This window comes from Nasonia vitripennis, chromosome 3 (genome assembly GCF_009193385.2).
Source record: "Nasonia vitripennis strain AsymCx chromosome 3, Nvit_psr_1.1, whole genome shotgun sequence".
NCBI classification, from domain to species: domain Eukaryota; kingdom Metazoa; phylum Arthropoda; class Insecta; order Hymenoptera; family Pteromalidae; genus Nasonia; species Nasonia vitripennis.
The window spans coordinates 3,620,457-3,864,477 of NC_045759.1; the positions used below are offsets into that span (position 1 = coordinate 3,620,457).

Consider the following 244,021-nt stretch of genomic DNA (forward strand, 5'->3'; position numbering starts at 1 on the left):
CACGCGATCTCGTGCCAATTCAGCCATCTGCGGTCCTATACAACACCCTCGAAGCCCCGTGTATATGTATATGAACAAGAGCCGAAAAGTCGAAAGAGACGAGAAATCCGATTCCCCGTCGCTCGAACAATTTCGAAAAGCCGACCCTTTCCCTCCTCTCTACTCTGCTGTGCTGCAAGAAAAAGAACCTCACCGAGCAAAGTTCCACGTTCCTCCGCTGGTGGCGCCGCGATCGGGGGCCGAAAGAGAGCAGCCGCGCGCGAATCGGCGGCTCAGTCACCGCCCGATCCTCGGCGCGCACGCTTTCCGAGGCATCACCTTTGCGCGACTCGTTCCCGTGTTTGTACATGGTACACGCACTGCCCCCGTGACCGCGTGATACCTGCGTCGTTTTTTGTTTTCGTAAATTTTTCACTACGTCCAGGATGTGACCGGCGGAGAGGTTACGTGTGTTGCGATGTTGATGACAGTTGTCGCGGATGTTCCTCGGGATATGGATTGTGAGAGAAAAACTGCGAGTGTCCGGCCGTATATATATATATATGGTACAGTGAGTGAACGGAATGAAATAGAAAAGGGAGAGAGAGAAAAAGAAACAGTGTGCAAACTGCAGTGAAAAGGGGGCAAATGGAACCCGGTGAAAATTCCGAGTCGTTCGATCCGAGTTCACGACTGCAGCTGAGCAATTTCTCTCTCGGCGCGTCACTCGGCCAATCAGTGCGACGTGCTGTCACTGGCCAGCTGCTGAAGTAAAGTAGCCCTTGCGCTGCGGTATATAGCGAGGAAGAACGGGCTGCGAAGGAAGAGAGACGAGACGAAGGGTCCGAGAGAGGTTAGCTACTATGTGAGGATCGAACGTTGCTCGCGCGCGTGAAAAGGAACTCGCTGCAGCGCCGAGTGCGGCGTCGCTCTTTTCGGAGAAATGCGGACGACCGGCGGGAGAGAGGACTGACCGGGCTTTCCACGAAGCTGCGCAGCTCGCTGCCACGGAGGTGAGTGCGATGATAAACTTTTGCGTCTTTGTTCGCGAGGTGTAACGGTTTTTTACTTCGATGGGGTTTTCAAATTCGGAGGGCGTTGGGTAAGGTTAAAATCGATGCGTCGAGCTTAGGACAAAGGCGTTTTGTAAAACTTCGAAGTTTGGTGGGCGATGTTTGTTTGCGCACATCATCCTTCTGTGGAACTCGAGCAGTTTAACTGTAGGCACGTATAGCAAAGCTGTACAGTCTCCGTAAGCCATTTCAGAAAACGTAAGGAAGACATTTGCGAAAGTTTTACGAAGACCGTTGCAGTAGTTTTCGTCGTTGGACTATAAACGTAAAGAACAGAACGTTATCAAGATAGACATCCGTTCTACATAGAGGGGAATTTTATGCCTTTTGGAGACGGTTTTTTATCATGCAGAGTGAATATTTTTAAAATTTAACGCTGTTTACTTATAATATCAAGTTCAAGTCAAATAAGGAACAATGAACGGTGAGGTTCCGTAAGAACAGATCAGCATTGAATTTGAATATATTACGTTATTATATCCGTAGTGTTAGCGACTATTTAACTTTTACGCGTTTTTCTCTGCTTCTTTGAATTTCTTTCATATATTTTACAAAATACACATTTTCTACATTTTCAAAGTGTTTTCGTTCATTTCGAATTTTTTTTCTCCTTACCTCCCCATTAAAATTTTTTTTTTAGGTCACTGCCAATCTCGAAGTATTTTTATTTTCTTACGCGAATAACAATAATCAGTCGTATAGTAGTCATACGTATGTGCAGCCGTCAAAAAAGCAGTTTTGGACTGGCTTTTCCCATATCCCGCTTCTCTCCGGGTTACTGGCCAGCGGCGATAGATGGCGTATAAGTACTTTTTAAATATCCTCATTACAATCAGCGTGTATAATCCCATATATACAGGACTGTGACTGTGCCTAACCCGGTTAGGTGTGAGCTCAGCCTTGTTGGATCTGCTGTTGAGGCTGCTTGTGCTTGCCAAAGTTTGCTACACTGTGCATTAAGTGCATTAAATGGACAATTTTGTCAACAAGGCCAATATTCGAATTTCCAAAAACAAAGAAAAATATTTCACCGAATATCGCATATACATCACGAAACATGTATAAGGTATGCCAAAGTGAGTGCACGAAGCCACGCGCGCGCTCGCTCCCCGCGCGCAATATTCGAACAACAATTTATTTCCCAGCAGTATCGCAAGTCTCCCAAATAATGCCGGTTATTTATAAAGTGCGATTTTATCCGCGGCTCGTAACTGCCTCAACAAAAAACTTCCGTTTTATTTTTTATCGTGCCGCCAAAGCACTTGTCCGAACAAAACAAACTCTCTCTCGCGCGCGGAAAAAGCCGAATTTATAGCTTATACAGGTACTCTATCCCTTCCTCTTCTACGAGAGGCGTATTTACTTAATGCGCGTGTCCCCTACCCCCCGCGATGCAGCTATTGTTTTATCGAGTATATGTCCCGCCAATATTTCGGCTCTATGTCGACGAGATTTTTGAGCTGCCCCAATCTCTGCATACGTGTATATAGTGTACTTGTGCTTGTTACTCCAGCTGACAGTTTTATTTTCATTATTGCGCGAGCGTTTCCGTCTGGAATTGTGTCAGGTGGGATGATTTCGCGAGGGATAAAATAAAAAGGGTTGACGATAGCGCTGCATCATATGGCAGGGTCGATGTGTGCTTCGGTTTGAACCGGAGTGTTATTATTCGTATTATTTGTTTTTGTATTTTTAGCTGCTTTTTTTAGCGTCGCAAAATTGCGGGAAAACAGTGTTGGAAGTGTGACCTTAACGGCGGAATTGTTCGAATCACACTGAGTAGAGAGCGTTTAAAGGAAAAATATGAATTCGCATTTTCGCCGAAAAATAAAGCAGAGGCGAATTTCTGTTTGGACAGGCAAGCTTGGAAAAAGCTTTCGAAATTTATACAACCTAGTGGAATAGACGTATTTCGAGAGGGTCTCGATAGTTTTTATTTTCGTTCGGAAAATAATGGTATCGTTTCTCATTTTACTCTTGTGCTCGAGTTATTTACATTCCGTCACACACTGTGCTATTATTTGCTGCGGACTAATTATGGCATGTCGGATCATTATCGAATAGAGCTATTGTTACCGCGGAATCTTGTTGATGCATTAGCGGCTCAACATCCATCAGGGCTTTAATTCCCATTATCTTCAGACAATATTGATCTTGCTAGACGCAGATTACAATGTCTCGGTATGTACAATTAAGCGAACTCGGTGCAATCACCGATCCTTTAAGTCCAACCCCAACAATAGAACACTTCCAACACCTTCAAAACTCGAATTCAAAAATTCCATCGAAAACAACTCGACTCCTTTGCCTGCACCGTACAGTACTCAACACCGACCTCTAATCATGCGTTAGCGCGCGCACACACCCGATACACCAAGAGCATCTCTCGACATCTAAGCGCGTGACCCTGATTAACGTTGTATCCCATACCAAACGCACTTGGGTATCCTGTGTGCAGCCCTCGGCTCTCATTCAGGGCTCTAAATCCAAAAGTCGATTCGCAAGGCACTATAGTTTGTCGGTGCCGCTTTGCCCGTATAGTCGCGCACGAGTCCTTTGAAGAGACTCGAATGACCGAGGGATATAGTTGCAGCAGCGACTATGCGCGCACGCGCTTGCGATAGAGGTGTCGGGGGGCTCTTTAATTACTGCGTCGCGGCGGTGGTTTGGCAAGGGTATTATCAGTTTTTCGGGGGTGGGGGTATCGAATCGCGCCACGGCGCGTCGATCTCCAATTAGTATGCGGGATGGAAGCTTACCGCCGCTGCTAGAGATCTTTTAGGGGAGGCTTCTTCTTTGCGGGAGAGAGATTTTAGGGATTACAGTTCCGATAAATTATGTATACCTTCATTTTTTTACGAACAAACTTTGCGAGGTGATTCTCAATTAGATGGGATAAAACATTGTTATTTCAATTCGATACTTTGAGGGACGAGACGTTTGCGTGGGAGTGATTCAATTACGTCGTTTTTAAGCATTTAAAAGCAACTTTTCTGCTATCATAGCAACTGCGTAGCGTAAAGATGTTATATTTCAATTATGGAAAGTCTGACGTAATAACTTATCGGAAAACTGAGTAAACATTGAAAGCCAAGCGAAGATTCTCCCGAATCGACTGCTGAATAAAAACGAATCGTCGTCGGAAGATGTATAACTCAAAACCCCAGCGCCAACGTTTCGAACAAAAAAAAATACCTCCTGGAAAAATATTTCCTTTCATTAACCACCCGACTACAGCCTCGTGGACGCATAAAGCGCGATAAATTGCGAGGGCTTTTAAAATAAAGCCATAAATCTCGCATAGATTAAAAAAGCCGATTTGAAAGTCGTCGATTCAGAAGATTCAGTATACGGGGGGGCCGCTGGTCGATCATCGAGATTTATCGCTCGCGTTCTCTCTCCTCTCTGTACTGCCACACGCGAACTTCGACGCGTCTCTCGGCGGATTGCAGCAGCCTCCTTTTTTTCCCGTCGCGAAATTACCAGGCTGCCGGTATTTTTCGACGAAGTTTCGTCGATAATCCGATAAAAATCTCATTAGAGAGCCTCGTCGCTCGCGGCGGCCGCGTAATTTATGACTTCTTGTTACGAGTCATTGGGGTAATTGTTTGCTCATTTTAATGGCGGCGGCGCGAGAATTATCGCATAAGCGCTCGAGGGCCAAGAGAGATTTTCATAAAGCGGGAGAATATATCAGAAAGGGACTATTTCATATACGCGTTTGGAAACGTCGGGATTTGCTTTGGCGACTCTTTCAATCGCGGATTTCCATTTCGCTGCTGCTGCAGACAGCAGGAATAGTCATTTGGAAGGCAATCCAGTTGAATTGGGCGAGTATCGCGGGTTCTTTGTTTTTTTTTTTCGTTTTCGTTATGGAGAGAATGGATCAGTTATGGATGGAAGATTAGTTGATATAGGGGGCGTGTATGGTGATGGGAAAAAAATCGTGACGAATTTTACTTTGGAGATTAAAAACATCCATCGTTGCTGCTGATAAAAGAGTTTTACGAAGAATATGCAAAATCCGTTGCAAATTCAACGATACTCGACTGTGTTATTGGATGATTGAAATGCCGATAGGTTCTACCCCGATCTTTTCATTTCCTCGAAAACCTTTTCTCTTATTTTCCAATAACGTTGCGCAAATACTCCGATAAGCTATCTCAATAAAAATGCTTCGTACGCGTGTCCTATACAAAAAGAACGACTTATACAATAGCAGTTTTTAATGAAAGCGTTAATCGCAGAATAAAAGAGAAAAAAGTTCCTCCAAACTTCGCCTAGAAATTTAATAAAGCCAAGAGTTCCTCGAAAAGTCAATTTCTAAAACCCCCGCACCGACACCCCTCCTGTTGTCGTCGCGCAAAACTTCGCACTTGGTGAATTAAGCATTTTTTTCCTTCCCGACCTGTATACACCCCTATAATTGAACAAGTTTCACTCCCGCATTCGTTTCCCGAAATATTCGCGCTAAACACACTTGGACGCGGGACCGAAACAGTTTCAACTTTCCCCGCTGGCTCGAGAGAGCTGCGAACCAATAACTCTTAATCACCGACTCTCTAAACTAAACAAACAACGCTTATATATGTATTCGAAGCTGCTTTGATGTAAATCAGAGGACCACCTCTTCAGCGCGCCGATGTCCGGCTAATTGAATCTTCGGCTCAGTTTTGCTTCGGTCCCGTATGCTCGTCCCCCTGGCGTTTGGGAATTTGACTTACTCGTGTTTATACCGATACGAACTTCATGTATATAATTAGCTCGACAAACAGCGTCCCTTTGAGCAGTGCAAACCATACGTATGCACCAGGCGAATGCGGGGCCAATCAAAGACAGAGAGGAGAAGAACTGCGCGCGGGAAATTGGTGTACGCCGGCGCGGCTGTATTGATATACAAGTTTGAACTTTCCTCGGTTGCGCACCGAATTGTCGGAGCCAACTCTCTCCGGCAACAATACAGCCGTCTCTGCGGTTGTGCCTTACTTTGCTACAGCTTCACGAGCGATTGTTTACGCAATACGGAGCCTTGAAAAAGTGATCATCGGGCTGTCTCGGTTGGTTATAATTCGCTGAAAGGGTTTTTCTCTCTGCCTTTTTCAGCTTTTACTTCCCGACGCGAACACGCGCGCGCGAATAAGCTCGACGTCATTTTTCCCGACATAAATTCTCCTCTCCACTATGCATGCTAACAACGAAACACCTACAGCGCGTGCAAACACAAGCTGCAAGATAAAACCCTCTCTATAATTCAAGCTCTCAGAGGAAAACAGAATTACATCCTCTGACTTACTTTATTTACACACACGCACACAGAGAGAGGTTCCGTCGAGTGAAGCGGAACATAACGCCTCGCTTGTTCTTCCACAAACGGCGTAAAGGTGCGCAGGGCACGAGTTGTGTTTGTTTCCAGAAATTAAGATTTCCATATGCAACGCTGCACCTCGCGTAATTTTTTCATTGAGAAGAGCAGCACGATCGGGATGTTTAATTAAAGAACGTTGGTGCGAAGCTCTCTGTCTGCGCGAGTATAATTGTGTGTGTGTGTGTGTGTGTACGGGTTCGTCGGCTCTTTTGTCCAGTTTGGTGTATACGTATTTTTTAAAAGTAGGTCATTCAATTTTTTCGCCACAGTAGTGTTTGCTAGTCAGCGTCTTTTAACCCATTCTTGATAACCAAAGTTTGGTTTATAAAGCCTCTGGAAGTTGAACTTCATACGCGGAATATTTTCATTTTAATTACTCACGCTCCTGTACTTCAATGACACGAAATTCGTATATATTTAGCTTTGTGCAACCGTAACTAGTTTCGCGTTGAAAGTTGAAATTCTCAAAGTGCAAAATGCCTTACGTTACACACGTATACGACAAAGCAAAAGCGCGCGCGAGAGAACTTTGTCGTATTCGTTTTGCGCAAAATTTTCCCTTCACTCTCTCTCTCTCTCTCTCTCTCTCTCTCTCTCTCTCTCTCTCTCTCTCTCTCTCGAAATAATTTCCTCGCGTGATATCACACACATAAGCTCCCAATGGAACGAAATATCAAGTCAAAAGCGCAGCTCTCGAACGGTTTCTCGTTCTCCTCGGTACAGAGCATATATACTGGCAATGCGTCACGAAATTAACCGAGGTCATGATTCTTCATGCGGGTTGAGCCGAACAAGGGGCGATATTTTCGCGACGGGAGAGCGAGCCCCGCTATAGCATAGAGCGTCCAGAGAGTAGACCTCTGCCGGACGGGACAACCAGACCAAAACGCCGCGGGACTGCTCTATGGTCGTTGGGTCATGTCGGATTTATCACTCGGCGCTTCTTGCTGCTGCCCCTGCCTTCACCCTTTTGGCCTCCTGCGCTACTGCGCCAGTATATATAGCACTGCATCGAACGCTTTTCATTTTACGCTGTATCATTTTTTATAAGCCAGCGGCGTCCGAGTCGTATATTATACTCGGGTAGCCGCGTGAGCTCGAGCTTTATGAGCTGTACTTGGGGCTTTCTTCTTTGCCGCCGCGCGTGTTAATGTGCTTCTGGGATTTTGCTCAATGACACCTCTCTCGCGAGTAAATTGATAAGTTCTCATTGGCCACCGAGAGATCGATGGTGTTTGGAGGTGGGGTTATCGAAGATCGCGGTCCTAGACGTTATTGAAAGTTCGTTTTTATTGTTTTGTTTCTGAGATTCAACACGCATTATATGAAGTAATTTTAAATCCTACGAATTAAATTATGACCTATAATAGAGAAACGTCATTTACTTGAAAATGAATTCAAGCCCAAGAATCTTTTCATTCAGCCTCTATAATCGAAAAGAAACTTGCACAATTATCATCCCCATCCAAGCGTTATAACGTGACAGGCGCCCCGGACTTTTCCCTATCTTCTATTCACAAGTTGTCACGAGCCATCTTTCCACCAGCTATTTACGTTTATTTAAGAATCACAATAAGAGGCCAGATTGTATTGAAGAATTCTGATTTCGAAATCGGAGTGTGCAACAATCGCGAGAAAATCTCGCATAATTATCTCGCGCGGATGAGCCACAATGTCGCGATAGATTCTTTCTTCGGATCCTCCATTCTTGTCCGTCTATTTACTACTGAAAAGCTCGTGCTTTATTTCCGACAGGCATAACGTCTCCTATTCACGGCAGTCCCAAGAGGGTGTCCACGGCCTGAGAACAGAATTAAAATTATTGGATATAAAAGTTACGAAAAAAAAAACTTACGTTGTTATTTCGCGCCAACGGACAATCTTCCTCGCGTTATTATCGCTACCCCCCATTGTACTCTCGAATCATCGACTTTTGAAATTGGAAAAATTATCCGTACTTACCGGAGCATATCACCGATACAATGCGAAAAATGATTGCCCTTCGCATTCTCGAAAAATGACGAGCGCACGTACAATTAAACACCGAGCTCATCGAAATTCCTTCCCTCCTCTACAAGTACTGTACGGGAAAGTTTTAAAAAATTCAAAACTCGCAGCGCATACTCCATCCGCGATGCGTTATTAATGTCGAGCGACACTGCAACTCGTAACTTTGCCTCCGTATATATAGTCTCCCACGTCGATAATTTTTCCACGAGAGCGCAGGGCTTCTTTTTTCCGAAGCATCGATGCGCATTTATATATCTCGCTCGGCGGCCGCGAGAGGAAGAGAGAGACGCGACTGCCCGAAAGTTTTCTACTCGGCTGAAATGTACTGCGCGATGAAGCGGAAATGTTTGAGAGGATTTTTTGCGCTTGATAAGTGGCTGGACGTTTGCATCGAGTGTATAATATAATACTTTATGGTCCGCCTCGGAGCAGCGGGTTTGGAAAATTTTCGCATGTTTTTTTGGTGCGGGGGGAATCGATACGTCTTGACACAATTTTTTTTTTTTATGGAATTCGATGCTTCGCGAATATGCTGTCGGAGCGTATTTTCTAGTTTGGCTCTCGTGAGATGTATTATTATTATGATAATGTGCCTTATCGAATCGGCGTTACAACGTTATGCAGGAGGTTTTACCTGGTGCGACTGAGCTTCAAAATTATATTATCGTGCATTAGTCTAAATTCGCTTATCCATACCCCTGAGAAAAATGGCACCACTACAGCGATTCCTTCTCAACCGTCGTCAATCTATCGATTAAGAACATCGCTCTCTTTCTCTGGAGCGCGACTCACCGGAGCGAGCACTCGTCGCTCTAAACGAGAAATTTCCGAACATCCATCACTCTCTTTCTCGGAAAACTCGCGCACTCAAATCTCGATAAATTACCGCGCAGGAGACTTTAAATCAAAGTAAAATTCTTAGCGGCTCGGGCCCTGATTGAAATGAAATTTTCAACTCGCAGTCCGTCTCGTTTCCTCTCTCTCTCTCTCTCTCTCTCTCTCTCTCTCTCTCTCTCTCTCTCTCTCACTACTTCGGAAATCCGACGACGTTATAGGTACACCACCTCCTCGTGTACACACACCGACAACGTCGACGACGCGCGTATACGGAAAAGTAAGCAGCGGCGAGAAAAGTTAGGAAAAACTTGGCGACACTTTTCCAAGCTACACACACACACACACGGGCGAAGTTCGATGAAAGCTCGGAAATTCTAAAAGTCGCCACACTGCCCTGTACGACTACCTCTTGTGTGTCGCTCTTTTTTCTCTTTGGCTCTCGAGCGCGTGTCTGCGAAGACTCAAAGAGGGCATGTACAGGCGCGGTTGTTTATGCAAACGTTCCGTTGAATTTGTGCGCCGAGTCGAGAGCTGCATTTTACTCGAAGTATACACGTTCGTTCATACGTGCTATAGGCAGTGGAAACGCGCGTTGTTAGAGCACTTCCTTCGCAGCGCGCGCGCAGTTTAGTTGTCATTGTCGCGCACCATTGTCCGCGCGGAAACGGAGCTTCCCTGCAACAACCCCCTTTCAATCTTCCCTCTCTCTTTTTATCTACCTTTTCTAGCGCTGCGCTATCTCTATCCGTGTTGCGGCTTATTTTCGCCTCGAGCTAGAGGCCACCGCGCGATGGATGTGTGTAGCACTCGGGGCGATGTTTTCGACCTAACGGAAGCCGCGCTATTACTTTCTCTCTCTCTCTCTCTCTCTCTCTCTCTCTCTCTCTCTCTCTTGCTTCTTCTTCTCCTCCACTGTCTCTCATTCTTCTTTTTTCTGAAATGGAACTATTTTTTTCCCCGCGGAAATTTTTCGTTTTCACCGCGACTACAGCTACATACGGCGAAGTTTCGAAGTTCCACTTTTATTTTCTCTCTTCTGTGGGTCGCGCGTTGCGGCTTTTTTCCCTCGAATTTTCGAGTCCACTTGTCACGTCCGGCTGTGCGCATTCGAAACTTTTGTTTAACGTCTGCGATTTTTTTCCACTTGCTCGCGGGGTATTATTTTTAATTTTTTTGTTTGCTTTCAGCTCTGGAAATGAATACGAAGCGAAGGTGATTTTTATGGGTGAAATTGCCGGAGGGAGAAATCGCGCTGTGGTGTGTTTAAATACTTTACTTTTGTAAAACCGAGCGCTTATTTGCGCAATGCTCGAAAGGGGAAATTTTTTCAAAATCAAGCGCCGCTCGGTTATACGTAGAGGTAATTTGATGAGCCGACTGCATAACCATCTAGGTCAAATGATTTATAAACTCTGCAAGCATTCGCGGTTGGCTCTAATGAATGGGCGTATCTATAGTTGTCTGTATTTACTATTCATTTAGTTAATGTGTATGATATCCATTATTATCGCATTTGAATGGCTTGCGGGGATTATTTGTCAATTCGAGCTGCAACAAAGCCCATTGTTCACTGCGTTGATGCGTATGTTAACGTGTATTAGCTATTGTATAAGAGAAATGCAGATATAACTCTATACTAATATAATAGGGAAGATTCATCAAGTATCAATTACATGAAAATCTGTAACAATATATATACCGCAGCACATAAAGACCGACCGAAAATTCACTCAAACTTTGCTCTAATGCACACGGAGATCACGAGAGATTCGCGCTTAAACGTTTTTAGGACAGCCATAAGCGCGTTCGGTCGTGTTTGCGCGCGCGGGTCATCGCGGAAAAAGCGCACTACTCGCTCCACTACCATGGCCGCGCATGCCTCGCGGGGGAGACTTTACGGTCTCTCCGCCGTTTGCTTTTTACGGAACGTTGCTTTTCCAAAAAGCTCTTCGCTCCCCTGCCAGCGAAATATCATCTCGAAAAAGAGCTCGTAAATCCTGGATTTTGATCGTGTTTTGCGAGTACTCTCTCTGTGCAGTATATAACACACTACTGAGACGATGTTTTTTGAAGAAGGACTCCTCTAATTGGGAGTTTACGACATGGCTGGAAGTACAAGGATGATCTTTACGACGGGGATTGATGAAGAAGCCGGTAGCTGATGAGAAGATTTTTATGATTGGCGGGCTCTAATGAATTTTACGCGCTGATGCCGTAAACCAAGGGCTTCATCTCCGGCGAGACTTAAGAGCTCTCCCTCGGCCGCATCGATGTTTAATCTCTGCGAGCAGCAGGTAAAAGCGTCTCTCTTTTGAGCCGAGCGTTGAAATACTTCGAATTATGACGTTGCTCTCGTAATTTCGAGGCTATTAGCGAGCTTCGTTAGCTCTGTCCCATCCAGAGTTGATTATACGTACACTGCGAGAGACCATATACTGCGCGCCGGGAATAATTCTATTCCTCGGAATCCGATTACCTTATTTTCGCGCGTGCACATTTTCAACGAAGTCGTTACCTATTCAAAGCGTTTTATCGGCTTTGCGAGTAACTCGATTATCGCTAAAAATCCGAAAATATACCGAAACTGCCGACGTATACGGGATCGGAGCTCATTTCGGGATATCGATAAGCGACACGGTTATAATTACCCGGAGGTAAAAATCGCATAGGTGCCAAAAAAGAAGATACGAGACACGACGCGCTGGATTAGCGAATCCCGGCAGTCTTCAAAGATGCCGTTTCTTCATGCTCGTCCCCAGAGCAGCTCGTTAGCCATAAGCGGAGGGGGGTAGGACGCGGGATTACGGCACACGACCCGATGCCCCTGGCATTTACATGAATGGCCGGGAGAGAAAGCTTCCCTCCGCGTATAAAAGTAAATAGATGCTTGCGTATACAGGCCGGGCTGCGCGCATGAATTTTTCCATTTGGGATTATGCGCCTTTTTTTGCCTCGGACACAACTCGTGAGATTTCCCTATGCGCTCCTGGGGACCTAGAGCTACACATTTCGGAGGGGATAAAAAATTTAAAAAGGCATGAGCCAGAGTTTTCGGGAAATTAAGGCGACGCTCTGTCGTTCGCGACAATCGAGATGCCCGTTTGGATTATTCAACGAACGTCTCTACACGTGGAATTTTTCTCGAAGAGAAGAGGAACCTCCAAACATTTACACGACGTTATCTAAACTCGCGTGGAAATTTCGGCCGAGAGAGATAGCGGGATAATTGATGCGGAGAGACGGCTGCGCGCGTGTGCGCCCCCGCGAGGATTTACATATTCAAGTTATGCGGAAAAAGTTCACGAGCTTTATTTATGTCGACGTTATGTCCGCGTATTTTTTTCATATACGTATAGCTGGAGAGAGTTTTCTTATCGACCACCACCGCCGCGCCGCGTCGCTTGCGAGGAGGATTACCCGGAAATTCCGCGCGGCCGACGTAAAATTGACCAGTTTCACTTGGCCCCTTTGTAAAATATCTATTCTGACAAAGTTCGACAAGATAACGGTAAGCTTCGCGCGGCAAAACGCACAAACTCATCAAAGTCACGGCAAACTAACCGCAGCCAAAAAACAGCCCCCCGTCATCCCTCGCTCGCGCAACTCTAACAGCGCCGCCGCTGCATAGCCTTAACGAACGCTCCACATCTCTCTGGGAAAGTTATACCAACAGAGCAACGCGCCGCAAAGGCTTCGGAACATCAGAATCGTCATAGTCGACCGCATACCGCGAAATCCGGTAAGTTGCATTTCCACCGTATAGCGCTCGTGTCCAATAAGTCAAATAAACTATTTGCATTCGCGCTTGTTAAGGCCGCGATCGTTATAACTTGCCTCGCCGTACACCGAAGACAAGGAGCAGTTGTTTAGGGGGTTTACAGCCAGCTCTCTCTCTCTCTCTCTCTCTCTCTCTCTCTCTCTCTCTCCCTCTCTCTCTCTCTCTCTCTCTCTCTCTCTCTCTCTGCGGTACATAGCTCTGCATGCGCGAGAGAGTGTATACAGACATACTGGGGAGAGCCTCGGCGGCGGTGCTGACAGGGATACGAGGGCTCTGAGCTTCCGCAGCGAGTGCTTGCGGAAATCTATAGCGGACACGTTGTTCCTACTTCGCTCGCTCCAGAAGTGGAAGGTGTTGTTGCGGGGGAGACGATCGGAAAGGACTGCTGCTGCTGCTGCTGCTCATTACACAGTTAGGATTTAGCCAGCACAGCAGCTTTGCTTTATTGAGCTCGATTTCGAGCGTTGAGTCTGTGAATACATAGCGCCAATCGAAATGTCGATAACTCTCTGATACACACCTACGCTAGAAAGCTATATAGTTCGGAGTTATGCGCCGAGGACTAATGAACCGTTTGACCAGTCCACTGTCGCACGCCTCGTCCTTTGTCCCCAAGCGCGCGTGTAGTGGGGACTAGAATCGTGTTTGCGTCACCGCCCGCGGATATGAATAAGAAGTTGACCAGCGCACTTGGGTACACACACGGAGAGAGAGAGAGAGAGAGAGAGAGAGAGAGAGAGCTGCCTCCGTCGTCGTATGTGCATATCCTTATGCACGGCACAAGGGCGCGTATGTACGGCAGTCGCGATCACGGCTTTGTGGACGTACACGTTGCTACTGCTGTAGCCATATCCTCTGCGTATGCACGTGCGTAGAGCTTCTCTGTCGATGTCGTTCTACGTATACTCGGGCTATCTAATTATTGAAGAAATTGGAGTGTGCTGGACTCGAGCTTAGACAGTTTGGGAATTTCGCGGAGTTTGCCGTGCTGGAGACGGTACATAAACAACATTATCGTAATTATGTCGATGCAGAGAGGGAACGTTTATGTACGTGGATCGCTGTGATTCTCGGAATAAAGAACGAACCTTTCGAGCTGTACATCCAGGACAAAAGTATAGCTAAGCAACGTCAAACGGTGGTCTCAATCAGCGAGGAAAGATAAATAATTAGCTAATCCTAAAGTAGCCTTCCGCAAGGAGCTGTGTGCGTAGACGCGCAAACGACGTTCGTCTCCCGTGTGTGTGTGCGCAAACGTCGGTCCAACAGTCAGTTTACGGCGTTCAGAAGCGTGTTTACGAGTTAGCTCGATCCGCAAGCGACGACAACGGCTGCGACTGGCAAGGATGTACACTAGAATTGCTCCGGACGGAAAATAGCCCCTGGCTTGCGAGTCGCTTCTCGGTGTAAAACCTGCTGATGCGTTACATGTTTAATCGTTAAATGGGATGCTTACCGAGTTAGTCTTTAAGCGTTAATCACAATTGCTAATGCATTTTATCCTTTTTTTTTTATTTCAGGTGAGTGATCAAACATTTAATTCGCTCTCGCTCATTCAACGCTAAGTAAGTCTCTCTCTCGATACAGTTCCTAAAATTTCATTTTATTTTTTCTCCCCGATCGGGGACTAGTTAAAAAGCTTTTAGTTCGAATTAAACATTCAGCTTCTCTTCGCTGAATCAATGAGAGCGAAAACGCAAACTCACAAATCCTCTCTTTTAAATCAGAGAACCAGCAAGCGCGAATCTAAAATCAAATCAATATATGCGACTCCTCATAAATACTGATAAACGCGAAAAAGCACCTCTCGCCAACAGCCTCTTTTCCTCCGGAGCAGCAAAAAAATGCCCCGGAAGAGATGAAATCTCTCGATATCTCGCTGATTGCAAAAGCGAACATTCATTACCGGACCCCACACACGCGGGGCCGATATCGGCCGAGAGAGCCACTCCCCCAATTTCCCCTCGGCGGCGGAATATAATAAAAATGGAGGCGAACCGAATATACGAGAATGAAAAAAATAAAAAATCCTGTACATACACGCTGGGGGGAAGGAAATCAGCGTGCAGCGACATAAATAACGGCTCGCTTTGTGCTGCAGGCCGAGAGAGAGCCGATTCAATATCCAAACAAAAACAGCAGCGCTATCGCCGATTGCCGAGTCGAGCGTCCAATATACCGGTTGCTCCGCGACCTGGCAAAGACGAATTATAACCGATAGAGTCGAGGTCCATATTTTTGCCCGTTTCCGCAAGTCGTTAGTTCTTCGCTGGGATGTGTAAATAGGTCGTGGAAAAAGTGACTGCTTTGTCTTCGGGTTGATTTCGTTTTTTGTTGGTTTAATTGAGCCCCGCGCGAATTTAATGCGTAAATTTGAATTCAGTCAAATTGTCAAATTACAGCGAGAAATTAAAAGGGACGTGAAAAAGCGTCGAGTTATTCTTTTGTTCGACAGCTGCCAATTTACAAATTAATCTATCTCTCTGCCAGAAGCTTTTAAAAATTTAATTTGCGACTTTGTGCTGCGCACAGCAATTTATCTCGCAACTACCTTATCAGCTTCAATTTTTTCATATCGTTCGCCGGTCTCTGTGCTACGTCGACTCCTTTACTTTATTCGTTACGCGTTATACCGTGTATTTTATTTATTTTTTTCATTTTTCTCCGTTTACCGTTCGTTACGATTCGAAACACTTTTATTACGTTTGCCTTTCTGCCACTACGCTATAGAACTTTTTCGCGTTGCAGCTTTTATTTCAGCAGTGTAACGCTAAAAGATCGTGTTTTGCCTTTGCCAGTTCGGAAGCTGTATTTTGCGTTCAAGGATCTCGAGCAATGAAAAAACTTGATTCGAGAACGTGGACCGGAAAATCGATTTGATTTCAATTTATCTGAGAAGTTCGTTTTGTTTTTTAAGAAAAGGATTAACAAGCACGACAACGCCATCATGTGCACGGACCACTAAAAACTAGTATAAGCCTACAGAAAAATCGCCGCCAAAAAAAGGGCTCACATAACACTCCATACGTCGTCCTCTCATCCTCTCGGCTCCCACACCAGCGTCCAAAATACAAATCCTCTCTCGTCCCGCAACTCTCAGCTCCTCTCTCTCTCTCTCTCTCTCTCTCTCTCTCTCTCTCTCTCTCTCTCTCCAGCACAATCCATTACCCATCCGCTTTGTTTGTTTATCTGGTCGAGCCACTTTATCTGGGCGTCCGTTAGCCGCTGCTGGATCCGCGCGCGTCCAACGGCACGTGTGTGTGTGTACGTCGCGCGCACCTCTAAGTTATCTGGCCGTTAGCGGACTTTTGGACCTGGTCCAAGCCTCGACGACGGCGATCATAACAGTTCGATACCCTCCCTCTCTCTCCCCAGCTCACGCGAGATGTGCTTTATGCAGCCGCTGGTTTCGAGCATATCGGCCGAGGCAAAAAGCGCCGGCTTACGCGTGTCTGGAATAAAACCCCGGCCAGTAGGGTGCGTATAGAGTACAGAGAGTATATAGTATAGGGATGTGCAGTTGATACACGAGGCGGGTAAGAATAGCGGAAACGGATGTGTGCCGAGTAGGCGATCTCGCGCGACAGGCTTCCCTACTTTACAGCCTGAGTGTTTTTGTTTGCTCTCGCCGGGGCCGTATACATCGCGAGAAGTTTTGAGTCTTTCGAGATGGCGGTGAGTTTCGCTGGCACTGCTACTTCTGGTGGTCGTGGTTTTTGAAAGACGCCGGATGTTTCTGGTCGAGTTTGAGAAGTTTGTATGCGGCTCTTGCTGTACTGATGGTGTTGCGATACAGATTCTTGCTTGCGTCGAGTAAAAATTCAAATATAATACCTCTGTGCACACGATCTCCGTACGCGAAAACCGCGTCTCCTCTTCGCGATATCAGCATCGGTTCTCGGCTCTCCCGAAACTCCGGATCTCGTCGGAGGGAGGCTCGACTGGCAGGAAATTGGCCTCGAAAATTGCGAGGAGTCAATTTTCCGGAAAAGTGCAGTGGACAGCGCGGGAAAATACCCCTGGCTGCATGTTCGCGAACCAGTTGCGCGGAAAACAGGCCGGCTCTCTCCTTCTCTCTACGACGAGAGACTTCGGATTTTTCTTCTATATTCCTTGTTTTACGAGACTTCATCCTCTGCTCTAGCTGCGCCCCACTGCCTCGCGGAATTGCTGTTTCGAGTTGATTTTTTTCATTCAATGGAACTAGTTTTCAAAAATCGATTTTAAATAACCCAGCCGGTTGTAATCCAATACATCCAGCAGCGTTCCGAATCCCCGCTCGGAGCTTTCAAGCTCTCTCGAGCTACTACAGCATCAGGTTCTCTGGAAACCTCCTCTAAACAATCCCCCATACACCTTCGACTCGCAAACCCTCCTCCAACGGCCAAGAACACGAGCAACTACATCGGAAGTTGCGCTGCGCTCTCTATCCCTCAAAAATCCCCTGCAGCGGCAGCATCAGAGAGCCGCGGTATCTAATCCCGTCGCTAACAATGAAACTTTCGACTCGCGTGTATCGTCACCTCGCGTCCGCCGCTCGAGAAGAGGTATAACGAGCATCGGAAGAGACTCGATCCGGCTCGTGTTCCCGATCGCGCCCTCGGAAAACGAGGCCGTCAACGGCTCAGGGATATACCGAGCGTATAGTAGCAGCAGCAGCTGAGTCGTCGACGAGTTGCTCGAGAGGATAAGGAGCTTAGAGGCGCCAGGAGAGAAGAGCGAGTAAACAATGGAAGCTCGCGCCAAGTCGAGGATTTAATGGCAGCGACGCCGTGCATAATGCGCGCACGAAGCTTCGTTTCGCTGTACCGAGATTCGCGCGTGTGTCGGTGTGTACTGCTCGCGAGGAGTTGCGCGTATGTGTGTTGAGTCTGCTTGGTTGGAGTTTTGTGATTGCAGGGATCGATGCGCAGCTGCGTTGCGCGAGTGCGTGGAAAATGAGGTATCGGAATACACTGTGTTATAATAGCTTCGTTTGGTCATTTTTGCGTTTAGAAATCGTCCCTTTGAATATTGTTTTTGAAATGTGTTTTCTCCAGGGTATAAAAGAGTCCAAATATAAATGGCTTTCCAAGGAAGCAGAAAATCTGAGTAGATTCGAGAAAGAGAAGAAAGATGACTCAGGACATGACAAATTTAAGGGAGAGCCAGAGTGAAAGAAGAATCGTAAAATATTTCCCATTTGCATGGGCTTCCGCCGCGCTGACTTTCGTATTCGTAAAGTTCTGTATATTTTCGAGGTAAAATTCAGAGATTTCTCCCGTCGCGCACTGATCAGTGGCCCTTGCTTTTAAAATTCAAAATTTCAAATCCTACTCATCGACGTTTTTGATTAAATAAATTATAATCCCGAAGTTTATACACCGCGAGTCATATACGTAGAACCATAGTAGGCATCGACATTCCGTATTAAAATCAATTTTCGTCGTTTCAGCGAATGACTGCTTAATAGACTCTTTGCAGTCGAAATATCCAAGCGTATGCTCTCTTGGTTAGCTGTAACGCAAGAGTTTCACGCTAGCGCGAGAAGAAAGTTTAAACAAGAAAGGATACTTGAAACTTCGCGATGTTCGTTTAATTTTTCGGCCCGAGCTCTCCGTTATACGGCGGCATAATCTGAAAATATATAATTTGAATTATGCGCTCGAGAGCCGCCCACGCATTATCCGAGAATAAAGTTCGCGATATACCCGGGCATTTTTTTCCAGAGAAGAGAGAAACTTCTTTAGCCATGAATAAAATTAGCAAAACGTCGCGACACACATCGCGCGTTTGTTTTAACGTCGCTGTCGTGGTTATTTTTTCCTCATACGCCTATGATAAATTCCGGCTATAAAGCGGCTCGCTTATACGCAAAAAAATGTAAGTAACCGGTGCAATAGTGCTAAATCCACGCATAACCCGAGGTTATACGATGAAGGCGTTAAACTCGGCGGTTGCTAGCGTCTCGCGCTTTTTTCTTAATTAAAAAAGAAAATTATTAGCCGTAAAACTCGAGAGAGAGAGAGAGAGAGAGAGAGAGAGAGAGAGAGAGAGAGAGAGAGAGAGAGAGAGAGAGAGAGAGCTAGCATCAATGGCTATCGCCGAATTAAGAGCAACGCCCCCCGATATAAAAGTAGCTCTCTTGGCTGTATCGCTTTATTACATATCTTGCTTCTTCTCCATTCTCCCTATACCCTATACACCTATACGAAAAGAGAGGGTATCGCCCGAGCACGCACTCGAGAGATATTTCCACATTACGTAAAGCGCCGCCAACTTAATACGCCGTCACCTGCAACAACCTCACGCCCGCTCGTCATATATACCGCGCAGCAGCGCAGTTATATAGTCACTAAAGCACCATCATCATCAGCGTTCATAAACTCCCGCTGAACTAGGCTGTCAAACTCTCCGCTTTCATTTTTCCCGGGGACCACTTAACACGCCCCGCATTCGGCCTACTCGAAAAATATTTTACTCGCCGATACAGCTCGAAGGCCGTATTCTCTTTATACTCGCAATATACACACGAACACACGTGCAGAGGTCTGAAACTTCTCTCCGATCTCTGGAAGATCGCGCGCGCGCCCTCTCTACAGTTATTGTTATGGTTACTACCGGCGTCGGGCTGGCCTATATACGAGCGCCATTCGCCGGGACGGCCAGAACCAATAGGTGCAAAGATCGCGCTCTCTCGAGGAAAAATGCCATCGGAAAATATTCTCGCCCGTATAAAGATCGAAGGAGGAGGGGGAGGTAGGGAGCTGTGAATATCAAAGTGGGCCCATCAAATTAGCGCTGTATCGAGTGGGAAGAAAGCGAGCGCGCTTATTGGCCCGAGGAAACGAAAGCGATATAGACGAGTTGTGCAATTTGCGGATGTGCTGGATCGAGTGCTAGTTGCTGCTGCAGTGTTGTTGTTTTTAGAGGCAGTTTTTCACCGAAGCATTTTTTCCGAGAGCATGAGGTGACGCGTGCGAGAGCGGCTCGTCTGACCGAGCGCTGATGTCGTCTACTTGACTACCTTATCGAGCTTTTATATTGACTGAAAAAACATCTCATTTCACCCAAGCGCCTTTGGCACTGCAGAACAACCGTAGAGTTGTGCAATCTACATCGGTAATTTATCAAATAAAGCCAGTTCCATTTTCCTCCTTACTTTTCCCAGCTCCCACGAGGGCCCCTCGAGAGCAGAACGGACGGTAGTGCCGAATAAATATTGTGATAATGTTGGAGAGAGAAAGGGAATTCGATGAGCTCTACTGGACTCAATCTAAGTTTTCGTTTGTTTCGAGCGGCGTATCCCCTCGCGGCTCCTGACTTGCTTATTTTATTATATAGTTCTCGAGCTGCAGCGAGTGTTGCTGCAAGGAAAATGCCTTCTAGCTCCTTCCTTTCGTATTCCCTGAAAATTAACGATCAATCTGTCCTTCTCGCTGGCGCTGAATTATTCCTTCTTCGCTCTCTTGTATCAACATCGAATGCCAAGACGAACTCGAATGAAACCGTCGAATAATATATATTGTGATTATGGTAATCCACGTCTCTCGCGACGGTAGCACGGGAGAGTAGGGCCACCATGAATTTATTATAGAAAACGTAATACGGTCACGAGGAGCAGAGACAAAGAGGCGGCAGTGCGCGCGGATGTATAGTATAGAGAGAGAGAGAGAGAGATACAAAGAGATATGCACGGAGGGTGGGGGTGGGATAAAAATCTTTTTACGGGTAATCCCGTGAGCTCTTGACGACTGTATTTCATTTCAAATCCCTCGGCAGATAAAATACGTATTTATAGCCGATATATGTCGAGAGCCAGGAGCAGCCTGTGTTGCAGCAGCGCATTGTATTTATGGGAGTAGGAGCATATCCTACTGGTTGTCCTCGTAAATCGATAACGGTTTTGGTCACGTCGCCGGGCTTTTGCGTGTTCGCGTAGTGGGCACATCTCTTCATGACGTGTATGATAGACCGGCTGGCTCGTCCCTATCCGAATTTGCCGAAAATTTCACGAGAGCGGCGCACAAAAGCGGATACACGCAGTATTGTTCCTCGCGCGGATTATTCGAGCTGAAAGCGCGAATTTTTCTTTTTCAAGATCGCGCGCGAGCCTTTGTATTTTTCGAAATATCCACATCGTTTTTCCTCACTCTCTCTCTCTCTCTCTCTCTCTCTCTCTCTCTCTCTCTCTCTCTCTCTCTCTCTCTCTCTCTCTCTCGGTGTATCGAAAATTACGCCCCCGCAATTACTCTCGAAAGGCTTCGCGAGTGCCCGCGGCCGAGCGCATAACAAACTCGGAAGCGAAGAAGAGAAAGAGGAAGAAGCAGGAGAATAAAAAAACGAAATCCACCTCGCGAATCAAAAGCCGGACTGTCCTGAGAGCGCTACTCCTCCTCTCGACAATGCAAGTGCACTCGCGGCGCGTTTCTTCAAGCCAAATGAGCATGAACTTTTCTTATTGTTATTTCGCCTCTCTCGAGAGTTCCTTTAATTCGAAAACGAAGCCGACGGGATAAAAGAGTGTATACGCGAACAAGAGAGCGGAGCTGGTTTATATAGTATATAGCGTGCGGCAGTGGTGGGTTCCGAGCAAATTGAATGAAGAGCCATAGAGAGGCTTCGCGGCGAGGAGGGGCAGAGGGGGAGAGAGAAAAAAGGACGGAGGCGCGCACGGAACTCGATTAGCAAATCGCAAGAAAAGTTTTCCGCACTCTCTTTCCTGCAGGCTTCCGAACTACTTAACGCCTGGGCTGAGAGCAATTATTGAGGCGATTAAAACGGGGCGCGCGGAGAAAGAGAGAGGGCGAGTAGAATAAGAAAAGAAATCGCGCGGGGGAGAACGAAATGGAGTAGCCCCGGAGAGAAAGGAAAAATACTTATAACCCAGGGGCAGAGAAGGGATATCGCATTATCGGACGCATCTCTCGACGCGCGCATTAATGCCGACGCCGAATCGCACTATGTTCCGAGATATCGGATTGACGATGCATTATATTTCATACGCAGCTTTAAGTAACGATGAATTTACGTGCAAGAAGTTTCGTCGGCTGCTTTATAATCTCCCACTCTCGGAAATACTTGACTTCGTATGCGTCCTAAATCCTATTATAGAATTCAAGTTTAACGGGTGAACAGTTTAGTACACAGAGGATAGAGAGAGAGAGAGAGAGAGGGAGGGAGAGCAAGGCTATGTAAATATACGCGACTGCAAACTGCCGAGACATGTGCGCTGGCGTAAATTAGTTATTGCTGTTTAAACATGTTTTTAGGGTATTAAACAGTTAAACGTAGCATAAATTACACCGAATTTAACGACCGCATGCACATCTGTTACTCCGAGAAAGCATTTTCTCCCCCTACTATAACCATCCAACCCAAATCTTCTTTCCAGCCACGTGTTTCCCGCATCCGTCGATGTCCCCGTCCTTCACTTCCGAGCGAACAAAAATCCGATCGTCAGCCGCTGACAGGCCGCCGGATGTGAAACGGACAGTGCGATTAAGTTCATTTCAGCCTCGACTGCCCTGGCACCTGCACGTTCGCGAATATTAACTAATCGCGTCCCGGGGGCTGGAAAGCCAATCAGCCAGCCTTCCTTCCACGCACGGGATCGTCTTTTTTTGGCGCTCGACGAATTAATCTCGCGTTGCACGTCGTGTTTGAGGGGGATTAATCGAAGCCGCGTAGCTCGGGTTTGCGTTCGATGGGCAAATGCAGGCTCGGGAACACAAGAGTCTTTGTTTTTTGGGGGATTTTTGAAAATGAAAGGCTCGGTGTTTGCTCGGGGTGCAAGGGATGGTTTAATGGTTATTGATTAACTGGGGGATTCGGTCGCGGTGGATTTTGTTTACATTTTTGCCTGGGTGAGCATTGTCGTTTACCTTTTGTTTGAATATATATTAATACCGGCGCTTTATTCGATTCTCAAATTAAACAAACATTGGATCGGATGCATGCACGAGACTCGAAAAGAGATCGCTGTTTGTTGGCCGGAAAATCACATAAAGAACACGGCGCAGTCGCCAATAAAATAATAATTTGCAGTCTCGCGTTAATCATGTCGCGTTGCAGGCTCGTAATTGGAAATTCAAATGCGAATTTCGTTTGGTTTTTTTCGTTAATTTACACGCTCGGCAAACTTTGAATTTATTCACTTATACGCGCGAGAGTCCAACGTTTCGAAAATGGTATTTAAATTCAATTTCCATTGACGTCGAGGATGAGTGGATTCGAAAATTGCCAGGAATTTCGGATTAAAAATACAAATTTGAGAGGCCGTGTTTCGATTGAAAAGGGATGCATTTCGATGAAATGTCGATGATACGTTAAATTTTTAAACAAACTACCGAAAAATGTAAGAAACCGCAACTAAAAAGCTTCCTTCAAGAAACTAATTTCAGAGTTCGCAAAGGCGCAAAAAAGTCCTTAACACGATTTCCCCAACTTGCGCGTGAAAAACCATCCAATCGAGTGAAAGTTTAATGATCGTTAACTCATTGCGCGTGTGTACCTTTTTGAGTACACCCGGCGAGTGGACTCGAAACATAAATCGATTATACGAGTTGCACGTGTATATCCGCTGTATACGACGTCGTTCTCAAAGTTCGCTCGTGTTTTTTTTTTCATTTCAACGTGGTCCAACCTCAGGCATTTCGCTTGTTTGCCAAGCTTCGCGGAGTAGTTTTTCGTCGACTTTTTCACCGGCACTACACCAGAAGCGATTATTGCGGAACGCCCCCCCCCCCTCCCCTGGAAGTTGCTTCATTAACCGAACTAAATGAATATAAAATATCGCGCCGCAGTCGCAGCTTGACGAGTTTCGCCAAGTGCTTTACTAGCTCCGACATACTTTCGCTTCTTCGTGTGTACCGTTAATTCTAACCGATTTTCCTCCCGCGAGTTAAGCGAATTTCGTCACGCTCACGCGGCAAATAACCGTCTTAGCCTCCAGAGCTTGCAAGAAGAGTATCGCTCGCCGAAAAGCTCGTCTCCGTATAATCTCACCCACACGCTCCTCAAAAAGGGGGAAATCCACTATCCGCTCTAAATCCTCGCGTACGATCTCGCGCGACGAATCGTTCGGCCGATCCGCTTAGCCCGCCTACTTAATTATTCAGCGCGAAGCTTTTAGCCTGCACCGCTGCGGCTTTAATTTGCTCATTCGCCAGCGAACAAAGCGCGGCTACAATAAGACACGCGAATTTCTCGCACTGGGCTGTGTGTATGGCCCATTCAGAGATGCGGTGCACCGCGGCTTTGGCTTTTTAAACGCGCGCGTGCACAAGACTGTATTATTAGCGATGCATAAAAGCGGCCGGCGAAAGCTTCCGTGTGTAAAAAGCTTTAATTCGCCCGCGGCTTATGCTCCTTCCTGCAACCGAGTAATTTCGTGGTCGCGCGAATTTTCGAGGTGATGTAATTAGACGATACGCCGAACTTTTTTTTTCTTCTAAGTTTCATACGAATTTCACGGCCGTGTATTATACGTAAGAAGTTGGGGAACTCGTATAACAAGAAAATATCAAAAAATGATTGCACATCAGTCCGGCAGCAGCAGCAGCGAGGTTATAATAAAGTTGGCCGAAGAAACTTGGCCGAAATTTCAAAAAACCAGTAACGCATCCTTCGCGAAAGCTCGCAACAGCGATCAATCCCCACCGCAGAGTTGGAAACTCTTATCTCGCGCGCGACAACTCGTTAGAGCGAGACAAATTTTATTCGCTCGAAGTGGCTGCCGCAGCACGTAAAGAAACTGCCGGGGCGGTCTCCTCCCCGCGAAATATTGCACGTGATTTAAGTTTCAAGTGTATCCCAAGTTCAAAAAGCGCGCGTAAGATTTCCCACGGGCGATATACTTCATCTCCGTTATACGGAGTCGGCGTGTTGTCCACTTGAGGGGTAGGAGAGGGGCTGGAACTGTTTTCCGCGAGGTAGATTCCCAGGGAAGATTATTCTCGGCCGTTGCTGCGAGAGAGCCGGTAATGTAGTTCCTAAGCGACAAGTATGTCAAACTTGCTGATGGGGAAGACCGTCGGATAACGTGACGCGCCGTTGCTTGATGGTGTTTAGTTAGCGGCGTTCGACGTTGGGATCAGTTCGAGCGCGAGAGACGTCGTTAAATTATTGGTTGAAATTTATTATAAAATAAGCATACCGTGATGTATGTGCATTTGAAACAAAGTTAAATGAATATTCAAGTATATGACACGCCCTGCATTAATAATCGGAACAAAATCCTGCCCAGTTTTCCAGTCCAACGGCGCGATGTAAATATTGTAAGAGCCTTTATTAGTTCTGGACAAAAAGGGGGTCGCGATATAAATGCTAAACTTTTTAATTTTACCACCTCTCTCTCTTTCAAGCCTCTATCCTTGCCTTCTCACGTGTGCCCCTGCCACGGCAGGATATTTGAAAAGTTGGAGCCTCGGCGCTCTCTCTCTTTTTTTATATTAACCTAAAAGCTTTTGCCACTCCGTGATTTATATACACGTGCGTGCGTGTACGAGTGTTCTGCTTGTTTTTCAGTGAAACTTTTACGAAAATAACAGAGCTGCCCCCGCACACGCGAAAATTGAGTTTTAGATCGTATGAAAATACGGGGATATTTTTCGAGCGCCGTGTGTTTATTTTCGAAAAAGACAGAAAAAATCCCGCACATCCGACCTCGAAAAGCACTAGCTCGTTTATAGATATTCGAATCGTTTATAGAGGAGACGGAAGGTATAACGTCCTTGTAAGTCTTGTTCATTCGTTATCGCGACTCTCACAGAGGAAGTAATGTTCCAGAAAGGCGATCGAACGTGACGCGGGTTCCATTCTCGTAATAGACGTAGCAGCTGGGAATATATCCATTTCGTATAATACACGCAGTATAGTTTCACATTCGAAACCCGGCGGCGGCGTAATTTATTTTATTCGAGCGTGTGCTCGCGCCTGACGGCTTCGGCGAAATTAACGGCCTTATTACCGTCTTAGACGACGTTTCCCACGCGTGGAGAAACCCGAGAAATGCAGCGAAATGTTTAATATTACGTATTAACTTTTTTTTCAAGTCAAGCCTTTTATCGCGCGAATATTAAATTCTTGTCCGTAGGGCGCGGGGAGAGCACAGGTCGATATGGTTGGCGCTGCAGAGCGTGGGAGGCGAATTTGTTCGAGAAAAGCGGATGCACGTATGCACTTGTATCGGGGACCGAATGCGTGCGCGCTTCAACAGTCTGGAAATCTTGCGAGAAATGCATCATTTCTATCACCTTTTTCATTCCGCTAGCATATTCCCATACTACTGTTACATTCTATCCGACTGGAAGGTATTATTATTATTTTGCTCATTTCCGCACAGACCAAAGGGAGGATTTCCGTTCGAATGTAATTCTCGGGTGAAACTTGGGATGTAAATTACGGGTGTAACCCGTCGAAATGTTTAATATATATTTTCCCCGCTATCGACTTCCCTTCACTCGTTTTCATCGACCGTCGGGTTTTTATATCTCTCTTCTCTCTGCATATCGCGAGTTATTCTTTCTCGCGAAGTATTTCTTAGTTTTCCTCTCGCTCGGCGTTCGCCCGTTCCTTATCGATCTCTATGCGGTGTGTGTCTCTCTTTTCTCGCCCTTTCCGCGCGTCTATCTCTTTGAATTTCAATTTTTCCCTTACACCAACCGTCACGCTTCAGTGTCTTCTGGATCTACCTTTTGAGAGTCGACTATACTCCTCACTTCCTCGGAATGTGGATCTGACGTTGTTTCGTTTCGACTGTGAGACCCTCTTTCTCTCGTTGACTCTTAATCAATCGTCGCAAAAATCTCATATCCGCAAAAGCAAGTCCCTTAACCGCCGTCCCAAGTCCCGGGACATAATTCGAATAAATCAAATCTAATACCTCTCCACTTTCGCATATTCCACTCTGGCTTTTTCCTCGCGCGCATCGCTCTCTCTCTTGAGGAAAATGTGCACTTTTGTATTCCCGAGAGTGAGCGCGCCCGAAACACGTCGCCGCGATACCCTCGGAGCAGTCGCGCGGGTTTGCTTCTTTTTCTCTCGGCCTCTCTCTCTCTCTCTCTCTCTCGCGCTTTAAAATCCGGCGCGATTGAGATTCAGCTGGGCGCCGCTATAATCGAGTGCCTCACTTCGCCGCGGAGAATCTAGAGCGGACGCGATGAAGAATATTCAAGTTTCCTTTCTCGCATGAAGCGCGACGCTATACCGCCGCATCGGCTCTTGTATTTTAACCGGAGGCTGATGCTACTGCCGAATGCTCTTTGTTTTTTCATTTTTTTGTGTATGCTAATTTTCTTTCGGTCGAGTTTCAAGCTGGTGTGTAACGCTTCAGTTTCAGCGAGCATCAAGTTCGGCGTAAATTATTCTAAACTAAATTAACGAAATATTAATTAGCCGCGCTGTGAAAACCACTTAACAGTCGCACACACACACATACGCGTACACGCAGAGAACTGACAAAGCTGCTCGGCTAAGCCGCTTGTTTACAATTTCGGGCATGTCATTTTCAACTAATTAACCTGCTCGACCTGAATTCCATTTATTTCCGCGACCACAACGACACGTACCTTTGTACGAGAGCCAACTGTATCTATAAGTTTATCTCCGAGTGTGCGAATGGCATCTCATGCGCTTCGGGAGAGAGAGAGAGAGAGAGAGAGAGAGAGAGAGAGAGAAAGAGAGAGAGAGGAACGATTTCCGAAGCCAGGCGGCTGCTGCTGCAGAAGCTTAAAAACTTTAGCCGAACTTCGTAATCACCTTGTATACGCTCTTGTTATGTACGAGTTTCAAGAGGCTCACTCTGCTTTTCTCCTCTCCGCCGTCGCGGCGGCGCGAGAGAGCCGATAAGCCGGCCTTGGAATAGCTTATATTTACATTATCAACTTTTCTAGTTTGTTATGCCTATCCGGGCCTCCTATTAAGGACTTCGAACGACCAGCGCCCCCTATCCCTGCATCTTTCAGGGGCTACTCACGGATTCACCTTTATTAATTTTCTGCGACGAACTTTGTTCGCCGTTGGATTCTTATTAACGATGACCGTCCCGAACGCTGCAGGGATAATATTAATCAATCGTTCTATCGACAGACGTTTATTAATTATTACTCGGCCAATTCATCATTGTCCAATATTAATACATCTGTTATAATGTAACGATAAATTATATGCAATGTGGTGTAGGTATTATCGATATGGATGTGCACTCTCTCAAAAATCTGGTTCAATACACGAACGACGCCGACGACATACTTTCCAGCAAATAAACGTTTCATCTCGCTAATTGGCTACGTTCCAAAAGGAAAGCCATGCAGGTCGATGCATCTTTAATTAGAACGAGGATTAAACAAATCCTATTATAACGTAAATTACCGCGACCAGTGCATATATATATAACTGCGAAATCGTATACGCTGAAATTAATTAACTTTTCTTTCAGCATCGCTAATAACCATCCCCTCTCAGGCTTAATACACAGGAGCACAAATTACGCGACGTAATCTTACCCTTTAATTTTACAACGTAAAAGCGGATAACGTTACACGCAGCGGTGCTATTACTCCCAAATCGGATAATTGCGAACTCCGCGGCTGACTATAACGAATTTTCACTACTCAAGCACACACCTCATCCACCAAAAAGCTCAAAACGCAGTCATTAAGCGATCCTGCATCGGCATATTCCAACGCAGCTTTTATATATAAGTATATATAAAAGCGAGGGGATCACGCGTCGACGGGTGCGCATCCATCCGAAAGACTCGCCTTCGGGAAGGGGAAAAAAATTCTGTACGCTGCCAGCGACAGGTCGTGCGCGGGCCATTTGTTCGTCGGCGGCGAGTTCTCTCCAGGGGGAGAGAGTGCGATGGCCTGGCTTGCCGCGCTGCTTTTAAAGGCTCGTTCGCAGCCGTATTCTTAACGAGTCTTGGCGGATGCGCTCGCGTGTTGCCGGAGCTTTTCGAGCTTTTGTTTTCGGAGGCTTTCGATACTGTTTAGGGGGGAGGGGGAGTAGGCTAGTCGACTTTGATTCAGTGATTTCGCGCTGATAGATTTCTTTTTCCCCGACGACGTTGGCGGGATCCATTTGTTACGCGCTGGGTTTTAAATGACTGGTGTAAATATATGGAGTTGGAAGGGGAATTAGCGACCGAACGAATTATTACGATCTGGCTGAGCGGTTTATGCTTAGGGCATTATGCGCGAGATCTCAGAAACTTGCTCATTGTCGAGCGAACATGAATTATCGTTTAAGGCATTACGAGAACAGTCGTATTCACTCCCTGCAGCATTAAATCTGCATTACGAAACATTTTTCATTGAAACAAAGAATCTTTTTTTGTTCCAGGTGAGTCTCCAGTCGCGTGAGTATGCGTAAACAGCAAATCCAGAAACCTGTTACCCCTCTAATCAAATCAGAAGCAACAAGCTGCCACGCGGCATAACACCAGCCCCCTTTTTTCATCCCTCTAAAGCGTTCGCACCCGCCAAATTACACACACACTCACACATCCAACGGCTTCGTTCGCGACACTTCCGCCCGTAACTCATTACAAACTACCCGGCAAGTACGCCGATGCCGCCGGGGGAACTTAGATAACGTATCAGGCCAAATCGAGTGTATCAAAGAGAGTCATCTCGCCCCTCGCGCGCGCGCGAGACTTAATCGGCTGCGCGCTTATCACGGAAATTAACGAGATGCACACGCGCGCGTGCCTCGTCGTGCCGCGACTATATTAAGATCGGGGACGAGCGATTAAGTGAGAGAGCACAGCCGAGCTTGCGAGCTTGACGCCGCGCGACAGATGGACGTTGAGAAAACGGCGCCCGCCCTTTGCTATAGCCCATTGCGACGTCGCGCGTTGTAGTGATGCGCTACGGTGATAAATGAATCTTCCGGGAGTTCGGCAAGGTGGAGCTTGTTGTAGTACTGTGCGGGTGGAAAGTTTGTTCGAGGAGGTTGGGATTGCTCCTCGTTTGACGTGGCTGCTGCGGAATTAGTAGCTTTAGTTATCGCGTTAGGATAATCTTGGGTATGCTGTTTTCAATGATTTTTACGTTAGGCTTTGCAAAAAGATTACGTAATATTCAGATTTATAACCCGACGTTTTAGAAACAATTTCGCACACAATATACCGTCGAATCCAGTTGATGTACCAATTACCTTTTTACGCAAGAGCAATATCGTGATCTCGGAAATTGTAACGAGGTCCCGCGTGACGCGGATAAAATATGCATTGATTTAATGGGATGATCCATGAGGATTCTGGTATCGCGCACTGAAATATAGAAGACAATAACTGCCGTGGTCCAATTACGACGACTCGATTAATCGGAACAAATATTATCCACGAACGACCTTACACGAAAGTGCAGCAGAATTGCTCTCGATATCTGGGTAAAATTGATTTTACAAGCCGTGTAACAAGCGACGACGTATCTATTGCCGCGATAAATTGCCTGCTATAAACGGCCAGTTTTAATATCCACACACGTCGCTCGTCAAAAGCAGCAAACTCACGTCGTCGACTTGATCGCGATTACAGCATCAGTGGCGCGTCTGTCGAGAAGAAAACGCCTCGAGTAACCGCAACTTTTTGCTAATCTCAGCAGCTAATCCCGTCTACTACACGTAGGCCGGAAACACTCGATCCCGAGGTTCACCACATCATTTACCGGATGGAGATAGAGCTGCTGCGTTTGCCGCACGTCCCCCTACGACTATATACTGGATCCATTCCGCTCTCGGGAAGCTGCTCACGTATATGGCGCGCGACGTTTCGGACAGCCGGTCTCGCGCTTTCCTCTTCGACGGTCCGTCAGGCTTTTGCCTCAACGTATGGTTTCAGAGCCGTACCGTCCGCGAAATTCACGGACGAGGGTTTTTCACCTTGAAAAAGGTAGGAATAGCGTAGATTAGCGTCAGCGCGAAATTCCATTTTCCCGCGCAAGGAACCATATATTAACAAGCTGCGGCCGAGAATATTACAACAATTCAGACGCAGAACGGCTGCCTCTGAATAATACGCCCCTGTAATAGGGCGAATACTTGTGGACTTCATTCCAGCGGGGAGCGCTGCACTAGTTTGCGGCTAAATTGTTATGCGTCGCAGCCGCTTTCCCAGCGCAGACGTGGCTTAACATTTAGCTACCTGAATAAATACATAAAGGACGCTCTCGCGAGAGCTTATTGTTTTCTCCAGAGTTTCGAAAGAATAATTACTCTCGCTGTAGGACTTTGACACCTGATTACATCCATCGACTCTGATCAGACTGCAAATAGAAAATACGTGAGTAAAAAGCAATAAATCCCGACATTCTCGCGACAAATCGACTCAGCAGTCGCACAAATTTGCCTCGGGACACGGCTAAAGCTCTCTCGCGTAACTCCCTTATCCGGGCCGCAACACCTTTCTTTATGCGCTGCAAGCTTGTTACTCGGAGAGGCGCGTAAGCAGAAGGGAAATCTGAATTTATTCTTATTTAAAATGGAAAAGTTTCAACTCCCCCGACGAGTTATTTAGTTTCCGGCCTCTCAAGCTCGCGGGAATTCGCATTTCTGATTTTACATCGCAGCTGGCCGGACGGGAAATTTTTTTCTTTATGCAGCGATCGTAATGCGCCGGTTTCGACGAGAACGCGCGGCTATGGCGTAAATATTCAGCGAATCTTTGGTCGTGAGTTTAAATTGGCTGTCCTGCGCGCAGTTGGAAAAATTTCAGCTCGACTGGACTAAATATTTATTTGGATTAAACGGGGACTTTATTGAGTAAAGGTTAATTAGGAATCGTAATAGTTTGTTTGCGTATCGAGACCTGTATAAATATACGATGAAACGGTGATTCGATTAACCAAGACGGGATCAATCGTGCTAATCCATTAGTAGGTCAATAATCCAGCCCGAAATATTTTTTCTCCACGGCGCGCATGATCACCGCATCGAAAAACAATTACTCACTAGTGCAAGCTTCGAATTATACGAGACTCCGCGCCATGAAGATGTTCGCGCCTCTCTCGTCTTCTGCAGGAAATTCAGCCGTACGTGTGAGTTTTTTCAAAAAATCTTTCTCTCGACATATTTTCCTCTTTCCGGCTGCTGCAGCCCTTTGTTTGGTTTCTCCTCACGTTTTTTCCGCGTTACCTTACTCCCCTTTTCTTCTTCTCTCTCTCTCTCTCTCACCCCCTCTTTCGTTCGTTCGTTGTAGCAGCAACGGAGCATCGCAGGGAGAAAGAGCAGCGAGAGTTTCCGGGAGCCAATCAGCAATCAGTTGATCGCGCTTCCCGCCTCGAGCTATATATACGTATTATTAACCCGAAAGCTCTGATTTACATTGCGTTAATCAAACTTATCGCTGAATATTTTCGCTCGCGTTGCGATTATCGATCGCACACGTACACATTCGTAATCGAGGCTCTTCAAAACGACCCTCGGAACTTTTTCGCATAAAAAGGCCGAATTCACAGTCAGCAAATGCAAGCCTGCAAGCTGCAGCCTTCTTATCTGCGCCGGTAAAAAACAGCCGCAGTAGACACGCGTGTAAACCGAGGAGTATGGAAGCTGCTCCTTTTATTAAAACGCGAAAAAAAGAGAGCGAGTAGGGGATATTCTAAAACATAGTCCCACACCGCCGAAAATTCACTTGGCAAGCAAGTCGCATACACGCGCGGATTTTCAAATATCGCGCGAAAATACGGCATTACGCGGCGTCACGTGCATAGCGCCGGTAACGCGCGAGGGAAATGGAAAACAAAATGCGCGGCCGAGCCGAGAGTAAATGGAATGCACGAGGCCGTGGTTGAGAATAAATAGAAGGTGCGAGAGAGGGAGAGCAAAGCTTGGGCGGGCACACTGGATAATGGAGCTGTTGACGCTTCATAAACAGTAACTTGTATTAGGCTTGACTGGAATCGTCGGGGCGGATTTTCCGGCTGCGCGCAGGGATTTCGTGCAGTACGAAATTCGAGAGTTACTGACTTTTGTTGTTCGGATATAGGGGAATGCGAGGGCGAGCTTCGAGAAAAAATTTAATTTGGAAGGGACGCTTTTTCGCCTTAGATTATTTTGAATATCACACACGATTCCACAATCTAGCAGCAATAAATACCCCGAGGAATATGAAGTATCTTAACCACGTCCTTATTCGACCTTGTCTACTGTCACTCACCAACGCAAGCCGAGGCAGCACAACACCCAACGCGATAATATATCATCACGCCTATTTATACCACGGCGCCCCGAAAGAAGCCCGGAGCTCTGCGCGCAAGCTCCGAAAGAGAGAGAGAGGGTAGAATTAAAGCGGCAGAAACGGAAACATTACGGGGCTCAGAGCTGCGTCGCTACAGCAGCAGCAGCAGCGTATATTTCGTCGGTGCGAGAGCTCGTCGTGGCGAAATTCCGCCGGAATCCCTGTCCGCCAGGAGATGAAAGGCGAATCGCGACGAAAATTACAAGAAAATTTTGCGCACCAGAAAATACAGCTGCGCTGCTGCTGCTGCTGCTGTTGCTGCTGCTGAATGAAGGGCATCGTGTACAAAGGAATATTGCGTTGCACCAGCGTCAAATTTCGAGGAACGACTACCCCGGCTTGTTAAAACTATCGAGCCGGAGGATTGTTTACGTTTTATTGATGCAGACGACAGCTGCAGTGCCTGTGTGTGTGTGTGTGTGTGTAAAAATTTTTCATCCGGTAGAGGCTTCTACACCCGGTTTTTTTTCGTCTCTCGTGTAACGAGTTAATTTTCTTGTTTGTTCTCCACTCGCGCATGCATGACTTATATTTGCTGTAGAAAAATAGCAGCGACGTTTATCAAAATATCCGTCTGTTTAGTTTACGGGGGGGAACAAAAAATACAACTCGCCCTTCGTCCGAAAGGGGATTTCGCGCGCTACGGTCATACTGCGATGAAATATCGACTCCGGCGTGTGCGGAGCTGTACGAGCTGTACATCAATAAAGCGGCGAATCCATCAGTTTTGCTGCTGCTAAAATCCCTTTCTCTCTCTCGCGGGCTTGAATCCGAATTCCTTGAATAATTCAAAAAAATTCTTTCACTTTTACCAAAGTTTGCGCACGGAGAGAGAGAGAGAGAGCCATCAGTTTTCCACTTCGCTTGGTTATTTCCCCGCTTGCGACGATATAGTTCATCCCGTGAAATTGAATGACTGGCTTTCAGATTCTCCGTGTTAAAATATACCTGTGCGGCAGCGTGCGCGTGACATGACGCGTCAGCGGGGTGAACAAGAAAAAAAATCGAGGAAAATTTCCCCTCCGCGCCACGTACATATCAACTCTTTCTTGGAAATCCTTCAGCGCTTCATCGGGAGAACATATAGCCGCGACAGTTGCGAAATCGACTGCACAATGAGAGACGGCCGGTAAATTTTTCGTCGCGAGTCCTTCTTCCCATATTTCGCCGCCTGCGTTTGCTTTTATTGTCTCTATTTATCCGTCTCGCGTCCGCGCACTACTTGACAGTTTTTTCAAAGCCAAGCGACGCGGCGGTTGTATATGTTTCGCGGCCGAGTTTCTATTGAATATTTCGCGCGCGCGCGGTGGAATAAACAACGAAAAAAAATGTCACTGCGCGCTCTAGATTCCTGCGCGCGCTGACGTTTCAAAAGGCCAATTCTTCGAAGTTTTTTTTTTGTTGTATGTATGGGACGCTGCAGTTGGAGGTATATGAAATACGGGCGATCCATAAAATTCACCGATGATTGGATCCACGAGGGCGATAAAAAAGGATTCTGTACTTACTGCTGAGCGCTGCTTTTATTTTCTTTGATTTGTGCCCTCGACAGGCTCTGCGGGCTGTGTATATTGCCTAGTCGCGAGATTCATCTGTTGCAGCCTTTTTTTTCAATTAATTCTCTCTATGTGTATATGGTGAGATAAATATGCAACGTTTCGTTTTGTAAATTGTACGATTTCGCGATAATTCCGAATACACGTCGCGAAACAGATAATACAGAGAGAGAATTTATACGGGCCGTGTCTACAGAGTGCGTCGACTATATACCACGGAACCCAATCAAATTCGCATAAAATCCGAGCAAAACAAACTGCGGATTCGACTAACGACCGTAAATAATCCCCTCGCGGACAGAAATTCACCGGTCCGCCCCTTCAAAGTCCACTCGCGCGCTTCATTACCCCGGCAAATCAAAGGGCGCTCGCGGCAATTTGCCGAGCATGCGGCTGGTAATTTTTTTTCGCGATGACCCAATTTTCCTCCACGCCGCGCGGTTGTGATAAAAAAAAACACCATCGTAGCCGTGAAAACGTCGACTCGTCATTGGCTTGTGAATAAAGAAGAGGCGCCTTTCTCTTGATTTCAAACGATTTTTAATTCCTGTTTGCTTCGCGCTAATGAGAGCCGCGCCGCTAATTGACGTTCTCGAACAAGGGGGTGGTTAGCCACCTCCTCCTCCTTCATCGATAACTTTGGAGGAGAGAGAGAGAGAGTATAGCGAGAGCCAACTTTCGCTCCGACGAGAGTGGCAAACTTGGCTCTGGAGTACGTTTATTTTCTTTTTCCCGAGAGAGCCAGACACGCTTGTGATTTGAAGCTTGAGCTTTTGCGATGGTGTAGCTTTGTGGTTCTTGAACTTCCTGTGGATTTTCCGGAGTAATGGGAGTCTGGGAATGAAGTACGCGATTTTAGGCTGATATTTCGGGCCAGCTGTTGTTTCACTCATAGTAGTAATAAGCCGGTGGCCGCGAGCCACTCGCTGCTGGCTCTGAACGAGTGAACGATTCCAGCCCGCGCGAATAAGCCAGAGAGGCTTACTCGCGCGTGGTCGTATACGCATACACCTGCCGTGCGTCCATTGACAGCAAACAGGCTTTACGATGATGCAATTTCGTTCTGTCCGAGCCGACGAGTCGCGCGCGGATACAGCCGGAAGCTCGATTGGCTCTGCGTTAGCTCGGGTGATCGATCGAGGCTTTTGACGCAGTGAAGGATGTAAGGCAACTTGATCTCTTTTTCAGTTCCGCGGATTGTTTTTTTTTTGTGCGAAATTCTACGACGCGACTTTCAGCCAAGCACTTAACCCTTTTCCTTTGGGGCCGCAGCGAGGAAAAAAAAGCGCGTTTTATTTTGCACCACTGCAGAGCGCGTTTCTTGAAATAGTAATAGCCAAGGCTATGCTCGCTCGAGTTATCCGGCGTTTGATGGTAATGCGTGGAAACTGTTTTCTTCCCTGCGCAGTTTGCGTCGCGAGTCACTTTGCCAGAGTACTGCCGCTACTACCTAAATTGTTTTCGAATAATCATTCTGTTCTCCTCCGCTGCTGCACTTATGCTGCGAGAGCATGAATTTCACCTCAAAATTCGCGTAACGGATGTGAATTCTTGATACAATCGAATTTAGAATGTATATATACAGTGCGAATTAATTGATATCAGTTTCCGAAGCAACATCCGAACCTCTCGATACGCAGAGGGGCTTCGGAAAACAAACTTTCCAGCGCCGTAGTATACCCCGAAAAGCTCTCCAACGTAACGAATTCCACCGGCAAAACTTGCGCTGCTTCTCGCGCAAGAGAGCGATACAGAGCCCTGGTATAAGCTTTTGCGCGGGCGCAAGCGCGATCGAATAGATTTCAAGTATTTATCGTTTTGAGCAAAGAGAGCCGACGGCTAAATCCTTAAGTATACACGCGACAAGCGAGTTGGCTGTTTGGACGCAGAATTAGGACTAGAGACACCGAGAGGATAGGAGGCGCGAGAGAGTTTATCTGTTGGACCAAGAGCTCAGCGGGCCAAAGACGTTAGCGCCCCGACGCTGCTTCCGAGATTTAGCGCTAAAGTTGCACTGCTCATTCTCTTTCTCTCTCTCTCTCTCTCTCTCTCTCTCTCTCTCTCTCTCTCTCTCTCTCTCTCTCTCTCACTCACTCACTCGCTTGCTCTCCTTCTTCTCCGCTCTCGGCGAGAGTCGCGCGGAAGTTTGTTCTGACAGAATTGATTTACATGGGTAATCTCTTATTGGCGGGGCCTAGCTCTTACACGTGTGCGGCACAAAGCTTAGGACTCGTTAATCTCGATTGCGGATGCTCTTTTGCTCGCCTGTGTCTTTGGGGCCTTTGTCCTATGCATATTTCCAAAGCCGAACGAACTAGCGATTTACAGATCAACCGTGAACTGCTGGATCAACGCATTCGAAACAAGCTAATCGATCTCTATTTATATAGAGCCATTCGTCCGGCTACAAACGGACTAATTCACAAAGCGCATTAAAAGCGGGGGTAGCGATAGCAGCAGCCGATATTTATGATAATTCAAATCGGCGCCGGCCCATTAAAATAATTGAATCCCACGGTTGCGCTCGCGCGCGGCTCATCTATCGCCCGCATTTGTATACGTACACACACATACACGCGCGCGCAAGAAACCCCCTAGTTTGTATGCGAGCCAGTGCGCGAATCCGCGAGTTATATTCTATTTGAAAGCGGCGAATAATGTTTGCCGATAAATTAGAGCCTCGGGTATATCGGGGCACACAATCTTTCTACAGCAGCGTGGGCGGAATCCGGGTAGGAATAACGCACGGCATATGCACACACTAGCTTGCGCGGCTTTTTGGATACACCGGTGTGCTGCGAGCGTTTAATAATAATTAATCGCCCCTGACGCGCCCCGTTGATCAATGTGGATACGGGTGTGTGTAATTGTTCGAGCAAGTCGAAGGGAATTCGAGATCGGTGCAGCGCTGCGATTATTCCGTTGTTGATTATTCGCGAATTCGCTTGGATTAGTCCGTGCGTTATGGGTTTCAACAGCCAAGTGCCGGCTGTAATGGCGTTATTATTATCGTTGCAGATCAAAAACTTAGTTTTATATGCGTCCTCGGGTATATAACAACGTTTTCATTCGTTCACACGATAAACAACATGTCGAACGCACAAGCGACAGGGCTTCTGCGAACTGATTATACATATCTCTATATTTAGAACGCGAGAGCGCAGGCGGGGGTGTATAGTATTAATCGCTCGGAGCGATGAATTTTTAACGCGATTAATAACGCGAAATTGCGCGTATAAAGTTCGGCTAGCAGTGCATTATGACGCGTATAAACTCAACTATATATAAACAGTATACCCGTGGAACAGCCTCGCGTGTGTGTGCGTGTGTTATACGCAGCAACTCTCGGTGCTCTAGCAGGGGCCGTTTAATAATGCACGCGACACGATCCGGCATTTCATCTCATAAATAAATTTCCATCGCCGTTGTGACATCGCTCTTCGGATCGCGCTAGCGCAAGAGCTTAACAAAGAAAAAGAGAACGAGCTGCGCGGAGAAACGTACTGCAGGCGCGTGCTGAGACGACTCTGGCCCGAGAGTTTTGTAATTTCTTTCGTTGCCGATGCTGCTGCTGCTCTGCAAACTGAGATGAAATTCTATTATGAATTGTGTATAGGATGCTGGGGAATATGCTCCTGCCGAGATAATGCTGCTAAGTAGTCGCGGGTGTACTTTTGTCTCGCGGCGGCTGTCCTTTTTGGTGAGCGAGGGATTAAAGCTCTGAGCTTGTTCCAACCGGAAGCTTTCTTCAATACTCCCTTTCCAATCCTCGCCAAGACTACCTTTCGAAATTTCCGCGCAAGAGAGCCAATAACTCCAACTAATCCTCGCACAAAAGCAGCAGCAGCTGCAGCGAGTCAAGCTCTCATACACCTTCTCGAGGAGAGAACCATCGACGCGATGAATGGCTGATCAGCCTACTCTCCGGCGCTAAAGTCGTATTTTCGCGGCGGCCTACGCATCGGCGTGCTTTATCGTTAACCCAGTTCGCTTCTTATCCGAGCTTTTATTGCTCATTCGTCGGGTTCACGATGAATCGCGGCTGCTTTTTTCCCTCCTGCTCTAGCCTTTGTAATTTCCGGCGCAGAAGAGCGAGCCGCGCGCGTTTATCGAAACTTTCGAGACTACGACGAGTGGGAGTACCGATTTGTTGTTTTTTCCGCGGAAGTTCGTATTCTCCGATGCTTATCTCGTTCTCGTTGTGGGTTTCTCGCGAAATTGCGCATTTGCCCGTAGCTGTGATTTCGTGGCGGCTACTTTGTGTACAATAATGTACGAAACGTTGTCGTCGTAAACATCGCGCGATAATGTTTTAGAGGTGTGTACCCACTGTAAAGTTCGCTGCGTCAAAATTAATTGATGAACAAATTACAAGGTGGGCTGTATACGCGGAGGAGGATAATAAAGCAGACGAAATTCACCAAAATATATTAACGTCGACATAGGTCGTAATGATGAATATCGCAGTGCGTATGTGTGGATATATGCATTAAAATAACACATCTGGCTAAAACGTCCGTAAAAGCTTTTAGCGCAGAAACAGCTGCGGTGTACAGTAAACATCAAGCTCTGCCTAGAAATACGGCTCACAATGCGTATACGATGGACGAAAAAAAATAAACACTAAGCAGCGCGACGCTAGTTTAGAAATAAATTTCCCGCGGAACGGAAAGTGTAACAGCTGCCTTATTTCTGAGTGAATAATTACGGTAAAAAAATTATACGTGTTCTAGCGCAAAATTTCAAAAACACGAAGTATATAGCTCTGATCAAGCTGAAGCCATAGTGTGTTTGCTCCTTCGTAATGAAAACTCGTAATTACATTAATTAAAGCTCTCTCGAGGCTCGTTACCCACCGAGAGGTGGGCGATGCTAATTATAATTCCGATTCTACGATACAACTCTGGCAGAAGTTGAAAAACGAATTACACATAGCCTACGCATAAGAGAAGAAAGCATTTGCAGCAGCATCTCTGTTCTTAATTACCCTCCGGTCATTGATAGCGCTAATTCATTTCCCCCAATTATCCCCCCTCCCGACGGCGGCTTACGTGTCGATGGCCAACGGCACGAAACCGCGGAACGGCCGCTCGTCGGACCGAATTAACGGCGGCGGCGCAAGCCTCAGCCGATACTACCACCGCGTACAGCACAGGCCTTCTAAATCTGCAGCCGCCGCACTGTCGGGGGAGGGGGTTAATTAACGCGTCGGTGAGCGGCTGCAGCGGCTCTTTAAAATTCGCAAGGCCTACAGCTGCTACTGTGTGTTTTGGTTTTGAAGAGGGAACAGCGGCCTGTCTTTGACGGATTTGAAAAGCGCGCGTCGTCATGTTTTTTTTTCGTCGGGGTTTTTCTCCCTCGAGGCCTCTAATAGAATATAACGAGGTCATATGCGGTGTACAACGAGGAAGAAAATATTGAAGGAGAATATCCGTGTAATTTTGCAGCAACGGTTATCAAGTATTAACTCGTTTCGCATACCGAATGAACTCGCGTGCCGATAACAGAGACTAGCACTACATCAATGCCTCCGAGTTGTAACCGAAGCGGCTGATCAATTTTGGCTGTTACTACTTTCACGTGCGCGCGAGCGGTGCGTTATATTTTGCCAAGCGCGTAATCCGAAACGATCGCGCGAACGAGTTGACTCCGATTGCGAAATGGGTACTGTGCACGACGAGTATAATGGACGAGGTAAAAGAATCCCTTTGTTACACTTCACAACGCGGTGGACGATATAATATTTCGGTGTTTTAACAGTATAATCATCCAACGTGGCAGTAGCGCAAATCATCTTGAGCGAAGTCCAGAGCTCGTCGCGCATATAATTCTAGGCGGCCCCGTCTGTATTTCGCTCGACGGACCGTCCACCGGCGGCGGCACCGTCTGATTTACGAGCCAACGAGTGCGTCGACCCGTTAGACACCGTCCTCGTCGCGATTTCCTTTATTCGCGCGTGATTTATACCCCCCGAAGCCTATATATTTAATTTCGCTCTCTTTCAGAAACGACGCTCCGCGCGCGGGCTATCGGCAGCGCGTAAATATGCGCCTTCATTGTGGCGAGCCGAGAGGAAGCCGATAGTATTTATGGACGCTGCGGTTTTGCTGCTGCTGCTGCTGCCGAAGACATCATTTATGGTTATTGAAACGTATGTGCCGTTGAATTTAAGACTAGCTTTATATTTCGCCATAGTGCTGTATTGTTATATGGCTCGAGAGAGGGAATTTAATAATGAGGCTTATCAAAGCCGTCGGTTTTGCGGTGTTATGGTTTTCATATGCGGATGAGTTTGCGCGAACGAAAAACAGAGTGGGCAGAGGGTGCGTGTTCTGGGTTACGTTAGCCAAAGTTTATTCGGCAACTTTGATTTAATAACTCGAGCTTGCGAACTCGGCGAAAAGTTTACAAATACAGAACGTCATGCGCAGTCTTTAGGATAGTAGCCGGATTTCGAAACGTTATGAAAAATCAAGTCGAGCTTTTCAGCCAGGAACTTGCATTGCGAAGTGGTTCAAAAGAATATACCTATACGTTAATATCGGAAAGAACGACCTACTCCGCAAAAAGGTACAAAAGAGAGAGCCCTTGATAAGCTCGGCGCATCGATGTATCAAAAGCTGGCTCTCGAAACGCAGCCAAGGAGCCGTATATATAATTAGCTAAAGAGCCTCTCCATTTGCAAATAAGCCGTGCGCAAGCTCAGTCCTCCTCTCCCTCTCGAATCAGTCGCAGGCTTCGTACATAATTTTCCCTTTATTTAACTGGAGCGTTATCGCGCGGCCGCGCACGCGCACGCCAGAGAGAGAGAGAGAGAGAGAGAGAGAGAGAGAGAGAGAGAGAGAGAGTTTCCGCCTTCTCTCGTTTTCCGCGAATGATTTATGAGGACGCAGCCAATCCCATTGTCGAAAGCTCTCACGTTTCTTCGATTTCGGCGGCGGAGTGAGCTGAGAGCACGTGAAAATTGCAGCTCTGCGGGATTGAGAGCGCGAAAATTTATTTAGCTGGGGTTTTTCCCTTTTTTTTGTTACAGTACCTTTTCTTTTTTTGATCGAGAAAGCGCTAGCGCAAACAGTTAATAGAAAAAACGAGCTTTGACTAGGATTTCGGTAGCATCGTCGAATCTTCATAAAGCAATGTAGCATAGAGCTAATGCGATTCATCAGGTTCGCGCAGTTACGGCGCGTGAATCGCTGGTTTTGTTTCTACTGGACGGAAACACGTCGGAGCTCGCTCGGTTGATCCGCCTGAACGTTTCCGCTTCGAAGTCCGGGCTGTGCTGTTACGCTTTCTGTTCTAATGTTTGGCTTGTTGTTGTTTCGCGCGCTTCTTTTGTTTTTGGCTTCGCGAGTCGAAACAAGATTGAATGAACGTTACATTGTTGGCTCGACTGGAACTTTTCGATTGCAGTTGCGTGATTTTTTCAGCGTTCACTCCCTCAAGATTGCAGTGTAAAAAGAAAAGCTCACGCATCGTATTAACGATAGTTTTACATATCTCTAAATAATGCACCTAATTTAAAAAGCTCCGCTCGCGCGCAGGACTCTCCTGCATAACCCAGTAGAACAGTGTCCACATTAAAATACAATCTACGTGCGCGCGCGCATCACAGTTAATTCAGCTGTGTACTCAGAGCTTTCGCAGCGGCGAAACACAAAAAAGCCGCACACACACTGGCTGCAGCCCGCGCGTCTAATCGAAAAAATTCCCAGCGTGTAGGCAAACAAGCTCTTTCTCCCTCTCTGCAACCGTCATTAAAATTCCCTTTTCGCGCAGCGCTTTGCACTTCTCATTTAGCTAAGTCGAGTCGCCAGGAAAATAGAGAGCCGAGAGAGCGGCAAAAAACGCTCGCCGTCAGTTTGGCGAGCAGCAGCGGCCGTTTGACGTGGCCGGATTAACATGCGAGTGCGTCGCGCGCAACATATCCAAAGAGACACAGTCGCAGAGTAATAGGGTGAGACGCGGGAAACAAGACGCGCGAGGAGATAAACAGGTTAAGAGAGAAGTAGATGCCTGCGCATGAATGCCGTAAGATATAGCGGGGTCTGAGCTGCTGTGTGACGAGAAGAGTGAGGGAGTGGAAGGAGCTCGTTAAAAATGTGTTATTATATGCGGCTTTTTTTCTTTTTTTTTTTTGATAGTTTCGCTCTACTCCCCGGCTTTTGTGCGGTGGCATACGAGACACTCGCGAATCTTTTATGAGCGAGCGAGGGATCATACACACCGCATTTGTGCGCAAGAAGAGCTTTCGCGAGCTTTTTAAATTTTTAACTTGTATGACGCAAACCGCAACGAAATATAATGTCAATCCCTTAATTAGAGACGTAACGTCAGCGGGTTCGTCAGAGCACTAGGAGAGTCTTGTCCGTTTACGTCGTCGTGAGGACCAACGAAGTCAAACAGCAATAATAGTGGGTGCAGTAAGGGGGGTTCGATCGAGCATAGGCCAGCGGCTTGTGTTTGCTGTGGGGAAATAGACCGGACCCACTATCCAACGCTCGGCTCCGACAAATTGATAGGATTCGCGTGCAGTTGAGGTAAAATCTATAATTACGCGATCTTCTGCAGCGGCGGACTTCGCTGTAGATTATCGGCGGAATTTAATGAAAACGCGAGCTGCTCGTTAGTCTGCGTCAATCTTCCGCTTGTTTGTTCGATACTTTTTTACGACGGGTGATTCGCGATAAGAAGGTATTGTTATGAACACTATTTAATCATCTACTTCTGTCATCCTCAAAAGCTAAGCAAACAAGAACACACTGCACCGCATACACGTATCACTCGACCACTGCTCACACGACGGCGACGGCACCTTATTACTCGACCAGAAGCGCAAACAGCCGAAAAGCTCGCGAAATCCATCCGAGCGACTTCCCGTACACACACCGCGCGCGACACCCTTATACGTCAGGCTAATTCGAGCGCCAACCACAGCCGAGGCTGTTTGCACGTGTATGCCGTCGGAAGTACCAAGGGGGAATATATGCACAGCCGGCGGAAAACCTCGATGGGGTACATCGCTCGCGATGCCGTATAGCGAAGAAGACGCGTGTGTGTTTGCGCTCGTGGTGTATACGAGCTTGCGGCAGGACTTGGAATTCCATGCGGCTGACGAGATTAGTCCTCTGACTTTGGGTGTCGAGTGAGATGAGAGCTGACGGCTGACTGCTCGCGGGACGTCGATGTGGCGTTATTAGTTGCTCCTAAGATCGCGTGTGTGGTTGGGCGGCTGTTTGGAAAGCTGTCTGATCTACATGGCAAATGTTTGGCAAGTTGTTCCGAGGCGCGTGTAAGTGTATTATATGATCGTCGAGCTATGTGTCTAATTTGCTTCGCCAGAACTTATCTCCTTCTTCTTTCAGCTAATTTCCCCGGTATACAAAGTCACGATTTATGCCCTGAGTTAAATTACCATCGTCATCGCACAAGACTAAAAAGAGAAAAAGCTTCCACGCGCGCGTAAATAAAAGAATCGAAGCAACTCTGCGCACACGAGGCAGAGCACAGCGGGGAATTGCAAAAAGCGCCGGGAGTCTGATGAGCGCGGCGGCCTCGCTCGCGCAGTTTCGATCAGCTCGTAATACTGGGGGAATAAAAACGCCGCTACCGAGTGTCCGAACGGGATTAGCTTTACGACGCTGCTATACTGCAGCCAGTAGCAGCAAGAAGAAGAAGACGAGGCAGAAAGTAGAAAGAGGATAAAACGAAACAGGAACGGAAAGAACAACGCGCTATAGGCGCTTTAGTGCCTCGCGTTAACAGACACACACATACACACACACACACATGGTGTGTAATTGTTGCAGCTGGAGCCTCAACGTCGATAACACACGCGGACTGCAGAGAGACAGAGATATTCGTGTCAGCAGGCTCGCACGTGTGCCGAGCCGGCAAATACACGCGTAAACACACATGCCCCTCTGTGTGCCTAGGTGTTCCGCTCGAATTGGACACGCCTCTGCTGAGATTATGCAACTGTACGCACACATACACACTCGTGCTATATCGTCGCGAGGTCACGACGTCAGAGCCCGATGTGTGCGTGTGTATGGATGTGAAGGCTCGAGGGCTGCACTTGAACGGGACAATTATCGGCGGGTAATCGTTCGATCGTTTCACGCCGACTGCAGCGTATTATAGGAAAATCGTCGTCGTCGGCAGCAGGGGAGTATTATGCGCACCGGCGTTCGATGCGTCAGCGCTGGCAAGAAAATGTGACGTTTCCGGGTCCTCGAGTAACTGTGCTACATCGCTCTCGCGGTTTCGGCACGTTTCTCGTTCCGCTGGATCCGACATGATTTTTGAAGCCGATGCGATGGGAAAATGTGTATTGCACCGGAGAAAGATGCCGTACGTTCGCTCTCTATCTCGAAGTATAATTACTAACTTGAAAAAAATCCTTTTCATATGCACACACCGCACTTGGAGAGCCCGGAAAGGCAGTCTTTGGCGTATAGTAATTAAAACGAGGGGAAAAAATCACCGCCGCCGAGAACGTGTGCGCAGAGGGAACAAAGAAATCTGAATTTAAATTACACACTCTCTAATGCGCGAGGGTACATTCATACAATTATACCGCGCGCGGTTCCGCGAGAACTCGCGCTAAACGGATTACGCCTCGGAGAGAGAGATACAGAGAGAGAGAGAGAGAGAGAGAGAGAGAGAGAGAGAGAGAGATACAGAGAGAGAGACATACAGAGAGAGAGAGAGAGAGAGAGAGAGAGAGAGAGAGAGAGAGAGAGTGACTCTAAGGTTGAGTATGATTTACTTAAGGAGCGCTTTGTCCTGAGAGCCAAGAGCAATTACGCGGCCGCGGCACATTTACATAATATCGAATCTTTTTTAATTAATCCGATGACGATAGCTTTCGTCAGGGCTCAAAGATAAGTGCTTCAATTACGCTCCGGAATCAAAGCAGATACTTAGCGCAAGGCTGCGTCTTATAGCCTCGTCGGGGATGTACATAGGTATCCGACAGTCGCTCTGTGTACAAGGACTGTGCGGAGCGCAGTTTGCCCCTCGCGACAATGTCCAAATGGATCAAAGCCGCCGGCGGGCACTGAGGAGTCCTCCGGCAGGCTCTGGATTAACCCATCCTCAATCCGCTCTATCATCTTTGCCCAGACAGCAATTCGCCAGAGAAAGTGAGCTGCGTTTCTGCGTAATTACGGGACACCTGAAATTCGATTCTTGCTCTATGCGTGTCATCATGATTCGAGTAATTTGAGCGCTTTGATGTGGTTTTTGGCCCGCACTTGTGTGATAATCGAGTGTGGACTTTTGGGGAAAGCGGAACGAGCTTGTTATCGCCTGAAATGTAAAAACGTCCCCTGCCAATCGTAATCTCGTCCCGATATCCACTGCTCACCATACAACCGCACTCCGAGCGTTATTCCTGATCGCGTATTAACAAACTCCCTCCTACCACCCGACTTCATTAAAATCAAGCTCGCGGTTTAATAAGCGATTATCGGCTATAGCCGCGTACGAAAACATTGCCGTTGAAAATCCTGTTTTTCTCGCAGCAACAAATTAAATCAGGCAGCAGCTTCCCCCGCCCCATTCATTGTTTTGTACGTGTCCGAGTAGGGCAAAATTCTAATAGCCCGCCATTAAGCAAATCTGCCTTGCTGCCGCTCTCTCCTCCCAGCTAGGGTAATAGCTTAGCCTGTTTTATGTGGCTATTTGCCATGCGATTACGTCGCTTTATGCCGCTCGCTCGCGCGTTATATACGAGCCCCACCCCCACCCCGTCTTCTTCCCGAGGATCTGTAATTGAGATTTTATCACCGACGCAACCCCCTAAAAGCTCACGCGCCAGAGTTTTCGATATGCCCGCCGCTGCACTAAAAACATGCACGCGTACCTCTTCGTGTTCTTATACGACGTTGCTACGATTTTCTGGAGGGGGTGAGGGTGGGATATTATAAACTTGTCCGGTCGAGTTCGTTTTTGCTCGACGTCAGCATCACACAGCGCTGAACTAGTTTCGGTTGAGGGCTTTTTCGATGCGATTGTTATTAGCGCGAGGTAGACGCTAGTTGTTTAGTTGTTTTAGTTGTTGTTGTTTGGAAGGAGGGAGAGTTGGAGGTAGAGGTAGAGAGAGAGAGAGAGAGAGAGAGAGAGAGAGAGAGAGAGAGAGAGAAAGAGAGAGAGAAAGTGAGCAAAGGGTTCTTGCGAGCTATGAATGGATTCGGGATGTTAAAGTAGCGATAGAGGCTCCGGTTAGTAGTAGTTAGTACCACTAGCGATAGAGGCTCCGGTTAATTAGCGTGGAAAAATCGCGGATGATTAAGGTCTTGTTTTGCTTTTTTGTTTCAGAAGGATATTGCTGCTTCGCGTGGGAACAAGGAACTTTGTTCGAGCATAAGCTGGGAGGAGGAGGCTACGCTGCTGAGAGAAATCGGTGAGTGATTTGCGATTAATTTATTATTAATTACCCAGACAAAAATATCTCATTCCGTCCAATTCGGCGAGACAAACGCTCATGCATAATACGCTCCGTGAAAAGCACGACATTTTCATTCATCACTCCATAATACAGCAACATTAACGATTCATCTATATAGCGCCCTCGGGGCAGATATTAAAATCCAAACAAAACGCCTATAAATCCGTCGCTCGATCATGAGCTTGCGCGGCGGCCGCCGCCGCCGCTTCTATACAAAAGCCAGCACGAGAAAAATATCATATTCCCTTAATAACGCTGAATTGCTAAACGTCCGGCCATTTCCCGGCGCGCAATATAATCCCCTTCCTGGAGGCAAAATACGCGTCCATCAGTCAATGAGAGCGACGGCGCGCCTCCTCATAATTGTTATAAAAGTAATAACGGAAGAATCTGTTTATCTCTGCCATCCTCGACCGCCGCGAGCCCGCCCAGAATCATTTACCATTGCCCGACTTCGTTAGATTGTTATGTACATCGTAGTGGAAGACTCGCTGGAATCATGCCGAGAGAGCCTCGAGACTATCCATCCTGCCTTGGCGCGAGCCTATACGAACACACACAGGAGAGGCAGCCTCGTAAAGTACCGGGAAACGCGATGAAAAATGACGCGAACTCGGCTTTATAAACATATAAAGATGCTAAGATAGCGAAAGAGAGAATAAGAGATGCAGATCGCGAGGCTCTTTTCTTCTAGCTTATCTTCTTTAACGTATCTTAGAGGTGAGATCTTGTTCCTGGAAAGGACACAGATCCAAGGGCAAACTTTTCGCAACAAGCGCCACCAACCCGAAGAGCAAAAATCACCAGGCATCAAGCATTGAACCTCTAAACCCCTATCATCCCTATCGCGCGTCTCTTACGGCGTCAAAATCACGCTGCGGCGCTCATTCGGAATTCGCGACGGGCTTATCTCCGCGGAAATTTCCCCGATTTGGCTCGAGCTTCGCCTCGGCAAGTTCTCCTCGAGAAGAGCAGCAGCAGCGGCGCAAGCTTCCCGCCTCGTGTCGGGAATTCCGAAGGAGCAGCGCGCGCGAGAGATCAGCCGGTGCGTCGCGCGTTCCATAATTCAGGCTTAACTATCGATCCCTGAGCAGTACCACTAGCGGCCCGTTACTCCCGATTAAATGACGGCGTCTCGTCCGATGCACGCCACATTGGTCGTGTTCCGAGGATCTCGATATGGGGCCCGACTGCGCGAAGAGGAGGTGAACTCGGGGTTGGTTCATTATGCTAATGGTCTCGGGGTGTACGGTAGAGCTTGCGACGATATTTTTAACGATCGAGCTTGATACTCGCAGAGAAGAAGAGAGTTTCTGATGGCGATGGGATTGCTCGCGTAGGAAAAGGGTTTTAAAGGACCGACGCGTCGTCGGCACAATGAGGTGAAGCTATAATCAAAGCCTGTTTGACCGCGCGCAAAAGGCTGGTGTTACAATCTCCCGGAGAGGAGCTTTCCTGGGCGCCTTTGGCATATTGATGAGTGATCGCGCGGCATCGCCTTTTTCTCAACTTTCCGCGAGCTGCTCTCCTTGGAAATTTCACGTTGAACTTTTGAGGCCTGCCGATATTGGCAAAGTTCGCCGATTTCAACGCTGTTGCGGATTTCGTCGAGTCCGATGCTTTTGCCTTCGAATGAGGTTCTTTCGAGCTTTTTAAAAAAAATCAGGGACTGCGCGTTACAATAGGAGTAGGCTAGGAAGCAACAAGTTAATTGATGAATCGCGCGAAGTCGTGGAGAAAAAATTCACCATCTCATTCTCAATTCATTACCCGGGTAATCTCGATGGGCTTGTGCAAAACGACGTTATTATCATACCATTTGCAGTTTCGGTCCATCGAGTCCCATCGGAAATCAGAATCTCTTCTTATTCTCATCGCAGTCTCCTCCTCCTCTCTCTCTCTCTCTCTCTCTCTCCGCCGAGACAGAGGGAGAGAGAGAGAGAGAGAGAGAGAGAGAGAGAGACCGGATCGCTTCTAATTCCGAAGTAGCAGAAGCTCCGACCTTAATTTATCTGAGAATCGACCTGCGCTGGTTGATTCACCGGCGGAGAAGAAAAAAAAGCGAACCGTCGGAGTGATAGAACCGGAATAAAAGCCAGAGGAGAGTTAAGTGGAGAGGGAGAGGAGAGAGTGCATAAAAGGAGAATTAATTCTCGCCGCTAGAACTTCATTCGCGTTTTAACGCTGCGAGGAACTTGTTATACTGATTTTTCATATATCTTTGACTGAGGCTTTGAGGAACTGCTTTTCAACGTCGGGCTCGAAAATTCTAGCTTCAAAGAGCACGTGGCACCGAAACCAATATGATCTAATAAAATCCACGGCTTCGCCATGCAAAGACGTCAGAAGTCTGCTTCGAAATTGACCAGAGCCTTTTACGATCATTCTTCAAAAGCTCTTTGACTTTGACTCGACATGCCTTGTACCCATTCATCTGGCCACAGTATTCGTTGCATTTTTTACTCCAGTACCAGCCGATGCCGCGTTCGATTTACCACCGACAATTCGCGTCTTTCGCCAAGGCCAATGAACTCGCAGAAACAGATATATCGGAGCAGCGGCATGACGGCACTTATTTCGACGAATCTACCTCTGCTGCATGCCGAATGAGGATGAGAGAGAGAGAGAGAGAGAGAAAGTCGGGTTTCCGATTTAATTTTCCGCGATCGGCGACGACTGCCAGCCGCATACTAATTTTTTTTTTCGTAGACACGATCGTACGTGTGTAGATGAAGGGATGAGGAACATCGGGATGGAGCGAGGCAGAGATGGAGAGCATTTTTCATTTCCCAGGGGAGGGCTCTAGCGCGCTTCCTTTTCAATTTTCTCGATTGTTTCTATTAGGCTTGTTGGTGGTGGTCCCTCAATTGGCTTCGATTTGTATGCTACTCTCTTTTAGGGCATTTTAATCGCTGGTTGGTACTTGCGTGACAGCTTTTATTTTTAATTTTCCCGTTTTCGTTATACATTTAGTGCGTAAAAAGCAATTTTTCCGTTTCTATAATGTTTGTACGACCTATGAAAATTCACGCGCCAATGCATGTTTTTTAATGCACGAAAAAAGATGAAATGTAAAAGTAAACATGCTCTCGCAAATATTATCCATCCATAAACATCGAGCTTTTCACCCATGTAGCAATATATTTTTAAAAAATTTTCAAATCCTATCTCGGTTTGAATTTGATTTTAGTTGAAAGCTTTCCGAATAACCTATTAACGCTACTGTATTCCAAAAACTATACACGTATAAATTCAGATTCGCGTAAAAACTCGACGGGGCAAAACAAACAAAAAATCAAAATTATTTAATCAAACTATATCCAAATGCCCTCGCAAAAACCCAGTACCATCGAGAAGACGAGAAAAAGGACGTACACACACCTACAGCGTCCCCGAAATAACGACAAGGACACAGCGCACCGAAGATTAAAACGAACGACAACGAGCGACCGCAGCGTGACCGTTCCGCAAAACAGATTTTTTGCCCCGGCGGCAGTGCCGCGCCTTCATTAGAATTTTCATTAGACACAGCAGCAGCAGCAGCTGTTCGCCCGACTAAAACAGTTAATTCATTCGCAGGTGGAGAGACTGTGCGGAGGCCAATGAATTTAAATTTGCGCGAATTGCAGTCAGCCGCGACATTAATACTATTCAAAGGCAGCTTAATCCGCACACGTGTCTCAGCGATCTCTCCTTCTCCCCCTAGCTTGCATATTTCCGCAAAACAACGCTGCGCTATTTCGCGGTTGCGAAGACGACGGCGACGCGGAGAGAGAGCGAGAGCTTTCAAGTTTTATCGCGCAAGTTTGTCTTTTGTGAGTCAAATGCAGCGCATTCTCCCTCTCCCCAGTCCTATCTCTCTTTCCTTTCATTTCCTGCTTCGCCCCGCACTTACCTACGCATCTCGTGCGCTGGAAGCTACGGCTCGTATTTTCTAGGTTTGTCGCGAGCGCTTGCACGCCGCAGCTCCCCTTCGCTGCGCGCACGTTCCAGGTGACGACTGCGCGCGCGTTTCTTCTAAAAGCAACGACAGTAGGAGCGTACGTATATACTTGTTTTGCCCCGTTTTCGAGGCTCGCTTTGTTTATGCGAAATTTCAGCCGCCGCGCGTTTCTTGTTTGTTTTGCCGCCGACCGCGGGCCATTGTCAGACACTGTGCGTGAGTAATTTTCGGAAGAGGTGCGTCGGACTGCTCGAGCTTTTTGCCGGATAAATTATTGAAACTGACGCGCTAGAGCGACTTCTCTTAGCCGGGCGTGATTGTTATTAGCGTCGGATGAAAGTTTGACGCTCGCGCCGCGAGCTTTTTGGATTTTTATCTGTGGAGAAGCGCCGCCACAGCGCAGGGGCTCTATTTCAGGTGAAAAAGCGATAGTTGTGCCAGCTGAAGGATGGCGGCCGGCGTAAAGCCGGTGAAATTTTTATGCCTCAGGGAGACGTGGATGTATGACGCGTAGGCGATGCAGACTGCGCGCGCGGTGCATTAGGTGATTTTTTGAATTATTTTAAGACCGGCGTTTGTTTTCATTGCTCTCGGGACACGTCGTTATAATAGTTTTTCCTGCTTTTTCATCGTCGAACGAACGATTCCACTTTTAATTCGTTATTTCCAAACTTGATCGTTGTACCCGAAAATCCAACACACACAAGCACTCCTGCACCTCGTAAACGATATTTTATTCAATGTCAGCAACGCGTGCGCGCGCGTTGTTTCGTACCCTCAGCTCGCACCTACCGGCTCATCACGTAATATCTCTATTATTCACGCAAAGCTGGGCCGCGCCCACCTCGTTTTCCCGACGCGTGTCGACGCCGACACTAAAAGACTCGCGCGAGAGCAGCTGCGGCTGCTGCATGTACTCACACGTGCGCCGGGGGTTTGAGGTAGTCTGGCTTGTGTGTTGTGTTATATGCGCGAGAGTCTGTGATCCGGTGCCGTGAGTGGCTTTCGTTGCTGATACTATGTTGCGCTCTATACCGCGACTGCGGTTGCGATTGTTTGTTTATCGTCGAGATAGCGGTGGGATCGTGTTTTCCTTTCGTCTGACTGGATCCGGCTCGATCTACTTAAGTTCTCGCGTGAATCCTGCTCTGCTACTCGCGATGCATTCGTCAGGTTTAAGTCATCCTCGATCGAGGATGTGGATTGCCTCCTCGGAGGGGTTGAATTATTTCTTCGATCAATAACCCGTATTATCTACACGCGCACGTATCTCGGGGGTATACGCTAAACTCACTGAATATGGCTCATCCATTACTTGTAATCTTCTTAAATTAATAGTTTTGCACTCGGAAATTGATGTACTGCCATGGGATCCTATACCTATGCGTTTGCCTCGTATAATAGTAAATTCTGATTGCTCCCAGCCTCTCGATCCTCGGAGATTTATAATATTCGTATCAGCATATCAGACTCACCCTCTCGATATTAAAGCTTAATACGACCTCCGAATCGGTATAGTTAAAGAACGAACTTGTCGCGCATACTTGAACCAACAATGTAGCTCCGCGACACTCCCTCGGTATGTTGGTATAGCTGCAGGATCCCATCACTCGCTGGGAATTCGGTTGGCTCTGGCGCTGCAGCGGCGCATTCGATTAAACGCAGGTGCACCGCGGTAATGAGCATATCGAATTCATTGAATTATGAGGGGGGACGCAGGCAGCACGTTTCTCGGGGAGAGGCCGAAGGGGGACATAACTGCGCCTGCTTTTTACGACGAGGCGGAATTAATGGGGCCGGCTGCTGCTACTACTACTACTGGCTGGAGGTTAGTTATCGGGCTCCTGGCGAGTAGCTGAGGATGCACTGGGGATAGATTTGGAGGGCCGTATTTACGGCGACGCTCTGGGGCGCGCGGGATAGATCTTCGATTTCGGAAATTGATTCCTTTTTTTTCGTTACCGCGGGTTCATGAGGGGAGTGGATGGGGATTTTATTGGCGGTGATGAATTTTAATGATCGATAATTCGGGAGAATTTTTTTGACGTGCCAATGGAGGGAGTGATGGTTATCGGTCATTGCACGGTCAATTAGTTGAAATAAAAAATATTCGCGCTCGTTATTTCAAACCACCGACAGAAGTTGTTAAAAAAGCTTCGATCGATAATATTCGGCGGATTTCGCCGGAACATCCTGGTACCCTGGGCTTTTTCGCGTATATCAAAGCTTTGGCCGCCGAAACAAATGATGATTCGAATTCGCTATCTCCAGTACACACCTGAAAAAGCGACGAGCGCGAACAAAGCGCTCGCAATCGAGGTACATTCGTCAGAGGCGAAATCGACGGCAATCTCCTGAAAATTCACCACCGCCGCCTTCCTTTCGTCCTTAACGATCATCCCATAAAGTCGAGAGAGAGAGAGACAGACAGGCGAGGCGACGGAGAAACAACGGGATATTGTTGTGATTTATAATAATGGTCCGCGCGGAGGCGAGAAGCGCCTGATCAATTGTCCCTCGGCTCTGTGGGCCGATTGGATCGTAGCCCGTGGAGCTGGCGAATATTGGCCCGTGTCCTTGGAGAGAGGAGAAGGGGGGAAGCCCGAGCTTAATTGCCAAGGTGGTCGTTCGTTCTGCTTGAAATAAGGAGCCGGGAAAACAATGGAGGCCACGGTAGGGTTGGGATTGAGCGACAAATACGGATGAAGAGTCGTATTATGAGGAGTCGACGGGAATTAGGGTCGAGTTGATCGAGTATTATTTATCGGCAGCTTCCTGGTGGGCGGAGGACTGGATATATCCGCTGGGAATGATTATTTCGAGTGTACCGGGTTAATTGCTTGGAAATTAGGTGAAAGTAGATGTCCCGGGTCATTGGTTCTTCTTCCGGAATATCGCTTTCCACATTCTTAAGTCTTTTTCAATTTTTACGAAGTTTATTGGTTATTTTGAAGATGAGTAACTTAGCTGAAATAAATAGCTTTACGCAAACACTTCATCAGCAAAAACATTTTCCCAACACGCATAAATACCAAAGCTACAGGCTTCTTCTGCCCTCCCCAGAAGAGCACAGAAAAGAAAAATCACAGACACCGGCTTAAGTCCCTATTATATACGTACAACTGGATGTTTATCACCCTCTCCTATCAATCTCTTGCAATCTCGTCGCCGAACATTCGACAATAAACGCCTCGGTGCAGAAAAAGCTTCCCTTCTCGCACCCGTGAAGGGGAAAAAGGAACCCTCCTCTGGAAAACAAGACGAAAAAAATTTTCTTGCAAGAAAAGAGAAACGTGCGAAAACGACAAAGCCCTACTCGCGAAAAAAAGGACACACAAGGGGCAGAGGAGTACATTGGACAGGCTCTCGTGGAAAATCGATGGGGAAGCGTGTTGCCTCGAGATTGAAATATCGCAAGGCGGGGTTACACTCCGACGAGTAGGATCTGACTGTCAGCCTGATAATTCCGCGCGCGAGATCGTGTGTGTGTGTCTGGATATACCTGTTCCAATCGAGGGTGAGACTTTCGTTGCCTTTGAGAAACGTCGAGTGAATTGTTTTACTTTGAAGGTTTCTCGCGAGTTGATTCGAGGTATGTATTTTTCGTTACTGTCCCTGTCTGTACTGGGCGTCATTCAACTACTGTATTTGTCGTAGGAGCGACCGAAGCTTCGTAATTTGTTCACGTATACGCCGATCATGTATTATTTTATCATTAGCGCTGCAATCAGCAAAACCAATAACTGCTAAATGGAAACGGTGAATTCGTAAACAAATCGAAATTAATTTTCGAAATACACAGCGGGATCGATACACCCCCAGAACAGCGAATATTCGAGCTACTTGGATCCAATAAAAAATCACTCGCTCGGAATAAAATAAATACGTCAGGGTTTTCTCAACTCCCGACGAGATCTCTCTCCAAATTCGTAGCCTTGAGCTTGGCAAGAAGTCGAAAGAAACGAAAGAAACACAGGAGAGGCGCACGCGCGTTATACTCGTTACCAGGGCGCATCGAATTACACGCTCCAGACTCGCCGCCGCCGCTACACGTTTTTCCGCATTGCTAATGAGACGCCGCCGTCGACTATCCTTCCGGTTCTTCTTAGCGTCGGCCTGGAAATTGGGCCAACGCAAAATTCGCGATCCAATTAGAAGGGGAGAGGCCGATACACCTTGTTCTTCTGGAAGAGAGAGCAGTACACTAGTAATTACATGCTTAGAGTGTAGCTCTGTTTGACTATGATGTTGGGCGAGAGATAATTTGTTTTTTATTTTGTTGTTGTTCCGGACGTAACCGAGGGCTACTAGGGATAAGAGCAAGTGCGGCGTATTTATTCTTTATTAATAATATATTCTACCTATTAGTAGTTTTAGCAAACGTTTCTTCGTCATTTGGCTCTCATATGCGCGAATCGACAAGGCGATTCGTGGCTTCAGGCCAATACGATTAGGAGTGATTTTATAATCATTTCTAGACTGCCCCGACCCCCTCTAGGAGTTTTACTCCGCGGATTTTGAGGGTCACTTTCAGTGCAGAGAGGCTAAAAGGGCCGATCTGTGACTGCCAGGCCAAAGAGTCGAGTGGCGGGAAGGCGTTCGCGTGAACACATGACTGCGTGTGTATATCTATAGATATAGCGGAGCGCGCGCACTGCTTCGAGTCCCTTCGGTAGACCTCGGGAAAGCGTCTTTGTTTTAGCGGGCCCGAGTTCTCGGCGACAACTTGTGAGAGAAGGTCACACAAGGACCTGATCGTTAGGAGATTTCAATAAAGTCATAATATCTGATCAACAATGATTTCACAGTTTATTTTTGAGCCTTAATGTAGTCTTGTAAAGTCCCATACAATTTTTGGTGCCGAAACCCGGGAACTATTTTAACTGGGAAATTTAGATTACGGTACAAGCGATAGTTTATTTAAATAAAAGTTATACGACGTGAGTGACGACAAAATAGCAAGAGAATTAAGAATATCATCAAGCGATGGATGCAGCCCGTTGAGAGGAACAAGAAATATTTTAATTGGGAGGAAAATTCGACAACGCGTGGACATAGAGAAAAGATGCAGAGGACAAAGGCGAGAGGAAGGCGTATTGAAGAATTGATTTTATGCGACTATTTTTCAATGGACGATCAAATGGATACCTCACAGCGGATTCCAGATAAGGCTAGCAGCTTTGGGAAATTAAACGCTGGATGTAAAGATAAGTACTTGTGCATTTGTTGGGCATAGAAATACGCGAAGTTTTTTCGTATGTAATCCTTTGTCTCAGGCAGTAAGTTTTGATAATGTAGTTACGTGAGAGTAGAATTTGCTCGCGATTTGTTATGATTCAGTCTAATGTATAAATTGTTCTTTTTGAGATATTCGGCAGAAATATATTGAGATTTTACGATTTATTTTCACGTAGAAATTTTTATCAAGCATGTGCATTTAAAGTATAGTCATTTTTAAAACTAAATTTATTTGATTAGTTATTTGATATTGATACGTTAATATAATTTGTTTAATAGATTATTGTGTTTGTATTGATAAATTTATTGTCCAGTTAGAGAAAGAAAGTAAAATATTATTAAAGTTTTATTTGAATTCTAATCGTTTGTAGTTTATAAAGATAAATAATATAATTGTTGGAAGTTGTATGCAAAAGTATCGGTTGAAATTATAAATTAATAACATAAAGTTGAAAATTTTCTAGTAAAACTCGACGATGAAATGCTGTACGGATTATCAGAATTTAAAATGCATTTGTTTTAAGTGTGCGTGACGTCACAATAGGGCAGTGTTGTTGCGAGAGTCGTGTCGTAGAACAAAGCGAGCACATGTTCGAACGTGCGTGGAAACGTTGGTGGGGACAGATTTCGGGTGTCAACTAGCCGAGTCAAGAGCCCACGTGCGCGCCAGGCTCGGAGTTTTTATGAGTTGGACCCCTTTGTATTTTAGAAAAGAAACTTGAATCCTTCAATTTTTCCGAGGTTGAAATGTTTTTCCACTTAACGGGACGCGTAATAAAATCGAGAGAAAATTTTGTAAATGTATTTGAATTTAAAGTTTTAAATGAAGATAGCAATTGTTAAACTCAGATTATGAAATTTATTTATGCAATTAAATGTAGAAGTATATGAAAAATCGGTTTGCGACAGAATATCTTATGTAAATATGTACTAAGTAGTTTGAATTTTGTTAAGAGGTAAAGGTAACTTTGTATATTTTATTAACTTAGAGTTATATATAAATATAAACGTATTTTTTGCGTGACAGTTATTCGAGTTATAAGCGGAATTCGGAAGTATTTGAAATTATTGTATTAAGGTGTTAAGTTGTAGAGTGGCAACGTTTCGTTGAGTTTTGTGTAATGCGCGCGGTTATCGTTTATTTTTGGAATAGAGAATACAGAGAAACACTGAATATTTTTGGCATGGAAATTCAATGCGTTGTTTTTATTTCATATCTATTGAGAGTTAAAATTGCAAATATACTGCCTATTGAATTTTTCTAGGACAAATTTTGGAGCGGCTATTTCTCGGAGTCACTAATATTCGAACCTGATGTCTGCGAGAACGACGAGGCTACTGGGTACAGCAGTTACGGCATCGCTGTTTAAAGAAAAGTGCATTACTTAGCACGGCTAGGAACGATCATCATCACGACCCGAAGCGGAAAGCAAGCAGCAGAGAAGCATCATCCGGAGCGGCGATTTAAAATGATAAGAATGTATATGCGAAGATTTCTATTTTACGCAGTTATGCGTATTTGCATTTGAATCGGTTTTGTTAAGAATTTTTGGATAATAATTTGACATTGATATAAAGAGTTTATTGTGCGAAGTAGGATTTCGAGACAGGAAACGAAAATATTTGTTGATTGATAGTTAGTCGCAGTAAGGCTTTTGAGGCGCTGCGACGAAAATTATAGAAATTTGAATGCGCAAACTTTTTACGCAGTAGGCTTTCGGAGGCGCTGCGATATCGAAAAGTACCGCTGTTTTCGATTTTGGAGATCGCTTATATAACGTTTACTCCACAATATTTTTTATTAAGCCTTATAAAGCATTGTAACTTCTGCAAATACTAATATAATCTTTAATACGAAGTTGCTATATGTTCAAGTTTATATTTCATAGGCTATACTGGAAACAAAAACTTCTTTTCATATAGAAAAACTCACACTTTCCGTTATCGGTTTCAGCGAGCAACTGTAACGGTTTATTACAGAATATTTCTTATCGCGTATTAGAGCTCTCTGAAATTCATAAATATAGAGCAATGGTTTTTATGACTACTAAAGGTAAAACATAAATTAATTTAATAAGTTAAAATTTGATACTACAGAAAGTATACGTAAGAAAATATATTTCAGTGTCTCTTGTTAATATTCAAATACTGACGGTAGTATTTTGTCTCTTTTTGTGTGTCGCTGTTGAGGCTGGTTGGTTAGATGACGAACTTAAATGGAAACCCGAAGATGGTAACGTTATTTTGAATTATTAAATATTATTCAAATAATACTGTTATACAATGAAAATAAAGTGTATCATTGTATTCTAATTTATGATTTATATTCTTGAAAATATGTTAGATTCTAAAATAGAAAAGTTGCTTTCTTGGACCACTAGTAAATGCGATATTAAGTAAACTGTAACAATATCATAAAGAGAAATATAATATGAACTATCTGTATTTAAAATTGTTCCCGTATAGCAACCAAGACTACCAAGAAGGACCGATCGTTGTGCTATTTGTGTTGTATACGTAAGTATTTTATCAAACATTGCCTTATAAAATAATGTATAAATATTATAAAATAAATAAATACATACTTTTCTGCAAATATTATCTAGAAATAGTATTCCCAGGATCTACAAATCATGGATTGCATTCCAGAGAATATTACAACGGATGGGATATTCTAGCCGGTGTAAGTATACTTTTGTAATAATATGCTTCATTAACTACTTTTCTATATTATTATTCTAGCTTGTGTTTTATCTTTAATTATTCATTTTTAGATTAATTTTTGGGCAATGTATGCGCAGATGAGAACCTGATGAGATTGGCTAATAACTTTGCCTTAGATAAAAGCTTTTGTTACGTTTACTTAAGAAAAGGTAAGAGTCTAATTAAAACAATAATACTGATATAAATAAAAAATCTAATAAACATTAATTTACACTAACCTCTATCATTGTAAAAAAAATAAAACCGTCCATCTTCTACTTGGAACAGACAAACACTGCACATTCGTCTAATCTCACCGAATAATTCAATATGGCAGTATACCCCTGTGTGACCCAACGGTTTCGATTCGGCAACAAAACAAGCTCGCGCCAGCGCATCTTCCATCCTCACCTGTGCACAGGATTACTGGACTGAATCGTTCATTCTCGCATATTAGCGGTCGGTCGGCTGAATATTTTAACACGAGCTTCGCAGTGGGCGAACACTTCCTTTGGATTCTCCTCTTTTTTTGAAGCCTGTATAAATTCGCATCGGGATTGTAAATTGCATTTCGACGGAAAAATGACAATAACGCGAATTACGAACTTGACGTTTGTTGATTTTTCTGGCCAAATTATTTGTTCGAAATACAATGGCATGACGTTCCTTTGTTTTTCTCAGGTATACATGGTCGCTATATTTAATTAGTGGTACAGCTGGACATTGAGTGAAACTTCGTGAAATATAATTCAGCTTTGGGAAAGTAATTTTAACAATTTTAATTAAATTCACTGTACTTGAGTTATCATGGTTTCTTTTATCTCTAAGTGCGTCAAATTTATTTGAAGTGAATATAATGCATTAATATAATTAAATCTATGATTTAATCTAATCAATCCTCAGATTCCACAAAGAACACATCAGCTGACCCCCTAGTACGCCAATCCAGTAAACCCCCACGGCCAACTTTCCGCATCGCCTGAAAAATGAAATATTTACTATCCCCGGCGTCGAACTACATAAAACTCGAGATCCACAGTTCCACCCCCAATAAAAATGTCCGTTTAATGTTTACAACAAGCGCGCGCAATCTTATCTGGAGTGCCCTTCCCGGGCGCGATTTCTTATCGGCACATCGCTTACGGGCCGCCGCAGTCGATTCCTCTCGGTGACGGCAATTCTTTCTCTCGCCTCTCTCGAAAGCAATAAAAAAAGCCGTCGAACAAAAGCTCTAGCTCTCTCTTCCGTCGCAGGAGAGAAAAGCGGGACTTTTCTTCACCCGACCTTAATTATTAGAAGGTTCGCGGTGGCTTACGTCGCGAGAAACGCGATCACGGAATATCCGGCTTGTAATTTTACGCGAACACGTTATGGACTGTGTTTTTACGTCGATTCGATCGCGTAGTCTGTTTACAGCTCTGTCAAAGTTCGAATTCGGTTTACGAGCGGTATACACAGTATAGATTTCGTTAATACAAGCGTCACCGCAGTCATAAAGCAGCATCGGGATAAATATTCGCAGGCGATAAATTATTCATGAGAAACATGCAGGTCGATTTCCAGAAAAAGTACACGGAAGCGGGCCGCAAACGCTTCTATTCAAAAACTACAGCTCCCGGACAAAAAAACGCCCCCCCCCCCCCCCCAGGTCTTATACGCTCTCGCGATGCGCACAAAGAAGAGAGGAAGAAGAAGAAGAAGCGGAGACATCAAGGAGCGAGCACGAAACAAAGGAGCTCTTCCGTAAGAGCAATAAAAGTGACAAACGATCTCGTACACGCCGTTGAAATTCGCCCGAAATTTTATCGCCGATTGCTGCAGCGCGCGTTTTACGGCCTTACTCTCTTTTTTTCATCGGTTTCATTAACTGGATGCTCTCGAAGGGGTTGTCGACCAAAAAAATTCGCTCCGATTGTGCACGAGAGCGTTGCGCTATACAACTCAGAGAGTAAATTCTCGGCGGCTCTTATTATGGCAGGTATAATCGCATTCGAAATGCCGGATTCGAGAATTCGCCGAGGAATGCCATATACCCCCTCCCGGCGATTGTTTCACGGGAGAGCGATGCAGTGTGTTATGCAATAGGCGCATTGTCGGCGAACTTCCATTACTACATTATTCACGGCTGAGGATTCGCGAGCAATGAAGAAATAGCTCTAACTGAAAACTACAGCGCTGGGGAGAGAGACAACTCGCGATTAAAAGCGAGGAAATTGGCGCGCGTGTTTCATTTTTTTCCCGGACACACTTTGACGCCGGGCGCTTGATTAAAAATTAATCTCAGGAGCGCGGCGCTCTTAAACGGCCCGCCGGCTGACCCGCCACCGACGTAATAATTCAGCGAACGTTGTGTCCCCCGTTATGCTTCCTTTTTTTTTCATATTCCCGCTCGCGCGCATTGCAATTGTCGGATCCAAGCCAAGTGCCCGGCAGCGATAAGCGACTGCAATTTCTTCGCTGGGGAGAGAGAGAGAGCTGCTTTTTCTGCTGTAGCTTTTTTTGCGGAAAAACAAGGGGGATATATGGCTGAGCGTTTGTGCGTGCAGGCGCGTTTTTTTTACGCTTTTGTTGGGGGAAAGTTTTTTAGGTCAATTATTAATAATTCGAGATGTGCGGCTAACAAACCGAAAAACAGAGTATCGAAGGTTTGTGTTTTTCGTCGTTATTTCCCTTTGTTTTCGGCGGAAAATAACGAAGTAATACCCGTGATTGTTGTACGAAGAATTCGATTCGGGGAGCTGCGCGCGATGATTTTCGAAAATTCACGCGAGATGGCCGAATAGTTCCGCGAATGGATAGAAGCGCGCGATTCAAAAAATACCAAAAGCTTCCGCAACTATGCTCCGAAATTCGATTTAAGAAAATTTTTACAAGTTCGCTGAAAATCCAATTCTCGCAACGGTAGGATACATACAGCTCTCCGGTGAAATAAATCCAGCCGTTGTAGCATTCAGCGCTGAAAGGGAAAATGCAGCCCGCGAGTAATGAAAAATGAATGCAGGGCAATCAAGTACAGGCAACTAGCGATTCTTTCCTCATTCTGCGAGAACAATGTCGGCATTGTTGTCAATATTAACGCCGTTATTGGTTAATAAAGAATGCACGACTGAAACAAGAGAGATGAAAGCCGTGTATAGCCCTTGGTTTTATCGTCGATTACACTGTCGACGCCGCGGGTATAAGTTATTGACGAGTGGAAAATTTCCGGAAAATTTAGGTTCGAACGCACAGAGAGTCAACATTATTTTCGCTGTTCTGTTTACTTTCATCCTACATAGTCAAGTGGAGTCGCGCGTCCGCCTTATACCTGCGCTTCTTTTTCCGCGCTCTCCCGTAATTCGCGATTGAAGAAATGTAGGCTCGAGAATGAAGGACTGATCCTCGCTATAAGTGACTTCGTAATTTTAACAAATACCGTTTAAGGCTAGGAAATTTATGCATGACTTTCGGTATAGAATTTCACCGAGTAAATAATGTGTCAGTCGCTCGTGTGCGTTAGTATGTTAATTAGATAACGCCATATCAAAAAATACCCCCAAGTTTCGCGGGGAGATGGCCGCTCGCTCAAGATGAGCTGTATACTTTCATGTTCAATTTTAACTTTCAGCTTCGACCCTTTAAATGTAAGTTTTATTAACTTACAAAACTTGGACCAATGTGAAGGGAAGGTTAAACTTCAGATAGCGAGCTGTATAAGCTTAATCAGATTTCTTAATGCTTCTTTGATAGTTCCCTGGTGCGCTTGATACTCCAACTCCTCTCGACTACCAGTTTCCCTGCGACGACTGTCGATACCAGATAATCATTCGCGCGCGACAACTTCGCGTTATCACCCCGTATCTATATACTGGCAAAAATATAACGACGTCAAAGCTTCGTAAACAGCTTGTCTGTGCGGGATCCTCTCGACTCATCTTTGCTCTGGCGGTATATCGGTTCGCCGACATCAAAATTTAATATTTTCTCGTCGATTCGACGTTTTCGTTTATTTTCGCAGACGCGTCGAGCGTTTATAACGTCGTCGCGAGTCGAGCGCACGTACGCCAAATATCGCGAGCTGTTTGCGGATAGCTCGACTCTCTCTCTCTCTCTCTCTCTCTCTCTCTCTCTCTCTCTCTCTCTCTCTCTCTCTCTCTCGGTTACCGCCTACGCACGCGCTCGAGTTTTTATAATGTATGATGAAGTCTATAGCTTTATTTAGACTCGATCCGCTGCTATCGATGGCCAATCAAATTTTATTCAAACATTTCGATCAAAGAGTGAAATAAAAAAAATTGTTTCACCGAAGTTTTAATTGTGGATTATTCTATCGAATCTCTCTTTATATAGCGAGAAACCAGAAGAATAAATATTACACATTAATCACGGGTTTCCCGCAAATTGCGTTACACCGCTGAATAATTCCAGAATTCCAAGCACGTATAAAACGCCAGCTTTTTTTTTTCATCGCCCGATACGAAAAATTCACTTTGCACCGCGGAGTAATCAAAATATTGACTTGGACCAAGCGAGCTTTTGATTAAAATACCGAATCAAACTAGCCAGAAATTAAGAGTCTTTGAAAAAAGCGATACTAGTGGAGCAAATAATAAAAATTAAATCCAGAAGTGCATCGCACTTTCGAGAGGCAGAGAGATCGAGGCGATTCTATGGAGCAAATATAGATAGAGTGGAGAGAGAGCAGAGAGTTGTGCCGAGCGGAGATTTACGAGCATCGCGAAGGCGCTGCGTTGGCAACGTTGTTAGCCCTGTCGTGGAGACCATCTAAATCAGCGCAATGCGCAGGAACATGTATGTTATACGTGTATACCCTCGCGCACATGCATGACCAACGCAGCGGTTCGAAGTCATGCATCTTCGTGAGTATCTTTTCGCGAATGGGGATTCTTGTTATACAGATGTCGGGATCTAGTCTAGCGATTGTAAATGACTCGTATTGTTATTGTTAAAAAAAGAACAGAAACTACTCCCTTCAATTTACCTCTCCACACATAGACACATCTCGTCAAGCAATCTTCCGTCCATAAAACTCCTTCGGCCTTAAAACCCATTTCCCCGCACACATCCCACCACCGCCCGCATATCCACCGAAGCAGCTACGTCTAATTTCGCGTTTAAACGTCGTGTGGGCAAAATCCTCATGCGTTTCAATTAGGCGTGTATATACCTACGTATACCCTTACACGTGCGCGCGCTCAGGGAGTTCTCGCTTTCGGTCAATTATTAATCGTTACCTCTCGGGCGTTCGCACGCGCACACACGCGGCGCCGGCCAAATTGCATTATTATTTGGAATATACCATTGATTGCACCTCATCGCAGAATTATATACGCGCAGGGCTCGCTTGCGGTATCATATCGTTCGGCGCCGGGTTTCGGAACATTTAGTTCGCTTGGGCTATGCTACTCTCTTTCTGCATACGTGTGTGCAGTGTATAACTCCTATTACGTGCTCCGGGTCACTCTAGCGCCATTAGGGAAGACCTTTGGCAAGTGAAAGCTCAACGTTAGAGCGGAATGGTTATCGGCAATCGACGATGCATTAATATTTCGTTTATTTTCCACGAACGAGGGAGCGAGCTGCGTTGAAAGCTACTAGACGAGTCAGCGTTTAAAGGTTTTTAATGCCGTGTGCCTTTAGATTATTCGATAATTGAGTTGACTAATTACGGCTGATTTGCCATCTAAACGCGCAAGCTCTAAAACAAGCTTTTCATATAGGCAAAGAAGATTCAGCTCATGTTCCATCGGTTATCAATGCTACTTTTTCATATTTTTACTCTCCATGAAAGCCCGAGCGAAATCAATGCTACTACTCGTTTCAGAAATGAGACGCGAGTGGAGAAGCAGCCGAGTCTCTTTATGCGGGCAGCAGCGAGCTCTTGCGGCAACTCTTTGATCTGGCGAATGAGTGTACAGGCACTCGCTCTCATTCAAGTGAGCTTTACTGTACGCTCGATTTTTCGAAAACGTATCTCTCCGCGATGGCAACTTTTTTTGCTATTATAACAGTGAAGTACGAACTTCGTAAGTACCCATTACTATTATCAATGCTTAAAGCTTTGCCAATTCACCTATAGACAAAAAGTCGACCTACAGACCACCTCGTCACATACAGGGGTATATACAGCCTTCCTCACCTTAATCTCCGTAGCATTGTCCAAACAAGCGGCGGCGGGTATTCGGGCGGTTAAACGTCGCGGAAAGCGAAGGCGTAGGTCGGCCAACCCCGTCGGTTAATGGGCCTACCGGCCGGTAAGCTTGACCGCAGTGACGTACCCATACGTACGCGCGACGAGGGGCAGCGGCTGCCGGCCGAGTCGTAAAGTTCAATTTAACAGATTTAATGGCTGCTTAAACGGGCCTGCGAATCCCTGCCGCAGATTGATTCGGCCCAGCTTCCAGCTCCTCCCGGAAGAGGGATTATGTGTTAATCTGCGACATACCGGCCACACTGCGCTGCGTTTCACGAGCTCATTTTTTTTAATCGTCCGCGACGATTTTGTTGTGGTCGACCGCTGTGACGGTCGTGCGGGTTTGATGAGACTCGTTTTGCCAGGGCTGCTTTGGATTGAAATTTAGTGGCGGATAATTTTTATCGGGGTCATATGAGATTAGCGGGGAAACAGCGGCATTTTATTTTTAATATAGTATAATGTAAAAAGATGCGGTGTGTGGACTAAAAATAGATGGAAGGTGTATTGATTAATTTGACACAGTTTTTTTTTCTTGCACTTTACGCATTTTGATCTTGCGCCGTAGTATTTTAACAATGTCTGATAATCTAATGCATTTTAAACGAAATTATTTCTTTACTACTTATATCAGTATTGGATATTCAATGCGAGCTTCAGCTCTCTCAGTTTGTAATGAGAATAGAAAATCATCATTCAAGATGTACTGGATAACTGAAAAATCTGAAATGGAAAATGTATAAGTTTTTTGCTGCTAACGTGATTTTTTTTCAATTTTTCAGGTAAGCTACAACAGAATTACTATTGTCATGGGAAGCCTTATTGCGTAGAACTACTTAAACTTTAAGGTAATCGAAATTATAACTAAATTTTCGTAAAACACATATGTATGCTGAAATACTACATATTCACCTTCACCGCACCATTTAAATGAAAAACAAAAAGGAATCCCCCAACTCGCCATCGCACATTGTCACACACGTCCGCGTATAGCAAGGACGAATAATTAATAGCCTCGCTGCACAGCCTTTCCTCTTTGCAACTCGCCTCCTCGGGCGTCGCTAATTGTTCGGCGATGTTAATGTCACTTTTAATTAAAATCCTCCGCGCGCTATTCAGCTGCCAGTCAACCGCGCCAGGTATACACATGTGTGTATGTCGTCGTCGTCGTCGTCATCTGCGTCTCGAGCCGTAAATATATTCGCTGCGTGTACCGGATGTATACGTACGAGGTTGTATAAGGTGTGCAGGAGCTTGTGTCGTGGATTTTATGAGCTTGCGGTGCTGCTGTCTTTTATGGCTCGAGCTTTTGGCTTTTAAACTTCGCATCGGTGGTTTGTGCCTTTTTTCCTGGAATATTGGCCGGGTTTACCGAAATATTTTCGGAAGTATGATGTGGAGCGTGGGCGCGTTAACTGCGCGTATTTTTGCATGGAGGGTCTTGAATTGAGAGGCAAAAAGGATAGGAGCTTGCGCGGAGTAGTGGAAATCGATATCGTCGTAAGTATGTCAATGAACTTAATATTGAAAAAAATGTATTTTCAAAAGTATGATGTATGTGATACTTCACGGTAGAGAGAGAGAGAGAGAGAGAGAGAGAGAGAGAGAGAGAGTTAAACAGAACTTTGAGGTTAATTTACGTTCGCGTGTTTGCTCGAACTAAGACAACCGTGTGTTTTGATAGACGTCGTGACGTGGCGTCTGATGATTATTTTGCACACGCAACTGAGATAATCAGCCTACGTTGCAGTGCGTCTAGTTTCAATGCAATGACTGACGCTTGTACCTGGGGTTATTGACTTCGAACTCGCAAGACAACAATTATCTTCTCATTGTAATCTTTGCTCTCTAACATATAGAGTTTAATTAATTCAGTGAATTCCAGCTCCAAATATTCGTGATTAGCCTGTCATTGACGAAGTAGATAATCGTCCGAAACAGAAATGCTAAAATCTTGATAAGAATAACACGTGTACGTGAAACACGACTCGAAACTTCGCAAACTGACGCGATACAAGATTTTCATACATTAACCTATTCAATAATGCAAATACTTGCCAAATATACAGTCGAAGTTTACGAAATACATCGTAAGTGCTTATCTACGTAAGTAAGCGGATACGTGCCAGGACTAGAAAACGAATATAACTGACATTTCGGGTTCTGGGTTAACGATTTTCGACCCAGACGGACGGCATCATTTATAAGGTATATCTAACTATCTTCGCTGAATTCAGCACGACATATACATCAATCATTGTTCCATAGAACATGTGTACGTCAGTGCGTCATGAGATTCGATTATCGATGGGCGAATATAGTTGTAGAATATAAGATAATACTTAAATAATACATATTATGCTCATACTTATTACACAATTAAATATAAAAAGATCACACGATGGAATTCGGGAAGTAAAAAAACATCTGCTTGTCACAAGGGTTACATCACTGCACTTCCCACTTATGTCATTCGTACAAATATAGCTCACAGCCTCCTCTTCTTTATGTTTATCTTTTGCGAGAATCCGCCGAGGGGACCGATTCGCGCAACCTTTTATTCGAAAAAACAATCGGATGTGTGTTTGCTGTTTTGACTTTGAGGAAAACGAATATTAGCTATAGCTCGTCATCCGTTTCAGTTCTCGCATAATATACACGCATACATACTCGCCTCGTTAAAAAAAAAACAAAGTTCGAAAGTCGCCTCGGGTCACCTTCAAATAAGTTTCCGCGAACCGCATCGTATTACACACACATCCGCAAATTAAATATACACTTCTACGCAGCTTTCGAAAAGTGCGTAAAAATCTGCGCGATTAACTCCATGATCAGAAGTTTTTTAATATCCGTAAAGCTTCTTGTTTTTCGAACTTTTCGCGCGCGCGAGGTTGACAATAAAAAAGTTGAATCCCATATAAAGAGCGCAAAAAGACTAGGGGTTCGGAGAGAGAAAAAAGGCGCTTTTACCTAGCAATTTCGCAGTTTTTTGCAGTTCCATCACGCCAGATGTGACGAGCGCGCAGCGATTCGAAAAGTCCGACGCTGCAGCCGCGCGAAAAAAAGTGCGGGGGTCAACGTCGTATGGAAATGAATATTCATGTATATAGATATATAGCAGCCGTCGGGTGAAACTGAAACTCGTCATCTCGGCCGCATCGGGATCGGACTCATGCAAATGAACTGGACGAGACTGACCTAACCCGCCGAATGTAATTAGATTCGTGTGCGCGGACGTCTAGCACACACATATACATACCTCTACGTGTATAGCCAGCTGCTGCTGTTTCGGCTTCGTGACTTATATGGGAAGGAGGATGTGGACGAGAGCGTTTAACCCTCGTAAGCTGTCGGAAATTATCGTATTTGCTCGTGTTGAGACACGATATGCTTCTGTATGGGTTCTTAGCTGCTGCTGCTGCTGCTGCTCGAGTGTACCTCTCGGTGCTTGGGAAGTTGTTGTATATGTGGTTGGCCAGATTGGCTTTGACATGATTTATGGGCTGCGGTTGGATTATGAATTTCACGGACGATTAATTAGCGATTGCTAGGAGGAAAATCGTTTTTCCTGAAAATCGAGTTTAATGCGGTACACAATTACGCGGTGAGCGTTTCTCGGAACCGGTAAGTTGAGAGAGGTATTGTTTCAAGGTGATACAAATCTATTTTTAAAGGAAGCCTTAGAAAGGCACTGATTGCGTAGATTTCAGTGTCGGGAGCAAACATTCGTAATTCCCAATAATCTCGCGAATTTCCTCAAAAACCAGAATAGCATTAGAGCGAGGAAGCCGCGAACCCCATCCGCGGCAGTCCTCCAACAAGATGGATTTTCCGTGCGAGAAGCTCCTAAAAAATTGCCCTTTTACTACTGCTAGCCGCGCAATCCTCCCACAGACACACACACACACGCGCGCCCACACCAGCCGCACACATGCTCTTGCTCTCTCTTTCTCCTGCGAGAGAGAGAGAGAGAGAGAGACTTTCCGGCGATCATCCCTGCTTTCCTTCGCCACCTTCTCTCCACAGCTGCCTCTTTATACTCTTCCGGATTTCGTAAACCAGCTCGGCCACTTTTCCGATGAATTTACGGGGCCAAAGCTCCTCCCACGCGCAAGCTCCTTTCTCAGGCGGGGGAGAAAGGAAGCTTGCGTATCGTCGGCTGGCTCGTAAAAATCTTTTAAAATGAAATGCAGGTGAGATACTGTCTCGAGTTGCTTTTCCCTTCCGGCGTCGACGACGCGCGCGCGCGAGAGAGAGAGAGAGAGAGAGAGAGAGAGAGAGAGAGAGAGAGAGAGAGAGAGAGCCGCATGGAATTGCGACAACAAAGCCGAGGTTTAATTTCTCGTTGTCTTCTCCGAGTGCGCGCGCACTGTATAAGTCCGGGTTACCTAGTCTCTCGCCCTGGCTGAGATGAGCAATCTGATTCTGGAATTTCGCCGCCCGGATTTGCAGCCTTTTGACTCGAGGAGGGTGATTTACGTTAGGAATTGGGGTTGCGGGTCTGATGGATTGTTATGGTTTTTCGTTGTCGCTCGTGTGATGCATAGGTTTGAGGAGGATTTGCAAGAAGAGACTCCAGGTGTGATGCGTGTTTTAAGTTTAATAAAACTTTGGATATATAGATTTATTTATAGAAAATAGATTTGCGTATAGAGCTATGGTATATTTTACTTAAAGCCATAAGCTGTGGCATAGCGGGTTAATAGAGATCTTGATGTGGATCTAGATGAGGAAGATCGATTAAACTTCGTTGCATACGAAGGGCTTCAGGATAGCCTGAAAAGATGAATAATGTTGAATTTTAACGTTTTTTGAGAGCCATTCAAAATATAGTCACTATACAAAAGATCAGTGTAAAGTACCTTGCAGAACTCAATAGCCATACTGTTAACATCTTTGGCCTTGGGGTCTTGACTAGTTTGGAACTGTTCGTTGCTTGTTTCACAAAACTTTTCATAACTCTCACATGTGATGTGTTCCTGTAAGATGACAAATATTTTCCTGTATCATATCTCCGTACTCTGTCGAGTCGAATATCATTTAAAATGTCCACAAACCTTCTTGATCGTGTCCAAAAGACGGTCTACGAAGTCTTCCACCATGTCATGGCGGAATGTACCCTAGATAACGATAAAACAGTCAATTTTCCGTTTAGTTTCCTAAATCATTGAACTAAATTTAAAAAAATTGTTACTAAGTACTCACGATGCGGTCTTTGGCTTGGATCAAGCATACGAAGGCAAGAACGAAGAGGGCAATCTGGAAGACGGCGTAACGTGTCATTTTACTCTTATTTGATTCAAGAACGTAGAAGTGCTATCGACTCGGCTGCTGAAACACAAGTGATTCAAGATTACTATCGACGAGCAATTTATACTTCAAAGATGCTCGTCTGTTAGATAAATTGATGAGTGACGATGTTCTCGGTAAAGTAGCTGTTCATTTACATAAGTCCACCAAAATTTTCAACGTGAATTATTTTTAGTCACAACTGATATCAGAATTGGGCAACCGACAGAAAAATAACGTTATTTACTTTTATCTTTATATAATGATGTGTTCATCCTCGTCCACAAGATATCTTTTTCGTTATCCAAAGACTTATTAATAATTACTTATTCGACCAACCAGCACAATCTCAAAAGCATCTCAAGCCGTTGCTATCTCTTACATAACTATACTCGCACACCCTCTACGGTCCCTTTATATCGCGGGTCAGTAAATTCCGCGGCAGTGTCCGGCGACCGACTTTTTGCGTCTTCTCTATCCCCCGACGGGCGACGAAATGACTACCAGGTCAATGTTTGCCCGGTATATCCCCCGGAGCATATATCGAGCGCGCGCGCGCGTGTGTAAACTTTTTTTTTCGCCCCATAATGGAGCTTTTGCCTCCCGGCGAGCTTTGAGTTCATAAGACGAGGCCAATCCGCGCATTAAAAAGGATTAAGGCACGTTAGTCGCCGCCGCTCGTTGGAAATTCAAATGCGGGCCGCGAGCTTTCCGCGTCTTTTTGGTCGGTACCATAATTAGACGCTGTAATAGGGGATCGATTCGATTCGAGAATTGTTCGTTAAATTATGGTAATGAGCCGCGGTGGATAGGTGAAACTCGAATGAACGATGCCGTTTACCCGAGTAGCCAACAGGCTATCGAACATTTGGCCAGTGTGTGATACAAGAGAGCTTTCACGAGATTTCAAAAAGCCAACACGTCCTAAAGCTAATTGGCATTGGTGCGAATGAGTGTCAGGTCTCGACTATATTCAAAACCATCGGCATCAAAAGCTCGAAACGCGCGAAATACAAAACTCAATCCCATTCTTCTATAGCGAGAGAAAAAAAACGACCATCGTCATTTATTCATTCGTCGACTCGCTCGTGCTAATACAGCTCCCCTGGCTAATAGGCCACCTCTGTTGCCTCTGATAAATCGCGCGGAAAAAAAGGCAGGCGAAAACGCTCGCGAGAGGAAGGGAAAAAGAACTAGGAATTTCAATAGCGAAACAAACAAGCTCGGCCCCCATTGTCGAGGCAGGCAGGCAGCAGCCGGGTGAGTGGGCGCAGAAAAGCGACGCTTAAAAGGCGCCGTGTGCACCTCAAACTTCCCCCTCCTCGCGACCGACATTTCCAGAACAAAAAAAGAGCACTGCAGCAACCACCACTACCACTACTGCTACTACTCATTGCGACGACACTGCAGCAACGAAAAGAGAGAGAAAAAAGGCGACCCGCAGAAAGAGAGAGAGAGAGAGAGAGAGAGAGAGCGGCGTTTCCATCGAAATGAGAAAGCTCGCGCTGCGCTGATTGTTAAATAATTTATGAATCGCACTCGGTCCGATTTCGCGCTTCGACAAGCCCGTAGAAAAAGCTCGCTTGTATAAACTGCACCGCGCCGGCTTTTATATAACGTCTTTGCGCACAAAGGCGCCGCGCATATCGCCCGCCTTCTGGCGCTAATGTATCAGCGCGCGAGGACATGCCGGAAATCGCGATGAAAGGGTCACGCCTTCGGCTTCCAAGAGAGAAAGAGAGCTTTTAATGTTGGACGGGGTGAGTGGGGAGGGGAGAGCAGCTCCGGTTCTTTCGATTCCGAATCACGTTTACGGAGCACTTCATAGCTCGAGCTTTGTCGCGACCTCTTTATTCGGGGGATTATTATTATGGATCGCGCGCAAGAGAAAGGCAGAGATCTGGCTTTTTGGTTTATTGGTTCGCTGGACGTCGAGACGGCGTTTGTCTGGTGATACACACTCCGCCGGGTTTATACTCGCGATTTTTCACGCGGACTGACTCGACGGAGGATTATGTTTAGGATTTATGTAACGGGATCGATAATTCGCACTTTCTATGTTACGCGGTGTTTTATCTGAGATGTCGATGGTTATTTACTGCGGTTATGTTTAAAACTGGACATTGTAGGATTGAAATTGAAAGTTGTATGGAAGGCTGTTTAAAATGCGCATCAGGATAAAAGGGTATTTAAATTTCAATAATGCATTGTACGTACGTCGGGATAATTTATACATCGAGTATACGTGGCGTGAAAAATTAATTAAACGACTCTTTCTCCTGACTTTGTAATGTACTTGAAACTGAGCGATAAACAGAGGTCGTCTATGTTTCGTTCGTTTTTTTATTTATCGCGATCACTTTCACGCATAAATCATGAATCCACTCGTCGCCCTGACTATATTCCAGTTCGTCTACAACAAACGATTCGATTGTTCTACTACTGGCATTGTGCGCACAAGGTATCTTCGAATTTCAACGCGCTTTTTACCGATAAATATTAACATCGATACCGATTTTTTTTTTGTTCGTTCCACCTATATGGATTCGGCACGATAAAGCATCGCTTAATCTCTCGACGCAATGACGCTGTACACGTTACTCCGGCCTTGTGTGCGTAGATACCAGCATCGAGCTTTATTTTTATTTTATTACTCGCTTCTCAAATATATGTGAAAAATGCGCGCGTTTTTATTTTTGCCATTGTCCGTCGCAAGAATAAAAATGCGCGACGCAACGGGTATAATACGCTTTTTTTAGAGAGAAAAATTTCAAAACTATTATTCCAGCTTACGTTACAGCTAGTTCAGATTTTCTAAAAAAAACTTTAGTATTATACAAAACAACTCGCGCACAATAATTACCACGACAGCTCGCGATATTACACGCGTCTCGGCGCATAATGTAACACGATACCCACTCTTCACGCATCAGCAGTCGCAGTGCCTATTCGACTCGCAACCGAGCAATAAGACACGCGAAAGTCTCTCTCCCTCTCTCTCTCTCTCTCTCTCTCTCTCTCTCTCTCTCTCTCTCTCTCTCTCGAAATCGCTCTACGCTTTCTTCGCTCGCAATTTCCTCATTTCCCCGGAAAATCCTGCGCCCTCTCTCTCTCTCTCTCTCTCTCTCTCTCTTAGTACGGCTTGAATCTTAAGTGAGAGGGCCGTTCGTATTGCTATCTCTCGGCGAGTCGCTAATGAATTCCGAATGGCTCCGCGGGTTATCACGTGCTCGTAAAATTGAAACTGGCTTTCTTATCTCTCTCGCTCTGTCTTTGGTGTGTAGGAGAGAATAAAGAGAGACTGGGAGGGGGAATTAGGCCGTAACGAGGCCGATCAGCCTCTGCGGCTCTTTAATTGCACCGCGAGCGAGTAGTTAGCTTCGCACCTCACAGGTGTATTATCGACGGTAGAGAGAGAGAGAGAGAGAGACGTCGCGCACGGAAAAGGTGATTTCGGTCTATTAGTTGGGCAATCGCCGGGAAAATTCAGGTCGCCACTGCGCGCGAGTTTATTTAGCAAACGAGCGCGGACTGCTTTTTTCATCGGCGTTGCGTAATTTTTTACTGTTGTTTACTCGACTTTACGAATCTGTACACTCGAATCGTACAATTTATTCAAATATCGCTTTACAACGAGGAAGTGCCGCGTGACTCACTGGCCTACATATTATTGTAAAACCACGACGTGTACGAAACGTCAAAACATCGTTGGATTCAATTTCAAGCTGCGGGTGTCGACGGTGATTCACACGATTCTCTCAACAGCACATCACACACTATCTTGACGTTTATAAAAAACGCACTCTTTTACCACAAGAACGAAAGCACACAAAAATCGATTCTACTTACAAAATCCACGTAATTTCACATCGTTTCACACGTGCACTTTCGATTCGCTCGGGCAACAACACAATGCAGCCAGTGTATAGGAACTAAGTCTCCGTTGGTGCGCACATACCGCTCGACTAATCTGCCGGCTGGCGCGGCTCGAGTCGATTCATCCGGCGCATTGAAAGAGCTTGAGAGGGAGCGACGGTGAACAGGCAGCTGCCGGCAGCGACTGTAGCGCCTTTTGCTTATACGCAGAAGTTGCGTCATATACTAGACTATGGAGAATTCGTAATACTGCTGTTCTTTTGCTCGACGACCTTCACCAACTCGTTCCTCTCTTTCACTCTCTTTCTCGGTCTGTTCTATATTTACGTGCACCGGTCGTGACGCTTTATCGCTCGGATTTTACTCTTCTTTTATCGGCGACGAGGAGGAGTCGCCGCTTGGGCTAATAAGCAGTTATGATAAACGACTCGATGCTTGTTTATGGAAGCGGAGTTATATTACTTTGTTGTCGTAGAGGAAGAGGATAAAAAAATCGACGAGACTGTAAGAGCTTGATTCATAAACTACTACTGCGTCGCAAACGGAGTGGAAGCAACGTTTTACATCGTCGGGAAGATTAATTTGTTTTTTAAAGTGTAGGAAAATTGTTAACGTAAATACCGATAAGTCTATATTTAGAGTGAGATAAAAATGTAATCGGAGTAAAAAACAGCGAACAGGATATTTCATTAGCAGCGATTATTTGTCGTAATCTAGCATAGCCTCGTTTTTCATTTAAAGAGATTACGACAACAATTCTATTCGTTCTCCGATTGATCGTTCGGCCAACCAATGAGAGATCGACCCGACGATCAGTTTGATCAGTTCTCATAGATGTCGCTTCGCGCGCGAATAACCTCAAAAATTAAAAGCTTACGAAGTACACCTCACGAGACTCAAGTCGATCACAAGAAACTGTATAAGTCTCGATTAAAATACACACTCGAAAATCCAGAGCGAAATAACAGCTATTAAAAAAAGCCGGCTCGCTCGGTGCACGTGTTCGCTCGAGCTCGTCGCTTTATCAACTGACCTGTGCACGAGAAGCTCGAAAATGCGCACATGATAATGCGCCCCGCTGTGTGAGTAAGCCGCGTGGGTGTAGTCTCTCCAGATCAATACTCGACTGCGTGTGCGTGTAACGTATAACATGGAAGAATTCTCGCGAAGGAACCTTATATATCAATTTGCAACGCGGCTGCTAAAACTTGTGCCGCACGATTTCGCCGATATATCGTGTTATTCTCATCGACTACAATATCAGCGTATGACTCACCGCAGTCTCTCTTCAAATAGCGATTATACACTCTCGCAGAACAACATTAACAATGCAGGTGTAGACCGTCGCGATAAATAACGCTCGGCTCATTACGTCTAATGAATGTTAAAATTCCGCACTCAGCGCACACCTCTTTCTCCCACCGCATGCACCGCGTGTCCGATAATAATTCAGCGAGAGGGGAGAGCGTAAATTCGAAAAAATTACCGAAAAAACGAGCGTTTTAACGAAACAAGACTCTCTCTCCAGCTTGCTAAATTTATGAAGCACTCCTCGCGGCGAAATAAATGAACTCGACAGTGTACAGCGCATCAGCAAATAAATAAGAGCTAAATTATTCCTTTCAAACGAGAGCGCGGGCTATTCAAATTAGTCTTCATGTGCATAAAAGAAGCATTAAGAGCAGGCTGGTGCATATACATAGAGGAAGAAGAAAACAAAAATTAAAGAAGCGCGATAGAAAGCCGAGAGTAGGCGCACTGCAGAATGCAGGTGCGGACGCGTCGGTATAATGTAATTCAAAGGAGCCCCGCGATAATCGTAAATTTGTCCGAGCTAGCGCGGAAAAAATCTTGAGGAACGCTTCTTCTTCTTCTTCTTCGTCCCTGGCGAGAGCGGCGTAATATAACGGAGGCGGCGCCCGTATCGCGTAATTGCCGCTGAGAGAGAGAAAAAAAGGGTGTCGACGTCACCCCATCCCCCTGAGGGGGGGGGAGAACGAGGCTCTCGCGCCGCTGCAGCTTCATGGTGAGAAGCCTCTTGTGTAGAAGCTCTCTTGCAAGCTTGAACTCAAAACAGATGGAATTTTATTAAAACTCGTCTCGGTGTCGCCTGATGCGCGCCGGCTTTGTCCTACAGCTGAAATTTGACGAAGTTTAAACTGCCGGGAAATTTAATTTCAAAACAATGACGCGTTAGTAGCTGCTACTGTTTTCGGCACTCGCTGTTGGAGGAAGCACATTCAAGCTTTTCTTTTTAAGTCTCGACAGAATGTTTGCACTTTAGCGCACGGACGTGCAGGAACAGGCTATAAACGTAACAGCGCCGTCACGAGTGTGTATCGTACAATTTTTTTGTTTTTTTTTTTCAAATACTGCTCGCGGAAAAAAAGAATATAATTTAACTGCGGGAAAAAGGGATTATCCGTGAATTTTCCGTACTTGTAAACCGTTACGTATCTCGGCCACATACACGCGTCTCCTCCGCAGTGTCCGCATCGGCACGTAGTAACGTCGACGTCACAGCAGGACTGCAACTAACGCGTTTCAGTGTCAGACCAGCAGCTCTCTCGACAGATCAGTAATCGCGTTATAGCGAGAGAGAAAGAAAAAAAGGAACGAACAGCTGACGGCGAGCTATATACCTAGCCTTGACCACGTAGCTACTTCGGTAATTCGTTCGAATAAGCTCCTCTTCTAATGAAATTTATTCAGCGCCAGAACTTCTACGGACGACGACGATAAAGTTTTAATAAGCGGAGAGAACGTTATTAGAGAGCTCAGGAGCATACGACACGGGACGCTTTATTATTGCAATAGAGCCGAGTGCGTACAGCTACATGCTTTTGATGGAGTAATTACAGCCGATGCTGCGAAACGGAGAACGCAACCCGATGTTTCTGGAATGTGGTCAGACTTAGAGTCGAGGTGTGTAGCTACTACTGCCGGCCGCGCTGTAAACTCGAAGTAAGGCAACGTATTGGAACGTGTTTCAATAAAGGAATTTAGGACCGGGACGAGCTTACACTCGCAGGGATCCCTCGAGTGTGCTTTACTGAGCTTTGCTTCACTGGAGCGTACGAGGATAATTAAATGTTGAAAGATATGGTGGACGAACTTTCATTCAACGTCCGAATTCGGAGCTGACCTTAATATCCGAGATCTCTTTCAGATCTTGAAATCTCTCATTCCATTAACTCCTCGCATCGGTATTTCCATCTAACAACCGATCGCTGGACAATAAAGCTCACTCGAGATCTCCCCCTTCGTATGACGTCCATTAAACTCGCAGCTTTCCCGCCGACCGAGAGCAGCTTGTTCATCCCGGCTCTCGAGAAGAATATCGCCAAGATCGTTGTCTTCCTAGAAAAGAAGATCGCCGTGGCACACTCCTGATGCAAGCTCTCCTCTCCCGCTCCCGTTTCTCATTGTTATTGCCTCAGAAACGAACGAATGGGTCATTCCATTGCTAGCGCTTGCTCTTTATCTCTCTCTCCCTCCAGCTCTATGTGTGCTCTCGCATCTGTTTACTGTAGCTTCTCTGGCAGCTTCACGCTTGCCGTAAAAGCTTCGCGTGCCTCTAAGTCGTTGTGCGAGGAGAGGAAATACTACGTGCTTTTTTCTCTCCTCTACCTGAGCCGTATTCTTCTGCTTATTCTTTTCTCGATATGCTATTCCGCAAGCAACTAAAACGACGATAAATTCCATCTCGATTGTTCAAAATTAACGAGTCATAATCCCAGTTGTTACAAACGGAGAGGAGACAGAGTCGAAAGCGAAAAAGTAGACGACGGGACTCGAACTCGCGGATCCGAGAGCCAGAGGCCTGTGCTCTAACCACTGAGCTAACGTCTACGATACATCCGAAGTGCATGCATCGCAGTACGACTCAGCTGCTCGACTCTTATTACTTACTTGTCTCGCTCCTCGCGTTGCAGACGTGTGCGTCTGTGACACAGTTTATTTCCAGGTACAAAGACTCGGCTCCTCGACGGTGCTCTTCCCGTGTCTCGCTTAATCCTTATCTCTTCATCCCTTGGCGGCGGTTATCAAGCCGTTTCGCCGCGCCCGTCGTCCACGACCACGTCGCATCGCCGAAGGCGCTTCAAAGACCGTCTCTCTTAAGCTGACAGTATTGCAGCCTGAGACACCGAGACGATGGCTGCGGCTGCTGGTGAGGTAGCCAAAGAAAAGCTCTTGAGAAAACTCTCCGACGTATTGAGATTCCTTAAAAGTTCCTGAGACGGAGAGAGAGGGAAGTTTTTCGGGGTGAAAAAAGTTTAATTTACTAACTTTCGCCGACGGCTTGAGCACACGACGACGACGAGTATATGCGGTTTTTCGCCTGAAAAGTGACCCTTTGTTTCACGAGGAGTTTCACTTCGGTTCTGCACTTTCTTCCCTTTTTTTCTATCTCTCGAGAATTTTTTTGCCCGCATTTATGGAGTAGTTCATGCCGGTTGACGAAAATATGGAGAAGCGCTGCTTCGTGGGACTTTTATCACTCGGAGTGCACCCTTTCTGCCTGACAGTTTTCTTTTTTTTGGCTTTTAATTCTTTCAGCTGCTTGAGGGTTCGTTTCTCTCAGATTGTTTGGTCAATTTGGCTTCCTTAATTTGGAGTGAGTGTTAACGCTCCTCTAAATGCGCACCTAAGACGCTCGGAAGATTATGCATACAGCTCGAGTGGGAAAATAAAAAGTTAGGACGCTTTTCTAATTTAGAAATTTTGACAGTTACCAGATCCATACAGCTATATAAACTATATAAACAACGAAACTACTTTGCAAATAACGCTTTGAATAATCTTTCCTAGCTCTTATGATACGAAACTTTTTAAAAGCCTTTATCTTGCCTTTTTTGATGAATATTTATGAGGGAAATTTTTTAAATTTAAAACTTCATAAGCGCACCTCGCAAAAAAGGCATGAATACATCCACCACTGGATTGGACGGTTATATTTTTTATTTGAAATTTGTTCGTAGTAAAGAATAGTTAATAGTTCCTTGAATTAATTATTCAAATGCACTGTAAGAGACGATTCTTTTACCCCGGAGTACCAGCATTGCGCTTGATGTTTATTCAGGTAAAAAAGTAAAACTCATACAGCGAGGGTAGAGAAACAAAATGAAAAGGGGGAGATAAACCCCTCAGGATGTTTTCACAGAAAACGATCCCTTTGTTTCAAGCGTCGCAGCACAAGCAGCTACAGAAATGGCCATTTCCGATTAGAGGATTTCCGGTGGGATATTTCAACTACAAGTCTAGAAATCAGGACCTTATTCAAGGAGAAAATCCACACGGAAAACGCGAGCACACGTCCACCCTCGATTTTTGTCCACCTCCCTTCGCCTCCCCCAGACTTTCAAATCCTCCGATCTGTAATACTTTCTCGTGCTTTTTTTCAAGGATTTGCACACCTTTCTTGTTTTTGCTTCTTTTACGCCTCTGTATTCTTTCATTTCTTTTTCATCCTCTTTCACTCCTTATTACGTCTTTTTTTCCTTTCTCCTCTATATAGCACAGAGCCGCATTCTTTCTCTCGCTTCTTCGCGAAATAGTCCCTCGAGTATGAGCCTCTGCTTCTTCTATAGAAATTCACTGTTTGAATTCACGAGCTTCTGCATCTGCTCTTAAATATTTATGTTAAACTAGATTTTCAAGCTTCTGCCATTATGGAAATTGGAGTTTATATGCGCTTCTGTACACACACACTTGATATTTTCGGAGCATTTGAACACTATTTTGCTTTGAATATACATTATGCGCCGCGATAAAATGTCAACAGCGGAGAAGTGGCTTTCGTGTACTCGCAGTGCAACTGAATAGCGTTAGCGAATAAAATGCCTGCTACTCTGCTACCGGTGAATCGACTGTAATAAGCATAAATTGTATGTTATATTTTTTGGCTCGTACAAAGCCGTAATTGCATGGAGAATAATTTGCTGGGTCTATACTACGCTTAACTAGATGAAGATTACGCCGTTTTTAATCGTATTGCGAATGCAACATAGTTATTACGAGTTCATACAGCTCGAGAGACCCTTTTTAAAATTCTGGAAAATGTGCGAATGTTCATTTTGGCCCGGTCCCTCTCTTTCTCTACTTATTATCGTGCAATTTCTCCCGCTGAGCAATTTTCATTATAAAAACGCGATTATTATGTGCGTCACGTAGCGTGCGCTGGAGCTTCCAAAAAATATGAACCGGATTACTCGCCGACCCCTAAAGTGACTAGTGAGCACCTAACGTGATCCGCCTTGCAAAAATATTAATTGTCGAGTCTCTATTATATTGTCGACTATTAAAATCGACATTTAAAAAAATAAACTGTTATTTTTCATTTCCAATCGAATATATTCCACTGCGAAAAAATTAATTAACCCAGATCCTACAGTACCACGTTAGTTCCCTAATTACCCAAAAAGAAGAGAGAGTGAGAGAAACTATAACTGGAGAATGTGCGGTGCTGAAGCACTTGGATGCGTCGCGCGCGGGCGACGGCACTAATTTCCAGAATAATTTGCACTAGGCTCGAGGACAATTTGCATCGCTCCTCGTCTCAACTATTAAATTGTTACAGTCTCGCGCGCCATCTTCGTGTCGGCTCGTTAACTGTTCGCTTTGGCTCTTTCATCTGGGGCTGAGAGCAAGCGTCGACAATTAATGACACGAGAGCAGGCATATTTTGCGTTGAAAAAAAATGCCTTCAAATTACCCGAATCGAGCTAGCCCAAGCTCATTTCTCTGCGCTTCATCAAGATCTACTTCCGTCGAAACTTCATTAAAACTACGATCGCGATCCATTCGATATACCTATATCCACATCAGAATCACCTTTCTATGCTAACCGAATTCATTGGGAAATCGCATTAATCTTGAAGGAACGATTTGCTCCAGCCTCCGTTCTTCGATCTACATGACGATTATGCGAAGTTTGCTCCGGAATTACGGCGTATTGTTGCGAGTTTGACGAGAAACTCGAAGCCCTTATGTATCGAGGGCAAATCGGTCGAACGGAGCCTCTGAATTATTAAGTGTCGCTATGCGAGCTTTGATCCTTTGTTCGGTTTGTCGTTCAAGACAAATTCGGATCAAGTATTCCCAAGGTGTGCATTGTGTACATGATTTGTGACGCGAGCGAGGCGCGACGATGTAATTGCGTATTGATTCTCGCCGACGCATACAGTGTCAACTTTCGCTAACAAAGAAAACTCGTACGTCGCGCCCTTATTGTAGGGAGTGTTGTGGAAGTTGAAATGGCAATTATAAGTTGGGAAAAGCCATTATAACTCAAAATAATGGAGTGTCGATGTGGAATTTATAATACCGAGAAAATCTTGGCGCACCAAAGCTCGCGCTCTCTCTGGGAATTTGATATCCCGGGCTAAATCGAGTTTCGGATCCATAATTACAAAACAAGCGGCACCAATTTGTAATAACGAAACAGACGAACGATTACATCGGTTTCAAATACATCAGCGTTCAATCCCGCGTAGCGTCAATGTCTCGTCGCGGTTCACAGCAGCCGAGCGGCGATAGCTTTGAGGTCTCGCGAATGCGGCTGGCTGCCGAAAGTGGCCGCGGTTCCAAGTGTTGCCGTGTATACGTGTCATCGATAATCCGTTATTAATTTAAAGCGCGCGAGCGGAAATGGTTATTGAATTTTCGGGTTATCGGAGAATCATCGAATTTCGTTGCGGCTCACGGAAATATTGATATACGGATGTTCTCGAAAATAGCCCGCGTGAGTGTGTATGCTCTTGAGAGGTATAAACGAGATTTGAATTATTAGGGCCTACAAATGCTGAAACGATTGGGTTGTCGTTTATTCATAACCATCGCTATTCTTGGCCAAGAAATTTCCAATTTTGGTACAGGGTGTCTCTCCATTGATTCAAGTGACACGTGTATGTCTATTTGAGAGTAACATATTCTGAACTAATGGGGATGAGGTATAGGTAAACACGAGTCACTTTTTCTCTCCACAAACGTAAAATCCGATTCGCCTTGAATTCAAATTCCTTGCGCGGGTATAATCCAGAGGAAAGTTCGACGCAGAGACAGCCTGGCGTATACATGTCCTTGAGCTGCGACAGTCGAGCAAACGGATCAAAGGCGCGCAAGAAAACCGCAAGAGCTAACTGGCTCCGATGAACTGTAAATAAAGCACTTTGATTCCTTGCTTTCCCGCCCCTCAAAGGCATTTAAATCGTTTGCCGAGAAAACCGATCGTCGAGAGTACACGTGGATACATGATGGAACACGATATCGTTCCAACTTGTTACAGTCGATTCGCCGTGGCGAATCTGGTTTCCTTTTTCAGCGACGATTGCTCCTAATAGCTAACCTACTGTGAATAAATGAATACAACTAAAACAACTCAGAGTAAGGCAGGATACTTAACTCACACCTATAAAATCGGACGATCCCACCCTAGGCATTAAAGAAGAATAGACCCCACCACCATCATCATCATCATCATCAATGACAGCGCTACCAAAAAAGCTCCTCCTCTAAGAGCCACCGCGTACATTCACGCGTCGGAGCGTTACGACTGCACTGAACTCTACATTTCCCTCTCTCGGTGCTCAAGAGCAGAGAGCGAAAAAAAAACAATCCCTTTCCCCGCAACGACCGCAGGGGGATCATTCGACTCAGAATTATACGAGAGCTTGCGACCGGGAGCTTTCAGTTCGCGCAAGGGTTTTACGAGACTGACATCGCCCGGGCTCTTGCTTAAGTTATATATATTTGGGGACCAACGCGCGCGGGGACCCGGCGGCCGCGAATGAATTTCTTTCATAAATGCGCTCTTTAAGGGAACGCTCGAACTTGGCAAAGAGTTTACGCTCGAGAGCCCCAACTCGTTGGCTTTTATTGACACTTTGGTTAAATCTTTTACGGGCCCGTTGATACCTCCGTACGGGACTTTGAAATGATTAGGGGTCTCTTATACACTATACACTTGAAGTTCTTTATTTCTACGATTTTCTGAGAGAGGATCGAATGCGTGGGAATGGCACGTTGTTTTCCATGCGCTGGTATTATGTAGCTGGGATGAATATTTCATTTTGCTTGTTGCATGCAAATACGCGCCTGATGTATTTTAGTGTTCTGGTTTCACGTATATCTACATAATTTATCTGTTCGGTGATTTATTTATTATTCACAAAATATAAATTGAAGTTTAACGCGTCGTGCCTTTTGGTGTGTATTTTGTTTCCGTCGAGGTTTATTTTGTGTAATAAAGTTTGCATTCGTGAATGTGTACACGTTGGATATTTTATGTCCAGTGTGACGTCATCGACATATTTCTTTGGTATTGCTCATTTATTTTCATCCCCATCACCATAAATCATTGCGAAGATTTTAAAATCTTCCATTACCACCATAAGCAGTGCTAGGATGATTAATCTACCTTAATAGGATCACTCGACACTCGAAGAGCATCAGTATACCCATACAGCTGTTTCTCAATCGTCGCAATTAATTACCGCTAAAAAGAAGCAAAACCGCGTCAGTTCACAGGCGACGTTTAAGCGAGAGCCCCGACGAGTTAAAGCGCTATTTGACAAACCCACGCGCGCACAATGCGCTAGTTCCGAGTTGCTCGTGTTACCGATGGCTGGAAGTCTAGTGCCAAACTCGATGAAAAAACACTGCGATGGAGGGTTTTTTTCATCCTCATAGAAATCGACGTAATAACGGGAAAAATATTATTCCCGGATCTGCAAACCCCCGGAGCTACGTCTCCCGAATAAGAGACAAATTATCTTCTCCCGGAACTTTACTAATCCATTTAGCAGTTCCCCCGGCGACCAAATAATTAACTTCAAACAAGCTTCTCCCCCTTCCGCTTCGCGCCTTATTCTTCTTCTTCGCATCCCCCTTCTCCGGGCTGTCTCTGTATACATACTTGTCGGCGGTCGAAGGCGTGAGAAACTTTTCGAGGGGCAATCACACGAGTGTAGGAAATTAGCGGAGGGAAAATCCTATTATTTTTCCGTCTGCGCAAGGCACGCCTCGGATAAAAATAATCCACTTGTAACGTCGAGAATATCGCCGATACAAAGTAACGAACGTTATTTTTATGTTACACAAGCGTTAAAAAAAATCATTTAAAAAACCAACCGATTTCACAATCTCAAACTCAAAACAGCTATCCGAGGGCACCGCCCAGGGCTTGTCAGAGCTGAAAACTCGCCAATCTCGCGAGGGTCCGAATTCCGTGACCTTCCCCAACTCGAAGCTTCTCCCTCCCCCAAGGCAAGCCACACACACACACACACACACATGTTCCCTCGTATTCGGATTCAAAGTTTGCGCGATTGCGAGCTTTCCTAAGTTGCCAGTGCACCGCTGCTGCACGGCTCTCTCTATCCGCGGGGACTGGCGAAAATACGCACATTCGCCGCTCCACGAGGCTGTCGAATACGATATTCATGACTGCGCGAGTTTCATAGAAAAATATGCACGCAAGCGCCCGATGTATTTTTGATGACGCATCGCAAGTGCGGATATCAGCGCGGAGATTTTGCAATTTCTTACGATTTTTTAACGATTTCTCAGTGAAAGGTAAACACTCTGCGTTTAAAAAATCTTTACCTACCCGCGAACGTTATTCTCATTGGGCGTTGAGCAATGCAAACTGAACGCTGTATATTCATCGCGAAGAACAAGTGAGCTCTATTCTTCTTGCTCTCGTTGCTACAATGGAAGCACACTCCCCGGCGCGTAGTATAAATTTGCCTAATTGAAGTTACGCGAATGTGTGGACGTATCAAGCGAACAGTTCCGCTGCTCATGAAATTTAAAACTCCAAAAGTAGAGATAAAACAAACAGGTCACGAGCAAGCCTCTGCGTATTTGCACATTTTACTTATTCAAAAATATTCGAACAATTTGAAAATTGAAATCTCCCCGAGCTTTACATTTCCAAATATATGGTGAATAATATCTCGTCGCTTACAGACGCGATACGTCCTGTGTATTTTCAACTAGATATATAATTGTATTGTGATTTTCAACGCGTTGGTGCATCTCCGATATCTGCCGATAACAATTTAATTTCGACGTGTCGCGATAATGCAGCTACCGAACGCGTTTTTACATTACGACGATGGGAGAACACTCGCGCAATCGAAATTTTGGGAAATCGTTTATCAGTTTTGAATATCTCAAACCTGTATTCCATAATCCAAGCTTCGAACATTGATTTTGAGAGAAACCTATAGCTTGATAAAATTTCCTATACACTTTCGAAGAGCTTTCGTTGTTGAAAAGTAGACGCGCATACGTGAGGCAAGAAAGCACAAAAGCTACTGAAAAGTGGTAGTGAGGCTTCGAAAGAAGATTCGCGGGCAAAACTCGGCCCCAAAGTTTCACTTCGGTTGAAGCGCTGCTGAGAAGCCCAAGTACATCCTCGCGGAGAACCAGAAATTCGCAAGATATACGCTGCTATTTGTATGAAAGCTTCAAGTGAACTTGTTACTCTTTTTTTTCCATCGAACGTCAGAAAATAACTCGGCTCCTCGAGCGTTCGTTCGATTTGAATAGACGACTCGCTGATTCTTGAAAACTCCTGCGCTGTGCAAAATTGAATAACAGCCGTCCTGAAAATGTAACGCTTGTCAGCCGAACGTTGAATTAATTTTTCATCCCCGAAGCTTTTCTCGTTTTCCGAGTGAAAACCAAACAAAAAGAGAAAAATCCTTCCGAATAGCGCGTACATTTATAAACTTTTTAAACGTCACTCGCTCCTCTCTTGATTTATCGCCAGGATCCCTGAAACGATTCATCAGGAAACAGTCCGTTTTCGATTCGAAAATAGCGTCGACGCAGCAATCGGAGATCTCTCTCGTCGGGCAGCAAAAATTTCTAACTTTCGAATTGAACTGCGATTCGCGCTGACCGGTCATCCGACAACGAGCCTACAACGCGCAGCAGTTTATCAGTGACGCGTCGTTTCATCATACCTCGCTTTCAATTGGATTCGTCGATCTTAATTTCGTGCGGTGCGCCTCGTAAATCTCATCGCGCTGAAAGGCGGACGCGAGATGTGTGACACCAACGCTCTCGAGAGTTCGGCCCGATGTTTGCTTACTTTTGTAGGGTCAATTTTTTAAAAGCTCGAGCTTGCTGCGTTCTCTCGGTGAGCTTTTTTTTGTTTGGCGACGGGGAAGGATAGCCTTTACCCGATAGCATTTTTCACGAGTTTATGTGTAGTAAAATACTATTTTTATGCTTGAGAAATATGGTAGAACCTAAAAAAGAGAAATGTAGGGAGAGCGCTATTTTTTCGAGCTTAAAGCGAACGCATGAATAAAGTTGGCCATAAGCGTAATTGTGCGTGAAAAATTGTGTGTAGATGAGTGAAATTGATCGCTGGTATTAGAGCTTGCTTTTCTCGCGAATTAATTGTTTACTAAGACCAAACCATAGCAAGAATCGAAGTTACTTTATTAAATGTGGCTTTGAGAGTGAAAATTGAAGATCGTGGGGGGAGAGGTGGAATTCTCGAAGTCTTGAAAGATGATATCTCAGCGGAATGGACTTTCGTCTGACCTAAAATGTTCCACTCCACTTTATCGCAAATGCGCAGGACTGATTGATGACTGACCTACCTAACCTGTACCGCTGCATCGACTTGGGATATTTTTCATGCGGAGAAATAAAATAATCTCCGAATCCAGGAATAAAAAGCGGTATCGTGTACTTTAACGGAAAAGCTTCAAAATTGATGGATACATTTCAACAAAACCGCGTATTATTGTACGATACGAAACAGTGCGCTTTAAACGGGCAGCTTAAAATTTACAAGCGCACTCAATTCTCCTAATTTTCACTCCGCATTTAATACGACTCCATATCCGGCGAGTTCCCGAAGATAACCAAGAATTTTCATTGGCCAATAAATTATTCCCGAACGCCCCCGAAGCAGCTCCTAGAAACGGCGCATTAATCGCAACAAAATTTCTCTCTCCCGGAGAGAACCGCGCGCTGCAACATAACACGGCGGTAAATTTTCTCATCGCCGAGAGGCAGCGCGCATAAAGCACAGCTCAATCGTAAAATTCGCACCATCATCAATCACCGCTGTGACCTTTACGGTCTTTAACTCTTAATGAGCCTTGTGTGTGTTTTAAGTTATGCAATCGTAGATGAGGCCAGTAATTAGGAACTCGCTTGGAGCAGAAGAAAACAATAAATTTAACGCACTATACAGTCAAATTCAATAATTACCAAAACACACTAACTCGTTCGGAATCGGTCGCAGAAAAAAGCGCCAATTTAATTCACCGTGACAAGCAATTACGCATTCCGAGAGATAGGGGAATTAGCAACTCGGAATGCATTGCAAAATCCTCGAACCGACAACAATGCACTCGGGAAAAGCACACAAGTATATAAAACCAGACGAAGATTGCTAGCGTCACGGCAAAGAGCAGCGAGCCCGCGAGCAGAAAAAGAAAAATGAGGCTTGCGATAATAGGATGATGAAAACTCGAGTAAAAGAAGCGAAACGAAATAACGGAGGAATGAAAAGAGCGCAAAATAAGAAGAGCACGACACAAAGCGCACAAAAGGAGAGGGTGAGGGGAGAGCAGAGAAAGCTATAGAGCAAATGGAGCGTCGGAGGAGAGTAAATAAGAGACAAAAATAAGACAGAGACGGATGCGGGAACGGAAAGTTATATGAGCAAGTGGTCTCGGGCCCGCGCTAAATATCCGGTGAGGGACTACGTGCCAAAGTGTCTCTCTCTCTCTCTCTCTCTCTCTCTCTCTCTCTCTCTCTCTCTCTCTCTCTCTCTGCCTGCAGTCTGTACGAGTGTGTCGGCGCCTAGTGTACTTAGCCGCACAGGAACACATATTGCCATGGACAAACCCAAGTTTCCGGGATAGAGGAGGGCGTAAGAGTTGCTGCAAGGTCGGCAAACACACTCCTCCGAGCAAAGGCTGCGATTGCATTTCGCCTTTGAGACGTTTCGTTTTTTTAATTCTCGGCGAGATAAGCTGCTTCTGAGTTTGTCGAAATGTTTCTATACGTATAATCATTCGACGTGACATGTACAAGAGATACGCATACGTTCCGAAAAACTCGTTTCAAATGCAACTGTTTGACTTGTCTTGCGCTTCGAAATTTCTAACCCGACGTATAACGCACACTTCGACTGACGAAAAGCGAATCAATTTCACATAGCTCCTCACCTCGAAAACACAAGCTATCCATTCCACCCCAAACACCCTTTCTTTCCTTACCTGCAGCATTCCTAGACTCGGCATCTCTCTCGCGTTTGGGCTCTATACACTGTATCGCGCTTTGCACTTTCTGCAGCGCGTCGTCGCAGCGAAACTTGCAGATATTTCTCCTGCGGCTTAGTTCCTCTCACTCTCTCCTCCTACTGCACTAAAGTCTTAATGGATTCCGCAGCAAGTTTGTATATATACGCGTTTCTCGCGCGGAAGCCGATGCGCTGTCGAGCAATGGAAGAGGAAAAAAGCAGGAGAAGAGAAGCGCCTCGAGGAACAAAATACGGGAAAAAGAGCTGGATATAAGATGGATAAGGGAGAGAGAAAGAGAGACGGCTTTTACGATCGACGTCTACGACGAGAGCGGAGAGAGAGAGAGAGAGAGAGAGAGAGAGAGAGAGAGAGAGAGAGAGAGAGAGAGAGAGAGAGAGAGACGGGAACTAGTTGTCGGGGGCATCGTTTTGGTTATTCCGTTGGGGGCGAAAAGCTTTCAAAATCGTCAGGGGCAAATCGTCCGGAGCCGAAGCCTTTTGCCTTCTCCTTCCGATGACTGTGTGTGTGTGTGTGTGTGTCATTTCTTTTTTCGCCTCGTGTTATTCTCCTTTATTTTTATTTTTTTTGCGGATCCCTTTTGTCGGTACACAGGGCAGACCGTACGGTGGACCAATGACCCGACAGATGATGTCCTCGGGCATCGAGACGCCGTAATGCGTTTACCTATCGCCGGCCCCGCATTTCCGAGGATCAAGAGCTTGTTTCATTTTTGACGTCTGCTACGGTCGCGTCTCAGCCTTGTACACTAAAATATGTAATTTTTTTTTTCTAAGTCGTACAATAACCGCCGCCTCGACCACGACAGATTGAACGTTAGCAACGACCGACAAGATTTAATTTCTCGCGCGCTGGCGAATAACTTTGCGTCGGGAAGCTGATAAAAGTTCACTCCCAGAGAGCTGGCAGTACTCAGTTTAACGATTGTCTTTTGTAATAAACAGAGAAGCTGCTGCTTCGGGGGAAGTTGCGTCGTCGCGAGCTTGACTCACTTCCATCTCTCACTGCTACTGCTGCCTCGCAATTAAACTTTACCTTGTACAGGGGGAGAGAGAGACAGAGGCCGCGCGCTCGCATTATGTTGGCTTTTGTACGCACACGGACGACCGCTAACAGCTGCTATTCCAGTTCGTTCTAAACGCCAAGTGTGACTTTATGCGTTTCTTTAATTAATTTTTATTATTTGTAGCGGCGACCTTACAGACGTCGCATTGAAATTGTGTCTTTAATTTCGTTTGCTGCTGTAAATATGGGGAACTAATTGTTCCCTGAATTTTTTTTAACGTAATCCCGAACGTTCCAAAAGCTTTGACTTTCGAAGAATTAAAAAGCGTTGTGTTTTAATTGCAAATGCATGAAGCGCAGTTTTAATTATAATTTTCGCGCAGCGGCAAATTTAAAATTCGTTCGTTTGCAATAAGCGATAAGATAACATTATTGTTGTGCGTGTTTCTGAGGAAAACGCAATTTCAAGGAAATTTTAATAACAATTATTCGAAATTAAACAATGCTACGAAGGCAAATATTTCGCAGAGCTTGCGCTCAACGTAAATATATAAAGAATCAAACATTTTAAAGAGAGAAAACCTACCGCGCAACAAAAAATCTCCGATTCCTCTCATAACCCCCTTTAACGCACACACCCAGTAGCTCTCTTAAAAGCCCGTTTTAAATCAGCTCTCGCGCGCGGAGAATCACATCGGCGTTCGCTCGCGCAATGGCGTAAACAGCCTCGTACAAAGTGTCAAGATAAGCATCAAACAAACGAGGATTTCGGATCCAATGCCCAGAGCAGCTCGCATATACACTATACAGAAGCGTTGCAACTGTGCTCAATGGAACGCTAATGGCCTTCGGCTCCTTTTACGCGCGCTGCAGCCATCGCAGATTAAGTCCAGCGCGTTCTCTCTTTGGGTCAACTAGACACTGCGCTATCTAAATTAAAGATCTGCGAAATGCAGCCACCAGTGCGTCGTTCGACTCCTGCGAGGGAGAGAGAGACAAGGACGAAAGAAGCCTCGCGGGAAATACAAGCGGAGTGCAGAGCTGATGCGGATCGTTGAAAAGAAGTCGCCGCGAGAGCTAAGTAGTCTCTCAAGGGTGTGATGAGCGCGTCGGAAAATTTCGTAATGCGCGCTGGGCTTTGTGGTTTCCGCAGCACAGATGCTGACGAGGTTGATTCGTCAACGCTGCGTTTACTGCAGCTAGAGAAAAAATGATCCTTTATTTTAGACGCGCGCTCGGCGAGTAAATAAAAAATAACGATCGCCTGCTTTACGAGACGCTTGCAAGTAAAAAAGCGCGTAATGCTCCTCATGTAATCCGCGAGCGCGCGCCGTAAAAAGTTTGCATACGCTGCGTGTGTGCACAGACGTGAAAACCGCGACGTTTTTATCGTGCAAACTTTACGCGGGAAGTAGTGTCACCCGCTCGCGTAGTCTTAAATTAAGGAAATACCCTCGCGATGGAAAAAAATTCCAATCAATCCTACGTCGGAAGAAAAGTCACTCGGCTGTTCCGAAGAAAATAGTCGTCTTATACAGCAGGAAAGCTGAAAAATACGGGCAATTGTTAAACCGAGCTAGCGATCCCTTCAAGCCACGCGGGCGACACGGCTTAGCTCGCGCAACGTCATCGGAACTAACAAGCGGCGCAGAGAGTCCTTTGAGTCGCGCAGTTGGAGTTCCGCTGTATTTTCTCGCGAATTGCGTTCCCGCCACCGCCGCAGCCTCAGGCTGCGCGACGATTTTCTGTTTGGCTTTTCAAGTTTGCCCGCGGATTTGGTCTTGAACTGCGCCGCGTGACTGGGGATTTTCTTAGATTCTGTTGTTGGTTTCTACAATTGTTCTATGCAGCTTTGGTCGAATCTTTTAATCGAAGGAATTCGAAGTTCCGTATAAGGTCTAATTAACAAATTGGTTTTTCCACCCGTTCGCCAGCTATCACTTAAACGTCCGATACCAGTCTCTGTCTTACACAAAACTCGACCCCACTTTCCGCTCTTATCACAAGCCATAAAGCCACGTAAGTACGCAGTCACTACTTTTCTCTCTCTCTCTCTCTCTCGTTTCCCCCTCACAGTCGCGACTGCGTGCAGTTAAGAACACCCTACACAGCCGTTAAGCAGTATATACCAGTGGAACTCCCAACGACACCGACGACGGCTCTAAGTAGATAAAGTCACAGTTGGTTCCGACACACTGCAACGCTGGCGTTTCGTCGATCTGGCTGGCGCCCGGTAAATTGAAAGAACCAATTAAAAGTTGACAGTGTATCGGTATTGTGCGCTCAAATGTCCCGGCGCACACGTGTCGTTCTGTATGTGTTAACAGTGGGAGTGAAAAGCTTCTGTGTTTGTTTCAACTGCGAAAATATATCCAGAAATAAAATTCTCCCGACACTTGTTCGAGAAAACTCCAAACACTCTTCACGGCATCCCGCCGACGTACACTCCGAACGACACTCTGTCGTCGCGGAAAATTCATGCAACTACCGCCCGGGCAAAAACAATTCCCCAACAATCTCACCTCAAGCAGCCGCGAATCCCTCCACCGCATAAAACATCAAGCATCCAAGGGCCATTATCCTCCCCCCTTTTTAAAATCCTCGCTCATAGTCCGAGCGACGCGCAGCTGTGCCGTCGTCCCTCGTCGTCACACCGCTTGGTCACTGGCCCGTTGCCAACGATATGAGACAATGCTCGAGAGTGAGAGAGAGAGAGAGAGAGAGAGAGAGAGAGAGAACTATGCGCCCGCTTAAGTTCAGCCCTTCTCCCCCTCCGAAAAGAGACAGAGCGAGAGAGATCCGAGTATAGCACGAGCAACGAACTTGGCGCACTTATCGGCTCGCGCGTGGGTAGATCGATGCCCCCGATTTTCGGCTCTCGCGAATATTGGGATGTAGGTAGGCAGTGCTGGCGGGAAATGGGGAGGAAAGAGCCCAGCGGATGGCCCGAGGTATAATTATGGCGAGAGGAGGGATGGATACACGGAGAAGGAGGTGGTCGAGGAGGAAAACGTATGCTGTGTACCTCCGGCCGAAATGTAGGCTAATGTGGCGTGGCTTGACGAAAGCGGTAGCTTCTTCCTCTGCGGTGTATCCAAAGTTGCGGGAATCGAACGGATGTTTATTCCATTGAATGTAAACAAACGAACGCTAATTGAAATTTTTGGATACACCGGCGCTATATTTATGCGCAGGTATACGTGTAGGAGTTTAATCCGAAAGCCGATACACGTTGTTCCAGCGCCGATTATACGCCGCGCGCGCGACATGCCTAGCTCTCCTTGTGCTTGCTAACAACGTCGAAATCTGCATCGATGCGAGAAAGCTTGAATATTTATTGCACTTTCTCTCCTCGAAAGAAATATATAAGATACTCGAAAGTTGGAAATTGAAAAGTTTCTTTCGAGATCTGCACATACTTTGTCTCTTCACTCTCCGAGTCGAACTCGACTTTTCCATCGATTTTATTATTAAAAATACGTTTCTTCGATGATCCCCTGTACTTTCGCTCCACGCGAGGGAGAGAAAGGCTTCGCGTATTTTAAGAAGACATCCGAATTCATGCGAAAATCTTCGACTGGATATAGCTCATAACCTTTTCGTGTAGCTCTCGTGTATCGGAATCCCGCATAGCTGTCTCATGAATATTCTCCTTGACTTTGCCGGAGAATCCCTCGTTGTTGCTATGTAAATCACGCATTCAAACTAACGCTAAGCTGCATTCGCGATTGCTTTAGAGAAAATCATACCGAATTTGCATTATTCATCAAAGCTCCAGCAGCAGCAGTGCAGTTCCCGAAAGAATAACTCCTTTCCATCGTCGCGAGACAAAACACGAAATGTCGCCATTAAAAGAAATTCAATTAAACCGAATGAACTGAAGAGTCGTGTCTTGGCTCGGAATATTCCAAGCTCGCAGCGATTAAAAGAAAGGCCATCAGGCTGAAACGCGGATACAAGCAGAGCGGACGTCGTCGTATAGCTCGTCTCTTATCCAAATTAAGCAATTACTATCCCCCGGCGGCAAAGCCTCGGCCGCAAGTCGTCTTCGAGAGAAGGATTGATGGAGCTCCGGATCGCGAGGCAAACTTTTCCATTTAGCGATTACCACGGCTCTACGGTCATCGCTCGCCCGTCCCGGTGAATCATCAATTTCGCAGAGGCTCGTCCCGTTTAATTGCAGTTGAGCCGTATATTTTTGTTTGGTCATCGGGCGCTTGTTTTTCGCGCGGTCGCACCTTTCGTTAGCAGGTAGCTAACATTTTTTGGAGTTATTCCGTTCCGGGTATGAAAAATCCGACCGTTGATTTATGACTCCAGCCCCTTAAAAACCAGCGTTGTGTATAAATTCCCTTATAGCCAACTCCGAGTGCTCAACGAGCGCCACATTCGCGACCAAAAAGAGACCGCAGAGATCCCGTCGAGTCCAATCCCGGTACTTTGCCTAATCTGTTCGCGAAGTCTGTCAGTCGAGTCAGCTCCCTCTTAGCCGGTAAAGGTCAGAGCGTTGGCGGCAAATTCAAAGCGAGCCAGAAAGCGTCTCCTATATTCTATTCATACGGAGATTGAATCAGGCCGTCACTTCGCTCGCGACTTTCAAAGAAGCAATCCGGGATAAACAATTCCAGCTTTATCTCCGGATGCCGTGGACTCGCTCTCTGCATATTTCAGCCCCTCCACATGCACACACTCACTTGGCGCCGGCTGAAAATCCGCGATATAATCCTCCGAACTCGCGCGCATTATTATATACACGCGTTTATTTACCGCGCGAACGAAGTGTAACTTTCCGCGCGCTCATCTTGACAATTCATTACGAACAATGAAGTCCCGCTGCCGGGCGTCCCCGGGGAAATATGCCTGGTCCATTAATACGTTCTCGCTTTACTCTCGACGACGACGACGACGTCGACGACGATGCGACAGTGTAAACGACGGAGGTAAACTCGCGCGCAAGCCCGCAAGAATTATTCATGGGCTTCGATTAATGCGCTTTGCATCGCTGCCGAACGCGATACCGTCGTGATAAAGCCTCGTGTGCAGCAGCAGGAATCGACGTGGTAGTTTTAAAGTTACGCTTTGCTGCCTTTAAGGGCTTTGCACGTATGTTGCGACGAGCTGCGTTGTTTGAGGGCTCGTGGGATTTCAAGGAGAGAGGATTCATCGCTTAGTCAGTCCGCGGTAATTGATTGGTAGACTTTGTCAAAAGTAGAAATTGACGGGGCGGATCAATAGTGAACGTTTGATGGGCTGCGATTATCGTTACTGCAGTTAATTTTGTCGATTTGAGTGGCAGAAATCAGCGCTTAGATGGAAATTGGATTGATGCGCAGCATGATTTCCGTAATCAAATTTGCCAGTTCATTATCGATATGAGGGCTGATATGTACGTAGAGGCACGCATTAAATTCAGAAATCATTCGCACCAGTAGATGTGATTAATACGATGTCATATCTGCAAATTCATAACCTGCATTTATTGCGATGTTCGTTCTAATTTGATTTCCAACCATCGAAACGTTCGAAGAACACAATGAACTGATTACTCCGAAACAATCGATCCCATCGCTATCACCAGATCTCCGAATCATCGCCTTTTACCCACATCATTCGCCAAACGCAATTAACGCACACAGCGAGCAATCTTCTCCCCCCTTGGTTACTCAACTATTCCGCCAAGTTTCGACGAGTAATTTCATTACCGCGGAAGCGCTGCAGCTCGGGGGAAAAATTTTACCTCCCCCCTCCAGCCGATATACTCTCCCACGTCGCATGTAGCGACCTTGGCGATGCATAATTACGCCGAGATACGCACTCGGGGCAAGTAGGTTGCACGCAAACTGTATTACCGTGGCAGGACCAATAAGCGGCTCTTTGCGCTGCTGGACCTTCGATCGGCTTTGTGCAGGGGTGCAGCCTCTCCATATAACTGGACGATGCTGCAGCAGCATTACGCCGATGTGCCATCGCTCATTCTCTTTCTCGCACGCTCTGGCTCGTCTCTCGTAATGGTTCTCTTTATTGCCTCCTCTCTATAGCGACATATTGAGTTTTATCGCTGCGCTACTGCGGAATTTCGTGTGCCGAGGGAAACATGGTCTTTTGATCGTTTGCCCGCGATGCTGGCGCCGTTATCGCCGGCTGGCTGGAGGATTTCGATGTGAAAATCTGATTAAAATATTATCGAGAATCAGTTGGGAAATTTCTATTTGGATGATTGCGCTTTGAACTTCAAAGACGAAGCGAATAGATGATACATCAACTCCATGATCTACAGAAACGTGTACTAGAGGAGAAAAAAAAGTTGCTTTGGCTGAAATGAAAATGTATGTATCAGGGTATTGATGCGGGCTTTCGAAAGCAAAGTTGAAATTGGCTTGAACTCGAACTTTTTCATATCTCTTTCCAGCTCGGAGAAATTTGAAACCAAGTTACAGCTATGCGAAACAACAATCTGGAATTAGATCCCGCAGCTCAAAAGCACCGAGCTGTGTGCTATATTTTTCCGTAATGCATTACCCCGCTGACTTTACGCAGTTTATTTCATTCGGGATAGCGGAAGGTCGCTTTTAAAGTTAGTTCCTGCACAAAGTCCACAATACGCCAAGAGTAGTTCTGCTGTTCACTCGGCCGTGCATTGTAGCGCTGATGCAAAATCAACATTAGGTTCGCTAATGCCGCATTTCGTCGGATATAACCTTGTATATAGCCTCCAGCGATGCAGAAAAATCCAGGCATCAATCATTCAAAGACAACTCGAATGTTGTGCCCGTTACTGTATTCAAATCCGCCGATCAAAACGTCCAATAAAAAACGTCCTGCGCGCACACGGGAACAAGCCCTTCCATCCATCCCACGCCGAAATCTCAATCAACCAGCAAACACACGCGCAATTCTCGCGCCAAGCCGATCTATCCTTCAAAATATCACCAATTTGACACGGACCATAGGCCATTACTATTGTTTGGCCGTGCAATGCAACCTTTCCCCACATCTGTCTCTATGCCCCTCTCTTGTGTTCCCACTCTCTCTCTCTCTCCCTCTCTCTCTCTCTCTCTCTCTCCCCCTCTCTCTCTCTCTCTCTCTCTCTCTCTCTCTCTCTCTCTCTATTTCACTTACCTGCAGTCGCGCGCGACTATGAATGCGCCCTCGAGCTATTGGTTGTCTCTCTCTCTCCCTCTCTCTGCAACGTGTTCCTCGACAGCACGGACGATTAATTTAGGATAATGCTAATCACTAATTGCCGGGCTGCAGCAATTGCGCGTCGCGGACCGCAGATTCGTTAGATCACGAGGGAGTGAGAGGGATGGAGCCCGTTGTGATTAGTCGCATTTGGCTCGTTCGCTCGGCCGCCGTGTGATAAATGGAAATTCGGGACCGTGTCTCCAGCCGCCTCGGGGGGAAACGAGCGAGCAAACAGCTGATTCAAAAATATTCTCCGTGACTGCGACGCAGGGCAGACTGGTAGATAATGCGATCTGAATGTTTTATGATGATGATAGGGTATTTGATTTTGATTTTGTTTTCGTTGATACTTTCATTACAAGCTTGTTTAGTAACTATTTTTGTTTACTTTGCGAGATATTAATTTTGCTTTCGCTGTGTATTGTAGTTTACTGGAGTTAAAAGGAAAGTTTAATATCGGAGATCGAAAACGCTCCATTGAAAACACTGTAGGCAGTAATTCAATATAATGTCAATAAAATTCGTTGATTAATTTCTCGGATGGATGAATTTAAATAACTTTGGTTTTGACATTCCCGTCAACCCGTTACAGGAACAGAACACTGTATACCAACACTGCTTTTACTCGATTTAATAAGCAAATGATTAATTCATTTGCAATTACGAAATTCATATTCGCACGCTGACACCTAACGAACAATAACAAACGAACGAGAATATATCAAAAAAAGCGATTGAAAGAACGGAATAAAAGTAAAACAATAACCGCAGTTTTTACATAACGAATTAACGGCCAGTCTTTTCAGCAGCGCAACGAAAATATTCATGAATATTTAACCGAACTTTCAGAATCTCCCAGATTGCATTATTTACATTTATGAATGCGCATTGTTTTCTCGCGAAAGAATAATCACCCCGCACGTTCTGGCACACACGTGAAAAGAGCCGCTCGATTCTCTCTTTCTCTCCTGCGCGTCGATGAATTATTGAACGTCCTATAAAGAAAGAGTGCATTTTTAAAAAAGCGCAGTACGAGCTTCGGCTTCGGGGAAGGGAACGATAACGGAGAGGCTAAAGGACATCTCATGAAATCTTCCGGCGTACGCTGACTCGAGGCGCATTTCCTGATCTCCCCGGAGGATTAAACGCGAGCGCGCACACCGTCGTTCTCCCCCGCCCATATACGAGCGTCGTACACAGCTTCTGCGAATCGTGCGATATTCTTTTCGACGACCCGTTTGCGCTTCGGGCTGTATACGTGGCTATATATGAAACGTGGAATCGCTTTGGCGTCTGTTTTTTTTCTTTGAACCTTTTATCCGTATTTTATTCATAAAAACAATATCTACGAGTTGTAAAAGTTCTGACACTTCAGTCGACACCAGTGGCTTCCCGACGTGAAAGCCTTAGACACTTTGCCAAGTTTTACTCCAGCCATTAACGACTCACCGCGAACTTGCTCTTGTTAAAAGCACGTAAATTACAAGACGCCGAAGACGCAAACATCAAAAGATCGACACCGTCGAACTCCCCAAGCCCATTGGCGCTGTGCCTCCGCGCATATTCAGTGACTTACCGCGGGGGATACCGATTTGCACTTTCATCCTCGCCAAACCGAGATTCATGGCTTCGAAAGACGTACAAAACAGATGCCTTTTGAATAATTACGGCTTCCCGGCATCGATTCATGTTGAGACCTTACGCTAGGTTGATGTATTAATAGCGACGGTCATTTGCTTAATGAAGTTCGTCTTTGAATCAAACTGATACAAATCCAAAGTTGTATTGACAAGGCTGGAATATAATGAGCAATATCATAAGCAATGAAAGTTACGACTTTATTGGCCAATTAGACCGACTATTATTTGTTACATCACGTTTAAATAGGTTAAGACTCTTCACAAGCAGTGTTTTTTATAAGATCCTCGACTGAGCCTTTCAGGATCCTGAAGTTTATTTCATCAAGTCTGCGCGATCCATTAATTATTTTCTGCAACCGGGTTGTGAGAAGCCATATTTCTTCTTTAGAGTTACTTTCCGATTTTCGATAGACCTTCATGCTGCTAATGAATTGCAATCTTTCATTATCAGTTACAGCTGTGTTCTGAAAGAAGATTAAATCTTTGAATCATTATTTTTATTTAGCAGCATCTGCCAACGAAATTTCTAATTGAGCGCGTGATACGAGGCATTCATTTTTTTTTTAATTGAGAACTAAGAGAACGATGATTCTATACGAAACAGCAAATTACAAAGGTATTTTTACTCTGTTGCAGATAATTGAAAATGACCAGTGTCTCTGCTTCGTATACCCAAGGTAAGCTGTCGATTAATAAATATGATCACTTAACTAATTGCCCCAAGGTCTTCAACTCACCATACTTCCCCGCCCAGTCCAGCAGTCCAGAGAATTGTCAGCTTGTCCCACAAACAGTAACCTCCCGTCCCGAGTCCACCTAAGTGCAGTCGGCTGCTTCCTGAGCTTCGGCCCCAGCAGTTCCGGCCTCCCGTGCTCGTAGCTGAACAAGTTGCGCGACGCCAGAGGCGCGAACACCAAGCGGCGGTGTTGGCGGGGCTCGAGGTCCATCGGTACTATGCCGCCGCGGAGGGTGAACGATTCGCCGGAAATGTCGAAGAGCGTCTCGGAATCCACGGGCTCGAATTCCCGGCCCGTGAGGCGCGCAAAGCTTCCGTTGCTCCAGATTACCAGGGCGTAGCCCTCCGAATCTGCCATGTATACCTGTGACGAGAGAGGGAACACGAGAGCCTTAGTCTACTGCTTTGTCGGAGTGAAGTCTTTTAGAGACTTTGGAATGTATTCTTTTTAAGACTCTTACAGCTTTTCTCTCGCACGATGGTCCGTGGGTGTCGACGACTGGGGATACCAGAACTCCTTTTCCCTCCTCGTTTTCGGATATGTTTCTTGGTATCTCGTGTTTTTCCAGGAGCTTGTTCGTGCTCAGATCGAAAACCAATAGTTTGGCATTGCATATTTGATCGAAGCCAATGCGACCCGTGTCGAGCACCCAAAGTCTGTCACATTCATCGATCTGCGAATAACCAGAGCAAAGTGACGAAATTATTCAACAAATTTAAAATTACATTTTTTGTAACTTTTGATATTCGATATCATATCGGAAAATTCGATACTTCTCGTACCGTAAATATCGCGCAAACGTGAAAGTCAAATATTAAATATAAACTTACGGTTATGCTGCGAGCGTTGGTGATGTTATTGCAATTTCGGGAATCCAAAAACCAGGTCGAATCTGGATATGGAGCCAGCAGGGGGCCGTACTCCGGATATTCGCTCGTAACTGTTGTCAAACTTATGGGAACTTCCTTTCTCGCAATGATGGTGAGAAATACACGACCGTCTCGCGTGCGAAATTTTAAAATTTCATATAAATGAAAATTATTCGTAATAAAATGAATAAATCAATACCTTTAGCTCTCTCAAAATCATAGGGGATTCCTTTACTCAGGTTGTAGTCACCAAAGTTGTTCAAAGAATCTTCCGTATAATTGACTTGCTTCCACTTGAACACCGTTTTCAAATTAGGCAAAGCGTTTAGTTCAGCGATTAGAATAAAAATTAACGCAGAATAGCGAAGCTCCATTGTAACGACTAGCAATTCAACTCTCTGATCTACGCAGTATTGCTTCACTGGAAAAAAAACCTAATACGGCATTTGAATTTTCTCTCGCGCGTATGTATTGATAAGATAATTAACTGGGCGATGATTAAACCATCTACTGTTCATTCCACAAAACATTCAATGAACGCAAGTGTTTCCGCGATAAGCGTCTAAATTGCAGTTATCAGGAAGCGAAGAGGAAAAAATTTTAATGAGGATTCGGTTTCACGATAGCACTTGAGAGTCTGCTATTCCATCATAATCAAGCATAATTGGATCACGTATTATAATAAAACTCTTAATTACTGAGTATTGCTGTATTCGCGTTATTTAAGCAAGAATCGATATTTATTATCGTATAATGTCGGCGCATGTATGCGTCAATCCCGAGACGAACTTTCTTCTTCACTATAGTTTAAAACGATTCTTGTTTTTCCTCTGTCTCTACGTTCTTGTTTCACTTAGTTTAGCTAGAAACATGAACTGTTTTTCATCATTAGCTCGTCCAGCTTCAGGGAAATTAAATTTTTCAACGCACGGCTGACGAGATGGCCGATGCGGAAACAAATTAAGTTTTTCTCGGGCGTCCTTTTTTCCAGACTGAAACTTCGCGCACTTGCAAGTTTTGTCATAACTGCCACGATGCTGTCTATTACGCTACTACAGATGCAGAGGCGCATCGCTCTGGTATCGCTATTCTTTTTTTGCCTTTCATTTGCACGGTCTGAGTTGTCGGCCAGTTAAAGCGATAAAAGTTTCGCGAAATCTCTCTCTCTCCCGGCGAGTGAGTCAAGCTCGCAATTCACATGTCATCTGTACACAATATCTTTAAATTATATAATGTATCAAAAGGCCACTAACTGTTATAGAGTTGTTTGAGTTATTACTTTCGAGTTTAACTATCACAGTAACGAATTAGGAATAATATTAGAATTTCCCAATAAGTATTCAAATATTTTATTATATCTATAAAATGCTCTTTTCGAACTCAGTGTGGACAAAACCTAACGCTTGAAATCGAAAACGAACGTCGGAGCCAACAGCAACACCAAGAGGCTGATTTAAAGCTCTCGCTTTGTCTATTCTTCATTACAATGCTTTCGACATTAACCTACATTTACGAAATTTCTCTGGTAATGAGCATAATAACCCTTTTATAGTTGTCCTTGTTTCCTATGCATAGTAATACAAAAATTGTCACCCCCGAAAAATGGGTCAAACTTAAATGTTCATGAATATTTCTTACACGTGCATCCCTCGGCTGGAGAAACGAGTTTATCATCGACGCAGATAAATCCAGAGCTTTCATACATTCATTGCATTTTTTTTCAACAAGATATGTTCCAATGAAATCGCACTCAAATTCATTAGTGTAATCAAGGTTTATTGCCGATCAGAAGGACACCCATCAGAAAGAATCAAGCAGAGAACAGTTTAAAATACATCCTCTTCAAGACTTTCTCTGATGGGCGTCCTCTTCCAAAATTCCATAGTAGTTGATCCCTCTACTGCAGTTGAACTTGACTCCCATTCTGGAAGAGGACGATGGTAATTCTTGCGACGAATTCGGGGATAACCTTTAAAAATCTGATGGTTAAGATAGTTTTTGAATATACTTTATATTAAGAACATTACATCAACAATTACATTATATCAATAATAAATATACAATAACTATTGCAAAAAGAACATATAGAAGCAGAGAACAGTTTAAAACACATCCAGGTCGCTGGCTGGTAAGAAGGGGGGGGGGAGGCGCTCTTTCTAGCTCGCAGTCCCGCAGGCGACTGAGCTGGACTGATGTTCCGAGCCTCTTTATATACCCTCGGTTGCAGGCTGGTCAGGAGTGGGGGGGGGGAAGGACCTCCTTCCAGCTCGTTGTTCCACAGGCGACTGAGCTGGACTGGTGTTTCGAGCCTTCTTATATACCCTCCGTCGAAGGCTGGTCAGGAGTGGGGAGGAGGATGCCGCAATCAAAACAAAAATAAACGTTAGTGTCAAAGGATAAATCTAAGATTCGATAAGTTGTTTAGGCCATTCTTGAATACCAGAATAGTATACAATTGTCTCAATGTTTAATTACTACATCAAAAAGCCCTCAGGAATTAATTAGAAGCACACCGACGAACAGAAGGGTTTGTGGAATCGCCAAAGCATACCGCGTAACGAGCCGCACCTCGGCTTCGAAAACGAATGAAGGCAAGAAGCGTAGGTGGCGAAAAATTGCCCATTTTCAACAGCGTCATTAATAGCGCATTAGCCGAAAAAAAACCCGCGTTTATATTCGAGGCTTCGCGCGGAGCCCATCGCGATCCCTTCGAAACTTAACGGGAAACGTTAAAAGCAAAGTTTTTCTTTCGCGCTCTTTTTTTCCCACTTTCATCGCCGTCGGCAGCGAAACCTTAACGAAGACCTTTAAATAGTAATGGACATTTTTTTTTGTGCGCCGCTGACTGTAATAGTCGCCGCCGACGCTGTTGTAAAAAGGAAGAAAAATTGAGTTTCCAGAGATTTTACGAGGAACTGCTTGCGCCGCGAGCTTTTAACGTTTTTTCGCGTACACACGGGAGTTAAAAAAATATTTCGACGAGGTTCACGCGCTCGAGCGCGCGTAACTTTACGGTAATTGTTTATCGCGACTCTGCTCTAGGCTCATTCAATTAGTTTTTAATTTATTTATTCGATGTTTCATTCGATTGAAAGTCAGGAATTATCCTCGGCAGCTCATTTCCCCTTCATCTAAATCGACCGCAGGGCAAACTCTCGCAAGACTCGCAAACGTATCGCGCGCTTCGTCGATTACACTCGCGTCTGCAATTATGGTCGGCTGCCGACGCGGCCGCACAATTGCAGCCCCGTAACTTAAACATGCAGTGCAGTGCTTCTCTCTCCTCTCTCTCTCTCCTCTCTCTCTCTCTCTCTCTCTCTCTCTCTCTCTCTCTCTCTCTCTCTCTCTCTCTCTCTCTCTATCCGAACTCGTATGCGTGTACACATTCACATGTACGCTGCGCATTTCGATGTCAATGACGAGATCGAGCGCGACACCGAGGCTGTATGCAAATGCGAGAGAGAGAGATAGCGTATGCTGCTGCTGATACTGTGAGAGCTTGCGCGAGATGTGTGCATGTGTGTGTGTCGTGACGCGGGCGCGAAAGCCCGGAAATTCAATTGGGATATCTCGCATGGTGCGAGCTGCAGTCATGCTATGGCAATTGTTGGCTTTTCGGCAGGGGTATTGGATTCCCGAGGATTTTATTGGCTTATGAAGTGGCGTAGGTGCTTTTTTCGACGGAAAAATGAGAAGGCTTTTGGGAGCGAGGAAATTGCGGTTTAGAGATTCGTTACCTTTGATTGGCAGTGTCGGGTGATTTTTTTTTTCGTGACACTGGATCGGGTTGCGATGTCGTTATCGTATTCTATACCGCGGAGAGGTATTTTAATTTTATTGAGCTTCAGAAAGTACAATTATTCCGTAGAAAAAGTGATGGTTTCGACGCGAAAACTTGAATCAGTTTGATCCACATGATACGAGAGCTTCAACTAACCTAATTCCATCCGACGTCGAAGTTCTGTCCGATACATTTTCCCGAAGCATCTGTAAATAAAAAAAGACAACCGACTACTGTGCGACATCCCAACTAAAAGAGAAATACGGAGACAGGGAGAGAGAATAAGGACCGCGAAACTTTAGTCCGATTAGAGGAAGGCCAACAGCCACAGAACTGGGAGAGAGAGAGAGAGAGAGAGAGAGAGAGAGAGAGAGCAGCGAACTCTCGTCAACTGGGCATCGTAGCTGCGGCTGACGTCACTAATGGCATCTGTTGTCGCCTTGTTCGCGCGAATTAGCCAAGTTTCAAGGGGCAATTTTTCCCCCGCACAGCCGCGGCTAAATGGAATAACATGTGTGGGACCGGCTGCTGCTTTTCTTGTTCTTTTTTCCCTGACTTTCAGGACACAACCTGGTGTACGTTTCGCGAGCGGATATTGTTTTTTGCTCGCAATGCTCGACGCGATAAAAATTTTGAGAAAAAACTTACCAAGTTCGAGCAGTACCAAATCTGCTTATTCCGTGCCGTTGATGGTGTTCTTAATGGTCGGAAAGCAGAGCGCGTTTGAAAATTTTCTCGCGCAGCTCCGGTGTAAAAAGCTCGACTTTAATAGTTGCTGAAAAAAAGGAGATGATTCAGGGCTTCCAAGGAAGAAGTCAAAATCACGCCTTTAATTCAGCGAGCCAGAGAATAAATTTTCACTTCGACCCTTAAACGAGAGTTTCTAAGATTTTGTCACTCGCTTGCTTTCTCGCATACTTTTTTTTCAGCGCGCGAAACTACGACGTGTAAACGGCCAAAAGGGCGAGCACGAGTAGACTTCGTGGAATTACTTAATGACCGAGCAAATTGTTCGCATTTTTATTTCAGTTTTTATTTTCTCGGTGAAATGCTCGTTTAAGGGATTAAGCCTGGGTTAAATCCTGCAAAAAAACAAAAAGATATTCTTCTTACCAACAAATTTTTGATTTGATGTAATTTGAAAAAAAAATTCTATTGAAAATATATAAAATATACACCATTTTTATCGAAAAAAAAACATGTATATACCTTGTAAAATCATTGACCAAAATTCATGACATTTCACTATATAAATAAGTGACTAAAAACACTTATTTATATAGTGGAATTCCATGAATTTTGGTCAATGATTTTACAAGGTATATACATGTTTTTTTTTCGATAAAAATGGTGTATATTTTATATATTTTCAATAGAAAATTTTTTTTTCAAATTACATCAAATCAAAAATTTTTTGGTAAAAAGAATATCTTTTTGTTTTTATTGCAGGATTTAACCCAGGCTTGACCCCTTAAGCATTTTGCGCCTGGCGTACAAAGAGATTTGAATCGCTGCGCTGCTTTTGGCATGAAAGTTTACTAATTCACAGTTCCATTTTCTAGCTGAACTTCCTTTTTCAAATATTCACATTTTTTACTTAAGAATCGGCTGCAGCTGCAGTATTATTCCAGAAAACGTTTCGTTTCAACAAAATTATTCAGGGAGCATATCGATAAAACGCTGTGCTCCGAATAAGTTTCACTTCGACGATCAGATTTCTTTTAATACCGTCATACGTATACAAGGCATTTCGCCGTAAAGCCAATTACTCACTGTGTTACGCGTAATAAAAGCGTCGTCCAAACAACTCTCAGTCCCAGCGAAACTACCAGATGTATAACACACGCACAAACACATACCGCACGAGATCCTGATCCGAAAGACAAGGTTCATCAACCCTTTGGGGTCCCGGGGGTCGGATAAGTTAACTCTTGCTCGCGACGTCTCCGTACGTACACATCTTAAGGATCTCTTATTTGCCGTATTCATGCCAGCCGCTCTAACCCGCGCACATACGTATCCATCCACCCGCTGCGAGAAGTAAGCACGCACACATGTATGTATAAAGCTGCGCGACTCGTTCGAAGAGAAAGAAAGAAAGAGAGATATTAGGAGAAGAAAGGCGATGCCAGGAAGCAACGGCGCAAAGAGTCCATGCAAGAAGGAGAAAATGAAAGAGAGAAAGAGAGGACACGACGGCGCAGATAGAGGGAATAAAGAAGTGAAGGGACGAGAGAGAAAGAGAGGAGAGAGAGTTTCTCGGGAAAATAAAAGCAAGCCGCCGTCGTTGATCTGGCAGAATAAATGGCGCTCGGCGGGATACCAACCGGGAAATGGGAAATCCGGATGGCCTCTCGCGTGCCTCTTCCCTCTCTCTCTTCGACTAGACTCGACGAGGATTACATATGGAGTTTTCCGTGACCCTATCAAGGATCTTGTTCTCAGCATCTTTTGCGATCGACACCCTCTTGATCTGTTTCGGCTGAAATTGGAATTGGACTATTATCAAAGAGTTTTCTCATCAAAACACCCCAATACCGATTTATTTTCATATTTCTAATTATAAAAAGCATATCCGACGTTTTTTGTTCTCTATATGCGATGCATTTCCACAATTACAAATGCGTCATCGTTCCTGCATGTACAAAACAAGAAAATCAAAAGAATATCATATACAATCGCATAAAAAGCGCAAAAACAAAACGTAAACCGTTAATAACAACGATTCCGCGAATTGCGTTTAAAAAAAAATCCAGAGGAGAATATTGCTCGAACGTCAGTGAAATAACTGGAAAGCTCGCTTAACAAGTTTGACGTAATACGATTTGATTCGAACGACACACGGAACGTTTCATATGCTCTCGTTCTCGTTCATATATATCTTTATTCGCAAACGGCAGACAAATCCGTCGATGTAGTTTCCCAATAAACATTTTTCATTTGCGCGCGCGTCTGTCTACGGTGCTACATCCATTATATTTTCTGCTGGCACTGCTTTGAATGGACAATGAGTTTTGTCAAGCGTTAATTTTTCCGATTGCGACCTGGAAGGCGTATACTCTCGCGCGCAGGCGCGAAAAAAAAATGTAATTTATCATTCGCACCTACGCGAGCAGCTTTATTAAAACGTATCCCGCTATTCGCGCGTTATTATTCCTTGCGCGCGGGAGGTACATATTTTCTAAAAAAAAAAGAAAAATAGAGCAAAGATCAAAGTTTGAAAAGTTCCGAAGGACGTAAAATCGGCTGTCCCGCTGTAACGAAGGCATTAAAAATGAAAACCAATTTTCCGCGCGACGAAATAAAAAAAAGGAGAACAACAACAGCGTCCGCACCCAATGAATCCCGCCAGTCCCGTAATTTATATAGCCGCTTAGGAAAACTCGCACGATTCCTTCGGCGCTCTCGCTTTAATAGCCGAGGTATCACGGGAATCTGGCGGAACGCCGGCGATAAAACACTGCAAAAGTCACGCGGTGCAAGAGAGAGAGAGAGAGAGAGAGAGAGAGAGAGAGAGAGAGAGAGAGAGAGAGAGAGAAGTTTCATTGTGTGTACTTATACCTAGGCGTTTTCCCTCGGCTCCTCGCGCGACAGTCAGACGTCGAAAGAATAAGACGGAACAGGCGAAACTTTGATAACGCCGGGGAGATAGACAGAAAACGCTCGCGAACTTTGCCTTCGGAGGAGAGCAGGAGAGAAAGTTGCAGTGGCAGAGAGCTTGTCCGAAGTTTTTGTCGGTTGCGGCTGCGAATGTGTTTTCATTAGAAAGCTCTCGGATGCCTATACGTTGTTTGTTTTTTTAATCGATTGTATTACACGTTATGGTTTTTTTTTATTAAAAAAGCCCAAGAGTCGCCAGTTTGACGATAAAAGGCGCGAGATTGAATTTACAGCGTGCTTTTAACAACAACCCTAGCGATCGAGTATCACATTTTATCCAACAACGTATAAAAAGTGCCGGACACGTCGTACACCTCTCAGCTCTTTGAAAAATCAGTAATTCTCAAAAGACTAGAGCGCACGTGTCGTCTAAAAAGCTTTCAAAACCCCTACGCGCCATAATGCGTTAATGTACATTTGCGCAGCGTAGTAGACGCATCGATTCCGCATTAATTCAGCTTCTCTCCCCGCCGAGATTGCCACCGGAAAGTTTCGGGCTAAGAACAGCCTCGCGCACGAAAATGCTCAGCGAAGCCGGCAAAATTTGTGAGCCATTAAAGCGACGTTAGCGACGGTGCGCCTGCTTGCGGTGCAGCTTAAACATATCGGAATCTGAGAGTGAGAGAGATGGACGCCTTTTTGGGAGCTTCTCGATACAGTGGTTTAATCGGGTTGAAGCTGAAGTGCTGATACTATGAATTGAATCAAAGAATACGTGATCATGCTTTAGGTATAATGATGCGAATTTAGTCGTAGTAAGTTTTATGGCATATCTTTCTCATCGCAAAAAATAATTTCGTTCCCATTTCTCGCATCAGCCGAAAAAAAAAATCGCCGGGGCGCTGAATTCACTCCCGGAAATTCCGAAATACTCACAACGGAAAAGCCTGTGCGCGTGAAATTAAAAAAATCACCGCGGTAGCAGAGGGACCGTATAGTAGGCGAAAGAAAAACACAGCGGCCGTATCGCTCGCGGCCGGAATAACCCCGACAAAGGTCGAGCCTCCTACGATTAATTTTTCCACGGCCTGACCGGAACAAAGTCGATTAAAAGTCAAATTCACTAGATCGTTCGCCAGCCTGGTCTGGTGCATTCAAACGAGCCGGGATATTGTTTTTTTTTCCCTGAGCATGTGGAGGAGTACATGCGCTAAATGTACGTCGCGCGTATTCGGCTCCGGCTATAAAGTAACGAGTTCCGCAAGCCAGACGCAAATGAACGAAAAATTTTATTATGTAGATTTTATTTTGCAGGCTGATGAATTTTATTATAAGATAGCCAGAATTGCGAGAAGCACTGCTACGGTGGAATTATTCAAAATCGCGTTAGAAGGTGACCTGGAATGAAACATTTTTCTGGATTATTCACATTGTTTTTCCATGAAAAAATTAAACATTTTATTTACAATTAATCATTTTCAAACAAAATAATAGCAATTGAAATTCCTACACTTTCGCGCGACATAGAAATTTAAATTCAGCGCAAAAACACACACTCATGAATGAAGTAAAATTACAGCATTTACGAAACGTACTCCCACGGAGAACAACGCTAACACCAAACTCCCGAGGAATCTAGGATTGCGTTTTAAATAATACAGTGCTCCGCGAAATTGTAGTTAAACCCGTTTCTCCCCTCCCACCTCTCGCGTGTGTCTTTCACAACGTCGACTACGACTGCGACGACCCCTTTGAAAGTATCCATTTCTGCGCAATCAAATTTAAATATTCACGAAAAGCAACCCAAGACGTCGCTCGCTTCGAAGTGTCTGTATTATCAAACCCTCGCGCGAGTCTTACCTCTTCCGAGTTCTCCTCGCCTCTCGCGTGCATAAAAGAGAGCAACAATCGCGCGGAGCAAGGGAAGAGGGGGAGGAAATATGGACCATTCTCGAAGGCCTCATTGTGCTGGGGAGCGTAACTCGCGGTATAATTACCGCGAATGTAACGCTGTAAACTCCATTTACCACCTGCCTTGTCGGCTGCCTCGTGAGCTCTCGCAGCACTCGGGGCTGCTTTTTTTATGTCTACAGCCTCGCGTATAAGATGACCTGGCTTTTTATTCTGGTCTGTTCTTTTTTTCCTTCTTCTTCGCTGTTGCCATGGCGATCATGGGCGTTACTTTTAGTGGAGCGAGCATTTTTAATGTTCGAAGCGTTATTTTTTAATTACGGATATAATTTTCATAAGCGTATTACTTATCTTCTTTGAGCGGCGGAATTGCTTTTGAAATTTTAATTATCCTCAGAATTCATGCGAGCAATAGGTGAATCAATAAGCGCTGTGCATTTTTTGTTCGATTACTGCTTTACATTTCTTAGACGAGAGGTTTGATTAATCAAAAAAGTTGCGATGCGATGAAATTTTAATTTTCAGAACGAACAAGTGATTTATTCAACCTAGTCGGAGAAAACAGTGTAAAAACGAAATTACGAAGCTCTATCATCTCTATAAACTTCAGCGTAATTGCGACTATTGGATTCTTATCAGTCCTGTTTACTCGCGAACCAAAAGTTCGCTCTAGCTAGCGAGGATTTTTCAACGACACCCTCGCGTTCCGAATAAGTAGATTCGACTGCGAATTATCGTTAACCACGAGGGGTCCATAAAGTCAGGTCAAATGCGTCAGCTAAGAGTTCTCCAGGTGACGTTAGTTGCCAGCGCTCGACTGCTGGCTGCGCCATAACCTTGCTTATCGTGCAAGGTTACGCTCGTGAAAGTGTTCATTTGGAAGAGCCGTCGCCGTCGGCACTTGCATTAGCGTTAGCTCCAGTGATAGCCCCGTCGTCGTTACTGTCCGTCGACCGCGAACGGAGACGTTGATGCGGACGTAGCAGTCGAAGGGGACTCGTCAGTATGTCTGTGGAGCGAAGAAGTTTGTGGTTAAATTGTTAGGTTGACTGCAGGTGTGGCTTGAATTGCTGACTTACTTCCGATTCTTTGAACGTTGGCCACTGCACTACTTTGGATGTTGGTTATTGTATTAGCGATGGAACCTTTAATCATGAGAATCGGATCACTGACATTATGGACTTGTAATTAAGACAAATTAGATTACTTGAAGACGAAGAGTGGACTCACCAACGACGTTAGGTCTGCTACGAGCGTAAGGGTTGACGGAACTTCGAGCTAGTGGTCGAGAAGGCGAATAGTTGTTATAAGTCGTGTCATAAGCCCCAGGATTTGCATAATTGTTAGAGTTTCTGATAGATCCGTAATGTTGATCATCGTGGGATGTGTCATACCCTAAACCGTGTTTTTGATTGGTAAGACCACCCAACAGGTTCCCAAGTCCAAGATTGAGGCCTAATTCTAATTTCGTTTTGGCGTTTGCCTGGGCATTAGCTGTAGAACCTTAAAGTGAAGAGTTTAGTCGACTCGAGGTTGTTTCGGTCTTTACTGTTCAAGATATTAACCAAAGCTTCAGCTTTCATTACGCAGTTAGCAATATTAAGTAAATCTCACCTATTCCGAAGTTCTGACCATGACTGTGAGAACTGGCTTGCGAGTTGGATATTCCGGCTGTAATTTCGCCCAATCCGAAGTTCAGACTTCCACCAAGGGACTGGGAACTAGCGTGTGCATCGGCCGAAGATCCATAGTTTCGACCACCGATCAGCGAGTCAGGCCACCGAACAAACTCTGATAAAATTGAAATATGTCTTTATAGATTCAAAATCCTTACATCAGTCAAGTAAAAAGCCTCGATCAAACACTACTGCCAAAGAAAACAGCGATGAAAATTCATTTCAGCCTAAGCAGGCATGTATCCATACACGCGTTCAATCAACTCTCCTGAATCATCAACCAAAGCGAAAGCAAACACTCGTGCGCGTATCACGGTGCACAAACAAAAATTACCTTCACTGTTAGTATTGGCAGACGATGCCGCGCTCGCTTGGGCTCGACCAGTTCCATACGCGTCGCTTGCAGCGTTTGCCAATGCTTCAGCAGTTGCAGCTCCATTACCCCTGCCGTTAGAGTGAGCGTGAGCCACGGCGCTGCTATAACTGCCCGAAGCGCCAAAAAGACCCAGATTCAAGCCTGTGGATATTGACTTGCTGCTGGCACTGGCACTGCTGCTCGCAACCTGGCTCGGCTCGAACAGACCGAAGGGATCTAAGATAGTCGCTGGGGAAGATGTTACCCGTTTAGAAATTATCGATAGTCATAATTCTTGCGCTTTTAATGTACTTACCAGGTTTGGCGGACGCGTCGTTGAAGAGCAAGCATATGGCTGATAGAAAAAGACACTTTGCCAGACTCATCTTTTATTCACGACGGCACTGAGAATACGAGCGACAAGTGAGTTTCCTTTTAGTGAGAGAACGGCTTTTATACAAAGGCCATTAGGATGGTCGGATTTACCGTGTATCGAGAAAAACATATCTTCTAATAGGCCCACTCAAGGAGCGATAGATTTCCGAAGACATTAGGCAGTTTGACGCACTAAGATTCTTGGATTTTCCCACTACATCTCTTGAAAGAACAAACGTAATATTCTTCAACTCCCACATAATAAAAATTGTTCAGCCACCACTGCAATATCTTCCAACCGAGCTCCTCTTGCACTTGCGGCGCACCGGTTAACGCGTACACATAAAACGATATAATTACACGCGGTGCCACAGGCACGCCGAAAATCCGGCCGATTCCCGGGAGTAGAGGCTTGTATACCTACATCCACACGTCGTAAGACACCGGAGAGCCGTCGTCCGGTGCACCGAAAATTCCAGCGTACGAGCGAGTAGAAAAGCCCTGGCTGTGGTAAGGCGGGCACAAAAGACGCAGGAATGCGATTATTGTCTAAACATCGTGCGCCGCGCCGTGAGGCAACTATATTCCATTTCTCATAGAGGCTCTCGCCTGCAGCTGCTGATTACCGAGTCGCGCATACATCGCTTGAGGATGTTTTGGAGGAATGTTTGGGAATTCTATTGTTTTGATTTTCCGATAGCGCGTGTAGTATATCGCGGTGATGAAATTTCGACGTAATATAAATTTTCGGATTCGACTGGAAAAAATTCCACTCGTTTTTGCGTATCGGAGCGTCTCTTCCACATCGAACACATAAGAGCCAGCTGCGCATTCAATAACCATCGTATTGACGAATGAACTTGATTTCCCTTCGATTTCCTCCCCCCGAGAGACTAAACATCCACATCAGAAATACCCTCGTAAACGTTAAGCGTCTCTCGCCTCCCTCTCTAAGAGATCCTTCCATCTGTTTCTTTCGTACCTCTGCTCACCCCATCTTTATCCTCCGAATGTTCATTAGCAAATAAACGTCGAGGCAGCAGTGGGAGCTCACACACACGCGCAAGCTCTCGGCCATATCGAAGCTTGCGCGCACTGTGCGAGCGGCGGGTAACATTTCACGCTGATAAATTGCCCCCCTCCCTTGGCTTCCCTGCTGCGTCAAAATGATAACTTTTCCACCCCTTTATTGCCCCTGTTTTCCTCCCCTTATGTACGCTCGGCGAGCTTCTTCTCTGTACCACACGCACGCACGACCACACTGGTGCGCCTGTCTGTTTTTGGCTTTTTTACCATCGAGCCACTCCGTCTTTTTCCACCTGCGCGTAGGCGTGTCTGTGTGTACAGGGGATAAAGTTCCCCGACAAAAATTGCTACGCGAACGACCTATCCGACACAGGACCGCGAAAAAATAAATTACAGAGCCGAGCGTATAATAATATCCGTAGGCTCGTCTCTGTGTGCATGTATTATACATACAGAGATTTTTAAACCCCGGGAATACTTTCATCATCGTCACAAACGAGAGGCAGTAGCCGAAAACATTATGATGAAAGGACCCTCTTTCCGCTTGGTTTTTCAAAAAGACTTGCGCCGCGCCGTTTCTTTTTTGCTTCGCACTGACGGACGCGGGGATGTGTTTTGAGGCGTTTTTGCCGCAAGAAAAATTATTATATACTGGACCGCACTGCACTGCTTTCCGATTGTCGGCTTTGCTTGCCAAGTCGGCGTTATTAATCTTTCTGCGCTGAAAGGGAAAAAAACACCCGTAATGCAGACGCTCTTTTGGAAACGGATTAATGTGTATTTACAAGGTTTTGTCCTCGCGCGACTTTTGTTTTTCGGACGGTTTGACACTCGCGCTTTATTAAATCTGGCACTTTAAACCTATATGACCCCGTGAAAAGCGCGCGTTTATTTATAATTCTCGCTCGGCTGTAATTTAATAACTCGGCTTTTAATTAAATTTTTATTGGATCGAGAAAGTTTCGGAGAGCGTTATGCGAAAGTTTACGGGGACGTAAACCGAGCTGTACATAGCGGTATTTTAATTAAAAAAGAATCAAGGCAGAATTTAGTTAGATTAGAAATATAATCGTATAAGCAAAAATCGCTCGGCGGCGGCCTTCGTGTAACAGCCACGCCCGAGAGCTGCGAAGCGCTATATACCGGAGCGGCGCACAATGGGCCGTCGTTAATTTGCGATAATGCAGTTGATTTGATAGGATATCGGTAAAGTGCAATTACCGCGCGCGGCGGCGCCGCGGGTATGACTTTCTAAATTTTGAAATCGAGTCAGCTAATTAAGCGTAATGAAGTGTTACAATTGATTTGCACTGAACGACACGCCAATCATTTACATCTCTCTATATGACGGAGTAATGAGCTTTCGGGGTAATTGTGCAGAAATATGGAATTTATCGTTTTGATGTATATTTCGGGTGGAGGTTAAACAAAAAAAAATAATAAAGTGACAAATTATTATACGTTAAGTATAGGCATGTCGCTGTAGGATATGGCGGTACATTGTCTCCCCCGAAATTGTAACTCAATGCTGATTTATCGACGTTGCTGTAACGGCGATGATATACCAACTCGCGCGAGTTATTACTGCTGGTTATTAATGCATCAAAGGTTCATTACATGCAGTTGAATATGGCCCTTTATTTTTGTTCCACGATGATTGACTCGATCGCTTAAACGGTTATTGTTCAAGTTTAAATATCCATGACATACCGTTATAATTAAGATTCAGCAGAAAGAAACGTAAAAAATGGTTACATACGTAAAAAGATCAAAGCAAAACCAAGATTCTGTACGGTAAAGCCGATTTGAAAATAAACGCAGAAAATACTCTCTTCATCCTCACTGGGCACGTAATCAGTGCGGTGCTCCACATCAAATGCGAGAGAAACTGTCGAGTTGCAATACGCACTTGTATATGTTCAATTGTATTTTCGTGGAAGCGACGAATGTGCCGAATATTGTACTCGTGTACTTGTTAAGTATTGTTAATCATTCCAAGATTGAATTTTTCCGTTATTTGCTTACATCTACATTTCGTGAGTGTAATAGGAAATCTATTCGTACACGAGGGATATACACAAGATTGACATTTTAATTCTGGGCTTTTCGTTCACGGCGACATATTCATACCGAGTCTGGAAAATTATGCCTCCAGTCGCGCTTTAGAAAATTTAACTTTTTCCGCTATAAAATGGTTTACCCCACATTTTTGACGATTCTATGTTACGATTTAGTTAACAAGATGCTTACACACACCCAATACTGAGCCGTACATACTAACCATTCAATCCACTCCATTCCTGCACAACACCCCTTTTTCGTGTCTCTTCTCCCTTTTACCGCACAACGCTTTCCACCGCTTCTGCGCGCATATTTATCACAACAGTTTGATTGATAAATGCGCGTATAAAGCGCACACTCGACGGCACAGCATCGCCGCAGCAGCGCGTGTTTTGTCACACGCGCGCGTTGAAAGGCGCGGAAAAGCCTTTTAAAGTCACTGAATCGACTATGCGTCGCTCTGGGACGCGCTCATGCTCGCTCCCTTGATGCTTTTATACACTTTTGAAGTTTTGTCTTTCCTGAAAATATTGTCAAAGCCCCTCGCGGCGCGGGAAATTTTAAAATGTATACGCTATGGTATACACACAGCAGTCGCATTGCATTGTGTGTAGCGCGTTGACTAAATTTTGAATAAACTAGGTCAACGACGCCGATAAGGGTTTTCATCTCTATCTCTGCCAATTATATTCGCGAATATACCACACACAGCGTGAGTATATAACAGGTATACATTCCGACGTATTATTTCTCTTCATCTGGCTCTCGTTATATCCGCAGCTGAATTCCTTAACAACATGATAAAGCAATTGAGCGTCTCAATGGCATTACTCCCGGATTATCCAATCTTCTCGGAAAAATGAGACCCCCATCCGAGCCATCATAAACCGCAGGCTCTCTGTACAGCCGTACCCCGGCGACGAGCCAGCGAGCGGGGGGTGCACCTGCGGCAAACTTTTTAATTCAATTTCCCTTCCTTCCGCCGAGTAAATCTGCGACTCTCGCTTCGATTGCCCGCCTCAACTTTCTCTCATCCCCCTACTGCCTTGCCAGTGTGCCAAGTTCGCTACACGGAATTCATTAAGTTCCCCGAACTTGGCTTATTCGCCTCCCACTGGCCCTCTACACACTTATGCCAATTAATGGCTCGCGCGTTACCTGCATTTCCCACGAGAGCAACGCGCGCGCGACGTAATTTTGGATTTCGAAGGGGTTGCCTTATCGTGTTTGGATTTTTGTTTTTGGATTACCGTTGAGCTGTGGAGGCGTCATCGTGGTGAAGATATGGATCTTTCGACGAAGAGGACCTTGGACGTTTGTGTGATAGCTGCTACCGGGAGGATGTCGATTGGAGTGCTCGGTCGAAGTTTGCGGAGCTTGTTAAAGCTCGCATGCTTGATTGGTTCCGAGTTACGTTTCCCGGAGTGGATTCCGTTGATTTAATGGAACGGAGCCGTTTTAATGATAACCATACGATATTCTTTTCTTCGGACTCTTCGTCCTGCGTATCGGTAGAGAATGATAAAAAATTCCAAACATCCAAGCATTCCGTCCGGAATTTCATACCGATACTTTGAGCAAAAAATTCGTCCTTACATAAATAAAGCTAATAAAGCTCCGTGTGATCCCATCCGAATCAATTCCCGAAAAAAGCCCGACAAATCTTCATCCCTCTCTCCTCTCACCAGCAAGATCAGCAATACCTCTCGCGAATAAAGCTCTGACCTTCTCCGTACACCATGCCCCAGTTGTTCCACCTTCGTCGTGCTCGTAGCCCACATGCGCACTTATACGAGTCGCAAAAACGTGAACGGGCCAGCTCGCGCTCCCCTGACCAGCAGCGACAAACACACGCGGGATACGTATGTACCTTCGGCTTTTATTGCTGCTGGGAAAATCTGGGAGTCGCGCGCGGGCGATGATTCGATAAATCGAATGAGAGAATTTTACGGTTATGGGGGGATGCTCTCGCGCTCTCTGTGTTTGCCTGGAAAGCATCCGGTGCTCTCACTCTGGCGCGCACGGTGATTTCATCGAAAATGGCCCGAGGTGCTCGCTGGCATTTATGTAGTTTTGGAACTGAGTGGACGGCCGGGAGGACGTATTTGGTCTGGTGTGGTTATTTTTTAATGACGTTGTTATATACGTACAGAGATAAGTTACATGTGTATATTGGGGTAATAAATTGGATAACGGAAAATTTATATCGGTAATGTGCTTACGAAGTCGATATATCAACGGTATACGAATAACAGGAACGAAATTTTGTTCAAACTTAGTGCACAATAATCGATAACTTCATTAAGAAAAGCAAATGAAGTTGCATTTTGCGTTAAATGCGCATTAATAAATTCAGTTACACTCAGTATACGATCGATAAAACAATTTCGGAGATAATGGAAGACGCTTTGTACGCCCCCTTCGATTTACACCATAATAACGTTTAATCATCTCTTAAAATTTCGATGATAATTCTTTAAAACATAAGTTTATTCGAAACATCCAAAAACTAAAAAAATCCTTCATCCATTCGCATTCCAGAATGAGTAGAGCAGCAGCAGTCAGTGAGGCAATGGAGAGAACACCGGAGGGCTGAGCGAGCTGAACCGGCCAAAGTCGTCCAGCAGCAGCAACGAACGAATCGCTAAAAAAGAAGAGAAAAAAAACATACCAAGAGACGAAAGGGATCGAGAGGGAGAGACTGAGCCCGCGCGAGATGAGTTCGGCGAGCTCGGCCCTTGGCGCGCTCGCCGTACTGTCGATCATTCTGGCGACGACGGCAGGTACGTTTCCCTTTTTTTCTTCTTCTTCTCTTTTATTTAGATCGTATGCAGCTCAGCGCAGGTTTTACTGTCTCTACTGTGATTATATCCGCCGGTGGCGAAGAAAAAAAAAGATGTGTACGTGTCGGCGAAATTCGAATGAAAGTCGTACGGGTGCAGCGCAGCAGCCGCTGTAAAAAATATAAAGCCGTATACGTAGCGGCTGATGTCGCTATAAAAACTGTTACCGGAAAGCTCGATGCTTCTCTGTAGCGGCGCGGCTCTTTACGGATTTTGCAAGGGAGGGAGAGCCGCAGCTTGCGCGCATATCATTTTTTTTCTCTTGTTGCGCCGGGAAGATTGTTTTTTCAATGAAGCTGGTCGAGTTTGTTTCGGGAGAATATGATAAGCGTATGAGAGCGTTGATGTTCGTTTGCGAACGCTTGCTCTAATGATCAGTTTATTCGCGCTTCGAGGACTGCGTATTTGCGCGAAGCTGTAGCTACCCCACATTCTTTTCCTATAATTACACGCGTGTACTCAAACAAATTATGAAAAAGCTCACACTAGAGCAAACTGCAGTAATGATCGCTACTGACAAAAATCACAGTAGGGCACCTCTCTCGCGTCCCCAAAACGAAAGCACTCCCCAAGGCCCAACAAAAGCCATCATCTTCTCTATAACAGCAGCAGTAGCAGCCCTTCGGGCGACTCTCGCTCTCTTCCTCGGCCTGAGAAGAGAAAAAAAGAGCAGTCTCTCTCTTCCGCGACGGATCGATCGTGCGCTCGAGCGAAATTGCTTCCGCGCTGGCGGGTCAGTATTCCACTTGGTCGCTGTCAGTGGAGAGAGAGAGAGAGAGAGAGAGAGAGAGAGAGAGAGAGAGAGAGAGAGAGAGAGAGAGAGAGAGAGCACCGCAATATCCACTTGTGTAAACAGGATCGCCGCAAATATCGCGAGGTCTCTCGACGCATGCGAATTCGCCGAGGGCGAAAAAACCGTATGAGATATGCACGAGCGCTAAGAGGCTTCGGATTCCCGGCATGATTGTTTTTTTCCCACGCGTACCTCCAACGGTTAATTGGTTTTTCATTTTTTGGGGTGAGTGAGGTATCGTTCGATTTTTTTTTTAATTTTAGCGTGCGAATCTTGTAATTTTTTAAGCTTTTGTTGAATACACGACGTCAAAGCTTACGGAGAATCAGCCTTTCGCAAGTCCGTTGCAGAAAGAACGAAAATCCATACTTCGCTAGGCAGAGAGCAAGCCTTTGTTGATAACGAATTCCGTAAGGCTGTGTAATCTGAACTCGATGCATCCGACGTGTAATACTCGACTCTTCGCGATACAAACGAAGCGAATTCGTGGCAGCGCGTATCGATATAGTGGCTTCGTGAAAATTGCTTTTAGCGTAAAGGCAGTTCTACCTCTTTCCCAGCGCTTTTGTGTTCCAACTTTTCCATGGCCCAAAGCTCATCTCTCGGACGCTATATCCATATACCGGATTCCCTTTGCTTCGCGTCGAATCGACAGCGAATTCCAGTATTAACAGATCTTTCTTTCGCCGTTAAAATGACCCGGCGGAAATCCCGCTTCATCTCCGTCACATATAAGTCGCATGCGAAAAAGCTCTCCAAACGAATGCAGAAAGCTCGAAGAGCCGACGCAAAGTATGACTGATCGAGGCAGTGCGCTCGACGAGAAAAATGACGTCGCGTCTTAGCCGCGAAATAGGATCAGCGTCCTCGAGACGAACGTGTGCGTCTCGAGATTTTCCAGCCGAGTCCCTCTTCTCTCTCTCTCTCTCTCTCTCTCTCTCTCTCTCTCTCTCTCTCTCTCTCTCTCTCTCTCTCTCTCTCTCTCTGTGATTGCCTGACGCGGATGCTCACGTTTCGCCGTTATTTCTTCATATACTCGACGACGTTGAGTACATTCGGGAATTGGATTAATTTTCTAAATCATTCAAAGCGCGAAGCGTTGTTTCTCTGAAAGCCTCTTTAAAAAATTAACCCTCGAACACTACACGAAGTACTGCCCTCACCGCAAAAATCAATCTCCTCTCAGGCGTTTGATTTACGCCGCGCACTAAAAGCTCGCGCGAGCACGCGGAGTGTAAGGACAATGCAAATCGAACGAGCGCGCATAAAACAAGCTTGCAAGTCCGGGGCTTTCACTCCTGTCTGTCGATCCATCTATATATAGATAAAGCTCTCGATTTTCGGACGCAGGAAAGAGGAGGAAGAAGAAGAAGAAGGCCGAGTCGTAATCTGGCGTGCGCGATCGGCCGGAATCCCGACGCGAGAGGAGGAGAAATAAAAGCTCGCGGATCGTGTCGTAGATTTGTCGGGGCGTGCACTCGAGCGAGAGTTACGTAAGACTCTTGAGAGCCAGCGAAAGAGCAGCTTGGACGCCGGAAAGAGAGAGGGAGAGAGAAATTAGAAGGAAGGAGGTGGACGTGCGCGGATTATACGGATCGAGCGGCTTTTTTTCCCAGCTGCGTAAATTATTGGGAGGGATTATAGCGGCTAATGGCGATCTTTCGGAGCTATGTTATGATAACCTTGGTTATGTAATCCAGGTTAATTTGAATAGTTAACTCGCTTTTTCGAAAACTAGGTCGAAAAAAAGCTCTCGACTCGAAATCGCTAATAGGACAGGGCCGCCGCCGGACGTATAAAAGTAAGAGGCGCCGTTACGCTCGTCCGGTCCTCCGGGCGGTACAGAGCTTTCATCTCTTCGACGTGTATACACCCTCGTGCTTTTACCTTTTATCGCGCGGAATAGAGAGAGGGATGAGGCCCTGCGCTGCTGCTGCTTTTTCGTCACCGCAGAGCCGTATAACCTCCGAGGCCATTTCGCTGCTTCGACTATTATCGTTCGGGAGGCCAATGCGTCGTGTGATCTATACGTGCACGCGGAGTATTATCGCCGCTGGCTCTTGATTCGTTTTCGCTTGTTTCCGAGCTTTCAAGCTTCGGAGAATCGTCTAGTTTTTTGAGAGGTTAGGTTCTTTCTTTAAATAATTTAGTTAATCGTGTTCGACAAAAAATGAAATATTGATTAAAAACCCACTCCAGTCCAGCCGCACTAAACTCGCGTCGATTATCCTAAAAAGAAAGCTTCGTCGATTTCATAATCCAATCCCGGATGAACCTTTCTCTCTCTCTCTCTCTCTCTCTCTCTCTCTCTCTCATCTCATATTCCCCTGCAAACACACATACCACCGCACAAGGCAAGAAAATTTTCCTCGCGCACACAGCAGTAGCGTTCTCGCTCGGAATCGCCGTATCAGAAATAAACACGAGCTTGCAAGTTCGAGAAAATAAAGCCGGAAAAGCGTTCCGATCCTGATGTAATCTCTTTCTTCGATTCCTTCAGCCTTCTCGCGTCTACACGTATACACGCGAAACTGCCGCGGTGCTATACGAAACTATTACTTCGAAATCAGTTTCGGCTCTCGTTTTACACACGTATACAGCTGTAGCAGCAGCAGCGGCGGCAGCTTTTGGCCTACGTCGCGGAACGGATGGATTTCCGAAAGTTTCGCGCGCGCACGGAGTCCTTTGCAGCGCGACGCGGGAAAAGACTCGGAGATTAACTTATTGGGACTTTGCGTCGTTGGGTTTCTTCGGAGAGCTTTGAGTTATGACTCGAGCCCAAGGAGGAGTGGGGGAGAGCAAGTTCACATTGTAATTTAAACTTGCTTTTCCAGGGAGTTGAGTGTGAGATTGTTTGACTTACCCGCCGAGTCGTGTAACGTCGCGTGTATTCACGTGCGCCAGAGAGTGATACGCGTACTTATATGGAAATGTTGATTTATACCGTTTTCGAGATCGCCTGGAAGAGATTTATCAATATTTAGCGAACGATATTTCTTGGGTACGATGAAAAGCTCGCGGGATAAACAGAGCATGAATCACTTTTCAGGTAGAATCCTTCGAAAATATCTGCCGCTCTCTATCTCGCCGTTTATTTTCGCTCTTTCGCGCGCGGACCTTTGTCCATTTGTCTCCGTCGCTCTTCGAGCCCTCCTTTATATATATTTTTTCTTATCCGAGTAATACGATTATCCATTGTCTATTCGTCTCGGTCCTCGCCGCGTCTTTTATGATTTTTTTTTTGCTCCACCTCTTATACACTGGGTTTATTTTACTAGTATTTTTCTGCTGCGCCTTCAGTAGTCTAATTCAAACGCTGATTGGATTAAACTACTTTCAGTGTATGCGTATGTGTGTTTGTATGAAAAACGCTGAGCGAAACGCCAGCATTCGTTCTTATCCCCCGACTGTAACTCGACCCTTCTTATATTTATTTGTTTCGTTTTATATTTCTAAGCTAGGGCTTATTCTTTGTTTCGTTCTTGTACATAGCGTCGAGACAAAACCGATTGACCTTTGGGTAAAATCCAATTTTTTAGAATCTGTCCTCCCTGCAATCACTATAAAAATTGCGTTACCACGTCGAATCGACGCCGTCGACATTTCTTTCCCATTTTTCTTCTCGCCGGCTCTCAACGCATCCTCTCTTCTTAATGGCTTTCTACACGTATTGCTCTTATCTCGCGCTCTGCCGGAGAATTGAAGGAGAAATCCATTTACTTTTTCCCGAGAATTTATTTAATTTCGATTTATCCGCTAAGGAAGTCAAGTTACGATATTTATTTTCCTTTGATTCAAAACGTTCGATTGTGTGTGTGTGTAAGTTCAGGTAGACACAGGGGCGCAAGTCGTTACCCCAAATCTCCCGAAACATACTAACGCGCAGCGCATCCCGTAACGGCCAGGTGCTCCTCAATCATCCGCATCCGTGCGGAACCCCTTTCGCGAGAGCCATCATCGCGTTCCCAAACGACGCACTTCGATCCCGCAACAATACACACAACAAGTCATGCACCGGCACTGATCTCTCCCCGATGATGTCCTCAGGTACGGAGAGCGAGGTCACAGGCCACCTCAGCAGCACTACCGGCAGCATCGTCTCGAGCACAAGTCGTCGGATGGAGAACGTAACCAGCAGTCCTGTGACGACCACAACGACTATCACGACGACTACTGCGGAGTATCCGGAGATTACCAACGTTGCTACTACTGCCGCCTCGATAGGTAAGTTCTGCGCAGAGGATTATGCGTTCCGATGATGCTTTCCGCGTCGGCGAATTATGTCGCTTCATTTTGGCCGAGGTGTGCTTTCAAGGGGATTATACGTTTGTTTGCACTGCAATTAGGTTGCTTGATCTTGTAAGCTGATGGCGGGCTTTGGCTGCGAGGGGATTAAGCGTCTGTTGCTACTGCTGCGCTGATGTTGTTACCGCTCTGGATATAGGCCAGGGGGATTGATTAGGGAGATTATTTTGGCAGTTTCGGATGACGAAAGAGAGAGAGAGAGAGAGAGAGAGAGAGATCTCTAGCGTTTGGTATTGTTCTGCTCGTGAAGCTTTAGAATCTGTTAATAATGATTATAATTTTGGAATAATTTTTTTTTTGTAATACAGTCGACCATTGTCATCGCCAAAGAATCCGGAACCCTCCATTATCCCACATCAAAGCCTCGACAATTAATCACGCCGGTATCACTCAACCTCTCCGAAATTCCAGGCACAGTCGTAACAACAAGCCCATCAGCCACTTCCGCTTCCCCCGCGGAAGATCCCTCGACGACGGTCAAGGCCACTATTAGTAGCACGTCGACAACGACACCTGGTCCACCTCTTCAGGAGCGACTGGTGGGCTCGGAGGGACTCGCGTCGAGTTCCTTCCCCAGAGAGACAACGAGGCTGTCCGCGACGACGACGTCGGTTGTCCAGACCATGACGACGATGACGACGACGACGACACCTGGGAGTAGCATCGTGATGGTGGGGAAAAATGTTGCGGCAAAGTCGAGGAACGATCTCGTTGGCGGGACCTTTCACGAGATTAAACCTGCGCAGAAGGTTAATAGTGCGGTGAGATGAACTTTTTTTAGTTGAATTAAATCTGCGTTATATTGCATACCCTTTTGATTAATATGCATCATTGTTAATTGGGTTTGATATTATAGTGAATTTTCGTTATTGCGATGGAATGTTAATATTCGAAATGCAAAATCGAGTTGTTATTTAATACGTCAATTAAATTTCGTTGAATTATGTAAAGTGTAATTTAATTAGGATGTTTCGTATTTTCAATTCGGTTCAGCTCATGCAAGGCGGACTTCAATGAATTTCGAATCGAATTGGGGTTTGAATAAACCAGTTGGCGATAGAAAGATCGTTAATTGCTTTTCGGTCATCATTACTTTCAGAAACGATTTTAATTTTAAATACACGCGTTTAAAGTAATATCCCATTTCAACTGAAAATGTACAACCGTACACGAATGCGATTTCGTTGAATAACAAATAAAAATTAATTTGATTATCAGGGCTACATCGGCGGCAAAATGGTAAAGCCAAACGTAGCTTCGGCTCTAGGCAAATACACGCCGTACTTCGAGGACGGTCAGACCGAGCTGAACGTGACGGCGAGGATTGGCAGCACCGTCATCCTCGACTGCGAGATCGGCATGCTCGGAAATAAGACGGTGAGTTTAAGCTCCTCGAGCTAGTCTACATTATATTATACGACAGTGCGTGCGTGCGTGCGATAGATAAGGCGACGACGGAATAGGAAATGCAGTCAAGCGTATACGTATATTGATATTGAATAAGCCCGAGCTTAGCTCGAGATTCATGCTGGCTAATCTGCCGACGTCGATTTTGTGAATTTTAATCGAAGCACAGTTACGTTATCATATAAACATTACTGGATTTCCGTGATTTATCGCGAACGAAAAAACGGACGATTTGAAAGCACCTCATCTGCAACATTACTCAGTCGAGGAGAGAGAAAAAGTCCAGACGATAGATACAGCACGTCCACACAGGTTACAACGGCCATCGTCACGTACAATACCGAATCGCTCGATCGAGTCTCCAACCCCCTATCCTCCCGTGCTCAACTTCCCCGCAGCTATATCAGTCCGGAGTAATGGGAGGAGCTTTGTCCCGTGGCTCGAGTTAAGCCGTTGAAATTTCGCGCGCGGCTCGCGAAAGTTTTCGTCGCGGTTTGCAGAGCCGCTCACGGCGATACCTCAGCGGCTCCTATTGAATTAGTGGTTATTGAATATTTGCAGCTGAAGTTAAGGGGAAAGCTCTTCGCTCTACGGCCGTGTAAGGGGTGATTTTTTTTTAGCAGTCCAGCTGAGCACATCTGGGATGTATAGTAGAAGTTTTACTCGTTACGCGAATCGGCCTCGTTTGTATACGTTAATCATCGGATTATAGGGTTTTTAGGTTCGGCGGGCTATGTTAATATGGGAAGCGTGTACTCGAAAGATTTTTTTTAGTTAGGAAAAGTAAGGGTGGTTTCGAGAAAAGTTTATAGATTGAAAAAATAAGAGAGTTTTCTATAAAAGTAGTTGCTACAGCACGATCTTAAATATATAAGCATACCAGATAGCACACCACGTATAGAACACCTCCTTAAGCAAAATATCGAACACCGAAATCCTTACCTATGCATAACCGAGTTCGCAAGCCACACGGGCCGCACGGGGCGTTATAGCTCGACTCGTAATCGGAAAACAGTGAGCTTTTCTCCCCCGCTCGAAACTGGAACGACCTCTAGTCCTCCCCTCGCGAACTTTTCTCGGCGCCGGGGTCGTAAACGCGAATTTAAATACGCACCGCGCGAACTCCATACCCAGCGAGAAAACGCCGATGCGATGTACACTCGTTGGTGACCGCGCAGCTAAGGATAAGAACGAACGAGCTAAGTTCTAGGGAAGATACGGGGACGACGCGATATTTGCATAACGAGCTGGGGTTGAGATCATCGTCTGGTTGTTTATCTTTGGTGAGATGTGTCATGGTCGTGTCCTCTTTTCATCGGATAGGCGAGAGTCTGCATCGATTCGTCGAACGACAATATACTTTCGAGAGAAATTACATCGACGAGTGCGATTACTTACGTCGAGTTTAAAAGCGAATCTAGCTGATGAACTTTCGCCAAGTTCGCCGCTCGAATGGCCTTTTTTGTCTCTCGCCTTGAATGATACTCCGAGTAATTTGCCTATTCAAAACAGCTCTCTTTCTTTTCAGGCGAAATTCCCAACCCTGAAGTGCAGATGGGATACAGGACATTTAAGAAAATGCGCAGTTACTTTCTCCAAACGATCGCATTGAAATGATATATGCTTCTCAATTAATTTAACTACCCCGAAGCTTTTCGAATCGTCTTCTCGACTCGCTGTACTTTGAGTGATTTGTTGACTACTTTTTCTCGGTGTGGAAGAAGTTTTAATGTTTGACGTAAAAGTTACAAGGAACTTTTGTTTTTCCGCCGATTCATTAAAATCCTTTAATATACTGTACCGTGTAACTCTCCTTGGTTGCGAAGAGAAAAGAAAGGGAATCGGTCGAGGCGCTTCATTTTAAAAGCAAAGTCCAAATGGAATAAGAAATTTCCTCTGCAGAGACGTACATACTGCAGCTACACATAGCGTATGGACTTTCATGCATTTGAAAACATGACGAACTGACACGACGACGTCTGGTCAGACTCGTCCACGAAACTACTTGCATATTGACTGCATATTATTTCTTTAACTCTTCATTACTATGGCTTTGCTAGGATGATCAGAAAATTCAGTTGTAAGCTTATTACGTTCGTCAAAAAGAAATAATCTTTCGTTCCTTGTAAAGCTCAACTTGTTCCTATAGAAAAATCGAACCGACTTCTTCAGGACAATCCTATTGTGCGTTTTCGTGAAAACGCTTGGCCGATCGGCGAAGCTCGACTTTGACTCGATAAAATTATATTTTCAGAAAACGATCTTACAGGTGAGAGTTGGTCAAGAGGAAAGACTATCGCAAAGACTTATTGGAATTTACGAGAGGAGAACGTCGATCGTGAAATATTGGCTTTCAATATTGGCGGATTATATTTTGCTTAGCTGATTAAAGTTTAATGGAGGCGCGGCGGATAATAGGGAGGATAAGTCGATTGTGTAATGTGCCGTGGAAGCACGCGTTCTTAGCCGACAGGAAACGGCTGTTTGCCGAGAATTCATAAGCGGCCGAACTCGCCTGCTGTTGAATATTAAAATTCCAGACGAGTAATATCGCGAAAGGTGTACACACGGATTAGTCGTATTTCATTTGCGATATAATGCGTACCGTTTCCTTTGATCTTTTTTTTGTGACGCGGAAATTCAAATTCACTTTTTTTCTGAAGAGAGAACTTTATACGCAGCGGCGTGTAGCAAGAGAAAAAGGGTCCAAATTCAAAAGTTCGCTCGCGGCGCCAACCCTGTGCGAGCTATTATACTGCTCGCCGAGTTTCTTTTTTTAAAGCGCATAATCCGAGTTATCGTAAGAACTGGCGAAGCCGCGGGTCATAATAAAATCGCATAAAACTAAGTGAATTTCCTCGAGGCGCCATTTGACTTGCGATTAAAATCGCATCTATTATTCAAACCCGCCGCTGAAAATTGTAAGTCGGCTGCACTCCCAACCCTTGAAAGATTTCGCGCGAGCTGCTGCTGTGTTTCTCAAAATAATCATCGCCTCGTCCTCCTGTTTATGCAGTCAAAAGTGTCCATTTCTCCTCACGACTGTGTTTTTAACTTCTCGGCGTCGTAAAGAATTAAAATTCAGCCGTAAAGCGCGTAAAACAAACCGAGATGTAGCCGTCCCTTAAACCGACCGCACCGGCATTTTACAACACGACGACTTCTCTTCCTCTCCCCTCTGGAGCCTCGTAAAAAGAGCCTCGAGTCCGATACATCCGGGAGAAATCAAAGAGAGACAGAGAGGAAAACTCCCGTCGCGGATATAAAAGAAAAGGCAGCGAAATATGAACACACAGCGGCGCCGCTGATCCGATTGTCGAGAGGAGAAAAAGAGAAACTGAGAGCTATGTGTGTGTGTATAGGAATATACCTGTGCAGGTCGATTTATTCGACGGTGCGGAGCTTCTATAACAAATGGTTTTGTGGTAGGGTACAGGGCGCAATCGATTCCGCGGACAGCAAGACGTGTTTGCATTTCTTTTGGATTTGTGACTCCGGCTAAGGGGTGTCGCTTTATTGGAGGTTTTGATTCAAGCAGGAATAAGATGCGTGTGTTATAGATATATGCGTGGAATCGTGCTACTCATGGCTGATTTATGGATGCAGACTTTCCGCAGTTAGATACGAACCAGGATTCATTGGTTTTTCGAATTTTCCTCTGGGCTATGGTTCAATTATGAAACAATACTTACTCAGCAACTGTAACGATGATACGACAATCGATACTCTTCGACTTTCTCTCTCACAACTCGATCAGTTATTCAATTAACGCAGGTACGAACCATTTAAGAAAAAAAATTGAAACCTGCCAATATTCGCAGAAACGAAATCAATATACCGCTCGACTCGCTTCTTCTTTACATTCTCCTCCAGGGGTCGTCCTCATCGCACACAATCCTTCTCCTGAGCTCTTCTTGAGAATCCTTGATATTCCCTCCTATATACCAATCGGAACTTTTCAGCACTTGGGAACGAAGAGAAATAAAGAGAGAGAGAGAGAGAGAGAGAGAGAGAGAGGGTGGGAGGGAGCGAGAGAGTGGGATCAATCGGCGCCGGATCAAACAGCCGTAAAAAACCATCAATTACACTTGGGTCAAACAAATATTGGCGGAGCATCGCTATGAAAGGCACTTCCCAGAGACCAAGAGCCATTTGCGTCGATCGCTTCTTCTTGCACTTGTGTACTTATTGTATTTTTTCTATTCGCTGTTTGAACATCGAGCACTTCTGCAATCTCTCTCTCCCCTCTTTCTCTGATCGAGGCAAGCTTTTTTGCCCGAGTGTTTTGATGCTCCGGTTTCGCTTTTACTTTGATAGATTGCTCGAGTTGCAGAGTACACACAAGCGCTTTCTATCGACGGGTCCAAATGCTTTGAGTTGTGCGCGACGAAGTACCTGCTCTCGTATGAAACAACTTTGGGAAAGTATAGTTAGTGGCAACCGAGAAATGACCAGTATAATATTTTCTGAAACAGAGGGACAAGCTCACGCTGAAATAATTCCGATATATCGACGTTTTTAAATGCGTACGTTTCTGTTCGCAGGTGACGTGGTCGTACCACAGCGCTGATGTCTTCCGTCTTCTCACCGTTGGACGCAACGCTTACAGCGTCGATCAGAGGATCAGCCTTTACTTTAGGTAAGCTTGAAAAAATTTGGTTAACTTATGCAAGAAATAATAAGGGCAAAGCGCACCGCCAAGAAAAAAAAAGATAAGAGCGTACGTTGCCTTAATCTATATGTAAAGTAATTGTACACATGCACAAAGACTCGATTTTCCTCACGAGCAATCTCGTCGTCGGCGCGTCGTTCGGCGAAAATCTCGCCATCCGGCGCGCGCAGCTTGAATAAGTAGATGATCTCACTCTTGGATGCATTTTTCCAGATACCCAACGAATTGGAGACTGAGGATCCAGTACGCGACGCCCCGCGATTCCGGATTGTACGAGTGCCAAGTGGCGACTTATCCTCCCTTGGTGAAGAAAATTCACCTGCTTGTAACGGGTAAGCTGATAACCGTCCTCTTATACTTTCTCTCCCTTTTTTCTGTTTCTTCTCAGAGCACAGAAGAGCTTCCAAGATTGCACGCGCAAAATGGAAGCCTTGTTAGGCGTTTTATACGTGAGAGCTTTTACTGCTTATAATATAAATCCCCGGAGAGGTTCGCCCGGGAATAGGGGTTAATTCGCGGATCCGGAAGCGCTGGATTTTATACACGAATCGCGAATAATAAAGAGAATTGCTCGTACCCGAAACTCATCTTTATTATTGAGCGTTATAAAACTGGTTTATTAATTCGGCGGAATTTTCGAAACGCCATACACTTTACGAGCCATTCCGCGACGACTTGATATTTATCGGACACTCGGTTAATTTCATTGGAGGATATAGGCCCGCGGTAGCCAAGTGGATACTACTCGACATAGTTCAAACGGTCCGGGCAATTCGATTTGCCCGTTAGTTTCGAAGTACATTTCGTGCATGTATCAATGAGGCCAATCCTCCGATGCCGGAAATCCCGAGACTGCCGAGAAGGTTCTCTCAGGCCCCACCTACTGCTACGCCGAGATCAAGTGCAGTGTGGGTGAGCTTGCAAGCTTCTTGCGATGGTTTATTTGTGTCTCGTGGAAAAATTTAACGAGCTCTCATCAGCATTTGTTTTCGGTTCGGAAGGGTTGAAGCGGAAAGCTCGATCATTGTTTCGTTTTTAGAATAAAAAAGATTTGGTTATTTCCATTTCTCGATTGCAAAGTTCCAGTTTAAATTCGCCGATAACGACCGACCGTATATGTATAGTATTCGAAACGCGAGAAGTACATTGCCCTCTTGCAGCATTTTCTCTCTTTTCTCTAGCTCTTAAGTTTCTCTTTGGATTTCTATTTTACCTTTTTCCCGTTCGCAGAAGTTTCTGGCCATTGTCTAGTCTTTAGATTTTTCGTTTTAGCTTACGTCTCCCCTGAGAGAGCCTCGAAGTCGCAGCTCTTAAGTGATTTTAACAACAGCCATCTTCGCGGAATATGAGACAACAAGCATTTTTAATAATTCAAATAAAGCCATTACTCGAGCTGCAACGGCTGGTCGGGCTCGAAACTTCAAAACTACACGAAATTAGCGAGGAAAAAATCGGTAAAATAAATCGTCAAGCATCAAGCCAATAGCAGGCATTTTCCTCTTCATCCCAGGCAACCGCATTCACTTCTTAACCCAGACCTCGCCTCCCTCGGTTCTTCTCTCAATCACTTTTTCGCTCACCATTACCAGCACACCGGGGACTCTTCTACACACGCTAAGGCCAGGCAATTCGGTGCAATCGAGACCCGCATTCCTTCTCTCTCTCTCTCTCTCTCTCTCTCTCTCTCTCTCTCTCTCTCTCTCTCTCTCCTCTCTCTCTCTCTCTCTCTCTCCTCTCTCTCTCTCTCTCTCTCTCTCTCTCTCTCTCTCTCCTCTCTCTCTCTCTCTCTCTCTCTCTCCTCTCTCTCTCTCTCTCTCTCTCTCTCTCTCTCTCTCTCTCTCTCTCTCTCTCTCTCTCTCGTACTCTGGAGCTCGCGGTAATCTGATCCGATCCAGAGACAGTCGAACGGAACAAAAGCTGGGTTGCTGGCGGGGGCTCCATTTTCCTGAGGTCTGCCCTGCAACTTCCAGAAGGAAGTTCCTCGCCGTCGAGAGGCAAGAAGGGTAGAACAAACCCCCGGCGCGGAGAGGAGACATTGTTACGAGCGGCCGCGATTCTCGCTCGAGCGCGAAATCCGATGGAGCGCGAGAGTCCTTTGATTTCTGGCGCTGCTGGAGTCGGGCTCCTCCATTCGATTGATGAGTGAGTCTCTCGCTCGAGCTTCTTGCTGCTCCACGATTGGCTTACTTTTTTTTGGTTCGTAAGTAGTGCGTATGGAGCGAAAAAATTCGAACGACGAGCAGTCGAAGCGCAGCGACCTTTCACCTCTTCGAAAATGACCCTTCGAAGTAGCATTTTGACTCCGTCATGAATAATTTAGCAGCAGCTCTTTCTCTGCAGCAGTCGATGGAGGGGGAATTCCTCCTAAAACCTTTCGAAAATCTCGGCCCGTCGCGATTTCAATATCGTTGAGAATGCAGCGCGCGCATCGATTCGCGCCCAAATAAATCTGCTTCGGCCGAGATTATGAAAGAGATCCCCCGAATCGCTTCAGGCCATGCACTCCCTCTGTAAATATTCGATCAATTATACGAGGGCGGGCGAAGATCTGTGTGATGCAGCACAGCGAGCTGGAGGGCTGGAATAAACCAAGAAGACTTTGGATGATTCGAGAGATTTGCATGGGAGGGCCTGGAAAATAAGAAACGCGTGCGAGGCTCGCGGTCATATTTGCATTCCATCTCTCGCTGGGATGTATCATATTGCGTGCTGAAGTTGTCGGGAAACAAAAGAGGAGAGGAAAAAGAGAGACAGGTTTATTCGCTTTGTGGATTGAAGGAATGCGCTGCGAAAGAGATTAAATTCCTATGTAATTTTCATTCGCACCTCACCTCTACCAAATCCCATTATCACTCCACGACGATCCCGTAAAATCCCTCGTGGTGCAGGGTATATGCACCAGCCGACCCTCATCTCGAGCAAACAAACCCGAGCAGCACATCGCAGCAGCATACCCGGGGAAAATCCAAAACGGCAAATCTTCCCCCGTCGACAGCCTGGCGCATCTACTCGGCTATCTTCAAAATAACCGCAATATTACGTGATCTCGGTCGCGAGTCGAGTCGCGGGCGTTGTTTGTAACGCGATTCTCCCCCCCGGCGTCGTCCGACAATACGTAGTGTCTCTCTCTCTTTCGCATTGTGCAACCAGCTCACGTAGAGCCGATATCCTCGCGGTTGTTGCTGTCTGTCTCATCCTCTCTGCACAGGCCTTCTCTTCGCATTATTACGAATGACTATCTCAATAAGCCGAGATGCGCATCTTTCGACTGTCGTTGCTCTATACGTGCGATAATAACAATGAAACTGTATACTGATGAGCTTTTCGTCTTAATCGCGTCGAATCGCGTTACATCAGAGTGCGAAAACTGCTCGATTTAACGAAGCTCGAAATCTGATGAACATTCATAATAAATCGGACAATATGCACTCGAATTGCGTATAAACTCGAAATTTCACGAGAATTCGAAACTTGCCCTCTGCGTCGTTGGTTGACTACATTTGCACGAAACTGTTGGAAACTTAATTTTACACCGAAATCACGTTATGCCGCTAACTTCGTTTTCCCATACTGCGTTCTTCGCCGTTACTTCGCGTGTTTGCCCCGTGTACATATACAGGATTTCTCGAGAGCCAGCTAACTGGAAAACGAACCGTCGGCTTTTTATTAATTTTAATCTTACACGTGCGTGAGCTCGAAGTCATTTAGGCGAGTGGATCTATTGTTCTTCGGACAAACGTTCGCAACTTTGAAGGTTCAATTTAGCTCTGCGTTTTGCAACTGCGTTGCGCGCTCGGAAAAATGAAGTTAATTGAACGCAACTCATCACAATGGCGAAAGAATCACAGCACAATATAGGATCCGAGTTTCCTTCCTCTCTTCTTCACTCATAGGGCTAATTAACTAATTGATTTTCTTTAAGCAAACTGCTCTCAGCTATTTTTTCTCTATCTCTCGCTCTCGACTCCCGGTATTTATCCGAGCCCTTAATAACCAGCGCTGCCAAGTGGATACAGTCGCGGGCTAGGGTTTGCTCAGCCGGCTGGAAAAATAGATCGCGTCGCTGATTGGTATCCAAGAGCGATGAGAGGATTCAAGCTGCGGAATCGCGAGTATATTTAAGTGGATGCGCCGTTTTCCTCTCTCTCTCTCTCTCTCTCTCTCTCTCTCTCTCTCTCTCTCTCTCTCTCTCTCTCTCTCTCTCTCTCTCTCTCTCTCTCTCTCTCTCTCCTGTACAAACGAAGTGTGGAAACGCGTACCCTTAGCTTTATATCGCCGGAATACGAGAGGTATTTTTTAATCATATTTCGCGGAGCGAATCGTAAAGCCGAAGTGGAGAATCGTGTTTGCGTGGAATAATATTTGCGCGGAAAAAAACTGAGGCTCGCTCTCGTGCAAAAAAATACGGGAATTAAGAGAGAAACGTCGAGTATTATTATATAACAGTATACGTATCATTCGGAGCAAAAATATAGGACACATCAATTTTTCAATCATCAGACGGGTATTTCAACCGAAATTCACGGGGCAGCGAGCGATTAAAAAACAGCCGTCACTCATATCGCTCCAGATACGCGTACTTTGTTAATAGCGTCAATGTCGAAGCCAAACGCGACTCTCGTTAAATCGACGATAAGCTGATACTTCGCGCGTTCGCCAGATGCTCGTCGTGAAAGCGAAAGCTCGTTACGTTAGCCGGTGCGTATAGAGTCGCGCTGTTGGAATAGTTTGAAATTTCGAGATTTCACGTGCGCCGATGAGATCCTCGTCTACTTTAATAGCCTCCTCCTTATCGCGAGTAAAGTGCATACGTCTATATAGGAGACAAATGTGGAAAATCGAAGATGAAGAAATAAATTTGTATACACGCACACGCTGCTCGTGTTAAGTAAGTATGCACGCGATCCAATTTAAGAAGTAGGCGAGAGAGAAGCATCTCCGCCATCGGGTACACACACCCCCTGCACTCCAGCGCATTCCCCGAGAGACGACGCGACTATTCGTCTCAAAGGAGATTTTTCGCTCGAGATAGAGAGAGAAAGAGAAAAAAAAGAAAAGCAACCGTCCTGCTAAAGGGGATTACGACTATACGTATACACATACACACACAACTATATAGAGAGACTCGCGGGGTGCATCCTCTCCTCTTTTTGCTCTTTATCCCCGGCGCGCAGCCGTAGCTTATTAAATTCTACGCGCTTCGGTTTTTTCGCCGTCCTCTTGGCCGCCTGATGAAAAAAGAAGTCAAGGCGGAAAGCTAGAGAGAGAGGAGGGAGGACGTCAGACGCAGCGATCCTCCCAAGATAAACCGGAAAGGAGTTTCGGAACAATGCGTTATTTCGGCGATACGCCTTTTGTTTCCGACAGCTGCGCGCAGCGAGTATAATTAATTCAGTATTAACAATGAAGTTGGATGCGATGCTTTCGTTCTCCCTTTTTCCTTTCTTTCCGGGCTGTTTTCTACGAATCGCCCGAAGGATTATTAATTACAAGCCGAGCGCATTTCCGGGTCGCGTCGTCTTTTTCGTAAACGGCTTAGCGGCTATTGAGGAAGCGTTTCTAAAATGTCAAAGGAAATCTTTTTGAAAACTACGGAAGTAATCCTCCGCTACAGCCAAAAAATGAAAAGGGATCCTCCGAGTGAATTTCTGGGAAACGAGTTTTTGAATAAAATTATTAATCTTGAGCGGTATTCTTTTTTTTAACGATTCCGAGAGGCCATTAGGACCCGCAAATTGAAACGTCAAACGAGCGCAGAGTGTCCTGCCGAAGTGAAAAGCTTACAAGGACGACCCTGTAAACCCTCGTCAGAAACTTATGAATGATAAGATACAAGAAGCTCCGGGCGGGACGTATATTTCGGCGTTGTAGCGCATAATTATGAATCGATTGCCGTCGTTAAGACGATCAATCAACTCGGCAACGCCTCGAACATGATAAATCGACCGTCAGTCTTATCCGACTCTCTCCTTTGTACCTTAATTCCATGAAGTTATCTTCATAGTCTACTTTCTACGGATGACTAGGACCTGCGATCTCTGATAAGATGGAAAAATTGTTATTGATTAAAAAATACATTTTTGCCGTTAGACTGACAGCTGCTAAGATCGAAGGTATGTTGACGAATCGCTGAATGTTATGTTTAAACTTCTTTTATATCGTGAGAAAGCTCTAGATAGCGGAAGATCTTAAAGCAAAGGTAACTGCCGTAACTTTGTCCGACTGACTCGTTACTTTTTTTATGACTTTATCTATTTCTCGGAGAACCAATAGAAAGATAAAAGAAGTTTTTATTGAATCCGATGTAGCTGCAGCTACGGCGACGCTTTATTATAAGGAAAACTCGGGGACGTTTGACTAATCATTATTGACCACTGTGACACACATTTGTGCAATAATAAAGCGTGTTGGGTGTAGATTGCGAAGTAGTGATTTTACAAAAAGCCTCGGATTTATTTTACGCCGGTATTAGGAGATTTTCAAAGATAACAATTTTATAATGGCTTCATCGCACACGTAAAAAAAGAGTTACGAACAAACGCGTCAATTTTTTTTCAGAACTCATTCGCACATCGTAACACGATGAAATAATCCAACGAAATCATGCATTCGAAAAGCATGTCGAACGAACCCGATAACTTTCCTCCATCCGCACAGATAGAACAGTCGCTAAACGGCATCGCGTAAAATCAAGTCTTGAGATTTACTCCTCTACTAAACCTCTCCTTCCCTCCTTTACTTTTTCCCTTCCCGTAAAGGCCAGAATTACGAGGCGTAACTCCCTTTTTCCCTCTCCCGCGAGCGAGGGCATAACAATACAGATAAAAACTTATACTCCTCCGAGTGCAGTCGTGGACTAGAAGAAGAAGCGGACCTCATATAACGCCGTGGAATTTACGTTGTGAATGTAAACAGCGCGAGCGGAAAAAGCATCGCATTTGCATGTCGATCTCTCGCGCTGAATTTTAATCGTATAAACTTTTCGTTCAGTCCACGCAGCGTCCCGGTAAAATCGTTTGATATTTATGCGGCTGTTTGCTGTAATTATATTCAAGCCGCTAATTAATTTACCGCCCCGTTGCGTTTTTGCATTGATATGCAAAATCGGCCGATCAAAAACGAGCTTTTAATCGGTCGCTTGAATGACGAGCGGGGCTACTTATCGATAATGGATTATCTCTTACTTTAATTTCTTTTGCTATTAACGGCTACGCGATGAAATGTTATCGCCGGAAATTAAATTCATTATCGAAGCATCGATCAAAAGGGAGAGAGAAGGATCAATTGAAAAATAATAATAATAATAATAACTGATATCGCATTACCATACAAATTGCTTTCTTTCCAATTGCAGCGCCGATACTCGTAATAATGGATGACTCCGGGAGGATAAAGTCCGGCGAGAGGCATCTCAAGGCAGGCAGCTCTTTGCATCTGCGATGCGAAGCAAGAGACGTACCGGAGCGATATAATGAAACTGTCATTTGGACCAGGGGAGACGAAATTCTCAACGAAGACGTTAGGTAAATAGTGAGAGGAGCTGTAAATTAAAGGCGTTGTCCCAGACAGCGGACTTTCCTTTGCATTAACGTGGCCGCTTCTTCGCAAAGTTAATTGAATTTCTATTATACGTGAAGGAAAACGCAAAAGCAAATCGAACCATGCAGTGCAAAAGCAAGACTGTAAATAGAAACTTTCCGGGAGACAGAGTTTAATTAATTTTCGCGTCGATCGAGTTGTTTCTCATATATGGTTGATGGATATTTGGTATCTCTCTGTGATTGCAGTGAAAACAGGACTACCGAGCTCATGGACGGTAGGGAGATCCAAGTTATCGTGAGCACGATAGTGATCGAGAGGGCAACGCCAAGACACGCCGGCAATTACAGTTGCGTCGTACCTGAAAAAGCTAGGGCTACAGTCGCGGTGCACGTTCTAAACGGTAAGTCCACCTACTCGTGCTTATAATTCATACCCCAAAGCAATTTTTCCGTTGATACACAAAGTTAGCCATATCGCGGAAAGCTATACCTAACGGCGGCGGAAATAAATCCCGGAGAAAAATCCGCGCGTCCAAAGGGATATCCAGTTTCGTTTACACGAGTCAAAAGACTAGTGCACAAAAGGCGAACACCGGATATCTCTCCTGAATTGAATTCTCACCGTCTCCTAGACGATGCGGCTGCTGCGGCAGCTACGCGCAAATAACGAGAGAAGTAAAAGAGGCGGCAAAGCGAAGTAACTGGAGTGTGCGCACGATGCGCGCCGGATGGCCTCAAAGGGAGACTTGCTCTGTTCGGATGAAGAGGGAGGGCTCAATCGGACAAAAGAGCGTGTAGAGACGTGCGTGTGAAGCCCTCTTACGCGCATCGGGGGACTCAGTACGGGAACGTCGAGGTTATTTATAAATCCGAGGCCTCCGATAAGCGATTGATTTTTTTTTTTTCTATTTTCAGCGGGTGTTCGATGTCGCCGTAGACTCGATTAAAAAAATAAACGAGGGGTTCGTGTCGCGATTCGACGAAAACACAAAAAATACAAAGCCATCTTTGCCATTTGGCTCCAAAAGATCCATTATACTATATGTACAGCTTTTGCAAGCTAGAGCAGATTTTGAAAAGACGCTTTTGGCAAGCCTCTCGACGACGGCTGTTTCGATTTGCCAATTCGCAAATTCCAGTTCACTCGTTCTCCCTCTTGCTAAATGCTTCGCCGGAGTACTAAAATGCCGAAAAGGCTATAGCGGAGTCCTTAGCGAGCGGCGCATATTTCTCACGCGCGCTTTCACTTTGAGAATCCCCGCGATTTTTCCCCGTTTTCGAGAAGTTTTTCAACATGAAGCGCGCGCTTTCGTGTCTTTATCATTTCCGGGGGTATAAGGTACGAAGTTTTTGCTCGGAATGAACTTTCTTTGAGATCGTGAGATAATCTACTCTTGGACTCGCTCTCGTCGTTGCATCGAGTGCACGACCCTGGAAATCAGCAAATATCCTTCTTCTTCGGTGGAAATTTTGAGATGAGTGAGAAAAACTGCTTGACAGTTGATTCTTGTTTTATTCTGTCTAAGGTAACAAGTAGATTTCTTTTTATAAATAAATATTCAAAAAGAGCTCTCGAAGTTAATTAAAATAAAAAAAAAATAGCGCAACCACTCGCGAAGATTATGAAGATTAGCAACGGCATACTCCCTTCTGCTCTCTCTCTCTCTCTCTCTCTCTCTCTCTCTCTCTCTCTCTCTCTCTCTCTCTCTCTCTCTCTCTCTCTCTCTCTCTCTCTCTCGTCATGACTTTTACGCATTTTATCTCCGCCCCATTCCCCATTCCACTTTCGTTTCTTTTATATCACCCTCTCCCGCGGCTACAGTTCGCTTCGTCCTTTTTCTAATTTTATCTCGCTTGCCCGATGTTTCCTGCATTTACATTATGAGTTTCCTTCCCTCTCTGTTTGACTTGTATTAATTCTTTCGTTGCGTCTTTACAATTTCGCTCTATATCATCCCAGCTTCGCTCATCCTTTTCATCGCCGGGATTCGAGCTCAATTTCTCTTGAAAATCAGATTTCACAACAATTTTGCTTGTTACTCCCAGTCATTTGTTTCTCAAGTAACTTATTATATCTTCCGCGTCGAGTACCCTTGAGAAGGTGCAGAGAGCGACTAATAAAGTACGAAAAAAAAATTAACACTCGAGCGATCAAAGCAATTCGCTCTGGGGTAGGCGCGCGTGTGTGCCAAAAGTGTAATTCGCGCGAGAAAGCGCTTAATTCAATTCATCTCGCCAAGTGTTGATAAGTAGAGCTCATTAATTTCACATTCGGCGCGCATTCACATACACACGACGAACGTTCCGCTGCTTATCTTTATATTCGCGTTTCGCTGCGGCTTCCTGTCCGTTAGGCGCCGTTTTTGATTCGAGTTTAAATACTACGCGAAATCGTTTCAACAAATTTACTGTTTTTAATTAAACGATCGAGCTCTCGATAAGAATCCTCGCAAACACCGCGGGCCAGCGCGCGCTCGCACGTATACATCATTAGCAGAGTGGAAAAAAAATTCGGCGCGCGAAAAAGTCTCGGCGTCGAATGTCCCCTAATGCGCTACTCGCATGAAAAGGAGGACGCTCTTTTCCTCGGAAAAACGAGCAAAAGAAGCTGCCGGGCGTTATCGTCGCTGCAGCTTTTTTCAACCATTCGCCACACCTCGGTAGCGTCGCGTCGCGGACACAGAGAGACGGACGGACCGACGCCTTGCGCGACGCTTCAGAAATTCAAATGTATCCAGCTCTCGTTTGCGTGCGCGAGGAGTTGAAAAAAATCGCTCTCTCTCTTTCTCTCTCTCCCTCTCTGCAGAGGGAAAGAGAGAGAGAGAGAGAGAAAAAGATGCTAATGCGCGTCTACCCGCGCCAGCTCGCGGGCATTGTTGCGGAAGAGCTGGAGCTGCGAGGCGTTAAATTTTTAATGGCTCGGGCGCGCGCATATACCTTTGAATTTTCGCGCCTTAAATTGCCCGGCGCATTAAGGAGCGTGTAATGGTTATGGTATTACAAGCTCGGGAATGGCTGCGCGAGGTGTATGCCCTCGCGATGTTGTCGCGGACGTCTTCTTTTGTGCTTCTATTTTCCCAGGCGGCCGTTTCGAGCTTTAACGATCCGCGTGACAAGTGCGGCTAAATTACATTTTTCAGGGGGCGTTGGAGCTTTATGGTGCTTTATTTTTATTATAATCGAATTACGGCGACAGTACTTTTTTTCGGCGGATGGAATAGCTCAGCGAGCGATTCATCGAGTGCAAAAGAATGTTCGGTTTCGACCTATTGTTTATTTATACTCAAGTTGATTAAAAAAAAAACAGCCGGTTATATGAATAGGGTATAGAAATTCCAATTCATCTACCTGCGCGCAGAAAAAGCACCTCAACGTACCAGCAATTAAAAAAGAAGAAGAGCAAAAATAAAAAAGCGTAAGAGATATAATTCCAGCGGAGGTCATCAGCGGACTTAGCAGCGCGTAATCCGACAATTCGGCCGTTTCACGAGAACTCTTGATACTTCCTCTGTTTTCGAAGGAGAAGTTCATCCGCGCGCCGGAAGCCGCTTACGCGCAGCGTCTGGAGGGTGCTTCAGGTGATTCGCGCTAGTTTTGTAGATTTTTATCTTCTTCACAGCGGATGAGTATGTACCTGCCGCCGCTCTCGGAACAGCGGCGCTATACACGGGGAACTTTCGCGAGGGCTTTGCGCGCGAGAGGAGGATATAAGTCGAGTGGGCTGTACTAATGGAGTGAAAAATGGTATTATTCTTGAGTTTTCTTTTGTTTTATACACGAGAGTATAGCGGCTTGCCGAGAGCTGTGCGAAGAATTATGAAGTTGAAATGTTAAAAGGCTCGAGGAGGAGCTTTGAGAGATAATGGCGTGGTGGGATCTTATCGTTTTGTTATTATTGCTCGTATTACTCGAGAATTTTCAATAATTTGTTTATAACGTCGTGGGTACACAAAACTAAGGTCGAATAATAGTATAAAATAATATTCATGGACGTATTCACGAAGGGGCACGATAAAATCCCTCCTGATTCGCTCGCTCGCGAAAACTTCTCTTTGTTCGATAATCGGATGCAATGGTCGATGCGTCGCGGGACTCGCGGGGATTTCCCAGCGTCACCCGTTCAAAAGACGCGGCCACCCGATAGCAGTTCCGAAGATAGCGACGTTGCTCTATACACGGCGCAAATATTTTCCATATTCTTCATCGACAGGTCACTTTCGTTCGTAGAAACGTCTCGGAATAAATGGTCGGTTTGGAAAATCGATAAAGCGGTATGTGGCCGATTCGAAATAGCATACAGTCGTACGTTGACCTATATTTTTCAAATTTTCTGCATTCGAATGGTAAAAGGAAACTAATTGAATAATTGAAAATTTCCAAAGTCTCTATTTTCACCAAGCGTTGCAAGAAGCTTCGCAATTCTTCGGAAAGCTCTGCCGAGCAAAAAGCTCCGGTTCGATTAGAAAACCATTAATCCGATGCAGCACAAAGCAACAAGAGGAGTATCCACGCCAAGTCCAGGGCGGCATTTTCAAGCGACGCATCCCTTTTCACGCGCCGACCAAAGGGAAGCGAACCGACAAAAAAGAAACGAGAGAACGCCAGTTACAAACAAAACAAAGTCCCTTTGGTGCGAATACCCATACACACGGAGAGCTGGGGTGAAAGGGAAAAAGACAAAGTCCACCGACAGCCGGTAATCTCCCGGTAATTTTTCACTCGCCGCGACGAATTTCGGGCCAAGGAGAAATTTCCGCGAATAAGCGACGATCGAAGGGACGCCAATTAAAGAGTCAGATGCTCCGCGCTGATCGACTTTTTCTCCGAGAGCCGCGGCGCACCGAAAAGTCTGGCGTTGTCCCTTGAAGCTCTCTCTTCTTTGACGTGAATGGAAACGGTAGCAGCGGGAGGGAGGAGGAGTCTCATTAATCGCGGCTTTTATCCGAGCTGAGCTGAGTTTTCGAACTAGGCTTTTGCAGACGGTCTACGGGTTTCGATTTTTTTTTCTTCAAGAACAATTATTCAAATAAACCGGAATTTTAAATAAGTCGCTAAAGTCAGCCAAAGCAGCTAACCTAACTTGCAACACTCCTCGGAACTCCTGACGTAGCCCGATATACCTCCACACATCCAACTCCATTTCCAAAAAGCTCCACAGGCTAGGAATAGTAATCGAATTTCCCCAACTGACCCCAACGTCCTCTCCTTTCACGCTACCCGCCAGTTTCCTACACACACACACACACACACACACACACACGTGGACGCCTTCAAACGTGTGCTTCTCCGAAAGGAACTACCAACAGCTGAAGCCCAACGTAACGTATACCCCTTACACACATCCACACTCGCCGGAGACGCGCGACGTCAATTAAAGCTCCACGTCCGTGGGAATGAGCCGCGCGCGCCTAATCAAGCCGAAACCGCGAGCGACGTCGTCCCGCAATTACACCTGAGCGGTTTCCTTTTTCGAGCGTAGCAGTAACGAAACGAGAAACGTCCCCGTAACTGATGCCGCTGCAGCTGCGTCGTCCGGCTAATTATGCCCGAGATTCGACTGATGCTCGGCACTACAGCGACGTTGTACTCTCGAGTGGATTTTAACGAGATAAGCCACCGCGAGATTAGTCTAATTTCACGTGGACGTGAAGGGAATGTTTAATATTTCTTTTCGAGAGGGACACGAGAGCGCTGAACGTGGAAATCCGATATCAATAAAGGACTGCAGACGGCTAGAGTGGACTCTCCGGAGAGTTGGTAAATCAATAAACCGATGCTCAATCTCTGTTTCCACTTTGACGCGGCAGCGGAACAATACCTCAGACACCGGCGAACTATAGCTGAATTATCATCGTTCGTCCGTTCCGATAAACAAATCAAGCCAATTTGCTCGGAATAACTCTGCAGCGCCGATTTTCCTTGTACTTCGAGCTTATGCTCCGCGAACGTTTCTATAAATCAAGCTATTTGCTTCTGCCATTAAAGATTTTTACGAGCCAACTTTGGCCAAGTGATTATTATCTCTTGTGTAACCTGAAATACAGAAACGATGATTTCTCGTTAAAACGAATTGAAACGAATGTCGACTATGCCGCGCTTTATATAACGATTATTCAGAGCTATACTCTTTTTTCTCAATCTTTTCCCCGAAATTGATACGGATGTCCACATTAAACGCGCGAACCCCAAATAATCTCCGATATCCCTGCTTTTCTTCTTAAGCCCCGCAGTGACGCGATTAAAGCCATGCCGATAAGGCGACGACGGGAGCTCGAGCGTAAAATAAATGAAAAATCATTTTGCGACTTGAAAAGGCTTGAGGGAATCTCTCCTGGGTAAACGCGCGAGAAGCTTCTTCTCGTTTCTCGAGCCGTAGCTTCCGAGAGAGAGAGAGAGAGGGCGTGTAAAAAGCCCTGCGAGAAGAGAGCAAACCGCAAGAGATGGAGAAGAATGCTCCGGATTAGGACGAGTGCTCGAGCGCGAGATCTTGGGATTGGCGAGATTTTTTCTTCTTTTCTCCTCTCTCGAGAAGAGTTAGCCGCGAGTTACGAGGGCTTGGACTGTATATCCACGTTGACGCTATACCTTATGCCGAAAGTTTTAGTTGTCTATGCTTTTGTTTCGTTACAGCGGATAATTGCGTCGTGCGGAACAGAAGCGCGATTTTGTCTCGAAGGACAAAAATCCACAAAGAGGAGCGCGGAAATGGAGCTGGACGGGGAAAAAAGAACTGCCTCGAAAACAGAGTCACCGCGCGCAAAACTTCCAAGGAAGGTCTCCTGGAGATAAAGACACATACGTTCTCTTACAGCGCGCGGGCGAGAAAAAGTGAAAAAAAGGCCCAAAGAACGCGCGGACGATTTGACAAATTCCGCATCGATTTTGGAGCATTGCCAGAGCGGCAATTTCCAGAGAAGCTCCGAGCTTTCTCTGCACAAAAGGAAAAGGAGGAATGCGTTTGCGCCCCGGCGAAGTGACGATCGTCTCTGGACCTCCCGCTACACTGATATCTCGGTCAATTCGAGTTATCCGGTTACTCGGGATATGTTTACCCTCTCGCTATGCAGTCTACTGCGCTATAGAGGCTCCTATCGCGCGAGAGCAGCTGACCCTAAGCTTGAGCAGCTTGACCGAGCGCGGTGTGACGCGTTAATTTACGGCGATTGAATTTTTATGGCTTTTCAAACATTTGCTGTAGTTTAACGCGGAAGCTTGAGTGTATTGGAAAATTCATGGCTGTCTCTTCGGTAACTCTATTTGCTATCAATTTTCGATCACCCGGCTACCTTACATATACTTTGGCTGTGAAGTAAATAGAAGACTACACTATTCACACCGTTGCATCGCACACAACGCGCGAAGCCAAACAAACGATCGAACGATCGGCAAAAACCGGGTTAACGCGTCACTCTCACCTATTCGCGCGTTTTTCGTACCCACCGCCGTCCCTCTTTTTCTCCCGCACGCAGTCTCTGCTCTTTCTCTCGTGGACGACGATCGCTAGAGCTCGATCCATCACGCGATTTTCTTCTCGGCGCGTACGTGTTTTTCATTCGTGGAAGAGAGAGGGAGAAAGACAGAGACGTTGTTTCACGCTCGACTGACCCCAAAGGGACGCGCGACGAGCTCTCGACGAGAAAAACAAATTCGTCATGTTGATTCGATTACGTCGAGAGAAAGTGCCGTCGCAACGCTTGACGCGGTATATTTTTAGCGAGCGAGTGGGACGACTGGCTAAGTGGGCGTTTTATCGAGTTTTGTACGGGAGGTGTTGGGAGTTTTCTTTAAGAGAGTTTGTTGGGGCTATGAATTTTTTATTTGAATAAATACATTCTAGTGAACTACTTTCAATCCGTGATTTCTCCGTAAATGTGGCCATAACATTCATCGCAAACTGCACCTTCGCACGCTGTGTCCTTTATCAGCTGCCTGACCTTACCCTTCATAACTCGAAAGTTGATTTCATCGAAATTCCGGGACCTGTTGATGCTCTTCTGTAATCTGTTGGTCATAACCAACAATTCTTCTTCACCGCTCTTTGACGACTCCTCAGGGATCATCTTCAGTGCGGTTATGTACTGCAACTTCTCCTGGTCTTCGGCTACCGTGTCCTGTCATTTAAAATAATATTCATCAACGATTCAATTAATCATCAAGCAAATTAGACACTTACGAAGTCATCCTCGCAGAGTTCCGACTTGCGATTCCAGCACACAATCTTGGTGCTGGTGAGCCCAGCGAACAGTACATCTCGATTGGACCAGCGGAACGCCGTAGCCTGTCCATCGAAGATATCATTGGCACCGGTCGTCGCAGGCTTGTTACCCTTGACCAAATCGTTCGTGTTTTGAGCGCTAAGTGCACGAGAGGCTAGTGGAGCGAAGAACAGCTGTTTACCCGCGGGGTCTAGGTCCATTGGCACAATACCACCTGGCAGTGGAAAACTTTCTCCGGCGACGTGGAATATTTGATGCTCCGACTGCGGGTTGTACTCGCTTCCCTCGAAACGTCGGAAGGTCTTGCCGTCGAAGGCTATCAAGCCGTAACCTTCCGAGTCTGCAATGAACACCTGAAAACGAAGTCGAATGATTCGTTTGATCTAAATTTTAGGAGAATTTAAGGTTACTCACCGTAAAGTTGTCGCATTGCAGTTTGTTTGTGTGGATGACAGGGTTCACTAGAGCTGATCGATTTTTAGCATTTGCGTATACATTTTTCGGCATTTCGTAACTTTTGATGAGTGTGTTGTCCTTCAAATTAAACGCCATTAATTTCGCCGGACACACTTCAACCCGATCTACTCGGCCGCTGTCCAAGACCCACAATCGGTTGCATGAATCAATCTGCAAATAATGATAACTTGTTTAGGTGACCATTTACTTCTTAGCTACATCGAGTAACTTACTGTGATACTCCAGGCACTTATTATTTTACGGCAATCTGTTCTATGTGCATGCCACGAGTGATCTGGATATGGTTCTAGCAAGGGACCATTGTCTTCTGTCGTATTTGAAACGGTTAACAAAGAAACCTTAACATCGCTCTTTGGAACGACGGTTATGAAAACACGTCCATCTATTCATTGAAAAAAATAGTCGATGATCCTCTTATTATTATTGTGTTAAAGAAAAATGTTTGACTTACCGCTTGATACGTCAACGTCAAAGGGCACAACCTTCCGATAATTAAAAAACGCCGTTTCGTTATATTTATTTATTTTGGTTATCACATATTTGTTGCCTTCTCGTCTGCTTTCAGTAAGATATTCTAGAGGCAGCGGAGTTACTTTTAGATATTTCCACTCATAAATCGTTTCTAGATTGTCCGACGACGCCCCGATGCCAAGTATAAATGCGAAAATCCATAATAACAAGGTATACGTCATCTTAAACGTATATATTTAGTTGCACTAGCTTCCAGGCGTTCTCAGCACTACCTACTGTCTAGTTGACAGTTTTCTGGTATTTTATACGTCGTCATCGTACGATAAGATAACAAATTTCACGTTAAGGAAATAAAAAAAAACTATATCTTTTCTTTAGGCATTCTGAAAATGAATTGGCGCGCTAACATGAACATTTCAAAAATGTAGTGTTACAATCTATTGTAGCATTTTGGTACATATTGTACCATTATCGAAAAATAAAATTCCGGAAGTAAGAATCACTTGCGCAAATATTGGAATTACGTCTATAGATATTATATGCTACAGCTGTAAAACAAGAAGCTTTTAAACTGTACAGCAAACAAGAAAATATAATACCGGTACATGCGACAGTAATATATTTTAGATCGTTAAATTGAAACTATTGGTAAACTTGTTCTAGATGTTGCCAAGGTTTTTATTTTTATTTTTAATACATTTAAAATTTAAATTAAATTACAGCAACGTGAACGATAATTATAAAAAATGAAAGGTAAATCAAGTTAACGCCGCTGAAAACCATACTTGCTCATTCATATATGTATTATTTGTGAAAGGACAGTGACATGCTTGCAATTGTTACAGGAGAACTGCCAGCTGCAGTACACGATGGAAACGGAGTTTCCAAATCAGTCCTAAATCTTTGGCTTATTCACCTGACTGTCAGCTACGTCTTTTCTAGATGACAATTCTAAGGTGAGTCGTTAATCTATTAATCCCACTTCAACATAATTACGAATATAACATTTCTCTGACGATTATGCAATAAAATAGTATTACTATTATGGCATTACAGTCATAATTACTGAATCAGAGTATTAATACAGCATTCAATGATTGCTACAATTAAAAGAATCACATCATAGCTCATTCCGATAGTTAATTAACATGGCTATGTTATCAACAGATGAATTTCCCGTTTAATAACAAGGAATAATTAATCCTCTATTTCGATCGAAATTCCGTTTCTAATTAATCATCGATGATGCATGACTCATCGTCGCAGCCTCAATCATATTATTCTAAATTTAAAAAGTCCATCCCAAAAACACCTTCCCTCTGCCAAAGTCCAAAAGAGTATCCACACTCGTCGCGCAAGATGCAGCAGCAAATCCGTCCTCGTCAGCTTATACAGCAGCGTAAACTTCTCTCTTCCTCCTCCTAAAACGCTTAATCCCGTCGATAACGCAGCCTCTCTCGCAAATCGCCGAAAGTCCTAGTTACAAGTCTCTCTTCCTTCCTTTTTTTCCCTTCCCCAGATAGGCGCACCGAGACGAAGCTCTCGTTCTCTCCCCTTTTTCATCCCGTCACCTAATCCAAGTTGCAGATGAGTTTTCGCGACGTCGACGCATAAGAAGCTTGGGAAAAGTTTCGGCGATAAGGGCTGCGCGAAAAAATCCCTCCCACGGGGAGAATTAAAAAATCAACGGATTGAACTTTGTCGAGCGTACGGGGTATGGCTTTCAATTCTGGCCGAATATCGCGTGATCGAGGGGGTGAAGGGAATTGGATCGTGAGGAGGTTATTAGAGTGTTTGTATTTTTCATTGTTTTTTTTTTCACCTCTCTTCTAGCGCGACGGCTCTATTCTCGCCGGTTCATTGTGCGCCGTTATTCATGGCTGCTGTTGTGCGCGTTTATCGGAATCATCGAATTTTTTTCAATTTCTCTGAATGCGTATGGTAAGCAAAAAAATTGAAAAGTGTTCTCAACGACGGAAGCCCGTCATCGAGTTCCTGGTCGCATAGAGAAAAGCCAATTTATCACTTCCGCTCTCTCTTTCTCTCTGGAAAGTTTTTATATTTTCGATGCTCGCGCGCGTTCGAACGTTATTGCGGCCATTCACAAGGCTGTGCCTCTGCGCGAGCGTCGATAAATCACACGATGAAAGTTCGAACAGTTCATACGCACTGGAAGTGCGGCAGTTTCTGTATCTCTAATCGCAGAATTTAAGCTGATTCCGTTTATTTTTTTTTCGCAAAGTTCGAAATTTCCTCAATTATGAATACCGCGGAGTATAGTCGAGAGATTATAAAGGGGATTCATTCAACTCATTTAATCACTCTCCTGCGCAGATTTCGCGCGCTTATCAGCTCTGCTTGTTGCTGCACATTATAAAGTAAAATCTCGGGCGCATGAAGTAAAACTTCCCTGGAGTTATTCAGCGGCACATCGCGTATATTTTCTCTAAACACACTCGCTCGCTCGGGAGCTCGGACTTATTTCAGCCGAAATATCTCTCGGCTTGCAGCGATATCGCGCGAGGGGCGTTTATATTAATAATTTCGAGTTTTATCCAAGAATCCCGGACCCGCCGTGGCAGTTGTCGCTCGGGAGGGTAATTCAAGCGAAATAAATTCCCGAAACGCATCAAATTACGAGGGAAGAAGGAGCGAATTCGCGAGAACTCGTACTGCCATCACCCGGTGTTCTCGCGAGAACTCGACTGCTCTGGATGAAGTTTGATAGGCTCATAGCGTAGCGTTGTCGTAAATTAAAATTTCCCAACAATGCTTCCTCCGAATTCTCCTGAAATATCGACAATGTCCTAATTCCTCGCCGTATCGTCGAGGACATATCCCTCATCAACCGGAATCAAGAGCGAAAAATTCGAGCATTGCCTATAGCGCGTATAACTCACAGCGAGCAATGACTTAGCGTCGGCTGGCAGGGATTTCGCGCTGGCGCTGCATTCGTATCGCTCAGCTGCGGAAGCTAGATCGCCTAGCAGCAGCTCGCGCTTTCATTATCAGCTGCCATGTATCACGCACCGGCCGCCTGCGCGACGTTAACATCCGTCCATCCCTCATTGCCTGCGTTGCCTGCGAATGTGTGGCCTCGTTCGAGGTGGATGAGCGAGGCTCGTTGCGGTATCGGCTGTCTTTTTATATTCGGAGATTTCTTTTCGGTTGATCATTGCTGGATGAAACTGCTGCTTCGGTCCTCATTAGCCATCTCTCATCCGAAACCTCAACCCCGATTTCCGCAAGCCGCAGCAGTTAGGAAAAAAAGCTTCTCCCCCGCGCGTTATCACATCCGAATGGACAGAAGCCAAGTGGTCCGTACACGCACAGTATACGCACCTCTGTGACATCCTGTGCGACTATGCGCTTGCGAGCCGCAACCGCGATAAGGGAAATTTGATATTTCACGCTGATAGATCGTTCCGCGCGCGCTCCAGCGGCCGATTGAATTATCGATTTCTGATTCCATTATTTGCAATTACGGACAGAATATCTCTCTCTCCCACTCTCTTGTGTATACATGCATTATTGCTTCCGCGAGAGACGAAACTGACGATTTATCCTCCGCGAGTTTTCAAGTCGGTGGCTTATCTCTCTCCCTCTCTCTCTCTCTCTCTCTCTCTCTCTCTCTCTCTCTCTCTCTCTCTCTCTCTCTCTCTCTACGATTCGATTTCGCTCTGCCGGTCGGCCGTAATTCTAAACGGGACAAACTTCCAGGGAATCGACAGGTGTCTGCCAGTGTTATCGAGTTATCGAGTCGAGGATTTTATCCGCGAGTTTTTAATTCGTTGATCGAATTACCCGCGAGAGGCCGGAACACGAGATTAATCCTCCGCTGATAAAATTAAATCGCCGCTAATTTTTTTTTTTATTCGAGCAGGCTCGATCAATCCGCTCTAATTAGTGCTTCGCTGAAAAATACTCCGCTGCTGGCCGTTCGACGAATAATCCAGCTCTGATTAACAAACCGCACTCGCGATCGAGCGAACGAAATTACGTAAAATGCTAAACGGCCAATCAGTTCCGACGCGATTCGCCAAAAATATACGCGAAAACTCGGTCATCGCACAGCGCAACGATATTACTTCCATCCCGAAATACACGCGTCCTTTCGGGCTATATACGGGATGTCGAAAGGCAAAAAAAAGACCGATATCCCGTCTGAAAATTTCAAAAAGCTATACACAGGCGTGTACGCAGATATGATGTATATACGTCGCCGCGTGTGTATACCCTGGCTAGAAAAGCTCGTAATCAATCACGGCTACGAGACCATCGATCAGCCGCGGATCGAGTAATCCGCGAATAAAGTGTCCTAAATTATAGACAAACTATCCTTACTCTTCGCTCGCGCTAGTGCGTATACGCTAGCTTTTCAATCATTGACGCGACGAACATGAAATTTTCACGAGCTGAATAACGATCGACGCGCGCTTTTAAAATAATGGAGACTTTGTTTTCGAAACGAGAGGATATCGCGTGTTTCTCGATAACGAATAAGAAAAGCTCGCAATTGAAAAATAAAAAACTTGACTTTCGATCGGCAAAAAAAACAGCAAAGGTATAGAGACTCTAGCGGACACGCAAAACGCTTCATTAAATCAGGACGTGCGTCGTCAAACAAATTGGCGACAAGGAACAAAGCCGCTTATACGCGTTGATCGATGGCGGACACTTTAATTTTCCCGCCGCGGCGCGTAACGAACTTCGGCCTCTCTCCGGCCTCTAATTAAGCGATCGGCGATGCTGCAGGTACCGTATATGTGCAGTCTCTTTCTCTCTCGCATAATTTTCGAAGACAGTTTTAACGGATGATCCTGATTTTACTTCGAAATTACGATGCTCGCAATTATAACGCACCAGCGGTGCTGCTGCTGCTGCTTCTCTGAAAAACTCATGTATTATTCAATTATTCGGTATACAGTCTAGCGGGTGCCGCGTCGGCTTATATAGGACACGGCGGGGAAACAAAAATTAAGCGGGGATTTTGTTAAGTGAAACGTGCGTAGATTTACGCGCTGCGCGAGGTATAAAAAATTGGGCAATAACTTCGGGTGAATTCATAGGGGGTATTATGCTCCTTGATGCGAGCTACTTTTAGCGTTGTATGCCGCTATTGTTGTTCTGGGGAATCGGACTGATGAGAATGTATATATGGATGAGCTTAGCATCTCTTTTCGTAACAAATATCCTTGCAATAAACTTTGCCACCGTGTAAAACGCGCGAATCATCAAATTTTCCCAAGCCGCGTCCATCGCTTCCTCTCGGCCGTAAACGCGAAGCGCGCTGAATTATGATTAAACGGCTGCGTAATAATTTATTCGCTCTTTCAACGAGCCGCGCGGTGCACTCTAGCCTCCCTTTATCCACAGTATTTGACCAGTGAAGCCGCGACGCGTAGGTACAGTGACGGTACATCCGGTCATCGAGGGCGTATACAACAGCAGCTTTGTCCGCGACCAAAAAGGTTAAACTTGTTTGCACCCGACGGACACTCGTCCGCGGGGATAATTAATTTGTTCGGGAGCGATTCATAATAATCGGAGGGCGATTAAATTGCCGAGTGAATTTTAATCGCGAACGAAGTCGCGCGGTTGATTTTAATTGATTCAATTTGACGGTGCGTCGGTCAATGAAATTTAAACAATGGCTGTAATAAAGAATTTTTAAACGATAAATTAATTGAGTCACGTGAATAATTGGTGAAGGGTGTGTAAGAATCTGCTTTATCGACACAGAGAGTAGAAACGTCACGAAAAGCAATTCAACAGCTCGAACAGACCTATAATCGACTCTGCCGGAAATCCATTCCGCAACTCTCATCTCCGAATCTTTATGCATGAAACGTCGCAGGGCTTTCGTGTGCGCTGAAACTACAGACAAAAAAAATGAAAAAAAAAACTAAGCGTTGGACCGAAACAAAGCGGCCCTCTATTTCCGCAACGCGACAGATAAAGCAGTATATCGATACCCGATGACACTCGCTCCGCCAGGCCACGGAATTTAAATATCTATTATACCTCGCCACGGCGCTTCCGTTGCGAAATTGGCCTTTTTCTGTCGCGGATTCTTTTTTTTTTGCCGCAGTCGAGGTTTACGCAGCGTTACTCGATTGAAATTTATTTTCGCTTCATCGCACAATTTTCGCGGCTGCGCGCGGTATCGCGATGACTTTTGGAAAAGAAATTGAATTATATGGCAGGAAATTTTTTTCTTGATCGCTCGCTCTACGAAAGGGAGGTAAAGTATTTTGTAAATTTTTACGTGCACTTAACGTCTTAATCTTCTTAGCTTCGTTTTCTCTCTATCTCTTCTCGGCAAGCCGTGGCGGATCGAGGGACTCGGTGTTTTAGCGTCTCTCCAAGTTAAAATTGATTTTATCTCCAGCGAAAACTTTTCTAATTACATTTATTTGTAAACGAGGTTGTTTAAGCGAGATAAGCGTACTTCCCTCTAAGAATCTGCGCTTGATGAAGTTGATTAAGTCCACGCGGCTGGTGCCAATGTGGTGGGCAGAAATACGATTTTCCTGCCTCGGCTTATCTTTTTCAACTAGAGACCTCCTAACGACGTTATATGACAATGGCTTTGTATAGCCTTTCTTCATCTGGCTCGAGTCTTACTTGTATTTTTCAAAGCGTTTGCTCTTGAGACTTCGATACATTCGAGTAGTGACATCCGCGTGTGTTCAGACGAGGCGCCTTCAACCGTGAAACCTTCAACCAGCCCTTTTCGAAAAAAAAGAGAGAAAAAAACTAAATCGAAAATCCCAACTTCCTTCCTCCGAAAACTTCCGTTCTCTCTTTCAAAAATCTCGTTACCCGCTCGCATAGTCGGCTAATAGAAAAAGCCCTCTTTTTCTTGCAGGACTGAACCGCGTTAATACACACGCGAGAGAGCAAAGAAATCGCCAGCAGCAGCAGCAGCAGCAGCGGCGACGACCGGACATTAACCAGTTTACGGTGCAAGGCGAGTTGGCGGAGGAAAAAGAGAGCGAGGCGAGGGGCAAGTCTCATTTGGTGCTGACGAAAAGGAGAGAGCCGCACTGCAGCGTGCTAGAGGCTCGCCATTCGAGGATATCCAGTTTAATATCTAAAATATACCTATTCGATTTTTAATATTACAATATAGGTATATATAACGATGAATTTCTTGTAAATATCTGATACACACACACACACACGAATATAGCTTTTTGTTATGGATTAATAATGTTATACACTATATCACGGATTATTATGTTTTTCTGTGCGGCGACGAGTGAGATATGATGCACGAGGCGGACGAGAGAGATTAATAAAAGATATACATATAAAATGGAGTCGTATCGAACCCCTTTTCCTCTGTTAATCAACTTTGCACGTAAGAATATAACGCAACTTAAAAACTCCAAAACTCACATTCCACCCCTCAACGCTTCTCGTCCCTATCCATTCCGGATATTACCTAATAAAATCTCCCTTGGAACGAAACAGCCTCTCGCATGCAAAAAAAAAAACACCACGTTCGCAGCTCTCAAATCAACGCCCAGCAAGGTCAGACGACACCTCTCTCGCATCCCCATAAAAACCAGCAGCAGCAGCAGCACGTACGCGCGTAAACACACCCTCATCGCTTCGTCATTATTCAGCCAGTCCCCATCGGAAGCAAGGCAGTATACACACAGAGCCGGTAATGGCCGCGTGCCATCGGAGATTACCGCTGGAGAGAGGTAGTTCGAGCCTCGATTAGGCTCATCCGATTAATCAAGCCCCGGAACGCAGATATCGAGGAACAGGGCTCGATGTGTACCTCGGAATTAAGGCACGAGCCTCGCATTAATCCGCGAGATTCCTCTTTTTTTTTATGCTGAGCGACGAGTTTTACTGCGACCAGTTGGCTTCGAAATTTCGCGCGGGGCTGCGGCTGCTTTTACGACTGACACGGAGGCGAATCGAGAGCTCGGATTGTCATAAAATTCGAGCACGTGTGCGTCGCGCGAGGAAATTGTGGGTTAATTTTTATCGCGAGATTGGGTCCTCCTGGGATAACGATCGTCCCTTTTTTTCTGCTTCGCCGTGACTGATTTGTTTCGGGCGTTGTAAATCTTGTTTTTCGTAACGTCGTTAATTAACGATTTTATCAAAGCGCTTTCCACGGAATTCTCGTAATAAAATTTAGCCTCGAAATGAAACCATGACGCGCGAGTGAAAAAAAAACCCTATCCCCCGAGGCATTCATTCAGCATTTAATCTAAAACCCTGCTTGAATCCTTTAAACCCTCTCTCACTTCTCTCCCGTTCACACCCGCACATACATCCTCAGCGCCTAACGGGAAATAATTTCATCAAGTTCTCCAGCCCGCGGGTGACAACGTATTTTCATCTCTTTCTCTCTCGAGTGCTCCGCTTTTTTTCTGCCACGTCGAGACCCAACCCTCCCGAATTGCATAAAACACAAGTCCATTATTTTCCCGCGGGCCACGATTGCGCGCCTGCTCCGGAAGCCTACAAATGGACCATTCATTATTTCGGTACAACCAAATGCCGTGGGAATGAAAAAAAGAAGCTGCACAGCAGCAGCGCTTCCGATATCCTATTACTCGCTGGAGCGGCGGCGGCGGCGGCTGCCCTTTATTTCTCAGCCGCAGCGCGCGAGCGCGAATATCGAAATCGGCGCTAAATGTCTCCATTAAAGGAGAATTATGGCGCTTGGAAATATTGCCAGTGAGTCGAGGGTATAATGCGAGAGCCGTGTTGTAAAGTATCCGGCGATAGTCCTTTATTTTACACGTGACGTGCGGAATTTCGCCGATGGGGGTGGGGAAGTGTCGAGGATTGTTTCGTCGCAGCTATATATAGACGACGAGTGACGTGGAAAATTCGAGGGCTTGAAATTTCAGCGCGAAATTCGAAATTTCGAAAATGTAGCTTCCTATATCGTTCTATGAAATTCTATTGAAAAACACTCGCCTTCCGAGTATTCATACAGCCAAACGAGCCAATCGAAGCGGCAACACAAAGATCCTGCAGCTTAATTAAAATTCCTTCCAAGACCAGTCAATCGACACCGGTAGAAGCAGCTCTCAGGTGTATCGCGACTACTGTGCCGATCCTCAAAAACCGCGTTTCCGACCCGGAATAAGTGGAGCATCGAAAAAGAAAGTCGGGATTGCAGAAGCAGCAACGGGTGAAAACGGCGCGCGAATAAGTCAGGGCTTAACGAGTTATCGCATAGTTTTGCTCTTTCTCTCGGCTTCGAGCCCGTTAATTAAGGACACGGAGTTGTTAGCGTTTCGCGAGGAAATTGCCGGGACGCGACTCTGAATTATTCCCGGCGAGTGCCTCGCGAGAATGATGTTTACGACGCACGGCCTGGAAAATAGTCGATTTATTCGTTTCTTTTCTCTTTATTTCAAGCTCTCTGTTGTTTATTGTTTTTGTTGAAAATTGAGATGGATCAGCGAAATGCAGCAAACGAGTCGTTGAGAGAATGTTTGTTCTTTATTTACATTCGAGTTCATTGTAAAATATATTGACCAACTTTTATGTATACGCCATCGTAAAACTCTATAGAATTCTGTGTAGACGCTGGTACCCGGTTTTTATACTATACACGTGCTCTGCAAGTATACGAGGAAGTTATGAATATGGTAAATAACGTTTGGTTTGCTATACCTTACACCTACTGAACCTATAAAGCGAATATAATGAATAATTTATCGTCCGGCGTGTAAATATGAGAAAACAGAAAGGAACCATTACAATATCGCAAGCTCCAAGTCTGCACACTTATACCAACTAATCGACACTTCGTGATGTAAGGAAACGTATCATATAGAGAAAGAGAAGGTAAAAAGCGAAGACCCGATACAATTGGGTAAGAGTGAATTTGAAAAGAATCTGAATATATTTTTATATGTAAATATGACGTTCCTTCTATTGTTACCTTATTATACGATATACATGTACGAACAAATATTGTACACGGCAAATAAGGAAAGAAAACAATATCAACTAAGCTATAAAACATAAGTAATTATATAAATATATAAGAATGAATCGAGCGCCCAGTTACATGCATTACCATATAGATTTATAAAAATGTGTAATAAAAAGCATTGTTTAAATGTTCATTTTGTGGTTAACAATTATTTCATTACTTTTGCTCTTTTTCGTTCAAAACTGGCCGAAAGGAAAACGCGAACACTTTCAATAAACTCTCCAATCCTCCCCAAACAATCGAGTTAGCTCGAGCCACAACCCGGACAACTCGCTCGTACATTAACGTTCACCCAAATCCCAGCAATGGCCATACGTCCCCTCTATTTTTCAACACCAACGTTCCGTCCACAGCATCGAGTCATTCGATAAATAGACGACCGCGTTTACCCAGCGCAAGCACACAAGGCAAATAAGCTCAGCGAGAGGCAAATATTCGCGTCGTTTCTCCCTTCTACTCTCTCAGCGAATAACGCGATAGTTTTCGCAAACTTTCGCCGGACGATCGTGTGCTTTTAACGTCTCCTCGCGTCGATTTTGTTTTTCCTGCACACGACGGCGGCGAATATTAGGCGCGTGTCTACGTGTTTTCGAGGCGGGGAAAACGCGAAGTTTTAAATGAGCCGGCGAACGGAATACCAAATGAGCGGGTAACAATGGGAGTGAGACGGAGAGAAAAGAAAGCCGGCGCTGAAAACTAGATGTTGGAGTAAATAAAATGAGAAGTTTCTAGCGCTGAAGTTTTTCGGCGAAAAAAACCAACGAACGCGCGATGCGGTACGCGGAAGGAATTTTTTTCGCGCTAGTCGCAACTACTCCATGTGTATACAAGGTAAATATTCCATTTGGTGCTGAAAGCAGAAAAAGCTTTGTTTTCTAGGTATCCGAGAAATTCGGGGAAAACAGAGACGTGTGCGGGGAATCGAATCGAACGCGAGGTATTTATTGATTTACAGGCGGGAAACTGCCAGATGACCGATTGGCTGCGCTGAAACGATGTCGCGCGATGCTGTACAAGGGAAAGAGTCAGTAGCGTCATATTAAAAATACTTCAGTACGAGGCAGTCAAAGGTTTTTCCTTTTTTAAAATCCTTAAATTCAACCAAAGCTTTGATATTGCGCACTGCGAATACATTCTTACGAGTAATTGAAAACGAAACAAAAAGTCGCGTACGATTCCTTATTAAAAAATATACGAGAATAGCTGACGGCTCGTCGACGAAGAAAAAAGAGCGAGCGAAGAGCGATGAATAATTTAAATATTAGCAGCAGCAGCAGCAGCACAAAAAGTCGATCGTAAAGACAGTATAGAGGCAGTATAACGCGCGAATTTCGATATCGGCCGACGACTCGATCTCGCGTTTTTATGGGATTTTTATAATATGCCGCGTCGCTATCGGCGCATTAATTTGCCAAGAGACAAGACGACGGCAGTTTCAGCATTCGACACATTCTCCATTGATCGTCTTCTTTTTTTTTTTTAACGACCGGCGCGAAGAAGAAATAATTCGAGAAGGTCGACGAGGTTCGAAAATCTAATTTTAGGATAGGGAAATCCTCGGTGATTAATGCGTATCCGGAGTTTATACGAAGATTCATGTTATATTAGCAATTTTATGGTCTACCTTCGCCAGTTATCTATTCCCTTCTTCTGTTCTCGGAGTAGACTTTACGATTCCATTACTTTACTAAATTAGAAAGGGCCAGCTTCTCCGCCGTTATTACTCCTTCTTTCTTGGGCATGGGGAGGAAGATTCATAAATTCCTGGACTAAGACCTACTCGCACTCGAAATTAAGAAAAGTCTCGCATCGTTGTACGAAATAATTACTCGAAATAAATCGGCGAAATCCATCGGTCTGGTTTGGTTACGCTTCGGTCGGTGTGTATACCGGAGACTTCACTTTACGAGCGCGCTACTGTTCTGCTATACAAATCGCCTGTGAACGAATTACTCTCGGCGACAGCGGCGGAATAAAGACGTCCCAGTGCGACGCGCGCCTCGGGAGGAACGAATGAGTCGTTGGAATTTCCGTTGGTATCCCGATAAAGAGTTTAGGTGGATGGAGTTATTTGAGAGATTTTTTTTTTAAATTGAAGAGATTTGATTATTGTTGAGTCATGGCCTGTTTGAAAGCTTTTTACTTGCAAAGCTGTAGAGCTTTGGCTCGAAGATTTCCCCGAGCTTATTAGACTCCGAATGGCTCTCAAAGCTTCGAGAACGACAATGGAATATTTCAAACGATTTTCGAAATAGAGAGCAGGAATGAAAGTGCCTTTTGATATCGAAATATAAACTCGATTCATTCCTCCACCGTAAAGCATAAAACTAAAATTAATACCGAAATTTCAGAAACTCGCCTGCACATCGCAGTAAAAATACAATCGCCTGCATATATAAAGTTCATTCGACTACATCGATTCGAATATCATCGCGCAGTATAGAAACAGACCGAAATGGTTCAGCTCACGGAACAAAGGAAAATTTCGCGGGTTCATTTGAATTCCGCAAGCTCGCGAGAATATGTCCGACTTTGAACTATACCCGGTATAGAAGCCGAGAGCGAGAGAGCGAAAGAAAAAGAGACCAAAAAGAAAGGTACAAAATTAAATCTCCGAGTTAAATCTCCATTTATGAGAGAAAGAAAGGCCACTACTGCTGCTGCATCAAAATTGCATACCGCGAATCTCAACGCGCGCGGATACGATGAGAGGGGGAACGAGCTGCGAAGAAAAAAAAAGAATAGAGGAAAGGGGGCAGATGGGCTTTAAGTGTCGCGGAAATTTATGGAGGCTCTTTCTCGTTAAGGCAAATCGATTTATGAGCGTTATTATGCCGAGGCACCTTATACGACTGATTTTTCTATTTATTTATACGTATACGCGTTATCGCGCATTCATTATACGCTCGCTTTGTTTGTCGAAAAGCCGAGAAGGAAGACGCAAGAGGCTCGCGATCGATTCATGCGCCGCAGGAAATTTCTTCCGCGAAGCGAAATTGAGCCCGGCCCCTGAAACATTTATCGGCTGCCGATCTTCGAACTTTGCAAATCGCAATACTTATACCTACTAGTCCAGGGCTTCGACGAAGCTGAGCTTTTTTTCGCATCAGGCATCGCGTGCGCGGATATAACCGTGAATTTCGGTGTAAACATAGCCGAGACGTAGTTTTTAGGGTAATTGACATCAAAAATGCATCTTCATTCCTGGGCTATATCGCGGGAAAAAGCTCCCGCGAAATCGATGCCGTTCGCGATCGTAAATCTTGGATGAAATTTCGAAGGGATGCACACACACACACACACAGCAGAGAGTGATTTCGATCGTAAGATTTTTTTACATCCCGTGTGTACACTTTTTCTCATATTTACGAGCGAATTTCGCAGCTTGCGAGTATTCGTGGAAATACCGATGTTTGCGCCCATCCAACTGCGTTATTTTTTACGCGAGTTTGCTATTCGGTTATTTCTCTTCGAAATAAATTGGTAATCACGACCACGGCAATCTGTTTCGTTTCGCGAAATGGAGATAACCGATTAGAATAATTTTGTTTTCAGAATCGCGGAATTGGATGAAAAGTTGATTGCCTCATCAGTATACAACGATTGTCCTCTATTGTCAATCCTGAAAAAAAAACTATCCGAAGGGGAAACTCGGCGCAAGGTGAAAGAACCCCCGGCATGTATACCCGTACGAGAGTGTCCTCCTGTGACCGATAAAAGACGTCGGCCCTGTTTTTTTCCTCCCCGCATCAAAAAGCAGATTCGCATCCCGTATATAGTCTCGGGGGCGAAATCCGGATAAGCAAGTACACAGCGGGAGAGAGAAGGAAAAAATTGATGGATCACTTTCCCGCACAAGAATCGCGTTGAAAAAGTTTATTGCATATCCACAGCACAGTTTCTTTCACTGTCCGAGCGAAACTAGGCGCAAACTAACTTTCCCCGCAGTACAGCGTTTGACTCGCGTCCCTCCCAATCAGCCGCGCGCGCGACATCGATTCCCCCTTCGCCCCATAGCTATTTTCTCGATTCCTCTCTACATAATACTATACGAGTCGAGGACGCAACCAGCTCTCGATGATTCGATTCCGATGATTCGGGAGGTGCTGGACCCCGAAGTTTCTCCGTATCGGAGGCTATTGGGGATGCCGGTCACGTTCGTCGCTTCTACTTGGCCATCTTGAATTTTACGAACGACGCCGAGGAATAGCGCGTGAAGAAAGGAGACCGTGTATTGCTGTGTGAGAAAGTATAGGTAAATTTATACGCGGGGATTTTTTCGATTTTTGTTGATTTGGCTTCTATTTTTGTAGAGAAAGCTTTGGAATGCTCATTTTCTCGTTCCTTATTACACAAAAGCTCTTATACTTGCGCTGAGTTCAATACGGTTGACAAATGATGATTGGAGCATTAGCATATCTTCGTAGCTTCTATCAGATCGTGCTAACTTCGTACTTACTTGATGGTTGTAGATGGAAAATTTACTTGCATAAAAGATATTCTGGTCTAGAGTACAACAGGATGCAAGTTGTGAAAAATATTCAAAATACCACTGATTAAATATTTTCGCAAAATGTACAAGGATTTATATAACACCTTAGAACCGATCATGTGGGTGTGGCGATTTGTTGGCGCATATCCGTTCGTTATTAGAGGTCCGATCGGCTCGCAACAATACGTTCTCAGCACTTATTCGATTATGTTGAGCCTAATTTTCCTAATTGTGACACTACAATATTGCTATAAATCTGTCGACTTTATAAATCAATCGTTAGTTATTTTCTTTATACTTATCGATAAATTTCATCGATTGCATTTTAACTACTCTACTCACCGTATGCTTACATTTTAGAGCAACGGAATATTCGTTATTCTTGATTACAATAAGCGTTCAACAAGTATCCAACGTCATATGCTTCTTCGATAGCGTAGTTTTGAAATTATTTTTCGGAAAGAAGGTAAGCAAAATTTTACCTGACATTTTTCAACAAATACATTGAATAAAACCATCTCTTCTTCAAGATTACTCGCTCCATAGAAAACATTGCGATTCAAGATAAAAAGCTTTCTAAAATCGGATGTAGCTTGAACTACTCACAGGCTGTCAGGAAAGGTCGCTTGTACATCTTCATTCTTTTCATTTTTCTCTGCTTTCATATTCATTCGGAGTTGGTTTATTTCAATGGGTAAGATCATTTTGTTCACCTACGATACCGTAAGAGTCTGAGCTTTGGATGTACCTTCAACAGCGGAGCCCCTCTATTGTTACGAATATTCGGAAATTATCTGGCAATGCTGCAAGTAGCCAACGTCATACTTTTTGCTTGGCTGATGTTCAACGTGGGCCTGAGGTTTCAAGTTATCAACTGTAAAATAAAAACTTGCATTTTCGACATCGAATGGGCAGACCAGGTTACTGTACGATAACGTACAAAATAGGATATAATTGAGCATCTTTACCTGTACCTCATTTTTAATTCTTCCAGAACTCGTCGTGTCTTCTAGTTTTGCGAACCACGGCAAAGGCTCACGCCCAACTTTGCCAGGCAGCCAAAATAATCAATGGAACGTTTGTGTTGAGCATAGTAATGCAGATCTGTATTAAAAATCAATGTGTATGTGCATATTGATTACTATTTAACAGTAGTTTTATTTTTCAGATAAACTGCGTGCTGTCAGCTTTTATTTTCACCACTACAATGCTTTATTACATTTTCATGGAATTAAAGAATACACTACCCTTTAGTCACGCTGTATACTACTGTTCCGTTATACTAATACACGCGACGACGATCGTTATTATTGTGCAAAGCTGCAACTGGGTTCATAGAAATGTACGTCACCGAATGACGTTTGACATATTAACCAATTTTTTAACGATGCACTTGTTGTTCAAGGCTCACGCCACCGTGAAAGTGCTTCATGAATTCTCCAAGGAAAACAATCGATTTGACGACGATAAGCATCTTAATCAAATAGTACGAATTGATCCAAACTTTATAGAATATTTTAAAGAGAGTATTTCATTTCTTTCAGATTCACAACTTTTCGATGCAAATTCTACACCACAATCTCACTTTTTCTGCTTGGGGATTGTTTCCGATCGATTCTACACTCCTGCAATCGGTAATTTCGTTCCTAGTATTGAGAAATCGGTTTATTAACGTGTAAGCAGATAATATTATTCACATCGTTCTAGCTTGCTGAGGCCGTGACTACATATCTCGTGATTCTCATACAATTCGATCCACTCGTAACTTAGACGCAGATCGAAATACATTTTCAAGTTGACGATTCGCAAGCTCATAATAAAAACAAATAAATATGCGTTTTAGCTCTCAAACTATGCTCCAATTTGAGTATAGCAATGATAAATACCATATCCCACGCAGAATCAATCGCATCCATCAGGACTGGGCTAAAGTTGTACACACACCCACACTCGCTGAAATTATATAAGTTGCATTAGTAAGAGAAGTTCGGAGTGTGCGAGGTGATTTTACGTATGCTTAAAATTTCCGGCGAATTTCAGTCGGCTAAGTTGATTACCGAAGTCTAGAGTTGCGTGGCGGGAACTTTGTTTCCTGCCCCACGGTATTCCGCCGCGTGATACGCGAGAACTGACTCGAGTGCTGCTGCTGCTTCATGCCCGCCAGCTATGCTTTCTTATTAGAAATGAAAAGGTATCCGCTATATTGCGCGCTCGGTGACAGCTCTGACGTTTATACCGCGTCGTTGAACGTGGCTTGCTTGCCTTTGCTCGTTTTTTTTTTCTTACAGGTATTTAATTTACCACATATAGGATGATTAGATTTTCCTGAATTCTCGTAGCCCCATGGAGGAGAGAAATTTTCGAGAAAACATTCGCGTCATTCCACTGAACCCCGCAGCAACTCCAGCACATATCTCCTGAAATTTCTCTCAGCAGCAGCAGCAGCAGCAGAGCCACAGCCAGTGCGCTGCATCGTATGTAATTCCCTCGGACGCATATTAATTCGAGGCAAGGCGCGCTCTCGCTCGCTCGCGGGCCCAGATGAATTTCGAAACTAGTCGTCTCGAGACGAAACTTGGCCGGATATCTGCGCCGATTAAACTGTGGCAACTTTTGCCCCCCGCCCTATATATGCGGAGTTTGGCTGTTTCCCTTTTGGAATTCCCTTCGATTTCGCCTTGAAATAGTGCTTTTTGAACGATCTCTGTCGATTTAATTTCTTTTTTTTTTTTTGCTTAGCTAGATCAAGTACGTCGTCCAGTAGTTTTATGCGAGGCGCTTCGAAAAAACACTGCGTTAGCGCGCGGCATATGAGATTCCAGGTATAGACAAGAGCATGAGCCGAGATTAAAGGATGTCGAGAGGAACGACGAGGCAATATTCATCCTTTGAAAAACAAAGTTACCGCGTTTCTTCTCTGTTAAAATTACTTCCTCTGTTACGCGTTCATACCACCCACTTACAAACTCGAGCTATGCTTTCTACAGTAGAAATGAAGCAGCGTCTCAAGTTGCCGAAGCTGTACACGCATATCGCAACGTCAATTTCGCGCTATGAAACTCGTACAAGTAAACCGCATCGCCAGCTTCATTTCGATGACACGCGTGCGCGTCTGCGTCGGCTAATTTCTCGCTGACGAGAGAAAGGGAAAACGGTATCTCGGTATAGCTATAGGCAAAGGTTTCTATAATCTTCAGGGGGCTTCGGTCTCGGGGCGCCGGATAAAGTCTTCGGGGGATTTCCGCTGTACCATACAAGCAGAAGAGGTGGATTCGATGGAATTATGGCGGACGTGTCGGGGAAACGCGATTTCGAAGCTGCACGGCCTTGAATATTGAAAAATATTTGGATCGCGCTTCGGCCGATATGCGCCGTGAATAATGATGCTTATACGCGCTGAGAACACAGTTTGTTGATTTACGTCTGGGGTGTATTAATTAAGTATCTCGGCTTTATTTTTTAAACAAAGAAAAAAAGTGTAAAACTGGTTATTCATCAAAATTCAGTCTCCGAACACGCGTATCCGAAGCTCCCTGAAGAAAGTGAAAGGAAATCCACGGACACCGTAAAAAGGACTCGACTCACCTGACCCTGTGTATTAAATAACCGATAGCTTTTTCCTTCCAAAGCTTCTTTTCCCACAGCCGCGTGTTTTTTTTTTTTGAACCCTCGCGGAATATGGAGACGAGTTTTACGGCCTTACGAGACGGCATCCACTGCTTTCATTCTTTCCTTCTCTCACAAACACACACACACACGAGCGCGGCTCGGCTGAGGCATAAACTTTTTTATAGTTTATACGAGACTTTCGCTATACATACGCCCCGAAGCGAACTTTATGCGAACGTTTCACCTGCTAGATTGACCGAGGCTGGAAATCGCATGATTTAGCGTTTCTTTACTCCATTTAAAGCTTGTTACACCGCCGGCCTATTATCGCGAGAATATTTTTTTTCCGCGCGAAATTCGCGGGTCGAGGTATTTCGTGATTTCGTTTACAGCACACTTGCAGCGGCGCAGCTCTCGAAAGAATGCTCCATCAGCTGAATCGATAAGGTACAATGCGTGACAGATTTCCCACGGTTGAATATGAAGAATTTTCCGACGAATATTCGCGCGAGAGTAAAATGAACGTTCCGCTTTCGCAACCGATATTTTATTACGCGAGGAACAACTGCGTTAATTCAGTGGTATTGAAAAATTCTTCTGGATTTTATGAAAATAAAAGTGTTTCGAAGTCGGCACAGGAGTACAGTCTATTACAATGCCAACGACTAATAGCATAAGCTACTACGAATAACGACGTTATGCACTCGGGGAGTTTGAGTAAGTGAAATTATATGGCAGAATTACTGCTCTATATCGCGCAACGAGCCCTAAAACATAATCAGCATCAACTTCCTCGTGACTCGAGTTTTAATAGGCGAACTTCAGGCGTTGAAAAGATGTCCGACATATAATTGTGTAACAACAAATTCGTAAGCAGCTACTCACATCCCAAACGGATAATCTACTCGCGGAGCTCGCGTTTCCCATTAATCAAAAACAAGAGGGAACCCGGCGCAAATCATTCATTCCAATATCCATTATAGCCTCTAGAGCAATATAATTACTGCGCTCAATGCGATCTCTCGAAAACGAGCACCTCATCCAACGCAACAATCGAAATTCCCGTGTGCTCGGAGCGAGCGGCTTTCCAATGCACCGGAGCGCATTGAGTCACATTGTATCGTAAGAGCGAGTGGGAATAAATTAATTCCCGAATTAATTAACGAAGAACGTTTAATTGCGAGATATTCAAGCGAACTTCTTCGGAAATAAGTTAACCCGAGGGCGAGAGAGAGAGAGAGAGAGAGAGAGTTTTGAAGAAGTTCCGCGCTGCGTTGACTCCTGATCACGTCGAGCTATTTCCAGTGCTGTATCTTCCTTCGTTAGTTACTTCGTTGATAAATTTCGCTTGGATGCTTCGATGGATCTAAATATCGAATAACAAGGATAATATAAGTTACAACTCAATCAGCGTCGAAGTAATCAACAGCAATTTACCGGATTCGAGAGCAGAGGCGAAGCTGGAAAAGAGTAGACGTAATTAAGTTGCTGCGATAAAACGAAACAATCAATTAGAGCAGTGATGCGAAATACCAACGACTGAATCAACAAATATTACAAAGCCCGAGATGGACTATGCCGTGGATTTGCTCTGATTTGATTAAGAACACAGCTGACATGGAAATAGGTAGACAACAGACTAGCGACTGGAAAAGTTCAGCAGCGTCCCATAAGAAGTTGTCAATTTAAATATTCATAACAGCGCTGAAAATTGATCTTCATTGCGTCTACTGTATAGCGAACGAGTTGAAAGTAGCATAAATTATAAAATAGTTAAGTTAAACTTCGCAAAAAGTTAAGAATAATCAGCTATTTCTTTGTTATAGAGCTGTATCTTCTAGTAATTAAAATATCGATAACAATGCACCGTAGTTAGTGTCAGTGCATAGAGTTACCCAAAGTACATTGCGCTTTGGCATAATATACAGCATAACATTTATTAAACTGACTACTATATAAATGGTAAAAATACAATAATACGTACAATTTAATTGAAAAATTCATGCATTTAAATTTTGTTCAAGGGCGAGAACCAGTATTTCCTATATCATCCTTGGCAAGTGGTCACTTCATTAGAAGAAGCGAATGGTACTTGGCCATTTCAAAACAAAAGAAAAAATATCATTTTACGCTTACTACATATGGGAAATATAACAGCCATGTTTATTATGTTTGTAAGATTTATGTTTGTGTATAGTACTACAAAATGAAAATGTTTTCCTTAAGCTAGTACATTTATGAAAATTTTGTTGTTAATAACGAGATATTGACCTGATAATTAATAAGCTGAAATAATTTTTCTAGAGTATCAGATTATGGCAAGAATATAAAAACAAAAATTTTCATATTATAATGGAAAATTCCCTTGCATTGATTATTTGTTTTTGTGTTCAAGTTAAAATTATTATGCTTTGTATTAACGAAAAACAGGTACCAGTCTTTTTTATAGTCCATTCTATAAGTATACAAATATTAACTACTGAAAAATATTTTTTAAAGTGTTACTAAAATCAGATTAAAAATATTTATTTGTAGAGATACAGTTTTTACAAACAAGTTCTCGCACTTTGGAAAGATACGAGTGACGAAGAAGAAATAATGATATTAAAACAGCACGCTGATTTTGGATTTAAGACCTTGAAAATTTATATAAGTAAGAGAGTTAGGTTGTAATTAAATCTATTATAAAATTTGGTCAATATTTGTTTGAACGGATACATTATATAGTTGCAGTACATTTTAATTTAACTCTTTTTGTAATTGATATAGTATAGTATTTTTAGTTATATCCAGTACGATCTATCAAGTTATACCAATACTATCTGGGGTGCTGCGGTATTTGACAGATCCCAACATAACTTACTATCAAAAAGAGCTTCCTTTTTATATTGAAATTTATATCGATCAAGAAAAATACTATTATCATATATTCATAGCAATGTTTATTATGATATTGGCTGCCGCGATTATTACGTTTTCTCATGAGCTGACATTTTTGCAATCAGTGCAGCATATAATAGCATCGTTTAAAATTATAGAGTGAGTATTCATAGAAATATGCCACCATCGCATACGTTGAGAAGAGTACCAAATTTATTCCCATAACAATTTGTTCTTGGTAATTAATTTATAAATTATTCGTTTAGGTTTAGCCTAATCAGACTTTCGAAAATAGCAGGCGAAGTGGAATCTGGTCTCAATACATTGAAAGATACTGATAAAATAGTACTGACCAGTATATCTAAAATTGTCGACCTTCATAATGCAACCCTAAAGTATGATCGCGATTTTTAAATTAAGTATGCCTTCAAATATATCTTTCTCATTATTAATTTATTATTTTAACAGTAACATTAAATACATCGATCAAGCTTTCGGCACTACTTACTTTATCATACTTCTATTTAATTCTTTACTGTTTGGCTCTTCATTAGTTCTGGTAATGATTCTAGTTTGGTCTTAAACGTGTTTTATAGAATATTAAATGTTATTATTATGATAAATATCTTTTAAAATTACATAAAATATTTTAGATAAATAACAATTTAGGTGACACGTTGTATGTAATAAGATATGCATTGATATTCACGGGATTAACAACACACTTTTTCATTATTTTTTGGCCAAGCCAAAGAATAACTGACGCTAACGAATCGTTATTTCAGGTTTGGTAAGTTGTTAAAAATAGAACTATCTTAATTCAAAGTTTCGCAAATTTAAAATCGCGTGTTATAAATTCTTTATTGTAGATATAACTATCGATGATAAATGAAATGCGTGGATATGATTACTTTTTATTTTAGTTGCAGTTGTGAATGGTATAAATTATCAAAACGGCCAATAAATTCTTTACGCATAATAATGCTAAAAAGCAGCATGCAATGTGAGATCACTGCTATTGGCATGTTCGTTCTGTCCTTAGAGACATTCTCAAAGGTATGTTTGTTTATGATACGGATAATGTAGATATCGGCAACATTATTTGAACCAAGTATTTTATCTTTTTTTTCAAGCTTTTTAAAACTGGGCTTTCATTCTTCGCAGTATTTGCTCGGAATTAATTAAAGAAAAGTATTGCAGTTAATAATACATTTGTAGACTTTTAGAAATAATATAAATTAACGAGAAAATTATCCTTTTTGATAAATGTGACAAACGCCGAACACGTCTAAAAGTGCACTTATAATGTTTTTGTTTTGCATTAACCACATCCATACGTAAAATTTGTATATGAATGTGAAAAATAAATGTATATAATACACGCGTAATAGTATTTGATCTAGACACGTGTTTTAGTGGACTACATGCCCTGCCAAATATCCAACCAAAATAGCTCATGGTTTTCAATTAGTTAATGTTTCTCAGCATCATTGATGGTTAATATCATATTTAGTCCACAATTTATCAAGTTTTTTTTTAATGAGCGATTTTTCATTTGCTTTAGACTTATGATGGAAAAACTGCATCATTAATAAATCGGCCAATGCGTGCCTTCGACCTTCTGAGATGCTTAACAAATTATTTATATGGAATATAGCTTTTTGTTGTGATTGTACACAGTTCGCAATAATCAATTATTCATCTATATAGTCACAGGAAACCCGTTACAATAATATATTTGAGTAAAAAGACTTAGTTTAAAATTATATTCCAAAGTCAATTTAAATATTAATTACAACGCTGAAAATCGATGTTCCTCGCTTTTGATGCGAAGTGAGTAAGGTAGAAGTAGCATAAATTATAAAATACTTGATTTTAACTCTTTTGCGGAGAACTTGAAAGGGGTAAACTAAACTTAATTATATATCGATTATGGTGCGCTTTTTCATCCAGAAAATACGCCTTTAATCTTAGTCAGTGCATAAAGTTACCAAAGAAATATTATACTTTAGAACTGCACACAGCAGAAAATAAATTTTTGGTTTGTACTGGATGGTAAAAATTTAATAATAAATAAATTAATTCAGTTAAAAAAACTATTTATACGAATATTTTTTACGGTCAGGGTGAATTGAGGAAAAAATTTACTGTGTACTCACTTTTGTAAATATCGGTGATTGAGAATAAGAAACCACTTGGACGTTTATTCGGAGTAAGCAATGAATGATACCCAAAATTAACAAAGCGAATATTGCATTGAAATTTTATTCAAGGACAAGTACTTCCTATATTATGCTTAGCAAGCAGTTACTGTATTGTAAAAAGTGTCTGATTGTTGGCCATTTCAAAATCAAACGAAAAACGTGATACTTCGTTCAATGCATTTTGGAAATATTATGATGATCATATTAGTTGCTGTGAGTAATACTTTCATTTAATTCTTGCATTAAAAACGCCAGTAATTTATAAATTAACAAATAAATCTAAACGCTGCAGTGACTGGCGTCAGAGATGTGCGCGATATGTATGACATGATCTTGTCATTTTTTTAATCAACGTATTTGTAATCAACCGAGAAAAATAAATGCATCCGGATTAACGTATTTCACTTGATTGTATAAAACATAGTTGAAAATAATATTCGAGAGCCAATTATTAAAATAATAATTTCAACATTAAACATTTATTTTCTTCATTTCAAACGCGCATAATGTAAGTTTAAAGCAGTATGAATTATGAAATAGTTAATTTCAAATTTTTCGCAGAAAACTATATAAAGCATTAATTTTTATGCTCTTTTTTAATAAAAAGATACGTATCCGAGCTTAGTCAGTGAATAGAGTTAGCAGAGATATCTTGCGCTTCGACATAGTATAAAACATAACATATAATATTTAAAAAAATCATCTGTTACTGTGATTAGCACTCCTATTATAGCACTTGCTTTATTAGAAATTAGATTCTCATTTCCCTACAGAATTAATGGTAAATATAGAATAACAAATAATTATATTTAAAACCTATTTTTAATAACAATCTTTCTTATAAGTACTTTTAAAATGAACGTTTTATATGAATTTGAAAAAAGTTATTTTTATATCGCACTCATGTCAAGAACAATTATCATGAAAAATAATAAATTTAAATATTATTTAAGGATAAGAACTTCCCACACCATGCCATTTGAAAATCAAATAAAAAAAATGATAATACGTTTAATACATTTTGTAAATATGATAATGATGTTAGTTATGCTTGTAAGAAATATTTTGTTATGAGAATCGACAGAATATTTTCCTTGGTGACCCAAGCTATAAGAGTGTTTAAGTAAAATTAAGACAAATAACGTTAATAATTGTATAACTGAAACTTGTTTCAACATTTTTTAAAGATTCCGATGATTTTTATCCATGAAAAGAGGAAAACATTTTGTAGGGTTCGGTACAAATATCTTTCTATATAATTCAACTATTTTCTTACCTTTACTGTCTTATTTTAATGAAAGGCAGGTAAAAATTGTTTTATTTTTTATCCCAGCATATAACTTCAGTTTTTTCTAATAAACAAATAAATTATTTGTAGAGAAAGAGGTTTTACGAGCAAATCTTCGTACAATGGAAAGATACGAGTGACGAAGAAGAAATAATGATATTAAGGCAGTATGCTACATCTGGATTAAAAACTATTATCAGATACACAAGTATGTAGTTAACAAAAATGGTCCACTTTCTACCAGGGACTTTTGATATAATTTTGTAAACAATCTAGAAAATATATAGTTCTTTTAGCTTCTATCAGTATATATTTTCAAACAGTAACAATGTTGTTAACGCTGATGAAATATCTGATGAACCCCAACATAACAAACTACCAAAAACAGCTTCCTTTTTATGCTGAATATTTTGTCGATCAAGAAAAATACTTTTATCAATTATATTTATTATTATATTTCATGATCGGCGCTGCCTTCATTGTTACCTTTTCTCATGAACTAACATATTTTCAATTGGTGCAGCACACAATGGCCTCGTTTAAGATTATAGAGTGAGTTTCTGTGAAAATTATCACGAAACTCGAAATAATCAATTTTAATAACTTATGAATTTATCGTTTAGACTCCGTCTCAGTAGGCTTTTAAAAATAGTAAAAAGCGTAGACTGCTGCCTTGGTAGATTTAATGATGCTGATCAAAAAATATTTACTAGTATACGTGGAGCAGTTGACCTACATAATGTAACTCTAAAGTATGATCACAATTTTAATGTGAGGTATTCCTTGATGTACATCTTACTTATTACTTAGTTATTTTAACAGCAACATTAAAATTATTAATCGCTCTTTTGGTACTACTTATCTTTTTGTACTTTTACTTAATAGTGTGATGGTTGGATCAGGATTATTTGTGGTGATGGTTTTATTTTCCTTTTACTTAGATGTGTCTGTAGAATATTAAGTGTTTTAAAATTATTATAATAATAAGTATCTTCTTACACGACTTAAAATATTTTAGATAAGTAAAAATATAGATGACATATTTGATCTCATAAGATACGGACTATCATTCCTGGGATTGACAACACACTTTTTTATTATTTTTTGGCCAGGTCAAAAAATTATAGACAGTAGTGAGTCGTTATTTAATTTTTAGTAAGTTGTAAAAAGTCTCAATTTATATTGATGCGTATAATTATGTAAAGTTATTTTAATATTACCAAACAAAGAATAACCATTTCTTTAGTTACAGTTGTAAATGGTATAAATTATCAAAACAGTCAAAGAGGACAATAAGCATCATGATGCTAAGAAGTTTCGGACAATGTCAGATCACTGCTAGTGGAATGTTTGTTATATCTTTGGAGACATATGGAAAGGTTCGTTAGTTTACGATAAAAATAATATAGGTGTAGGCTAAACTAATTTAACCATAACTTATAATTTTATTGATATTTTTTCAAGCTTTTTAAAGTCGGGTTATCGATCTTTGCAGTATTTTCTCAAAATTAATTTAGAAAAATACCTAGTATATCTAAAAACGCACCTAATAAAATTTACACTATCGCTTTTTGACTCTCAATTCTTTTCGCCTTAGATTATACTCACCCTTCCATTTCATTCCTGATTATAACGCAGCGGAAGTATCCCTCCTTCTCATTTCCTATTATACCAATTCTTCGATAACAACGTAGATTTTCCTTCTTCTTCGGGTAATAACGACGTCGCCATTACAGCAGCGACAATAACATCGTCGCTGCGAATTATGACTGTTTTACAACCAGTGTCGATATGTCCTTTTACGCTTCAACATTGCCGTTTGAACGTCGTATTCGTGAGCTTTGATGGTGATTATACCACGAGGGAACTTTCAATGCTTTCGTTGGAATCACTCGATAATGCACTTTCTGTATCTGTCATAAAGGCCATTGATGGTAGCGCCAATGAGGTTCGAATACTTCGTCGATTCCATCATTAGCAGAGGGTATAGTGTGAAATCTTCGGTAACGAGAAGCTTTTAAATCGAATAACGAAGTTGGTAAGCGTTGACGTTGTTAAATAGCAAAATTCTATTCGCTTATTTTTATACTTTGAGATTAATAGGTGAGTGACAATTTCCGTGATAGTAATTGAAGATAAATCGAGACCTTGGCTTCACTAATTGATCACACCTATACATTTAAATTGACCAATCCAAATCTCCCAACGATCTGTAATTCCAGTGATCGCAACCAATTGCCACGTGCGATGGTGCGTGTTCGATAAGCTTGCCATTAATCAATCCAGTCGCTATTTACCACGAGAAAAAAAAAAACGACGGGAACAAATTACCGTTCGCGAAGGCAATCGCGCATTTTCCGCCGTAGAAATCGATCGTCGCCGGACGGTCACGAGGTATTCGCATCACTGGTTCATAAGTGTCCGCGAATCGTACGCGTGAGGAAGTTTTCGTCGAGTGGTCGTTTCGGTGTGTTTTGGAGTTGAAATAGTTTGATTGCGTTCTCCAGCAGAGATATGACGCGAATACAGCGGTAAGCTATATCTCCAAGCATTGATGATGATATTTCACGAGAAGACATGATCAAAGCTCGTACACCTTTTCAGTCCATCACTCGCCGCAGAGTAGTATCCGCAGAAGCTCACATAATACGCGGCATCAAAGTCGAAGCGTGTAATACCGGCGACAGGCTTACGCTTCAATATCCTCAAAGGCTAGGCGGAATAACGTCACCGAAATGCTGCGCGATGATCTCGGGTCGCGAAAAACCTGCGCGCGATGAGCCCAAGATCGGCAATGGGATGAAACTTGCTTGGCTGGATACGGGGGAGGCCAAGAGTCGGGGAAAGCTCAATCCTCTGCTGGAGCAGCTGAAACGCTACTGCGGCTACTTTAGCCTCGCCGGCTGTAAGTATATCGCCGAGGGACAACGCACGTGGTTCAAGAGGTGATATTGGTTTCGTTATACCTTACGATGAAAGTTTTTTTTCCTTTTATTAAGGTGACGTTATTATTTCAGGGTGATGTGGATTCTTCTGCATCTGGTGATGGTTGGAACACTGGGAGCGATCATTTGCAACGTTTTGGACGATTTCAAACACACGCCAGTCGTGACCGTGGTGGACTCGGATAACTACCCTTCGAATCTTCCGGACTTACCCGGTAACTGAGTATTTTTTTTTTAAATTTTTCTCTATACTCGACACCAATATCGAATATTATACGCGACTTCCTGATACGGGCGGACGTATTTTAAAGGTAAAAATCGACGTCGGGGTTATCGCAAATCCTCACTTTTCACGAGTCAGCGAGTCAGAAAAACCGATTTCCAGGGACCACGTTTGAAAAGCGTTTGTGTTGGTGAGAGGAGCTCTATATTCGCGATAATAACTATTAGAGAATATTCTCGCCTGCATTTTTCCTCTATCATAAATTGTTCAAAGAACCGAGCCTACACAATTAAAAGCCAACGAAACGATCCTTCAGCCAAAATAACCGAGCCTCGTTATCTCTGTTTCGCAGCGGTGGCCGTATGCAGCATCAAGCGAATCAGTCGGAAAGCCGCTCTCAGGCTCGCCGAACGAATGTAAGCTCGCAAATTCGAAAATTTCAAAGTCCGCCCACTCGCGGCCCACGCGGTCGGCAACTGCTAATTGAATTTTAAAGCATCACAAAAGTTTCGCTCGATTGAACGCCATCCGCTCTCTCGCAATATCGGGCTGATATTGGCTTTTTTGTTTACGGCGGGGCTACTTATATTTTACCGCTGGGAAATTCGCGCAAATTGCAATTTCGCCGCGAAAAACGACGACGACGACGAAAATGTACGCCGAGGAAATTTTGATAAATGAGGAATAATTTGTTGTTTTGATGAGGCACGTGCATGGGGCTTTGTGTTGAGGGCTGGATATGAAAGAATAATTTAGGGTAATAGCTATTACACGATGTAACGAGATACCATCAATGTTGAATTATTTTTAATGCGATTTCGCGTATCAGTTCGTAATACGCCGCATTCGACGATTAATCCCAAGAAAATATTCATAATCGTGTACATAATGCAGTAATTAGCGCAGAGTGAGAGAACCATGTAGCCGCACAACCCGATTAACTTATATAAATGAGAATGCAAATTCGCGGTGATTGCGGCGCGCAACATCCTCATCAGAGCTGCGCACGAAAACGTTTCGCCGTCCAGTATGCCGAGTAAAGCACCCGGAAACTTTTCAATTACAAATTAATATCATCAACGTCCGCGTAACCAAGCACTGTACACACCTCTGAATCTCTATCTAGCCGCACCGTCATTTCACGCCAGGACGACTCTCACCTAATCTTATAGAAAAAGCTGCGTCGCTCGAGAGAGAGAGAGAGAGAGAGAGAGAGGGAATTTCAATTGGCGCGAGCGCTCGGGACGATAAATATTTGGAAAGGCGATTTGTGCACACGTTAACCGCATAACCACGAGGGCGCGTACATTTTCGCGTGTGCGTGTTCGCGCATTGTGCCGAGGGTGGGAGGGAGGGCCAGAGTAAATCACGGAGTAACAATGAACACGGCAGGTGTTCCAGTTCTGCTTCCGTGAGCTCGCATTGTTCGTCGCCTCGCGTAGGTTATTATAAGCGGGCGCGCTTTTAGTCGAGAAAAACAAATATATCGCCAACTGCTCGGAACCGTTCAGGTTCCGCGAGTCCCAGGACGGTTTCTGCTGCGTGTTCAACTACGCCACGGAGATGGACGATCTTGTTTATCGACGCTCTTATTTTCGGGTTTCTCGCAGACAAGGCCAGAAAAGCCCAGTCCACAAGGCGCACAAGATCGAGAGTCTCGGAAAAGTAAACGGGCTGTCCTTTCTGATGGAGCCTTTCCTCGACGACTACCTGTTCCCGATACTGCCCGTCAGCGGCTGGAAGGTATAATCCAACTAGCATAACCAAACGGATCGATTAAAACGATTCTCCCCTCGTAAAACACCCACAGATAACGATCTTCAGCCCGAGCGATTACCCGGACAACACGTCCGGCGGAGTCTCCGACGCTCTGATCTCACCTCAGACCGAGAACTTTCTCGAGCTCAACGGAGACTCGTTCTTCAGCGAGAAGGCGGTGCACAATGTCGACATCGAGCAGCGCAAGTGCATTTTCCACAGCGACGCCGCGGCCCTTTACGACAGCTACACGTACAGCGACTGCATCGTCAACTGCCGAGTGAACGACATACACGCGACGTGCGGATGTCGACCCTTCGTGTATCCCAGGCGCAGTGAGCGATTTGTCTTCTTGTTCTATTTCCTTCGATTTTTCCCCCTCGGTATAAAGCGTCTGATTGAATGACTGCTTTCGACGAGAGCACGACGTGTTTGGCTTTATTCCGCTGAAACGGCACTTACAGCGATAACTAGATCTTTTTTTTTTATTCGAGAAAATCATTGGCGAAACTCTGAAAAATCCAATCGCGATTTAATCATCGACGCTGCTCGTTAATCAGCGCCATTAATTAAAAATCATTCGAATGCCCGGGGAGAGAGCTGCTATTGGCGCTAGTGAAAAGCCAAATTCTCTCTAAAATCGCGGCGGGGAAAATTTATCGGTCCGCGATATGTGGCTAAAATGCGCGGGGCTGTATAATCCGAGAGTGCGGTATGCCTCTCATTGGCGCGCTATTTAACGGTAAAAAGGTAAATGGTATGCGCGGGAGCACCTATGCCGGGCTAATAATAATTAGCCATTTGTAATGAACCCCTATATCGAGTAGTGATGGAATAACGGAGAAGTGCATAATATATTCGTGGAATTTAGCTATTAGTTAATGTTCGTGCATTGTACGCGAGGAATAATTTATTCTATGAAAAATCGTGAATCTGTCGGCGAATTCCAGCATAATTCAGCGCGCGATTACATCACCTCTATAGAATCGCACGCGGCCAGTCTCGCAAGATGTTAATTCTTCAGCTCAATCTTCATACTAACGAGCTGCTCTATATCCAAGCTTCGAACATATACTACGCTACAGACGAAAAAAGAACGATCAAGAGCTGTAGAGAGTGAATTCCTTCTCTCCGCTACACACACACACACACACACACACATACACACATTCAGGGCAGAGTATAAGAATGCAGCAGCAAAAATGAGCATCAAACTAATTCCACCATCCCTCGTCGGCGGCCTAATTGAATTTCCCGCCCTCCTCCTCACTCTCAAATTACGGGAAAGTGCAGCGGACGATCTGTAACGAATAACGTTACTTCGCTCGTCGGGCCACACACACACGTACACATTCTCTATACCCACAGAGAGAGAGAGAGAGAGGAGTCCTGCAGCGAGACTCCTTTAACGCTTAAAGCGGATATCGCACGAGCTTATGCTGGTTTTCATTTTAATTTAATTTTTTTTTTCTGGAATAAGGACGGCCGATTACGAAGGGACTAGCGTTCATCGCATTAAAGTTTCAGAGTACAGTGGAGACTCTCGTGTGTATATACTCTGATTAGTTTTCGAGAGATAGACTCAGCTGCTACACGCGCGTACTAACTACAGGCTGCTTAGCCGAAGGTTATGGAGTTTCCTCTCAAAGGGATATGTAACGACGAACAGTTTCCTGGAATACGATGGCGTGTAACCTGAATTTTTAAAGTTAATACGTATCGAGTAGTTGATGCGAGTGGGATTATTAATTTCGCAAAGTTTCGATGCGCCGAGCTGATGAGCCTCGAATGAAGTTTTTTTATCGCCTATGCATTCGCTTTTTTTTGAGAGAAAAAAGATTATTGCGCGCACAGGATGTAAATAGTGCCTGCACAGATTCAAATGTGAGGGAAATTCAAATTCGCGTGGAAAACTAAAAAGTACAATGAATACACGCATCGATTTTCACAGCCAAGTGGTGGTCGGTGCTGCCGGACGACATCGCGAGAAACGACCAGGAGTCGACGTGATCAGTAACGCGTCTTGGTCGTTGCGCTGCAAGAATTGCTATTCCTCCTGCAACATTCTTCCGTTATTATAAAGTCCATCCCTCGCGTTTTTGGCTAGAAAAGCACGATGGAGAAAGCTCCGAGTGATTAATGGAAAGGAACGAGGCCGGTGGTGAAGATTCGAAGGGAGCAGCTCCGCGAGGACTTGGCTCAAGATAGACGCTAGCCAAGTCCTTTCGGGAGGACTAGGCGCCTTGACTAATAAAAGAAATCCATTTCATAATGTTCCGAAACTCGCGATGTCGTCGCCAAGTTCACGCCGCTTTCATCAGGATCATCTTCTTTTCAAATCTTGGATTAACCCTATAAGTGCACCCCAAGAAACACGCGAATTCGAGCCTTTGGTTAGAGCCGATGCTTCGTCCCTTAGCAGAAACTGCCCAAAGTTCTAGCCTACCTTTTTTTTTCGTGTTTTTCCGTCCTCTTCAAGCCTATATGTATAGGTAAGGTATATACATAGGTAGACTAGAACTTTGGGCAGTTTCTGCTAAGGGACGAAACATCGGCTCGAATCTTACCTATATATTTTTGCGTATTTTTCTGTGCTCTTCAAGCCTGGTTAGGTTAGATTACTGGGAATCTTGCGATTCAGGTGAGCAATTACGTGGTGATATTTCGGATCGTTGCAGGGCCTTTAATAATTCAGACTTAGAGTTAATATGCGTGTTTTTTCTCCTTGTCAAGTTGTTTCCACTGATGAAACATAAGAAACTTCACTATCGCATACAATCTGGAATAACTCTTACGGTTGCCCGACTACAGCGAGTTGATACTCCTTTAACAAAGTAGCTAATAAACGCACAATAGCAGCAGTCTATTCAGCAAGAATCCTCCATTTCGATTTCTAAGCCACAAAGGCAAGATTATAGGCCCGCTGTGCATTAAGCTTCCTCTCCTTCTCTGTCGAACGGTACAATACAGAGCGGATACGTTTCGCCTGTTTCTGCATAATGCAACTACGAATGTGGACTCAAGTCGGGCTTAAGCTCTATCCCTTTACTTAGTCGCACTGAGCTTTTCGATTTACGCCGATGCTTGACAGTAGTTGATAAGTTCAGGTGCAGTGTACAGCGTCGAATGAATAAAAGAGGAAAAAAAGGTTCCTCAAACATCCCAGGATAAATATTCATCCAGCCATCAATTACACACTCGAAGCAATATAATCCCGCGTATAGAATACGTCTCTCGTCACCGGGCGTCGGCTCTCCAAAAACAAACAAATGCTATCCCACGTCCAATAACGCAATAAATATCACTCTATTAACATGCATCTGGCCCGCAATGTCCCACTATACATATATAAATATACCGCAGACGCGAGAGCTTTCCGCTCTATAAACCAGCTCCCCTTTCAGCATCAGCCGGTACTGCGTATACCCCGAGTGCATATCCCTTCCGAAAAAACGAATGGATTAAATAGCGGAAAAAAGGTGCGGGATATGTAGGATGAAAAACGACGATAAAAAAAGTAAAACAGCCTGCCTATATAGAGGTAATCGAGCTCCATAATATACGAGCCGGTGCGTTTTCGCGGGGGCAGGAAAAATAGAGTGAGGTATACAAAAGCTTCCTCTGCGAAAGATATATATATATATATATATATATATAGAAGCGGCGGAACTTTGCATCGCAAACGCAACAGCGGCCCAAATTTATTCCATTCATTGACGACGCGTCTTTTGTCCCTCGTGTACAGCGCGAACACTTTGTGCGAGGAGGAATTGATACTGTATGTCGAGTCTCGTTTCGATGCAGGTTAGTTTTTTATTTTCGTTGCTTTATGGTCGGTGAATTATACGGAGGGATTTTAGGCGGATTTACTCACTCTTCACTCTCGCAACGCGAACCAAAAGTAAAAAACCTCTTAAAAATAGTTTTCAATCCAAGTTTCTCGGGAACAAACTCAAGCTGGCGACGACAAGCCGCAGGAGTATATATACAGAGCCAACAGGGACCAGCCGTCGTCAGACTCATCTCTCTCTCTCTCTCTCTCTCTCTCTCTCTCTCTCTCTCTCTCTCTCTCTCTCTCTCTCCCTCTCACTCACTCACTAGCTCGCCAAGTTTTTGCATAATATTTGCCTGATTATAGACAGCTGATGCTCTGCGGCCACATTTAAATATTTCGCGATCGTAGGACGAGCATAGCGCGTTAGCTCTCTTGTGAATTAACGATGGCATAATTCCTTATTTCTCTCAGCGAGTGTATAATTCAAAGGCATAAAATGACACATTTATAATTAACGTAATAATAATCCTTTTTATTTTCGTTCGCAGGCAACATCGGCGGCATCTGCGGCGTCTTAATCGGCTTCAGTCTCATAAGCGCCTTCGAGTTCGTCTACTTCCTGGTGCTGTCAATCCTGGCTCTCCTCAAGAGTCGCCATCCTAATGAAAATCAGGACAAATCCTACCCTATGAGGCCGATTTTCTGGGACGAGCTAGCGCCTCGAGGAAAAACCAGAAATACCCACGCTGAAGAGACGAGTCCTCGCTCACTGAAGATCACGGTTAAACAACGCAGCGTACGATTTTTAATTTCGTTTCGAGGGATTACCGGCCGCCGCAAGGGAGAGAATAAATCAATTCGCCTGGCTTACCGGTCGCTCATCAGAAGTAGTACGAAGAGGAGAAAGTAGCGAGTGGAGGAAAGAAATAAAGGAACAGTCGGTGAAAGAAGCGCTCGCGGAATAAAAAAGTTTGTTACGTCATCGAAACGAACGCTTTTCGTTCGTCGGCTCTTTTGTTTAATTAATAAACGCGGGTGGTAAAGCCGCTCTGTTTTACACTAAATAGCATCGGTATCGCCGTAGGCTGACGCGGATGGAATTCTCTCGCCGCAGAGAATCGAGTACTGATGCGACGATATAGATTACGTTTGACGGCGTACGTAGGCTCTCCAATAGGCACGAGTATATAGGCAGAAGATGCGTAGAAAAAAGAAGGAGAGCGAGTCTGCGGCCCTCGTCGTAAAAATGCCCGTAAAGCAGACGCGAATAAATCACTCGGGATGGGTCTTTGCACGGAGCTTTTATGAGCGCAGTTGTGTGGATCGAGCGAGAAGCCGAAGATGCTTGGTTAAATTGGTATATAATATCGCGTGGGCTTATGCGTTTGAAAAGTGGAAAATTGACGCTTTGGAAATGAGTATAATACGAGGGTCTAGTTATTCGTGTTAAAAGTCACTCGATCAGCAGGTCGCACACGCATTGATTTGCTCGAGAGGTCAGAGTAAAGTCTATATAAAATTTAAACGGTTATTAGGTTCGTTTAATGATATAAATGAGATCGAATTGAATTAATTTTGTGCGTGATTCAATATCACTGGTAATAGAACACTTTGATCCCTTCGATATTCAAACGTGATTAAATACCAACTAAAAAAGCCATATCCCTAAAGCATCTTTCCTCGGAATTCGATTCGAGCAAAAATTGTTCGGCATTTCGACACGCGTCTCCGGGCGCGACAAAATAGAACCGGCGCGCGTGAGGGAGTTTATATTCTCGCGGCTGTGAAAATCACAAAGCCGAGTCGTCGAGATCGACGGCACTTTCAAGCGCTCGTAATTCACCGCTATACTTTTTTCGCTCTTGCTCTCTCTCTCTCTCTCTCTTTCTCTCTCTCGAAAGGAGATAAATAGCCGAATGCGCTGATTGATCCGAGCTTTTTTCGCCGACGACGCAGTCGCCGAGATTGAAAGTTTCCGATATGATGGATTCGAGTGGAGGAGCATTGGGATTTTTGAGGGAAAAGCGTAGCGCGCGGCTGATCGAACGATAACGTCGTTATTTCGCGAGTTTCCCGAGAAGATTTTGGTTTGATTATGCGAAACGCGGAGACAAGTTCGAAGCTTGGATTTCGATTCGGAGTTTGGCCGCACGCACCGATGTGAGCGCTCGTAAAAGCGTCGTTTCGCGCAGTGGGAAAGGCAAATATTTATAGCCTATGGAGCGTAAAAAGCGCGGCTAAAATTCAAAAGGTCAATTTTAATGCCTCCTGAAAAACAATCCCTGATACAGTAATCAATTTAAACATATGAGCCTAAATAACGAACGAACGAAATAATCCCCTGCAGAATCTTCGCACGCAATAAAAGGAGGAAAAACGAAAGAGCCGATTGCTGCAGCTAACAAAGCCTCCTTACCTCGATCCTTCGACGTCTTTTGCATACCTCAGACTCGCTGTACTCGGCGTTATATTATTCTCTTCTTCTTCGCCTCCCGCACACACATACACGTATAGAGCGTGTGTCAGTCTCGATGAAATTGTGTCTCTCCCGTGTGCCGTAAAAATGGATCCGAGAGAAGAGAAAGGGACTCAAACGTATATAAGGATATGAAATTTTTCTCACGAACTTGTCCTTTTTCTCGCTCCCGACGTATACGTCTTTTTTTTTTTCTTCTCCTCCTCGAATATGTAGTATCCTCGGCACGTCGCGCGTTATGCGGTCGATGCTCGCGTCGGCGGATAGGTGAGCCGCGGCTAATTCGGAAGGTGCGATGATAAGTTTAGCAGTTTCGTAGTGTTGATCGGAGGTGTTATTTTGAAGAATTTGTTTATCCCGTTAATTTTGCACAGCGACCTCAATCTCGATCAGCGAAATTTATTCTCGGTATATCGCGACACACTTAGTCCGACGTTATCACACTAATTGACGTCGCAATTATACGAACCGCGTAACGTATACGATGAGAATTCGAAAGTGCGTTATTATTGGAAGCAGAACTTTAAAGCAGATTAGTCGAATTGGAAGCTTCAAAAATAGCCATGCAAAACCTCTCGCGAAATCCCGCGCAAAATCGACTATTCTCCTCACGCGTCCCTCGCGCGTCTGATGTTTATGAATCTGTCTCGCGCTTCCGCATAAATTCCTCAGCCGCGAAAATTTCCTCCGGGCATCGTGCAGCTGCGTCGCGCAAAAATAAGCGTCCCGAGAGCTGTTGCGCACGTGGTTGACGCAGTAGTGGGAAACTCGATTTTCCCGTCCCAACCCCTTTTCGCGCGACTTCGCGGCAAACGAGGTTATACGCTCACGAGCTCTGAAGAGTGTGTGGGAGGCTTTTAGCTGCCGAAATGCTGTGTGTACGTTCGCGGGAGTTAGACTTGTTGTGAAGTACAGGAAATGACGACGTGGCTGTGTAGGTAAACAATTTGCGTGAATTTTGACAAACGGGCAAAGTTAGATAGATGTATAGTCATCGGATTCTCAGCCTGTACGTCAGGTGGTCCTCACCGCAAGATCGCAGGAAAGGAAGAAAAGCCTCATCGCGCGCGCAGGCGATAAATTTCGCGTCTCCAGAAGATCCTCGACTCGGCCCGCTTTATCCTTAATCTCGGCTTGTCTGATCGGCTGATGGCTGGCTGACGTCTCGGAAGCAATAAGAACTCGAATGGACGATTTCTCGCGCTTATCAGCCCTCTTCTTCCTTTCATCGAGACGTTGCTAATCGATCGATCGACCGAGAAGTGTTCCTATGCGATGTTTTTTTTTTCTTTTTCGTTTATTTATATTTACGAAAGGAACCGATCGTAATTCGCATCTACATCAAGCGCCGCGTTTAGTTTTAACACTGAGTAGCGGGACGATAGGATCGACTATAAACACCGGCGGCATAAAATCAACCGGAAATTGGTTTTCTTGCCGGGGCTGTAACGCGGAATAGAGTGATTACACTTTCAAAGAGCGCGCGCGCGCGAGTTTTATAAGTCAATCAATCTTTACTGCCTTAACTGCAGAGTAGAAGGTGGTGGTGTGTGTGTATAAGGACACGTAGTTTACAAGAAGTGCGTATACTTTTTTTCTTTAACGTAGTTCGCAGAAGTCGCACAGCGTCTTGAGATGACTCGTAAAATATTACGGATTTTTTTTTACGACTTTGGTCGAATCATTTGGCTTGATTTGATGACGGCATAAAAGCGCGGGCTGCAGTGTACGCGGGTGTCAAACTAGCGACTAAGTTTATGCGAAGCCAAAATAATCCGCGACGGTACATTAAAGCACATAAAAGGGTCAAAGAGATATTCGCCGGTATATTTCAAACAAAAAATAAATTCGTAAATTACTGCCGTCTCTCTCTCTCTCTCTCTCTCTCGGTGTATAGTCAGGCACACGCATACATATGCATAATTCCACTGCGGCCGATCGGACAATCGTCGGCGCGCGAAACGCAAATAATTTAAAAATCTGGCAGTCTACCAAATACGGCTTTGACGCAACGCGCCCTGTGTGCTCTCTTTTCTAAAATACGATGAATAATGGATCGCCTCGACGTATGGGACTGAGATATAGAGAGGGAGATAGGGGAAAAAAGCTCTATTTTTACTATTTCAGGAATGCAGAGCAGTATAAGCGCCTTATATTTTATGTGTATTAATAAAACGCTGTGCATTGTCTCGCGAGCGCGGCTTCGAATTTTTTCTTTCTTTATATACCTTTGGGTTTTGGATGATTGTTATATGCAGGCTTTATGCAGACAGTTCAGCGGCCACAACGTTGTGCAGAATAGTGATTCGCATGCAATTGATGAAGGATTATTAAGTGCCGAATAAAATATGCTTAACATACCTTGCTTTCGCTCGCGCTATGAACTGCTTGTATCATCACCCAACGATCGTAACTTATGCTACTAAGATCCACGTTCGAATGAGACGCGTAGCAATGACCCTATGAGATGAAGCACCTTACGAAAACAAAAAATACAAATTTTAAATCGTTACAGTATCTATAATATACCATTATCAGCTATAGGTGCAAATTACGATATTTATTTACATATGGAAAATTACCGCTTTGTGTACCGATAATTTCGATAATTATACCTATGACGCATGTATTATTCATCATTTGCACATGTGGGAGATGCGGAAAATCGGTCCATCCCCAGTTCGAGAGCGACGCCGAGAGGTAGAAACAAACGGAGAGCTCGACGGTGCAGGCGGTGCAGGTACGACGCAGTGAGGCAGAGACAACGGCCGGGCAAGAAGTGGACGAGCGTTTATTGGAAAGTCCGTGGCTAAGAAGAAGAAATCGACATTTGTTCACAGTACAGGCGAATAGTCAGGTGTGGAGACGTTTTTTCGAAGGATCGTCTTGTGAGGTAGATGCTATGCTATCGCAAGTTTGTATGAAAAATTCGTTATCTCATATTTCTTTCAATTATCTTGTTCTGTATAAAATAGTAAGGCACTTGTCGCGCTGCCTTTTTCCAATATTCGTTTTTAGCGCATCAGTTATATTTTATAGTTCTAGTACATTACTTATAGTACCTATATGTATGCAGGAGGCAAAAATAATCTCCATTCAATCTATTAAGTTTTAATTTACGTTACAGATACTGAGCGTCGACGTATTTTTGGATGTATAACTAGGATATTTCTGGGCAAGATGAACGTCGATCGATTCGAATCCTACGATTTGTATATTTGTAAAAACTATATATTATTCACGAGAAATAAAAACTTTCTATCTGTACTACATTTATCAAGATCATTAAGATATATTATATATTCTGCGAGTAGTAAAATACATAATATCATCCTAGAATATTTTTAGCCATTCATTGACATGATCATAAAGATCAAAAAAATTATGCTAAACGAGACCCATATCAACTCGACAGTCCTAAAAGAATCAAACGTTTCAAATCATTAGGATTTTTTTCCAGAAATATTTCTCACATATATGTTTGATGCAATATAATTCGAATTTAACTTAATCGAGTTGCTGTGCATGTCGCAAGCGTGTCTTATACTTTCGTAAACGTTTCTGTCGTCGACGATTTATTCAAACTATCTGAATGTACAGTTCATCAAAGATAGTAATCTAAAATCGATTTTCATTTACCTTACGATAGCGAATAATTCGCAAGCGTGTTGGATGTTGGCCGCAAACATCGTATCAACTACCATGACGGATACTGTAACGACCATTGTAACTGGGAACCCGAGACAAATAAACATGTGGTAATAGTACTTTTCAATGTCTATGTAGTCGAAATAGTATTGATGGTAAGGTTGGGCCCGAAAGCGGGTCTCATTCCCTAAAGGTACGACTACGTCCATTGCAATCGTTATAAACGGAAGCGCGTAGAACATAACCGTGGCAATTATTGCATAGTATTATTTTTCGTATTCAAAATTTTAGTTGGTACTAATATTTATGATAACAAATAAGATCACCTACGTATAACACAGTGAGCAATCGTGCGAATGCCGAGTGCTCGTTCAAAATTTGGATTTCCTCTTCGTCGATTAGGCTTCTCCAGTCAGCGGCTATTTGCTCATAGATTAATTTTATCTAACAAAAATAAGTGTATAAGCATCGAATGATTCAATTGCGAGTCTCACGAATGAATTTTCGCACACTTACTATGGACTCGAATATGAAACTTGTAGCGTACTTGATCCAAGGGACGAAGAGGTATAGCATGGAGATTATGTTTTCCAATACGTACATCCATTTCTTTTCTTTTCTGTAATGATAGAATCCATCCGCCTCTCTTGAAAATCATACACAAACACATAATACGCAGCATAAACTCAAAAAATAGAACAGCAATATGGGGGTATACTTACTAACGATAGATGAATCAACGTGAACAGTATGAAAGAAAATACTTTTCTTCTCCTCCTCAAACTTGGCCACAAACCATAGATCGTCAGAAGTTTTTTTATTCATACTGTAGTAGGGACTGTCGAATATCGCGAAATCTTTTTCACTCTCAGTCATCGTGTGAAACGTGCGAATCGTGTAAAGAAATGATAAAAATTACTTCTATCACTCGTCAAGATCCTGATAGTTTTGTTAAAATATTTATGATCATTAGATATTCTCCAAGCGTTTATAATCGAGCGTCTATATCCCGCTCAGTAATTATGCCAAACGAAATAATTCGTTTGGCATAATTACTCTATCATTGCGGTATAGTCAGTATAATCTACGCCCAATAGATTTCAATTTAAAATATCCAAGTGTAAATACTGTAGAAATTTTAAACATACGTAATTGTCCAAAGCAAACAAAATTGTTCTCTTCATCACCTATACCCCAAGTGCAAAACCACTTGTGAACGAAGCAGATTAAAACGAAAAGCGGACACACCACACAGTTGGAGATATTTTCTCGAACAAAAAAAGAAAAAAGGACTCGAACATCTGCCGCATCTCTGAATGAAAGCGCCGGAGGGGGTTATAATTACTCGCTGCTTTTCTCTCGTCCTCTCGCGCCGCCGGCCCACTTCCCATCCTTCCTTCCTTCCCTTTATCGTCGCTCCTATTATTCTTTCGGCTGTATGCACTTGTGCCTTATCTCTCGCGCGACTCGAGACTTTTCCTCGACACGCGTCCGACTTTCCTTCTCTCCTCGCGAGCTTTTGTCATGTGCTCTGTATAGTCGAACTATCGCTTGAACCATACTACGCTACACGTTTTCTAATTCGTAATTTTCAATTTTCCAGCTACGTCGTGTACACGAAGGATATGGTCATCGATGATAAAATGAAGAAGAAAAAAAAGAAGAGCGGAATCGAAACGCAAGGGCCATGAATCAAGTATACGACATCCATTACTGTTGGGACGAAGTAAAAATATTTCCTCCTCCGGAGAACAGACGCTGTCCTCTGCGCTATATATACACGTGAGGAATTTTTATAGACGCCAGATGGGCATTGAATAAATTCCACTACTGAGGAATAAATTTACTCGCGAGCGCAGCGAGGATTTCGCTCTCGGCCTGGATGTCAATGTATAAGGCGCGCACGCGGCTTTTATTACCGGTCTCGGCTTTCTAGCAATTTTTTACTCTCGGATTTTTCCACACGAGACTTTTTTTCCCCTTTTTATATACTTAATAAAAGGGGGAATCCCATCAGCGTTCGAGTCAGGTCCAAAAGGTGCGTGGTTATACCTTCTTGCTTCGCAGTTTTCAAAATTTTCACTAAAACCATCATTCGCTCAAAAAATTCTCTTCTCCCACACACGAACGAGCTTTAGTATTATACCGGAGTGTGAATCGGTCATCGTCGGTTCCGGGGCTTCGAGCTTTCCGTACACGGGGCGTTTCACACAGGGGTGTCAATAATCGGGGCTTGATTTATCGGCGGAACGGCTGCTGCACCTGATAATGACGAAAAATCTGTCGACGCTTGCTGCAGGCACTGCACGGCTCGGCTCGACGAGCCGAGACGACGTCGAAGCTCGATCTCTCGGCAGTAGCAGCAACGTGTGTGGCCGATATGACGGAGCGAAGTTTTTGCTGGAACTGCGCGAAGCTGTTGCGGAGACGGAGTGTGAGGTATCGGGGGTCGGCTTTTGCGGTGAAATTGCGTATTTTCTGAAGTGTATTTTCGCCAACACTCGCGCGATAACCAAATACAAGCCAACGACAAGCTAATCAACAAACTATCGGCAATCAGCCCACACATGCAAAACCGGGCAAGCGCTAGCTCCAATCACACGGAAGGTAAAACTCGCCGCAGTCCTCGTCCGCGTCAAACGAGCCCGCGACAACATCGTTCCCCGAACTCGCACGCACACATACGCACGTAAAAGTCTGCCAACGTATAGGTATATACGTCCGTTGCATTACGCGCTCGCACAAACGCCGATAACAGCTGCTGCGTGTGCGTAGCGCGTCAGAGAGTCGGATTAGATCCGCATCGAAATCAATTACAGGAAAGCGCGACGCCTGTGGCCGATCTAATTAGCGATGCCGATGTGTAATTGCTCGCGCACGAGGCAGACGGAGAAATTTATGCGACGTACGCGTGCTATGCTCCTGAATTGTCATTGCGAGTCTGCTGCTGATGAAGATGTCGCGTTTTCGCTTATTACATGGCTTTGACGTTTTTGTCGAGTGTGCAGTGATATGCTTCATTGGAAAAAAGAAAACTTTGACGTGATATTTCAAGGCATTGTTGTTGTGTGCTTTCACTTGGAATTTCACAACTCGGTTTTCGCGCCAACTTTTTTTTGCCCAGAATGCTCTCTCTCTCTCTCTCTCACTCTGTTGTCGTTCAATTATTTCCGCGCGCTTATTTCTCTCTCTTTTTCTTTGCGTTGGGCAAACTATACTTTGGCGCAGCTTCGCGATAACGTTTTCTCGAGCAATACCGAAGAGTATTATATAGAAAAGTGCACTTGGAAACTATTGACCGGGCTTTAATGCCATTAAAAAGTGGCTTCGAAAGCGCAAGCCATTGTTGAGCCAGTTCGAGAAGTTTGCAGCGGACGGCGAAAACGTGGACGGCTCTCGCAGTTTAGAAACATAAAGTGTGATACTGTTTTTTGGCGGTAAGGATGAAGGGATTAAAAATACTGGGATTTAAGGATTTGCTTTAGAAATTTCTTCGTCAAACCGAGGTGAGTTTCAATTGCACTACGACTCGAAGATCTTATTATAAGAGTGCGATAAGAAAACTAACAAAATTATCATCCACAGCGGTGTAAGCTCGCGCGTTATTATTCCCTCTGGAAGTTTGCGGTTGAAAGCCAAATCCGGAAACTAATGTAACACGGAATATGACAACAAGAGCCTTTGGTAAACCCAAATCTGATAAGCAGAATAGCGCCGAAATTCGAGAATCCGAGGAAACGCGATGCATAAGGAATTCGCCGTAAGACGAAACTTGCCTTCCTCGCGTTTAATCCGATGATTCTTCTTGTACGTGTAATTTATTCAAATCCACACACTCTCGAAATCAATTAAACATACTTATTCGACGAGAAGCCATAAAAATTACAAATTCAACAGGGCGTGTAAGCTCGGCGGAATTCCGGACGGCCGATTATAGCCATAAACCGCGTGGGTATCTCCCCAAGGCCAACTTGGCTGAATTGATTTCCGCGCGGGAAACTGTACCGGGCGTAATATAAGGACTCTCAAAGCGGATCGCTCGAGCGGTATCCGTTTTGCGAAACGCTTTAACGGATAGTTCTGTAATTCGGATTATATTCGTTCGAACGCAAGCTCGACATCGATTTTTTTCCTAAATAAATCGGATAAGAATTTACCATTTACACTCTCCGGGGGATCAGCGCTACCGTGAGCTTCGGGATTTTTAAACTGAGCCGATAAAGGTTAATTTGCAATCGCGGCCTCATAATACACTAAATTATGCAGCCAATCGCGCTAATGAATTTCGCTCGATCTTTATCGGTTTGCTCTCGCGGATTTCTTTATCGTTCGCATCGCAAGCTCTGATACGCGCGAATTCGAATTTTGAAAAAGGAAGCTAGCCAGCGATAATCGCGAGATTCCGCATTAAAGCTCGATAATCGATCGGCCGCTGTTTATGCAGTCGCTCGGCTTTACGACTCGTAAAGTCGGATTTTTATCCGGCGAATTATCGAGCCGAGGCTTAACGCGCGTCATTTTCTCCGCTACATTTGGCTTTATGACGCGTATGGAGAGGCTTTAGTGGACGCTCCGGCCGAGCTTATACTACCCCCCTGTAACAACCGGCGAACTCGAGTTTCCGCTGATTCGATCTTCGCTGGGAGATGTGCCCAGGAGTAATTGAGATATCGGATACACAGTGTGTGCAGTCGTGTGGTGTGAATAAAAATCAAACCTCCAGCGGGAAAAGTCGAAAGCTGGAAGAATAACTGGAATAAAGAGTAAGAGAAGCATCGTCTTCGTCAGGCGGATTACGGCGAAAGTAATATCAGAGCGCGAGTCCGCGCGAAAATGTTTCCTCTCTCCCTCTACTTGAGGAGAGTGAACTTGGCGCTCGAAATTCAGATAATTCGAAAGTTCGACGATGGAAAGTTTCGCGGTCCAACTATCTCCCAACACCAACTTCTCACTGTCCCGTGAGCCGCGAGGAGAGCATAATCTAAAGTTAAAGAGACGCCGCATCAATCTTTGCTGCAGCTACTGCGGAGAGAACGGAGAGGGAGAGATAAAGCGACGGGGAACGAGAGAAAGGGCTCGAAGTAGAAATTAAAATTGGGACAGGCTACGGTTGTTGGTTTTTTCTTCTTCTTTTTTAATTACAGAGCTTCAGCTCAAAAGTAAAGCATTTTCCACAAAAAAAACGAAATGAGTAACAAGACAAAGCGACTCGTGCTTTGTCAACTCGAAAGTTTCGCGCGGCTGTAAATGAACTCGCCGGCCGAGTTCTTAAATCGATTTAACTTTACCGTTTGTCTCGCGGATTATTGAGATCCGGCGATAATTAAAGCTAGAAGTGTATACCTATACACGTATATTCGTGAGGTGAAATATTTATGGCTTTAGATAGCGATGAATTTTCCGCTTTTATTCGATTCTCTGCCAGTCATCAACAGCAACTATCACGTCTAGCCAGCTGACAAGCACTTGAATCTACGTTCTTTTCGCAGGCTTTTGTGCGACTTTGATCTATCCGCGCGAGTCTATTGTGCAGCTTTGTCTGTAACGCGGAGCTTTACGATGTCAGGTGTACGTTTTGAAGGATCGAGAACTGTTGCGCTTCGTCGTGCGCGGCATTCTCTCTCCCTCTGCTATATATTTTTGTACGAAAAAGCTTGAAATTCCAATTAAAAGTTGCATCCCCGCGGGTAAATTCAAAAACGCATCACACTCGACCGCATATCGCGCAACTCGGTTCTTCGATCAAAAAGAGCTTATCTTCGCAAGCACGCATGGAAAGCCCTCGGCAAAACTTGGAAAATCCGCGTCTCTCCATGCCTATAGGAAAACTTTTTCCCAATCGAGGGCGCATAAGTCAGCCCGCGCGGAAAAATATTTTTCCGCGCCGGGTAACTTTATCACTATCCGCGAAGTGTGCGGGGCTTTATATACATCCTCTCTCACTCGCGAGGAATCATTTTTTCTCTCTTACTCTCCTGGTGCAATCGTCGTCGTCGTCGTCGTCGTCGTCGACCACCCCCCGAATACTGACAAGTTTCACTTCGTCTTCTCGGGACTTTTGTCTCCCCGGCGGGATTTTCGCCGGAGGAAAAGAATCGCAGAGCGGTGGAGAGTAATGCGAAGGTGAGAGAAGAGACGTGAGAGTAGATTCGTAGTCGGGTATGAAAATTGCTGGACGATAGGATGGAATTGCTTGGAAAAAATATTTTCTAGGAGTGAATTGATTAAAAGAAAAGATTTTTCGCCTAAGCTATTATTAAAGCATTGCCTTAAGGAAGCAAAAGCACCCTATACTCGAAAAGCTCACTAGCCAGCCTATTGTCATTTGCATTTAAAGCGAGGGACCGTCTCTACTCGACACTGATATATCCCCGTCTGTATCGGCCTTAGGATCGGACTTATTTATGGCTCTTTGCAAACGGTCGAAATAAGAAGCGCAAGCTCGAGCTTTAATCGAGGCGCGGGAAAAATAAACTAGGCCAGTCGTGTGCGACTCTGATGCAGCTGCAGAAAAAAGAGAGACCCTTCAATGACTCATGGGCATTCAGATAGGGTGATGCACTTAAATAAAATATAACGATGATTTTCTTTAAGAAAGTACATTATTTCACGTTCGTCTGATTTATCAAAATCCTTGCAACCAATAGCACTGCAAGTTCACCAAAAAGCTTCAAAGCATTCCGCGCCAAACAAGCCGCAAAAGCTCGTCGCCAAATCGCAATTATACATTCGCAAGCTTCCTCTCCCCGAGCAGACCGCAGCCCCGATCAAAGAAGAAAGTCCCCGTGAATCGAAAGAGAAGGAGAAGGGGAGAAAGAGAGACGATTACACGGCTGCGCGACGATCGCGCTTTGAAAGGCTCTTTTTGCGGCGAGCGCGCCGGTAGCCTTTTTCTCTCGCTCCTCCGCTAGCGAAGCCTTCTTTTTTAATTAAAGGCTTTTTTTGCGCGTTTGGCGAATATATACACACTGACCGCGGCTTGCGGTGTAATTGGCCGAGTACAGCGAGGTTTTTGCAAAGCTTTTTTTTTCTTTTCGAACTGTTTGCTTCCTTAGATTTACAAGTCAAAGGTTGTCGCATTGTGAACGCATAACGTTAATTCGGATATTTTTCAATTAGGTATAATCCTACAATTTTTTAATAATTTTAATTTTGAATTCTGAATTCTGGTTAATCCAATAGCAGCTCTCTTTGTCAAAGGACCATAATTAAATTTTTTCTCGGATCAAGCTAATTGAAATTCTACGAAAAAACACCGCTTCCAATTCAGAGCTTAAATTATACCGATGCAGGTAAAATAATTTAAACTTTTCAAATAGCGCCAAATGCGCGTTGCTTTATTCAACGATAGCTCTACGAACATCGCACGATAACAAAAAAGCAAACTTCTATACTTTCACAACGACAGGCCGGAAACGCTGGGCTTGGCCAGCGCCTCGAAGTACAGCCTCGCCTGTAGGTTCATCCGACGAAACTTGCGCCTCAGCTCGACGTCGTAGGCGTCGTCCTCCCGAGCCAGAGCCTCGTGCATACGAGCCTCCCTTCTGGTAGTCAGTAACGTGTTCCAGGGTGACCAGGCGAGACTGGGCTCGAGTCGCACCAGGCGCAACTGCTCCAGATCCTGGCACTCCGAGATCGCCGAGCGACCGTGCCAAATGTCGTTGACCAAGTAGCCGATCGACTTCGGGCCCATAGCAAAGGCTAAGCTGCTGGCGCCGTCAGGTCTGTGAATACGTTTGATCGTTTGTATTACATTTCGATCCAGTAAATAATCGTGAGAAAAAATTCGTTACCTGGAAGCTTCGCTGCGCCGCAACTCCTTGAGCATTCTCTCGTAGATCTCGGCGCAATGAGCGGTTGCTTCGGTGCGCCTCGTCCTTAGCGCGGCGCAATCGACGCACGTCCTCGAGAGCCTCTCCCGGTGATCGACTTCGAACGCCTCCAGCCTCTTGAGTCGGCCGCACGAGGGGCAGAGCCGCGTTCTACTCGAGCACTTTGCGGTGCGTTTGAGTTTGATCATTAGTGCGTTTTTTTACAGCATTCATAGCTCTGTCTACATAGTCTTTTGAGCTTCGTCTTTTTGTGCGAAAATCTCTTAAACAAACTAACAATTTACACACCTTCACGGAATAGTCGTGTCTGAGAGCAGCCCGAGCCAGTCGCAGAAAGCCGAGTTTGATGCGACTCCTCAGGTGCTCGAGTCTCTGCGGTTCGGCCCTCGAGGACAGCAGGAACAGTTCCTGATCGATGAGGTTCTCCAGGCTCGAGGAAGCGGGGCAGGTGTGCTGCGAGGCGATTTTCTTCAGATTAAACAGCAGCTCGATTCGCTCGAACTCGTCCTCCTCGGCATCGTCCTCGTCGAGAAGGAGGCGATCGTAGATCTCGCGGAACTCGCGAGCCCGCTGCACGCTCAGGGTCTCCACGCGCACTTTGCTTCGGTTTAACTTTTCCGGGCCTAAAATTAATTTTCTATGTGAGAAACAGAGAGTTAAGACCTATTGTATCAGACTCTACTTACCTCCTAGATCAACGGGCTTGGAAAGCTCGTCGAGAAACCTGGCCCTGGTCCTCTCGCTCCTTCTCCTGGAGACGTCGCTTCTGGCGGTATCGATGGCCCTGAGGATCTCGATCTCGCGCTCGAGTCTGTCCGACTGAGCGGCGCGTCTCGCCGACGAGTTCTCTCGATCGTCTCCGGGGTGGGTCTCGAGAATCTTCGACTCCTCGGCGCAGCCCCAGCGATCCAGGAGGTTCCGCAGCAGCGACAAGTCGCCTGGGCCACGATCTTGAGGACCTACGATGTGGAACTCGCCGAGGGAACGCGATGTGCTATCGTGGGGAAATTTTGAAAAAATAAATAAAGCATGAACAACTGATCGCGTTCCAATTTCTCGGCTGCTCTAAACAATATTCAAAAATTGTCTTCCTTACGAGCGATAATCCGGCGAGTCGTCGTCGAAAGCAGATCGATCCTCGTCAAGGTCGTTGATGCCGTCTTCCTTCGCCTCGTCCTCCTCGGCGACGCTCGACTGGTAGCTCCGATGTTTCCTACAAATATTCGCGGGTTATTCGCTCGTCGCCAAATGAAAAATTCAATCGTCGCTCGATATTTTTATAATCAAGCGCGACTCGCACTCGTGCGTACGGTCGATGCGAAGAAGATTGCCTTTCTTTCGAAAAATTCACCTCGAGCCAGCAAAAAGTGAGCTGCCGATATCGTGTGACGCGAGAAAAAAAAGCTGCAGCGGCAGCTATTCTCTCGATGTGCGTATCGTCGCATCTAAATTGGCTCTAGCAAGAGTCCGCGCGCGCGCGAGAGAGAGAGAGAGAGAGATACAGGCGAAGAGGGTTATGGTATCGCGCGCTTGTGGTCAGACCCTTATCGCCGATAGCCGATCGAGTGCCTGTGTGTATGCGAGTTTGGTTCCGAAGGCGATGCGGCGTTAGTATAGGGGAAGAGGCTTTTATCGACTCTAACCGGAAATTTGTCCGAGATTGTGCGGTTGACCGATGTCGATCTGCGGTGAATTAGCCAAGCGGCTGATTAGAGATAGCCGGCGATGCATCGTGCTATTGCCGCGGTCTGTTGCTCGTAGGATAATCGGTCTAGCTGTGGCTGACGGCAGAGTGACCTGTACTACTTACCCGTACCTGTAAAACCTCTGGATCTTAACGGCGGCGTCGCGTCTCATCTCGAGTTCCTCCTCACTTCTAGCCACAACGATCCTCTCGCCAACTTCGGGAAAAGCCTCCGGAACGACCTGGACTGCTCGTTCGACACCTCCACCCACGCAGACGGCCTGAGAGCGTCGATCGACCCAGGCTGACGTCTGCACCGGTCGGTTGACCAATCTCCGACGTTTGCCGTGAAGAAGCTCCACCGGAGTCTGGGAACAGGCGTCGTGGTACTCCAGGTCGCGGGCGACGTCCCGCCAACCGCCCAGAAACGGCTTCGGCGAGGTTCTGTCCTCGATCTCCACTACCAGGACCATCGTGGTATGGAAGCTGTTGATCGTGTCTTTGTAAATTTTTCAAAATATAATATAAAAGCTCTTCACAAAAGCAATAGTACACGACACGGGAGTCTCAAGGCACCTATATGCACAGCTGTGTCTGGCGCGCGAAGTAATTATGCGCACGAGTAAAGCCGAGAACGTATACGTACACAAGGCTGTGCGGTTAAACGAGAAGAAAGGTTTGAAGAACGACGGAATGCGGCGAAGGTTTTCGAGGAATTTTCTCGTACGGCTTTAATGAATAAGAGCGACGAATTTCGAAATACCACAGATGTATAGCGCGTCATTGCAAAGTTTAATTATTCGCGTCGAACTACACGATTGTTTAAACAATTTCTCTCTAGCGCGTGGGTGAGGAATTTAATTTAGAAAAACTCGCGCGCTCGCGCGCGACAACAGCCTTATTCTCGCGTGTCATAAAGACGGGGTACGTGCGTGTAAGGACGCATTAGAATTTAAAATGAGGGCGAAAAAAAGAAAAGCGACTGCACCGCGCGACACGGGGAGAGAAATGAAACGACGATCCGCCGGCGAAACTAATTAGAATATAACCCGGGATTTTAAGTGGCCGCTTTATCGTATTTGCATGAGACTTTTTCCTCCTATATATACCTATACGATATATCAATTTTCGCGTTTTAACGCGTCGTATATTCACTTCGACGATTAGAGCAAATAAAGTCCTCCGGCCGGAATAACGAACAAAATCCTCGAGCAATTAAATATAACCGACCATTCGAAAAACGCCCGCCACGCGTCGTTAGCCGATTTCTGTTCTTCCGCGACGATGTCGCGTCGTTAACGACGAAAATAGCGCGTAAGCTTTCGTTAGACGCGAAAATTGTACAAAGTTGCGATTTCGAATTTCTCATCCCAAAATTAATTAAATTCTTTAAAAAGTTAAAATTCACACCCTTTCATAGATGCACAGTCAAGCACAAAGAAAAATTCATCAGACTCGCAAGCTCAATCACACTCCGCATTAATATTTTAAAAGCCATAAAAACAAACTTAAAAAAATCTCCAAAATCCGCCCGCTAACTTTTTACGCTTCAACGATCAAAACCATCAAAAAAGTAATCGACAAAACCGGACGCCCTAAACCTTCCGTTCCGCTTTATACACTCCCTCCTACTTACCTCGGAGTTATTAATTCCGCACCGCAACGGAATAGACCAGCTTAAATATAGGCAAACGTTAGCACGGGGGATATTAAAGTTCGCCGGGAGAGAGGCCCCCGCGCTTTTATTGTTTGAATTAAAATTCATCGCCCGGAGAAATAAGGATGTACACTCTTGGTAAATTGGAGAGCTTTTGCGCGGGAAAATTTTGAATAAATTAGAAACGTACTTCTATATTGTACTCCCGATTCGAGATCATCGAGCTGACGATTTTCCGAGTTCGTTTTTACTGTCTACATCTTCGTTTATCGGTATTACAAAAAAAGAATTATCGAAAGCGATCAAACGCATCAATCACCGTCGGCTCGAGTGCGAGAACGTAAACACCCTCGAAAAATCGCAACAACAATGTCGCGCGCGAAGAGGTTAAAAAAAGGACACTTGTCCCAGTTGCTCCGCAGCAGCAAGTCCCGACGCTCCGTTTTTTCAAAATTATTATATCGCCCGCCTCGCGGCATACTCTCTCTCTCTCTCTCTCTCTCGCTCCCTCGGGTAATCTCCGTTAATGGAGAGTCGCGCGCGAGAGCTGACGCGTGACAGGCGCGAATTATCATCCCTCATAATTATTCACCGCGTGCGTAGACTCGCTCTCTTTGCCGCGAGATGTTTCCCGCGCAGACACGAGGCGCGTCGGGAAGGATAGCCTTACACGCCAATCTCGCTGAATTTAAGCGTTATTGCGCGGCTGAAAATTTTCGCCCCGATTATTTATCGTCTGCAGGGCTGCTTTTTTGACGGATGATTGCGCGAACGAGTATACCAGAGAGACGTCTGATGATACTTGTTTGACAGGGAACTTTCATCGTGATCCAAAAAAAAGTATAATATATGATTCACAGCAATGAAGATTAAAGTAATCGTGCGAACATACCTTTACTTTAATTCGAGAAAAAAAGGTCGACCACAGCCAAGGCGCGAAAACTCACTCAAATATCCCGCGACGAGCTTTCATCGAAAGCTCCCTGCAGTAGCCAATAGTCTCTCTCTCTCACTCTTGATCCCTAACGAGCGAACATAATTCAATTTATCGCGATAAGCGATAGAGTACAAAGCTTTTTTCCTCTCTCGCTCGGTTGAATTATCACAGGCGGCCACTGCACTGTAATACACTGAGCGACGAAAATGAAAAGCCCGCGATGCGGTCGAGACCGGTTGCCAGCGACGACGACGTACTCGCTTGGTCGATCATATATAGTCGAAGTGGAGTCGCTCGATCTTGTTGGCCTTGGTGAGGGAAGTTCTTTCAGATTATTTTTCAAAGCCGTTATGCTGCCGTGGGTGGCATTTTGAATGACGTTATTGAATATGGATAATTATTATCGTTTGGCAATAAACTATAGTGATTCATGTCTATGTGCAGAATTATGATAGAATAAAATTTTGCGTATAATTTTGACTGAGTAATAAATCTAAAATAAGCAAACTGCCGCGTCGACTCATTAGGCGTCTTTGTTTCAGGCGCGAGAACTTAGATAAATTACCGACTGCTGCGTAATGTTTTACGCTGCCATTTCCTGAAGCGAGAATGAAATATAAACAAATTTAATGTATACAAAGGATACCTCTGATTCATCGGCTATTCGGCTTCATTCTACTATGCACACGTATAGAGACCCTCTCACATACTCACACGCTCTAATTCTTACCATATACCTTTGGAGAAAAACCACAATCATACAAACATTTATTATTATTCTACTCTATAATAAAAAAAAAACTCGGCAATTAGTCGAGCAGCAGATTCTTCGTCATTCCTACAGTTATCTACAGTTACCGAGCGCAAAGTCAGCAAAAAATGTAAACAAACCAAACCGTGCGTGCTGCGCCGTGTTTTGAGTTTTACAAACAGTTGCCGGTTGCGCAGTGTGATCCGGTGTTCTGCACTTTTAGTCTTGAGAATTGACTCTTCAGAGCATTGCGTTTACAACTCGCTTAAAACATCAGTTAATTCGCATATATACGAGTTTTCAGGCTTGAAAGTCATAAAGCGAGTAAGTCTTTTAACCTATAAGTTTACACGAATTCCACAAGTTGGCCGCAGTTACAAACACAAACGACTGAGATTTTTTTAACAGAAAAAGAAGATGATATAAGAATTGGTTCAGTCGTTACTTCCTTAGAATTCCCGAGATGTACCCGTCACCAACACCCGTCGGTCAATTCAACCACGACAGATCAACGTTCGTTTATATCAATGGAACATCCCGAACTTCAGCAGCTACATGAACAAGAAGGCTACTTTAAACTCGCCAATACTCAACACTTGCTACAACTTGAAAGGCTTCAGGCACCAGTTGCACATGCAGCTGCAGCTCTACACGTGTAAGTCAGGACGAAAACTTTGACTCTCCCAACGCTTCTGTATAATATTACAGCGATTTTCTTTTCCAAACCTCATAGGCGTAGGCGAGATAGTTTTCATAAATAGCTTCTACAACGCGAAAATCCCGATCACCGCGGCCTGTGGCATCCTAGACAACCGCGGAGTAGTGGTGCAGAAGATACATGGACGCGTACATCGCTTTCATCAAGTGGAACTTCCTGACGGATCCGGCGAACGGATTACTCGACGACGACACCCTGACTATCTGGTGCAAGTTCAAAGCAGGATCGACGGATAATCCGATCGCCGTCGAAGGTGACGCGAGAAACAACAAGAACAATAGCCTTCGTCTCGACGAGTTTGACGAGTTTGACGAAGGCCATTGTTGACGTTAGCTTCGAAATCGCGGACAAAATCATTACGGGCCACAAGTGTATACTCGCCAAGAAAAGTCCCGTCTTCGCGGCTATGTTCCAGTCGCAGATGAAAGAAACTCAGGAGAACAAGGTATTCATCGAGGACATCGAGCACGACGTCTTCGTCGAGATGCTGCGCTTCATCTACTCGGGGAAGGTGCGCCATCTCGACCGCATCGCCAAGAAACTTCTGGCCACCGCTGACAGGTATCTGCTGGAGAATCTGAAGAAGCTCTGCGAAATCGAGCTGTGCAAACAACTGTGTGTCGAGAACGCACCGGAGATCTTGGAGCTGGCCGATAAACTTCGCGCGGAGACGCTTAAGAACAGCGCGATCAAGTATATCGTCGGTAATAAGAAGATTATTGTCGATAGACCCGAGTTTCGCGCACTGACGCACAAACTCATTTACGAGGTCTGCAAGGCTATGGTCTGACGAGTGAAAAGTATTTTTTATCAACGTTACGATAAGTTCAATTAATCGTGCACGAGAGAATTAATCTTTCGTTGTTTATAAATTAGTATGTTATTTATCATTGCATGTCCACTTTTTAATTTTTCATACTATACATTACTATAATTTTTATAGTTTATATGTTTTTACGTTCGATGTATCGAGACGAATTTTAATCTACAATAAAGAAGTTTGAAAAAATTCAATCAAATTCACGATTCAATATTGGACACGATAACCTTCTTCTCGACAGTCCAGAGACCGAACTTCATGCGAGCGGTGCAATGAGCAGCCTCGACTATTTTCTGCAACGGCTTCGAGTAAACCATCTTCTCGCCTAGTCTCCGATGAACTTCAGCTTCGTCCTCTGTTAGCAGCAGGCAATTCCAAGGACTCCAGGGCTCTTCAACTCGATAACGAGGCAGTCGTAACTTCCGCGTCTCGGATTCGCCGCTTAGAACCGATCGTCCATGCCAGATGTCTTGCACCAGGTGTCGCAGGTCGGATGGACTCAGGACGTCGATTATGGGGTCCACAACCGGCTCGGATTCTCGGATTTCGGAAAGAAGGTGGATAAAAGGCTTCAGATCCACAGAACTGCGGACGTTTGTACGAAGACGGACGCAGGCTGTGCCGGAAGAGAATCGTTTTGAGCGTTTTTTTTTTTTTATATAAAACTTAAAGCCTCTACGAATGATACCTTTACACTTATTGATCTGTTGTCTCCTAACAGTTACAGGAAATTTTCCCTGCGGAAGAAGCTTCCGGCAGCTCGTACAGAACATTCGGTCTTTCTCCATGGGCAGTCGAAACTCGTAATCGTGAATCTCAATGGGTTCGATTCCATCCACGCTCTTGCACGTGCAATTGTGGGAAGTCTTCACAAACTGCAAAAATGCTCCTACAATAAAGACCAGCAATGCATTCTCTTACTCGTATACGTGGATCGATTTATATTAACAAAAATTACCGACTATCCTCTTTCTCAAGTAATCCAATTTATCGTGCATTACGTTCTTAGCGGTCATAATGATCTCTTGATCCAGCAGATCCCGAAAAGAGCTTGCATCTTTGCAAACGTGATTTTCTATGGCACTTCTAGCCTAAAAGGACAATCTTCTGCAGTCGAAAAGCAATTAATTAATCAATAGCTTCGAATGCAACCTGCAGCAAAACCTCCATCCTCTCCTCTCCTGCGTCTCTGTCCAGCATCCGGTACATTTCCCACAGTTCTCTCGCCGCTTGGTTCCTCAGTCCGAGCATCTCGACGCTTCTACCACGACGATCGAGCCATCGTTTTGGTTTACAGTGAAATGCGAGAAACTTTGCTCTGTCACTGCCGCGATTTCGTCGCAGCTCTGCGGCCAGGTAGGCGCGACGACGGACCTCCAGGAGTCTAAGGTTGCGGGAACGCGGTGAACAGGACTGGTCGTCCAGTTTAGGAAGATCGACGGTGTCGATGTGGTGCAATAAGGCGTCTAGGTCAGTTAGAGTCCTGGGATGGTTTAGGGCGAGACAGTCCGAAGCCTCGAGTTCTCTAAAGTTAAAATGTATATTGGTTAAAACTTAACTATTTTAAAATCTAAATACAACCAATGAAGGATCATGAACAAAATTAATCGAAGTTACAGAATTTACAAAGCAAGTTTTATTTATTTTTGCAATAGCTCGCTATGACCTGCAAAGCATCAAAGAACCAACCCCCCTCGGTAAGCGCATATCTCGTATAGTACCTTCTGTTTTGCACCTTCTCCTCACGCAGTCTCTCGCATTCTTCGCGCATCTCTCGATAAGCCTTTGCGCAGTTTCGCACGAGTTTCAAAATCCTGTAGGCTCTGTAGCACCTTTGAATCTTCCTCGCTTTGCCGTCGAAATCCAGCCTTAGCCTCATCTCCTCGTAAGTCTCGTACGAGCCGACGCTCACGTACTTGTCGGATACGCTCGGAATGTAACAATCTCGGCTACAACGATTTCAATTTGATAATCACCTCAAAGTTTTGTAATAGGTTTTTATTGAAAAACTTACAATGAAACGTTATGATAATAATTTGATATGAGCAACGCAGATTTTAACTTTTCTATCGCAACAAATCGTACTTCATTCAATGCCGCCGCAAAACTCGCGCGAGTATATTATGTGTACACAATAAATAAAACCATACGTTCGTTAGTCATCTCGTAACTTGCGCTACCGCGAAAACTCATATATACGCTTACATACAATCGCTACGGCATATGCTATATAGAGTTCACATTGTTATTTTCGTATATTTTTGTTAATCATTTACAAATATATAGTTTGATCGCATTCGGGTGTGTTCTCTCACCGCCACATCTGTGTGGCACTGTCGCAATTCGACTGGCACTGCTTGTCCTCTGACAGGATGGTCTGCACTTTTCGGCTGCAGGTTCGCTCCAACGGCAGTCGCTTGGGCGCCGGTCCCGTTTGCGAGTCGGCATTTAGATACTCCAATCCCGTAGCCGGATCTCTCCATCCGCCCAATCGTGGTTTTCTCATCAAGCTTCTTTCCACCGTGACCAACATTTTGTAACCATTAATTTCTCCTTGTAATGATTGAAGCGTGAATGTATCTGTGCCGTATACTGATATATGATGACATTTTATAAAAGAAAAAAAGTCTTTTGTTAACCTTCGCGAGAAAACTTTGGCAGTAATGGAGAGAAACAAAATAGAGTCTCGTTGACCGACTTCCGGTGACAAGTGCGTTTTTATTTGATTATAACGAATGAACAATATAGCTCGAGATCTTGCTTTCTTGTCACTGATTTGATGTAGTACGATGCATTGTTTTTGTATTTTCATTTTTCAAAGTTATGTATATCTACTATTACGCGATGATTATGCTTTTGTACATCGTCAATTAATTTAGCGCAAACATAAACAACACACAAGAACGTAAACTCCATTTAATTGACGAGCCGAATACAGCTCGGGAGAGAAAAATAAAATTTGTACATCTCGTGAAATATTCTCGATAAAAGAAACGCTTACGACCTCGGTCGCTATTTTCTTTCTCGTTCAGCCGACATTATAACTACAATGCCTAGTTATACTTATATATTTACAAACTTAGTCTTTTAAAGAAAATTAAACATTCGAGTTAAAGTCTTTCGAGACACGTCTCTTAACACTCGACTAACTAAACCTTAAATTAACAATGAATGTTATCACTTGTTATGTTTAGATTGTCAAAATTGTTAGGTGGGGTTACGCGCAATGTACAGCAAAAAGTTGGGTGGATCTCGAAGAAAACCGTTATTAATGCTCCGGGGAAGACGAACTCGAATCGGAAAATCACGTCAGCTTTTCGTTACCATTATACTTCTCATTTAACTATAATAAATAGTGATGACGCGCACGTTAAAAAATAGTATTGCCACGAAGAGAAGCTGATTAAGTAAGCTTTATAATAGGGAAGTGCGGATGACACTTAAAGTCGAAAACTGGCGGCTCCTTGGAATCTATTTTGTGGCCTCCATTTAAAAGTTTCAGCACAATGAAATTAGTTTTAACAACTTTCAACAAATCGTTTATCTGGGAACAGAAGAAAAACATTTTACTATGGTCCTCCGCAATATTAATGCGTTTCTAAAATTATGCATATGATTGTCACCTCGTTTACAGTGTTCGGATTTAATGGATTCAACTCTAACGCGCGATCCAACATATTTTTAGCTTGATGAAAATGTCGACAACCATCAAAGTATTGAGATGCACTAGTGTTTTTCTCCTGAAATAAAAGAACATTATTTTTATTTTAATCAATATTTATTCTTTTAATAAAATAACTACGATTTATGTAAAATGAACTTACACTCGATCTGCTCGTTTGAGCGTTTGTCATCTCTATGAACTTTTTATAGGGTACTGGCGGTGGCGTAATCAGAGAAGAAAAGGGTAGCAGCCGATGTTCGTATCGAACCCGCTCACAGTCAAATTGACTCTCTGGTAATGGTATCCTACCGTCCATACGGAAACCCACCAGTGCCTAAAGAAGATTAATTCGTTAGTATACTAATCAGAAGTTTTGCAAAAATGAAAAATCCTTTCATAATATGAATCTAGCTGCGTGTCACCTTGTAAAAGCCACCGCAAATATTTTGCATTGCTTGATACATCAATATTTCTAGATGGAACGGCCGAAGCGTTGCTTTCTTTTTCTTGTTCTTCGCGCTCTTTTTACTGCTTCGACCTTTCTGATTAATTGCTCTCGATTCGTTCTGCATATCCTGTTCCATTATAAATGAATCCGCTCTCGTTATGGCAGAGACAAGCCAACCATATAGGAACTCGTAAAGGTACCAAAATATGTAATGGTATTCATGAACTGAATAGAGTTCAAGTTCAAAGCCACTCAACAAGTACATAACCATAACACGCAAAGTGTGATACAAAATCCAAGTTCCAAAACACGCTAAATGCGGCCTGGGTGTATCACTTTTCAAAGATAATGCATGCATATAACTGTCAACTCGTTCAGCCTAAAATATTTATATTATAAGTTTATAAAATCACGAAAAAGCATAAATCGCCGACGATTCCTGCATTACCTCGTCTTGCAAAGCTGCAAAGTTGTCAAACAAATAAGCTAATCTGTCTCTTTGCCGAGCCCTATTATGGCCAGTAGTCTGTAACAGAGTACTGAAAAAGTTGGCACAATGTGCTAAAAAGTTATCAACGCACTCCTTGGCTTGATGACTCTGTAACAAAGTACTTCTCGGCATTAAAGCAGGTGGTGCAATGAAATTTCTAGCAGCATCCTTTAATAGATCCGCAAAATTATCAGTAACGAAGACGCGATTGAACAGATAAACAATTTGCAGCATCGACCTTGATAGAATGCACGGACTTTGACGTGAGAATTCGAGAAAGAAGTCCTGAAAAATAGCAAATAAATATATTCATGAATTTAAAAGGTTGTTTATTGAATACAAAAAATATGAACAATCATTACCAGTGCACCGTGAAAACTGGTATAACTCGTGATTTTCGTGACGGTTTTAAATCGATTTATAAGCTCGTCCATGTATTCCAGGGCTTCTATTCTCGGCTTTATTTTGGTGTACCTTGGAAATGTCGGTGGCAGTAGTCTTTGGTTGATCATGGGATCAAAACCCATAACATTTGGATGGTTTGCTGCAAAAAAAAAATAAAACAAGGAGCATAAATTACAGAAGTAACTGTAAACTTTTCGCTACGTATCATCACTTACTTATTTCATCAGCCTTGGCTCCTCTATTTACTGTTTTTATCATAACTTGAATCATGTCAGAACAATTGGATAGAAAACGCTGACAACCAGTCAAGTTTTGTGTCAACTGCTCTTTTCTTCCCATTAACGTTAAAACTTGATAAAACATTTTCGTGAATCTAATTCTAGCATAAAGAGCTAATCCATCATTATACTAAATAAGGAATAAAATAAATTAATGTAAACAGCAAATAAATGGATAAGAGAGGTTAGTTTTGTTAAATTATTAATTATACCTCTCTTTCTTTTTCATCATCAACAGGTTTTATTCTACTTTTCCTGTGCAACTCTTCTTCAACTTCTCTTAACATGGAAATGGTTGTTTGTTCTGTGATATCAGCCTGAAGCTTATAGCCACCATACATAACGCTCTGGAAGTCCTCCTCTTCGTATACAGAAGCTTTGACTATGCATTCTCTAATCTCCTCAATGATTTTATAAACAGCATAACAAAATGTCTGCAAAGTCTTGTCAATAATTTGATCCGGTTGATGCAAATATAAATTAGTAAAAACTGTCTGTGCTAAGCTGTGACCCTCCAGCCATGAAACTATGCAAGCATACGTTGAATCGATAATCCCAATGATTTCTGCAGGTGTCAAGCCATCCAACTTGATCACCCCTGTACTTGCTGCCTGTGCAAAAGTGTATGGCTTGTTATTACCCCTATTGCACAGCATTCCAGCATCCATTTTTGGATCCATCATCTCTATGGCAGCCATCGCATCAAATAGTCCAAAGAGCTCATCGTGCAGCAGTTCTCCAAGCTCCAACTCTTTAGATTTGAAAATAAAAGTAAGTTAATTTATGACTAATCAAAAATGCGAATCAGAAATCCAACTCTATGAATAACAAATGAAAAATACCATGTATTTTAGCACAAAAAAAAACTGAACTGTAAACATCAATACTGGCACTATTCAAGTGTGTAACAGATACATAAATAACGGCAACTCCAAAATTAAAAACTTGCCTGTGATAGCTTCGAAGAACTCCTGCGTGATATCCACCCAGTTATAAAAATCTTGTTCAAGCCTGAAACAAAGTAAACACATCAACTTCTGCCAAGTGCAAATTTAAAGGGCGCAATTGCACACTGTCACGCTCAAAATCAGTTCTGAAAAGCAAAAGTTATGAACATCAGGACAGGTTATTCCTAACACACCCCGACCGTTTCGAGAAGTGCCAAAAACTTTATGCTGGATAGTAGAATAATCTATGAACGCGCAGCAACAATATGGTTAATGTTAATTTATCGCGAGACTTACGTTTCCTTCTCATCGTTCATTTCTATCGAGCTCTGATCTTCCATTAACCTCGCCATTTTTGTTGCCTTCGGTTGCTCAGTACTCTCTCCTGATGACCACTAGCCTAACCTTACTGTCGTCTGATATATCTATGGATCTTGCCATCCTCACGACGAGAAACTTTACTAGGGGAATCGGGTACCTCGAAATTACTAGTCGGTATTAAAGACTCGGTCGGTAATTTATTGAAAATAGGGGTCTCCTGCTCTACCGGCGGTGGTCGGATTCAGGTAAACAAAATATTTTTATAAATTTTCCGAGCACATGATTTTAGTCAATGGAAATTTCACTCTCGAAATAGAAAAATATATTGTTCTTTAAATCACCATATTTTAGCGTATAAAATAAATCAACAATAACATTTTGACAGTTCTTGCATTTTTAGATTTGCCAGTTGCCTATACGACAATGCGCGAAAATTAAGTCACGTGACAAACTGATGACGGTCAAGTGGTCCAAAGTACTCGTGAAAATTGTCAGTCAAGGCACACACCGCACCGGCTGTATACTGATAAGGCAAAACATCAGAGAAGCCGAGCCGACACTCGGCTGCACAATATATAATCAGTTCTCCGGATACGGGCAAAGCCGCAAAAGCGCTTTTGATACGCAGTTTCTAGTTTTGTACGTCTATACCGGTACGTGGTATCGATTCTTCTCTCCGCTACTCCCGCCTACGCCGACTCTCTATTTTTCCCGATCTTCTTTAATTTATTCAACAGGTCATTTACTTACAGACGAGGAAAAGCTCTTTACTCTCGGAAATCAATCGAAGCTCCGGATTTTGAATGAATAACAACTCGGGCGAGATGGATCATTTCTACGATAAGAGTTTTGATAAGGTAAATTTTTGAAGATTATCTACTCGCTCGCGAGACGATGGAATTGTGTTGCGGCGAATTTTCCTAGTCAGCTGTGTTTATGTTTTATTTTTAGCTCTTATTGATCGCTTTGCAAACATTGCCTTTGTTTTCAGGAGCATCCGAAAAATTTGATACCGGAGCTTTGCAGACAATTTTATCATCTGGGATGGGTGACTGGAACTGGTGGAGGAATTTCTATAAAGCATGAGTTAGTCAATTGAAATTTTTTAATTTATTCTGAAGCTGAGTGATAACATAATCCAGACTTTGATTTATCACAGACAGTATTTTTGAATGATTTTTTTTTTAGGGACAAGATATACATTGCTCCATCTGGAGTACAAAAGGAACGAATCCTGCCAAATGATATGTTCGTTCAAGACATCGAAGGAAAAGATTTGGAACTGCCTCCTCCAGAGAAGAAACTAAAGAAATCTCAATGTACGCCTTTATTCATGTGCGCTTACACTGCTCGAAATGCTGGAGCTGTCATTCACACGCACTCAAAGTTTGCAGTCATGGTTACACTTATGTGGCCAGGAACTGAATTCCGTGTTACACATCTTGAAATGATCAAAGGTTGCTTATTATTAAAATAATATTGTTGAATGTACGAGTTTTAGAAAAAATTAAGAATGATTTGAATACTTTTTATACAGGTATTCGTAATCAGAGTACAGGCAAAGCTTACAGATATGATGAAGAATTGGTTGTACCGATCATTGAAAATACTCCCTTTGAGGAAGATTTGAAAGAGGATATGGCTAACTGTATTAAGCAATATCCAGAGACTTGTGCAATTCTTGTGCGCAGACATGGGCTATACGTGTGGGGTGACACATGGCAGCAGGCAAAAACAATGTAATTATAAAAAAATCATGAAATTTTGAGCATTAAATTTCTTGACATAATTTATGAAAAATTTTGATTTTAGGACTGAATGTTACGATTATCTTTTTGATATTGCTTTACAAATGAAGGCTAGTGGACTGGATCCACTTATGACTCCAGAAAATCATGAACTGAAATACCAAAGAAAAAGCACTTCGGTTTAAAAAAATCAATTAATGTGGGCAAGTACAAACAATAAGTGCCATCACTCGATCTATGTGTTTTGTATAATTTACACTTTATGAAAGTCATTTACATTTTTTTACAATTTGTACAAATGGCGCAGTACAAACAATTGCTTTATGTGAATTCATTTTTAGTACTAACATTGTAGCTATAAATGAACTGTGAATAAAAATATTAAATAAATCCTGCATAGAATTTTTTTTACAAAAAACCTTCATGCTTAGTGCACACTTTTATATACAAAATCATATTGACCCTCAATGAAAAAGATTTAATTTTTTAAAAGTCAACCTTCTTAGAACTTTACATCAAACGGTTGGAATTTAGCTTTGATCTTTTCTGACAACACATACTCTTGTTCCCTACTCAATTGACAATCTTTCCAGTCAAACCTGTCAGGTATGTCCAATATCCTATCGGAACAAACTACTTCTCGGCCAAACTGCAGTGGGAAATCCTTTTTTATTTTGTAAAATAATCTTTCACCGTCTGGCAGTTCTACGTAGAAGTATAAGGTTCCTGCTGGTGCTACCTCGTGAAGTTCCACATCCAATTCTCTCATCTTTATGTGATAGATTCCAGCAATTTCCTGTGGATAGAAGAAGTGCATAATTAAACTGCAATAAGACATGATAAGAGCTATAAAAATCGCAATTCAGTCATAATTACTTGGAAGGTTTCTTTTAATGACGGTGCTTGATTTTTATGAACAGGGACTGCTTGCAGTTGACAGTGAGACGTTTTAAAATTCCTTTCAAAAAACACTGGCACTCTGTCATTTAAAGCATAGTACTTCCTGATAGCATCCTGCAAAAATGAGATTGCAAATTATTATATGAATTGTGTAAATATTCGGTAAAAAGTGCTCTTTTCAAGTACCTTGTAGAGTTTTAGTTCTTGTTTGATAGTGTCTGACAAAACTGATAGACACTGATGATGTGCCACAGGTAAAAGCAAAAAATGGTCATCCACAACTCCTCCTTTTGCTAAGGCCAAATAAATTTCTTTGCCTATTGAAATAACCAGATGCTTTGAGACATCTTCACTGGACAAGCAGAACCAACACTTATTCTGATCAAATTCCATTTTCTGTCTTTTAACTTTCTTCTTCTCATCCCTTGACTCCATATCATAGAAGTACTGGGACTTTTCCTCGCTCTTCTTTCCTGGATTGTTCTGCAGCATTGATGCTGGATATGGGCTGGGGGTTTCATCAGTTGTCTTCATCACCAGTTCCGACATTCTTGTTTTATCCACTGGATTCAAATTTAATGCATACAGCCACTTCTTCTTTTCAGCATTAGCAACCTTTGCAAGCGCTATGAATCGAGTCGCTATATCAATGCCATCCGCACTTTCATTTTGATTCCTATAAAAAGCAATAAGTTGTAAATTCAATTGATTACTACGTAAATTGATAATGATATTAAATCAGATTTTTACCTGTAAGGGGGCCTCTCATAATGAATGTTCTCCAATCCACAAGCATGATACCTTGGTTTTATATGGGTAGCCAGCCAAGATACGAGTCTGGATCCATTGTACTCAAACTTTGGTTTATTTTCATCCAAATTTGTCACTCCTTCTGGCCACTGAGATGTTAGCAGAATATCAACTCCGCGAAAACTGGGGCAACTCTTCAAACACGAATTCCTCAGGGCTGTGACATCCTTCTCGTCGAATGTGCACTCTTTTGGATCGTTGGCATTCTTTTGAACACCACTCAGATAAGCGATTTTCAGTCCCGAACTCAGTGTAAAGAGCCCGTACTTGCCCAGATACGTGAGATTATTGCATATGTCACCGCCATTAGCATCTGGATAATACTTGATATCCTCCTCCTTGGTTGGACCGATTATGTAGGTAGGTATGTTTATGGATTTGGTAGCTGCTTTGTAAGCCTCTAAATCAGTATTTTTCGCACCGAAGAAATTCCCAACGCAAAGTAAAAGATCGAAGGGACCGTTTTTCTTGCTGATCGCTTCCACTCTTGAAAAGAGCACCTTAAAATTGCCCTCGACGTCTCCGGCAATAAGAACTTTTTGCTTATCCTGCGATGCCATTGTAAATTCGTTTTGTTGTCTTTTTTTAGGTTAGAATATGAAAACCGGCTTTTAATTATCGAAGCGCAGAAAGAATTGAAAAGTCAATCTTTTGCACTAGTGCAGCATGTTTTCCTCTTTCGCCGGTGGCTATTGCTGCTAATAGAGATCCTACTTTTAATTAACGTTATATCAGATTTGATCTATCAACGGTATACGTAAACATCGACTGCTGCCATGTTTCTGCGATTTTTTAAGCTCGTGCGCGCGCATACACGTGATGTGTGTTTACGAACGCATGGGTATATATATAGATATATATAGATATATATATACTGTGTTAAGGCTACGCGGTACTTTTAAATAGTATTCGAGATAATTAATTACACTTTTCTTATAGAAACATAGGTATACAGTAGTTTAACTTTGAGTAGAATTAAAATTTTACACGTGGATTTGTTCCTCATTGAAGTCCTCTGCAATGTATATGAAAGTTATAATTTTCAAATTCTATTATTTTTGTTATGTTATCAGGCTACTGTAAAATTTGTCCAATTCATCGAAAAATCGCGCAAAAAGGCTGCTGCGAACGACACTTGCCATCGCCTCTCACGGGTATCGATATCATTCTATCCCTCTGCGGCGCAGCAAAGGTCGTGTCCTTAATTACTCGCTGCAGCATCCGAACGCGCGAGCGGAAAATCAGGGAAAGCAAAGTTTCACGTGGACCGGCATAGTAATGAGCGCCGACGATGCATGGGAAAAACGGACCTGTCGTAAAGTTTCCTCTCGATTCGAGCTACCTGCGCACCGACCCCCGCAGTCTTCCGCCGGAAGGATTCTCTCGCTATGGGTATATATATATATACCTATACTGGTACTGCGCACGACTCGACAAGTGCAATAAAGCAAGAGAGAGAGACACGGTCTAGGGGCTTTTCCCACGCTTTTCTCTCGTGCGAAACGAAAGCTGATGTTGCTGCTGGTGGCGGGATAGTTAGGCGCGCTGCAGGTCCTTTGTTTTTTTCCTTAGGGTCCGAGATGAGAGCTCGGCTATTATGCTTGCTTTGGAGTATACATATAGTGAGGGAGCGAGACTATACTCGGTGCTTGTCGAGATAGACGATCGTTGGATCGAACGATTTTTGAGAGCTTGAGGAAAGAGGAAACGCGCGAGTCGTCAAACTCGTATATCCTCCCTGCCCTACCCTCTTCCGGGGTATCAAGCTCACAAGCGTATAGGCTGCTGCAGACACACAGGAGCCGCTTACTTCATCCCCTCTGGGTTACGCACACTCGACGTCGCCGGCCTCCCACGTCGTCGCGCGCCAATGAGGAACACTATGTATAATATATACGCACCTATAAGGAAAAGCTTCGAGGATTTTTTTCAATTTGCTATTATACTTAATATCGCACAGCAAATGTATATCTTACATCGTAATCCTCTACACTTTGCGTCGCTTCTGAAAACGTAAAAATATATCTCACAGCCCAAAAGCGACGAAGCAAAACACTGCCATAAAAATCGGCCGAGAGCGTATAAAAAAACACAGCGATAAATATACATCAGATAATAAACCCCCGAACGAAGCACACCACCACCATCGCTCATATACAAGAGATAATATGAATGGGGGGGAGTATAAGTGTATAGTGCGCGAGGATGAATGAGAGGAAAGTGAAAAGTGAGACTACTGCGAGTGTACGTGCAGGAGAAAGACCGGGCGGAAGAGGTAAGACGCAAAAATAATGAGGCGCGAGACGCGGTTGTAAAAACGGTGTGGATAATTTGAAGGTAAAAGAAAGTAGCGCGCGGAAACGCTCGAGGGTTATCAGAGAGCTGGGTATATATATATATATATATATATATATATATATATATAGTATATAGTAGATCCGAAAAAAGAATTCTCGCGAGTGCATGCTCGCCGCTGGTTAGATTTTTTTTTTTTTCAGTCGAGAAAGAGAGATGCACGTAGAGAAGCCTTAATCCCGGCGAGTAAAAGTTGAAGTTTTCTGGAAGATGCGAGGCTTTTTGAAATTAGACATGTTCTAAAGTATATACATAGGTTTTAATTCGTTTCCCATGAAAAACCTGACGTGACAAAGCAAAAGAATCGTTCAACGCGTTATAAGAAATTATACGAGAAAGAGAGAAGAAAAAGCGATCGATCCTATAGCGCAAGGCGCAGCTGATAAAATCAAAGCGACGACCACACGGCGCGCTCGCGTATAAGCTAAAAAAATATATATATATCGACGAACGAAGAGGGTGTGGAGCAAATATAAGGGGCGCGAAAAAGGGGCAACCGAGTCCTTTATATACGCAAGCGGCGAAATGAGCGGCGGCGAAAATATTTTTAAAAAAGAATTCACAACCAGCGCTGCCGGCCTCGTCGAGTCATTAGGCGAGTTTTGAAAGAGCAACAAACCGCGTCAACAACGGACATACACCGGTATAGGATCTCTTCCGTGCAAACAAAATTCATTTTTCCCTACAGCCTCCCTCGAGCGAAGACAGTGTATAGCAGCTCTATATGAGAAAAAAGCGCCGCGCATGCGCATTCGCCAACATCGACGAGTATAACTCGCGCATCTCGTAGTGGGGGGGGAATCCCCGGATCGGAGGCGTGGCGCTCGCGTCGATGGCGGCCCAACCAATGGGATTCCCACGGAGGCGTCGCCTCGCTCAAGGGAAGGGCAAAAATCACGCGCTTTAGCTACTGTGCTTGGATGTATTAGTGTACGAGCGAATTTATGCTAAGACTTTTACGCGTACATAAGTGTGCGAGCATGTGTGGGTGCAGCGAGCGAATGGTAAGTTAGAAGGGTTTACTTTGCCGTTTTGTGTGGAACGCGCGGGAAATGTATGTATATAGGTGTTTTGACACATCGCTGCGGTAAATTATGGACGAGCGACACGTAGCTATATAATCGACGGGTATTATGTGGGATTTCGCGAATGCGAATAAGCGCCGATGTGTATATGTATATGATGGGCTTGATGTAGCCGGCGAGAAACGCGCGCGTGTGAAAGGTTGGATATCGAGCTTTCTCTCTCGCGCGTGTGTGCAGCAAAGCTCTGTTTATCTCTCGGATAAATAATCGAGGGGATCCGCAGTTTTATATTTAGCGCTGGGAATTAAGACTTTCCGCGAACATCGACAGAATAATAAAGCTTTTTAATCGAAAAAGACCAGCCACTCCATGCGCCATCTCGAGAAAAGCGCACACCTCGCTATCACGTACAGCAATTACTCCGCATCTCCCCCGGAAGCAAAGCTCTTTCTTTCATGCATCTCATCTCGGTAGTATATATATAACCATATGAATCAGCCCACCTGGCTTATTCACAAAACCAGCCCTCCAATTCAAGAATCTCGGCATCACGGAGACGACACCGCGCGTAGCATAGTACTATAACCCACGCAAAAATAAAGAAGAAGAAAAAAATACAAGAAACGCGCAGACGTCTCCTCTCGCGCACGTATACGCGCTTATACTCGGCTCTAACAAGACGCGACGACGACGACGACGACGCTTTTTACGCGCGACGACTTAAGAAAGAAAGAAAGAAAGTGGCTACTCATTCATGCGAGCGCATACACACGCTACTCGTGATATATCGTACAGCGTGTGTACCTATGCGTATGATATATATATATATATATACCTATACCTATATATAGTGTATAGTGAAAGCTCCGGGGGCGCGAGTGGGCACTACCTGGCACGCGCTCGCTCGGCAGTATGGATCGGCCCTTTCGCGGAGGTGGGAAACTTGCACGAGTGACACGAGAGAGAGTGTGTGTGTGTGTGTGTATACACACGTATACGGTATACATACATATAATAATGAAGTCTAGGCGCAGCTCGCTTCTCTTCGCAGTCTTTCGCGGAGCTTTTTCGGGGCTGAGTCGCGTTTCGTTGGGTTATATTATATACTTTTTTGAGACTTTTAGCTACAGTGTATGGATGTAATATCGCGCGGAGCAGATTTATCGAGGGGAGACGCGGTGCAGTAGCCATTTTGAAGCATGCGCGCGAGAGCTTTGTCCTTGACCGGGTTTGCCGATGCTTTTCGTGGGGAGTATTAATACTGCTTCTTTTTTACTTTCTTTTTTATTCGCGTACACGTTTGGATGAATCTGAATCGCGAGTTTTGCTGGTAAAGATCGACGTTTCATTATATATACATAGTTGTGGGACGGACTATACTGAGAGGCGACATCGGAGTAAGCGAGTCAAGATTGTATATATACCAGGTGTTTAACGATGAGGCGACAGGAACATCAGAGTAACCTCTGCTGTTTTGTCTTATACAAAGCATCGATTGATTTTCAACCCACGGCTTCGACGACGAAATAATAAAACAGGATTGTTTTATATATATACTTTGCTGGAGCTTTGGAAGCTTTCGATAAGGGACGGTTATATATATATATATATATGGACACAGGACACGTTGTAGCTGTCGGTGAGTATAGTGTATATACAAATTTTCCTTAAATTTATATCGTAAAATGAAATCCATATCGCCTCCGACGATAATTACGCGTCATTACACACGCAGAGGCGGATACATAGAATCAAACACACCGGCCGTGTAAAACCACAATAAACGCGACGATGATGTGCGATAATACGCAGGATAGCCGAGAGATGCATGCAGTGTATAATGTATACATCCAGCCGAGGTGGCAATCCTGCACGCGCGATGTTTGCGAGCTTTTGCGGATGTGCCCTCGCTGATCATGTGCATTACGTGTGCGCCTCTTCGCTGTATATATAGCCCCTGGGATTAATGAGAGCCGAGTATTATGTTAGCGAGGGGTCGAATTAACAGTATAGGGCTGTGTTTACATTGCAGTTTTGTTATAAATTACAAAAAAGAAAACCAAAGCTCTAAAAGCTCTCTCTTTCCCCGAGCTTTATCATGTCATCCACCGGCGAAGATACCGGGCCGGCTGGAAAAGGGCCATAGAGAGCGACGATGAAAAAAATCGAGAAAAAGAAGGGCGGGGAGAGAGCGAGAGAGTATATACACAGCATCTCGGAGAAGCGAGTGCGAGGGTGAGAGGAAATACATATATATATATATATATACACACAGCGCAGCATCGCACAGGGGTAGGGGCTGATCGGCGGCCGCGAGCTCTGGTCACGTCCCGATAGCGATTCGCAACCCTCGTGCCAGCACAGGCGGCTCCTCGAACCTCAGTACGCCAGCAGCTACCCTCAAAACCACAGGCGCCGTTATATTATATCGCGCGAGCTTCGCTTACGTATTATCCTTGCGTATATAACGCGCTTGCGCGCGATTTTAAGCTCTGCCGTCAGTGCGTGGGTGTGACGGATATAGATTACACTGCATATTATACAGGTGTGATTGTCATCTTTCTTTTTTCGGAAATTCAAGTGACAGTGTGAAGTGTGAGCCCTATTAACGTATGGAATATAGATTATTGATGGTAGTAAGTGCAAAAACACCGAGACGGTCTCGCGAGTTTCTACATCGTACGATGATTTGAATTATGGAACACCATCTGCCTGGAAGAGAAGAGTCTACCGCAGTACACGAAAAGCTCGGATCGTTCGCGGCTGCTTGTTCTTCTCGGAGGTAAATTCAGACAAAAAAATCTTACGACTACGTAAATTTAGAAAAAAAAAATGAATATCGTAAAACCTACACATGTGCCGAAACGTGAGTCGGCCCGTACGTAACGAATTCCTCTCTCTCTCTCTCTCTCTCTCTCTCTCTCTCTCTCTCTCTCTCTCTCTCTCTCTCTCTGTCTCTCTCTCTCGGCGAAATGTCGAAAAAATAAAGAAAAAAAGATAACTCCCTTATCGGCGAGGATAATAACTCGCGCGACGATTATTGCCACACAGCAGGAGAAGGAGTACATCACTTTTGTTTATAAGTTTTCGCGGCCGAAGTCACGGATTCACGATAAAATGCTTCTCTCCACTCACTATCGCGGCAGCGTAAAACATAGCTGTCGAACAAAAAGAAAATAAAAGATATTTCGACGTTTTTACTGCTTTACGTATTGCGCAACTCTTTTCGACTGCGAAATTATAGATTCAGGTGTGCGCATCAGGTAAGCGGTTAATCGTCGAATTAGCCGTACGCACGCATGTCCCTCGGAAGATCGAACGAAGGAGAAAAGAACAGCGACAAGTGCAATTCAGCACGCGTAGTGCGTATGCCGGCCAATTGTTCGTTTCCTCGGAAAGATATAGGGTTACCCTATATATACCCGCATATCTCGAGTCGGCCTATTTTACTCACCTTTCACGCATGTGAATCGTCTATTTTCAAGGACGAGCCTCCGCGTGCGTCTCTCACGAGAACTCGATACCTCGTTATATACATTTGCATTTTCCGTGTTTCATACACATAGTTTAAAATAATCTCCGAGTCGGCGCGAGACTGCTGAACAAACTCGTTATTTATCATCCGGGAAATTATACTCGCGGTGAGAAAGGGTAAGTATATATAATCGCCTCGAGTTCGAAATAACCGATTCGGTGTTTTTTCAAGCGCGCGATAAGTACCGCGAAGGGCTTGAGTGTGTTTGTTTATTTGGAAATGCGTATAGCGCGACTCTGGCTGCATTTTGGGAAAAGCCTATTTTTGAGATTGTCGCGTGTGTGTTATCTCGCGATGCGAGAGTTAATCCGAGAGTAGAACACGGAGACGATAAAATTAGACGTTTAAGACTTTTGTGGGAGTGGGTGTGTGCGCGGGTGTGTGTATATATATATATATACATCTGTGAGTGATGACGATGCGCGGTTGGTTTTATTTTAGATGGAAATCTTTTGAAGTGTCGGATGATGATGATGAGCGTGTAAGTGGCTGTTGGTTTGATTTTTATGGTGATCGTGTGATTATGTGAAATAAAACGTTTTTTATTCTTTTACTTATTAAATTAAAAACATTTTACTTATTCTTAATGCTCGAAGTCATCAAAAGTAAATCACGACATATATTCCCTTCTTAAAAAACTCAGGCATCTCGGCCGTATAACTCACGACTGTTCAAAATAACGACATTTCCAACAAACACCTCCCCCGGAAGGTAAAGCGAGCAAAGATAACAAGAGCGAGTGGAGGGACAGCGAGAGAGAGAGAGAGAGAGAGAGAGAGACAGAGAGAAAAGTCAAGGAATCGAAGAGCTCGAGAGAGTTCGGAAGAGAAAAAAGAGATCCGTAAAATCCGTGAGAGCAGCCGCGAGTAGGCGTGTCGCTTCCTAAAGTCATTTGTCGCGAACGTGATCCTCTACTCTCTCTCTCTCTCTCTCTCTCGCTTCTCTACAAACGGATAGGACTGATACGAGGAGAGGAAAAATTTACACCCGAAAGGATGAGCCGACAGCTGCAGCGTCTTTAGCTTATTTCTTTTTTCGATGTGCATATACGACTCTGTCGCGTGTGCGCTCGATCCCCTATTGTCCCCTGTAAATTTATGTTCAAGATTTTTTTTTTAACAAGAATTTTTTATTCAAAGTTTTACGCCAACGCGAATAACGAAACAAACTCTCTCTCTCTCTCGAGAGAGAGAGAGAGAGAGAGAGAGAGAGTAGCCGGAGAGAACTGCACTCTGACGACTAATAATAGCAAAGCTCAGACGCAATATAACTCGACGGTCCGGTCGTCGCGTGCCTTACAACATCCTGGCACGTGCGTAAACAACACTTTGGGTAATTCGGATATATATTCGCTCCGAAAATATCCGCGGCCGGCTTATTGATTATTCCTCAAATCGTATTTTCGAAATTAATTTTTGGCGCGAAATTTAAATATTCACGCTTACCGCTAACCTCCAGAATGTAACGTTCACGCGTTCTCGCATCGTCGAGAGTATATAAGTATATTTACAAGCGGCTTCGCACTCGAGTTTTCACAGCACGAGAGCGAGGCTGTAGCAGCGCAAGACGGATGAATGGCTACATTGACGCGAAGGAAAACAAAATACGAGTCTCGCCCGAGCGCATATAACGTACAGCTCGGGTTTCGATTTTATTGAGGCTCAATGTACACGGTATATAATATGCGCGCTGTGTGTGCCGCGCTGCAGTCTAAACAGTGTCGAGGCTGTGTTTGAAATTTTTCGTCGTCGCCGAGACTTGTCAGCTCTTTTTATATGCTGGCTCTTTCGAAAAGCCAAATGTCGATTTTGTAAACACGATGAAGAGGCGTTTATCGCTATCGTTTGAAAAAATTGCGATCGGAAGCCAAGTGACTAGAAGAAGTCACCGGCGATTTGATTTTTCGCGGTGACATCAGAGAGACCGCGGAAGTAGGTATATCCAGCTGTTTTACGGACTTTGACTCCCTGACCTGCTTAGCGACACATCGGAGTATATAGAGTACAGTCGGCTAATCGCTCGGACATGTGTGGAAACACGAAATCCGAGACTTCCTAAACAGGCCCCCGCATGTCTCGGACGATTTGGGATTTACGGCGGCCGCCGCTCGAGACTGGCTGGCGCGTTTTTGACACCTACTTTTTGTCAGATATGAGCGACGAAACTGGAGTGTGTTTAATGGAAGAATATTTGAGGAAAAATTGAATGTATGCTTTTTGAAAAAAAAAAGCGTCCATTTGAATATTCAACGGCTGTTATATGCTCGAGCAATTGTATAGAGGCTGTACAGTTTGTTCGAATTATATTTTCAGTGAGAGATAAAAACGCGGGACATGCTCTGGAATATTTTATTCCGCGAGAGTCGAAAGAAGTGCGAAAAATGAATACTGAAAGCGATATAGGTATTATCACGTAACCGTCAAATTTGAGCGTATTTTAAAAATCCTCAAAATTAAAAATTTTCAGGATTTTTCCACTTTTCAAAACTCGCATCGCAGTGTAATCAAGGAATTTTCAATTATACATATTTCAATACTAAAGAAAGTCTAGCACTGAAAAAAAGTCTTATCCGCCCCGATCATAAGACGCTTCACCAAAAACAGGACGAATACGTCACACATCGTCCCCCGAAATCACGACTCGCGGATGTATAGTGGTGGGGGCGTGTGACACACACACACACGCGCGCGCGCGAGTCGACCCCGAGACTCTCTCGCCTCGAAGTTTTCAGCTTTTTCCGCGCGACAAACTCGTGCCGCGCGGATGTGTCCCTCTCTCGCTCTCGAGAACAAAAAAGAAATCCGTTTCGTCCCAATTCGTACAATAAGTCAAGTTTCCAGGCCGAAAATTTCGTCGATGATCGCGAAAGGAACAGTTGCGCGAGTGGTCGGTATTGTTATGTGACACGTGAGGTGTGCCGCTGGATACACTGCACCCAAGGACTTTTTTTTTTTTCTTTTGTTCGTGAGATTCGTGCGGTGCGGGACGAGATCGAGGCTTTGCGAGGATGGAACAGGATCGAGGATTTATTAAAATCGAGCAAAACGGAGGGTTTGTCAAGATGGAACAAGAGCGAGGTTTTCTCAAGATGAAGCAGGATCCAGGATTTATGAAGTTGGAACATGATGGGGGATTCGTCAAGATGGAACATGATCAAGGATTCATCAAGATGGACGGAGGCTTCGTCAAGATGGAGGGTAAGGAGGATAATTTGTTTTTTGAAGAAAAAAAAACGAATTTGCAATTATACGTCAGCTCGACTCGCTCAAGCTCATTAATTCTATTTAATTTTCTTTTCATCTTTTCTTAACCTTAAAGTCTCTTTTACGAGCTCGCGAATAAAAATTACGCAAAGAATATATATAATAAAGCTTGCGAAGCAAAGTGTCAACGTACGAATAGCGAAGCTCGAGTATAGAACGCGACGATAAAAGCCGGCTTGAAAACACACTCGCGCTTCCGAGTATGGCTATGTGCAACTGTGCACTTTGGCTACTATTTTGCAGATAGTTCTCGGTTTCACCTCGTATATATTTTGTCTCTGATCCCGTTCGCGCTTTCGTCTTCATTCTGCGTATAAGAGGCCGAGGATTAATCTGATATATACGAATGCCCGCGCTGCGCTGTTGCCATTTCACATGCAGAGGTGACTTTAACTCTATCAACATATCACTCTTTTGTGTAATTTTTGTTTTCCCTGCGAAAATATAATTTCTCACTGCCAACGACGGTTTTAAACTACATTTTCTAAAATTGAAAAACAAGCGTATTAGAACCTAAAAATAACTCCGGAGACGGAGAGCTACAGCTCAACCGATTCGCAGCGTCAGCTCGGCGCACACATCCTTGTTATCGGACTCGAGAGAGTCGAGCGTCGCAAAGTCTGCCGCGTTCTGTCCTTCTCTCACTGCCGCAGTCATCAGTCCACGCGCCGAGATCGGAGGTGAACGTCCTGGTCGACTGTAAACAATCGGCTTTGTTGTTAAAATATCGTCGAGTTTTTAGGAGCTGCTCGTTAATGCTTCCGCCCAGTGAAACTTTTACAGCGAAGTATAAGTGACGATTTTCACTTTGGCGATTAATCGAATTTTTGAAGCGCGACATACAATCTCGTGACGCGCGCGCGAAATTCAAAACAATATTATTCATTAGCCGAGCCTTTTATCGTCGTATTATCGCGAGGAAGAAGGAAAAATTAAATTTAGTCGAAAACCAACACTGTAATGTAGTCGTATAATATACTCGACGTTCACACACACACACAGATGCACACATGTATACGCGTGCGACCAGCCGCGAGCCGTCGCAAATCGCCCGACGAAATGCTAATTTAACGCTGCTCACAATACAATCCTTCTCCCGACTGTGTGTGTGTGTGTGCGCGCGGCGTCTTATTTCACTCCGAGAGCTCCGTTAGCTCTTATATACGTATATACGTATATATGTATACTGGCCGGCCGATCTTTTTGTCACTCGATTTTTCTTTCTCTCTCGCTCTCGAGGGATATTAGCGTTATTTACGCTCGAAAAATTGAGCCGAAAGCCGTTGCGGCGCGTCGAATCGCGTTGCCGATAAATTTCGTTTATATTGTACGGCTGTGTGCATTGCGTACGTGAAAGTTTTTCGCGGAAACGCGTGCAGTTTGTTTTCGCGAATATTATTTCTAAATTTTTCATAGCAGAATATAATAAATTTAAAAAATCTTATTATACGATAATTCGAAAAAACAAAGCGCAGCTATCCGAGCAATTCCCCGAGTCGCAAAGCTCAGAGAGTCAGTCAACGAAATTCCGGGCATTCAGTCAACCGTCCCGTCGGCGTCTCTATAAACGAGTAATCCGTAAAATAGCCGACTACACGAGCTCGACGACACCCTCCATTCGACGATCCTTATTCCATTCAATTACCCCCGGACTATACGTACCGCAGTACAATACAACTATACGAGCGCCTCTGCGCCGCTTACATTATACATACATCGAAACTTTGCGCTGTATTAGCCGCTTTTCTCACCTCGTTACACTCTCTCCTTTGTTTGGATCGTTCGTCACGTAATTTTTACGACTTATCGACGATTAACACTTCCCGTAGATCTTTAAGCGACTGCGCTCTCGCGTCTAAAATATTGACTCTGTAAGTTTGCGGTTTGCAAAAACACAGCTCGCTTAGTTTCCTATATACAATAACACGCGGCTCCTCTGTGTGATAATATATACCTGTATACAGAAGCTGGAGTATAGCTTGTAAAAATAAAACTCTGTAACGCGGATATTTACAGTGAGAGGATATATCGCTCTACACGAAGATGCGGCGCTCGTACGTGACTAATTGCGAAAACATATACCTATAAGGCCATCGCGCGAGAGGATCGTTCATTTTTGCACGAAATTATCAGCTGTGCGGAGACTTGTGTTATAAGCCGATAATGATACGCGAGCATTTTTGGCAGTGACGCGTTTTTCCACCTGCATAAACATATAGGTATAGGACATAGGCTGCGAGAAAAGTTGGATCGATTTCGGGTCTCTTAAATATTGACTTTTGAAATATTTCCCCATATATACTCTTCTATATCCTCTGGGATGGGATTTTCAGCGGCCATTTTAAATTCGTTTAACCCGCCGACGGGGACGCGTAGGTACACGCGGACGATCAGTCACACTTAACGTCAGGATGATGCGCGAGAGCCGAACTGACTCTCCTCCCGGAACTCGAGGGTTGTTTGAGCCCGGCAGACTTTTACTGTGGTTGGATACACACCAAAATTTCGTCACCAGTAAAAACCTTCCCTGCAAATCTCCGTCTAATCAAATCAAAACCAGCCGTATAGTCATCGCGTCATCGAAAAAAAGATCCATCTGCGCGCATATAAACGCCGATAATCCGCTCGCGCAAACTCCCACTTCGGCCATCCTTCCCCATTAGCCCTAACAACCCCCGCCGCCGCCGAAACTTCCCTCCTGCAGCACACATATACTGTATACACTCGTACGTCTAAAACACGCAGTATATACTCGACGAAATAGTCTCCCTTCGAAAGCGACGAACAAAAAAAAAAAAAGGAAAGGAAAAAGCGCGAGCAATAAGGGAAAGAGGACACGTGTCTGCGACACTTGCGCCCCCTTTTTCGCGGCAGGGGAGCTTGCTCTCTGTGTTATACACTAATTGTTATTTGTCCGCCCTTTACTCTCGGATAGAGAGAGAGAGAGAGAGAGAGAGGCTTGAAGGATGCAGCCGAGTTAAAGAGAAGGACAGGACGCGCGACGCTTATTATTTCACGACGATGTGGGATTTTTCTTTGTTTTTCTTTCATGTTGCTTTGATTTAGCGACGGTTGATCCAGCCTCGTATATAGGGTGTGGGCTGCTACTCGTTTTCCGGCTGGTTTGGCGGGTAGTCGTGCGTGAGGAGACTCTCTTGATTTGTGAGCTGCTCCAAAATTCATCAAAGTTTTATATATCGCGCAACTATTTATTATCGTTTAAAATCGAAGCTTCCCATCCACAGCACAGCTAGCGCAGTTTAGCATATCCCGAAATCGAGCGAGCGTTCCATCGCGCGCACGTGCGCAAGCGTCGAAATCCCGGCAAATATTATCGGAGCCGTCGCGACTGTTTGCGCATCTCGCCGCGCGCGTCTCTATATGTAGAGAGCTCGATCCCTCGCGTTTTATTATTTTTTTATTTTTCACGGATTTCGAGAGAGAGAGGACGAATTTATACGTGTAGTTGCACCGTTTGTTATTATTGTTCGTTGTCGCGTCGGTCTTTTTTTTTTTTCGTCGCAGGGGATTTTCAGCGTACGTGCGACGAGTCGAGTTTACATCGGGGCGAAGGGATTTTTTCCGCTCGAATATTCAGAGCGTATAGGTGTTTGAATAAAATAGAGCTTTTTTCAGGTATTTCATACGGCGTTGCAAAAAAAAAAAAAAAAATCGTCGGAATCGCGAGACTTCAAACAGAGATTATATATACTCGGAACACCGTAGTATTATCCAACCACCTACGCGTATATGTGCAGCGGCGCGAAAACTGCAAAGGCTCGCGCTTATTTCATACTCTCTCTCTCTCTCTCTTTCTCTTTCGAGTCCGAGTATATTGTGCTGAGTCGTTTTCTCTCTTTCTTCGTTTTCTCACATACACACATACAGAGGCGTATATCAGCGAGGAAAGAAAAACACGCAGTCGCGCGTATAATAAGACACCCTCGCCTCCAACTGAAATCATTACGTCACGTCGAGGAATTGGACGATTTTTCATTCCTCTGGGCAAGTCGAGCGGGGAACAAGAGGCTCATTGAGATTTTCGTAGCGCGTACAGTTTTATGACTATTTTTAAAGCTGTACACTCCTCTGTGTGTGTGTGTGTGTGACTCGCGATAGCGATACAGCATATCGAGCTTTCAATTTTTAAGTATACAAAAACGTTCGTAAAAGCTTCGAGAAGAAAAATAAGGCAGCGGACGACAAAGAACGAACGCGCGAGAGAAGAAAAAGGTAAAACGCACTCGTAGACGGTACAGCGTGAGGTTCTTACATTATAGGCCTCTCGCGCGCGCGGCTACATTGTTATGTACGTACAATGTCGCACTGAGCTCGAGCAACAAACATCAGCCGCTCGACGTAACCTTACACGCTCCGGTCGTCGAATTACCGCTCGCGCGGCTATTTCGACGTTTAATCGACTACTTTGAAAACGATTTATATTCTTCGTTCGCGCTGTGGAACTGCGTAGATGGTATATAATAAATGGAATAACCCTCGCCCGGCAATTAGTCGCAATATATAAATCATATCTGTATATAGAGCGAACAATCGGATAGCATTTTTCACAGAGAGCCATATATACCCCCGCTCGGCACACTCGATGCGCGTCCGAGAAGGGCGCGAGAAGGAGCGCAGAAAACGAGCAACAAACTATGGGCCGACGCATAAACTCGACGAGCTATGCCGGGACACGCATCGCTATGCTAATGCCGTATTCCCTGCGTGTATAGACCGGAGGGAAGATCTTACGTCAGACGGGATGTCGGATTCGTGGCACAGGGTTATTGGGCTGATGCTGCGCTGCGGATCTGCTGTGCTTTTTTTTCACGGCGCTTTGTGCAGGGGCTGAAGTGCGCGACGGTTACAGATGTCGAGAGAAGGTGAGGGACCTTTTTATTATTGATCGTACCAGTTGCGAGATAAGAGCTAGACGCTAATAGAGACAAAGTTTTCCCGCGCGATTACTCACACAGCTCCTCTCGAGTCAAGGAACTGTCCGAGTAGCCTATATGGTGAGTCATACGTATGTGCTAACGAACACGCGTAAAACTGTCATCAATGTTGCATTACGCCAGATGATCGTTCGGTAAATAGAAACTTCACTTCGTTTCACTGAGTAAACTTTAGTCGCTCGTCGAACAGACGCTCTATGCTCTTCGCGCATGATAAATCTCACGAAAGTCTCTAACACAGCTAAATCACTATATATACCTTCTGTATTCTCCCCAAGAGAGAGAAAGCGTCATTTACAACGCGTCAATTCCGTCTACAGTGAAAAGCTCCCGATTTCCACTTCCCACGCGCCGATAGGACAAAACGTACAAATATCTATAACAGCGTGTCACACACGGCCTCGGTATCACAGATCGGAGACGCGCGTGACCGTCTCAATGCACTTTCGGCACTGCGCCCGTACGCGCGCGAGTTCGCAACGGCTTCTCGGCTTAGCGCGACGAGTCGAGGCTCTTTTTTCTCTCGTTTCGCTGTATCAATCGCTGCTGCCAGTCGGCGACACGTCGTATAACAACGCGCTCACCTTATACATTTCTCCCCGTGGGGCTGAGGCTTTTGTGCCTTTTTTCCTGTAGACTGATTCTGATTTTTGGGGTATTTCATCGTACATGGCACATGATTATGGATGTTGAGAAGAATAAAGTTTAGCGACAACAAAAAGGCGAGATATCAGCTTTCAAAGGCCGGGATTCCGGCCTTAACGAAAACAGAAGCTCCCAAAGGACCTCCGGAACCCAAAGCTCCTGTCCCTCGACAACTCTTCCGCATGCATAATCAATTAGCTCTACACCTATACGTGCCCTCTCACTCCCCCGCGTCTCAAGGAAGAAGACGCCGCATATAATAGAGAGCCGCGCGAGCGCAAGTTTACGCCCCCCCGATGCGTATGCGGCGCAGGTACCACGAAATAACGAGCCACTGCGCAGTGAAATATGCAGGGACGCACACGCACGTGAAATAACTCGAGAGGATGGTCGGTGCAGTGTATACAGTCAGCGGGGACAAGTGATGAATCGCAAGGATGGGGCTGTTTTTGGTAACCTTACACCGAGCGGTCGAGCCTGACAGGTTCGGGGGCGGTTTGCATAATGTGACGTGTGAATTTCGACAGGTTTTTCGTGCATAGTATTAAAATGAAATTTAACGCGAGCGCAGTACAGAAATAAAATTGAAGAATGTTACCGGTTCGCCTAAACTTTATTCATTGCCCTGACAAATCCCAGCTTTACCTGTCGGCACGCGCGAAACCGCAGAGAAAACTCGAGCCATCGCCGCGCACCTCACACACTCTCCATTGAGGAGTCACGATCTCTTTCCCTTTTTTTACGCATCACATGCCGCCATCGCCGGCGCCACACAGTCTGCCAAGGTACAGACCGACGAGGAGCCTCCGGCACGTGTTGCCTGAATGAGCGAAGGGATTTTTCCTCCGGAATTTCCCGCATACTAGCCGCATTCCAATCTCACTTTTGTCTCTCTATCCGCAAGGAAGTCGTGATCTTTTCGACTACGCGCGCGAACGAATAGACGTGAGTTGAATAATAAGTTTTCAGGGCATCGGGTTTTCGGAACGCGTCGTCGGCGATATTTCCACGGTTTATATATATATACATTCGATCTTTCCCTTATATATCGCTTGTCGTGTATAGAAAGTTTTTTCTCGCGAAAAGTTCGTTAAGTGTACCGGGCGAGTATTATCCGTGAATTATGAGGCTGCCATCATCAGTGCGGACACTTGTCCAGCGACGAGCACAGCAAGGTCAGCAGAGCGCGTTCCCCGGAGGCGAGCGCAGTAAAACCTGCAGCTTAGGAACTGCAAAGCCGAAACACATGTTGCGCTCGGAGCTGCGCTGGGAGAAGGCGTCGAGATTTACCTTTCAGGTGCAGCCGCTGCGGACGTTGCTGCAGTTTTGTATTTATCGCTAGCTCGCATCTCCTGTACTGTGTTTGCTCGGCGAACGTTCATTTTGTACATACTTCAGTGAGACTTGTGAGGCTGAAAACTTGAGCTAAGAAAAGCATAATCTATAAACCAAAGCAATGGACTCGCTGCCCTATAAACCGGCATCGCGACCGCTAAGCTACAGCAGCGTAAAAAAAAAAGTTCTCCCATTTTCCAGCGCACTTGTCCCGAAGGTCGAATCGCCTCTCGCAATAACCCAAGCCGCCAATAAACTCATCGTCCGCAATTCGAAACATGTGTTGCCCCGCGTCTCTCTCTCTCTCTCTCTCTCACCTGACCCTCTTCACCAAGTGCATCGTTTTTCTCTCTCCTCGAGAGGGCGAGATTTTTCGACAGGTTCGACAGAGCCTACTGACTTTTACAGCCCCGACACTGCGAGAGAGCAAAAGCGAAAGGTGCACAGCCCGCGAAAATTCGAAACACATGTCGAACACGTGCGACGCCGGACACGACGTCCCCCCTCCCCCCCCCCCCCCTCAAAGGTTGAGTATAATAATAAAGCTCGCTGCGAAGGTACGCGCAGGCAAAAAGGGCCAGCAGCGAGCGGCCACGTGTTTTTCCAATGGCACCTCCGCCGCCGCCGCTGACAACGACGGTGTACAGGTATATAGGCGCGCTTCTAATTCGAAACATGTGTTTTCACCCCCCGGAGGTGTATATAGTCGGTGAAGCTTCGCGCTGAGGTGACGGAGAAGTGAGAGACTGTGTAGCGGTCTGGAGACGCGGGAGATGTGCGCAGATGGCGAACGACTCGCGCAGGTTCTTGGCTTTTCACACCGACGCAGATGTGTCCAACGATTTATGTAACCTAATTGCAACAGGTACCTTGAATTAAGTGATAAATAAAAAGGTCGAATGCGCAAATACACCAATATTACACCGGAAACCCGTCCACACAACTTCCCTCTCGGCGAACCAATGAAATTCCCCGACGACGAGCTTAAGTCGAGTTAGGAGGATTTTCTCCTCGAGATAGGATCGCGATCGTCAAGCAAAACTTGCCGCACTGGTGCTATGCGGACGACGAGTAGATAGTACTTATGTACTTACCCTCGAAAGAGAGAGAGAGCTGAGGACGTGTATGGGGATACGGGAATTTCGAACTCTATGATTTTTCACGGGAAAGGGATTACGGATATTATTTGTTTATTTATCTCGGGGACGAAGATGAGCCGAGATTCCGAGCTCGTGTCGGTGTTGATTTTTCGACGAGTCGATATCCGCGCGAGGTATGCGGAGGGACGGATTGAATCCGGGAGAGCTTTGCATACTGTATATATATACGTTCTTTTTTTTTTTGTAAAATTGTTTTTAAGGATCGAAAGTGGCAGTAGCCGTGGCAGCTTTTTCGAGAGTATATCTCTCTAAATTTGCAAGATTTTTTCCTCTAAAAAGAAGTGATCCGTAAGATCACTCAAGTTTGAGTCATAACATGATCCAAATCACTCTTATAGAGTGATTTCCTATCACTCTAGCTATAGAGTCATAAAAATGACTCAAAGTAATCGAGTGACAAAATTTTCCTGCTCTAAATCGCTCGATGTCTAATAATCAGATGTTTGCTTACATTATGCAAGTATTGCTGATTTTATTTATTAATTATTGTTCATATATTATTAACTTTAGTTAATATATTCGATCCGATAGTCTGTGTAGACATGAGTCCTGTTTGGATGAGTGGTTAGTGTATACTCGATTGTCAAGCTGGAGGTCCAGGTTCAAATCCCGTTGCCGTCAAAAAATTTTAATTTTCTTAATTCTTTATACTAAATCATACATTAGGTAATAATAATATAAATGCATGAGTAATAAATTAATAATAATGAATCTAAAATATAATAGTAAAAAAAATTAAACTTTTGAAAATTTATCTTTTCCAAAAGTTACTCGCAGCGCGATGATAAACATATATTTTTAATTATTTTCAGGTTAGGTTTGTAGTATTAGTAGAAATATCATGTCACTCATAGATTTGAGTGACATGAATCACTCTTGAAGAACGTTACTTTTCACTCTATTCCGACTGGCTCTGTTTTATGTTCCCAAAAGAGTGATTTTTCACTCTTGTACATTTAGAGAGATAGTGCGTAAAAAAAGTAAACAAATGTCGAGTAAGCGCATTATTGTCCGTTTACACGATGAGCCGAAGGGAGGAGGCATTCCTGACAGGTCAAAGGCAAACCGTAAAGTGGGACATTAATTCAGAAGTCCCTGGTGATTTACTACTGCGGAAATTCCCCGACCGTCGGAGATGATCGTATAAGAGATTTACACACCGCCTAAATGCAGGCACTTTATTAGTTAACAACGTCGATCGTCCCGGGGCCAACACGACGCAATAAAATCCTCTCGAATCGACCAGCTTCCCGCCAAAAAAATCTCTCGACGATAACGCTTATCGTATACGCAACGCGACCATCCGATCGAATAATGAAAAATGGTCGAGATCCAGCCGAAAAATCCTTTTTTTCTCACACATACCGGTCGGCATCGCAACAGCAGCCGAAGAATGTTTACGACCGGTCATTGTTCCAGCGCACACCTCCCGCGCACTTTATAGACGTTCTCCTTGCAATTCCTACCCCCAAAGCCTTTGCCGTGAGCACGTGCGGGGATTCCCCAGACTGACCGCCGTCAGGTGCCCGGCCCATCGGCCACGTACAGCTATATGTACAGGTATAGGAAGTGTTTGCTCGGTAGGGCCTCGGGAAAATTGGATTGGTATTGCGGATTACGGACCCGGTACATGTTCTCTATCTCTCTTGCTCGGGCTTGTTCCGCGGTGGACAATGGCCGAGAGAAGAGACCACGTGGCCGGGCTTTCAAGCGCTGCTTTTGTTCGGAGATTTCGCTGCAATAGCGTAACCCATTGTGGAGCTTCGAGAGCGTGATTAGTTCGATAGGTGCATAAACGAAGTTTAATTGCTGCCAAGTTTGCGGTGACTCGATGTTATGAAGATCGGATTAAAGAACTTAGTTTCGCTCTGTACATTTTTATGACTTTTATGGCACAGTGTGAGCTAAGCCCGTATATATCATAGGCCGCGCCTATCCGTGCGACCTAAGTAGTCCTTTTTCGCACCTCGTTATATACTCGGGTGCAAAATAGTCCTACTGAAGTCACACGTATCGTAGTGTACTATTATTGCGCGGGAAATTGAAAATCGGCATTTGCGAATTCGAAAAATCTAAAAAGTATAAATAAAGTTGATAACCAACAGAGGAAATTTCCCCAAAGCTATAAGCTAAGACAAAGCGTCCGAAAATTTTCCCACAAAATCTGCCATCGCCGCGCAAATCCCTCCGCTCGCTTCGTCTCTCATTTGCGAGAGCATCCCGCGGCGCACTTTAGGGGAACAGTAACGCCACCAGTAAGGATACCGCTGCGGATTCCCCGCCGTGAATTTTTCGGGCTTTCTCAGCCGTCTCTCACCAGCTTCGGCGCTCTCGCTTGCGCACCTTTCCCACTACCCCCTCTACAGCAGTGCGGCGGAGGCGCAACGTTTTTCCGCTCGCCTGCGCGTGTTCTGCACCGTGTCACAAAGGCTTCTTTTGTTCTCTCTTTAGCTCACCCCCCCGATGCCGTGTGATGTATCGTGCGCTCGCCATCTTTTCCGATGTGTGTTAGAAGGGAGGAGGTTTTTAGAAGGCTCGCGCCATCTTCTCGGGCAGAGAAGGTTTTGATTATTGATGAAAAATTGAAAGTCAATGCGAGTATTCAGCGAGCGTAGTACGCTCTAATATTTTATTAACAAAAATTGAAAGTTTTTTACTGAATCCAAATAAAAAAAGGTGGATTTAAAGAGAACGACAGCAGCCTACGAATTATCCAGCAATAAGATCCCGCAAGCAAATAAATGCTAAAATTAAAATTGCAACTCGAGCATTCCGAGTAATCACTATCCAAGATACCGCAATTATGCAAAGAGAATTAATGACTGAATAAGTGCAATGCCGAATGAAGCTCGCGCGCACGTGCGCTCTTATCTCTCGCGTGCAATGACTAAACCATCCAGGCAGAAGCTCTCGACTATCGGGATCGGGATGCAGAGGATAAATATTTGATGAATCTCATTCGTAACAGCTGAAATAGTTGCTCTTCTTTGTGACTCACACCACCAGCGAAGTTATCACACCGATGACCCACAATAAAGCCACGTTATCAACTTAAAAGTATAACTCTGAAACTGCATTAAACGAATAAACTGCAAAAGAAAAACGTACCTTCCAACAGTGCAAAAAGCCGCGCTACAGCTCTCGCGCTCGCGCAAGGGTGGAGCTTAAAACATAAGGGTGGATACCTTTCCCGTTTTTACGCGCTCTTTCCTCTCTCCCTGAAACTGCGTCCTGCAGCAGCGCCAGCCCCGTGCACACACACACACACACAGCCTTCTATCCCCGAGAAGGGAGAGAGACTGAGTGAGAGAGAGAGGCGCTTTGACAGTCGTCGAAACCGAGGCGAGTCGCACGGAGCGCTCGCAGCAGACCGTCAGTCTCACAGCGAACGCCCACGCGCGCGGGTCTCGGGGATGCGATACACTAGACACGAGTCGCTTACACTAAACGCAGTGTTATTTAAAAATAAGTCCACCCGAGTGTGCGGCCAACGATAATTCGTAGTTATACGATCCAGAGAGAGGTAGAGAGAGAGAGAGAGAGAAAGAGAGAGAGAGAGAGAGAGGGATAGTGCAGTGCAGTAATCGCAGAGGGTCATCAGATGAATGCCTGTAATTACCGGACAGCGGAGATGCCGACGACGATGCTGCACCACCACCAACGCCAGAGCCAGATGCTCAAGCTGGAAAAGATGGCCGCGGGGGTCAAGAGGTACCGGGCCGTCGACGAGTCCTGCGCCGAGTCCAGCTGGAAGCGCAGGAAAGGTGTGCGATCGTTTCTCTCTTATTTTACGCCGCGATTCTCCGAACGCGAATTGACGACTTCACGCGTCGTAAAACGACTCTGATGGTACGGTGCTTTCACTCCGGGAGAGAGACCCTCCGGCGCGCTGAATGTTCATAATATAACAACAGCGATTGATTTTCGCGAGAAAGTCGCCGACGAGAGTTCCAATTAAGTAGACGCAGTGCTGTTCTTGTTATATTCTCGAGAAAGAGTAAAAAAGGCGCAATCTGCGTAATAATAGCGGCGAAAGAGCCGGAGTATTGCGATATGGTCGCTCCTCGTTATACGTATACGCGCGCAAAAGGGAGAGCGCGGCCGAGCCATCATTAAAAGCGTCGTCGACGACGACGGCAGCAGAAGAGCAGCGACCTAACGACGTTTCTCACGAATGGAAATTCGCGCTTTGAATAATGTATATTTTTTCCACGACGATGGGTATGGGTATTTTTAAGGGAAGGATGGGCTGTCAGTGCGTTTCGCGCGCGAATTGGTGAATTTTTTGGTATGTATGTGGGTGTGTGTGTGTGTGTGTGTGTATGTGTGAAAAGCCGTAAAAATAATTTATGCCCAGCATAATGATTTCTTCTTCCTCGCGCATATGCATAAGCCTCAATATTATTCTTAGACTCTCTAACAAATCATTTAAAAAAAAAACTTACATTTTCAGTACAAAAAAAAACCAACGCCAATTTTTTTCTCAATTTTCGCAGAGTGCTCGCTTACGGACACGCTGGACCTAAGCTCGCCCGAGCTGCAGCACCAGCAGCTGCAACAGCAGCAGCCCCAGCTGCAGCAGTTTCGTTGTCGCGCCAAGAGTACGTCGGTGCCCCAGGAGTTTCGCTTCAACAACAACAACAACGCACAGCACCCGAACAACAACACCAACACTACGATCGCTCTGGCAAGCGGTACAGCAACGCCGGCTGGTTCCCAGGAGGTAGGGATGAAGGCGAAGAGCCGAGACGCGGCCAAGAACCGCAGGGAGAAGGAGAACCAGGAGTTTGGCGAGCTCGCGAAGCTCCTGCCACTGCCTGCAGCAATCACGTCTCAACTCGACAAGGCCAGCGTCATCAGGCTCACGACCAGCTACCTCAAGCTCAGGAATCTGTTCCCCGACGGTAAGCTTTGCGAATTTTCCAATTTCCCGCCGTTCGCCAAATGGCCGCTAGCCTCGACAAAATGGCCGACTCGCGCGCGCGCACCGCGAGATTAAAGCTGCTCGTGCAGGTATACACGATGCACGCGCGCGTCTTATAGTCCTTTGTGCGTCGATTCAGACTCTTCGCGTGTATAGCGCAAAGGGCAAATAGTATCGGATGAGATGGGTGTGATTGCGCACTTAATGCATTGTTAGCGGCGCCCTCCTTGCTTTGTGTGTACGTATAAAAGCGCGAGGCATGGGGGCCGCGGTATAGTCTTACAATGGCGCCGTCGCGCCCCTGAACTCGCCAGACATCGGCGAATTGAATTTCAAGTGGTCGCATCCCTCTCCGCGCAGCTTTTTTATATTAGAACGCGACGCGAGGTGAGCAAAGTGGAGGAGCCGCGAATCGGGTGGTCGGACGAGGAAGCTAAATGAAAAGCTTCCACCGGAAGCGCTGTGGCTGTACGGGTGGTCTCTTACGCGTAATCTTCGCAATATTGACTAAATATACTTTTAAGATTTTTTTCTTCCGAATAAAAAATGCAAAACCAGACCGACCGATCGATCGCACGTGTGTCTATACGTGTTCTCTCGCGGCACGACAACAAGTGACAGTCGCCTTTGTCGGCTCGCGCGCGCCTCAGAGAGATCTCAATCTGCGCCGAACACATCAATCCGTCGTCTCTTCATATCTGGACTCCGAAATCTTCCTTCGACACTCGCATGTAAATTCGAGGGTAGCGGCGCGCGTGTCATCGATTTTGAATGATCCGTTTGTCGCGGCTCGAGATTTCATCGAAAATTCCTCGCGCGTTTCTTTCAAACTTTTGTCGCCCGATGTAATTATCGCCGTACACGACATCGGAGGATAAAAGAGATCAACCCTCCGAGGAAAAAATTTTCCTCGGCGAGCTTTTCTCGCGCTCGCGCGGCAAATTAATGCGCGGACACGAGGCGTCAAGTGCGAAACATTAACATACCAACTTCGTATATCTGAGCGACAGAGAGATAGAGGACTGCACGTGTGTGTTTATTACGTACGTGTGGCTTTTAATGAGCTTTGAGCGGCGGTTTTTCTTTTCGAAGGCTTTTGTCTTTGTGCGGCGATGTCTTTGATTATAGAATAAGGTAAATTAATTAATCCGTAGGTCTGGGAGATGCCTGGGGTGCGGCGCCACCACTGAACCATCCTGGAGAGGCGACGATCAAAGAGTTAGGATCGCATTTGTTGCAGGTGAGTGATAGGGATTTTTTTTTAGCGAAACGCATATATTGGCTTAACGACGTCTAATGATCGAATTGCTACTTTTTTAGACGCTTGACGGATTCATCTTCGTCGTGGCGCCTGACGGAAAAATCATGTACATCAGCGAGACGGCCAGCGTGCACCTAGGACTGTCCCAGGTAGGAGATATCCCCGCATCGCTATACTTTCAATTCTCTTTCGAAAAAAAGTCAAAAATTCGAAAGTAAAAAATAAACTCACCGTCGATGTGCAACGATTGACTGAGGCGACGATTCGCTCTATTCTGATCCACAGGTCGAACTGACGGGCAACAGCATCTACGAGTACATCCACCAGTACGACCACGAGGAGATGGCTTCGGTCCTGAGCGGCTCGTGTCTGCCCAGCGGCTCCCTTCCACAGCCCAATGCCCAGGGCGACATCGAGATCGAGCGCGCATTTTTCCTCAGGATGAAGTGCGTCCTGGCCAAGAGAAACGCCGGGCTTACGTCCGCTGGATTCAAGGTGAGAATTATAGATTATTAATTTTTTTAAATTTTAAATTATTTCGAGTTTCGCTTATATGTATATACATAGAAAAAGGCGCGCGTGGCGCAGATAGGAAATGGTAAAGAGAAATAAAAATTCGAATACTAAGCGACAAAGATAAGGGGACTGTCGGCGCACGCGCACTGGTGGGGCAGAGCAGTTTAAGCAGAGGCCGCATTGTTATGGTCACGCGCGAGAGCCATTGCTACGCTGCCCAGGTAGAATCGCTACTGCTGTATTATACTGACGACGTTGCTGCTGCGGTGCCTCATGCAAATGCGTGTATAAAGCGAGTCGGCAGGCATCATCGTTACAGATAACACTCGTCGACTTATACTCTCGCATTGACGGTTATAACCCTTTTCAGAATCTCAAGGATCACTCGCGCTCTCTCGTGCTTTTATATATTATTGTTGAAGTTCACTTTGTCCCGAGCCGCACTAGTATGCGTGTGTTATACGTCGTATCCTTTTAATCTCTGAAAAATTCATGGATCGAGGTTCTCGTCATCGAGGGAGCGAATTTTCGAAAGCATTTGAATTTTAAATGTCGACTTTGCTTCAATTAATTAAAAAAGAAAAACGCTTTTGGCTTGAATCGGCTGCGTTAGAAAGAAAGGCAAACTAATCGAGGACACCACTTAACTCGGAAATCCTGACACTCGAGCGCAATAATAATTCCCCCTCGTCTAGGCCGTCTGTCTCTACATCCGAATTTTACGACCCCCTGATATTCGCGAGACTAATCTTGGAATAATTTGTCGTTCCTCCCCCCCCCCCCCGCCCTCGTGCGACACTTTTGCATAGATTCTTTTTCAAACCAATAACCGCTCGCCTAATACTAATTTCCTCATAAAAGAGACTATTCGCACTTAGCCGTGACAAACGATCTCGAGAATGTTTGCCAAACACGCGGCGCTTATACGCACAATACCAAAGGCCGCTTTTTGTACGCTGCGCCGAGGGTATGAAAGCCCGCCACGAGCCATTTTGTCTCGTCGATTTGAGCGAGAGAGAAGGAACGGATCGATGCTCCCGTCATCGTTGTCGTCGTCGTCGTCGTCGTCGTGCAGCGAAGGAGTCAAGTGAGGGAGAGAATGGGACGAGGGAAAGGACGCGATACAAAAGACGAGAAGCTTCTTTGTGCGGCGAGGATGTCTTGTTTAGAGGCGTTTACGCGTATACCCTCGCTTACGCTGTTGTAATACACTTCCAGGCGATTATGTAACGGGAAAATTATCTAATTGCTAATTCGGCTTCACTCGACTTCTCTCTTCAGTCTATACATACGAAAGGAGAAAAAAAAAACTTTACCGCACCGCATCTCGAGCCGCGGCGAAAAAGTGCACCCCTCCGACATCCATATGCAGCACGATAATGCATACGTATATAGCAGCTGCGGCGCACGCACTTATTTGCCTTCCAAATAAATCCTCCGAATCGAGTGGCGCCCTTACGTGCACTTTGCTTTACGAAGCATGTGCGCCTGCATCGCTTTTCCACCTCGGAATTGGTAATTATTCACTCTCATGCATCAGTGTCGCGCGAGAAGCCGCAGCGCGATTGCACATGGCTTAATTGGGCCTGTTTTTTGTTTTACCCTAGGATGACGCGAGCGGCTTCTTTTGCGCGCCGGAAACGCGAATTAATTCGAGGGTGCGCGTGTGCGCGTAAGGAGAGGAGCTTGTTAGGTGCGCGGGATTAACATTTTCGAGATTGTTAATTCGCCTCGTACAGGCGACGCTTATTGGCTGTTATGATTATTTTTCCTTCTAAAAGTTTGCCTCAACAAAGCTGACCTTCCGTCTTTTTTCTCTGTCCACAGGTGATACACTGTTCCGGCTACCTGAAGTTGAAGCACGTGGCAGTACCGGGTGGCCCGGAGTACGACGAATCCGGAGGCGGCGGCACAGCACCGGTAGGTGGCTACGAGTTGCACAACGTCGGCCTCGTAGCCGTCGGACACTCTTTACCACCCAGTGCCAACACGGAAATCAAGCTGCACCACAACATGTTTATGTTCCGGGCGTCGCTCGACTTCAAGCTCGTCTTCCTCGACGCTAAGTAAGTCATTGCTTTTGGGTCGTCGACCCGAGGAAGCGAACGATTATTATGTTTTCATTTTGACATTGGCTTTGGATTCGCGCGTTTGTTGTCCTTTCCGCAAGTGTATACATATAACGAAAAGCCGAGACGGTTCGGGTTACCGCACTCGTCGACGACTAAAGGAAAAAACGCTTGTCTCGTGTTACGAATCGAAGACACTCTCTGTCAATATTGACGATCTCATCGACTAGTTTTTTCACTCGTTCTAATGCACTACTTCATCTAACGATTGCTTTTTCTCTCTCGTTGCAGCGTTCCGCAGTTGACTGGCTACGAATCTCAGGAACTCGTCGACAAGACCCTCTACCACTACGTCCACGTGAGCGACGCGGTGCACCTTCAGCAGGCCCATCAAATTCGTGAGTATAAATTTGAGATAAAAACACTCGATTTAAGGCTCTATCTATTGCACACAAAACCGCTCCGAAGTGTCGAAGATCGATTAATTCGCACTTCAGGATCCTCCAAAGTCTTGGGGTGAAAAAAAGAAGTTTGCATAAAGTACTCCTGAAGCTCGCTGACGTCGGCCGAACCTTGGCGGGAGGAGAACAATGAGATCAATATTACAAAACCCGTCGCCGCGAGCCTCGCGTTACAAAGAGCGCGACAAAGTGCGACGTTAAATAAGCTCTATCCTTTCTCAGCTGTAAAGAAAATTCTCTCGGGAGCCGCGGAATGAGCACATATTCGGATTGCGCTCGCGCGTTCGCCTCCAAAATGACCAGGAGCGCCGTCGCACTTGAACCAGATTACGCGAATGAGAAAAAAAAAATTAATACACTTCGTAGTCATTAGTCCCAGCACGACAGCAGAAGAAGCGTCGATACGATATCTCGCGCGCATCATCAGTCTGCTCCGTCCGCCAATAAAGTGGCTTCCCGCAAGAGACGAGCCAAAAGGGTTACGCGATGCAGCGCATACATATCGCTGACGCTGCAGCGACGGCCCTATACACTCCTTCTCCCCCTTTGATCTCCTCTCCTCTCGAGCACTTTCCGCGCCTTGTATTTTCGCTTTGTGCATGAACCGTTCCTTTTGGCTACTCTCCTTCTTCTTCTTCTTTCCACGTCGTCTTCTTCTTCTTCTTCTTATTCGGAAAACGCCCTTTCGCGAACGGCTCATACGTGTCACATCGGGCTACTTGGGATGCCGAGCTTCTGCTTATTTTTAACTCCGTGTTTGAGAATGGAGCAAGGCTGATGAGCGAGAGAGAGAGAGAGAGACTACCTACTTTGCGTTGCGGCATGTTGAGAGCAAGGAGTGTTGTATGTATATACGAGCTACTCTTTTGAAATTGCTCAGACCTCCTTTTTCCTCAAGACCGTCATTATTGTACCATCGCGCGCGTTGAATTTTGCATTGCGCATGTGTGATTAAGTATCGATCGTAATGTAGACAGAAGCGATGACCAGAAGCCAGTGGAACAAAAAAAAAAAAAAAAGCGGCTATGCTTATAATACGGGGCAAATCGAGCGCGAGCGAGAACGGTATATAATAGGGAGAGAGAGAGAGAGAGAGAGAGAGAGAGAGAGCGCGAGAGGAAAATAGGGATAAGTGGATGGGAGGAGCGACGACACGCGGAAGAGTACGTACGTATAGCTATATAGCGCGAGAGAAAGAGACGACGGGAGGCTGTTACTGCTATCGTTGTTTGAACAGACTCGCAGTTTCACGAGCTTAGCCTCAAAGGGGGATATAGGTGTGTGTGTATATATATATATGCTACCGTACATACACGCCTCCCATATACTCTGGTCTGTGCTAATGTCGCTGAGGGAGAAAAAAAGAGCGAGTTCATCGGCGCGCGGCTCGTTCAAACATAAAGGGCACGAGAACTATTTTTATTGCTCTCAGCGTGTACAGCTGCTGATAGTGTGAGTGCGGAATTGATAGCGGTCATCCGAGAATATGACCTAGGGGGAGAGACATAAGAGACGACGCGAGTTTTTTACTTGCACAGTAAATTAACTTTGCTTCGTGTGATAAAAAATGTAACTAATGGTCCGACCTTCGTTTGATTCCAGTGCTGTGCAAGGGTCAGGTGACGACGCGCTACTACAGGTTCCTGACGCGCACGGGTGGCTGGGTCTGGATGCAGTCGTACGCGACGATAGTCCACAACTCGCGCAGCTCACGACCGCACTGCATCGTCTCGGTCAACTACGTCCTCTCGCAGATCGAAGGCAAGGACCTGGTGCTCAGCTCGGATCAGAAGGCGTCGGCTGCGTGTCCGGGTAATCCACCCAGTACACCGATGCCAAAGACGCCTCTGCCTTCCGTCGCCAGCAACGCCAGCAATGCCGAAATGCCGGAACCTAAGGCGCAGACACCGGCGCAACAGCACAACAGCCCGACGTCACCGTACCGGACCAGGACATTGACCGAGACGACCGCTGACTCCGAGTTTACCGACAGCTCGGGCTACGTCAGCTCCGAGTACGTGCCAAATCATCCGCTGGCGTACAGCATGCCGCCTACACCGTTTGGCGCGCAAGGGACACCGGCTCCTCACGAGGACGGTGCTTACTACTTCCCAGATCTCATGTATCAGTATGGAGGTAAGTTGTTGGAAGGTTTTGTCGAGAAAGTTCGAAAAATTACCGATCGGGTGGTCTAAAGTTGACGTTGACTTGATTACAGGAAACCCTCACGAGCACCTAACGGCTGTCCAACAGCAGCAGCCTCAGCAACAGCATCCGCAGCTGATGCACCACGTACCGAGTCCCATGGCCACGATGCAACACAGTCCACAGAATCAACAGCAGCAGCGAAGGCCGTACTCGGCGTCCTCGAGCTCGTGCGGAAGCACGGACGCCTCGGACACCCACCTGTCCAGTCCGCTCAACGCCAATCACATTATCGAAGCCCCGCGAAGCGTCAACAGCTTCTCGCCCTATCAACAGCACCCCACGCATCAACAGACGCCGCAGCAGCACCATCTTTTGGACCAGTCACCACCGAGCGTGGCCAGTATCGACGCCAGCGCCGCCATGTTCTCCAACTGCAGTTTTAACAACTTCCTCAACGGCTACAACAACGCCGCTAACCCGGTGATACCTGGACACCACGAGCAGGCCTACCCCGGCATGCACGAGAACGCCAGGCATCACCATCACCATCTGCACGTGGACGGCGGCGTCGAACACCTGGACATCCCGCTCTATACCAACAGTCAGCAGTACAGTCCCAACTCCGTCCAGCCGCATCATCAGTTCGTCCACTGACAGCAGGCCTCCGGTACCTGCTACGATGTCGTCGAGACGCCTCAGGCAGTCGACATCACCGACGAGCGGGTGCTCAAGAGACTCAGGGTTTTCTGAATAATCATCGCGACGACTCGAGTGCGCTGTTATTCACAGGACACACGAGAGTTGACTCCGTGCGAATTTTTAGGTTAGGGTATGAAGCTGCGAGGGGAGATTCAATTGTGATTAGCAAAAACAAGTACTAGCCTAAGCGAGCGAGGTGTAGCGTATCTATTTAAATAGTCTAAAAGTCCATTGATTTAATCCGTAGCGAGTCGATTTGCGATGGCTCTCGAGTCTTTTAGTGCGCTGTGATAATCAGCTGATCGCAATTGCGAGCGTCATTTTGAATGTTGGGATTGGAGCGCCGTGATTGTACATGTACATTATATATCGATTTGTATTTATATAAATCGAGATTGCAAGTTCTAGGAACCATAGTAATTTCGAACCGACGGGGCAAAACGATATTTGTAAAAAATCGGCCGATCGCGCTGGTCGTGAGAGTCGAGGAGCTGTGAAAGACGAAAAAATTTAACTAGCTCGAAAATTCATCGGCAAACGAGCGAAATAAATTTCGAAATTGTCGTTGTGGTTTTATTCTTAAAAATTCAATAAAAATTGTACGAACAAGCTCTAATATACGCGCGCGTTTGTATATTCAGCGGTGATTTTTATCGTCGACAATGTTCAACGACGTCGCGACGGTTATGTAAATAGTTATCTGGAATCCAGCAAGAAAGCGCGAAAAGTATGTCACTAGTTGCTAGTTATTTTTTAATGTAAATAGACGAGTTTGATCGGTTGTAGATTGATCTTTAGATAATTACTTAGTAATAACTTGTAAATATTTTATATAAACCCAAAGACTGACCGGTGCTTATGCCAACCGACCAAAGAAGCGACCTTTTATTAACATGTTACAATATCATTAGTAAGTTTTCACCTGCTCTCATTTAAAGTAAACAAAAGAGAAATAAAACAGTACACGCCACGTAGTTGAAGAGTTCTAAATGTTGTAAATATAGGATCTCAAACTGTAGCATAATAATTTTAAAGGAAACACGATCTTCGAGGCTCGAATTGGGTTTGTTTAATTTTTATTACATCTTAATAATCACTTAAAATTAATCTTTAAAGGCGATTTGATTTTCTCTCAATTTATGGGCTACGTTATTCATAGTTATTAAAAAAATTTAATCGTATAATTCGGTATAATTATGTAAGATTACTTTAATGAGTTCTTTGGTTTAAATTACACTTAGAATTATCGTTTTCTCTAAACCCGGCTCAGATGAAGAAATTACTTTTTTTTATTTGAAAAAAAGTTGTCAATTCTGTTGTAGTACATTATTACGCACCACCAATTCGACAGTACTTATACGATGGCATACTTAATATACATAATGTATTTATACATTCTATACATACAGGATTATTATTTATATTTAATGTAAAGTACAAGTGTGACATTTATATAGCGAAGTTGAAGTAACCTATGATACAATAGGCCGACGTTATCCAAGTCCTGTAAATATTGTAAAAGTACATAAAATTTGCGCAGTACGGTGCCTATACGCCGAAAATATATCATATTTTCCTCTGAACACGTATCTTTTTCATTATTTTTTTCAAAACGACACGACCAAACGTATTCGATCGAATCGAGCGAGAAGTTAAATTCGATTCTGTGCAATTGCTCTAATGTAATATAAGCAAATCGGCGCTTACGAAAAAAGCTCTGAATGCAGGTTCTGGGTAAATTTATATCCAGCCCATTTCTCAGGATTACGCCCGTAGCGACACGACCCCCTGGTTATTTCCAAAATTGGGGATACGTGAATACACTTGCAATAATTCACGATTTGCCCTAATATCACGCACGCTGAGTAAACAGTTCGTTGAACTTGACATTCCGCCCTTTTATTTCAATAAACTATATTCAGCTTTACACTATTCGGCAACTTTGAAAAATTCCAAATATCCTTTCGCATATCATACGTGAGCCTGACACGCATCGCGCACACGTCGATCGATCGAGCCTCCCAATCCCAAAGTTTCCCTCCGAGCCCGGCACCTATGCACACATCTGTATATATATATATATATATATATATATATATATATACAGCGCGCCTCCCTCTCGCCGTTCCATGTCCTCGGCGCATTTACGGTCTTCGGCTGCAGGAAAGAGCAAAGTCCGCGCGACCATCTGGTCGGGATTTATTTACGACGACGACGACTACGACGCGGCCCTTGTATACACCGCCGCTATATACTATGTACAACAACGGCATAGCAGGTACTTGGCCGGTGTGTTTACCCACTCAATAGTATATAGTATAGGGGGGCTACCTGCCGAGGAAATTATTGGGCCCGCGGCTTTCCTGCGCAGGCGATTATGGGGAAATCCCATGTTGCCTCCCCTACTGCGCTCTCTCTCTCTCTCTCTCTCTCTCTCTCTCTCTCTCTCTCTCTCTCTTTCTGTGCTACAGAGGAACCAAGAGTTTAAGAGTGGGCTCAATAATAATTCCGAATCCGGGGAATACCTAATTCAATTAGCCGGAGAGAGGGTTTCGAGAAAATCTCGACGGGAGGTTATGTTGCACATGCTGCTCTTTTCCGACGCGGGGACGTGTTTGTTAGGACTATTTATGAAAAGTCGATTTTCGCAACCTTTCGAGGTCCGCTCTCAAAAAGATGCATAACCCAGGCCCATCTTAAATGAACGCGATGCTTATAATCAGTATGAAAAAAATGGCAAGTCATACTCACCTCGGCCCAGGCCTCGGCTCTGGCGCATGTGAAAAAAAGTCTTCTCGCCGGCGCCAATCCTCGAACACCGCAACACTAGCAGGATCCAGAGGACCCCCTGCACGGAATGAAAAAACCCGAACCCGGTCGCGGATCCCACGGCTTCTCTGCGAAAATCAAAAACACAACAACGACCCTCGCTCGCGTTTTTACAATTGTGCGTCAACAATGCCATACTCGCAGCGGCGGCGCCAGCATCAGAGTCTCGACCGGATGTTCGCGCGGGAAACGCTCTGTATGTAGGTATATACACGTATACATATCGCGCGGCGTGTGTCGACGGGAGCGGGGAGAGTGAAAAAAAGGGGAGAGCCACGTGCCGGTGGCTCGCGTGCAGTATATAAGTATTGTGCGATCAGTCATCGAGCTCCGAGAAGAGCCGTGTTTTTCTGTGAGCTGTTAGCGGCTCGATTGTCCTCGGTAATGAGACGACTGTATACTGCTGCGGGGGATATTACGATACGTGGGAGGAGAGAAGCTGTATCCTATAGGCTTGATTGGGGAGCGACGTTAATTGCGGCTCGTGTCGAAGTCAGTTCCGGTAAATGGATCTGGATTGTGAGGTTAGCTTTTGTGCTCGCGATTTAAAGTCGATTTGCTCCAGAAATGTGCCATCTGATTTTTACGGATAAACGATTGCCCGCAATTTGTCACTCACGTAGCAAACTCCCGAACAAAAGTAAGTATACTGAGCAGCGAAGAACCTTTGATAGAGAAAAAAAGCCCGACATTCAAAGAAACTCAACCGATCGTAACGAAGAAGTCAGCATGTGCCCGAGTTTCTCCGAACAGATACGAAGCCGCAGGCAGGTCGCGTGTCTCTCGTTAAAATCTTCGGCCGCGACGTGCGCGACTCGTGAAATAATCGGAACGTCGCTCGTTACACGCCCCGGACGATTGAGCGCCGCCGCGGACACCCGTCGCGCGTCTATGCACGCGACTCCTGCTCCGCGGGAGGGAATTCTCTATACCTATATATTATACGCGTATTCGATGTGCAGAATCGTGTATATATATGTAGGGCAGACGTTCGTTATTGTGCGCCGAGCCGCGGATTGTTTGTCGCGCGTGTAATGTGAGAAAAAGCTGCGAGTTTGAAACGCTTGTCTTCGAGAGGGTTGCTATGTGCGAATTCGATTGCTGTGCAGGGAGTGACTTTTTAAGTCATTAATAAGGGATGGTTTTTTTTGCGAAAAGTACTTTCTAAACCTATAAATTCTCATTGTAAAAAAGTAAATTCATCAAAATCACGACCTACGCTCGCTCACGAGATCAGCAGTTACGCATAATGCGTAACAGCTAAAGGGAGGAGGGGCGAGAAATAGGTGACATATGCCCTCGATTATAGTCCGCGTGCCATAAAACTGCTTGTACTAATCCGCCGGGATTTCGGGCAATAACAGCGGCTCCGACTAAACCAAACACTCGA

The 244,021-nt window shown here is 44.7% G+C and overlaps 12 protein-coding genes and 3 pseudogenes across 23 annotated transcripts; 8 read left to right on the top strand and 7 right to left on the bottom strand.

Moving 5' to 3' along the window:
- Nucleotides 1-273: 273 nt before the first annotated feature.
- LOC100679016 lies at nucleotides 274-153,290 on the top strand. Of its 3 annotated transcripts, XM_016984576.3 has the most exons (14): nucleotides 274-992; nucleotides 40,825-40,970; nucleotides 47,141-47,225; nucleotides 99,279-99,319; nucleotides 117,575-117,816; nucleotides 122,717-122,893; nucleotides 123,386-123,735; nucleotides 124,193-124,351; nucleotides 128,926-129,020; nucleotides 129,267-129,385; nucleotides 136,408-136,576; nucleotides 136,841-136,995; nucleotides 146,604-146,714; nucleotides 152,630-153,290. In XM_016984576.3, the coding sequence occupies exons 5-13, from the start codon at nucleotides 117,750-117,752 to the stop codon at nucleotides 146,702-146,704; spliced, it is 1,392 nt and encodes a 463-aa protein (XP_016840065.1). In that variant the 5' UTR covers nucleotides 274-992; nucleotides 40,825-40,970; nucleotides 47,141-47,225; nucleotides 99,279-99,319; nucleotides 117,575-117,749; the 3' UTR covers nucleotides 146,705-146,714; nucleotides 152,630-153,290. The 3 variants fall into 3 exon arrangements, with proteins under 3 accessions (XP_016840065.1, XP_031782068.1, XP_003427293.1); XM_031926208.2 differs by lacking the exon at nucleotides 40,825-40,970; XM_003427245.5 differs by lacking the exons at nucleotides 274-992; nucleotides 40,825-40,970; nucleotides 47,141-47,225 and adding an exon at nucleotides 66,175-66,195.
- LOC100116124 (major royal jelly protein-like 10) lies at nucleotides 98,805-101,313 on the bottom strand. Its single transcript, XM_008203946.4, has 5 exons — nucleotides 100,448-101,313; nucleotides 100,210-100,379; nucleotides 99,840-100,052; nucleotides 99,380-99,742; nucleotides 98,805-99,106 (listed from the first exon to the last, which is right to left on the bottom strand). The coding sequence occupies exons 1-5, from the start codon at nucleotides 100,620-100,622 to the stop codon at nucleotides 98,891-98,893; spliced, it is 1,137 nt and encodes a 378-aa protein (XP_008202168.2). The 5' UTR covers nucleotides 100,623-101,313; the 3' UTR covers nucleotides 98,805-98,890.
- Nucleotides 144,392-146,035, bottom strand: Mrjpl9 (major royal jelly protein-like 9). Its single transcript, NM_001161506.1, has 5 exons — nucleotides 145,739-146,035; nucleotides 145,500-145,669; nucleotides 145,225-145,437; nucleotides 144,768-145,163; nucleotides 144,392-144,705 (listed from the first exon to the last, which is right to left on the bottom strand). Exons 1-5 carry the CDS (start codon nucleotides 145,977-145,979, stop codon nucleotides 144,442-144,444), a joined length of 1,284 nt encoding a protein of 427 aa, NP_001154978.1. The 5' UTR covers nucleotides 145,980-146,035; the 3' UTR covers nucleotides 144,392-144,441.
- A 7,026-nt stretch (nucleotides 153,291-160,316) lies between the features above and the next one.
- Nucleotides 160,317-162,005, top strand: Gr4 (gustatory receptor 4). The gene is made up of 9 exons (NM_001190495.1): nucleotides 160,317-160,513; nucleotides 160,596-160,701; nucleotides 160,766-160,929; nucleotides 160,993-161,155; nucleotides 161,230-161,328; nucleotides 161,404-161,577; nucleotides 161,641-161,721; nucleotides 161,780-161,869; nucleotides 161,943-162,005. Exons 1-9 carry the CDS (start codon nucleotides 160,317-160,319, stop codon nucleotides 162,003-162,005), a joined length of 1,137 nt encoding a protein of 378 aa, NP_001177424.1.
- Nucleotides 165,847-167,905, top strand: Or208PSE (odorant receptor 208 pseudogene; annotated as a pseudogene).
- Nucleotides 168,992-171,728, top strand: Or209PSE (odorant receptor 209 pseudogene; annotated as a pseudogene).
- On the top strand, nucleotides 171,049-184,732 carry LOC103316763. 3 transcript variants are annotated; one of them, XM_031926287.1, is made up of 6 exons: nucleotides 171,049-171,371; nucleotides 171,463-171,595; nucleotides 171,681-173,161; nucleotides 173,234-173,376; nucleotides 179,466-184,286; nucleotides 184,521-184,732. In XM_031926287.1, exons 3-5 carry the CDS (start codon nucleotides 172,794-172,796, stop codon nucleotides 179,825-179,827), a joined length of 873 nt encoding a protein of 290 aa, XP_031782147.1. In that variant the 5' UTR covers nucleotides 171,049-171,371; nucleotides 171,463-171,595; nucleotides 171,681-172,793; the 3' UTR covers nucleotides 179,828-184,286; nucleotides 184,521-184,732. The 3 variants fall into 3 exon arrangements, with proteins under 3 accessions (XP_031782147.1, XP_031782148.1, XP_031782149.1); XM_031926288.1 differs by lacking the exon at nucleotides 171,049-171,371 and having other exon boundaries at nucleotides 171,398-171,595; XM_031926289.1 differs by lacking the exons at nucleotides 171,049-171,371; nucleotides 171,463-171,595; nucleotides 171,681-173,161 and adding exons at nucleotides 174,995-175,127; nucleotides 175,195-175,477 and having other exon boundaries at nucleotides 173,268-173,376.
- Nucleotides 184,733-184,737: 5 nt separating this feature from the next.
- Nucleotides 184,738-185,917, bottom strand: LOC100677918 (annotated as a pseudogene).
- A 6,425-nt stretch (nucleotides 185,918-192,342) lies between these two features.
- Nucleotides 192,343-197,527, bottom strand: LOC100677955. 2 transcript variants are annotated; one of them, XM_031926103.2, is made up of 7 exons: nucleotides 197,107-197,527; nucleotides 194,690-195,043; nucleotides 193,970-194,086; nucleotides 193,560-193,867; nucleotides 193,162-193,496; nucleotides 192,835-193,034; nucleotides 192,343-192,765 (listed from the first exon to the last, which is right to left on the bottom strand). In XM_031926103.2, the coding sequence occupies exons 2-7, from the start codon at nucleotides 195,028-195,030 to the stop codon at nucleotides 192,438-192,440; spliced, it is 1,629 nt and encodes a 542-aa protein (XP_031781963.1). In that variant the 5' UTR covers nucleotides 195,031-195,043; nucleotides 197,107-197,527; the 3' UTR covers nucleotides 192,343-192,437. The 2 variants fall into 2 exon arrangements, with proteins under 2 accessions (XP_031781963.1, XP_016840280.1); XM_016984791.3 differs by having other exon boundaries at nucleotides 194,684-195,043.
- Nucleotides 197,528-197,718: 191 nt separating this feature from the next.
- LOC103316748 (speckle-type POZ protein B-like) lies at nucleotides 197,719-199,639 on the top strand. Of its 2 annotated transcripts, XR_004227088.2 has the most exons (3): nucleotides 197,719-198,226; nucleotides 198,311-198,557; nucleotides 198,636-199,639. XR_004227088.2 is itself a non-coding variant. In XM_031926105.2 (2 exons), the coding sequence occupies exon 2, from the start codon at nucleotides 199,027-199,029 to the stop codon at nucleotides 199,408-199,410; it is 384 nt and encodes a 127-aa protein (XP_031781965.1). In that variant the 5' UTR covers nucleotides 197,971-198,557; nucleotides 198,636-199,026; the 3' UTR covers nucleotides 199,411-199,639. The 2 variants fall into 2 exon arrangements, 1 of the variants encoding a protein (XP_031781965.1); XM_031926105.2 differs by having other exon boundaries at nucleotides 197,971-198,557.
- On the bottom strand, nucleotides 199,504-202,282 carry LOC103316749 (IQ and ubiquitin-like domain-containing protein). Of its 2 annotated transcripts, none has more exons than XM_008212070.4 (6): nucleotides 201,756-202,282; nucleotides 201,162-201,389; nucleotides 200,605-200,965; nucleotides 200,399-200,531; nucleotides 200,129-200,329; nucleotides 199,504-200,056 (listed from the first exon to the last, which is right to left on the bottom strand). In XM_008212070.4, exons 1-6 carry the CDS (start codon nucleotides 202,250-202,252, stop codon nucleotides 199,641-199,643), a joined length of 1,836 nt encoding a protein of 611 aa, XP_008210292.1. In that variant the 5' UTR covers nucleotides 202,253-202,282; the 3' UTR covers nucleotides 199,504-199,640. The 2 variants fall into 2 exon arrangements, with proteins under 2 accessions (XP_008210292.1, XP_008210291.1); XM_008212069.4 differs by having other exon boundaries at nucleotides 200,593-200,965.
- On the bottom strand, nucleotides 202,139-206,025 carry Mak10 (MAK10 homolog, amino-acid N-acetyltransferase subunit). Its single transcript, NM_001129612.2, has 10 exons — nucleotides 205,970-206,025; nucleotides 205,675-205,736; nucleotides 204,938-205,476; nucleotides 204,663-204,855; nucleotides 204,405-204,586; nucleotides 204,001-204,327; nucleotides 203,527-203,931; nucleotides 203,265-203,438; nucleotides 203,064-203,180; nucleotides 202,139-202,984 (listed from the first exon to the last, which is right to left on the bottom strand). Exons 1-10 carry the CDS (start codon nucleotides 206,023-206,025, stop codon nucleotides 202,844-202,846), a joined length of 2,196 nt encoding a protein of 731 aa, NP_001123084.1. The 3' UTR covers nucleotides 202,139-202,843.
- Nucleotides 206,026-206,052: 27 nt separating this feature from the next.
- Nucleotides 206,053-208,131, top strand: Apip (APAF1 interacting protein). Of its 3 annotated transcripts, XM_032597729.1 has the most exons (7): nucleotides 206,053-206,238; nucleotides 206,394-206,646; nucleotides 206,731-206,850; nucleotides 206,985-207,079; nucleotides 207,182-207,450; nucleotides 207,531-207,732; nucleotides 207,806-208,131. In XM_032597729.1, exons 3-7 carry the CDS (start codon nucleotides 206,797-206,799, stop codon nucleotides 207,924-207,926), a joined length of 741 nt encoding a protein of 246 aa, XP_032453620.1. In that variant the 5' UTR covers nucleotides 206,053-206,238; nucleotides 206,394-206,646; nucleotides 206,731-206,796; the 3' UTR covers nucleotides 207,927-208,131. The 3 variants fall into 3 exon arrangements, with proteins under 3 accessions (XP_032453620.1, XP_016838717.1, NP_001123086.2); XM_016983228.3 differs by lacking the exon at nucleotides 206,053-206,238 and having other exon boundaries at nucleotides 206,379-206,646; NM_001129614.2 differs by lacking the exon at nucleotides 206,053-206,238 and having other exon boundaries at nucleotides 206,484-206,646; nucleotides 206,746-206,850.
- A 112-nt stretch (nucleotides 208,132-208,243) lies between these two features.
- Nucleotides 208,244-210,011, bottom strand: Cwf19l1 (CWF19-like 1, cell cycle control). Its single transcript, NM_001129613.1, has 4 exons — nucleotides 209,392-210,011; nucleotides 208,828-209,317; nucleotides 208,618-208,755; nucleotides 208,244-208,537 (listed from the first exon to the last, which is right to left on the bottom strand). The coding sequence occupies exons 1-4, from the start codon at nucleotides 210,009-210,011 to the stop codon at nucleotides 208,244-208,246; spliced, it is 1,542 nt and encodes a 513-aa protein (NP_001123085.1).
- A 3,817-nt stretch (nucleotides 210,012-213,828) lies between these two features.
- Nucleotides 213,829-241,385, top strand: LOC100117407 (single-minded homolog 2). 3 transcript variants are annotated; one of them, XM_016984674.3, is made up of 9 exons: nucleotides 213,829-214,470; nucleotides 232,221-232,628; nucleotides 233,803-233,888; nucleotides 233,969-234,058; nucleotides 234,195-234,404; nucleotides 236,253-236,491; nucleotides 236,786-236,892; nucleotides 238,558-239,091; nucleotides 239,174-241,385. In XM_016984674.3, the coding sequence occupies exons 1-9, from the start codon at nucleotides 214,443-214,445 to the stop codon at nucleotides 239,755-239,757; spliced, it is 2,286 nt and encodes a 761-aa protein (XP_016840163.2). In that variant the 5' UTR covers nucleotides 213,829-214,442; the 3' UTR covers nucleotides 239,758-241,385. The 3 variants fall into 3 exon arrangements, with proteins under 3 accessions (XP_016840163.2, XP_001601655.2, XP_008210293.2); XM_001601605.6 differs by lacking the exon at nucleotides 213,829-214,470 and adding an exon at nucleotides 219,097-219,563; XM_008212071.4 differs by lacking the exon at nucleotides 213,829-214,470 and adding an exon at nucleotides 230,461-231,488.
- The last annotated feature ends 2,636 nt before the right edge of the window (nucleotides 241,386-244,021 follow it).

Coding starts and splice junctions, on each gene's coding strand:
- LOC100116124 (XM_008203946.4), bottom strand. CDS start 100,622: ATGGAGCTTCGCTATTCTGCGTTAATTTTTATTCTAATCGCTGAACTA. Junction 100,380..100,447: donor TGATTTTGAGAGAGCTAAAG/GTATTGATTTAT, acceptor TTCGCACGCGAG/ACGGTCGTGTATTTCTCACC. Junction 100,053..100,209: donor CCAACGCTCGCAGCATAACC/GTAAGTTTATAT, acceptor GGTTATTCGCAG/ATCGATGAATGTGACAGACT.
- LOC100679016 (XM_016984576.3), top strand. CDS start 117,750: ATGAGTTCGGCGAGCTCGGCCCTTGGCGCGCTCGCCGTACTGTCGATC. Junction 136,577..136,840: donor ATTCTCAACGAAGACGTTAG/GTAAATAGTGAG, acceptor CTGTGATTGCAG/TGAAAACAGGACTACCGAGC. Junction 136,996..146,603: donor CGCGGTGCACGTTCTAAACG/GTAAGTCCACCT, acceptor CAATTGTTACAG/GAGAACTGCCAGCTGCAGTA.
- LOC103316763 (XM_031926287.1), top strand. CDS start 172,794: ATGATCAAAGCTCGTACACCTTTTCAGTCCATCACTCGCCGCAGAGTA. Junction 173,162..173,233: donor CAACGCACGTGGTTCAAGAG/GTGATATTGGTT, acceptor TTATTATTTCAG/GGTGATGTGGATTCTTCTGC. Junction 173,377..179,465: donor GAATCTTCCGGACTTACCCG/GTAACTGAGTAT, acceptor TTTCGTTCGCAG/GCAACATCGGCGGCATCTGC.
- Mrjpl9 (NM_001161506.1), bottom strand. CDS start 145,979: ATGACGTATACCTTGTTATTATGGATTTTCGCATTTATACTTGGCATC. Junction 145,164..145,224: donor TGCAATGCGACAACTTTACG/GTGAGTAACCTT, acceptor CTTCGTTTTCAG/GTGTTCATTGCAGACTCGGA. Junction 144,706..144,767: donor AACTCTGCGAGGATGACTTC/GTAAGTGTCTAA, acceptor TTTAAATGACAG/GACACGGTAGCCGAAGACCA.
- Cwf19l1 (NM_001129613.1), bottom strand. CDS start 210,011: ATGGCATCGCAGGATAAGCAAAAAGTTCTTATTGCCGGAGACGTCGAG. Junction 209,318..209,391: donor TATGAGAGGCCCCCTTACAG/GTAAAAATCTGA, acceptor TGCTTTTTATAG/GAATCAAAATGAAAGTGCGG. Junction 208,538..208,617: donor CATTAAAAGAAACCTTCCAA/GTAATTATGACT, acceptor TTCTATCCACAG/GAAATTGCTGGAATCTATCA.
- Apip (XM_032597729.1), top strand. CDS start 206,797: ATGAATAACAACTCGGGCGAGATGGATCATTTCTACGATAAGAGTTTT. Junction 207,080..207,181: donor GGAATTTCTATAAAGCATGA/GTTAGTCAATTG, acceptor TTTTTTTTTTAG/GGACAAGATATACATTGCTC. Junction 207,451..207,530: donor ACATCTTGAAATGATCAAAG/GTTGCTTATTAT, acceptor CTTTTTATACAG/GTATTCGTAATCAGAGTACA.
- LOC100117407 (XM_001601605.6), top strand. CDS start 219,374: ATGGAACAGGATCGAGGATTTATTAAAATCGAGCAAAACGGAGGGTTT. Junction 219,564..232,220: donor AGGCTTCGTCAAGATGGAGG/GTAAGGAGGATA, acceptor CAATTTTCGCAG/AGTGCTCGCTTACGGACACG. Junction 239,092..239,173: donor TCTCATGTATCAGTATGGAG/GTAAGTTGTTGG, acceptor ACTTGATTACAG/GAAACCCTCACGAGCACCTA.
- Mak10 (NM_001129612.2), bottom strand. CDS start 206,025: ATGGCGAGGTTAATGGAAGATCAGAGCTCGATAGAAATGAACGATGAG. Junction 204,587..204,662: donor AGCCAAGGCTGATGAAATAA/GTAAGTGATGAT, acceptor TTTTTTTTGCAG/CAAACCATCCAAATGTTATG. Junction 204,328..204,404: donor CCAGTTTTCACGGTGCACTG/GTAATGATTGTT, acceptor GCTATTTTTCAG/GACTTCTTTCTCGAATTCTC.
- Gr4 (NM_001190495.1), top strand. CDS start 160,317: ATGTACAAGGATTTATATAACACCTTAGAACCGATCATGTGGGTGTGG. Junction 160,514..160,595: donor GTCGACTTTATAAATCAATC/GTTAGTTATTTT, acceptor CTTACATTTTAG/AGCAACGGAATATTCGTTAT. Junction 160,930..160,992: donor GAGTTGGTTTATTTCAATGG/GTAAGATCATTT, acceptor TACCTTCAACAG/CGGAGCCCCTCTATTGTTAC.
- LOC103316748 (XM_031926105.2), top strand. CDS start 199,027: ATGTTCCAGTCGCAGATGAAAGAAACTCAGGAGAACAAGGTATTCATC.
- LOC100677955 (XM_016984791.3), bottom strand. CDS start 195,030: ATGGTCCTGGTAGTGGAGATCGAGGACAGAACCTCGCCGAAGCCGTTT. Junction 193,035..193,161: donor GACACGACTATTCCGTGAAG/GTGTGTAAATTG, acceptor CGCACCGCAAAG/TGCTCGAGTAGAACGCGGCT. Junction 192,766..192,834: donor CGGCGCAGCGAAGCTTCCAG/GTAACGAATTTT, acceptor ACGTATTCACAG/ACCTGACGGCGCCAGCAGCT.
- LOC103316749 (XM_008212069.4), bottom strand. CDS start 202,252: ATGAAAATACAAAAACAATGCATCGTACTACATCAAATCAGTGACAAG. Junction 201,390..201,755: donor AGTGCCACACAGATGTGGCG/GTGAGAGAACAC, acceptor AAATCGTTGTAG/CCGAGATTGTTACATTCCGA. Junction 200,532..200,592: donor GGATGGAGGTTTTGCTGCAG/GTTGCATTCGAA, acceptor TTGTCCTTTTAG/GCTAGAAGTGCCATAGAAAA.